This window comes from Sus scrofa, chromosome 3 (genome assembly GCF_054392235.1).
Source record: "Sus scrofa isolate SSC_HxYL_T2T_F1_AM1 chromosome 3, Sscrofa_HxYL_maternal_Yorkshire_Landrace_v2.0, whole genome shotgun sequence".
NCBI lineage: Eukaryota > Metazoa > Chordata > Mammalia > Artiodactyla > Suidae > Sus > Sus scrofa.
In genome coordinates, this window is record NC_139385.1 from 89,319,315 (window position 1) to 89,607,672 (window position 288,358).

Below are 288,358 nucleotides of genomic sequence, written 5' to 3' on the forward strand. Positions count from 1 at the left end.
ATGCCGCGGGAGCGGCCCAAGAAATAGCAACAACAACAACAACAAAAAGACAAAAGACAAAAAAAAAAAAAAAAGAACAAAAACCATGAATAAAACCAACTTGATTGTAAACTAAACTTAGCGAGAGCAGTGCCCTCACTCAGTGCGTCTTTCTTACGCATTGCACAGCAAATACTCAATTAATATGTTTTTATTAATTTTAATAAGAAGGCATATCTGAAATGATAAGGGGAAGAGGGACAAAGGGAAAATAGACACGTAATCATTTATACTTGTTTGCCAACTGAGTGAAATTTCATCAAAGGAGAAAGTGAAGTCTGACAGTGAATATGATGGTTTTAGATCACCTGTGGATTTTTTGTTATTCTCCATGAATTAGTTAGCTACTCCCATGGGAATCAAAGAGCTGTGCTCTTGATTGTATTAGCTCATTTCTATCACAACTAGAAAAGATACTCAATTAAGCCCTGTTTGCCCAAAACTTATTCTGATCAGGTCTCTGCTATTTACATGTCCTTATTACTGGATTAACCTGATTTCTCACTTGCATGCCACATCAGGAAGATCAAATGTAAAGATGCTTATGAATTGGCAGAGAGCTTGCTCGTACTAAAGAAACAGGTATAATTTGATTAAATCCTGGGTTTCACATTGCTGCCTGCATGTTCTTTTGGAAGAGGTATGACTATACAGCTTAGACCTGGGAAGTAATAACTGTGAAATCTGGCTGTCGCCAAAATAAATACCTGCGTGTTTTCCTGTCAAAATGCTCAGTGTGTGTGCTCGCTGTGCCTCAGTGGGAACATTACTGCTACAGAGGCACTTGTGTTATTTTTTCCTTGATTCGAAGGCTTTTTTTCCAAATAGTATTCAAGTGTGTCAGTGCAGAAGATGTCTTCTAGTGTGACAAAGGCCCAATGATATTTATAACATCAGGAAGTTGGTGTTTTCTTATCCTGAAACCACTATATTAAAGGCAATGAGAGTCTTTTCTCTGGTGGATACCAGAGAGCCAGCAACGGGCTCTTTGTGGGACTAGCCTTGATTCTTTGGCTTCATCTCAGGTATGTAGATAGATAGATAGGTAGATAGATAGATAGATAGACAGACAGACAGATAGATAGATAGAGACAGACATACACACACAGATGATTGATACAGAGGTGGATACACAGAGCACTGACTTGACAAACAGAGGTATAGAATAAAGGCTATATTTCCCAGCCCATCTTGCAGGTAGATGTGGCTGAGCCATAATATGTAAATGATGTCATGAGTATCTTTCAAGGATTTAAAGGAAAATAGATCAGCTGGGATGAGCCCCTTCCTCATCCTTTTGGGTTTGGTGGCCTGTGTTGGGATGCTGGTATAATACAGAGATGAATAAGGCATGGTCCCTATCTTCTGAGCCATTTACAATTAATCACACATTAAAGGTATAAAACTACCAGAAAGCAGAAGGAATTCATCCTGAGTGAAGGAAACCCAGAGGGCTTCAAAGAGAGGATACAACCTAAGCTGACCTTTAAAGAATGAATTACAACAGGAGTTCCCATTGTGGCTCAGAGGGTTAAGGACCTGACATTGTCTCCGTGAGAATTGGAGTTCAATCCCATGCCTGGCTCAGTGGGTTAAGGATCTGGCATTGCCATAAGCTTCGGCAGAAGTCTCAGATTTAGCTGGGATCTGGTGTCGCCATGGCTGTGGCAAAGGCTGCTGCTACAGCTCCAATTCAACCCCTGGCCTGGGAAATTCCATATGCTGCAGGTACAGCCATAAAAAGAAAAAAAAAAAAAAAGAATGAATTATAACAATAATAACTCGGATTTATTGAGGACTTACCCTGTTCTGGACAGGGCATGAAATGCTTTACAGGCATTATCTAATTTATTCCATAGCAGTTCTATAAGATAGGTATTATGATTATCCCCATTCCCCATTTTTCAGATAAAGAAACTGAGGGCCAAAGAGGTTAAACGACGTGGCTTAAATTAGAGAGCCACTAAGTGGCTGAGCCAAGGTCTAAACCTCACCCCCATCTACCGTTCCTAAAACTCCACCCCAGCAATCAGCTGCCTAGGGCAGAATGATCAAAGTCTAAAGGTGGTCAGTGCAGGCAAATCAATCCAAGCTGGTGGTTATGTAGAATTTAGGCCAGTCTTTCTCGCCTTCCTTCCTTTTTCCTTCCTTCCCTCCTCTCTCCCTCCTTCATTTCTTTTCTTTCTTCCTTCCTCCCTTCCTTCCTCTCTTTCTTTCTTTTTTGGCTGCACCCGAGACATGCAGAAGTTCCCAGGTGAGGCATCAAACTCATGCCACAGCAGTGACCTAAACAACATCATTGACAACACCAGATCCTTAACACACTAGGCCACCAGGGAACTCCTAGGCCAATACTTCTTCTTCTTTTATCTTTTTTGGGGCACCCACAGCATATGGCAGTTCCCAGCGAGGGGTCCAATAGGAGTCTGTAGTTGCCAGCCTATGCCACAGCCACAGCAAAAGCGGATCTGAGCTTCATCTGTGACGTATACCATAGCTCACGGCAACGTCAGATCCTTAACCCACTGAGGGAGGCCAGGGATTGAACCCGTATCCTCAGGGATCCTAGTCAGGCTCGTTACTGCTGAGACATGAAGGGAACTCCCTAGGCCAATATTTCTTAAAGTATGCTAGTATACTTGGCTGAACATCAATCTTTGAGATGTTTGGCAAAGAAAAACAAAAGATTTACATACACACTAATGTGTAAAGTTCTTAAGAGAAAGTTGCTTAATTTAATCCTATTAAAACTAGAATTCTCAAACTTATTTGACCACAGAACCTTTTTAAAACATTACATTATAAAAAATTATTGAAAGTAAATAAAAGTAGGGACTATAAAAACATTTACCTACTCATCACCCAGCTTCAATAAACTATCAGTATTTCTCCTATCTGTTTCATCTTTGCTCATTCCTCCTCTCCCCTGCCCTTTTTTTTTTTTTTTTTTTTGCCTGCCCTGCATCATATGGAGTTCCCAGGCCAGGGGTCAGATCTGAGCTAAAGTTGCAGCCTAAGCCACAACTTTGGCAATGCCGGATCCTTAACCCACTGTGCCAGGCTGGGGATCGAACCAGCATCCCAGCACTCCCCAGATGCTGCCAATCCTGTTGCGCCACAATGGGAACTCCCCCCCCTTTTTTTTCTGAAGTATTTTACTTTATTTCCATTTTTAAAAATTTTATAGAAATAGAGTTGGTTTACAATGTTGTGATTTTGCTGTGGTTATTTTTTGTTTGTTTGTTTTTTGTTTTTGTTTTTGTTTTTGCTGTGGTATTCTAAAGGAAATTCCAGATGCCATGCTATTCTATCCTTAAGTTCTACTAAAGTGTGCATCTCCAAAAAAGGGGGGAGATTTTCTTACATAAAGTGTCATTATCACGCCTAACAAATTTAAAATATTTTCCTTTTTTTTTTTTTTTTTTTTTTTGTCGTTTTTTTGCCATTTCTTGGGCCGCTCCCATGGCATATGGAGGTTCCCAGGCTAGGGGTCTAACTGGAGCTGGAGCTGCTGGCCTACACCAGAGCCACAGCAACTCCTAAAATATTTTCTTAATATAACTTAATACCCAGTTCATATTCATTGGCCCTGATGATCTAAAAAAAAACAAAAACAAAAACAAATCCCTTTTAAAAAAGTAAAGACCATTGAAACTTTCTGCTTGTCATATTGATTGTTTTACAAATGCCAGAACCAAGCAATCACACATTAGAAAAACGTATGTGGGTTTTTCTTTTTTTAAAGTTAGCACATTCTGGAGTTCCCGTCATGGTGCAGTGGTTGACAAACGAATCCAACTAGGAACCATGAGGTTTCGGGTTCGATCCCTGGCCTGGCTCAGTGGGTTGGGGATCCGGCGTTGCTGTGAGCTGTGGTGTAGATCGCAGACATGGCTTGGATCTGGCGTTGCTGTGGCTCTGGCGTAGGCGGGTGGCTATAGCTCCGATTAGACCCCTAGCCTGGGAACCTCCACATGCTGCAGGGGCAGCCCTAAAAAAGCAATAATAATAAAAATTTAAAAAATAAAGTTATCACATTCTAAAAGGAAGGGCTTAGTAATCAGTCCTGGTTGTGACTCCTACTATATCTGTGATATTAACAAACATACACATACACACCACACACACATAAAATATTACAAATCTTAAGATGGTCAGAGCTGCCTGGCTGTAAAGTTTAAATCAGGTCAAAATAGTTTGAAGCAAGTGACTAGGCTGTTCAAGATCTATTTGAAGGAGATGCATCTAAAAGAAATATTTGCAGTGTGGATATGCAAATGGACAAAATAATAAATCACACCACACAGCAGCAATTTAGTTTCCCAATTTATAATAGCTAACCTAAACACCTCTTACTAGTACACTGCTAACACAGTACCTTACATGAAAGAACAGAGGAAATGATTTCATTAACTGATGCTTCAATGGCTAGCTAAGTATTTGTATACCCCACAAGCATGTATCCAAAATTTACAGAAACAAAGCAGCCGTAGCAACCAAAATATTGATTAGATCATAAAACTCAACATTATTAACTCAAATATCTTCATGCTTTGTATAAAACTAATTGCTAGGCCAGGGAATGCAATTTCTGACACAATTACTGGGAATGGGGCTTTAATGACTTTATCTTAATATTCTGCATAAGTAAATAGTAGCTCCCTGATTCACAGCACAGAGGAAATCAAATATATTTCTCACCAGGAGCCCAGGTGATTCTTTACCTGAAGTCAGACCCATGAACATTCCAAATTTGAAATTTGTGTTCCTGAAGCAGTACACATTCTCAGGCCAACCTCGGTATCTGATGGGACATTATCCACCGGAAAGTCGTGTAAAGGAAAACAAACATAAGTGTAAGTCATCAACAGTGAACTATATCTCTATTACCAGATGCCCCATGTAGTCATCGCTGTTTTGTTTTGTTTTGTGTTTTGTTTTGATGGCATCGTGCAGCAGCTTGATGTGGAATCACAGTTTTCAGGTCAGAGATTGAACCCCAGGATATAGCACTGGCAGTGCCAAATCCTAACCACAAAACCATCAGGGAACTCGTGTCATTTGCTGCTTTGACACTGCAAACACTCCAGTCAGCTTCAGGGCTATTTAGGGAAGTGTCACTTAAGGGACACTTAGTGCTCATATTGTGTGTTTCCTGTCAGGAGCCTGGCAACCCTTTCCCCACATATCTTAGGACATAGCCAGGCGTGGCTTTGTTCATTGCTATAGGACAGGAAAGACAAGAGGAGTCAAGACTTAGAAGCAAATTTTCCTCCTGCAGTGGAGAGAAGCCAGGGAGACACAGCCAGCCAAAGGATCAGTGAGGGAGAACTTAGCACCTGGAGGGTATAGTGCCAGCAAGATGTTTGAAAGGGGCAGCTCCATGCACAACAGTGGAGGTGTCACAACAGACAGGCAAAGTATGACAATTGATAATCCCGGAGATGATGATATTCAGAAATCTAGGGAAGTAGGTCAGCAGGGGCCAGCACCTGGGCATAGGCTTTAGGGAGGATTTATGGGTGGATAGAGGCTGAGGTTATCAGAACAAGACAGAAGCCCAGGGTTTTATTCAGGGTATAGTTGGGTATAGCTGCTGTGACAAAGAGCTCTAACATAACATGGCTTCCATGATACAGAATTTTATTCCCCTCTCATGCAACACTGCAAAACAGGAAGGGCCCCACAGTTCCATGAGGTGGTCTAGGAACCCAGGAATGCATCCTCTACTCACAGCTCCCTTTGCTGTGTCTGAGGTTGTTGCTGCAGCTGTTCTCTCCTCTTGCTGCAGCTGGCTGACCAGCACCATGTTGGAGTCTGGCCTGCAGGAGGGATGAAAGAGAACAGGGAGGGCTTGAAATGCAAGAGGCAGAAGTTGCACGCATCACTTCTACCCATTAGGTCAACCTCATCATATGGCTATCAGTCCCAGTTGTCAGAGAAACTGGGAAATGTAGCCTCCATCTAATACGAATGTGTGTCCAGCTAGAAGTTAGGTGGGAGGGTTAGTTTCCTACAGCTATGTAACAAATGTGTCGACTTCAAACAAGAGAAATTTATCCTCTTGCTGTTCTGGGGGCCAGAAGTCTGAAATCAGAATCACTGGCCAAAATCAAGGTGTTGTTGAGACTGCACTCCCTGCAGAAGCTTTAGAGGAGAATCCCTTCACTGCCTCTTTCAGTTCCTGATGGCTGCCGGCATTCCATGGTTTGTGGCCGTGTCAGTCCATCCTTGCCTCCATGGTCACAGCCCCTTCTCTTCTGCCTGGGTGAAACCATTCCCTATCTCAGAAACATATGCATGATTGCATTTTTAGGGCCCATCCAGGTAATCAAGATCCTTAATTACATCTGCGAGATCGTTTTTTCAAATAAGATAACATTTAGAGGTTCCAGGGATGAGGACCTGGTATACGGAGGTGGGCAGATTACTTAGCCTACTACAGGGGTACTCAGTTACCCAGAGGAAGAAGGAGAAAATGGGCTCTGTAACACCCAGCAGTCTGAATCAGGAAATTCTGCTCCATGCAGCAATGGTGCATTGGTACCAATGCTAAGTACCAAAGAGTTTGTCCCCAGTTCTTCACATTTTCCCAGGTGCGTTCTAGATTGGTGCAGGGCCTGAACCATGCTAGGCCCTGGCTGGGGCCAGTTCAGGAAGGTGGCCTTGGATATGGGGAATGGAGGGCCACTGAACAAAGGAAGCTGGCAGGCAAGCAGCGTGTGCCTTGAAAACAGTATCATGCACAGTGAGAAGCTTCCGTGTTACCCAAGGACACACAGGAGGTTCTTGGGCAAGTAAATAAGTACTGAGACCTTGGCAAAGCAGATCATAGCCCTTTAAGACAGAAGGGTGCCTTTCACCTCCACCTTCCTTACCTTCCTCACACGCAGCCCCCCTGCCCCATAAAATATCCACATGGTTCAGATGCTTGAATGAAATGGCAAAGTCCCCTTTTACCCACTTACCCATTCGACTCCCCAGAATTAACCACTGTTAACAGTTTGATCCTTCCTGGAGTTCCCGTCGTGGCGCAGTGGTTAATGAATCCGACTAGGAACAATGAGGTTGCGGGTTCCATCCCTGGCCTCGCTCAGTGGGTTAATGATCCCACGTTGCCGTGAGATGTGGTGTAGGTCACAGATGTGGCTCGGATCCCACATTGCTTTTGCTCTGGCATAGGCTGGCAGCTACAGCTCTGATTAGACCCCTAGCCTTGGAACTTCTATGTGCCACGGGCGCAGCCCAAGAAATGGCAAAAAGACAAAAACAAAACAAAACAAAACAACAAAAAAAAACCCAAAAAACAGTTTGATCCTTGACTGGCATCATATGTTTATAAACACACCCAGAGGGAAATATAGCTGTTCTTTTTACATAGATGGGATTGTGCCTTACATGTGTTTTATTTATTCACTTAATAATCTATCATAGACATCATTGCTTGGCAATAACAACAATAAATTTAGTGCTCATGATATGCCAGGCAAGATGCTGAGCACTTCACATTTTTTTTTCTTTCTTTAAGACTGCACCTGCAGTATATGGAAGTTCATGGCTGAGGGGTCATATCAGAGTTGCAGCTGCCTGTCTATGCCACAGCCAAAACAGAACCGGATCCGAGCTGCATCTGTGACCTATGCCAGAGCTTGCCAGGGATTGAACCCACATCCTCACAGACTCTATGTCAGGTTCTTCAGCTGCTGAGCCACAATGCGAACTCACTTTATATGTTCTTTATTTCACATCATGCTCACAGCTACCTCCTTGGCTAAATACTATTATTTTCCCCTCTTAAAGATGATAGTAACAGGGAGCTCAAGTGTCTTGGCCAAGGTCACATACTCAGTGAGAGGCCAAGCCAGTATTTGAACCCAGATCTCAATCTTTGCTAGCATCCTTTGCTATCATGCTTCTGTGTTGGACGTGCTTGTAAGTCTTGCTTTTCCATCAGGAGGCTCATCAGCTGTTATACAAAATAAGCTTAACTTTTGCATCACCGCCTCTTAGACTTCCTTGGAAACTGAAGTGGTCTCCCTGGTTACTGGCTGTCCCATAGGGCATGTGTCTTCAGCTGCTCCAGTTGACTTGTGCTGGGAAGGAGCCCTCAATTCCATTCTAGTGGTTGCCCCTGCCCTCGTCCTCCTCCGCTAACCTTCTCTCTGGCTCCAAATTTGTACTCTTAAGCCCTAGTGGATCTGCTCCAGTGTCTGTCACCCCTGCTCAGATAAGCTGGCCCTGCTTGGAATCTTCTGCTTAAAAATCTACAGTCATAAATGATTTTTGTTTTTGTCTTTTGTCTTTTTAGGGCTGCACCTGGGGCATATGGAGGTTCCCGGGCTAGGGGTCGAATCAGAGCTGTAGCCGCTGGCCTACACCACAGCCACAGCAATGCAGGATCCGAGCTGCATCTGCAACCTACACCACAGCTCATGGTAATTCCGGATCCTTAACCAACTGAGTAAGGCCAGGGATTGAAACCAAGTCCTCATGGGTATTAGTCAGGTTTGTTAACCACTGAGCCACGATGGGAACTCCATGAATGATGTTTTCTTGACTCCTCTATTTTTTGCTATAGCAAATAGAAAGTCTTGGTAATCGTCAGCAGCCAACATCAACCTTTCCTCCTTGGTCTCCCAGTTAACCTGGAGCAGGCAGCAAGGGCCTAGTGCCAGCAAGACCTCTGCTTGCCTCCTGGGGCATCACCATGGAAACAGATGCCATAGAAGGGCTACATCCCCCTGCCTGTCCCCAATCACCTTCTGGGGGCTCTGTACCTCTCCTTTCCCCCTTGCCTACCTTCCTACCATCACAATCTTCTCTTTTGCATGTGCAGGTGAACACGGCTGATAGCGTGAGGCCGGAGTCCACGACCTTAGTCTTCTTCATGGAGAACAGGACTGTCGTGAAGGTGAGCGCCCCCGCTGACCAACACAGACACAGGTGCTGGTGGTTGCTAAAGGGGTGGGGGGACCTTCCCTTCACAGAATTCAAAGCTGGCGGGTCTGATCCTGGACCTTTGGAAGCTAAAGGTTCTGCCTGGCACAGAGTGAGTCGCTCTGAGGTGCCAGGACGAAAGGCCATCCCCCCATCCCCCTCACCCTGCCAGCTCTCCCTGGTGCAGCTGCTTCCGTGAGCCCCGCTTGCCGTCACACCCTTGCTGAAGCTGGCCCTCATCTCTCAGGCTACAGGCTTCCTTCCTTGACCTAGCTTGCCTTGCTTACTTACAAAGAAGGAAAGCACAGGGGTTGCCTTGACTCTGGCCACAGAGATGCCATGGTCTCAGGGTGAAGCCCAGGCCAGGTTCCAGGTGGTTCCTCACAGGCCTGTTGACACCACCATCTGCTCCAGCCCAGACCCTCTGAGTCCGAATCTCTGGGGTGAGACCCAAAAGGTGCTTTAAAAAGCCCCCTAGGGAAGTGTGATGCAGGTTCGAGTTTGAGAAGTATTCCCCTGCAGCTCCTTCTCATCCTCTCTCTTGGGAGGAAACAAGTCCACTTCCTTCACGAGACTAAGGGTTTTTCCTAGGTGGCTGTGGGTTATCACTTTAAACAAAGCATTCAGCCCTTGCCAGCCTATGCCTAGTTCTGTCTTGGCCATGTTATGAGAAGCCAGGTCTCCACCAAAGAGGGAAGTGTTGTCCTCTCAGGGCTACTGTTGTTTCATGAGGCCAAGAAAACAGTGGAGTTTCAGGCTTTTGTGAGGGGAAGGATTTGGGAGAGGCAGCACAGTTTTCTGGGCTCTCTGGAAGCTGCCACGTTGAAAGGGTCCCCTTGTTGCAGGAAGAGGGACCAGACTTCATAATCTTCATGTGTAAGTTTTGTGCCAGTCAAGCTGAAGTCAGACTCCAAGTAACCATGACCTGACCGTCTAGATTTCAGACAGGGCTGGAGAGCCAGGCGCCGGATTATGAAGGTGATTTCATTGTCTTTCTCTTTTTTATTTGGCTGTGCCTGTGGCACACAGAAGTTCCTGGGCCAGAGATAGAAGCCATGCCACGGCAGCAACCTGAGTCATAGCAGTGACAATGCCAGATCCTTAACCCACTGATCTACCAGGGAACTCCATGAAGGCCATTTCTAAAAGTTGGTCTTTATCCTCCGAATGATGGAGGAGCTTTCAGGCATGGGAGTGACATGCTCAGACTGTGGGGGGACAGCTCTGGCTTCCTTGTAAAAGGATCGCTTGAGGTGGGGTCAAAAAGAGAGAATGCTCAGAAACCAGTTAGTGACACAGGTGAGGAAAAATGGCAGCTTGAATCTGGCTTTTTCTTTCTTTCTTTTTGTGTCTTGTCTTTTTAGGGCCGCACCCCCAGCATATGGAGGTTCCCAGGCTAGGGGTCTAATAAGAGCTGTAGCTGCTGGCCTATACCACAGCTCACGGCAATGCCGGATCCTTAACCCATGAGCAAGGCCAGGGATCGAACCTGAAACCTCATGGTTCCTAGTTGGATTCATTTCCACTGTGCCACGATGGGAACTCTGAATCTGTCTATTGATTGTACAGATAATGTGTTCGGAGGAGAGGAGGAAAAAGAACAGGCTTACACACATATCACTTACTCAGTGGGAGGAAATGCTCTTGGCACTTGAGGTTTAGAGCTTATGAGGTCTGTAACATTATAATCTTCATCTTATAGATACAGAAACTGAGGCACAGAGAAGCTAAATAAAACACCCAAATAGTCTGATTGGATGAAGGTACTTGGGGGAGGAAGGAGAGGAAAGGGTAAAAGATGGCACTTTGGTTTCTGACCTGAGTGCTGGTAGCTGTTGGTGCCATTTCTTGAATGTGGGAGGAAAAATAAGTTTTTTTGGGGGGATCATAACCTCTCCCTTGGACTTGGGTTGGAGAGAGCTTTCCAGCCATATCTCCTTTTTTTTTTCTTTTCTTTTTACACCCCTGCCTGCTGCGTATGGATGTTCCCAGGTTAGGGGTCAAATCAGAGCTACAGCTGCCGTCCTACACCACAGCCACAGCAACACCGGATCCAAGCTGCATCTATGATCGACACCACAGCTTTCAGCAATGCTGGATCCTGAACCCGTTGAGCAAGGTCAGGGATCGAACCCACATTCTCACAGATACTGTGCTGGGTTCTTAACCCACTGAGCCACAACAGAAACTCCTTCCTTTTTCTTTTTTTGGCCCCACTTGCAGCATAGGAAAATTCCCAGGCCAGGGACCAAATCAAAGCCACAGCTGCAACCTACATCACAGCTGCAGCAATGCTAGATCCTTAACCCACTATGGTGGGAATTGAACCTGAGCTGCTTCAGAGACAATGCCAGATCCTTAACTGGCTGCGCCACAGCGGGAACTCCAGACAATATCTCCTTAATGTTCTCCTTTAAAGAGACTGCTATGATGAAACTTAAACATTTTTATCACAAAGGGCTACAATAAAAAAAATGTCTGGTGTTGGGGGGGTTGAATTTCAGTGATGTGGATTATTTTCAGGGCTCTGGGTTTCAGCCTACTTTGGGATTGTGATCCCTGAGTCATCAAAGGCAAAACTTTTATCTTTTCATTAGTAGCCTCCACCTCAGAGCATTTAATTCTCTTGTTTTTCATGTAAAGCCACTTCTTTGGAAAAGCATTTTTCACCCAAGAGACCAGAATGAATCAAGTAAATATATGTTTAGACAGTTTCTAAAAATCTGTAGTTTAACCCAAGAGACCAGAAAGAAAGATTTCTGTCTCCTCGGTAAACTGAAATTAAATGGTATATTAAAATGTATATTATGTACCAAATTGGTCCATGGAGTAATTATGTATTTCAGGAATATTTTAAAACATGTGTTCTGCCTCGCTCAGCACTGTTTCAATCCATCAAGTAACTGTATACTTGGAACATGTGTTCTACATAGTAAGAGTCGTTTTATAAACCTCTCGTTAAAGGGAACTAAAAGAAAAGGCATCAGCTGCAGCCCATTTTGCAGAAGTGTTTATGCCAACCAAATGTAGACAAAGCAAAACAAAACCATAGAGACAAGAAGTTGTGCACTCTGGACCCTCCCTCACTGACTACAGAAACTCCAGGGTGATCCTGGGCCATGAAAAGCAGAGGTTGGGGCTCTATGGGACAACTTCCAGAGTAAGGCTAGAAGATGCTGATAAAGAAAACTGGGGGGGGGGGGTTATAGCCCAAGCACAGGTTTTTTTCCCAAGGGGAAAATTCACACTTCCCTGAAGAGAATGAAAAGCAGGTGTTCTCTTGGCTGGTTGGCAACTGAGAAGCGGTGGGCCGAAGTCCAGCTCTGTCAGGCGTGCTGTGTTTGCCAAGGGGCTAGAGCAGAGGCCAGGGGAGCTGTGCACCCGGGCTTGGTGGAGGCCGGGGTCACAACGGGAGAAGGAGTGGCAGGATCCCCCTCTGAAACCTGGGGCTTGGGGCCAGAGGGTTACTCACACCAGTGTGTGCTCTTGGCCTCACCACTGCCCTTAAGGACACAGCAACACGCAGAGTACTTTCTCTTCCTGGTATTTCAGTCCCTCAGTATTTTAAAGATACTGTTTGGATGTTAACTCTTTTCAGCTGTAAAGGAACAAAGATGCATTTAACATGCGTTTTTCCTAGTCAGAGTCTCTCTAAGACTTTAGCCATTAAATAAAAGGAACCGGGGCTGCTTCTAAATTCAACGGACTTGGTGGAAAAGGGAAGTTGGGAACTTTCTGAGCCAAGGTGGCATCGACTTTATCTTGAAGGCCAAAAGAGCTATTACACAGTAGAGGAAAGGAGCTTAGGAACTTGGGATCCCACTCGGACGGACTGGGAGATGGAAATAAAACAACTCATGGAAGACCAAGTACAGCAGGCAGAGAAGAGAGAGATGCAAAGGAAGGAGCCAAGCAGAAGTCATAACTGGAGGGGAGAATTTGAAATGCAAAAGGGAGGAAAGGAAAAGTAAAACGTCAGAGGAAAAGGCAGTGTCAAAACATGGGCTTTCATCGGATTGATCAATGATTTGTTCACTGAGTGTGTGTATGTGTGCCTATTTTTTTTTTTCTTTTTTTTTAGGGCCGTACCCAGCAGCACATGGAAGTTCCCAGATAAGGGTCGAATTGGAGCTATAGCTGCTGGCCTACACCACAGCCGCAGCAATGCCAGATATGAGCCACATCTGAGACCTACACCACAGCTTATGGCAACACCAGATCCCTAATCCACCGAGCAAGGCCAGAGGTTGAACCCACATCCTCATGAATACTAGTGGGGTTCATTACCACTGAGCCACAATGGGAAATTCTTGCTCGCTTTTTAAGTTCAGTTGTAGAGGCAACATTTTTTTCCTCCATATGTAGAGAGGGGAGTTCACTCTTCCAGAGACGATGGCAGCGCCCCTCTTGTTTTAACTGTGATATCATAACAGCTCATAGCAGTGGCTGTTCTCTGGGAACTGGGGGATTCTTTTGACGTTATTTTTGGACTCAGTTCTAATCAGTTTAAAGTATGACACAGATGCATTCTTCTAATATTTAATGTCTAAAGTCATTGACGCTGCTGGATGAGGAAGGAAATGAGCTGCGTGAAATGCCTGAGTGGGTCTTGGCAAGGTCTTGCTGGAAGGCTTAAGAAATAACTGTCCTCAGAACCTGCAGCAGGTGAGGCTGCCAAGTGGCCTTGGGTTTTGAAATGAGCCACATATTCATTACTGTCAGCATTGTTGCTGCACTGGACAGGGGGGAGTACTGACCCCACTTCATCATCTAATAGACCTCATCTATTGGGCGCAAGCTATGGATAAGCATCGTCACGGATGTGTTGCGTTCATCGTGCCCAATCCTCATAGCAACTCAGCAAGATAGATTTTATCTGCTTCACTTCACGAAGTGGGAAATCTAGTGTAGTGTGGCCCCCTAAGCGACTTTACTCTTCAATGCTGCCTGTGCAGCTACCCAGGGGTGGTGTCCTTGCTGAACAGTGCTTCGTGTGCTCGTTCTTTCCAGGACCCCAGCTTGTCATCCATCCAGACTGTGTTCCTGGCAGGGTGTAAGCAGGTCAGCAAGTTGTGTGCCACAGGAGAACTCCTTTTGTCACTTTTCTTGATAGCTTTAATGTGCCAGATGCTAGGGAGATTGACAGAGAGATGACCTGTGCCATTGAGGAACTCACAGTCCAGTGAGAGACACACAGGAGTGATGACCTGGAGCACCAGGTGATGGGTGCCACCCCAGAGTGGGGCACCAACCTCTGCTGATCTCAGAGAAGGAGCCCTTCAGCAATGCCAAGCAAGGATACAAAAGGACATGTCATCACACCTGGACCTTAACAGATGAGGAATGTTTCTCCTGTGGAAAAGAAAAGAGGAGCATCTGAGGCTACGAGAACTACCTAGGTCCATTCCTTTTGGTCCGGAAATATGGGCTGACCCTCCTGGAACCCTGGAGGGGACTCCATCTCTCAGCAGCCCAACTCACAATGACGGATATAAACATTTCGATTTGAATTTAAAAAAATAGATTATGTTTAAGAGCAGTTTTAGATTCACTCAAAATTGAGTAGAAGGTACAGAGAGTTCCTATATATCCTCTGTGTCCACATACATGCTGCCTCCCCTACATCAAAATCCTGCACTAGGAGTTCATGCTGTGCCTCAGTGGTTAATGAACCTGACTAGCATCCATGAGGACACAGGTTTGATCCCTGGCCTCACTCAGTGGGTTAAGGATCTGGTGATGCTCTGGCTGTAGCATAGGCCGGCAGCTATAGCTCCGATTCGACTCCTAGCCTGGGAATCTCCATACGTGGCAGGTAGCAGGTGTGGCCCTAAAAAGACAAAAGCAAAAAAAAAAAAAAATCCTGCACCAGAGCGATACAATTTAGATTCGCAATCTATGAACCTATATTGACACATCATAATCATCCAAAGTAGTCCATAGTTTACCTTAGAGTTCACTCTTTGGTGCTGTACATTCTATAGGTTTTGACAAATTTGTAAGGATAAGTGTTGTACAAAGTATCTTATTGTACAGTATGATACAGTGTGGTTTCACTGCCCTAAAAATCCTCTGTGTTATACCTATTCATCCCTCCCTGTCCCAGTTCCTGGCAACCACTCATCTTTTTACTGTCTCCATAGTTTTGCTTTTCCTAGTTTGTGATAGAGTTGAAATCACACTGTACCTAGATTTTTCAGGTGGTGTCTTTCACTTAGTAATATGCATGTAAGTTTTCTCTCTGTCTTTCCGTGGCTTGATAGCTCATTTATTTTGAGCACCAGATATTATTCCTTGCCTGGGTGTACCACAGTTTTTGTTTGTTTGTTTGTTTTATCCATTCACCTACTAAGGATATCTTGGTTGCTTCCAAGTTTGGGCAATTATGAATAAAGCTGCTATAAACATTCCTGTGTAAGTTTTTGTGTGGACATAAGTTTTGGGCTCATTTCGGTAAATACCAAGATTGTTGGATCATATGGTAAGAGTATTCTTAGCTTCATAAGAAACTGCCAAATTGTCTTCCAAAGCAGCCGTACTATTTTGCACTCCCGCCAGAAATGAACAAGAGTTCCTGTTGCTCCACACTAGCACCAGCATTTGGTGTTGTTCAACTTGAATTTGAAATAAGAACTCTGAATCCTTCACAAGCTGACCATTGCCTCACATTTGCTGAATGGATTTCTTTCCCTGCATGCAAACCTGCTTAGAAAGCCCATGTGAAAAACAGAAGGTTGCTTGGCCACAAGGAAGGCTGAACTAGAGCAATTACCTTGATACTCTTTTTTTGTTGGTTTTTTGTTTGTTTGTTTGTTTGTTTTTGGTCCTTTTTTTGCCTTTTCTAGGGCCACTCCTGCAGCACACGGAGGTTCCCGGGCTAGGGGTCCAATCAGAGCTGTAGCCACAGGCCTACACCACAGCCACACCAACTCAGGATCCGAGCCGCATCTGCAACCCACACCACAGCTCACGGCAACGCTGGATCCTTAACCCACTGAGCAAGGCCAGGGATCGAACCCGAAACCTCATGGTTCCTAGTTGGATTCGTTAACCACTGTGCCACAATGGGAACTCCTACACTTCTTTATTAAAATATTAATTAATATGATCTAATGGTAAGTTTAAAAGCTACTGTAATTTTGAAAAGATGAGTGTTAGAGGTATGCCAAGACATATGCAACAACGATTATTAGATTTGAAAATACCTGGAATTTCTACTGCTGACAAAGTCAAAGATACAACTGATATTACTGTATTTGTTGTTTATATTCAGAATGGAATGGAATGGAATGCTAAATTTCAACTATACATTATGGAAAAAAATCCATAACTTTTTCCCATTCATGTTCATTGAGTCCCTGACTTTTACCCTCGGGCCTCCAGACTGAGAACCCCTGCTTTAAGCATCTCTTTCCCTGCATCTATTGTTTACAGTTTTATCATTTAATTTCCTCCTGTTTCCAAGTTCCTGTTCACACAGGAGCTTCTCCTCCAGGAAGTCTTCTCAGACACATCTGAACAGATCCTTTCCCTGTGATTCCTTCCCAAGCACCACAAACTTCTTTTTTCTGATTCTCTCCACAGTTATAATACAGCATTTATTTGTGTGTTTTCCCTTTTAAAAAATACTAAATGTAACTTTTTCCCCCTGTAATACTAGTAATATGTATATATTGCAACAATTTTTGAACATGACATAAAAAGACCAGACAGACAATAAAAAGTATCCAAGCCCTACTGCCTAAATTGGCCACTGTTCAGATGGGGTCAGAATAAATTTGCCTTTCTCTCTCTGTGTGATTTCTTGGGACATGCTGGTCTCCCCTATTAGAACTGTAAGCCCCATGGGGGCAAGAAACTTGCTGGTGTTAAAGGGAAAATAAAATCTAAGGGCTCAGAGGTTGAGCATGGAATGGAATTTTTTCTCTGCCAAGAGATCCTAACCCATTACAATATCAGGGCAATGGCAGATGAAGTTGGGAGAGGAAAAATGAAGCACGGTTTGTTTTTTTTTTTAATGGCTGCACCTGGGACATAATAAGACTAAAAAAGTGATTAGTGATTACAAACAGTATCTCACAGTAATTATAAAATTATCTATGGTTCTCGTGGTGACATCATCATTTTACTTTCCTGACCATACATCTACATGCATCTATCTATATTCTAGCATTAGATGTAACTTCTTTAGTATTTAACATATTTCCAGCAAATTGTGCAGATACAAGTTGCAATACTCCTTGACTCCTTGACAGTGTTGTGATTGTGACAAAAGTGCATTTTATACATGATTCTGAACTTACCCACCTGTGCAGGGTTTGCAGCCTACAGCTTGGCATGCAAGTGCCAGGCTATTGACTATCAGTCTTCTGATGCTTGGCTTGATCAAAATACAAGAAAGCCACTATTAACACATAGGGGTTCTTCTATTAAGTACATATCTATAAAGTGAGGGTGGGTAGCTCTCTGTACATGTGCGCAGTGGTTATACATCTTCTAGTAAGTATATTTTTGTCAAGTAGAGGTGGGTATTCCTGTCCAACTGTGTAAGTAGCAAAGGGGAACTAAATGTAAGTCAAATTAGCCTGGCCAAAGCAAGGACTGTCTGAAGAAAAGGCACAATGGATTGGTGCCTGTGGCCACACACAATGATCAGGGTGAAAGAAAATTAAAAGCCAAGATCAGCCAACTGTCCAGGAGAGCTCCTTGCAGACTCCACCCACCTGCTATCTTCTAGGAAATCAACACTCTATGGCCCACTAATCATAATGAGGTGGTACCAAGATAGAAGGAAAGAAATAGTCGATCAAAGCAGGATATCCTGTGGTCAAGACATGGTGGACACGAGAGCAAAGTGAAGAGGTGCCTGAACAGGTGTTTAACACTGGAGAGCGCTAAGGACATAAAAGGATGGCAGGGTTATATGCATATGGGTTAGACTGCACACCACAGCGCTGAGGTCAGTTGGCTCTGGTTAGGAGTGTCCTGAGAGGTGGGATCACACAGGGTTATCAAGTGGGAATAAAGCGAAAGTATTTCCAGATACATGGCTCTGACCTTTCACCTGGGGTGACCTTGATAGCTGGGCTCCAGATGATGATCTTGGGAGTCAGAGCCAGTTATTAGGTACCACTGATATTCCAGGTCTATTCCACATCACCAGTGTTTTATTACCCAAGTGTATTACTATCTCAGTAGTGGTTTGTATAAGCTCCAGCCTTTCCACCTCTTCTCACTTACCTATGATTTTACATCTTATAAATAGGTCTTTTATAAGAGAGTGGGCTAAGAGAGTCTGTAAAACTCAAAATAGTTTTACTATTTTACATGTTAAGCACTGGTTTGAGATTCCCCCCCCCCCCACCCAAGGAGGAGATTAAAATGACAGTAATAGCAAAAAAAAAAAAAATGATATCTTGTAATTTTCTGAGGATTTCAATTACCACTACCTATGAAAGCATCATTCCTCATACCATTAATTATCAAGAATTAGCTCGGAGTTCCCACTATGGTGCACTGGGCTAAGAATCTGACTGCAGCAGCTCAGGTTCCGGTCCGACCCAATGGGTTAAGGATCTGGTGTCGCTGTAGCTGTGGTGTAGGTCATGGCTGTGGCTCGGATTCAGTCCTTGGCCCATAACTCCCATATGCCAAGCGTGGAGCCAAAAAAAAAAAACAAAAAAAAAAAGAAATGAGAAGAATAAAACACTGCTACAGATATAAATATAAACACATGCGCATGTATTTCAAATTTAAGATGAAGAGAGGTCATTAAAAATAAATAGGAAAATGTACCACATACTCTTGAGTTATTTCACCATGGTAAAAATTGCAAAATTTTACATATTAAAATCCATAACTGCTTAAAAAACAGAATTAAAAAATGTTTGTTGAAAGCTAAATGTATGTTATTTTATTCTTTTATTATTATTATTTTTTGGTCTTTTTTTCTTTTTAGGGCTGCACTGAAGGCATATGGAGGTTCCCAGGCTAGGGGTCAAACAGAGCTGCAGCTGCCGGCCTACACCACAGCCACAGCAACTCAGTATCCAAGCCACATCTGCAACCCACACCACAGCTCATGGCAACACTGGATCCTTAACCCACTGAGCAAGGCCAGGGATCGAACCCCATCCTCATGGATGCTAGTCAAGTTCTTTACCACTGAGTCACAACGGGACCTCCTATAGGTTATTTTTAATAATACACAGGCAAGTGGATGGAATAGAGTAAAAATCAAAAGTGGAGGACTAGGTAGTTATTTACATTATCTGTTTAAACCAAAAGACGGAAAAGATTTCACTCATTCATTACTAACTAGGTAATGTAGGGAAACTAGACAATTCAGAGTAGTGATACTGTGACCAAATCTTTCTAAATTCTTGGTCTTTGTTAAGCCAAAGTTACTAATCTCCCTCTTGTGTTATACTGTGGCATAGGCAAGCAATACATTCACTTTAAAAACCAGGTCACCACATCAACAGTTTTGAAATCAACTTTATATTTTAATGGCTGATTGCCTCACAGTTCACCAAAACACTAGTTCTTGACCTATTTATTTCTTTCATTTATTTATTTTTTTAATCTTTTGTCTTTTGAGGGCTGCACCCATGGCATATGGAGGTTCCCAGGCTATGGGTCTAATCGGAGCTACAGCTGCTGAACTACACCAACAGTTCACAGCAACACCTGATCCTTAACCCACTGAGTGAGGTCAAGGATCGAACCTGCAACCTCATGGTTCCTAGTCAGATTTGTTTCCGCCGAGCCAAGATAGGAACTCCTATTTCTTTCATTTAGATATGATAAAAGGCTATAAGGAGTCTTGAGCCTATTCTATACTTGCGAGTTAGATAAGGGTTCTTTTTCAATCTATTGATTATTCCACACAGCTATCCAAAGTTATGAGACATAGCTTTTTCGTTTTTCATTCTTTTTGTCTTTTCTAGGGCTGCACCGGCGGCATATGGAGATTCCCAGGCTAGGGAGTCTAATCGGAGCTGTAGCTGCTGGCCTACACCACAGCCACAGCAACGCCAGAGCCGAGCCACGTCCACAAACTACACCACAGCTCACGGCCATGCCAGATCCTTAACCCACTGAGCGAGGCCAGAGATTGAACCTGCAACCTCATGGTTCCTAGCCGGATTCATTAACCACTGAGCCATGATGGGAACTCTGAGACATAGCTTTATTTGAACACCATTCATTTATTTTTTGTATAAAAGCATAGACACATTGAGAGCTAAAGGGATTTTAGAAATAAACTAGACTGTATCAGTCAGTGATTTGGGGTTTGTAATTGACAGAAAACAAACTCCAACCAGCTTAGGCAAAAAGGAGATCCATCTGGAATCAATCTGAGAGTCTCATTTAACTGTAGGCCAGGCACAGGTACAAGTTGGTCTCAGAGACATCTGATCCACATGCCACCAGAATAATCTGTCTCTTCCCTCTGCTTTTCACTGCATGTTAGCTCTTTTAGACTTCACACGATGGAACAAGGACTGTCAAGCAGTCCTAAGCCCCATTCTACAAACCTTTCCCAATTCCATTACAACACCAAAAAGGAAATCTCAAACAAGCTCTCTGATTGGTCCATTTCTGAACCAATCAACTATGGCGGGGAGGGTGGGTGTCATATAAAAAAAAATGGAGGTTCCAATATTTGGGGTGTGGGAGAGAAACTGCTCCTAGAAGAAGGGAGGGAGATAATGGGCAGACCTCCACCACCCCTTCCCCTCCCCCCAAAATCCACTCTGACTCATTTTACAGATCTGGAAATTTAGGCTCAGAGAAATTAAGTGACTTGCTCAAGGTTACAACTTGTACTTAAACTCATCTGGCACCAAGTTAGCTGGTTGTCTCACTCCCGGACACTGCTGCTCATTCTATGGAAGCTTCATTTCAAGCTCTTTGGACAGTAAAACCAGGGGGTTGGGGTGGAGTGGGGTGAAATTAAGGATCTTATGTTATGCTTAAACATCTTTCCAGTCTTTTGCTAAAGTTCTAACTCCACCAATCTTTTTGTTTTCTGGTTTTGCTTTATTTTCTTTCTGGGGGGGCCATATACCTGAACTAGGAATCCCTCTATTGCCTTTGGCCCCTGTCAGCCGCAGGGAGCTCATCCTATGCCAAGCTGAAATCAAACAATTCTTAGAATGGCTTACACCAGAGGGAGGACTCACCAAGAGCCAGGGGCTGTGCTTTGGATACATTCTTTGTTTAAACCTTGTAACAGCCCCAGGAAAGAAGCGTTAGTACCATCATCATCCCCATTTTGTAGATAAGTAAACGGAGGCAGACAGAGGTTAAATAACTTGTCTAAAGTCATAGAGCTGGGAAAGGATGTAGGTAGGCTTTGAGCACAGGCAGTCTGACTCCAGAGCCATTACTAGATAAACATGAGCAGGGGCTCCTCATACAAAGCCCCAGTAAGTGTCTAGGACTTCCCAGATGCTGGCTGACCTAGAGCTGGCCCATATCTGGAGCTGTCACCAACCTGTTTAGGCTTCGGAGCTAGACTAGGGTTTGAGTCCTGGTCTACTGCTCACTAGCCTTGTGACTTTGGGCAAATAAGCTCTTACCCACTACTCTGTGCCTTGGTTTTCTTATGTGTAAAATGAGGGTAGTAATATCTCCTTCAAAGTCTTGTGAAGATTAGATGAGATACAGTGTTAAAGCAGATAGCAGAGTGCCCAGCCTAAAATAAATTTCAACAAGTTCATTATTAGTTTCAAGTCTTAATCCTGGTGGCTGGGCCTGACCTTTGGGCCCCCAAATCCTTCCAGTTTTTTTTGAAGAGTGTGAGGGTGCTTATACAAATAGGAATGTTCATGACCTGCAGCTTCCCTTGATTTACCTTTAACCTGGGCCCTGGCTGGAGAAATGTGGGTATGACAACTCAGAAAGGCAGGCAGAAGTGGTGGCAGGAGGGAAGAGGACCCCCTCCACCCCACCCTCCACAGCTGGTTCTGAAAAGGACAAAGCTGCCAGTTACCCTCACCTCCTTTCTTTCTTTTTTTTTTTTTTTTTTTGTCTTTTTGCCTTTTCTAGGGCCGCTTCCGCGGCATATGGAGATTCCCAGGCTAGGGGTTTAATCGGAGCCGTAGCCACCGGCCTACACCAGAGCCACAGCAACGCAGGATCCGAGCCGCGTCTGAGACCTACACCACAGCTCACGGCAACGCCGGATCGTCAACCCACTGAGCGAGGCCAGGGAGCAAACCTGCAACCTCATGGTTCCTAGTCCGATTCGTTAACCACTGCACCACGACAGGAACTCCTCACCTCCTTTCTTAATCAGAGGGCCCGTCCTCTCCTTTGGATGTTGTTAGGTTCCCCCACTGGGGGTCCCCGGGGTTACCTACCCCCCCATCATTTCTGATGTCATCTAATTAGTGCTATGCTCAGGCCCCTCCCAACCTGAGGGTCAGCCCTAGCAGAGCAAAATGCCTCCTGGACCTGTGTAATGATTGCCTAACTCCTACCTCACCTCCAACAACTCACATCCATTCTCACCTCCAAATATTTTAGCTGCAAAAATTTTTTGTTAAAATTTTAACTGGTCTTTTGCCTGGCTTTTTTTCAGGTCTCAAGTCTAGGAGCTGTTTCTAGTTTGCATAGTTGATAAAGGACTGTACTTTGTACCCCAGACTAGACTCAGAAGAGGCAAGTGCTCAGCCATTTCACAGATGGAAACAAATGCAAAAAGATAACCAAGCAGATGGTGCTTAATAGGTAAATTAAAGATGCCAGTATCCTGACTTTCAAATATTGTATCATCAAATTTAGCTTAAAAATAAGTGTTTTCAGAGTTTCTGTTGTGGCTCAGTGGTTAATGAATTTGACTATCATCCATCAGGATGCAGGTTCAATCTCTGGACTTGCTCAGTGGGTTAAGGGGTTGCTGTGAGCTGTGGTGTAGGCAGGCAGCTACAGCTCCAATTCCACCCCTAGCCTAGGAACCTCCATGTGCCTTGAGTGTGGCCCTAAAAAGAAAAAAAAAAAAAAGTGTTTTATGTGCCTGTGTTAAATCCATATTCAGAGATCTAATTTGAAATCATTTTTTTCCCTGCATACCTTTTTTTTTTTTTTTTTTTTTTGTCTTTCTGCCTTTTCTAGGGTTGCTCCCACAGCATATGGAGGTTCCCAGGCTAGGGGTCCAATCGGAGCTGTAGCTGCTGGCCTACACAGCAACGAGGGATCCGAGCCACATCTGCAACCTACACCACAGCTCATGGTAACACAGGATCCTTAACCCACTGAGCGATGCCAGGGATCAAACGCGCAACCTCATGGTTTCTGAGCCACGACGGGAACTCCCCTGCATACCTTTTTATTGTAAGCAAGCCCAGCACCCAAGACGTTACAGAGGTATGTGACTTTTTTTCAGCTAAGATGGCTTGACCTATATATAAGTATAAAAATCCCGGTTAGCCCAGACTCTCTTAAAGTGGAACTATAACACATTTCCCTGAGATAAAATGCCATGAAATCCTCTTGGTTTTTCTTTTTCCAGGAACCCTTTAGTCCAAAGGGGACAGGACTTAAGGAAACGGAAAGAAAAAAATCGTGCAAATGTGAAAAAAAAAACCAAAACAAAACCGTGAAAGAAAAACAAAGGAAGAAAGACTCATAATTGAAATAAAACCAACACAGAAGAAAAGGCAGGGGAAGCCAATGGAGTCGCCAATCAGAATCAAGGAACTGCAAGATCTGCGCGCGCACGTGTACACACACACACACACACACACACACACACTCTCTCTCTCTCTCTCTCTCTCTCTCTCTCTCTCTCTAAGAAAAGGTGCAAAGGGAACGAAACTGTATGTGTGTGGAAGAGAGAGGGAGGGAGAAAAGAAAAGAAAAGAAAAGAAAAGAAAAAAGAGAAAGGTAGGCAAGAGGGAGATTGAAATCTAGACCGGGTCAGGCTGGAAGAACAGGCAGGGTAAGACCAGAGACTGGGTGGGGAATCCCAGAACGATCTGTTTACGAAAAGATAGGCCTATGGAAATTCCACAAGTGACTTTTGAGATTCAGATCCGAAATAGAAAAGGCTCCAAATCACACACAGTCCCTGTGTATTTCAACCGCCTGCTGAGGTTCCATCTAGATTAGAGGAAATTCTCCCTGGCCTTGAACAGACACTTTTTGAGATTTTTAGATTTCAACAGATCTAAATATCCTCCACGTGGCCTCCGACTGTGCCTGGGGGGCCGGGCAACCGCCGCGGTCCCGCCCAGCCCGGGGACCCGCGGGAGCGCGCGGCGCGCGGAGGCCGCCCCCTCGGAACTCCCCTCGCATTGTCTGTGCGCCGGGGAGTCTCCGCTTCCCGGGCGCGCTTGGGGTTATTGTTCTTCTTTCGCCCAAGGGGAGGCGGGTGGGATGGGGTGGAGGAATCACCAGGCTGGAGGGCGGTGGCGGGGCCCGGCTGCCAATAGTGCAGGGGCGCCTCGGTCCTGGGACCCTGTGCCTCGGGGTCGGCCTGAGGCCCCCTGAGGTTGGGGAGGCGGGGGCGGGGGAAGGCGAGTGCCGCTGGGCGCCTCCCTGGGCTCCTTCCCGCAGGTCCCCAGCTTCTGCCCGGGAGCAGGAAGCCGGGCGAGTGTCCCGGTGCAGTGGTGTGGCTCCCGCGGCCGCCTAGGCGCTTGCAGCTCGGGGGAGGGACGCTATGACGCACCCTCCCGGTATTGGAACACTTCACCTTCTATTTATAGACACTCCTCCGACCGCAGACCTAGCTAGCCCTAGCTCTCCTTTCCTCCGTGGTAAAGGAAGGAACGAAAAACCCTACCTAGAATGGAATAGCTCCTAATACGCAATGACAAGAATTCTACTTTGCTCATTCCTGCATAATTCCAACTATTACTTGCAGGTCTAGGGAGCTCTCTCAGTACAGGGAATCTCCCAATTTTCTGAAACTTTAAAACCTACACGACTTTATTTTACATGTCTCTTAAACATGTCAAATTCTTCTCTTGTGAGTTCATGAAATATTCGCCAAGAATTTGCTCAAACTGGTTAGGAGGAAAACCCAATGAATTAACGGAAAAGATGTTTCTAGCTGGCTTTCTACATTTGCTAAAAAACAGCAATTCTAACCATAAAATTTATTCAGAGAGGAAGCATGTAGAGGGAAAATATTGCACATTTCAAACAAAAGCCAAGTTTGTCTTAGGTTTTTGTTTTTGTTTTTTTTTTTAAATTGGGGCTTTTAGATACACACTTTACGCTTTTAGATGTACACCATCCATGTAATTATAGGTGATTAAAAATAATTCTTACCTAGTCATAGTAACATTTGCAGTAATTAAAACAGGGGATTTTTTAAAACTGTAATTTATTTCTCATAATTTGGTTGTTTGTGCTGCAGTCAACACTAAAGAGGAAGCATGATCATTATCTTTCATCTTGGTTTCTATTCAGTTTCACTTTCCAAACTCCGGAGTCGACCAAAGAAATACTGTCCTTTACATTTAAGAAAAAAGACATATGTGAATATAAGCATTTTTATATGCCTTTTTAAAAGACTTTAGAGCAACAAAATTGAGAGTGCGGAGATTTTCTGTTAGCCCGCAGGAGAGAAGAAAAGATGGTCAATTGGAACAGTGAAGTCTCAAGCAGGTTTTGTTGACCAGAGGAGTGGCCAGGAGCCCTGAGAATGGAGAACTCAGGCTCCCCGCTGATCAGGGAGAGCTAGGTTTTATAGGGCAGGGGTTGAGTACTGAGTCACGTAGTTATGGGATGGTGGTGGGGATCTGGTCAAGGTGATACGTTTAATTTGGGGGGGGGGGGGCTCACCATCCGAAAATGGAAGTTCCCAGCCTAGGGGTCGAATCAGAGCACAGCAATGCCAGATCCAAGCCACGTCTGCCACCTACACCATAGCTCATGGCAATGCCAGATCCTTAACCCACTGAGTGAGGCCAGGGATGGAAATGGCATCCACACGGCTACTAGTCAATTCATTTCCACTGTACCACAACGGGAACTCCCAACAGTTTTAATCTTTAGCTGGCCGGAAGGCTATCTTTGTTTTAGGGAACTCAACCGTCCAGATGGATCTGTCCGACAGTGTTCTGAGGTGGCGACAAGTCCGGGCTGGAGCGGATCTATAACTCATGATGACACTTTTATGGCTGCTTTGTTGCTCAGAGTTTCCACCTAAGATTCTTCCCTGTTTTTAATAGGAAAAGGGGTGAAGGTCTCTTCTTCTGCAGCTTCTTCCTGCTGATCAGAGGCATCAGTTGGGGGGTAAGGGAATCTGGTGGTATCCGTAGTTCTGTAAAGCCAGGATCAAGTTGACTCGCTTGTCTGTGACTGATTCAGTGGTTCTCCGAAAAAAAGAAGAAAACATACGAAACGGGCAGCCCAGCCATTAGGAGAAGGAAGAGAAAGATGAGAGGTGTGTGAATGGGGGCAGAAGGCCAGAAGCCCTGGGCCCCCTGTTGTTGGAACCAGGTTGCTTGTTCTCTTAGGCGTTTTATGCCTTCTCTGACCAGTCCTGATTCGTTTTTGTTTTTTGCTTTTTTGGGGCCACATCTGAGGCATATGGAAGTTCCCAGGCTAGGGGTCCAATCGGAGCTATAGTTGCAGGCCACAGCAACAACAACAGCAACTCAGGTTCTGAGCCGCATCTCCGACCTATCCACAGTTCACAGCGATGCCAGATCCCCAACCCACTGAGCGAGGCCAGGGATTGAACCTGCATCCTCATGGATACGAGTTGGATTCATTTCCCCTGTGCCACAGCAGGAACTCCCTGATTTGTTTTTATAAAAGCAACAACTCTCCTGCAGGGCGACACAAACTCCCCCTTTTCCTGCTGTGAGAAGGTCTAATCCTTGTCTATTTTGTAGTACTACTGTGGCCAGGGAGTCAATTTGATCTTGTAAATAGGCCAATCATCAGTTATTTCCTTGAGGGCCTTAGATATTTGTTGTGATAACAGTGAGTAGCGGTGAGTGGCTACTCCCAGACCCGCTGTACCTGTTCAACTGCAGTTGTGATTCCTATCCTGGCCAATAGGGGTAGTAAATGTATTGCTCTTTTTGGCCTTAATAAAAATTGAGATGGGAATTGGGATGGCATCTGCTTCTAGAGAATATTGGATGGCTGGGGCAAGAAAGGCTAAATTACAAGATTCAGTCCAGTTAGTTGGTAGACGTGCATATGTACTGTTAGCGCAGAGAAACTAGGAATGAATGGCAAAAAGTGGTGTCAAAGAGTATGCAGATGACAAGTGCAGTCTGTTGACGTGCAGTGGGTAATCCATCTACCCCCCTATAGAGGTGGGGGAGGTGTAGGTAATACCCTGAAAACTAGGTAGTACCGAGTATGATGCCCCCATGTCTAGTAAGAATGAAATAGTCTTACCTGCTACTGCCACAGAGACCTGAGGAACAGAGTGGTGGTAAGAGGGTGGGGGCCCGGTGGCCTCAGGCCCCATCAGTCTTCTGTGGCCAGGGCCAATAAGTTGTGCATGTTGATCGTCTCCGTGGCTGGGGGTTTCGTGGGGGAGACAATGGGCTGCCCAGGCTTCCCACAGTCCACCTTCTAGTGTCTGGTTTGGCCGCATTTAGGGCAAGAGCCTTGTGGAGGCCTCGGATTGGGTCATTCCTGTGCCCAATGTCCCTCAAAACCACATTTGAAACAGGCCCCTGGTGGAGAGATTATTTTACTCTTTGTGTTTAATAAGCCTCGTGAGGGTCCTCAGTTTATTTTTTGAGGATTTCCTTGAAGGGCAGCAGCAAGAAGCTGGTATTTTGTCATCGATCGTTTTAGTTTGGGGGGCTTTTCTTCTTCCTCTCTAGTATTAAAGACCTTGAAGACAGCTTTAATAAGGTCCCTTTGTGGAGTCAGAAGGCCATCTTCTAGCTTTTGTAGTTTCATTTTATATCTGGTATTGAGTGAAAGATAAAGTGTAAGTGAAGATAGTCTGACCTTCCTCACTTTATAGGCTTACGGTGGTGTATTTGAGAATTGCCTCTGTAAGTCGGGACATAAAAAGAGCTGGATTGGGAGTTCCCATCATGACACAGTGGTTAACGAATCCAACTAGGAACCATGAGGTTTCGGGTTTGATCCTGGCCTCGCTCAGTGGGTTAAGGATCCGGCATTGCCGTGAGCTGTGGTGTAGGTCGCAGACGCGGCTCAGATCCTGCGTTGCTGTGGCTCTGGTGTAGGCCAGTGGCTGGCTACAGCTCTGATTAGACCCCTAGCCTGGGAACCTCCACATGCCGAGGGAGCGGCCCAAGAAATGGCAAAAAGGCAAAACAAAAAACAAAAAACAAACAAAAACAAAAACTGAATTTTCTTGGGGCTCTTGTGTTATTTTTCTAATTTTATCATAATCAACTATTTTTAGTGAGTTTTTTTTTTTTTTTTTTTTTTTTTTGGTCTTTTTGTCCTTTTAGGGCCATACCTGTGGCATATGGAGGTTCCCAGGTTCGGGGGCTGATCGGAGCTGTAGCCACCGGCATACACCACAGCTACAGCAACGCCGGATCCAAGCCGCGTCTGTGACCTACACCACAGCTCACGTCAATGCTGGATCTTTAATGCACTGATTGAGGCCAGGGATTGGATTTGTTTCCACTGTGCCATGACAGGAACTCCCCTAGTGAAGATTTTTTTCATTCCCTCTATTAGGCAGGAGATAAAGTGGCCTCTCTTTTGCCTGCCTGGGGAGTCTGTTTGATAATTCCAATTAAGGTCCACACAAGGGATGGCCAGCGTTCTAATGGGATTGTTAGCAGAGTCTTGAGTATGTAAGGTGTCTGCATGAGCTTGAGCTGCCAGCCAAATTCGTTCCTTCTTCTGGGAGGAGAGAGTAGAGCTAAGGATAACATAAACATCTTGCCAGGTCAGGTCGTAGGTGTGGGTGAAATATTGGAATTCTTTTGTGTAAATAGTGGGGTCTCAGGTAAAGAAGCTGAGGCATTTTGCTATTTGAGGCAAGTCTCCCAGAGAGAAAGGAACATGAACTCTGACAATGCCTTTGGCTCCTGTGACTTCTCTTAAAGGAAGGAGAGGTGCCTCTGAAGATTGTGTTGTGTGGGATCTGGTCGCTGGAGTTAGGGGAGAAAGAAGGATTATGGCTGGGAGGAGGGGGTATATTCTGGCACAGGGGTCCAGGGTCATGAGGAATCAAAGGGGGAGCTGCAGCATCTACGGGGTCACAGTCAGAAATGGAAGAAGCGTAGGGAGGAGGAGTTTTGGGTTCGGCTTGTTGGGAGGGTGGGGAGAGACCACGAGGAGGATGTTCATTTAGTAGGAGAACTGGTGAGAGTTACAGTCAGAGCAAAGAGGGCTGGGACCTTGCGTAGACAAAAGCCTGGATATTGTGAACTGCTGACCATTTCCCATTGCTTTGAAGAAAATTTTCTAGATCACATCAAAGTTGATAATCAAATGTGCTATTCTCAGGCCATTATCTAATTTGGCTTCCATTATCTAATTTATATAGGGGCCAGGCCACATTGCAGAAGAAAATGAGCCACTTGGGCTTAATACCTAGGTGGAGTCCCAGAGTTGAAAGATTATGAAGAAGACACTCGAGAGGTGTATCCAGTGGAGGGAAAGAAGAGGAGGCACCCATAGTGTTAATTTGGGAGTGGAAGGCCGGTACATGGAACCTGTTAGCCCACCTAGGTGCTCTGAGACGCGTCCCCCGAGAAGGCCTAGGATCTGAAGTATCGAGTCCACCCAGACAATCAGAGGGGTGTCCCCTAGGAAAACCTGGGATCTGAGACAGAGGCTCTCCCTGATCGGAAACATCTTTCCAGAGGAGAGGGAGCAACTGGCCCCTGGGACCAGTCGGGCCCCAGCTGACTGGATGTCCAGATTTTAGGAGAGTAGTATCAGTCTGGGTTGGAGATGAAAAAAATAGGACAGCTCCCTATTCACTCACCTTCCACTTGTCCTGAAACAAAGGTCGGTGTGGCGTTCATCATGGCCTGTATTCATCGGAAGTCACTTGAGACCTCAGAGCTCTACAGTCACAAAGAAGAGAGAGAGACTTTCACTCATCAGAGTGGTAGTTACTGGGAGAAAGAGCTAAAGAAAACTTCCGAGCTCACCAGGGAGTAGCCCTGGCCTGAGTCTTTAATTGTTCCCATAGCCTCACTCTTTACTCAAAGTCTCTTCGGTTTAGGAGATAGAAAGCAGGAAAAGAGTTTAAGAACAGAGGAGGTTTCCCCCCTTTTGGGTTAAGACTACTTGCCCTAGGACCTAGAAGGACCTTCAGAAGACCCCAGCGAGTGGCCCTGGCTGGTGTCTTCGTTGTCCATCCCAGCCTTAGAGCATTTGTGGAAACCTGGAAATGAGACAGGGAGGGCCGAGTACCCCTCCCAGGTTTCGACACCAAAATGTTAGTGCCCAGGAGAGAAGACAAGATGGTCAGCTGGAGCAGTGAGGTCTCAAGCAAGTTTAATTAACCAGAGAAGTAGCCAGGAGCCCTGAGAATGGAGAACTCAGGCTCCCCACTGATCAGGGAGAGCTAGGTTTTATAGGGCAGGGGTCGCGTACTGAGTCACATAGTCGTGGGATGGCAGTGGGGATCTGGTCAGGGTGATAGGTTTAATCTTTCGCTGGCTGGAAGGCTATCTTTGTTTTAGGAAACGCAACCGTCCAGATGGAAATGTCGACAATGTTTTGAGGTGGTGACAAGTCCGGGCTGGAGCGGATCTATAACTCATGATGACACCTTTATGGCTGCTTTGTTGCTAAGACCCTCTCCCCCCTACACAAGCATAGCCTCCTCCATTATCAACATCACTCACCAGAACGGTACATTTTTTACCAAGGACGAGCCGACACTGACATTATGGTCACCCAAAGTCCATAGTTTATCTTAAGGTTCATTCTTGGCATCGTACATTCTATGGGTTTGGACAACTGTATAACAACATGTATTCATCTTTATAATGTCACACAAAGTATTTTCAGTGCTCTAAAAATCCTCTCAGTTCTGTATAGGCCTCTTATTAAAAGCCTAGCTAAACCACAGATTTGTTACCATGCAGGCAATTCCAAGACCACAAAATGCAAGCAGAATATCCAATGTGCCATTTTTGCTAATACCTTGTGTATAAAGTGAGGGATGTCTATAAAAACAATATAGTTGACCCTTGAACAAAGTGAGGGTGTTGGAACACTGACCCTCCCACCCTCTGTGCAGTCAAAAAGTATAATTTAAGTGGGACCTTCGTCTTTCCATGGGGTTCCTCTGTATCCAAGTTTTCGCATCCTGTAGTACTGTAGTATTTACTATTGAAAGAAATTCTCCTATAAGTGCACCCACACAGTTCAAACCTGTGTTATTCAAAGGTCAACTGTATTATAACATGATTTTGCTGTGGAGAATACTGGGCCCTGTTACTATAGAAGGCTTTAATAAAGATAAGAATGACCACAATAGCAATTGTTTTTTGTTTGTTTGTTTTATTCTTTTTAGGGCTGCACCTGCAGCACATGGAGGGTCCCAGGCTAGGGGTCAAACTGAAGCTGCAGCTACTGACCTACACCACAGTCATAGCAACACTGGATCTGAGCCGCGTCTGGGACCTACACATCAGCTCATGGCAACACCAGATTCCTAACCCACTGAGGGAGGTCAGGGATCAAACCCGCTTCCTCACGGATACTAGTCGGGTTTGTTGCCACTGGGCCACATTGGGAACTCCCAAAACAATCTCTTTTTGTACCGTTAGTGAGGTATCTTCTAAACACTGTTAAGTGAAAAAAAAAGAAAGATGCAGAAAGAGTATAAAATACACTACAAAAATCAATATAAATGCATATATTAACTTATATATATAAATGTATATTTTTATGGGAATATTTATGAAACTGGTAGCAATGTTTGACTCCTGGGAGGTGACCAGGAGGCTAGGAGGGGAGAGAAACTTATCTATCATTCTATTATCTGTCCTTTTATATCTTTGAATTTTGTTACATGAGCATGTACCATCTATTAAAAATTTTTTAGCCTAAAAATACATTTAAAGGCCTTTCTAAATTTACCCACATATGGTAGATCTCAGTTTAATTTGTAGAAGTTCAATATTTTGCATTATTATAAATATTTTAAAGAAGTTTACTGTGATGAAATAGAACAAAACTAAACTAAATTAGCATTTATCCTCAGCCCTTTTAACCTAGCTCTACCTGATCTGTGAATCATTATAGAAATGCTCTGCCCAGAGGTTGCTAGAACTCTATTATCAGCATTTTAAAAAAAGATGCTCAGTTATTGATTTTTTTTTTTTATCTATTCTTGTGGCATCTTACCAAGGAAAGAAATGGCAATGTTAAAGTTCATTGAGTATCTATTATAAAATAATTAGAGAGATTTATAACTCATCCATTTTGTTGCACCAGACTATCAGTTAAAACAAAGGCATGTTTGGAGTTCCCGTCATGGCTCAGTGGTCGATGAATCCGACTAGGAACCATGAGGTTGCGGGTTCGATCCCTGGCCTTGCTCAGTGGGTTAATGATCTGGCATTGCTGTGAGCTGTGGTATAGGTTGCAGATGTAGCTCGGATTCCATGTTGCTGTGGCTCTGGTGTAGGTCATCGGCTGCAGCTCCGATTAGACCCCTAGCCTGGGAACCTCCATATGCCGCCGGAGCGGCCCAAGAAATGGCAAAAAGACGAAACAAACAAACAAACAAAAACAAAGGCATGTTTATCAGAATCCATATTTCCTACAATGACTTTCTATACTGGAGATCACATGGTTATACTTCAAACTATTCCAGTGGGGTTATGTACAGAGTGCTTCTGCCTTTTTAAAAAAGTGATAGAAAAAAAAAAAAAAAAGAAGGCATTGCGGTAGACGAGGGGCATGCACTATAGGGTAATATCAGAAATAAGCCAAATTATTTATGTTTTCAATTCCATTGTAGATATTCTTCCCCTCCCCTTTCTGGCTTTATTGAGATATAATTGACATATAGTATTGTATAAGTTTAAGGTGTAGGAAGTGTTGACTTGATACAGTTACATATTGCAAAATAACTTCGTAGGTATTTTTTACTCATGTAATTTTGTGCTGTAACTCTTTAGTATGACCACAGGGATGGGTACAGGATTGACTTTGCCAGGGTGGTTTCCTTCAGAGGACTCAGCACCAATGCCTTGTGATGAAGATGATGTTGAAGACAAGGAGGAGGTGGAGGAGGAGTATCTTTGAACAGACAGAAATATTGCTGTTCACGAGTATATAAGCTATGTAGAGTACTTTACCAGTCTGGCAGATAAAAAGAGCTCAAACTAGAATTATTATTGGAATGAGGAGAGGTTTACAATAGTTTCCGGAGTCACAAGTGGTGTTTGGAGTCATAGGAGAGGGCTCCCACATTCCACTTTCTTAAGAACTGCCAAGTCCTTGTGCAAGTTTCCCCCCTTCATGACCGCCAAAGTGAACCCCTTTCATGATTCACACTATCTTGAGGTGTCAGCTAGAGAAAGCTTGAATTAATGTTCAAGTTAGCTTGAATTAATATTTTTAAACTCTCTATACATTATATTGTATATTATAATACATAATATGTATTACTATATTACATATGACACATTATAGTAATATGTACAGTTTTTAAAACATTAATTCAAGCTAACTTTGCTTTCTCCTTTAGCTTATCTTTGCCCTAGCAATAATCATGGCTTTTAGGTGTCAGTGACATATATAACATGAATATAATATTAGAATAAAATATACTATGTATATAATATTAGAATTAAAAGACTATTTATCTGTGAACTTTCTGAAAGTATCTCTTGTAGCATGTTGACCCAATCACCATGTAACTGATTGTCTGGCCATAACTGGAAGAGGACCTTATAAGACACCTGGCAGCTACTACTGCCCTATAGCATCCTAGATTTGGTTTGGGGTGGCTGCCCCCAAAGCTGTAAGAAAATGATAATCACCTGTGACTCATGCTGCGAGGCAGACACTTTCAGAGCAAAAAGCTTTCCCAGCTCCTGGCCATGCATGATTAGACCTGCATATATTCATGTGTCTGTGTATCCATATTCTGGTGGATGCTTGCATTGCTGCTGGTCTCAGCTTAGAAATGACACTGTCCAATACATATACTCCAGTTAACTATTTAAGAACACGATTACATTAGTCAAAGGGGTGGGAGTGTTTGGTGGAAAGGGCCCCAGTTTGAATAATTTGTCCGGCAAAGCCTCAGGATACAGAAGAGTGAGGCTGTAGAAAACCTTATCTTTTGGAACTGGCCTAAGATATACGGACCTATATTATATCATGCATACAAAAGGATATAAGGTATACCTCATTTTTACTGGGCTTCAATTTATTGAACTTTGTAGATATGGTGTGGGGTTTTTTGTTTTGTTTTTTGTTTTTGTTCATTTGTTTGTTTTACAAATTGAAGGTTTGTGGCAACCCTGCATAAAACAAGTCTATTGGTGCCATTTTTCCAATAGCACACAATAGCATTTGTTCACTTTGTGCCCCTCTCTGTGCAAATTTTGGTAATTCTTGAAATAATTCAGGCCTTTCCTTGTTACTACATTCGTTATGGAGATCTGTGATCAATGATCTTTGATGTTGCTATGGTTTGGGGGCACCACAAACCACGCCCCAAAAGACACAAACTTAATTGATGAATGTTGTGTGTATTCTGACTCCTCTAGCCAACCTCCTCGTCTCTCTCTCCTCCAGGACCTTCCTACTCCCTGAGGCACAACAATGTTGAAATTAGACCAGTTAATAACCCTACAATGGTCTCTAAATGTTCAAGTGAAAGGAAGAGTCACATGACTTTCACTTTAAATCAAAAGCTAGAGATGATTAAGCTTAGTGAGAAACGCATGTCAGAAGCCAAGATAGGCTGAAAGCTAAGCCAAGTTGTGAATGCAAAGGAAAAGTTCTTGAAGAATATTAAAAGTGCTATTCCAATGAATACACATGATAAGAAAACAAAAGAGACTTATTGCTGATACGGAGGAAGTTTAGTGGTCTGAATAGAAGATCAAATCAGCCACAACATTCCCTTAAGCCAAAACTTAATCCAGAGAAGGACCTAACTCTTCAATTCTGTGAAGGCTGAGAGAGAGGAGGAAGCTGAAGAAAAGTCTGAAGCTAGCAGAAGTTGGCTCTGAGGTCTAAGGAAAGAAGCTGTTTCTAGAACATAAATGTGCAGGGTGAAGCAGGAAGTGCTGACATAGAAGCAGCTGCAAGTTATCCAGAAGGTCTAGCTGAGATACTTAATGAAGATGGTTACACTAAACAACAACAGATTTTCAGTGTGGATGAAACAGCCTTCTATTGGAAGAAGACACCATCTAGGACTTTCATAGCTAGAGAGGAGAAGTCAGAGCCTCGTTTCAAAGCTTCAAAGGACATTATCAGAGGCTAACGTAGCTGGTGACTTGAAATTGAAGCCAATGCTAATTTACCATTCCAAAAATCCTAGAGCCCTTAAGAATTATGCTAAATTTACTCTGCCTGTGCCCTATAAATGGAACAACAAAGCCTGGATGACAGCACATCTGTTTACAATAAGATTTACTATTTTAAGACGTTGAGACTTAGTGCTCAGAAAGAAAGATTCCTTTCAAAACATTACTGCTCGTTGACAATGCGCCTGGTCACCCAAGAACTCTGATGGAGATGTACAATGAGATTAATACCGTTTCCATGCCTACTAACAGAACATCCATTCTGCAGCCCATGGATCAAAGAATAATTTCTACTTTCGAGTCTTACTGAAGAAATACATTTCATAAGGTTATCCCTGCCACAGATAGTGATGCCTTTGATGGATCTGAGCAAAGTCAATTGAAAACCTTATGGGGAGTTCCTGTAGTGGCACAGCAGACATGAATCCAACTGGGAACCATGAGGTTTCAGTTTCGGTCCCTGGCCTGGATCACTGGGTTAAGAATCTAGCATTGCTGTGAGCTGTGGTGTAGGCCTGCAGCTGTAGCTCTAATCGACCCCTAACCTGGGAACTTCCATGTGCCACGAGTGCAGCACTAAAAAGCCAAAAAAAGAAAAAAAAAAGAAAAAGAAAAAAGAAAACCTTCTGAAAAGGATTCATGATTCTAGATGCCATTAATAACATTTGTGATTCATGGGAAGAGGTCAAAATATCAGCAAGAATTTTGAAGAAGTTGATTTCAACTCTCATGGTTGACTTTGAGGAGTTCAAGACTTCAGTGGAAGAAGTGCAGTGAAAACAGCAGGAAAACTAGACTTAGACGTGAAGCCTGAAGATGTGACTGAATTGCTGTAATGTCATGAGGAAACTTTAACAGATGAGGAGTTGTTTTTTAGGGATGAGCAAAGAAACTGGTTGTTTTTTTTTGTTGTTGTTGTTGTTGTTTGTCTTTTCTAGGGCTGCTCCTGAAACATATGGAGGTTCCCAGGATAGGGGTCAAATCGGAGCTGTAGCCTCCGGCCTGCGCCAGAGCCACAGCAACATGGGATCCGAGCCGTGTCTGCAACCTACACCACAGCTCACGGCAATGCCGGGTCCTCAACCCACTGAGCAAGGGCAGGGATCGAACCCTCAACCTCATGGTTCCTAGTGGGATCCGTGAACCACTGTGCCACAATGGGAACTCCAGAAACTGGCTTCTTGAGATGGAATCTACTCCTGGTGAAGATGCTGTGAAGATTGGTGAAATGACAACAGAGGATTTAAAATATTACGTAAACCTAGTAGATAAAGGCAGCAGCAGGGTTTGAGAGGATTAAGTCCAATTTTGAAAGAAGTTCTACCATGGGTAAAACTCTACTAAACAGGCTGCAGAGAAATTGTGAAAGGTAGAATCAATTGATCTGGCAAACTTCATTGCCTTACTCTTTTTTTTTTTTTTTTTTTTTTTGGTTTTTGGTTTTTGTTGTTGTTGTTGTTTTTGCTTTTTAGGGCCCTATCCGGGGCATACAGAGGTTCCCAGGCTAGGGGTCCAATCGGAGCTGCCAGCCCACATCACAGCCAGAGCAATGCCAGATTCTTAACCCACGGAGTGAGGCCAGGGATTAAATCTGCAACCTCATGGTTCCTAGTCAGATTCGTTTCCGCTGCGCCACAATGGGAACTCTCATTGCCTTATTCTAAGAAATTGTCAGTCACCCCAGCCTTCAGCAGCCACCACCCATCAACATCAGGGCAAGATCCTACATTAGCAAAGAAATCACAACTTGCTCAAGGCTCAGGTGATGATTAGTGTTTTTTATTTTTTGTCTTTTTAGTGCTACACCCATGGGCATATGGAGGTTCCCAGGCTAGGGGTTGAATCGGAGCTGTAGCCACTGGCTGCGCCACAGCCATAGCAATGCCAGATCTGAGCCACGTCTATGACCTACACCAAAGGTCATGGCAATGCCAGATCCCTAATCCACTGAGTGAGACCAGGGACCGAACCCGAGTCCTCAGGGATACTAGTCAGGTGTGTTACCACTGCGCCACGACAGGAACTCCCTTGATTTTATTTTTGAACCTATGTTTTGCATGCGAAGTCCAGCGGGGCATGAGCGGAGGACATATGCATGTGGTGTATGGCTGCTGTTCTTGTTGCCCCATGAGCACAGAATTCTGGTTGTCCCACATGCTTGGGAGCTCAGCAAGATGGGAGCAGTGTTTCATCTTTGACTGAATAAGTGTGGGTGCTGACAGCCCTGAGAGTTCTTGCCTTCCATTCAAACCAGGACTTGTTTTGAAGACAGGAAAAGGGCAATGGTATTCTAAAGACAGGAACAGTTAAGGAAACTTATATCCTTTTTTACTTTTGATACTCCTTGTATTAGCCAATCACATATGCTGAACATGAAGATATAGAAGGGAAGGGAAATACAGGGCACCCTAAGAGTTCCAGTCATGGTGCAGCAGAAACAAATCCGACTAGGAACCATGAAGTTGTGGGTTTCATCCCTGGCCGTGTTCAGTGGGTTAAGGATCTAGTGTTGCTGTGGCTGCGGCGTAGGCTGGCAGCTATAGTTCCAGTTTGACCCCTAGCGTGGGAACCTCCATATGCCGGGGGTGCAGCCCTAAAAAGACAAAAACAAAAACAAAAACAAAAAAAAACAAAAAAAAACAGGCACCCCATAGTTCCTTTTCCATTCAGTGCTTAGACATCAGTAAGTTGAAGGCAGGGTTCGATCCCTGGCCTGGGAAATTCCACATCCTATGAGTGTAGCCAAAATAAATAAATAAATAATAGTGAGATTAAAAAAAAAAACAGCTGAATTAGTTTTGTGCAGCATTTCCACTGTTCTGGTAAGAAGGAAATATATAATCACCTACTAGTTACAAAATATGAATTAGATATTTTTAGTGATTCTGCTCATAAGTTAAATGCGCTGATATTTGCATTTAAAACTGCTATTTTGGGAGTTCCTGCTGTGGCACAGTGGGTTAAGGATCCGACTGTAACCACGGGGTTCATTGAAGAATCACGGGTTTGATCCCATGCCTGGCGCAGTGGGTTAAAAGATCCAGCATTGCCACAGCCTGAAGCAGGTCTCAGCTGCAGCTCAGATTCAATCCCTGGCCCAGGAATTTCCATATGCCATAGGTGTGGCAAAAACAAAACCAAAAAAACCCCTGATATTTCACAATAGAAAAATAATAAAATTCGGGCTAATAATTTTGATTTTTGCTTACTTAGAATAACATTAAATAACATTTTTTAAAAAACCTGGCAAGTTGAGAGAGAGAGACTGTGGAAGAAAGGGAAAACATTTAATAGCACTTTTTTCAGGCCCTAAACATTATAGTTTCATATCTATCATTTATGTTGTCTTGTAGCTCATGGAAACCCAAGCCTTTTTTTCTAAAACTTGTCTCTGCTGTGAGTTCGAAAGCCCATTTTGAAACCTGGAAGTTAAGAGATGACTCTACTCTCTAAATCTTTGCTGTGCAATTTCTATACCCTGAGGGAACAGGCTGGGGTAGAGGAAATGCAGAAAAACCACACTGAATACTGCCCCCTCATTAAAAACAAAAACAGAAGGACTATAAATTCCTTGAAGGCAAGGACTTTCTTCCCCTTGGGTTACCATAGTACTCTCCTATAGCAGGGCCTTGATAGCTGTCCTTTTCCTCAGTAAGTGTTTGCTCAGTTAAATTTAAAACACCCTTTTCGTCATGCTATTCCAGTTCTCAAACACCTTGAAAGGCTCCCTGTTGCCTTATCCTATGGATTGAAACACTAGGTCAGGCATTTAAGGTTCTATAATCTGGGGTCAATCTACTTTTCTGAATTCATCTCCCAAGACTCCCTAGACCCCGGCAAAGTAATGGTTGAACAAATATGGAATGATTGGATTACACAGCTCCTAGGAGGTACAGAAACTACAGATGGATAAATCATTAGCCTTTTTAGGGTTAGGTTTAGGTAATAGATGTGAGCTAACATTAATGTCCCAATACTGTGATGAGTGTTACAGACCGTAAATAGGAGTCCTGAGATATGCAATCCTGCAGACGATCATCTCTGCCAGATCACATTCTGCTTCTGCAGAAATCAGGGACCCAGAGCCAGTCAGAGAGAAGCCTGCAGCTGTTGCTCAGTCTGCTAGGAAGAAGTGTGGGCCGCTGGGCTTCCTGTACTCTCTGCCTGTGGAGCTTCCAACCTGGGCTCAGGGAAGCTCCCTGAAGGCCATGAAATCATAGCCATTACTAAGTGTTAGAACTTCATATGGTGGTAATGAGCCATTAAGGGAAGATTTAGGGAGTTCCCACTGTGAGAACTCCCACAGTGGGTTAAGAATCTGACTGCAGTGGTTCTAGTCACTGTGAAGGTGCGGGTTCAGTACCTCGCCTAGGAAGTTCCTAACTTCTGCAGCAGTGTGGCCATTAAAAAAAAAAAAAAGAAAAAGAAAAGGAAAGCTTTGGGCATAGATAGGCTTTTAGGCAGTATAACCCAAACAGGGGCTATTCTCAGTGTACTTTTGTGGTGATCAATTGCGTTTCCAAAATGCACACGTTGGGGGAGATTCATAACCTGAGAGGGCTGGGAGAAACTTCAAGAGTCATTGCATCCATTCCCGTCTTTAGGTTAGAAAACCCCTAAATATTTTTGGAAAATTACCTATCTATCCCCAAACCTTCTGGTAACTCCTTCACTTGTTTGTCAACCCTGATTTCAGGGAGCTATTACTGCTATCTAACCTAAATCTCTACAGCTCATTGTCTTTTTCCATCTCCTGTCTCTCCATCAACTTTAAAAGGCTTTTGTATCTACCGCTATTGACACAAAGCTAATACTACAGTTACTACTGTTGTTTCATCCTTATGTTTATTATTAGCAATGACAGCACACTAGGAGGTATATAAAAACATAAGCAAACACATTTTTAGGTCAGTGTTTTTATTTTTATTTCTTTTTTGGCTGCACTTGCGACATATGGAAGTACTCAGGCCGGGGACTGAATCTGAGCTGCAGCTGCAACCTATGCCACAGCTGTGGCAAGACCAGATCCTTAACCCACTGTGATGGGCCGGGATAGAAACAGCATCTCAGCAGAGACCTGAGCTGCTGCAAAGGCAAATCTGGATCCTTAGCCCCCTGCATCACAGCAGGAACTCCTCAAGCTTTTTATTTTTAACTTTTTTTCTGTTTTTTGTCTTTTTAGGGCAACATCTGCAGCATATGGAGGTTCCCCAGCTAGGGGTCCAAATAGAGCTGTAGCCGCCGGCCTACGCCACAGCCACAGCAACTTGGGATCTGAGCTGCTGTTTGGTGACCTACACCACAGCTCATGGCAATGCTGGATCCTTAACCCACTGAGCAAGGCCAGGGATCAAACCTGCATCCTCATGGATACTAGTCGGGTTCGTTAACCACTGAGCCACGACAGAAACTCCCTCCTCAAGCTTTTTAAAATCCAGTAATGTTTGGGTGTTCCTAACTTGGAAATGGGTAACACAGTGGCAAAGTTGTATTCTACAACTCTGACTGTGGCCCACTCCTCAAGGGCCATCACTCCTCTCCCACCCAGCCTGGGAAGGAAACTTAGAAGCAGATAAATGTATATTAAACATACGTGGGGGAGCAGAGAGGTGAAAGGAGACACCATGTGGGAGAAACTGTGGGGGGGCCTGCATGAAAACTGCCACAATTTCATGTGACAACTGGAAGGAAATAGTTGAGTCAGAAGTGAGTCGTGGTAGCACCTTTCTTATCCTTCCCTCAAAGTGCCCCAGCTAAGAGAAGAAATGAAAAACATTGATGCACCTTCTAATGAAAGACATACCAATGCCTGGAACTTAAGGCCATCCTGTTGTTTCTCACCCTTTTTCACTTATAAAATATTTAAAAGATTTATTTACCCATGTTGCAAGATGTACACTTAGTGCATTACTTCCAAAAGCTGCATGTTATTCCACAGCATCTGCTACACTTTATCTACCTTTTGTATTGTACAGGTAATACATACTAAGTTTACCTATAATACGCTGCTACTTCAAGAGCTGCTGTGATGATTATCCTCAGTTGTGCCCTCTCATGGACTTGTGCAGGAGTTTCTTAGAGGTGTGTATTCCTATGGGTGTAACTGCTGGGCTACCAGAAAAACATATGCTATATTTCATTACTTATTTCCAGGGTAACTCCAAAACGACTGTGCTGGGGAACTTAACTCCCAACAGCAATGCATGAGAGTTCATGCATGCTTCGTCCGCATCCTAGACAACACTTGGTATTTCCCGACTTTCACATTTTTGCCTATTTAAGGGATGTAGTGTCTTGTTTTAATATGCATTTATCTGATTACAAGGAGGGTTGTATATCTCTTCATCTTTTTTTTTTTAATTTAAGTATAGTTGATATACAATATTATGTAAATTGCAAGTGTACAATACAGTGATTTACAATTTTTAAAGGCTATGTTTCATTTATAGTTATTATAAAATATTTGCTATATCCCCCATGTTGTACAATATCTACTTGTTCTACTTCATCTGCTTATTAGTCTCTCAAGCTTCCCTTCTGTAAATTTGCCTGTCATATTTGGCTATTTTTCCCCTGGAAAATAAAAAGGAATTTTTTGTTTTGCAGGGATTCCTAGAGTATTCTAGATATTAATCCCCTATTAATTTGCATTTGGAAATGCCTCTCAATCTATTAACTTTCTCTTAATATGTCTATTACGTTCTTTGTTGAACAGAAGTTTTTTTTTTTTGTTGTTGTTGTTTTTTTTTTTGTCTTTTTAGGCTGCACCCCCAGCATATGGAGGTTTCCAGGCTAGGGATCAAATTGGAGCCATAGCTGCCAGCCTACATCACAGTCACAGCAATGCCAGATCCTTAACCCACTGAGCGAGGCCAGGGTTCAAACCTGCATCCTCATGGATACTAGTCAGGCTCATTTCCACTGAGCCATGATGGGAACTCCGAACAGAAGATTTTAATTTCATCATTCTTTTGGTTTTTAGTTTATGCTTTGAGAGTCTTATTTAAGAAATCCTTTCTTATCCTAAGATTCCAATGCTACCCTTCTGTTTTTACTTATTTTTCCCCTGTGTAGGTTTTTTTCTAAGTTTTATTGAAGTATAGTTGATTTACAATGTTGTGATAATTTCTGCTATACACCAAAGTGATTCAGTTATACATGTATACACATCCATCCTCTTTCAGATTATTTTCTCACATAGGTTATCACAGAATATTGGGTAGAGTTCTCTGGGCTATACAGCAGATTCCCCATTGGCCAATCATTCCATATACCACAGCGTGCATACGTCAATCCCAAACTGTTTTTAATTTTTATTAGTTTTATAGTTTTCTCTTTCACTTTTAGGTTTTCTTTTTTTAGGGCTGCACCTGTAGCATATGGAAGTTCCCTGGATAAGGGTTGAATCAGAGCTGCAGATGCTGGCCTACACCACAGCCACAGGAACATCAGATCTGAGCCACACCTGTGACCTATGCTGCAGCTTTAGGCAATGCCAGATCCTTAACCCACTGAACAAGGCCAGGGATTGAACCTGCATCCCCATGGAGGTTGGGTTCTTAATCCACTAAGCCACAACAGGAACTCCACTTTTAGGGGGTTTATATTCATTGAAATTTCACCTTTGTATATGGTATGAGATAGGTATGCAACTTTTTCTCCATGGTGAACCAATTTTCCCAATGTTATCTATGCTACAAAACCTCTGTGTTAGGTTGGATTATTATTCGAAATCCTTCACATCTTCTCTGCTATGGAATTATACCCTCGTGCCTTTTGCCATGTGGTTCTGTAGCACCTTCCACTAATATGTTGGACTTGGCTATGTGACTTATTTGGTCAATGGAATGTTAGGAGATGTGATGGGAGCAGAAGTGTTAAATGTGAGAGATCTGACTTCACCTCTTGAGCTCCTGTCATTGCCAGAATGAGACGTGATAAAGAGTTTAACTTAACCTGTGTCCTAGAGTGGAGCCCAGCTGAATTCAGCCAAGTTCAACCAAGTCTTGACTAGACCAGACGAGATCAGTAGTCTCAGTTCACACACAGACCTGTGAGAGAGGACAAACAATAGCTATTATAAACTAGTGATATTTTGTTTCATGGTATTATCATTGCAGCACTAGTTGGCTATTTTAACATTATTTCCTCATAGATTTATTTTTTGTTTTGTTTTATTTTTGGCCATGCCTGGCATATGGAAGTTCCCAGGGATGGTACCTGTGCAACAGCAGTGACCCAGGCTGATGCACTGAGAATACTGGATCTTTAACCCACTGTGCCACAAGAGAATTCCCTGATTGGTGATGTTACCATCACATACTAAGGTCTCATAGGAAAATGGGTTGTTTCTGAGTTATCTATTCTGTTCCACTGTTCTACATGTTTGCTACTATGAATTATACTGTCTTATTATCTGGAAGGCTAAATTCCCCTTTATGATTTTTTTTTTCAAAATGACCAGATTATAATGGAATTTAATCTTCCAAATATATTTAAGAATGTTTAATTTCCTCAAATCCTGTTACAAGTTTGAATGGTTTGCATTGTTTATGAACACATTTAGAGGTCATTGATACCTTAATAATGTTACTTGATCCTATCCACAAATATGATATGTATCCCTATTTAGGTCTTCCTTGAAGCCTTTTAATAACATTAACATTTTTTTCCATAAAAATTTTGTGCATTTTTTTCTTCGGTTAATTCCCTAAGACTTCAGCGTTTTGTTGCTATTGCAAATAGAATCTTATTTTCTAGTTTGTTAGTACTAGTGTGTAGGAATACTTTTGGTTTTCATGAATTGATTTTGAATTTGGCCACTTTGCTGTATAAGTTAGGATTAGGTTTGGCCATTTTTAACCACACACACAAACTTGAAATGTGACTCTCACCTATGAAGGAATTCTATCCTTCTCTACTTGGAAATCGTAAACTAGGAAGTTTCACACATATTGTAGATTTATACATAACATCAATGACAGTGATATTTTTAAGCTTATGAATTTACTGACTTCACCATACATTAAGTGTTGTAGTTACAAGGTATGCCTATAGTATTTATGAAAGACAATTTGCCAACTTTATCCCTTTTATTTATTTATTTATTTTTAGGGATTGCCCTGTCAGTGTATAACACAGTCTTGTGCACAAGAAATGTAGAAAGGGAAGTGATCATAAAAGTGAGTGACAGAAACTTTATAGAAGGGAATATATGTGGGAGAAAGGAAACGTGTGGGAAAGGAAAAGAAGGAGAAAGGAAGACACAAAGGTTCCTGAATTTTCAAATGGAAGAAATAAACAGGGGTTTTCAAATCTAATATGTGATATTTTAATATGTATTCAAGTTACCTGGAGTATTTGCTAAAAAAGCAGACATCTAGGACCAACCTACAGAGATGGTGATCTGAGAGAAACCTCAGGAATCTAGGTGGGCCTTAGACAAGAAACACTGGAATTTAAGAAATATTGGAATTTGGAGTTCCCACCTGACTAGTATCCATGAGGACCCAGGTTCAACCCCTGGCCTCTATCAGTGGGTTAAGGATCTGGTGTTGTCGTGAGATCTGGTGTAGGTTGCAGACGCGGCTCAGATCTTGCATTGCTGTGGCTGTGGTGTAGGCCAGTGGCTATAGTTCCGATTAGACCCCAGCCTGGGAACATCCATATGCCACTGCTGTGGCCCTAAAAAGACAAATCCATATGCCACTGCTGTGGCCCTAAAAAGACAAATCCATATGCCACTGCTGTGGCCCTAAAAAGCCAAAAAAAAAAAAAAAAAAAAAAAAAAAAAAGAGAGAGAGAGAGAGAGAGAAAAGAAATATTGGAATTTAAGAAATACCGAAATAGGGTGAGCACAGAATTAGAAAATGACACATGGTGGGGACTGGAGGCATGCCAATAACAACTGACAAGGGAGCAACTTCTGCCACAGGATGCTAACCCTAGCTATTTGGAGATCCTCTGAAAGATACAAGTATATGTCTAGACTCAAAATCTTCTGTGTTTTTAGTACCATCGGCAGTATGTAAGATAATACTGATCAATTATATTTACCTGAGCCTTAAAATGACCTCATGTGAAAGAAATTAGAAACGAACTTTCTAAAATGCACATTCTTTTTTTTTTTTTTTTGTCTTTTTGCCTTTTCCAGGGCTGCTCCCGTGGCATATGGAGGTTCCCAGGCTAGGGGTCAAATTGGAACTATAGCTGCCAGCCTACACCAGAGCCACAGCAAAGCAGGATCCGAGTTGCGTCTTTTTTTTTTTTTTTTTTTTTAATATAGGGAAATGTTTTCTTTCTTTTTTTTTTTTTTTAAGACATTGATTTATTTTATTTATTTATTTTTTTAATTTTTTGCTATTTCTTTGGGCCGCTCCTGCAGCATATGGAGGTTCCCAGGCTAGGGGTTGAATCGGAGCTGTAGCCACCAGCCTATGCCAGAGCCACAGCAACGCGGGATCCGAGCCGCGTCTGCAACCTACACTACAGCTCACGGCAACGCCGGATCGTTAACCCACTGAGCAAGGGCAGGGACCGAACCCGCAACCTCATGGTTCCTAGTCGGGTTCGTTAACCACTGCGCCACGACGGGAACTCCCCGAGTTGCGTCTTTGACCTACACCACAGCTCACGGCAATGCCGGGTCCTCAACCCACTGAGCAAGGGCCGGGATCGAACCCGAAACCTCATGGTTCCTAGTTGGATTCGTTAACCACTGAGCCACAATGGGAACTCCTTTTCTTTCTTTCTTTCTTTCTTTTTTTTTTTTTTTTTTCTGTCTTTCTAGTGCTGTACCTGAGGCATATGGAAGTTCTCAACCTAGGGTTTGAGTTGAAACTGTAGTTGCTGGCCTACATCACATCCATAGCAACGCCAGATACAAGCCACATCTGCAACCTACACAGCAGCTTGTGACAACACCAGATCCTTAACCCACTGTGAGGCCAGGCATCAAAACTGCATCCTAATGGATACTAGTTGGGTTCCTTACCACTAAGCCACAATGGGAACTCCCCATTAACACATTCTTAAATGCAGTATAATAACCCACATGAGAAATGGAGCTGATTTTCCCCACATAAGGGATCCGGTTTGTTCAGAGCATTGCAGGGTGACCTGGCTAAGGGAACATGGTCCACCTCCTGCATCACTATGTCCTGGGGTGAAGATGTTGGACTCCCACACTGCCAAACCCCAAAGAAGTTTCAACACACTGAAAAGCAATGCATACACAATCTGCAGACAAGAGAAGTCTGCATCACAGTCCATTTTCTTAGGTGGATTCAGGACTACAGGCTGAACTCCTGGAATAGGGTAAAATCATAAAGAGAAGAGGTAAGAGGTGTCAGGCTGAGTGTCACAATTAGGGCTTAGGGGAAGGATTCACACTCTAAAATGATAATAATCAAGGAAAGCCTCTACACGACTACAGTAAGCCTGCATGTTCACTTATTATCTCTCCTCTGAATTCCAGACCACTGTATGTTTTAATCTTATAATTATGGGAAAAAAAAAGATCTTCCTCATGTCAAGATCATAAATCAACCCTAGGTCTCTCTAGGTGACTTGGCTATGGAAAATGGATATGGAGTATTTGGATTTGAAAATCTTTTTTTTTCTAGGGATGTGATATGTGGTTTGCCTTTCCTTAGTTTCTTGATAGGAAGCTAATAAATTTCAAATAACCTGCAGAAATGCATCTTGTGGGAAAGAAGATGGATTTCTGCCAGTGTTTTTGCTACTGAGGGCATCTCTATTCAGGTTTATTAGTGATTGCAATTACTTGCAAGTACAAGTATGTGGAAAGCGTTAAGGTTTGTAGAATGGCTGCTAGACAGTAGGCAAGAAATTGAGAAAAAGCCATTGGGAATGGGCAGCCAGAAGATCTAGCAGTAAGCGCGCCTTAGTTTTTGTCAGGGTACCAGGCGAGGAGAGTGGGTAGGAAAGTGGAAGAGTGGTGGAAGAGGAAGGGCTGGAGGAAGCTAATATGTACTCGTACATGTATGAAGAAAACAAACGACAAAGCCCGTACAGCTTCGCTCGTGCCAGTTTAAGAAGTGCCTCTGCTAGAAACTCAATAAAGAAATGGTATGTATTTAGGAGCTGTTTCAACCTGTCCACACCCTTCCCTGACTTCCCCAGAAAACAGGCAAACAAGGAGGCAAATACCATTGCCAAGTCTCTGGCGTCCAGCTCCCTCAGCTCCCAGAACATCACACGGAGCTGTCTTCAAGAGTGGGCACTGCACAGACGTGGGGCAAAGTTTTGACCTGATTCACTCCAAATCTGTCTGCCTCTCAGGGGTGGGGTTTGGCGGTAGGGGCTCCCGGGCAGCTCGAGGCAGAGACTGAGCAGGAGGGGTACAGCAGAAGCAGCAGCGGCAGCCTGCACGCTCAGTAAGGAGCCAACCTCCGCCGTCACCTCCTCCTGCCGGCGCGGAGTCGGAAGCACAGCCAGTCGCTATTGCTGTCACGCCGCCAGCAGCGCGGCCCCTCCCCACCCCGGCACTGCCCCAGCCCTCACACTGTCATTTGCGTGACTGACCCGAACCAGGCGGGAGGGAGGACCCCGGCGCGGGAGGGAGAGGAGAGCAATGACCCGCCCACTCCTTCCCCTCTGGCTCGCGGCGGACACCTTCTCCTCCTCATTGGTCACACATTTGCGTCCATCACCCCCAGGCGGCCCTCGGATTGGTAGAAGGCTCACTTCGGGAGCGAGGAGAGCAGAGTGACTCCGCCGGTCTCCCGCGCCTCCTCTTTCCCTCCACCCCCCACTTCAACGTCCACCCACCTCTCCCCACCCCCAACTCCACTTCCCCCGCCCTGTTCGCGGCGGTGTCCTTAGAAGACTCATTGGGCCAGGGGCGAAGCCAGCCGCCTATCGAGCCGCGCCGTCATTGGCCGACGCCCACGCCCGTCGGCGCGGCGGACTCCCCTATTGGGTGACTTCACTCCGCTCCCCGCCTCCCTAACGCCTCGCCTTCTCAGTCGCCTCCTCCCCTCCCTGCTCTTCCACGGCCCCCTTTCCCCTCCCGTCCCCGCCGCATCTCCCCTGTCCAGCTGGGCGGGGATTGCTGTACGACTCTGTGAAGTCTGTGAGTCACTGCACAACCCATCAATCCAATTAAATGTCTTGAACGAGCCGAGCAGGCGGTGCTGCCACTGCCGCCGCTCGCCCCGCCGCGGCCGCCCCTGCTCGCAGCGCCCCTCTGATCCATGGCTGTCTGTACTTGTTACTGTGTAACCTCCTCCTCCGCCTCCTCCGCCTCCTCCTCAGGAGCCGCTGCAACTTCCCCTCAGCCAGCCTCCTCCTCTGCTTGGGGACTGCAAAGGCATGGGATAGACCTAGAGCCACTTCTGTCTCCCCTCCAGCCCTCGATCAATCTCCTCCCTTTAAATTAAAGTCTGTTCCTCGCTCCTCGTCGTTTTAGAGATTTGTCAGTCTTTTATTTCCTCTGATTTTATTTTCTCTCCCAGGGGCAAGGGGTCGCAGGGGCCGGTGGGTTTATTTTAGGGAAGGGGCTGTCCACCCTCTCCCCGGTTTCTTCTCCTCCCTTTTCGGCCGTGACTTGATTTCCCAGTTCCTCTCCGCTCCCACCCCTCGAACTCACCGTCCTGCACGTGAGTGACGCACCGACACCCCCCGCCCACAGTCCAGACGTCCCCTCCCTCGCAGCCACCCCGACCCGTCTCGGAGCTGGACCCGGTGCCGACTTCGCAGAAGGGTGAGTACCGTGTTGGGTTGGGGAGGGGGTAGGGTGGATCTGGAAAAATGTGGCGGGTCCACTTTGGGGAGGGCAGGGATCACACTGTGGGCTGGAGGTTCCTGGTCCGGCGTGGATTTGAGGTGGCGACTGCTTCCCTCCCTCGCTCCCTTTCCCCCCGCCCCTCGACTCCTTATTCACCAGCCTTGCTGTATTTCTAGGTATTGCCAGACTTCTACCATCGGGGTATTATAACGCTTATAAAATGAGCGGCAATGGTATGCTTTCTTAGTGAGCGGTCATAGCGATTTGATCTGATAGACCGTGACCTGCCAAAAAGTGTAAAACAGCTAATGAGTACGTTTTCCTCCAAATCAAAGTTAAAACTTTTAGTCAATAAAGGCAAAGCAAAAGGTATTTGTAATTTGAATGTGTGGACCAAGAGAAGATAGGTTGCCTAGTGGCATAGCTTTGTATTTTTAGACTAGTGTGGTAGGTCCCCTTTTGAAAAGAATATGGATTCAGTATTAACTGAAGTACAGGTTATGAAGTCTTTGAACCTGTTGGAGGAATGCAAGGTAAGATGGAAATCTAGCTTGACACTTCGTCTTTAGCTCACCTTTATTCCAGCAAGAAATTAAAACACAGAATTTTGTATTTCTTGGTCACCAGGCACAGTGGGGTGTGTTAAGGGCAAATAGGGATTTTTTTCCTTTTGATATCCCTCTTTTATATACTTGATTACTCTTGAACAAAATTTTAATTTGGTTTCTTGGTTGTTGGCTGTTCAAAGGTACGCATACTTGCCCATATATGCTTTATGAGAATTTCACCCTATGCATCTTTAATATTAATTTGAGGTAAAAGTCATGAGGAATAGTTAACTCTGATTCGCCTTCTGAGGTCACTTTTGAGAATTCAGCCTATTTAAATTATTACTCTTTTTGAATCATGTTCTGGTATAGTTGTCCACAAGATTCAAATTAAGCCAACCCAAACATGTTTTGAAATATTAAAGTACAGGAAAGGCCTCTTAGTAGTTCATTCTCTCCTTCTCTTTCAGACTAACCAGAATAAGTTGTTGCTAAATTTAATTGTAAAGAATAGACTGTTCCTATACTGAAATCTGCCAAGTTTCTACGGAAATTTCTTTTTAAAGAGGAGAGATGTGTTTATGATCAGCCCAAAGTGGTGAAGTTGACTCAAATGTAAATGCTATCATAAGGAGATTCTTGTCATAAGCCCCCAAACCTTGCAATGTTTTGGGAAGACTTATACAAAACCTTTTTAATTATCTAATACATTTAATCATGTGGCCTTTTTCATGAGTGTAAGACTGAATTATTGAGAGGCCTCATAGCACAGGGGAGCCATGCTGCCTGAGTTTGAATCTAACCACCCTCCCTGGATGGCTGACTGATCTTAGGCAAGTTTCACACACATAGCCTGTGCAAATTTTCTCCTGTAAATTGGAGGGATGACTTTTCTGGGAGCACAAGTCACAGAGTACTTCGTGTTAGCCACTCCCCCCCCATCATCCACTGAGAGGGTGGCTGCTGTAGTGGTTAAGAAGAGGCACAACTAGACTCCACAGGTTCAAGTTCAGGCATTTCTTCTTGCTGTCTTTGTGATCTGGGTCAAGTTAACACCAGATTCCTCATTTGTAAAATGGAGATAATAGAAAAATTTACTTCATAGGGTTACTGTGAGGTCTGAATGAGTTTGACTAGTATTTGGTACTTCTTTTCATGTGTAATACTCTGTTAGATTCCTGGTATGCCTTGAAACGTGGGTGAATATATTTTTTAGAAGTATGCTTTTTGTAAAGATAAAGAATTATTGCTGTCAACGAAATAAGCAGAATTCTTATGAAGAGATGCACGATGCTTTATGGAGTTTATACTTTTAAATAGAGCTTATATATACGAGTTCTTATGAAGTTTAGGTATTGGATGAATTCGACCATCCTTTCACTTAAACTTGCATAGTAGAATATATATACCTCTATTATAATGACACCTGTCACACATTTGCTGTTGTATGTGATTTTTCTCCTCTATGAAACAGAAAGCTCTTGGAGGGTAAAAATAGTGTTTCATTCATAATTTAGTCTCAGGTGCCAAGCACAGTGCCTGGTACATAAAGAAGCTTAATGAATGCTATGGAATGAATTACACAATGTTGTTCTCAATTTATTTATGAGAAGTTGAATGACATTGTAAATGATATTATGGTGAATACTATTATTTGTGTTGTTGAGTTGAATTTATGTTCTAATGACTTTTTGTAAATAGAAAAGGAATTATAATTTCTGTTTTGTTAGGAAAATATTTTTTTATTTTGAAAATTAAACTTAAAATAGTCTGAAAAATATGTATCAGATATCTTCTTTTAATCCCTGACATCGCCTTTTTTTTTTTATTGGAAGACTTTCCGACTCCTAAAATTCCTGTCACTAAGTTGGATGTTATTATAACTAATATGAATTATACAAATTAGATTTTGAATGTCCCAAATGATGACATGATGTTGTTATTGGCTTCAAAATTAATAATAATGGGGAGAATTTATGAAACCAACAATGTAGAAATAAAATAGCATCATTTCCTTAAGGACCAGTGCTTTATTTCTATTTCCATCTGGGAGTGAAATTCTTTCTCTTGAGTAGTTTTAATAAATAATTAGTTTTTCAAATAGCTGTAGTAAATAATGTAATAGGAATCATAAAGAAGGTATTGGAGTTCCTGTCGTGGCGCAGTGGTTAACGAATCTGATTAGGAACCATGAGGTGGCGGGTTCCATCCCTGGCCTTGCTCAGTGGGTTAAGGATCTGGTGTTGCCGTGAGCTGTGGTGTAGGTCGCAGACGCAGCCCTACAAAAGGCCAAAAAAAAAAAAAAAAAAAAAAGAATCATAAAGAAGGTATATGTATTTAGTAAGTAAAACACTTAAATTTTAAACTTTACCATACACTTAATAGGCATTACACAATTGGGGAATTTTATTTTGTTTTATTTTTTTGTCTTTTTAGGGCCGCACCCACAGCATATGGAGGTTCCCAGGCTACAGGTCCAATCGGAGCTGTAGCCTCGGCCTATGCCAGAGCCACAGCAACTCGGGATCCAAGCCTCCTCTGCCACCTACACCATAGCTCACAGCAACTCTGGATCCCCCACTGAGCGAGGCCAGGGATTAAACCCGCAACCTCATTATTCCTAGTTGGATTCGGTTCCGCTGTGCCACTATGGGAACTCCCAGGAATTTATTTTTAGTTTTTTTTTTTATCTTAAAAAAATTTTTTTTGTTTTGTTTGTTTTTTTGCCTTTTCTAGGGCTGCTCCCGCGGCATATGGAGGTTCCCAGGCTCGGGGTCTAATCGGAGCTGTAGCCACCGGCCTACACCACAGCTACAACAACGAGGGATCCCAGCTGCATCTGCAACCCACACCACAGCTCGCCGCAACACCAGATCCTCAACCCACTGAGCAAGGCCAGGGATTGAACCCGCAACCTCATGGTTCCTAGTTGGATTCGTTAACCACTGTGCCACAACGGGAACTCCAGGAATTTTTTTTTAAATAAGCAAAATTGTTGGGGCCTGTATCACCTGTTTCATTTTATAGGATCATTTTGTTTTACTTGTCAATAAAACCAGTTTAATTACTGTGTCCTCTGAAATTATAAAATGCAAGAAATATCTTTCATGAAAGAGATATCCTCAGTAGTGGAATCTGACTACTAACCTACTCAGAAGTGTTATAGTGTTCCATAACATTGTTAAAACTTTTCAGATATATGGACTATCTAGTGCAATGTGGGTAATTTTTCATACATGATCCTTTGTTTAACCAAATCATCTGTTACCCATTTTAGTTGTATATATTGCATTTTCACTGGCTAAAACAATTAAAAAAAAATTCGCCCTTTTTTATTCATGGACCTTTCTTTGGAGGTGTGGAGTCATGCCCAGAACTTTGGAAGTTCTTGGTCCAGGGATCCAACCCTCACCACAGCAACCTAAGCCACTGCAGTGACAACATGGGATCCTTAACCCTCTGCGCCATAAGAGAACTCCTATTCACACACTTTTAAAGCAGTGTATGGGAGTTCCCTTCGTGGCTTAGTGGTTAACGAACCCAACTAGGATCTATAAGGACATGGGTTCGATCCGTGACCTCGCTCAGTGGGTTAAGGATCCGGTGTTGCTGTGAGCTGTGGTATAGGTCGCAGACACGGCTTGGATCCTGCGTTGCTGTGGCTCTGGTGTATGCTGGCAGCTGCAGCTCCGATGATTCATCCCCGAGCCTGGGAACCTCCACATGCTGTGGGTGCAGCCCTAAAATAGCAGAAAAAAAAAAATCAATCAATCAATAAATAAAAGTAAAAATAAAGCAGTGTATGAATTTAAAGTGAAATTAAAAAAATTAATTATAGGCACTTAGAAACTACCCTTAAGTATCTGGTCTGCAAAATGGAAGATCTAATTTTTTGCTTGATGCATTTCAGCATGACATTATTTCTGTAGATCACATCTTTTTCTTTCATTTAATTTGTGTGTGTGTGTGTGTGTGTGAAGACATTTGAACATTTTTTAGTATTTTACAGATGTATATGATGTCTTCAACTTTAATAAAGCAAAGTTTCTAATGAAGCATTCATTGTCTGGAAGAAAGAGGAAGGAGGAATCGAAATAACTTTTGGGGCCTGTGACTTATATTCTTGTCTCTTAACATTAGGAAAATGGACAACAGTATACTCTGTCAGTGATCAAAAGGAGAGAAAAATGATACATGTGTTATCTATTGACATAAACTGAGAATTAAGGCCCGTGGAATTCTGGACTGAGCAGTGGTACTGATTGGCATGTGACCCTGAGCATTACGCTTAACCTCCACAGCTCTTCCTGTTCTTTTCCTTTCAGTGGAAAGAGAGAAGGCAGTTAGTTTCCCTACCCTCACTCACAGAGGACCTTGTAGGGGTAAGATGTAAATGCTTTTTTAAAAGCATTGGAGAAGGACAAAATGCAAGCAAATACAAAGTAAATGTTAGCATTTAGAAATGGATATTTATCATTATTAAAAAATTGTGACTTTTAGATCTTTTGCCTAAAGGACATTTTTCCTTTTAACTTTGTAGAGACTTCTTATTGATATGTTTACAAGAATGTATAAGGTATCTAAAGAGGCAAGGAACTTTGGTTTAATTTGAATGGTATTTTAAATGTTAACACTGCGTTTTGGTACATCCTGGGATATAGCAGATGTTAATATTATAAGAACAAACTTTATGTACCTAGGAGACAGTACATTTTATTAATTTAAAGCTTGTAAAACTTGCATGTGTGTTGCAGGAAAAAATGTTTGGATATGTCAGTTCCATTAGCAGTATATCAAAAGAGAAAAATTAGATTTCTTTTAAATTTCAAAAGGATTATTTGGCTATAGGACCCATCCTCCTAGTCAATTTTACTGTTGTTGTTGTTTGTTTTTTGCCATGCCCGAGGCCTGTGGAAGTTCCTGGGTCAGGGATCAAACCTGCTCCAAAGCTGTAACCTGAGTAACAGTAGTGACAGTGCCACATCCCCAACCTGCTGAGCCACCAGGGAACTCCCTGGTTATTTTGTACCTTGAGTGCAGTGAACTGTACACATTTCAGAATATAGTGGCTTGGAGGATTTCATTTATTCCAGCTAATCTTTTATTGAGGAAGGCAAGTGAAGACAGATATAGAAAGGCAGTATTTTAAGAAACTAGTTTTTTTTTTTTTTCCTCTTGTCCCTAAAAGTGAGTTCTGTAAAAGTCAAAAGCCCAGGAGTTCCCGTCATGGCTCAGTGACTAGTATCTATGAGGACATGGGTTCGATCCCTGGTCTCACTAAATGAGTTAAGGATTCAGCCTTGCTGTAAGCTTCAGTGTAGCTCGGATCCCATGTTGCTGTGGCTGTGGTGAAGGCCGGAGGCCGGCAGCTACAACTCCAATTCATTTGACATCCTAGCCTGATAAGCTGTGGGTGCGAGCCTAAAAGGAAAAAAAAAAAAAAAAAAAAAAAAAAGCCGAGAGCCCAGAGTTAGCACAGTATATAAGTCTCTGAATTCAGCTTTCTCTCTCTCGGGTTATTAGCAGAAGAGTTGCACAACCTAATGATGTTACTTACCTTTTTAAGTGGAAATGAAATTTTCCTGTACTCAGAGCAAGACTTTTTTATTTATTTATTTTTTAATTTTCCCACTGTACAGCAAGGGAATCAAGTTATCCTTACATGTATACATTACATTTTCCCCCCACCCTTTGTTCTGTTGCAACATGAGTATCTAGACATAGTTCTCAATGAGAGCAAGACTTATTAAAACAAGGGGAGTTCCCTTGTGGTACAGTGATTTAAGGATCTAGCATCATCATGGCTGCAGCTTGGGTCGTTGCTGTGGTGCAGGTTTGATCCCTTGCCCAGGAACTTCTGTATGCCACAGGCACATCCAAAACAGAAAAAGAAAAAAAAAAAAAAAAAAAAAAAGAAAGAAAGAAAGAAAAAAAAAAAACAAGTGGGACATACAAATAGATACTTTTTTCTTTCAACTAATGTTAAGTGTAGTGAACAGTGATCCTCAGATGCAGAGTTGCTGAACAGAAAGCAACTTTTAAAAACATATTGTTCCTTTGTCCTTATTGTTCAGTGTGCAACTGATGAAAACTCAGAATGATCAGATTTCTTTTCTATTTTTGAATGTGAAGGCCACACTGATGTTTATAAAGTTTTGTGTAATGTTACATACAACTCTTTAGTATTGAATGTTTACTTTTAACATATTAAATAAAATGACTGAAACAGTTCACCTTTTATTTACATTTTATCTGATTTTTGGAGTTCCCTAGTGGCTCAGCACATTAGGGTCCAGCACTGTCACTGCTGTGGCTCAGGTTTGATACCTGACCCCAGGATGTCCACATGCTGCGAGCACAGCCAGAAAAATTTTTTTTATGATTTTCACAACCTTCTTCCTTTTGTTTTATCATTATTTTTTTAGTTTTCTTAATAGTTCCACATGAGTTTGTCATTCTTTTTAATGCAGCATTTTCTCATATTGCTCTATCTTCTTTTCCATTGATCTTTTTCTTGATCATGGCAGGTTTTTTTCTTTGGCTCTCTTGTGCCTTTGCCTCTGTCTAAGGTATGGAAAAGGGGTTTTCATCTGTTTCAGTCTGCTTTTATGAGATTGATGCAGAGGGGGCCTTCTATGTAGAAATTTGCTTTGCTTTATCCCAGAAGATGAGCTCTCTGATCACCTAATCTGTGCAAAACTTAAGGGGCCATCTTGTGAACCTAAAACCAAGTTTTAATTTACATGGGGTGGTAAAAAGGGACAGTGGTAATGCGTTTATTATTTACTGCTTTTCTGTTAACCCCTTTTATTGGGTGGATACCCACAGAATTTTTTCTGTCCACATTACTTTGAAACATCTCAAACCATCTATGCTTTATTTTGCTCTACACCCATTGCTGGGTGAGTCCTGTTGGCTGTCTGAGCCATGACTGTGGCCACTTGACCACATGGGGGGTGAATGGGCCTGAGAATAGCACATTAGATGTGAAGAGTATGTCCTTTGTTTTGTTTCTAACTCCTTAAAACCAAACAGAGGAGCTCCTGTCATGGCGCAGCGGAAACGAATCTGGCTAGGAGCCATGAGGTTGCAGGTTCAATCCCTGGCCTTGCTCAGTAGATTGAGGATCCGGTGTTGCCATGAGCTGTGGTGTAGGTCGCAGACACAGCTCAGATCCTGAGTTGCTGTGGCTGTGGTGTAGGCCAGTAGCTGTAGCTCCAATTAGACCCCTAGCCTGGGAACCTCTATATGCCACGGGTGCAGCCCTAAAAAGACAGACCCCCCCCCAAAAAAAAATAGACAGAACCTCAAACTCTGTCCTCTGTGGGGTTTCCCAGGGTTTGCCATTGTTGAATGATTAATGGTTCCTGGGGAAGTGTTAACTGTCAGCTTTGTTGTCTTCCAATGGCCTCAGCTCAAATGAAATGTATCCCTTTGAGTTAACTTTTGTTTTGATATTTGTGTTCTTTTCACCAAGAAAATCAGAGTATGAAAATAAATATGTATCTTTTTTGGCCGTACCTGCAGCGTATGGAAGTTCCCAGGCCAGGGATCAAATTCAAGCCACACCTGCCACCTACACCACAGTTGCAGAGCAGCAATGCTGGGTTGGGGGTCACACCTGCGCCTTAGCAGTGACCCAAGCCACCACAGACATAATGCCAGATTGGGACCCTTAACCTACTTCCACACAGCAGGAGCTCCTGAATATGCTTTTTTTTTTTTTTTTTTTTTTTGGTCTTTTTTTTTGCCTTTTCTAGGGCCGCACTGGCGGCATGTGGAGGTTCCCAGGCTAAGGGTTGAATCGGAGCTGAAGCCGCCGGCCTACGCCAGAGCCATAGCAACGCCAAATCCGAGCCGAGTCTGCGAACTACACCAGAGCTCACAGCAACGCTGGATCCTTAACCCACTGAGCAAGGCCAGGAATTGAACCCGCAACCTTATGGTTCCTAGTTGGATTCATTAACCACTGCGCCACGACGGGAACTCCCTGAATATGTATTTTTAAACAAAATATTTACACAGAAATCCTTTGAGTAAAAAGATTTCCTAAGGACCCACATCCACTGATTTGGAAAGAATGTTTAATAGTTTATTAAAATACTTGTCATTTTTCAGATATTGGTAGTAGAAAACCTTTCAATTTGATTAAATGAATGAATCCTTTTGTTTACAAAATTAGCAGTCCATTGTTACTTTTTATTTAAATAATTCAAATATAAGATTAGATAAACTGTATTTTGTGGGGTTTTTTTGCTTTTTAGGGCCGCACCCATGGCATATGAAGGTTCCCAGGCTAGGGGTCTAATTGGAGCTACAGCTCCCAGCCTATACCACAGCCACAGCAACGCAGGATCTGAGCCACATCTGTGACCTACACCACAGCTCACAGCAACGCTGGATCCTTAACCAGCTGATCAAGGCAGGGGATCGAACCCGAAACCTCATGGTTCCTACTCAGATTCGTTTCTGCTGCTCCACAATGGAAACTCTGATAAACTGTATTTTGGAGATAATCAAATAAGAGATTTTTCAGAAATTGTACTTTGTAAAGTCTATGCCTCTTGAAAGAAGCTTGGTCTTTTTTTTTTTTTTTTTATTTTCCACACCTTTATCCCATTCCTGACTTCTATTCGTCCTTTTATTCACTTCATTCAACAGATTTATTGAGCACTTACCACGTGGTAGCTATACTTACAAGGCACTTATGTTACAGCAGTGAAGAAAAGAAACAAATATTATTGTCCTTGTAGAAATTACCTTCTAAACCATTTTGTTGTGTATAGAGCTTGTAATCTACTATTTGGAGTAGTCATAAGTAAACGTTGTGTAATAATGGTCTGAAAAAAAAGTTACGATTTCTTCATATAGATTTTATGCTCTTTAACTTGGTATAAAAGCTTCAATCTGAATCCTGAAACAAAACTGCATTTGAATAGACAACTTTTATTTGAATTTGAGTTGAAATATTAAAAACCTATATTGTTGCTGGATGTTTCCACCAGAAACCTTGAAAGCATCCTTGTTTATGAAACCTGGGAAACTTTGTGGACATGGTCTGAAATTTCTTCTAGCTTTTCTTTACGCTCTTGAAGTTCTTTTCTCCCTTTGCTTTGTTTTCTTTGTGACAGAGCCTGAAAATTAAGTGTATAACACTGAAAATTGCGCAATGGAAATGTAGTCATCTCAGCTATATTGCACAATTAACAAGAAAATCTTAAGTTTCCTTTGTCCATTGTACATAAAAAACTAACCTCTTGTTTCTATGATTGTAACAACTATGTAATTTCCTAAACAAATACAACCCTTAGTGTATGTTTCCATCTCAGATATTAAAGTGATGTATGTTTTTGTAGTATGCATAGCACGAGTATGATATGATATAATGACTTTTGTTAATTATTTTTGTTTATAAATATTTAACACATGTCCCAAGTGCTTGAGGGTATCAGAGACTAATAAGACACGGCACCTATCCATAATGGTGTTCACAGCCCAGTAGTCCAGTTGAAGAGACAAAAGATCCCCATGTGAAAATGAAGTCTCTTGTATTAGGCAGTATGAGATTTAACTTGACGAGAAGTCTGGTGTAGGCCACTGCAATAAGCTAGACCAAATGGACTTAACTTCTGGAGGTCCTGGATGGCCTTGGTGGGAATCGAACCTTCCCCTTAAGTTTGGCAAAGATGGCCTTCTTTGTGCATTAGTCTCAGAAGGGTAGAACAGCTCCCTTTCTAGCTACTGCAGCTGCAGATGGATGCGGTGAGGACGGAAAGGCTATGGAACACACATCCCAGCCATTTATTACATTCACCAGCCATCCCCGCAGGACCAGAAACTCTGCACCTGAAAATAGAATGCAGAATCCCAGACTTAATCATGGTTCAGTTTCTGATGGTTCAACTTTTTATGATGGTGTGAATGTTTCTGTGTATTCAGTAGAAACTGGACTTGGAATTTGGAGTTAGGATCTCTTCCAGGACTAACAGTATGCTGCACAGTCCTCTTGTGATGACAGTCACGAGGTAAATAGCCATTCTGGATTCACACATCTGTTCTGTTTTTCACTTCCAGTACAGTATTCAATAAATTCCCTGAGATATTCAATGTTTTATTATAAAATAGGCTGTGTGTTAGATGATTTTGCCTGGTCGTAGGCTATTAGAAGTATCCTGAGCATGTTAAGGTAGGCTAGGCTAAGCTTTGATGTTTGGTAGGTTAGGTGTATTACATGTTTTTTCGAACCAGCAAGTATTTTCAACTTAGACGGGTTTGTCAGGATGTAACCCTCTTGTAAGTTGAGGAAGATATGTATATGGACACACAATGGGATATAGTTTAAGTTCTTGAGGATAAAATTTTTGCCAGAGCTTTGGGAAGCCCAGTACATGAATGAGGGCCCTGTACACACAAGGAGTTCCCTGAAAAATGGAAGAAACACTGAAAGGGGAGGAAAGAAGTAGAGATAGAGGCTTTTTGATAGTTACTGAAGGCACACTTTTTTCCCCTCAGTTTTGCCTGGATCAGTCCTGCTGTGAGATGGGCATGCCCTGGGCCTAATATGCTGAATTTAGGAAGTTTATATATTGCTCTAATATGTAGGTATAATCTTTCTAAACTGGTTTACTTTGGAATTAGCTGAGATTCCTGGTATATGTGTGTGTGTTTAAATTTTCAAATATAATGCCGTGTGACTAAGGCTTTTGTTTTCATTTTTCTGCTTGTTTGAAAATATTAAGAATTTCTTTGTTCTTTGAGTATATTTGTTTGGATCTAAATCTAAGGTAGAATAACACAACATATGAGTGTCTCTTAGATTTAAATTAGGGGAAAAAAATCCAAAGCCGTAATACTTATTTTATCTGTTGATGAAAGTATTTGGACACTTGTGTGGGGAGACTTCTTTGTTTTTTTTTTTTTTTTAAACCATTCGTATCAAGAGTTTCTTTTCCTAAAAACTGGATCTGTGCTAGAACCATCACACATCTGTTTGATATAAAGGCTACCTGGGGTAATTATGATCATTATCTTGATTGCTGATGGTTTCAAGTGTGTATACATATGTCAAGGCTTATCAAATTATACATCCTAAATATATGTATTTATTGTATATCAATGAAACTTAAAAAAAAGAGCCATCTAGGTTGTAAGGTTTATTTTCAGGATAAAATCTCTATTGTAAGACTATATTTTAAAAGTTTGTCATTTCTTTTTAAATTTTATCTACTGTCTATTTACTTCTATCCCGTATCCTAGACACATTTTTTTTTTTTTTTTTTTTTTTTTAGTGCCGTACCTGCACATATGGAAGTTCCCAGGTTAGGGGTCAAATTGGAGCTGCAGGTGCCAGCCTACGCCACAGCCACAGCAACACCAGATCAGAGCCACATCTGTGATCTATACCACAGCTCATGGCAACACTGGATTCTTAATCCATTGAGCGAGGCCAGGGATTGAACCCACGTCCTCGTGGATACTAGTCTGGTTCATTACTGCTGAGCCATCACTGGAACTTGCAGACACGTGTATGTTAAGAAAGACACATGGAACCACGGAGACCAAGTTTCCAGCTGAAATTTAGATATAGGACCTTAGAGAGCTTTTTTCTGTATGTAATGTTCACTGGAGTATCTTTAAGTAATTTGCACAAATTTGAATTTGGAGAATTGAGTTGTGTATTTTTCAAGGAATCCTCCTTTCCTTATAGTTTCACAGATTATGACTCATCGTTGATGTGGAGTAAAGAGCATGATTTTAGTAAGACTTCTTTTTTCTGCTTTTTAGGGCCACACCCACTACACATGGAGGTTCCCAGGTTAGGGGTCGAATCGGAGCTACAGCTGCCGGCCTATGCCAGAGCCACAACAACATGGGACCCGAGCTGCGTCTGCAACCTACACCATAGCTCAGGGCATCACTGGATCCTTAACCCACTGATTGAGGCCAGGGATTGAACCCACATCCTCATGGATCCTAGTCGGGTTCGTTAACTGCTGAGCCATGAAAGGAACTCCCTTTTTTTGTCTTTTTAGGGCTGCACTGGAGGCATGTGGGGGTCAAATTGTAACTGTAGCCGCTGGCCTACACCACAGCCATAGCAACATGAGATCCAAGCCGTGTCTGCGACCTGCACCACAGCTCTGGGCAATGCTGAATGCTCAACCCACTTAGCAAGGCCAAGGATCGAACCTGTGTCCTCATGGATACTAGTCAGATTCATTTCCACTGAGCCATGATGGGAACTCCCGCAAGACTTTTTTTAAAAAACGGGGTTAAATGGCTTAATGCTTCTCCTTAAATATTGTTCCTTTTTTAACCCATGGCACCAGGGCAGGAGCTCATATTGTTCCTGTTTTAAAATTGCATTTTTATAAATTAAGTTTTGACATGTTGCACCATAGACTCTATGAATAGATTTGTTTAGGGAAGAACCAAGTCTGCTCCATTCTTTTTGCCCTTGGGGTCTTGAGCAAGCACAGAAGGCTTCACACATATATGTGTCTGGTAAAACCATGGTCTAGTTTTAATTGAGTATTCCTTATGTCACTCAATGTATGTTTCAGGGAAATTTCTTTATTGTTGGAAGTAATGCTTGTGTTAACTTTAAGATATGGGCAATTTTTTCATGAATAAAAAAGGTCTAGAAAAACTTTAAGAGTTGTCTTTCTAGAGTTGGGACTGTAAAGGCATTAATAGGTTGTGATTCTTGGACTTTCAAGGCCAAGCCCTTTCCAAGAGGGCCGCATTAGAATCACAATTACCTGTGCCCAGGTCACAATCAGGGGTGAGTTCCTGGCTTCCGAATTTTTGAAAGTCCCCAGCTTATTCCAGTCTATAGCCACACTGTACTGTGCAGTGCTATCTCCCACAGCATATCCTCTCACCCCCAGACTTTCTGTTGTAGAACTGTTCAAACATGTAGAAACCTTAAAAGAATAATTCAGTAAAGGCCCATATTTCCTCCCCCTAGATTCAGTAATTATTAACCTTTTGCTGTATTTACTTTATGAATTTCTGTCTCCTTTTCTTTCCCTAAGTCTTAGGCATCATGACTCTTTTACCATTAAATATTTCAATATGTATCTCCTAAGAATAAGGACATTTTCCTATATAATGACAGTACCATTACCACACCTAACAAAATTAATAATAATTTCAAGTGCTTTTCAAGAGCTCACCTCCATTTATTAAAGGTGTATGGATTCACATTCTACTAATGATTAAGTGCATATGAAGTGAGAAGTTCTGCAGAATATGAAATTCTGGGAAATTTTGCTAAGGATATGGTTCTTTTTTTTTTTTTTTATTTTCCCACTGTACAGCAAGGGGGTCAGGTTATCCTTACATGTATACATTGCAATTACAGTTTTTCCCCCACCCTTTCTTCTGTTGCAACATAACTATCTAGACATGGTTCTCAATGCTATTCAGCAGGATCTCCTTGTAAATCTATTCTAGGTTATGTCTGATAAGCCCAAGCTCCCGATCCCTCCCACTCCCTCCCCCTCCCATCAGGCAGCCACAAGTCTCTTCTCCAAGTCCATGATTTTCTTCTCTGAGGAGATGTTCATTTGTGCTGGATATTAGATTCCAGTTATAAGTGATATCATATGGTATTTGTCTTTGTCTTTCTGGCTCATTTCACTCAGTATGAGATTCTCTAGTTCCATCCATGTTGCTGCAAATGGCATTATGTCATCCTTTTTTATGGCTGAGTAGTATTCCATTGTGTATATATACCACCTCTTCCGAATCAAATCATCTGTCGATGGACATTTGGATTGTTTCCATGTCCTGGCTATTGTGAAGAGTGCTGCAATGAACATGCGGGTGCACGTGTCTCTTTTAAGTAGAGCTTTGTCCGGATAGATGCCCAAGAGTGGGATTGCAGGGTCATATGGAAGTTCTATGTATAAGGATATGGTTCTTATCTGTGTTGGCAAGTAAGGCCACTACTTCATTTTGATGAGGTAAATGGGTAAATGCCTTTTCTTATGTATGGTGAGGTAAGATACTTTCTAGGTCTAACATTGTGTGATCATGTCATAAGAAAAAAAGCATTTAGGAGTTCCCGTCGTGGCACAGTGGTTAACGAATCCAACTAGGAACCATGAGGTTGCGGGTTCCGTCCCTGCCCTTGCTCAGTGGGTTAACGATCCGACATTGCCGTGAGCTGTGGTGTAGGTTGCAGACGCGGCTCGGATTCCGCGTTGCTGTGGCTCTGGCGTAGGCCAGTGCTACAGCTCCGATTCGACCCCTAGCCTGGGAACCTCCATATGCTGCAGGAGCAGCCCAAGAAATAGCAAAAAGACCAAAAAAAAAAAAAAAAAAAAAAGAAAGAAAGCATTTATCAGAGTTCATGCCATAGTGTGGTTTAGTGGAAAGCCCCATTTTGAGCCAGAATGACACTGGTTCAAACTCTTGCCTTGCCATTTATTGCAGGTGACCTCAGAGAAATTAAATTGTATCAGTTAAGATGCTTTCAGAAACCACCCTCAAGCTGGCTGGAATCATTCGGAAATTTACCATTTTACAACGAATCCAGAGGTAGGGCAGGCTTTAGGATCGATCAGTTCTGTAGCTCAGGTTCTTAGCATCTTTCAGCTCCCAGATGGACTCCTTGCTGGCTCCCACTTCTGTATTGACTCCTTCCTCAAGCTGATTCACATCCATACATTATTGTGTTCAGAGAAGGCAGATGTGGACTGTCAATCTTCCTGTCTGCTTGGGCATCTCTGCCTGCATCTGAACCAGTAAGCGGGGATGGGGTTTTCTTAGGAGGAGGAAGGGAGGAACGGATGTTGGGGATGCCACTAACAGTGTTCATTACTCCTCTCTGAGTCTTCTATTCCCTTGCTATAAAATAGGAACAGTGAGGAGTTCCCATGTGGTTCAGTGGATTAAGGATCTGGCATTGCCAGTGCCGTGGCTCAGTCTCTGCTATGTTGTGGGTTCAATCCCTGTCCCAGGAACGTCCACATGCAGTGGGTGTGGCCACAAAAAAAAGGAACAGTGATATTTACCTCTATGATTATTAACTGACATACAGTAAGTAAGGCAACAAACACATAGCTGATTTTAATAAATGCTAATTTCTATTTTTTTCTTCTTTTCTTTCTATCCTATAGAAAATTCTGCCTTCCTTTCACACTGCCACATTCCCCACTAGTCAGCATATGTAAGTGAGTCTTAACTGGTCTCTTACCTGTCCTCTCACCTCAGCATCTAGGGCATAGCATTTTGTGTGAACTTTGCAAATTGGTCACAGACCTTTCATTAATCTAGCTTGACCCATCTTATTTTTTCTTATAAATTTCAGCTTTATGTTATTCCAAAGCCAAGGGAGGGAAATATTTAATAGTGTGTATATATTCATTAAGATACTGATCAAGTGGGGAAAAAAATCTCTTTAATTTCACTATTGGTAAAAACAACAGAATTGAAATAGATTTTTTTCCTTTTATTAAAAGAAATGCACATGTCCTGTGGAAAAGTCAGCAAAATATAGTGCTATATTTGAAATATAGTATCTTATTTATCCAGGATATACCAGGTCTTTGTTGCTTTGGGAATATCTAAGCTTATCATGGTTGTTTAGCTGCTCTCGTATCTCCAGAACTTACTCTCTAAATAGAATTGTGTCTGATTCACAAGCCAGTCTTTTTTGGATTGTTTGGTCTTGAACCCTCTTTCACCCACTGTGAGAAAGTCATCCTCTAAAGACGTGTTTTTGGAGTTACTGTTGGGGCTCAGTGGTTAACGAATCTGACTAGGAACCAGGAGGCTGTGGGTTCGATCCCTCACCTTGCTCAGTAGGTTAAGGATCTAGCGTTGTTGCCGTGAGCTGTGGTGTAGGTCACAGATGCAGCTCGGATCCCACATTGCTGTGGCTGTGGCGTAGGACAGCAGCCGTAGCTCTGATTTGACCCCTAGCCTGGGAACCTCCATATACAGTGGGTGTGGCCCTAAAAAGAAAAAAAAAAAAAAGACTGAAGATATGTTTTCCGCTATGTGTGCACACCGGAGGGTCTTTGTTCAGGCATGCCCTTCTCTAAATATGTAGAGAGGGATTGTCATATTTTTCCCCTGTGGAATTACTAAAGCATTCCTGAAACACCCGTGAAGCCTGCAAAATTGTCCTAAGCAATCACATGGGAAGATCTTCACCTTTGGGGGGAATTGTTTTCTGAAATGATGGCATCACTCACTCTGGAAGGAGAGCTACCATTTCTTCTTGACCTCTCAAGCAGAACGTTTAATCCCTGCCAGCCTCCATGGCAAGCATAGAAGAAGGGTGAAAGTCTGGTGTCTCTCTTGACTTGGAAGATGTTAAGTCTTGGCTTGTCCCTACATTTTCAGTTACAAATTTTTTTACTTTGTCTTTAATTTTTTGATTTAATGTTAATGAGATATCTGTTGCTCTGGTAAGCTCTGTGAATGTTGAGACTACTTAGGTTTTGAATGGTTCCATCCATAAGTCATAGCTTCTGCTGGCATGAATTGTTTCAGCCAGAGGGATCTTTTTTAAAAGGACTATTTAAGTGTGTCTTGATGTTTCTTGTATATCCCAAATGAAAGTTCTATAAATACTAAATTATGAAGCAGCACAAATGAAAGAAGAACTCTGAAATAAATTGTATTTTATGGAAGAAGCCAGAGAAGTGACATTGTGGCTATAATTTTAAAGTGCTGGAGTTTGGGGAGAAAAGAAATTTGTATTGCATTCCCTTGCAGTGCTGTTGGTTACTGTTTAAAAAGGTGACATGAGATTATAGCTTGTGAAGCTTTGGTTTTTTTTGGGCAAATTTTTAATTTTAGTACATTGCAGAAAAGTTTAGTGGGCAAGATTCCCTTTACTGTGTAGCAAATGTTTAGTTAAAGTTTCCTACCAATAGCTCAGAGGCTAAAAGGAAGAGTGAAATGGCTGTTGTTTCCCATCTAATACCAGATTTTATTTTTATTTCCACTACCCAGTGTTTAAAAAAGAAATGAAAAGAAAGCAATGATCAAGATCCAAAAGCTCAAAATTTAATTTCCTAACTAGAATAAGGCTGGTTTTGCCATGATGTGAAAAGTCATACGTAGGAAACATTTGTTAATGTCTGAACAGTTGGCCATTCTGATTGCTGGGATTAGTAGTTGGATTGGGAGGTATTCCTGTCTGCAGATAGTCAATCGGACAGATAAAAACCAGTCAAGGCTAACCAGTTGGGCCTGACTCAACTTCTTTTTTACCTCCCTATGGAGATATGTTTCAGCTGTGCTTCTTGCCCCTGCTTTTCAGTCTCTCAGAGAGAATGGAACAAAAGTCCAAGTGACAGTGGGTTGGAGAGCAGTGCATGATCTGCCTCTCATTACCCAGAACTTATTTACTCTAAGGATGGAGTCATTGCTAGAGCTTTGTCTCTGTTTCTTTCTTGATTCTCCTTTTTCTATGTTTCCTTGGAGCTTCTCATGGGTGGGGTCTAAAGTTGTGTGGAGTGGGTTTTGAGGGCAGATTGCTTTTGTCCCAGGTCATTTATTGTTTTCATTTTCCATAAGTAGTTCTTATTTTGGCTGCAAATGGCAGCGTGACCAACAAAAAATTGATGACCAGCTAAGAAAAGTATATTTATAGTGCCTTTTTAAAAATGATTTGGAAAAAAGATTATACTTAGAGAATTATTTTTACTATTATTTCTGAAAGACTCAAATACCATGGGGAAATTTTCCGGCTATGAGTCCATTTTGCTGTATTAATCATTGTGCCATTCAATTTGTACATCCTTAATGCTATGCTGTATATATCTGAGCATGAAGCATTTGGGGACACTTTATTGGTCAACATTGAGAAGTAATTTTTTTTTTTTATTTGCAGCTGGACAAAAACAAAGGCTAGTTTGAGGGTATTATGATTGAAAAATTTGGTTGTTGGAAAATTTGTCTGTAATTAGCCACAAATTGAGTTTTATTGCAGACCAAATCATGGACTCTGCTGGAGATACAGTCCGTCGTTCCTAACTTAGCACGAAGCCTGGTGGTACAGGGACACTCCTGTCTTCTTAGCACTGTTTTTTTGTTCCACTGCAACTCATTTCACATGTTGTGGGCTAACACAGTGACTGCCAAGTGGTAAGCACACCAGATTGACAGGGGTCATGAAATTTTTTTTTTTTTTTTAAGTACTTCATTATGAGAACAACATGATGAAAACTAAAGCATTTTCTATTGGGGCTGATGTAGGATCAGTAGTAGAGACATAAAGGAATTGGACCACTTTTTTTCCGCTATTTTGCTCTCACCTGACCACTAGACAAGGACCTGGGCAAAGAAACTGTGTTGCGGGAGTTCCCATTGTGGTGCAGTAGGTTAATGATCTGGCTTGTCTCTGGCATTGCTGGTTCAGTCCCCCACCCAGCATGGTGGGTTAAAGATCCAGCATTGCTGTGGCTGTGGTGTAGGGCACAGCTGGGGCTTAGATTCCATCCCTGGCCAGAGAGCTTCCGTATGCTGTGGGTACGACTGAGAAAGGAGGAAAAAAAATTTAAAAAGGGAGAAAAAAAAGAATCTATGTTGGGGAGGGTGTTGGAGGAAAGGTACCTGTCGCTACCACTTTTTGTTCATATGGTATCTGGCAACTGTTCTGGTGACAGTTCACTTCTTTTGGAGAAACTGTGACTTTTATTTTTGAACAAGTGTGTGAATAAGAAAATGGGTTTTTAAAAACAAATTTCCTATTTCCTAAAATAAAGTGGAAGCCTTTTCCTTTGTTCTTCTGCTTCATCTTATATTAGCCATTTGTCCACTTATAAACATTATTGGCATAAGAATTACTCTTTTTTATGATTTTTATTTTTTTCCATTGTGGAGAATTACTCTTTTGAAAGCTTTCAAGTAATTTTTTGGTTCAAATTGTTAGCATTCCGCCTGGCAGTATCCTTACTTCTTACCTTAGGAATACAAAATGAGATGCACTTTAGAATATTTATCCTTTAACATTTAAATACTGAATGCAGGTATTAGTGCAAACTTAGCATGCCATTATGTGATGGGAAAAAAAAGAGACATGTTTTTGACTAGGAAAAAATTCTTGGCAAAGAGCAGTTCTGTCCTATTCAATCAGTTACTGAAATGGAACTGAGTTTTCTTTTATTAGGTATGTCTTTGAAGTTGAAATGATTGGGTAGTCATCTCTGAGCATTAGTGTAGTGAGTTCTGGGGGCTCTTTGTACTCCCAAGGAGGCAGTTTGTGAAGCAGATGAATAGCAAGTAAGTATATTATGACTCGGTTTGGTTTTGGGTTTTTTTGTTTTTGTTTTTGTTTTTGGCTGCATCTGCAGCATGTGGAAGTTCCCAGGCCAGGGACTGAACCCAAGCCACAGCAGCAACCTGAGTCACAGCAGTGACAACACTGGATCCTTAACCCAGTGAGCCACCAGGAAACTCCCACCATGACTTTTCTAACTAGCGTACTATAGAGCAGATGATGTTTTGGTATACTGGGGCACAGCAGTTAAATGACGAGGCATCACATGGAAACTCAGGCACTTAGTCAATCCAGTTATCAGTTTCTACTTTTTATATGCCTTTCATTTTCTCAGGGTGCATTTGTAATTGCTTTAAAGTGATCGTGTCAATTTGACCTCCAGAAAGGGTAACCGAAATAAAGTCCAAAAATAGTTGATTTCAGGAGTTCCCATTGTGGCGCAGTGGAAATGAATCCGACTAGGAACCAGGAGGTTGTAGGTTTGATCCCTGGCCTCACTCAGTGGGTTAAGGATCCGGCGTTGCCGTGAGCTGTGGTGTAGGTTGCAGACGCGGCTCAGATCCCGTGTTGCTCTGACTGTGGCCTAGGCCAGCTGGCAGCTGTAGCTCCAACTGGACCCCTAACCTGGGAACCTCCATGTGCCAAGGGTGTGGCCCTAAAAGGACAAAAAAAAAAAAAAAAAAAAAGTTGATTTTAGTGTTTAAGTAAGTTGTCCAGGGGAACATATTAAGTATGGGGATAGCTATCAGTTTGATTTCTCTTATTGCTCCTCTTGCTTATTGCCTTGACTGACAAGTTGACTGCTTTATGCACAGTTTTACCTCTTTTAAACTAAAAATAAAGTTTATGAGTGTTGTTCTGGCTCAGGGTGTGTGATGCTCTGCTTTAATCACTGCTCCATTCAGGCAGCACAGTTCCTATACATTTAAAACATCCCTGACATCCAGACTATTCACATTACTGTGTGCCACCGTTTTGCTGTCATTGTTTTGTAGCATCACTGACCTGTGTGATCAGGTGTCCTTCAGCACATGAAGAAATGAAGCTGACAACAGCCAACGGTATATCCAAATGTGTAATATATAAACTAAAACTACTCCAAGTCTTTCTGCAAAGTAGAAAGGCATCCCTTTTTAAGCCTTCACATTAAAGAAGGTGCCCAGGATGGCCCGTCAAGTTTCTTTATGTGTTTAAGAATATGTGGCCAATGTTACTTGCTGGAACCAGCCCTGGAAAAATTGAACTGGTGCCATGTATTTCATGCTACTGTTATGTCTAACTATAAAATGAAGGAAGTGCTAATAACACTTCCTACTTGTTTAGCACACTTTCCTCCCCAGCTTTCCAAGGAGTTGGCCAATATCAGGCAGGATTCTCAGCCCATGTGGCTATTATTTTCTAATTCCTGTAACATAACGTTGTGTGAGACTTCCACTCATTATCTTTTTTCTTATGTTCTCCTAAATTTTGGAAAGTAATATTTGCCATCATCATCCCCATTTCTCAGATGCTAAGAATAAGGCACATCTTGGTTCAGTAGTTGACCGAGAATTATACTACAATCATCCACAAGGCCAAAAAATAGAACCCAGGATTGTACCTCAGTTTCATTTTATTCTTGAGCAGTACTTTTTCTCCTTTTCAGATATACACTCTTACAACAGGACCAAAGAAAACACACTTCCAGGTTCCAAAAATATTTCCCACATCTCTTCTTCAGTGTTCCAACCTTAACGATTTAGACTAGATTTATTGTCTGAAGTAAAGTTTCAGTGCCAGTTGTAAACATGATCTGCTTCCCATATTATTCCTGATTTGACTGCTGTCCCAGAAGGTGATGGATAATTGAAGAGAGAGTATAATGAATGCATCTCCTATTTTCTTTTGGCCCTTCTAAATTTGATTTAATGTTAGATTGCTTTCTGCCAGGAAATTTCATGAATGGGCATATGTTAATAAGCCAGATTTTTTTTTTCTTTTATAGTAATAAACTTAACAAAATATCTCCCCAAAGTGGATTCGGTTAGAGTGTGTTAATACTTGAGTCAGTACTTCCTGAACTTATAGGAGGAAGCAACTCCAACTCTGCTGAAAAGGAAGTTGTTCCTTTAAAACTCAGTTGCTGCCATCTGAATATATCCTTTGAAATATATCTTCCACAATTCTTTTTGTTACTGAATGTTTGTAGAATGTGAGGAGGAGTCTGTAAGAAGTAGAAGGATCAATCGTTCTGCTTTAAAAATGCTTTTTAAAAAAATCTCAAGGTGAAGTTTCTGAGAGTGGCAGTTTTTTTTCCTCCTTCAGAGTAACAAAAGTGAAAGTTGCATTTTGATCCACTTTGCTTCGCCTTCTCAGTGACAACTCCAGGCGAGAAGCGTGTGCTGGTGCGCACGCACAAAGCTGTCTTCTTGTTTTGGTGCCCCGCATGTGAACCACTGCATGTCCACACATGCCACACATAAAGAGTCCATTCTTGCTCACACACAGCCAAAGGAGGCTGGCTGCTGCGGTCTTCTGCTGGGTGGAAATTGGCAGCCTCTCTTCTCCTGTAAACAACAGCCTGACGTCACCCCAGCAGCCGTGATAGTGGACCCACTTTAGAGATTCTCAATTGACAGGTCTGCTGAAGGCCTGTCACTGGCTTTGATCATCTTCACTCACACTTGAATAAACGCAGGGCAGAGAAATTGGTTGACGTCAGGAATACTGGCATAGCCCTTTAAAATGGTTTGTGAAGGACCTGACCTTGAATTTTCACATATAATCCTAACAAGACACCCGTGTCATGAGCAGAATGGTAGTTATTCCTATTTTAGAAATGAGCTCATGCAAGTCTAGAGAATTAAAAAGTAGCCCGTGATACAGTGGCTGCAATTCAGGCCTTCTAAAGAATATTGTGTCTCTCTTTTTCCTATTTTAAATAACTTCTTCGGTAATTGTTAATTGTTCTATTCTGCCACTTCCTCTCCCATCTAAAATGTGTGGGATGATGATTTATGAGTTCTTTCCCAGTCAAGACATCTGTGCATTAAAATCAGATACAGTCTTGTTGCACTTGGGAACTCCCAGACAATACGTTAACCCACTCCCTCGCCTCAGAGAGATCCTTTTGAGAAATCTAGCATAACTCTGCACTCACCAGCCTAATTGGAAAGATTTATTAACAAGATGATCCTGTTCTTTATTTGGCCTCTGAAAGCTACATAAAATGAGAGGATGGATGATCCTAATTCTTTTGTGTCGTTAACAGGAAGAGACAAAACCAACATGAAGGGGTCGTTCAACTAGTTCGAAATTAGAATTTTATTGGGAAGGAGGGGAGGGTTGAGCTACTGGCTAAAATATAACTTATTTGTTGTATAAATAGTTGTCTTTCTCACGTGAAAAAGAACAATGACCTTTCATGATTTATAGTCGTTTGGGAATACTTCAGGTTGTAGATGATTCTGGGTTTTCTGTTTTTGCCTCTGAGTCGGTTTTTCAACGTGACATTGAAGAATAGGCAGGAAGAGGGTTTAGATGTGTGGGGACCATCCACGGTAAATTAGTCGGACGTTAACTTTTCTGCCGAATGCCACAACTTGAGCCAGCTCCCCTGATTGTGATGTGTATGTTTAGGGAATGCAAACTAATGTTGATTTTAGTTTACCCCTGACAGAAAATGTGATTAAATCCTATGTGTTAAGGCAAATATCATAAAAAAAAGGCCTTCTAAAATTGCACTTTGGTACATAGTAGGCCCTCAAAAAGGCCTTTTAAATGAAACTCTGATAATCAGAAAATAACTCTGTTCATCAACCTTAATAAGCTAGCATCTGTATAAGTGGTTGACTAAAGTATACCCGAGGAAACAAAGTACCTTGGCGGTGAAAGAAACATTTTATTCCATACCTTAAAATGAACCAGGAGAGTTGTTTATTTTACTTCTTATTTCACTCGATGGAAAAAAGTAGTTTTGCCTTTAAAAGACGGTACTGCTGGTTTTCAGAATTATAGCAGGTTGAAGGACTAGGGGGCAGTGCGTCAAATCTACTTTAACAAAGGAACAGGTCACTGCCTCACAACTCTCTAGCTTCTCTCTTGCTTCTTTCTGTCTGTGACAAAGAATAAGTAAGAGCTGCCAGTCAGAGCCCCTCATTTCTGTGGGAGCAGTGAAGTCTCAAGGTCTGGGTGTGCTGGGGTGGGGTGGGGTGGAGGGGCCCATGCAGCGTGCGCGGTCCGGGGCTTCCCCAGTGCAGCTCTTGGGGGAGGCCCGTGCCCACCACTTACAGGAATAGCTGCGGGGGATGTGCCCAGCCCGGCTGGAACTTCAAAAACTGGTGCCTAAAGTGTCCCAGTCTATCACTTAACAACATGGAGTTTCTCGTCGCTGCGAGAGGCTGTTTGTAATTGTAAACACATAGTAGTAAGGGCAGAGGACAGATGTTAGATAAGTGAAGTCAGTGGGAGAGCAGTGGGAGAGCCAAGCTGGCCTTAGATTTTTAACTCTTTAAGTAATTGCCTTGCAGTCTGTTCCACAGTGGATATAATAGGGGCAGAAAACAAGGTGGAATTTGAATTTTAACCCTTCTTAATAGCACTAGCTATTTATTTGAGCATTTCGGAGTGATACCACCTGGATTTGTATGGTGCGTTGCGGTTCTGAAGTGCTCTCAGCATTACTTTATTGAACACCCGCAGCTGTAACTGTCTTCTGAAGAACTGCTCTTCCCCTTTATAAATGAGAGAAACAGAATTCTGAGAGGTTCCGATTGGTTGAAGGGCATCCAGCCGAGTACACAGTGCTAGAGCTTCGACTGGAATCCATGTCTTTTGACTCCAGTATCACTGAGGTGGGAACAAGCTCCTTGATAACACCCAGCTTCACCGTCTTCCCACCTCTGGCTCTAGCATCTGCACAGAAAACCACAGTCAGCAAACTGAGCTTAAGTGACCAATTCCTGTGGTTCTCAGTAAGAACGTATATATCAACAAAGGGCGGCTTCTTGATTGACTTCCAAGTTAATGATCCAATAAAAAAAGGGAGAGCCTTGTTATTTCTTACTCAGAATCAGAATAGTAGTGCAGAATGAACCTTGGGGACCATTTGGTTTTAATACACATTGTTTTACCCAGAGTAAAGCCCTTCATAAGGAAAGTGAAACTCCAATTCATTGCAGAGGACTAGAGCCCATTTCCCCAGACTCAGATTAGTGTGTGCTTTCTTTTAAAAAGGACACCTCCAGGAATTCCTGCTGTGGCACAGCTGTTTAAGGATCCGGTGTTGTCTCCGCCATAGTACCCGTTCAGTCCCTGGCCTAGCACAGTGGGTTAAGGATCCAGCGTTGTTGCAGCCATAGCTTAGATTGCAGCTGTGACTCAGATTCGATCCCTGGCCTGGGAACTTCCATATGGCACGGGTATGGCCAAAAAATAAAAAATAAATAAAATACAAAGGACGCATTCATTTTTTTTTTTTTTCCCCAGCCGCACTCACAGAATGTGAAAGTTCCCAGGCCAGGGATCGAGCTTGCACCACAGCAGTGACCTGAGCCACAGCAGTGACAACACCAGATCCTTAAGTTGCTGAGCCACCAGGGAACTCCTAAAAAGGATGCCTTCTTAAACAGAGGCTACAGTTCTCATCCCAGAAGCTAATTTGACTTGAGCTTCCAGCAGACATTCCGGAGCATCTGTCCTAAGCTGGAACCAGTCTTATGGGAGTTTAGGATCTAGGCGGGGGAGACTTAACTCCAGGGTGAAATGCACCAGTGCTAAGTGTTAAGCCATTTAAGAGACTAAGAAGGTCACAGATTCATGGATAACTCAGATTTGGTCTCAATCTTCTGGAAAATTTATGAAGAAGCTCTTTCTTTCTTTTCTTTTCTTTTTCTTTTTTTTCCTTTTTACTGCAGCACCTGCAGCATATGGAGGTTTCCAGGCTAGGGGTTGAATTGGAGCTTGCAGCTGGGGCCTACACCACAGTCACAGCAATGCAGAATTCGAGCCTCATCTGCCACCTACACTGCAGCTTGCGGCAACGCCAAATCCTTAACCCACTGATCGAGGCCAGGGATTGAACCTGCATCCTCACAGAGACAACATTGGGTCCTTAACCCACTGAGCCACAATGGGAACTCCAAGAAGCCATTTCTTACATGACCTTCTCTTAGTGAGAAAAATAACTGTGGCCACTTTGGAGTGTTTCAGAAGAATGCTCCCTATCCCTGAGAAGCTGAAGTCTGAAGATTAAAAGCAAATTAAATTGTGATTGTTAGCACCTGATTTCTCTTAGGCTTTGTCCCTAGAAGTTTTGAACTGAGAAAAATCATGTTACTTGTGCCTTGTTATAAAAGCTCTGCTGATGACTTTTAACTCCTTGGCATATGTTTTCAAAGAACGGATGGTGAGCGTGTTCAGCTGAGAGCCTGGAGAGCCTTTTTGAACCCCCTGGTAATTTGGGCAGTCTCCAAGTCAAACTGCATTGATAGCGGATGCAGAACTGATCAGAATAATTACAAGTTCCATTATATAAAACTTTGCCAACGAAAACGTTCATGGAATGCCTTTATGGGACCTAACTTGCACCAGAATTAAACTCAGTAGTTACTCCCAAAGCTGAACAAACTACATGGTATAAATGCGTCAGTTTGTGCAATATTTTGCGTGAAATGTTCGGGTATATACAAAGGCAGTTGGATTGTAAATTTCAAGGTCAAACTAACCTCCAGAAAATCAGATATAGGAGGAAGCTCTATTATATTCGTAGAGGAGGAGAAAATTCTCTTTAATTTAAAAGCTGCATTCAATTTCCCAGTCTCTTGGCTTGGATCGTGCTCACCTCTGTCTGCTCCAGGTTTTGCTCTTCAGCCAGCCTTGCTTTATTCTCTTATGTTTCTGCCTCTAAGTCCTTGATCCCACTCAGCAGCCGTTGCTTATAATCAGGTGATCCTGCCCTCTGTTCTCCAGGGTCTGAGAACTGAATGGAATGGTTTAGGGTTAGCTTAAAAAAAGAATACCTTTCTTCTATAATGAGTCTCACGGCTTCAAGTCAGGCCAAAGGTAAGATATTACATAAATGGCATATCTGTGAGCTTGGCTGAAGAGGCTTTGAGGGTCCTACCTCCACTTACCATGTTTAGCCAAAAGTGTCCCTCCTTTCGTTTTGATAGTGAAGACCAAAGTTGAATTTCAGTAACAATCTTTTTTATTTGATTTGCGGCTATTTGTGGCTTTTTATGAGTTGTGCCAATTTTTCCTCTTAGATAATAAAAGGTGGTGAAGGGGAGTTCCAGAGATTTTTAGGGAAAGAACCTCACTCATTATTTATTCAATTCATTATTCATTGTTTAAATTTTCACTTCATCACTTCAGCCCCCAAGGCCTTAGGAGAAAAACAGGCATTGCCTGTCCCTGCGTTTGAAAGAAAGTGTCAGACACCTATCAAACTAACTTAGGAAGTGGAGACTTAGTGACTTAGTAGAGGATCTAAGAAAGGCCTGGGCCCCCAAACTGTGGGAGGAGCAGCATCACAGTCGTCTTTGAACGTGGCCAAGACTCTACATCTTTCATTCCTGCCTCTTTCTGCACGTTTATTTCACTCCTTCTCATGGCTGGAATCATGGCCGCCAACAGTTTCTCTTACAGCTTTGACTGAAAAGTTCTCTGGATGCCAAGTGGAAAAAAAAAAAAAAAAAAAAAAAATTCAGAGGCTAGGAACTCAGATCAATATGGGTCATGGTCCTTCCCTGGGTCACTCAGGGATTGGAGGTCAAGTAGAAACATGGCAGCAGGTGTGTTTATCTGTATGACTAAAAGTGGGTAGGTGGGTATTTCCCAGGATAAGAGGTGATTGCTGGGAAGAAAATTCCCCAGCGTGTGTGCTCACTGCAACATGTCAGACCAGTGCCTTTCAAATACTTTGACAGAAAACCATAGTAAAAAAGATGTTTTACATTGAAGTACACATGTATCCACACATTTAATTGAAAAAAAAATTGTGAAACAGTATTCACCCTCACTATGTACAAAGCATGCTGATATTTTCTTTTTTTTTTTTGTTTTTGTTTTTGTCTTGTCTAGGGCCACGCCCATGGCATATGGAGGATCCCAGGCTAGGGGTCGAATCAGAGCTACAGCTGCCGGCCTACACCACAGCCACAGCAACGCAGGATCCGAGCCGCCTCTATGACCTACACCACAGTTCATGGCAATGCCGGATCCTTAACCCACAGAGCGAGGCCAGGGATCAAACCCACAACCTCATGGTTCCTAGTCGGATTCGTTAACCACTGAGCCGTGATGGGAACTCCTGATTCTATTACAGTTTATCATAATTCAGTTTTCAGAAATATTGATTATAAGCTACCCAGTTGATTTCATGACTCATTTATGGTTAAGATCTGTAGTTTGAAAAAATACCATGTCAGATGTTAAAAGTAGTAGGTAGATGAGTTCAAGTGCAAACAGATACTTGGGCGTGGATATTTATTCAGTCTTGTTGAAGAAATAAGATTGTAGAAAGATGCTGGGGTCTCATAGGGTGACAGATACGTGACATGAATACCTTTTCCAGTTTCTGTGGTGGATGATGTGATGGTGCTTTTCCTACCAAGGAATACTCTAGAGCCACTCCCCAGCCCTTTGTAAAGGAAGCAAAACAAGTGCCACATGCAGTCAGCTGCACACCGCTCTGTTTTGGGGTTACCTTTGGCTGAGAAATACTGAAATCCTGTGGACCTAGAAAATTTCCCAAAGTGCTTTCACTTCTCTCTTAAAACATCAACACAGATTTCTTGAAAACTTTGTTGTGGCAGCATGAAGGGCAGCTTTCCTGATCCTTGTAATGCTGCAAAAGGATGAGTGAAATCTTTCCTTATTCAGGAGTCAGTTGAAAAACTAAAGCCTCTTCTTTTTTCATTTTCTATGGAAACATTTGAGTCCCCAGCCTTCTGTCTTTTGTGTGTGTGTGTGTGTTGTTTTTAGGGCTACCCTTGAGGCATATGGAGGTTCCCAGACTAGGGGTCAAATCGAAGCTGCCGCTGCCAGCCTGTGCCAGAGCCACAGCAATGTGGGATCTGAGCTGTGTCTGCGACCTACACCACAGCTCATGGCAATGCCGGATCCTTAACCCACTGAGCAAGGCCAGGGATCAAACCTGAGTCCTCATGGATGCTAGTCAGATTTGTTTCCTCTGAGCCAGGACGGGAATTCCAGCCTTCTGTCTTTTAAATCGAATTGAGAGATTCAGATGGAAAGGTAACAGCAGCAGAACAGAATGACTCCTGAATGAGACATATGAAAATGCAGAGAAGAGTGCTAGAGTTCCTCCCTGTAAAAGTCCAGGGAGACCCTAAATAACTCAGATTAGCATACAGTGCTGCGAATCTCACTGCGAAATAAAGCCATAAAACATTTAGAAGAATATATTGGAGAATATAGAATTAGGGATACGGAGAGATACAAAAAGTTCTGACCATAAAGGAAAAGACATAAAATTTGACCACTGTTAATGAACTTTTATTCACCAAAAAGACAAAAAAAAAAAAAAAAAATAGGTTGGGGGAAGTATTTAGAACACATATACCAGACAGAGGACTCGTGTTCAGAATATATAAAGAACTGTTGGTGGGAGTGTAAATTGGCATAACCATGTTAGGAAAAACTTTGTCAGTATCTAGTAAAGCTGCAGATAAGATACCCTGTGATCCAGCAGTTTCACTCCTACTACATTTATAACCTCGAGCAGTAGTTCCTCAAACCTTTTGATCTCACTGTACACTTTTGAAAATTATTGAGGACCTCCTTTTGTTTATGTGAATTAGATCTATTGATATCCACCATAGTAGAAAACAGAGAACATTTAAATATTTATTTATTAAAAACTCATTGTGTGTTAACATAACTTATTTTTTACAAAAAATTAACTGTAGCATTTTCCAAGACAAACAAAAAAATTAGTGGGAAGAGTGGCATTGTTTTACAGTTGTGCAGATCTATTTATTTTATTATTATTATTATTATTATTATTATTGTCTTTTTAGGGCCAGACTTGAGGCATATGGAGGTTCCCAGGCTAGGGGTCGAATCAGAGCTGCAGCTGCTGGCATATAGCACAGCCGTAGCAATGCCAGATCTGATCACATCTGCAACCTACACCACAGCTTGTGGCAACGCCGGATCCTTAACCCACTGAGTGAGGCCAGGGATTGAACCTGCATCCTCATAGATGCTAGTCAGATTCATTTCTGCTGACCCACAACAGGAACTCCTATTTAATGTCTAATTTAATATGAGCTGGCTTCTCACATTCGCTTTTGCATTCGTCTCTTGTGTACTGTGTGTTGTTTTAGTTGAAGTAGATGAGGAAAATGTAGCCTCACACCAATACATAGTTGGAAAAAGGAGTATTTTAATAACCTTTTCAAACAGTTGTAGATATTCTCCTTTGTGAAATGTGAAACCATATCAATAAACTTTCAATTATTTATTACATTGAAATCTTTTAGTTTCCCTTGCACATTGAGTAGATTTTCCACTCATGTCTGATTTTGTAACATCATACATGGATTATCTGGAAAATATTGTTTCACTGAGTTATGCAGATCTTTTCATAGTTGACACATTTCGTTATGTAATATTCTTTGACTTTACTTCTCATCTCATCAAAAGTGTTAAGTATCGGGAAAAACTATCAAGCACACAGTTACTTGTTTTCCAAAACCAAGTTTTCCAAAATTCTAATTTTCACTAATAATTCTGACTTTCAAGTCCGAATTTTATCACTGGCACCAAAACTCAGTTGTTTTTCTCAAAGCAGTAGGCACACTTGTCTGCAGTTCCTCAAGTCTGAATAACCACAGTTTGTCTGACTGTCCTTGCTTTAGTAAGAAGGGTGTTCCATGAAAAACAACACAGCTATAGTCAGCTCAAAGGCAAACAGTTGCCCAAGCTCTTTCTCCAGGCAACCTTCGTACCTTGGTATGCGGCAGAAGTGCTCTATGTGTACTCTCCCATTTCGTCACACAGAACGTTAGAAAGACATGTACTTGAGGGTTGAGATTTAATTAAATTAATATTTTTTTTCTGCTTTAGTGGGCGAAGGTTCAAGAAAACAGTGACTGCTGGTATAGTTTGGTGTTACTGCCTTTGTCAGTGTCACCCTGAATCTCTCCAAGCTTTGCACTGTTTTTCAACAGTGAAAAAGGCAAACAATATCTTAGAATTATTATGAAAATAGTTTTGGCTTTGAAGGGGCCTGGAGATCCCCAGGGGCCCTAGGACCCCTCCTCCTCCAGGAGTTAGACCGCACTTGAGAACTGGGCCCTAGAGAAAGCATGGCTCTTGTGCATCAGGATGCATCAGAGATATGTGAGAATGCGTGGGGGTGGGGCGGGGCATAGGCTTGAGGAGTGGTGTAGGGAGGGTGCTTCTGGGGTGCTGATGATTGACTTTCTATTTCTTGGGTGGGTGTGTTTGTTTTATGTTATGTAGATCTTTCCCTTTTTTTTTTTTCTTTTTTTTTGGGTCTTTTTGCCTTATGGAGGTTCCCAGGCCAGGGGTCTAATCAGAGCTGTAGCCGCCGGCCTACACCACAGCCACAGCAACGCCGGAACCGAGCCGTGTCTGCAGCCTACACCACAGCTCACGGCAAAGCCAGATACTTAACCCATTGAGCGAGGCCAGGGATCGAACCCGCAACCTCATGGTTCCTAGTTGGATTCGATAACCACTGAGCCATGACAGGAACTCCTTTTTTTGGGTCCATTTTTATTCATATAATTTTCTACACATCTTTTACTTACAAGTCTGATTCTCTGACTTTTATTAGCCTTGTTAGTCTCTGGTTGAGTGAGATATAAAGAGTGTTGAGAAGGGGAGAACTGCCCTCCTGTGCTCCCCTCTTTGTATTGTGTGTGGATGTATTTGTCCAGCCTTTTCTGCATTTGGGGCTGTGGTTCCTTTAGTTCTGTTACAGATGAGGTAGGAATTCAAGTACTTCTAGTGTGTTTTGCCCCTCATAGTTTCTGCCATGGGTAAGGCAGTAATAATTATGAAGAGGTAGCTTTTTTTTTTTTTTTTTTTCCAATTGAAAACTTAATATAGTGTTTACTTATTTGAGATTTAGGACCTTTACCATAGATGCTATTCCCATATCCTTATTTTCTGGAAGATGAACAAAATGAAAAGTAACTTGAGTAAGGACACAAGTGGAGAATAAAACCATTTCTTCTTTTACTGTTATTAAATCATAAAACTATGGTGACAACACACGAAACAAGAAGTAGTAGTAAGATTTTGGCTTTACTGGATTATCTTCTTTATAGTCATGCTTTTAGAACACTTTGGCTTTAGTTGTCTTATTTTACCTCCGTAACACTGAGTTAAGCATAACAGGAACTAAGACTTCCATTTCACAGATAAGAAAACTTGAGGTACAGAAAAAGATGAGTGAATTAATTCAGGAACAAAGCCAGGAATGGTCTAGATTTCATGACTCCTAAGGAATTCAAGATAGTCATTAAAACCTGGACGTTTTTGTCTTTGCCCTGTTGGTCCTCTTGCTGCAAGCCGAGCTCTCTCCCTCTTGGTCGGGAGTATCAGTGGGTGCTCTTTATGAATACCAGCCCCACCTACCATGCCTCCTTGTGCTCTGACACTGGAATGAGACCATTTGGAAAACCACAAAGACTGAATGAAATTTCAATTTAGTGTGTTAGAAACTGAGTCCACTGAGATGTGCATCAGTGCTGCTGCTAGTCACAGCCTTCAAGCTGGACCCATATGCTGTAAGTGAGAGGAGTATTTATGTTCCTTTTATTAGCTGTCAGGACGACTGGAAGTCTGGAGTTGGACTGCAGATAGAACTGATTAAATGTACCTGATCACCCAACAGGACTGCCTTCTTGTTCCTTGGCGGAGGTTCACACCGAATGTGTGTGTGCAAGAGCATATGCGCTGAGAGAAAACAATGATCCCAGCTTGGTTGCAACAGCTGCAACCATGGCAGATCTTTTAACCTTCACTGTGCTAGGCCGGGATCAAACCTGTGCCTCTGCAGCAAACCACTGAAGTTGAATTCTTAACCTACCACACCCCAGTGGGAACTCCATGGCTCTTTTTATAGTTTGTCCGGACTAACCTTCATTCTTTTTTTCTTTTTCCTTTCTTTTCTTTTCTTTTTTGGTCTTTTTGTCTTTTGGGGGTCTCATCCGCTGCATTTGGAGGTTCCCAGGCTAGGGGTCCAATCAGATCTGTAGCTGCCGGCCTACACCACAGCCGTAGCAACTTGGGATCCAAACCTAGTCTTCAATTTATACCTCAGCTCACGGCAACGCCGGAACCTTAACCCGCTGAGTGAGGCCAGGGATTGAACCTGCATCCTCATGGATGCTAGTTGGGTTGGCTAACTGCTGAGCCATGATGGGAACTTCATTCTTTTTTGAAAATAATTTTTATCTTTGTTTAATGTTCGAGTCCCAAGATAAATACTAACATTTTTGGATATTATAGGCTGTATTTCACAACCAGGATTCCCATTCAGTAAATACTTTTTTCATTAACACCTACCAGGATGTTATTTTTGAAATTTAGGTCTTAATCCAAATCTTTCACAAGTGAAATATAACAGCAGTCTTAGAAGTCAGTCTCCCATATTGCATTTTTCTTGATGCATTTCAAATGGAGCAGTCTAATTATAAGCAATCCCCACACACAAATGGCTGCCGCTCTTGCCCCAGTTTTCCCCTTCTAACCAGCCCCGGCTGCAGCTGTCATGGAAGGCATTGCCCATGCTCAGAGAATCAGGGTCGGAATGGAGGGAAAGTTAGGGAAACAGTGACTGGGGAGCAGACGCCAGGAACAGAGCCTGTGTGGTTGTACTGTGGCAGTTTCCTATCCTCTTGTCCATGACCAGCGTTCTTTTTCTTATTCATCCTCATAAATGCTATGGGACAGGATAACAATTGTGGGGTAGCAGGAGCCTTCTCTAACCTATAGCAAGGAGAATAAGAGGATGAATCTGGAGTCTGACACTTTAGACTTGAAACTGGGCATTACCGCCTTCCAGGTGAGCAGGTTGCTTTATCCCATCTAGCAAGTGTGTTTTGTCTTCTGTGAAGGGAGGTAACTGTACCCACCTCCCAGGGTTACTCTAGGATTATACGATGACCTGCTTGCATACGGTGTACATGACCCATGCCTAGGATGTGGTAAGCGTCCAGTAGACCGTAGCGCCCAGTAGACATTGTAAGATCCTGGGAAATGGGGAGACAAAAACTAAAAGGTGAGACTGGGTACATTCCTCCCTCAGAAGAGGGGTGAATTCTTCCTCTTCGTCTTCCCTTTTGAATCGCATGCACATTGTTGCCCGGACCCTAAACTCAGGCTGAGACGTAATACTCTATCAGCCCCCTGACTGCACATTCAATCACCTGCAGAGCTTATAAAAAAGGACCTATGCTTGGGCCCTGCCCCAGTCCCTCAAATCTGAATCTCTTAGAGGGTGAGATCTAGCAGCACCTCAGGTAACTGGTGTGCAGCCAGGGTGGGAAAGCACTTGAGCTACATATGGGTTAAGTATATTTGTGAAGGCCAGTCTGGAAACCTGCCCATTCCAAGTTTTAAATGAGAGAACTTTTCACATATAAACACACGCACAGGCACGTGCACGTGAATGTCCATATGCAACATTAACTTCAGCAAAACTTAGTCCTTTTTTGATTCAACAGTCATGAGGGGTGAAGAAGAGATGCTGTTGCTAGAGAAGCTGGGTTTTTGGGGGGTTTTTTAATGGCCACACCTGCAGCATATGGAAGTTACCAGGCTAAGGGTTGAATCAGAGCTGCAGCTGCCAACGTATGCCACAGGCACAGCAACAACAGATCTGAGCAACCTCTGTGACCTATGCCACAGCTTTCAGCAACACTGGATCCTTAACCTCTGAGCAAGGGCTAGGGATTGACTCCATATCTTCACAGAGACAATGTTGGGTCCTTAACCCACTGAGCAACAATAGGAATTCCTCAATCCCCCCACTTTTTTTTTTTTGGCCTTTTTAGGGCCGCACCCAAGGCATATGGAGGTTCCCAGGCTAGGGGTCCAAATGGAGCTGTAGCTGCCGCCCTATACCACAGCCACAGCAACGAGGGATCCAAGCCGTGCCTGCAACCTACACCACAACTTACGGCAATGCTGGATCCTTAACCCACTGAGCGAGGCCAGGGATCCAACCCACAACCTCATGGTTCCTAGTCGGATTCATTTCTGCTGCTCCATGTCGGGAACTCCTCCTCCTCAGTACTTTTAAGTGGAGAAAGAAGCCTTATTCATGGATAACTATAAAAATTCCAGGGTGAATGCCATCCTAGAGGGCTAGGTTAGGAGACAGTTCAGAGGAAGGATGAAGTTTCTCCTTAGTGTCAACAGGGACAATCTGGGGCTCTGAGGATGAAGAAGAGAAAGGCATTTCTGAGAGAGGGAATGTCGTGAGCAGTGACTTGGAGGTGGAAAAGCCCAATGCATTGAGAGGAAAAATACATAGAGCAGCTGGGGAGAGAGTTGAAGTTCATGCTAAGGAATTTGGCAGATTAATGCAGGTTTTGAAGAGGATGGTGATATGGATGGAGCTGTCTGTAGGAACTGGATCTGATGGTACCCTGAGGAGAGAGGACTGGAAGCGAATGTGTTTTCACAGAACTGAGAAGAATTGAACATAGTCATAGAGTTGAACAATGAGCAGTGGCAGAGGGGTGACACGGAGAGAATGGGAAAAGGATGGAGGCAGCTGAGTGGGACCAGAGGAAACTCATTCTTTCAGCTCCACTGTTGCCCAGCATCTATATATTATTCTGCAAGATCTATGCCTAGAGATGTAAAGGCACAGAAAAAAAGCTGGAAAAATTTTTTGAAAATTACCCTTTTTTTGCTGAGATTTTTTTCCCCCTGAAATTGAGTGTAGAATATTGGAGACATTGTTTAAAAATAAGGTGTTTCTGTTGCAACCTGCTCATAACTGCTGATTCCTCCCAAATTGTTTCTAAAAACCTGGCAGTAGAAAGACTTCTCTGAAAAACCATCTGCAGCTCTCACTTCCCTGAATCCCATTCTCCCTTTGTCAGGCATTCTTTATCTAATGGCCCAGATAAAATGAACTCTTTGGGAGAATCTGAGAGCATTTCCACTTATGAGCATAGAGAAATACTTTATTTAGAAATAGGAAGGCTTTTGTCGTAAGCCAGTCCATGTGGCTGCAGAGAGCTCCTCTCCAAAAATAAGGAAGAAGTGTGGGTGGGAGCACCTCTCCTGGATTTGCCTGGATCAGCCTTAGAATCTGGAGAAGAGACAATGATTTATGTTATTTCCAGTTAATATAAGTATTAAGAATGAGAAGAAAGACTGTTATTAGTTCTGCCTTAGAAATCAAACTAATTAGGCAAAACCGTACATGGCAGTTCTAATCAGTGAGACTAGGAGTGGGAGGTGGCTTTCTCTCAGGAAGTTTCCTCCACTATAAAGAAACCAAAAAATCGATACAACTAGAAAGACAATAGAATAATATGAGAAGTTTTTATTTTAAGAGACATCTGATCACAATCAACCTGTTTTTACTTTTGACATTTGCCTTATTCCATGTATGTATGCTTTTAATATCGGTGTAAATAATATTCATACAATGATGTGGTCCGGAATATGTACTTAAAATATAACAATCATTTTCTTGTATTTCTGCAGATTTTTATAATTGAAATTTATTTAGCATTATAAATATTCTGTTGTGATTATAAATTGTGATTTATTGAGCAGTTCTCTAATGCTGGATTTATTAGATGGCTTCTTGTTTTTAGGTACCAGAGAAAAACTGTTATCTATCTTTTATTTGTGCTTTTTTGCTCTTATTCAGTTGTTTCCCTAGAATAAATTCCTAGGAGTAGATTTATTTAGTCAAAGAGTGTAAAATCTTTATGGTGCTTGTTTCAGTTCCTCCTTTATGAAAAGGAGTACTTTCTATACCTGCTTAACACTAATGATAATAAACCTAGCAACTATGAAACTTTCTTTATTACCACAGTTTTGATTTTAATTTTTTAATCTCAAATTAACAAGAAATTAATTCTCTTAAATTTAATGTCTCATAAGTACATTTACATCTGGAATAGAAATTAAAAATAAATTCTGTTCATGAATTTATAATTATGTAAATAAGCTATATCCTTTATTATGTAAAGTAAGTCCCATGCATCTTCTCCTTTCTTCAGTATTTCCAGAAAGTTTACAGTTCTAGTTTTGTTTTTAATTTTTTTTTTTTTTTGTCTTTTTAGGGCCACAACCATAGTTCCCAGGTTAGGGGGTTGAATCAGAGCTATAGCAGCCAGCCTACACCACAGCCACAGCCACGCAAGATCTGAGCTGCGTCTGCAACCTACACCACAGCTCACAGCAACACTGGATCCTTATCCCACTGATCGAGGCCAGGGATCGAACCTGCGTCCTCATTGGATACTAGTCAGATTCGTTTCTGCTGAGCCATGATGGGAACTCCTATAGTTCTAGTTTTTTAGAACTATAAATTCTCTTTTTTTTTTTTTTTTTTTTGCCTTTTCTAGCGGCATATGAAGGTTCCCAGGCTTGGGGTCTAATCAGAGCTGTAGCTGCTGGCCTACGCCATAGCCACAGCAACCTGGGATCCGAGCCAAGTCTGCGACCTACACCACAGCTCATGGCAACGCCGGATCCTTAACCCACTGAGCAAGGCCAGGGATCGAACCCGCAACCTCATGGTTCCTAGTCAGATTCGTTAACCACTGAGCCACAACAGGAACTCCTAGAACTATAAATTCCTATAAAATCCTAATTTTTTTCATAATATGCTAGGTCAGTTCAATCATATTTATATGCATAGTATGTTTCAGAGTTTAAAAAAATAATGTTTGTGCATATACACATATGTTTCTTTTGTTAATTTATAAAAGGAAAACTCCAACTTGTATTTGAGCTTTTATATATCAGTGTGGAATATTAAAATATATTTTTCTGCAAGCTGCAAGTCATCTCGTGTTCAGGTGGGTCTTTTTCCAAGGACTTGTTTTCTGTGTGTCTGATGTATAGCTGTGTTAAGACTAAAATAAGCTCTGTGGCTTAGAATAGTCTCCTTGCCAGTCGGCCCCTGCCACACTTTTCTTTCCCCGCCAGTCCATCCTATTCATTACTCCCAGATTAATTTTCCTAAAACACTGCTTACTGAAAAACCTCACTAGAGGAGGAAAACCTGAATTGACTCCCCGTTTCTAGAAGAATTGAGTATAAACTTTTCACCTTGGCATTTGAGACCTATGACAAAACATGCCATTGCAGGCTCATGAGAACCACCAGCCAACAGAGGAGCACACTGCTGTGGGGTCCCCCACCCCAGATTTGCCTAGTCAGAAACTTCTAGGGGTGGGACCCTCTGAAATCTCTGTCCAAAGCACCCCCGCCCAGTGGTCAGGGGAGATGGGCTCTGGCACTGGCGAAGGGCAGACACACGGTGACAGCCTGGCTTTGCCACTTAGCTGCCCAGGGCTTTCCAGCCCTGGTGCAGTCCTCTACACTCAGGCTTTCTTCTTTTTCTATAAAATGGAGTCAAATGGTATTTCATGTGAATCACCACAGAGATGCGTACCACGATCCGTACAGGGTAAGTCCTGAAAAAGCACTGGCTGCTACTGTTTTATAGTGACAGTAGTAGTGTTAAAAAGTCATGAGCTTTGTGTTATCTCCCAACTCTGGTCCTCCTCTCTCTAGACTTATTCAAATTACCTAATTCTCTGACTGTCAGTTTCCTCATCTACAATCAGGACTAATAATGCCTCCTTTATTTCATATGACATATAAAATGTTAAAACATTGCTACATGGTAGGCACATGATGATAGTAAAAGTTTTATTATCTGCTGGATACTATTCTAAGCTCTTTATGTTTTAACTACTCTTCCCATGAATCTTATGAGGTGATACCTCTATTATCATTACTTTACAGATAACAAAGTAACACACAGAGAAGTTAAGTGACTTGCTCAAGATCACACAGCTAGGACACTACGGATTTGGACTCAGTTCTCTGACTCCATAGTCCACTCTCACCCGCCATGCAGTATCTTCTCATTATTGTATTGTGTTGTTACCGACTTTATTTCTCTCCCCAGCCCTTCTATCAACACTAGCTCCCTCAGGAAGGTGACTGATTTTTCTTTATATCCCCTACAGCACCTGGCAAGTACCTCATCTGTAGAAGACACTTAACAGACATGTGTTCAACTGAGCATAAACAACATACCCATTTCTCACATCTGGTTCCAAGTAGACTGCTCTTGGTTTTAGGCAGACTGCCTTCCAGCCGCAAATCAGAGGACTCCAGTTTGCCCACTTACCTGCTTTCCCAGCCTCTTCCCTCTGAGCTTTAAAAGTCTATGTTTATAGGCAGGGAGGATGGTCATGGGATTAGGTGGGGACTCTCTGGAAGGCAGGCAGGCAGCCTGACGGGGTGCTGGGAGGTGAGCGGTCAGGTTTAGAAACCGCTGTCCCAGGGGAAGGCAGGTTCAGCTACCACCCATGTCGCCCCTCCCCCATGACTGTGCCAGGAAGAAACTCCCTCCTGTAGTTAACCCTACACCTCATTTCTGAGAGATGTTGTGTTCATTTCCCCAAAGTATGATCCTGACTTGCTGTTTCAAAGGGGTCATTTCTGAGGTGATTGTCTTCTCTGAGAGTAACAACTATGCTCTCTTTAATGACACTACACTAACTTCTGTGGATATCACAGTTATTCCTTGAAAGACCTTTTTATTTTAGCTTTCTCCAGAGGATAAATTTAGGTATACATCTTTCCTTGTTTTATTATTTTTATTCTGAAAGTTTGGAGATTTAATCAATACTGCTCTCTTCCTGAGTAATCTGAAATTCCATATTACATTTGTAATTATTTTTCTTTGCTATTAATTTTTTTCATTTTTTAAAGTTTTATTGAAGTATAGTTGATTTGCAAGGTTGTGATAATTTCTGCTGTACGATATTAAAATTTAATCAGGATTTTTGATTTCTGTTTTTCATAACACCTACTGTTGTATTTTTTCTTATTACAAAATCAATAAATATTCATTGATACATACTTTTAACAATTTGACACATGTTGGAGTTTGCGTCATGGCTCAGCGGTGACAAACCAGACTAGTATCCATAAGGATGCGGGTTTGATCTCCAGACTCGCTCAGTGGGTGAGGGATCCTGTGTTGCTGTGAGCTGTGGTATAGGTCACAGTCACGGCTTGAATCTGGCATGGTTGTGGCTATGGTGTAGGCTGGTGGCTATATCTCTGATTGGACCCCTAGCCTGAGAACCTCCATTTGCTGTGAGTGCGGCCTTAAAAAAAAAAAAAAAAAGCACACATGTTTTTCCACTGTTTTTTTTCAGCGACTACACACATACACAATATGAACATACGTAAATAATACATATACACTGAAATAGATCTCTTTCGTAAAATTAGCATTTGTCTACACATACTGTATCTTAATTTTATTGTATGATTTCCAGGTATTGTGCTTTTGACTTGTTTAGGAAGATAATGGAAATCAGTGAAAGAGACTTTGTGTACGCTGCTGACAATCCACATTAGGCATTTTTTACTGATGAATTTCTTGGGACGTAGGCTGCCTTTTGTCCTAGCTCCATTCGGAAGTCTGTCTCCATAGTAAAAGTAACGAACAGAAAACGAGCTTCACTGGGAATTTTGAGGTGGTTCCCTCTGTGGATTGCAGGCCCCACCTTCACCCTGCTGGTTGAGTCCCTTGCTGAAAACAAAGTTGGCTTTGGACTGTGCCCTGCTGTATGTGGTACTTGATTCTATATGCCTTGGTTTTCCACATGCCTTGCTAAATTGGTTTCCTGACCATGACCTTGTAGTTCAGCATTTCCCTTCCCCTCCACCCGTTTCCTGCCTTTACTTTTGATCATCAGGATTCTTTTTCACAGGAATCCCTCGGTAGTAATGTAGCCATCAGGCCCAGTGTCAGGAGACCCCACCCCTCGTCTCCTGACATTCTTTTTGGAAAGGTACATTTTTCAGGTCTACACTCAGTAATTGTAATATCAAACTACCGCACATTTTTTAAAATGTCTTTTTCATTCTATTCTTAGGAGAAAATTTTGGAATATACAAACATCTTTTTCGTCATTAATCCTGGCATTGACATTGCTCTTAAGGAGCATTTTCAGCTCTTCCCTGCGTGCACGTGGTGACTGCTCCATCTTGTTCACTCCTCACATCTTCCCTGTGTTCCAGTTCTGTACTTCTGTATAATTTTATTTGGACGTTTCTGCTTTAAGCTCAACCTGTCTTATATGGACCTCATTATGGTATCTAATATGGACCTCATTATAGTACATGCAAACCTGCTTCAACCACTTTCTTCTTTCCTGTGGAACCTAATACTCTTTTACTTTTCCAGAGTACTAGCTATTAGAACTAGTAAGCGAGAAGGAATTCCTGTAGGGTGCAGTGGTTAAGGAACCTGACTAGGAACCATGAGGTTGCGGGTTCAATCCCTGGCCTCGCTTGGTGGGTTAAGGACCTGGCATTGCCATGAGTTGTGGTGTAGGTCGCAGACACGGCTCGGATCTGGCATAGGCCAGTGGCTACAGCTCCCATTCAACCCCTAGCCTGGGAACCTCCATATGCCACGGATGCGGCCCTAGAAAAGACAAAAAACAAACAAACTATAAAATAGGGAGTTCCTGTTGTGGCTCAGTGGGTTAAGAACCCGACATAGTGTCCATGAGGATGCGGGTTTGACCCCTGGCCCTGCTCAATGGGTTAAGAATCTGACGTTGCCCTAAGCTTATGGCCTTGGTAGAAGGTATGGCTCAGATCCTGGCTGTGGTGTAGGCCTCAGCTGCAGCTCCGATTCAGCCACTAGCCTGGGAACATCCATGTGTTGTGAATGTAGCTGTAAAAAGAAAAAAAAAACAAAAAACAAAAAACAAAAACTATGAAATATCAGGACTTATTTTCTTTTCTTCTTTTTTTGTCTTTTTTGCCTTTTCTAGGGCCGCACCCACAGCATGTGGAGGTTCCCAGGTTAGGGGTCTAATCGGAGCTGTAGGCGCCGGCCTACGCCAGAGCCACAGCAATGTGGGACCCGAGCCGCGTCTGCAACCTATACCACAGCTCACGGCAATGCCGGATCCTTAACCCAATGAGCCAGGCCAGGGATCGAACCCGAAATCTCAGATTCATTAACCACTGAGCCACGACGGGAACTTATTTTCAATAATAATTCTGTAAGACTTGAAAAGATTTTTTGCTTAATGATTAAATATGTAGAGAAACATATTCCTAGGTGAGAAGATGCCAGTTCTCCCGTAAGTGATCTATAGATTCAGTACAGTTACAACCAAAGTCCTAATGGAATTTTTAATAGAATTTGATAAGCTATATCCAGTGTTTCTCAAAATTTGAATAAAGAAGAATAAAAGGCATAATCCTATGAGGTACAAACATCTAGCTTAAATCTAGAATATTTAAAACATTGTGGTTGTGGCACAGGAGGAGACCAATAGATCAATAGAATAGGATACAACCCCAAAAAAATATAGAATCAAATTTAATATATGATAAATACAGCATTTATAATCAAAGGGAAGAGGCTAGACTATTCAGTACATTAAAAAGAGAGGAGTTCCCGTTGTGGAGCAGCAGAAACAAATCCGACTAGGAACCATGAGGTTGTGGGTTTGATCCCTGGCCTTGCTCAGTGGGTTAAGGATTTGGCTTTGCCATGAACTGTGGTGTAGGTTGCAGATGTGGCTCGGACCTAAAAAGCCAAAAAAAAAAAAAAAAAAAAAAAAAAAGAGAGAGAGAGAGAAGAAAGAATGTGACAGAGGCCCTTGGGTGAGAGAGAGGTACAGTGCTTCTGAAGCAAGAGATTCCCTTTATTGGAAAGGAGGAGTGGGGGGGCAGTAGAGAGAAATGAAGTTAAAGAGGTAAGCAAGGGGCCTCTCATGTCCTTCTAAAGCATTTAGTCCTTTTATTCAAGTACCTTATTTGTCCCCAATTAGTAAAAATTTTCTCATATATTTTCTTCTATGGCTTATTTTATTACATTTAGGTCTTTATGTAGAATTTATACCCATTCATTATATGAGGTAAGGATACAACTTTCATTTGGCCTAACTAAATAGCCAATTATCCCAATTCCATTAATTGAATCTTCTCCCCCTGGTTTTTAAGTGCTGCTTGAAATGTCATCACATATAAAATTATCTTTCTGAGCTCTGTTTCATTCTGTAAATCTGTCTATTCCCATGCCTATATAAAACTCACCACCTTGACTAGTCTTAAGCAACAGAATGGCATGATCAGATCTGTAGAGGTGCCACTGGCTGCTTAGGATTCTGTTAAAATCAACAGAACTTAGTAAAATTCTAGCAAGAGATAGCCTCAGCCTGAACCGAACTGGAACAATTGGAGTGGAATGGGCAGAACTTGGTACTTGCTGGAATATGGTGGGTTTACCAAGAGGAGGAGGCGAGGAAGAGGCCCAGGTGTCTGGCTTGGGAACTAGATGGATAATGATGCTTTTCACTGAAAAAGTGGGAGAGCAGCAGGTTTGAGGAGAGGTGTGAGAAGAGGATGAGTCCAGTTTTGAACATGTTGTATTTAAAAAACCTGTAAGACTTCTGGGGGCGAGGTGGAGTTAGGCATTTGAATTTGTAAATCTGAGTCACATTAAAGATCTGGGGTGACTTAGGAGGCATCAGTAGATAGCCCACAATTGATGTTTGGGGGTACAGGAGAGTGTACAGGGAGAGGATTTAAGTGAGCAGGTAAGGACAGCATCCTCAGGAATACCTAGAGGGAGAAGAGCCTTCAAAGAGACTGAGATTGAGTGGCCAGAGAGAAATGGACAGTGCAGTGTTTTTGGAAGCCTGGGGGAGAAAGCATTTACAAAGGAGGGAGTAGTAAGTAGTGTTCGATACTGCAGAGAGATCCGGAAAGCAAAGTTCTGAAAGGTTTCCATGGACTTAGTGACAAGGAGGCTGTGTTGCTGGCTGTGCCAAGTACCAATTGGATGGAGGGGTAGCTTGGAAATTTGTAGTGAATTGAGCAACAAATAGGAAGGAGAAGGTAAATGTAGACAACTGGTTAAGAATTTTGACTGCACAGAGGAGAGAAATGGTGGTACCTAAGAGACTACGGAGCCAAACAGTTTTCTGATTTCCTTTTTTGAAAATGGGATAGGCTTCAGTATCCTAAGATGTTGATGGGAAGGATCCAGAAAAGGGAAAGGAAGTAATTGATAGGTCCTGGTCTCCAGGGTGGCTGCGAACAAGAGCCCCAGAGGAGTTGGGATACAGAGAAAGTGCATGTGTAGGTGTTTGTCACATTGGGGTCCAATTAAGAGACTGTGAAGGCTTCTATTTCCTCTGTGAAGTAGAAGCAAGGTTTTCTGCTCTAAGGAGAGCTGTGGTGGAATGAGGGGTTTGAGAAAAAGTGCATAGCATTTGAAATAGCTACTGTGTGGAAAGAAGAGAGGCATCTGGCACAGTATGATGGTTTTGGACATGTGGAGTCTGAATTCAGAGGGACAGCCTGTGTGAGGTGAGGATCTGGAGCTGAGGTTTGAGTTCAAGATTAGACATGGAGATTGGGGATCAGTAGAAACCTTAAATGAAGGGTTGAGAGGAAAAAGAACCATTGGCAGAGCAAATGAAATCAGAGAAACAGACTCCAGACAAGGATTTTGAAGAATAACCATGGGAGAAATAGAAATACCCAGCAAGTATGATATCTTGGCGACTAAGGGTTTCAAGTAGAAAGCGTGACTTAATGAATAGAGTTAAGGTTGTAGACTCTAGTTCTTGACCCTGTAGAATCACCTGAGGAGCAAGTACCCAGCCCTCTGCCAACCCAGGACCAGTTAATTTGGAATCTGTGGGTGGGGCTTGGCATCAGCATCAGTATTTTCTTTGTACTTTTAATCTGTAGCCAGGGTTGAGAATCACTGCTAGAGAGAGTATGAAGACTGAGACGTGATTGGACTTGGCAACCAAGTCATCAGTGGCTGTTGAGAGAGCAGTTTCAGTAAAATGGCAAGACTAGATTCCAATCGGTAGCAGGAGGGGCTGCCTGAGGATACAGAGTTTTGTGATAAAAGTAAATGGAGGGAATTGCTGCCGCACAGCCCCCATCTTCTTATAAAATAAGTGTCGTTGTCAGCTACTAACTATGAAGGGGGTGTGGATCTATTTGGGGTTTTGTGCAGAGTGGGGAAAAAACTGAACAGATGCTCTGGGGAATATAAAAGACTGCATAGCCCCTGTAATGGCCTAGATGAGCATGAGTTGCATTCTGTAATTATCTGGCCTCTGTTACGGTTCTTGAAGTAACACATGCAGCACTGATAGATATCTGTGGAGTTGCGTCTAAGGTGGAAGATGTGTTTTGAAGTTAGCATGCAAGGCAAGAATTGCATTTGGTCAAAACTCCTCTCATAACCCCCTTTGCAAGGTACACAGTGGGGACTGACATTCTGTTTCCCCAGAGAGCTAGTTTTCCCTAGAAGCAGTGGAATAATCACTGTTTTTTTCTGCTGAACACCAGATGAAATAGTTGACTTGTATATAACTAGTGCCATATAAAAAAATGTCTCTTTACACTAAAACCACACTCAGCTTAATTAAATACTCTCATTAAGGAGAAGTACTTGGGTCATTAAGGAGGAGTACTTAAGTACTAAAATGGACTAAGGGCACAAAAGAATTAGTTGCCCATCTCTGTCCCTGGCATACAGTGAGTAAGTTGGGGACTTGCCTGTGCTACCTAAATTGTTATTTTTCAGTTTTCTTTTTTTAATTGAGCCCCTATAGTTGAATTTGCATAAAATAAATATGATGATGCAACTCACACCACTCTATTTTTATTTCTTGCTTGCCCAAAATTATCTTGAGTGAGTATAATACAGTGGTTAAGAGCATGGGCCCTGGCTCAGACCTGGGTTCACATCATGTCCCTGTCACTCACAGTATGTGCAACTTGGCCCTGTGGCTTAATCTCGCTTCTCCTCAGATTTCTCATCTATAAAGTCAGCATGAAAGTATTATCTGCCTCAAAGGTTTATTGTGAGAATAAGTCGATCCATGGAAATCAGTCAATACTCTTTGAAATTATTGTTGCTAGTTTTAGTAACAATGGCAGGGGCCGATTCATAAGTGTGATATGATATTAGACTACAACCTACCTCACAAGGTAAGATTTTTACTAGACCTTATTAGACGGTGACCCAGGAGATGATCTTCGCCTTTCAGGTTGAGGACCAGGTGAAACAGCTGCTGTCAAAGTTCAGACGTCCATGACTGAAAAGGGAAGCTGTCTTTATGACTTTCAGATAATCAAACCTGTCTCAAAAGGGTCTCTCTCAAATCTCAGAATTAAACAAATACAGATCTTCCTCAACTGATAATTCCTGATAAACCCACTGTAAGTTGAAAACATTGTTAAGTTTAATATGCATGTAATTCGTCTAACCTACTGAACATCGTAGCTTAGTCCAGCCTTCCTTCAGTGTGCTCATGGCACTTCCATCAGCCTACAGTTGGACAAAATCATCTAACACAAAGCTTCTTTTGTAGTACAGTGTTGAATATCTCCTGTAATTTATTGAATACTGTGCTGAAAGTGAAACAACAATGGTTGTGTGGGTCCAGGCTGGTTGTAATTGTAGTGGTTGTTTCCCCTTGATCACGTGGCTGATTGGGAGCTGTGACTCCCCTGCCCCAGCATCACCAGAGAGCATCATGCAACATGCATTGTTAGCCTAGGGAAAGGTCCAGATTCAACACTCGAAGTCCAATTTCTACTGAATGTATATTGCTTTCCTACCATCATAAAAATCGAAAAATCATTAAGTTGAACCATTGGAAGTCAGAGATTGTCTGTACACTGATCAACACACAAAATCATGGTCTTTGCACTAAGATAAATGGCCAATATATTGGGATGTAGCAGATTTCTAGAAATGTAAATTTTGTACAGTATCTCTACCAAAACCAACAATGCTATGTGTTAAACGTAGACTCTTTTACATGCAGTGATATGACGAGTTATCCGGATTTGGGGCCTTATGATTTTTTTTTTTTACAAAATTGGAGAGACATTTAGTTTCAAGGAGCATCCCTATTGAAAAGGAACAGTGAAGCTAAGTCTAATGTTGTGTTAATGAAATTAAAGAATGGCTAAAGGTGGAATGATAGAGAAATAAAAGAAGCTTCATTTTGATAAAATGGAGGGGAAAAATATACATCTAAGATTAGAGCATTTTTTGGTACTAGCTTGTTCATATAGTTAGATTTTGCAATGGTCCTTTCAAATTTGTAGTAATTATTGGCATAAATTCTTCATTACCACTTCTTTGAAGTGTATGTATCCTGTTTGCAGAAATTTTTTTTCAGAATAAAACCTGTAACTGATAAACATACCCACTTTTAGAGACTGTCTATTTGAAAAAAATAATACCAGATATTATTTGGCTCAGAATATAAATAACTAGGTTAAGCCTCTGAGCTCTTTGAAAAAATCTTACTGTACAATCTTATGAATTATATTTAGTTAAACACAGAGCTTTAAAGCACCTCAAAGAATTAAAAGTAGGAGTTCCCATTGTGGCTTAGGTTAAGAACCTGACACTGTCTCTCTGAGGCTTTGGGTTCAATCCATGGTCTAGCTCATTGGGTTTCGGATCTGGTGTTACCACAAGCTGCAGCGTAGGTCCTAGATGTGGCTTGGATGTGTTGTTGCTGTTGCTGTGGTTGTAGGGTAGGCCTTAGCTGCAGCTCCAATTCAACCCCTAGCCCAGGAACTTCCATGTACCACAAGTGCGGCTGTAAAAAGAAAAAAAAAATTTTAATAAGTTGAATAATATATGCCTTAGAACTTAAATTTAGCTTCGTTAGTTCCATGGCTCATAATATTAGAGTACTAGAATCATTTATGTCTTAGTCATATATAGCTAATACTTGCTGAGCTTTCTCTGTGTCAGGAACTGCTCTAAGTGCTTTTTTTAATTAATTCAAGTTAATTCAGTTAATCCTTACAGCACTAAAACAGGTCTTATTTTGCCCAAGATTTCACAGCTAATATGTGGCAGAGCTGAGACCTGTACTCATATTATCCACCTCCAAGGCCTTAATCACTATGCTAGACTGCCTGTATTTGAATAGGCAAATTCTGAGATGGAGTTTAACATGTTTGAATTCCCCATATGTCTTAATTGTAAAAGAAGTGGCAAGAGTTCATAATACTAACTTGGATTTATCGTACAAGTTATGATCCTCTATAGAGAGCTTTTTGTTTCAAGGGGGAATTCTTGAGAATTTAAGTACTTCAGAATATCACACAGGAATATTATTGAAACAAGACTTTCAGATGCACTGGTTGACCTACTGTTGACTATACTAGACTGACAGCCTGTGTTCCATCACTACTTCCTGCTATCAGTCTTGCCTTCCATGTTCTATGCTAAGCATTTGACCCACTACTTTTAAAATTGATCATGTGTCTGAGGATTTGGGGGTAAGTAGTGGGCGAATACATTTGAGTTTGCGGCAAAGTAAGAGACATTCTGGTGGTGTTGGACAAAGGAATTCCATTGCATTCTGCTTTTGTTCTCAAGTATAGGTTTTCTGACTGGTCAGAGTTGATGCTGTGACCATCTGGACAACTAATGGCCTTGGTTCATCCCCTTTGAGTACCTCAGTTTCCTTGCTTTTTGTGTTAATTCGAAAGAAGATCATTTACAAGATAAAATAAGTTCTTTTGCTTTACCTGGATAACTGCTTTTTCCCTTGAGTTTTATACCGCTGAATGGAAGGGGGGATTTTATTTCCTATGAGGCCAATTTGGTAAATTGTTAGGTTTACACTGCCATAATGAAAAGATTAAGCTCCTCTCATGTCTTATCTAACAATATACTAAATTTAATTCCTTTGGAAGTTGCACTAATTCTGTATATATGCACACGTTATGTTGTTTTTATTGTTTTCAATATTTATAAAGATAATATATGTTTGTTCAAGAGATCCAAACCATAAAAGTATAGCCCACTCCCACCCCGAACCCTCCACACAGAATCTACTGGCATAATTTTATTTATTTTATTTTTATTTTTACTTTTTATGGTCACACTCATGGCATGTGGAACTTCCTAGGCCAGGGATTGATTCCCAGTAGCAGCTGTAGCAACACTGGATCCTTTTAGCCTGCTACTTTGGGCCAGAGATGGAACTTGTACCTCTGCAGTGACCCAAGCAGCTGCAGTTGGATTCTTTTTTGTTGTTGTTGTCTTTTTTGCCTTTTCTATGGCCACACCCGAGGCATATGGAAGTTCCCAGGCTAGGGGCTGAATCAGAGCTACAGCTGCTAGCCTATACCACAGCCACAGTGCGAGATCCGAGCTGCATCTGTGACCTACACCCCAGCTCATGGCAATGCCGGATCCCTAACCCACTGGGTGAGGTCAGGGATGGAATCTGCATCCTCATGGATACTAATCAGATTCGTTTCCGCTGTGCTACAATGGGATTCTTAACCCACTGTGCCAGGGTAGGCATCATTTTAATGAAGAAGCTTCTAATCCTTCCCCTAGGGGAAATACAGAGATAAAAAACTTCATTAAATAAAATCATACTATAGATGTTGTTTTGCTTTTTTGTTATTTGCAGTTATGGAACTCATTCTATGTCAATCTGGATTATATTTTTAACTAGCAGCGTAGTGTTCCAGTGTGAATGGGTATGTACTAATTTATTCAGTGAACTTTCATTGCCAGACATTTGTATTTTCTTTTATCCTCTTGGAAGCAATGTACTGCTGGAACATCACTCATACTTACATCTTTGCACGCTTTCCCATTTTTCTTAGTAAGATAAATTCATAGGTGTGGGCTTGCTGAATCTAGCAGAATGTACGTTAAAACATTTTATCTTAATTCCAATTTGCTCTCCAACATTTGTACCAGTGTGTGCTCCTATTATCAATGTGTGAGAAGGTCTGTTTTATTGTACCCATTTGCTTCTTTCCTAACTGATTCATTTATTTATTTAATAAAATCTGAGTGCTTACTATGTGCCAAGGTATACTAGGGTTATAGTTGTTTTTGTTTCTGTTTTTGTTTTTAGGGCTACACCCGCAGCATATGGAAGTTCCCAGGCTCGGGATCCAATCAGAGCTACAGTTTCTGGCCTACAGCTGGTTCACAGCCACAGCAACAGCCGGATCCGAGCTGAGTCTGCGACCTATACCACAGCTTATGGCAACACTGGATCCCTGACCCACTGAGAGAGTCTAGGGATCAAACCCACATCCTCATGGATTCTAGTCGGATTTGTTTCCGCTGCTACATGAAGGGAACTCCCTAGGGTTATAGCAGTACCAGTACAGAAATGGTACAGTATTTATTTTGGGAGACTAGTATCTGTTTTGGGGGGGGTTTTAATCTTCATTTCTTTTCTTCTTAATTTGAATATTTTAAAATAAATATTGACTACTAGTATTCTTTTTTGTGAATTGTTTGCTCATTGGACTAGCTAGGGCTCTTGGATTTAAAAACAGAAACTGACTTTGTTCTCCTTAAGCCAGAAATGGTATCAGGTGCTCACAGAATTGCTAGGAAAGCTGGAAACGAGGCTATCCTGGAGGTGGGTGGCCTGCCCCAGAGAAAGACCACATGATAAGGAGAGACTGGTAAGACCAACCTTCTCATCCTGAAACTGCTACCACTAAAATGATAGCATCAGGAATATGTAATCTTCTTTTCTTCATTCCTTACTCCTCACCTCCTCGCCATGGTGTCTTCATTCTTACATATATATTTGTCCCCATGTGGTAGTAAAGATAGCCAGAAGTGACAGTCTTACCTTTTTAGCATCTTTAGCATAAAAAGGGCACTTCTTTACTAGTAGTTTGTGCAGAAGTCTTGGTGTTGAATCTCACTGGCCTGTCTCGGGAGAACCAGTCACCATGGCAAGGGCGTGGAATGCTTTGATTGGCCAGGCGCAGGTCATGTGCCCATCCCTGGTACTGATAGTAGAATCAGCTAGACTGAGAAAAAATGAAGGGGTAAGTGGGGGTGCTGTAACGGAGGAAGAGGAGTAGATGCAAAAGAGCAACACATGTTCTATGTAATCATGGTGTTTGACATTTTCAATGATACTGGATTCTGCATTCTTTCAGTAGAGCAAAATTCCACTTCGCAATTTATTGTTTCAGAAAATTAAAATGTCCTTTTATTAAATTAGTTACTTCTCATTATACACTGGTCATTAGGAAGAAGAAATATTAAAATCCTTACAAGGCAAGTAAGTAAGTTACATCCTTCATTTTTGAGTCAATTATATTGAATAAAAGACAGCTGTATAGAGGAGTAAAGAACTGCTTCTTTTTTTTAATTGTGTACATAGAACGTGGGTTCTTTTTTTTTTTTTTTTTTTGTCTTTTTGCCTTTTCTAGGGCCGCTCCTGTGGCATATGGAGGTTCCCAGGCTAGGGTCTAATCAGAGCTGTAGCCGCTGGCCTACGCCAGAGCCACAGCAATGCAGGACCCGAGCCGCATCTGCGACCTACACCACAGCTCACGGCAATGCCAGATCCTTAACCCAATGAACGAGGCCAGGGATCGAACCCTCAACCTCATGGTTCCTAGTCGGATTTGGTAACCACTGCGCCATGTCGGGAACTCCAGAAAGTGGGTTCTTAATGCAAGAGTCATAAAGGGTGGAGATGTACATTTTACCAAAAATCTATATGTTACTGAAATCTGATATGGTGTTTTAAATATGTTTAGAGGCACAGAAAGTAGCATCTACAAGGAAAGCCAAAATATAAAACTGAAAAGAAAAATACATGTACCCTCAATCACATGGCATGAAAAGTCACTGCTGTGTGTTATAAGACATTCCTGCAAGCATTCAAAACTGTTTCCTCATTTGAGTCAGTACTTGCTCAATGTATTTTCTCCCGCAAGTGCCGGTAACAAACTGAAAAATATCAAGAAACAAGGAAGGGTAGTAAAGCAAAGAAAGGTTGCACAGTCAGCCAAACTTGAGCTTCAATCCAATCTTAAATGATGCAACTTTAAGCTGCATCCCCATCTGAAAAATGAATTAGAACTTAAATAACACAGTTTACATAACAACAGTAAGTAGCATTATTATCATTGCAATTCAGAATTAGTATTTGGGGAAAAAGTTAGTCTTTTGGAAAATCCATTACATTAGTTAGCGTATTCATAGGCAAGTTGCCTATATGAAAGAAATAGGCTGCATTTCCACATGTGTGCTGGGATTTCTTTTGATACCTGAAATTTAGGTAAAGCTGTGATAAACCTTTGGGGTAAAAAGATTGATTTGCCAAAGATAAGCTGTGATGTGCTAACTTGGAGTCTAGTGTTCAAGGATCTGTGAGAAACGTTCTGTACATTTTCAGGTCTAGGACAGAACAGCACTGGCTCAAAGTTACTGCCCTTGTGGTCTTGTGCCCTAGGAATTGAATGAATTATCGGTGGGGTTAACCCAGTCTGGCCCAGCAGCATTGGAACTCCAGGGCCCTACCTTAGTTTGATGAACACTTTCACTTTTTGATGGTTTTGTTTTGGCACTTTACAATTGAATGACTTGTACAAAGGCTTTATCCTTTATTTGTTGTCTTAACTACAGAGTTTAGCATCGAATAATTTTATGACAGACCACATTTGGCATGCCTAGTTATTCAGGGAATTTTCAAAGAACTGTAGTGGGACTTTTTAGTCACACATCCTCTCTGTTCTTAGTCATCCATTCCTTTTATGGTCGTCATTAGCAAATATCTCCCAACCACTTCTATAATGGTTAACAGTCAGTGTAAGCTCTCTGTAGTGTTGGCTGTTTTGAGCTCTGTGTACTTAATTATGAGACAGTCAGCATATAGTTGTGAAAACATAAACTAAATGTGGGTATATTTTCCACATGGTTTCTTTTTACAGAGCTACAGTTAATACACACATTAAATTATTTCAAAATCATTAATTAAAATTCTGTTCTCATATATGCTTTCTTGGATATTATCTTTTCTGTCCTTCAGTTGTACTGTTTATCTGATATGATGAATTACTTTTAGAATTAAGGAAGAAGAGAACTGAAAGTCAGGGTGATTGAAAGTGTGTTTTAAATAAATAGGAAAACAGACAATTTTGACGTTCCTGGCCATCAGAAGCACTTTTTACATGTAACTACTTGACCCTAATGGCCTCGTCAAATTCCAGTGTTGCACAATTGCACTCTACCTTCCCTAATACCTAGTAAATCCAGTTGTTTGGCTGCTACCTATTTCCGTAAATTTAAAGTTACGGAAATAGGTAGCAGCTGGGCCCTTATTGTAAGAGTACACCAGAAGCTGTACTTGGCACCTTTTCTAAAAATCTTGTAAGTTTTACTCCAACTCCTCCTTTAATCCTTCTACTTTCTCCTCAAACTCAGAGACGCATTCCTCCAAACATACTCAACAGGGTGCTTTTTGCTATACCCAGAAGGCATTAGACATGTGTTCTGAAAACAGCACTGAGGATAATGATTAATTAAGGTGAGAAAAGGAGATAATGGGGAGGACCTTGCTTCTGATCTCCGTAAGGAATTACAAAGGGCTCTTCCAGATGTCTTGCAGGCCCCTGACTCAGCATATCCTGAGTTAAACTTGTTATCTCTCCCCAGCCTCTAGTTTACTCTCTTAAATTCTCTGTCTCTCATCCTGGCGTCTCTCTCCATCCTTTTATCGTCTCAGCTGCACCCCAGCTCTCCCTCACATTCCATGCCCAGTCCCCTCAGCCATGGGCCATGTGGGGGTGACCAAGGGAAGCCCCAGTCCCCAGGGAACCCATCCAGCAACCATTAGGGGCATCTATTTGCATTTGCTATACAAATAGCGTTTTCTTTGTGTGCATGATTTGGAAAAGTTTGGAAAGTATTGCTCTGCAGGATGAAAGATGCACTCCCATAAAGACTGTGCCAGAGGTGACACAATTTACTTCAGGGGTCAGCTCCTCTGACCGCCCACAAGTGAATTTTATGTTATAATCTCATCAAGCAAGTCTCAGTAGCCTACACTCACTCTGCCGTTTCATTCCCCTGTCAAAATTGGCTCATTTTGTGGTTGCTTTTCCTTGTTTCTGCCAGCTCAAGTTTGGTTCATCCTTTAAGCACAACCCAAAGGTTTTTTTCTTCCTTGACTCCAGTAGGCAAAATTAATAGTGTTTCTTTCTGCGACTCCAGAACCTATGTTTTTAACCACTCTGCTGAGGTGAGGCAATAAAAACTCTGCTGCTTTGGAGACTACCTGAGTTCAGATCCCAGCTGTATAGCAGCTGAATGACCTTGGGTGATTACGTTCACCTTCAAGTACTTAGTTTCCGTCTTTGAAGGTTACGTAATACCTGTCTGTAACTCATGGAGTTGCTATGAGGATTAAGTGACAGATAAAGCTATTTAGTGCTCAGAGTTGTTTTCTTACAATGATTATTTGAACCCCTGACATATTATTACACTGCTTCCTGTTGTCTACCCCTTGCTGGGTTGTAAACTCCTTGGAGGAAATAGGCTATGTCTTACAAACTCTTGTCCAACATCTAAGATGATGTTTGAACTATTTATTACAAGTGGCAGTGGTGGTGGTGGTAGTCAGTGCTCTAGAGATCTTCCTTTGTGCCAGGCACTATTCTAAGAACGTTTAATGATATCCCCTTCTTAGGGTTTTGAGAGGGTCAGATACCCTCATAACAACCCTAGGAAGGAGATACTATTGAGTTTGTTTAACTGAGGAGGAAACTGAGGCACTGAGAATTTAAGTACCTTGTCCAAGGCCACAAAGTGCCTAAGGAGCAACCAGAACTTGGACTTGGGCAACCTGGTTACAGATTCTGTGCTCTTAACTATTACACTGGGCTCACTCAGTAGGTGCTTAATGTGGGAACAAATAAACAAATGAGATTCAGATACACAGGGATGTGGGATAGAGTGCTAGGAGATGGTCTTATTCAATAAGATGTGGGTTAAAAGCCAAAAAATTATCAGAAGATAGACTAAGTGAATAAAATAAAGCATTGATAAATAAATGATAACACAGGGGGATAATCAGTATTAGTGACCATGGGTGGGTGGTCCTTTGCAGGTACATAACTATTCAACAGGCAATTCAGTACTATGATCTCTGAGAGAGGAAAGTGGGCCAAGCTTTGGGATCATGATAGGCTTCTGCCTGGAGGTGCTGCAAACTGCAGAAACAAAGGTCAGTGAACTGGAAGATATAGTAATAGAAACTATCTGATATGAAGAACGGAGAAAAATGACTATAGAAAAAAATGACAGAGCCCCAGTGATCCATGGGACAGTATGAGTGATCTAATATTCATGCAATTGAACTTCTAAGGGTGAGGGAGAAAAAGAATTAAACAAAATAAAGGACAAATACCCAAATTTGATGAAAATGCAACCTACAAACTCATGAAATTAAATGAACCTGTAGTGAAAGAAACACAGAGAAAGCCACACCAAGGTACATCATAACTGAATTGCTGAAAACCTATGAAAATAATAAAAATCTTAAAAGAAGCCAGAAAAAAAGAGACATACTTAAAGAGACATATACGCTTAGGGAGGTTTTTTTTTTTTCTTAAAGTATTGCAAACTCCTCATTAGTAGCTATTCAAGCAGAAGGCAGTGTAGTAACATCTTTAAGATCCTGAAGCAAAAAGCAGCCAATATAAAATTATATACCAGGTGAAAATATCCTTCAGAAATGAAGACCTTTTAAATCAATAAAAGGTGATTGAATTCCTGGCCAGTAGATCTACAAGATAAGAAATGTAGTAGGAAAAATTTTAAGCTGAAGGAAAAAGATCCCAGATGGAAACTTCAATGTGCCTAAAAGAATAAAGAGCACTGGAAGTGCTAAATGCATGGGTGAATAAGAAAGACTCTTTTCTATTTAACATTTTTTCAAAAAGCCAACTCCTGGCTTTGCTCACTAGGTTAAGGATCTGACATTGCTGTGAGCTGTGGTGTAGGTTGCAGACGCGGTTTGGATCTGGCATTGCTGTGGCTCTGGCATAGACCGGCAGCTGTAACTCTGATTAGACCCCTAGCCTGGGAACCTCCATATGCTGTGGGTGCCGTCCTAAAAAAAAGACAAAAGACAAAAAAAAAAGTGATGTGGAGCCTGATTCTTCTCCTTCTGAACAGGAGTTGGCCATTGTGACTCATGAATAGCACATGGTGAAGAGGTAAAAGATAGTATGGTTTTCAACTTGGTTGCTCTCCATTTGCTCATTTGCTGTGGGAGAAGTCAGCTGCCACACCATGAAAAGAGGCCCACGTGGTTGATTGGCCTTGACAAAGAGCTATGGGAGGAACCATCTTGAAAGCAGATACTACAGTCCCAGTCAAGCCTTCAGATGACTGCAGCCCCAGCTGCTATCTTACTTGCCACTTCATAAGAAACTCTGAGCCTGAACCACCCAGCTGAGCTGCCTCTGGGACCTTTAGAACCTATATGAGAAAGAAAATAAATGTTTGTTTTAATTTCTGCTTTAAAGGTGTTTGTTACATGGTAATAGAACTAATAGAGTGATTAAAAGGGTTGATTTATCAAGGAGGTATTCAAATATTAAGTCTGTATGCACCTAATAACAGAACTTCAAAAAAATAATGTAAAACCTGGAGTTTCCATTGTAGCTCAGCAGGTTAAGAACCAAAGTAGCATCCATGAGGATGTGGGTTCAGACCCTGGCCTCGTCCAGTGGGTTAAGGATCTGGCATTGTCACAAACTGTGGCATAGGTTGTAGATACTCTGTAGGCCTGCAACTGCAGCTCCGATTTGACCCCTAGCCCAGGAACTTTCATTTCTGCAGATGTGGCCATAATAAAATAATAATAATGTAAAACCTGAAAAAACTGAAATAAATAGGTAAATGCATAATAATTTCCTTCAGTTGGAGATTTCAGCACTCCACACTCATTAATTGATAGAATAAATACACACACACACACGCACAATTAGAAAGGAATTGGAAAACTTGAAAAACACCATCAACAAACCTAATTGATTTTTATAGAATACCTAGGAGTAGCAGAATGCACATTCTTTTCAAGTGCACGTAGAACATTTACTAAGACTATATTCATTTCTATAGAAAAAGTCTCAGTAAGTTTTAAAGGATTGAAATCATGAGAATATGTTCTATGACTACAGTAGAATCAAACTAGAAATCAATAACAAATATATCTGGGAAATTTCTCAAAAATTTGGAAATTAAACTTTACACTTTAAAAATAACACATGGGAGATTTCCCGTCGTGGCGCAGTAGTTAACGAATCCACTTAGGAACCATGAGGTTGTGAGTTCGCTCCCTGGCCTCGCTCAGTGGGTTAAGGATCCATCGTGAGCTGTGATGTGGGCTGCAGACGGGGCTCTGATCCCGTGTTGCTATGGCTGTGGCCTAGGCCAGCAGCTGTGACTCCGATTAGACCCTTAGCCTGGGAACCTCTATATGCTGCGGTTGCGGCCCTAGAAGAGACAAAAAGACAAAATAAATAAATAAATAAATAAATAAAAATAAAAAATAGAAAAATAAAAACACATGGCTTAAAGGAGAAATCACAAAGGAAAATAGAAAATGTTTTGAACCGAATGAAAATAAAATCAGAACATATCAAAATTTGTGAGATGTAGTTAAAGCAGTGCTTGAGAGAAATTTATCGTCTTAAAGGCTGGTGCTAGAAAAGAAAAAAAGTCCAGAATCAATGAGTTAAGTTTTTACCTGGTTCAGTGAGAAAAAGAAGAGCAAATTAAACCCAAAGTAGATAAAAGGAAAGTAATAACAAAAAGGAATTAACAAAATATAAAAAGGGCAAAGAATATTAAAAATCTATGCAACAAAAATTGATTCTTTGCAGAGAACAATTAAATTGACTAATGAGTGATTCCTTTTGCATCCTTAAAACAATATAACACACAGTTGTTTAGGAGTTCCCTGGTGGCCTAGTGGGTTAAGGATCTGGAGTTGTCACTGTTGTGACTCCAATTCAGTCCACGGCCCCAGAATTTCCCCATACCATGGGTGCAACCAAAATTCTAAAAAACGACTTATTTAAACAAGTGTCATTTGCAAGTTTAGTTATGATCGATTGAATTTATTTCAGAAAGATTTATTTGAAAGATAATTAGTTATGAAGAAACAGAATTGGAGATGCAGGGGACATCCACAATTTCTATGTTCTATTATTTTGTCTTAAGTTTTGAACAAAAAAGTATGTAACATAGGTGATGGAAATTTGGAGCAATAATATAGGTTCCAGAAAAATTCAGTTAAAGATGTTAAAAACACACATTGGATGTAGATTTCATTTCCAAGATGTAGACTTTCATAGTACCTACTTACTGTGAGGTGTTTTTCAGTACTATAGGTTATAAACAAATACCTGCCAAAAAAAAGAAAATTGTACTAAGCCACCTGTGTACCAAATGATGACGTGCAATTTTTAATAGTTGATCTTTTCAATTATCAAACCCATTGATAATCAGTGACAGAATTTTTTTTTTATCACTCAAATGAATTTATCACAAGTGACTGAATTTTGATGAAACATTAGATGAAACAAGGTTAAAATGTATAAGGTCTCATTTTGTTCTTAACGAAAGTGATCTTAAATATTCAGTTTTATCCAAATTGGAAGATAATAAACTACTTGACTGTATTGTTCAGCCCATACTAAATACAAGCTCAAGGAAAAAATAAAATCAAGTAAAATTCTCTTAATCACTAGGCTATTTGGTGAATTTATATTCTTTCTTGATTATTCAGTATCTGATTATTTTATCACTATGCAGTTTTTCTCTTTGCTTATAAAATCATAGAGTCGAATGACATAATCCAGTCCCCTCCTTCAGTTTCCTTTGGTTCTTTGTATTGTGGAACACCTCATTGATTATGGGCCTCCTAGATGCAGGAAGAAATACTTAAAACCAAACCAGTCAGTTCTGCTACATTTTAATAGTGTTTCTTAAAAGTTTCTTCATGTAAGGGGTTGGGGTGATAAAACAACCAAGATTAGGATTTCAGGATCATAGGTGGAATTTGATTTCAAATTCTGATTTTTAGCTTCATTTAGACATCTCAGTTTATAATATGCTTTTTCTCCTGTTTCTCAAAAATGGTTTCTTTCTGCTTTTGATAATCTTCCTTCTGAAGTATGACTTTTCACCCCAGGCAAAAGATTTGTAGTTATCAGACTGATAGGGCAGACTCAAGGAAAACTTTATAAGGATTCCTTTTCTGAGGGAATTTTGATGGTTTGATTAGATAGGGTATAGTACTCAGAATTAGAAGGAGACTTTTGACTGGCCCAGAGAAGAGCTACTTTTAAGGACAGGAGTATCATTCTTCCTGCTTGTTGTACAGTTTCAGCTACCAGGAATTCTTTAAGTGCTGTGAATCCCAGGGATTAAGTGTGACAAAGTAATAGTTACACCCATCATTGTTGAGAATTGTTGGCACTCTTTTTTCCTATATACCTGTCCTCCTGCATTTTTTTTGAGTTTGCTGTATTTGACAGTTGTGCATCAGCGGTGTTTTTATATTTCAAAATAAATAGAATGTACTATAGCTGCAACTTTGTATGTTCTATAATTTTCTCTTTTATTTTCTAGTAAGAGGGTTTGTTTTTGTTTGTTTGGTGTTGTATTTATTTTTAAAAGTGGGAATTAAACACCAAGCAAACTCTTGAGTTTTATTGTCACAGAGGATGAAGTCGAAATCCATCATAAATTACCAAAAAGAGATAAAATGAATGCAAGCATCCTCAGTCAGTTTTCATTTCTTCTTGATACATTATGCTGAGTGTTTCCTTGTTCTGAGTTCAAGTTCTCTATTTATGCTTTCCCTCTTTCTTATTATTATTCCTCGGTGTCTCCTCTTGGGTGAGGCAGTTTTTGGTTGTTCCTTCTTAGAACTTCTTCTGTACACTTAAAAAAAAAAAAAAAAAAAAGCCCTTTCCAAAACCTAGCTTTTCTTACCAAGGTTTATTTGGCAGATAGTGTTTTTTACAAATGAGTGTTATGAAATCTGGAGGTTTTCCAGCAAGATGGCTTACTATCATAATAGGCACTCATTTGCTAAATTAAATGAAATATTATGCTTATATTTAGTGCAGAATTGAGAAATACCAGATCATAGGAGTCCCCAGAAAGGGATCAATTAATCCCAGGAGACTAAAGACAAAGATTGCATGTTACAATGGTTTTGTAATTTTGCAGAGTCCGACAAAAGCGAACCCTTCGTTATTGGGTCACGTTGCATAAGAAGATGAGTGTGCGCTTTAGTCATTCAGCCAAGTTGTTTACTACCTGGAATGAGCCCAGCCTGGTACTGGCCTTGGTCTTGGGGTATGGTGACAAACAAGGTAAAGAAGGTGGCACTTACCTTCCAGGTTCCCTGAGCAGAGGGAACACTGAAAGGAATCTAGAATTTTATTCAGTTGTCTGAAGGAGAATAAGCTTGGAAGAAAAATGCCTGCAGGTTATAGCCTTGGAAGATGGGACTTTAGCCTTTGAAAATGGTGGTGGTTTCAATAAAAAGTCCTTTTTTTTTTTTTTTTGTCTTTTTGCCATTTCTTGGGCCGCTCCTGCGGCATATGGAGGTTCCCAGGCTAGGGGTCGAAGGGGAGCTGTAGCCACCAGCCTACGCCAGAGCCACAGAAACGTGGGACTGAGCTGAGTCTGCAACCTACACCACAGCTCACGGCAATGCTGGATCCTTAACCCACTGAGTGAGGCCAGGGATCGAACCCACAACCTCATGGTTCCTAGTCGGATTCGTTAACCACTGAGCAACGACGGGAACTCCTTTTTTTCCATCCTGGTCTCTTAAAACACCAAGTGCAAAAAGCAGTTGGTTGTACATCTCTATAAATATACTAAAAGCCCTTGAATTAAACATGTTGTATGGAGGAATTGTATATGTGAATTCTGTCTCAATAAAGCTCTTTTAAAAAAATAGTCTCTACTGTGTTTGAGGTTTTCTTTTTTTTCCTTTTTTTTTTTTTTTTTTTTTTTTTTTGTCTTTTTGTCTTTTTGCCATTTCTTGTGCTGCTCCTGCGGCATATGGAGGTTCCCAGGCTAGGGGTCAAAGGGGAGCTGTAGCCGCCAGCCTACGCCAGAGCCACAGCAACGCAGGATCCGAGCCGCGTCTTCACCTACACCACAGCTCACAGCATCGCCGGGTCCTTAACCCACTGAGCAAGGCCAGGGATGGAACCCGCAACCTCATGGTTCCTAGTCGGATTCGTTAACCACTGAGCCACGATGGGAACTCCAAGTTTTTTTTTTTTTTAAATGAATCTGGAGGGGAAAAAAAAAAAAAGTTGGTTGCTTTCTGTACAAGAGAGAGTCTACTTAGGGGCCTGGAATCACCAAGATACAAGTGTTTAAATTACCAATACTTGAAACATTTCCAAATCTGAACATTCCGAAATTTGCTTGTTATTATTGTTATTATCTCATGAATTTTATAATATTTAATAAGTGTCACAGTGAGAATTTAATCCTCGATTATGTTATAATCAAGATTCTATTTTATTTTGGTAGGAAAAAGAAATCTTTGTGGCTGTATAATATAAACATTGCTTTGATATTAAATCAGTCATAAAAGATTTAATAAAATTAATTATTTGGGAGTTCCCTGGTGGCTCAGTGGATAAAGGATCTGGCATCGTCATTGCGGTGGCTTGGGTTTGCTCCTGGCTCAGGAACTTTTTGCATGCTGTGGGCACAGCCCCCCCCAAAAAAAGGAGTTTTTAAAAAATTAATGATTTAGTCACTTTCAAAGACTGATTTCCTAGTGTCCAAATTGTTTAGCTATAAACAAATTTATTTTTGTACTCTGCGTATGTATTTCTTTCATTTTCACATAAACACTACGTACAAATTTCTAGTATGTATAAAAGCAGCAAAACCATGAAATGAAATTTATGTGACTTTTTGAAATTATGATCTCTTACTGTTGACATTTCTATTTCAGAACAGCTATATTAATTATCTATTGCTGAAGAGTAAATCATCTCAAAACTTAACACACATTTACCATCTTATTTCTTTGAGTAAAGAATCTGGGTGCAACCTGGTTGAGTGCCTCTGTCCCAAGGGTCTCTCAGCGTCTAGAGGGGCCGCACAAGGGAGGATCTATCTCTGAGCTCCCGTGAATGGTTGTGGGCAGGATTCAGCTCCACGTAGGCTATGATCCAGGCCTCTGCCCCTCATGGGGTGTTGTGGGCCTCCACGTAGGCTGTTGGATCCAGGCCTCTGCCCCTTGATGTGTGGGCCTCCATCTAGCATACCTCACAACATAGCATCTGGCTTCTATCAAAACAATCGAGCAAGAGACGGTGAGCAAGGTGGAAGCCACAGTCCATTTGTAAACCTAATCCCCAAAACGACATCCCACTACGTTTGCTGTGTCTGTTTCTGAGCAGTGAGTCACTAGCTTGGCGTATACTTGGGGGAAGGGAATTTCACAAGGACATGAATACCCGGAGACAGGAATCAGTGGGAGCCAGGCTAGAGGCTGCCTACATATAATAGATAAAAGCCTGGGGAACAGTACGCCAGAACTGTTATCATATCACCTTGTATCTTATTGCTCCATGAAGCCTGGAGCATTACCTTTGTCCAGAAAGGCTCAGCAACTAAAACAGCCTTTGGGAAGGGAACATAGAGTGAGGGGAGGGGGACCTTGAGCATGACCCATAAGTTGCAGTTCTCATTTCAGCTCATGTCCCATTTGCCAGAACATAGTCACATGGCCACACCCAGCTACAAAAGATACTAGAAAATTTAGTCTTTGGTTGGGCCCTCACAGGCTCAAGTAGAAATTATGTTATTATAATTATTATAAGAATAAAAATTCTGAGGAGTAAACATCCCTGAAGAAAGGGAGAATATTTGGGGGAAGCCTCTGCCCAAAGCTTTCAACAACATTAAAGTGGATGTCACATGGCCACACACGAATGCACTGTACTCTAAGGTGAGCAGATGTCCTCTTTCAGAGCCTGTTCCTCTTAATTTACACAGAATTCTTATCAGTGTATTTATAGAGCTTCCCAAACCACTGCAGGTTAGGAGGAAATATAGTGAGAAGTAGGCATCTTGACAGCTGCGACCATTGAGAGCAGAATGTCCAGTAGCAAGTATGGATATACAAAAGGCCAAGGCAATGACAAAGCTGGCCATTCATTGAAATTTGATAAAGGGGCAACCAGTCCTGTGAACTTCAGTAGCCTGGAGGCATTGCTCATGCAATGGCACCACAGAGTAAAATGCTTAGATTTAGTTATGATGATCCAGCGTCTTCCACTGTTGTTCAGAGAAGAAAAAAATAAAATAAAATAAAACATTTTGGTACTCCAAAAGAAGTAAGCTTCATCAATTATCTGGAAATTCGCTTATGTAGAACATTCTATAAAAATGATCCTGGCAAATATAAGAGAGGCCCATCCACTTATAATATTCCTCACTTTTATCTAATCACCACCACATTATTTGTATAGCAAAATTCTGAGCTCCATTTCTGGTGTTTTGAATTGTATATTATCTCACAATGGTTAGCATTAGTAATTTCTTTGTTTTTAAAGAAAGTGTCTGTGTTAGCCAACCCCATATATTTCGAATTGTAAACATAAAGCAATTACTCCCCATACCCACCATCCTGTAAAGAGTGCAGAACTTTCAGGTTACACATGGAGTATTATTGTACCATCAAAGAGTCCTCCAGTTCTCATATTTTTGAAGCCAACTGGCATCATAGCTAGTATTGCCAGTCTGATACATTAACCTCAAATATTCTTTTCCCATTTCTCAATCTGGCAAACTCTTACTCATTTACCCAGATCCATTACAAAATAAAGTATATTACACATGAAAAGTGTGATCCATAAAAGGAATAATTGACAAATTAGACCATCAAAATTTAAAGTTTGCTGTATAAAACACTATGTTAAAAGGATGCAAAGACAAGCCACAGACTTGGAGAAAATATTTGCAAACCGCATATCTGCCAAAGGACTAGTTTCTAGACTATATAAAGAGCTGCCAAAACTCAACAGTAAAAATAACAATACAACTTAAAATAGGCCAAAGACATGAAGAGATATCTTTTTCAGATGGCAAAAAAGATGTTCAACATCATTAGATTAGGTATGTAACACCTATCAGAATAGCTAAAATAAAAAATATTGACAATACCAAAGGCTGGTAAGGATGCCAAGAAACTGGATCACAAATACATTGCTTGTAGGAATGTAAATGTTGCAGGCACTTTGGAAAACAGCTGGGCAGATTCTTTTAAAAATAAACACTCCACTATGGAACCACAAAAGACCCAGAATTGCCAAAGCAATCCTGAGAAACAAAAACCAAGCAGGAGGCATAACTCTCCCAGACTTCAGGCAATATTACAAAGCTACAGTCATCAAGACAGTGTGCCAAAGACCAGACCAGTGCCAAGACCAGTACAGTCATCAAGTACTGGTACCAAAACAGACATATAGACCAATGGAACAGAATAGAGAAACCAGAAATAAACCCAGACACCTATGGTCAATTAATCTTTGACAAAGGAGGCAAGAACATAAAATGGGAAAAAGACAGTCTTTTCATCAAGTATTGCTGGGAAACCTGGACAGCTGCATGCAAATCAATGAAACTGGAACACACCCTCACACCATGCACAAAAATAAACTTAAAATGGCTTAAAGACTTAAATGTAAGACAAGACACCATCAAACTCCTGGAAGAGAACATAGGCAAAACATTCGCTGACATCAACCTTATAAATGTTTTCTCTGGTCAATCTCCCAAAGCAATAGAAATAAAAGCAAAAATAAACCAATGGGACCTAATCAAACTGACAAGCTTTTGCACAGCAAAGGAAACCGAAAAGAAACCAAAAAGACAACTTACAGAATGGGAGAAAATAATTTCAAATGATATAACTGACAAGGGCTTAATCTCTAAAATATACAAACAACTTATACAACTCAACAGAAAAAAAGTCAACAACCCAAGTGAAAAATGGGCAAAAGACCTGAATAGACATTCCTCTGAAGAAGATAAACAGATGGCCGACAAGCATATGAAAAAATGCTCAATATCCCTGATTATTAGAGAAATGCAAATCAAAACTACCATGAGATACCACCTCACACCAGTCAGAATGGCCATCATTAATAAGTCCACAAATAACAAATGCTGGAGGGGGTGTGGAAAAAAGGGAACTCTCCTGCACTGTTGGTGGGAATGTAAGCTGGTACAACCCCTATGGAGAACAGTATGGCAGTACCTTAGAAAACTATTCATAGAACTACCGTATGACTCAGCAATCCCACTTTTGGGCATATATCCAGATAAAACTTTCCTAGAAAAAGACACATGCATCTGCATGTTCATTGTGGCACTATTCACAATAGTCAAGACATGAAAACAACCTAAACATACATCGATAGATGATTGGATTAGGAAGATGTGGTATATACACAATGGAATACTACTCAGCCATAAAAAAGAACAAAAATAATGCCATTTGCAGCAACATGGGTGGAACTAGAGACTCTTATACCGGGTGAAGTAAGTCAAAGAGACAGACAAATACCATATAATATCACTTATATCTGGAATCTAATATACGGCACAAATGAACTTTTCCACAGGAAAAGAAATCGTGGACTTGGAGAATAGACTTATTGCCAAGGGGGAGGGGGAGGGCGCGGGATGGAGTGGGAGTTTGGGGTTAATAGGTGCAGACTATTGCCTTTGGAGTGGATAAGCAATGAGATCCTGCTGCGAAGCTCTGGGAACTATATGTAGTCACTTATGATGGAGCATGATAATGTGAGAAAAAAGAATCTATACATGTATGTGTAATTGGGTCACTATGCTGTACAGTAGAAAATTGAAAGAACACCGTAATGATAAAAATAAAAATCATTATGTATAAAAAAACATGCCCCTCTCACACGACCCAGCAATTACACACCTGAGTATTTATCCCAGAAAAATGAAAACTTACGTTTATACAAAAATCTGTACCCAAATGTTGGTAGCAGTTTTATTCATAATAGCACCAAAGTGGAAGCAATTCAGATCCATTGATAAGTAAATGGCTAAACTAACTATGATATGTTCATCCCTACTCAGCAACAAGAAGGAATCAAGTAATGATAAATGCCACAACCTGGATGGATTATGCTGAGTGAAAAAAGCGAGTCCCAAAAGATTGCATACCATATGATTCCCTGCATATCGAAAAGGAGAACAGATTAGCAATTTCCAGGGGCTAAGGAAGGTGGAGAGGAAGGTGAGGGAAATGGATCTGGCTGCACAAAGCATCTGTGTGGTGATGGAAAAGTTCTTTACCTTGACTGTATCAATGTCAATACTCTGTGCTATAGTTTTGTAAGATGTTACTCTTGGGGGAAACTGAGTCAAGGGCACACAGTCTCTCTCTATATTGTTTTTTACAACTACAAGTGAAAATACAATCACCTCAAAATTAAAAGTTTAACTAAAAAATCATGACCTCCTTAGAACTCTATTGGACTTTGAGCTCCATGAGGGAAGGGAAATCTGTATTTCCCCAGCAGCTAGTACAGTGCCGGCCTTATGGGAAATGCTTTTAAAATGTTTTATGGTTTGCCTTGAAGGAGAAGAACTGAGCACTTGAATGCAATCATATTAAGCAACAGCACATTCTCAAAGGAAGGGTATCTCTGTGGACCCATTCTTCTAGGTGCTGGAGATACAAGGAACAAAATTGGAGGTGGAGGGTCAGGTATGGGGAATCCCTGCTTCCATGGAACTTACAGTTTAACTGGGGCAGAAGACAATAAACTGAATACAGAAAATACATAATGTGTTAGGAAGTGGTAAGGCTAAGCAAAATATAGTCTTAAGTAGTGTTTGTGGGTTGAGGATATGCGAAAGACTGCTGAAGTGAGTGGGTTGCAATTTGTAATTTTAACCAGGGTTTAAAGACCAAAAGACAGTGTCATATGAGCAGTCTTTTCTTTCTTTTTTCCTTTTAGGGCTGCACCCTCAGCTTATGGTGTTTCCCAGGCTAGGGGTCAAATTGGAGCTGCAGCCACTGGCCTACGTCACAGCAATGCCAGATCCAAGCCACGTCTGCCAACTATACCATAGCTCACGCCAGATCCTTAACCCACGGAGCGAGGCCAGGGATCAAACCTGCATCTTCATGCTAGTCAGATTTGTTTCCACTGGGCCACAACAGGAACTCCTTTTGTTTGTTTGTTTGTTTGTTTTCATTTGAGCAAAATCTTGGAAGAAGTAAGTGGAAAACCATGCCAATATATGGAAGAGTGTTCCAGGCAGAAGGAACAGCCAGTGTAAAGGTTGTTTAGAACAGTGTCTAGCATGTTCAGGACTAGCAAGGAAGTGAAGCCAGTGTTGAAGGAACAAGGATGAGTGAGGGCAAGTAGTTTGGGATGAACTTAGCCAACAAGAGCACAGAATTTGTAGAGCCTTGTGGGGTGTTGCAATGTCTTTGGGTCCTAGTTTGAAAGAAGTGGGAAAGCACTGGAGGAGGTGGAGTGAAGAGTCACATGGCCTGATAGAACAGTTTAAAAAGGGGCACTGTGTTGAGAATGAATGTTAGAGGAACAGAGTAAAAGCAAGGAAGAAAAGCTTCAGAAGCTACTTTACTCCAGGCAGGAAGTAGTGGTGATTTGGCTGGGGTGGAAGCAGTTGAGTCCTGAGACATGATCCATATGTGTTTAGATCTTGGAGGCAGAGCCAACAGCATTTGTTGCCAGGTTCGACGTCGGGTATGAAGGAAAGAGGATCCTGTCAATCATGACTACAAGACTTTGGAGGACTTGGGCAGATGGTGTTGTCATTAACTGAAATGGAAAAATGGACAAGGGGCGGGTGCAGCTTTGGGGGGAAGTTGAGGACTGCATGTTGAACTTGAGACATCTAAGTGGAGATGTTGGATAGGCAGTTGGATACTCCAGTCTGGCGATCAGAGGAGAGGTAAACAGACTAGGGATAGAAACTTACAGTTGTCAGCATTTGTATGATTTTTTTTTTCTTTTTTTGACCACACCAGTAGCATGCAGAAGTTTCCAATCCAGGGGTTGAACCCTAGCCACATCAGTAACCAGAGACAGCGGTGACAATGTCGAGTCCTTAACCAATAGGCCACCAAGGAACTCTGCTATGATATTTAAAGCCATGAAACAAACTGAGATTTCCAAGAGAGGAGTATGATGATGTCCAAATACTGAGGCTTTAGAGGGCTTGATCCTAAAAGCCTAAAGGGGCCCTTTAGAAGTCTGGGAGAGAGAGAGAGGAAGCAGCTGAGAGAGGATGAGAAGGTGTGGCCAGGGAGACAGGAAGAAAACCACCGGCTGCTGGATCCTGGAGGAGGAGGGAGTGATCAGCTGATCAACTCTGTAGGTCAAGTACCATAAGGACTGATAATTCACTGTTGATTTTAGCAAATGTGGAGGAAACTGATGACCTCCAGACATCAGAGAAGAATTTTAGTCATTGTAACTAATCTATGGCTCTTTTCAAGGACAAAGTTAAGTTTTAGAAGATTTGTTTTTAAAAGCTACTTTCAGTTCCTCAAAAAGTTCCAGAATTACCACATGATCCAGCCATTCCATTTCTAGGTATATACCCCAAAGAATTGAAAGCAGGAACTCAAACAGATAACTGTATGCTAGTATTCATTAATAGTATTATGCAGAGTAACCTAAAGGTAGAAGCAACCCAAATGTGAATGAACAGATGAATGTGGTGTACACATACCATAAGATGCTATTCATCCTTAGAGAGAAATGAAATTCGAATACATGCTAAAACATAGGTGAACCTCAAAAACGTACTAAGTGAAATAAGCCAGACATAAAAGAACAAGTATTGTGTGACTCAACTTATATAAGATATCTAAAATAGTCAAAGTCGTATATAGATGGAATTTAGAATAGAGGTTATCAGATACTGGGGGCAGGAAGGAAAGGAGAGTTACTGTTTAATGGATACCAAGTTTTTGTTTGGAATGATGGAAAAATTCTGTAAATAGATAGGGATGGTTGTACAACAATATGAATACACTTAATGCCACTGAATTGGTACACTTTAAAAAGGTTGAGATGTAAATGTAAATACCACAGTAAAAAGTAAGTATAGGGTTCAGATAAAACACTGTAAAGGGAAACAGATTTTAAAATGTGTGTGTGTGTGGGTGTGGGTGTGGGTGTGAGAGAGAGGAAAAAAATCAATGAATAAGCAAGAAAGAGTATTTTTTGACTTATTTCTGATCTAAGAACTAAGTTTGCTTTGTGTCATCTGTGTATGACTTGCGTTTCCTTGGAGATCCTTTAATACGTTTTTGTTACACTCCTTTCTTAAGGGCTCAAGGCTTAGCCATTAAAGGAAATTGTGTCCCTGGCAGTTCCCGTTGTGGCTCAGTGGGTTAAGAACCCAGCCAGTATCCATGAGGATACGGGTTCACTCCCTGGCCTCGCTCAGTGGGTTAAGGATCCAGCATTGTGGAAAGCTGTGGTGTAGGTCCTAGATGCGGCTTAGATCTGGTGTTGCTGTGGCTGTGGTGTAGGCTGGCAGCTGCAGCTCCTATTTGACCCCTAGCCTGGGAACTTCCATATCTGCAGGTGGGACTCTAAAAAGAAAAAAAAATTTTTTTAATTATTAAAAGAAAATAGTGTCCCCTTATAAAGGTCATTATCATCAGAAGGACAGGGGAAGAGTCAGTTGCTTCAGGGTGATCCAACTAATTACAATTTTTGAAGAAAGAGTTCATCTTGAGGGAAACATGTATATTTCTCTCATCCAGTAAAACCTTTTTCTCTCATATAATGGTCCTTGAAAATAATGTTTCTTGAATGCACATGTAAATAAATTTCCTGCTAAAATCAGCATTTTTGATAATTTAGCTGAGCTGATACAGTGAAAACCTTGAGTACTGGAAGGTTTTGTGGCACCGCATATTTAATAACCGTGACAACTCAAGAATTTTAAGCAGACTCGCCTCCTTGTCTGGGATCTGTCGGCACCAGTGTGTCTCTACTGGCAAGCCCTTAAATGTACTATTTCAGCCAAAACTGTGCTAATGATGGTCTACCAAATTTTAACAGGATATTTTTAATACTTGATATTCTCATGATTAAAAAGAAAAAAGAAAAAAAAAAACTTTCCCTCATTCCTTTCAAAAGCTGCCCCTCTAAAATATGTGACAAATTAAAAAAAAAAAAAAAAGTCTGAAATTGCTTTACAGCCTTGATGAAACAAAGACTGGTGTGTTGGTGTGGCTGCAGGGAGCTCTGCGCTGCTTTTGTATGATTTCAGAGGTGAATTTAGATGGCTGGAAGATAGATGGGTGCCAGATGCAGTTTGACATAGATTCAGGCAGCTGCTCCTGGGCTAGGTTTCATTAGCTGGTAAGTGCGCCAGCAGAAGCAGCAGAGCGAGGCCCCAAATGCCAAAATGACAGTGAGAACGGTGGAACAATACAATATTCACTAAGTGATTTTAATCTCGGAGATTAAATGTCACCCAATCAGTTTCCAGGTTTTAAAAACCAACTCGTATAAAGCCATTAGGGGACCCAAGTCTTTGTCTGCTGGGGTAAAAGTTTTACTTAAAAAAAAATTTTTTTTATTAGTTTTAAAACAAAATGTTTGTAAACCTGTTTGGGTGCTAAACAATTAAAAATCATGTCAGCCTCCTCAACACGCACACTACAGTAAAAGAAATGTATTCATTATTGCAAATATTCCTCAATAAATGGGCCCAATGTTGGTTTGTTTATCTATCTTTCTTAAAATGAAAATCTTGGAAGAGCTTCCCAGGCCTGTTCCAGGTTTAATCCCCCCTCCCCCACTGCTACACACCCATTCTTCAAAGAAAGACCAAGGTCTCAAAACTGAGAGCTTATATTTATTTGCTTTTGAGACCTTATGATCTGCATAGCTAGTGGTGAATATGTACCCAACCACATATTAATTGTGGATTAAAACCATTTTTTTCCTATAAAGATTTTTTGTTCTAACTTCTTGTGGGGTATAAGTAATTATGAAACTGACTCCAGAACTCCCCATGCTTGATTTCAACTCACATGTTTTCTCGGCTGAGAAAAGGAACCTTTATTTAGTATATTAAACTTACTAAACTTATCTTTGCTTTCCTGTAAAGAGTGTTATGATCTAATACATCAGTGATGCAACATTTTATGTGGGGTAGTTTTTTTTTTAATTAAAATTAACACAAAATAAATAATTGATTGGACATGGACATATTTGAAAATTGTAAACCTAGCCAGTCTCTGCTTTTCTTATTTAGTCTTAGGAAGCTAATGCATCACTTATAATAGCTCTGAGGCATTACAGTATGTTTCTGTCTTTCTTTTTTTTTCCTTCAAATGAGTGTGTGCTCAGCTCTCTTAATAACAATGGGAGTTGTATATGTGCTCAGGGGAGAATAGCTTCCATTATGTTTCAGTATTTTTAGTATTTTGCTTAGTAATAATGTTATAATTCAACTCTTTCTTAGCCTACAGCATGGTTAAAATTTTAGAAATATTCCCTGATGGAGTCAGAAACTCTGTATAATCAGGAGCAATTTTAATGTTAATTAATGGCCGTATGGTAACCTACCAAGTTATAGTATCGTCTGAAGTTGAATATGTTACATACATGTTCTCTGCAAGTGTAATTTCCCTGGGCAAGTGCTACCCATCTGTGAACGCATATCCGAATTAAAGGGAATAATAGGTGACAAGTTTTAGTTCATCTAAATCCCTGGGAGCTGTTTCATAGTAACTGAAGCTCCACCTTTCACCCCTTCCCTTTTTCCCCTCCCTTCCTCTTTTGGTCCAGCACTGACAACTTGACTCCATTGACCTAAATATTGAGACCTTTTTTAGTTTCACTGTAGACACTCACGAGGGCTGTGCTTGCAAACCTCTGGTAGAAGGGGTGAAAGTATTGGGTTAATAAAGAGTCTGTTTGGTTCAGCATATTCAATTTTGGTGAACCTCCCTAGACTCAGATTGCATCTCTCATCAATAGTCCTTAAAAAGCCTACCTCACCTTTCTGAATCTCCTCTGGGAGGAGAAAATGAAGCAGCGTGTGTAACATTCATCTTGGTATTTGGCACAAGGACTTGTTCTATACTTCTACATTCTGTTGCTTTCCTTTACCTTATGCAGATATTCTCTGGAAATGTTCTCATTTAACCTTATGAGAAAAGTTAATATGTGTAGAAAACATATGGAGATCCTCAGAGAAAAGTGCTACGTAAATAAGTCCAAGATGTTACTGTGGTTATTACTACCTATCACCAACCAGGACAAAGCCATTTTAATTGTTAATAATTATTTGACATTTTAATTTATTTTCCCCTCAATGAAGTCATGAATTTGAGCCACGGTCTCTTACCACTATATAGCAAATGCTACTGAGTATCTATGCTATATCCATTCCCCCTGTTCGCACATTTTGGTTTTGTTTGTTTGTTTTGGTGGTAAAATATACATAACTTAGCATTTAACATTGCAGCCATTTTAAGTGTACAGTTCACTGGTATTAAATACATTCGTATTACTGTGCAGTCATCACAACCATCCATCCCCATAATTCTTTTCACCTTGTAAAACTGACACTCTATCTCATTAAACAATAACTTTCAATTCTTTCCTACCTCCAGCTGATGGCAGCCACCATTATAATTTGTCTCAATGATTTTGACTACTCTCAGTACTTCATATAAGTGAAATCATATAGTATTTGTCTTCTTGTGATTGGTTTATTTTATTAAGCATAATGTCCTCATCTGTGGGTGAGGTTCATCCATGTTGTGGAATACTGCAGAATTTCCTTCCATTTTAAAGTTGAATAATATTCCACTTTCCGTATATACCATAGTTTGCTTATCCATTCATCTGCCAATGGACACTTGGTTGTTTCTACATTTTAGCTATTGTGAAAAATGCTACTATGAACACTGGTGTACAGATATCTCTTTGAGACCTTGACTTCTTTGGGGTATGTATCCAGAAGCGAAATTGTTGGATCATAAAGTAATTCTATTTACAATTTTTTGATGCATCACCACCAGACCGTTTTCCACAGTGGCTATACCATTTTATGTTCCTACCAATGGGGCACAAGTGTTGCAACTTCACATCCTTTCCAGCTCTTGTTTTCTGACTTTTTTGTTTGTTTATTTTATGATGGTAGTCATCCTAATGAGTATAAAATGGTCTCTTGTAGTTCTGATTTGGATTGCCCTAGCGATTAGTGAAGTTGAGCATTTTTTCATGTGCTTCTTGGCTATTCATATATCTTCTTTGGAGTAATATCTATTCAAGTCCTTTATCCATTTTTGATTTGGGTTGTTTGTTTTTGCTTTTGAGTTTTTTTTTTAATGATTTTAATTTTTTTCATCTTAGCTGGTTTACACTGTTCTGTCAATTTTCTACTGTACAGCAAAGTGACCTAGTCACACATACATATATACATTCTATTTTCTCACATTATCATGTGCCATCATAAGTGATTAGATATAGTTCCCAGTGCTATATAGCAGGATTAGTTTCGAATTTTAGTCATTCTCTATATGTTCTGGATATTAATCCCTCGTTAGATATATGATTTACAGACTTTTTTTCTCATTCTGTGAGTTGCCTTTTTGCTCTGTTGATAACGTCTTTTTTTTTTTTTTTTTTTTTTTGCCATGCTCATGGCATGCCAAAGTTCCTAGGCCAGGGATGGAACATGCATCACAGCAGTGACAACACTGGATCCTTAACCTGTTGAGCCACAAGGGAACCTGGTAGTGTCTTTTGATGCACAGAATTTTAAAATTTTCATAAAGTCCAATTTGTCTGTTCTTTTGCTACCCTGAGCCATGAGTGTTTTATCTAATAAATCAATGCCAAATTCAATGTTGTTAAGTTTTTGTTCTATGTTTTCATCTAAGGTTTTTATTGTTTTAGTTCTTACATTTAGGTTTTTTATTCATCTTGAGTTAATTTTTGTACATAGTGATAGATAAGGGTTCAACTTCATTCTTTTGCATGTGGGTATCCAGTTTTCCCAGCACCATTTTTGTTGAAAGATTGAGTGGTTTTGGCACCCTTGTCAAAGATCATTTGACCATATATATATATATATGTGAGAGTTTATTTCTGAGCTCTGTATTCTATTCCATGGATCTATATGTCTGTCTATATGTCTGTCTTTATGCCAATACCACACTGTTTTGATTATTGTAGCTTTGTAGTAAAATTTGAAATTAGGAGGTGTGAGTCTTCTAGTTTTGTTCTTTTTTGTGGTTGCCTTGGCTGTTCAGCATCCTTTGAGATTCCATATGAATTTTAGGATGATTTTTCTATTTCTGCAAAAAACATTGGGATTTTGTTAGGGATTGCACTGAATCTATAAATTACTTTGGGTGATACTGACATTTTAACAATATTAAGTCTTCTAATCCATGAACATGGACTGTATTTCCATTTATTCTTGCCTTCTTTAATTTCTTTCAGCAATATTTTATAGTTTCCATTGTACAAGTCTTTTTCACCTCCTTAAGTTAATTCCTAATTATTTTATTCTTTTTAATACTGTTATAAATGGAATTGTTTTTGTAACTTCTTTTTCAGATTGTTCATTGCAACTGACTAAAATAATTATTGTGTGGAGTTCCCGTAGTGGCACAGTGGTTAATGAATCTGACTAGGAACCATGAGGCTGCAGGTTTGATCCCTGGCCTTGCTCAGTGGGTTAAGGATCCAGTGTTGCCATGAGCTGTGGTGTAGGTTGCAGACACAGCTTGGATCCTGTGTTGCCGTGGCTCTAGTGTAGGCCGTCGGCTACAGCTCCGATTGGACCCCTAGCCTGGGAACCTCCATATGCCGCAGGAATGGCCCTAGAAAAGGCAAAAAGACAAAAAATAAAATAAAATAAAATAATTATTGTGATAAAAGAGGCACTTCTGTCTTTGTGATATTTGTTTTCTATATGACTACAGCTCTCGTCTCTCATGTCCTGTATTACTGTCTTTGTGGGGGTTTTTTTGTTTTTGTTTTTGTTTTGCAGTGAAATGTTTAAATTCTCCTCTTTTTGTGTGTGTGTATATATATTCTATAGCTATTTTCTTTGTGGTTACCATGGGGAATTATATTTAATATCCTAAAGTTAATAACATTCTAATTTGAATTTTTTTTTTTCTTTTTAGGGCCACACCTGTGGCATATGAATGTTCCCAGGCGAGGGGTAAAATTGGAGCTACAGCTGCTGGCCTGTGCCACGGCCACAGCAGTGAAGGATCCGAGCCACGTCACGGCATCACCGGATCCTTAACCCACTGAGCAAGGCCAGGGATCAGACTTGCAACATCACAGTTCCTCGTCAGATTTGTTTCCACTGTGCCACAATGGGAACTCCCTAATTTGAATTTATAGCAGCCTAGTTTTAATAACATACAAAAACTCTGCTCCTTTATAGTTTCTTCCCAACTCCTTTCAGTTATCGATGTCACAAAATTATACCTTTATACATTGTGTGCACCAAAACATAAACTCTAGTAAGTCTTTTGAATGTACTAATGTCCTAAGCTATAGAATAAACAAGATTTGGAGTTACAAACCAAAGTTAGAGTAATACTAGCTTTTACACTAATAATTTTTTTCTTTAAATCTATTAGTCTCTTAAATCATGTAGAAAACCAAAACTGCAGTTAAAAACCAGTTTTTACAATAATACTAGCTTTTATATTTGCCCATGTGTTTACCTGTATTGAGATCTTTATTTCTACACATGACTTTGAGTTACTGTCTAGTGTCCTTCCATTTCACCTTGCAGGACTCCTTTCAACATTTCTTGCTGGACAGTTCTAGTCATCATGAATTTTCTCAGCTTTTGCTTATCTGGGAATGTCTTAGTTTCTCCTCACTTTTGCAGGACAGTTTTGCCAGATGTAGGATTCCTGGTTGACAGTTTTTTTCTTTTAGCGCTTTGAATATATCTGCCCACTATCTTCTAGCCTCCAAAGTTTCTGATGAGAAATTATTGAGGAGCCCTTGCATGTAATTAGCTTGTCTCTTGCTGTCTTTAAGCTTTCTCTGTTTTTGTCTTTTGAAAGCTTTATTATAATATGTCTTGTTATAGTCTCTTTGAGTTTATCTTACTTGGAGTTTCCTAAGCTTCTTGGATGTTTCTATCCATGACTTTCATCAAATTGGGAAGTTTTTAGCCATTATTTCATCAAATATTCTCCCTGCCCTTTTCTCTCTCTCTTCTGGGACTGCTGTGATGGACATGTTGGTCCACTTGACAGTGTTCCTTAGGTCCTTTAGGTTCTGTTCATTTTTCTTTGGCCTTTTTTTTTTTTTTCTTTCTCTTCTCAGATTTGATAATTTCCATTGTCTTATCTTCAATTTGCTGATTCTTTCTTCCATGCAAAGGTTTATTTGAACCTTTCTAGTGAACTTTTCATTTAAGTTATAGTACATTCAACTCTAGAACTTCTTTTTATTTTCCTTTTTAGGTTTTATTTCTCTTTATTGAAATTTCCATTTTGTTCACACATCATTTTCTTGACTTTCTCTACACCTTCCTTTAGTGCGGAACCCACAACCTCATGGTTCCTAGTTGGATTTGTTTCTGCTGTGCCATGATGGGAACTCCTACACCTTCCTTTAGTTCTTAAAGCATTTTTAAAATAGTTGTTTTTTAAGTCTTTGTCTAGTATGTCTCCATTAGGTCTTTTTCGAGGATGGTTTCTGTTGATTTCTTTTATTATCCTTGGAATGGGTCATATTTTCCTGTTTCTTTGTATGCCTTGTGATTTTTTTGTTTCTGTTGTTGAACACTGAACATTTGAATCTAATAATGCGGTGACTCTGGAAATCAGAATCTCTCTCCCTTCCTCAAGGTTTGCTTGTTTCTGCATTGTTTTTTTTTTTTTTTTTTTTTTTTTTTTTGTCTTTTTGCCTTTCCTAGGGTTGCTCACACCACAGCATATGGAGGTTCCCAGGCTAGGGGTCTAATCGGAGCTGTAACTGCTGGCCTACACCACAGCCACAGCAACATGGGCTCTGAGCTGCGTCTGCAACCTACACCACAGCTCACGGCAACGCTGGATCCTTAACCCACTGAGCAAGGCCAGGGATTGAACCCGCAACCTCGTGGTTCCTAGTCAGATTCGTTAACCACTGAGCCACAACAGGACCTCCTGTTTGTTTTGTTTTGTTTTTTGAATGTGAGAGGCTGAATGTGATAGGTCATAGATCAGCCTGAGGTATAAATTTAAGGTCTTCTCAGATCTTTTCTGAGCCTTTTTATGGGCATACATGGTTCTGTTCTTATTTTCCCTATTATTGAAGTTGTTTTTTTAATGTCCAAGTCTTTAACAACAAGAGTAAAATGTGAAAAATGAAAATGGTTGGGGGGTAGGTGCTGGTCTTTTAAATCCCCAGGAAGTCACTTAAGGGGAAGGGAGAGGGGCTTATAATAATTAGGGGCAGTCACAGTAACAATTGCTATGACCTTTTTGTTTTCACTTCCATCATTAGAAGCAACAGTCAAAACAGACCCCTAATATTTAGAGGACAGTGTCCTTTTTGCTCCCTCGGCACTTATAAGCTACTAGAGGAACCTGTGTACAGCTGGGGTAGGAGAGTGGCTAGCTGTTACTGCACTAAGAGCTGTAATTGATTGAAATTAACTAAAATTTACTGCAGTTTACCATATAAGTCTTGCCCTAAAAGTTGTAAGCCTTCCACAGACTCCAGAGTTCCAAAATAGTTACATCATTCAGATTCTGCCAGCGAGATTATTGTGTAGGTGAAGAGACTGATTGGTGGTGCTTCCTGCTCTGCCATCTTCCCAGAATCCTCTCCCCCTCATTCTGTTTTAAGAGAATTCTGGTTCTATTTGGGGTAGCTCTGTGCTAAGCTACCTTCTAGATGAGCTGGCTATGTTTTGGCTCTGTTCTTTTCTGTAAGATGTGGGTAGAGGTCCCTAGGGGAGAATATCCCTTCTTGAATAAAAAGACAAAGCCTCACAAAGCAAAGACTTCTGACTTTATTCTTACATAGAATGTAGATGAAATAGCTGGTGGATAGCAGCCTTCTTATGACCCTGAGTACCATGAGGATGTTTTTGAACCATCTTTGAAGTCCTGAGCTGCTAACCCCATACTTCAGATATTGTGAGAAAAAAATATATAAACTCTTAGTCATTTCAACCACTGTTAGTATTTCTTTTTCTTTTCTTTTCTTTTCTTTCTTTTTTTTTTTTTTTTTTTTTTTTTTGCCTCTTCTAGGGCCGTTCTCTGTGGTATATGGAGATTCTCAGGCTAGGGGTCTAATCAGAGCTGTGGCCACTGGCCACAGCCACAGCCACAGCAACTCAGGATCCGAGCTGCGTCTACAACCTACACCACAGCTCATGGCAATGCCGGATCCTTAACCCACAGAAGCAAGGCCCGGGATTGAACCCGCCACCATCATGGTTCCTAGTCTGATTCGTTAACCTCTGCGCCACGATGGGAACTCCAGTTAGTATTTCTTTAGTCATTGTCAAATGTAAATCCTAATGTACCATTCAAGCTTATAATCCATCAAACAGGATAAAAGCATGGACCAGAGGAGATATTTGTATCTATGATGGGCACCAGTATTTTTCAGTTGGAGATCTGAGGCTCAGTTGCATAGAGGTATAATGGGTATTAAAGAAAGTGCGTACATCTACTCCTGATGATACTTAAAGCTTTCTACATTTTTTTGTGTATGTTTTTCATTTCTTTACATTGGCTTGCCAAACATTACTGGCATTTTTTTTTTTTTAAGGTGGAAAAAAAATGTATTGTAGGCCATTTACAGCAATGAAAGTAGGAAGAGATGTGCTGGCTGCTCCTGTTACTTATATTTTAAAGCCACTGAAGAAAGTAGCTCATTTTTCCTACTCTTTATTGTGCTTTGTTATGTACATATTTTCCCATCAGAATATAATTAAAGCAGAGGGATGAGGAGGAAGAAATTACAAATAATAATCCAGAGATCTTAACATCCTCTCAGTTCCTTTTTCCTTTTTTCTTTCTTTCTTTCTTTTTTCTTTTTTTCCTTTTTATGGCACATGGAAGTTCCCAGGCTAGCCTAGGGCCTGACACAGTGGATAGCCAGTAAACGTTTGTTAGACAAAGGGAAAAAAAGCTGGAGTTGGTTTTATATTGAATTGCAGAGACAGAGTTACATTTTGAATGCTAGTCATACAATGAGATTTATTCAAGAAAAATGCCTTTTTCTTGTACTCTGGTCTGACCTAATGCCTTAAATGAGTGGAGCACCATCTCATCTCCAGTGTATATCCCAGACCGGCACCTAAGATTCATCACAGTTGGCAGCCATGACCAGGCCTGCTGGGGAGGAGCAAGGGAGCTCTTCTTAGGCCAGTGGCCACTGGCACAGCATTGAATTTAATGTGCGTTATGTACTTCAGTAATCATTATAACAAAAATAACTACCTTTGTTTACTATTTTCAGGGGCTGTGCTAACATCTTTGCATACATAATCTCACTTAACCCACGTGATAACACCATGCCTCAGGTCCCAATTCTGTCTCCTTTTCACAGTTGAGAAAATTGAAGCTTAAGCAAGTTGCCTAAGGTCAGATCGCCAGCACATGGTCAAGCTGGAACTTGAAACCCTGTCTGTCTCAGGACTACTTGACTCCAGAGTTTGTGTTGTTAGGCATGTCGGAAAATCCTGACTATAGTTTGCTTAATTACATGTTCAATAATCTCAAAAAACTCTGTATTTTGTACTTTGGTTTCTCTGCAGAGAAGCAAAAGGTAATGGTATGAAAGTGGCCCCACTCAAAAGGAATACTTTTTTGAATTGTTAACATGGAAAAGATGGTTTCTGATGAAGGGTGCTTTATATAATCTTTTTTTGTTTACTTCAGTCATGGCAGGAGCTCTCCTCCAAGTGGGAGGGTGGGTCGGAGGTGGATGAGTATGCTTTGCGGGAGTTATAGCAACGCACAGTGGGAGCAGAAGAGCGTGAATGTACATTACGCAGAGTGCAGCTTCATGTCCAATGGGTATATCACTGAGCTGCGTGACTGTGGTAGCCAGATGAATCATGGCATTTTAAGCTCTGTGTGTGTCATCAATGTATGTGGGTTGAAATTACATGGAAGCATAGTAGTCCATAAGAAATATAAATAAAATACACCCTTGGGATAACTGCAGCATTTCATATAGCACCCAAATATTTATAAAAGCTATACATGTTGAGCTTTTTGTTTTTAGAGCTGATGCTTTTGTTTATTAGCTTAGACCATCTCAGCATTTTCTATTTATTTAAGTGTTTAAGATTCAGTCATAAAATCCCACTCCGAACTAAAGCCGTTTATGGAAACTCAGCCGGTGTGTGGGCATATTAAAAAGAAAAAGATAAGATATATTTTTAAAGGAGATGTTAAAATTTTGCTGCTTTATAAATAGGTAGATACACAGATAAATGGATCGATAGATCACCAGGATTAAAGTTCCCATCTGAATTGCTTTGGCAAAGACTCTTCATTAGATGGTTAAGTAAAGTGAATTTGAAGATTAAAAACTACATTGAGACTCTAGGCTTTGTGCTTGGTCATTGTGGCATCTTGAGAAAGTTTTCTTGGAACCTCAATTCCTCAAGTGTAAAGCTGAATAGTAGTAGCTGGCTCTTGGGGCTTTAGGGTGTGAGGAGCGAATAAGATGATGTCAATATGCTTTATAAAGTGTATAAATAAGTAATTATACAGATTTTTTTTTATTTTTTATTTTTATTTTTTTTTGTCTTTTTGTTGTTGTTATTGTTGTTGTTGCTATTTCTTGGGCCGCTTCCGCGGCATATGAAGGTTCCCAGGCTAGGGGTTGAATCGGAGCTGTAGCCACCGGCCTACGCCAGAGCCACAGCAACGCGGGATCCGAGCCGCGTCTGCAACCTACACCACAGCTCACGGCAACGCCGGATCGTTAACCCACTGAGCAAGGGCAGGGAGCAAACCCGCAACCTCATGGTTCCTAGTCGGATTCGTTAACCACTGCGCCACGACGGGAACTCCCCAGTTATACAGATTTAAAGGTGTGGTATTTTTATCGGGTGCTCCATAGCCAGCAGATGGACCCATCCAACACCATCCTTCATCCATGAAGATGACAATGTCAATTTCAGCCTCTCAGATGACAGAGATTTATTGAGCTCTTACATTGTGTGAGAACTTCCTTCACATCAGCAGAACTCAGGTTAGATTTACAACAGCTCTGGTTTATACAGTGACATTATTTATATAGCATACAAGCATTCCGTGCATATGCACTTTATAGACATTTGAAGTTTCTCTTTAAGGACCCAAATTTGTTTAGTGTAAGCCTGTTCAATAAAAATCTTTCCCTGGGAGTTCCCATCGTGGCTCAGTGGTTAGTGGTTAATGAACCCGACTAGGAACCATGAGGATGTGGGTTCGATTCCTAGCCTTGTTCAGTGGGTTAAGGATCTGGTGTTGCCGTGAGCTGTGGTGTGGGTCACATACTCAACTTGGATCCCATGTTGCTGTGGTGTAGGCTGACAGCTACAGCTCTAATTGGACCCCTAGCCTAGGAACCTCCATCTGCTTCGGGTGTGGCCCTAAAAAGACAAAAAAAAAAAAAAAAAAAAAACCCAAATTCACTGTATCATTGTTGTTGCTGTTGTTATTACATTTTTCTCACAGAGAGCATTGAGCATAATACTACCTTTTCTTCATGATTCAGGTTGTTGAGGTATTCTATTGGCATACCTCAGGCATACCGCCCTTTAGGGAGGGGCATGGTGCCCTTTGCCTCTGTTATAAATGATTCCACATCACTAAATTTTTTTAATTCTTGTATCAACATTTTTTGATCCCCCTAACCTTGAATTCTAGTTGTTAGCTACCTTTTCCTTTCCTTTTTTTTTTTTTTTTTTTTTTTTTATTGGCTAGTATCAATCTGCTTCTTTTTCAATCCATTCTCCCCTCCAGTGTCCACTGACAATCTATGGTTTGGGGGAAAAACAAATAAAATCATCTTTTTTTTTTTTTTTGGTCTTTTCTAAGGTCACACCCATGGCATATGGAGGTTCCCAGGCTAGGGGTCAAATCGAAGCTACAGCCGCTGGCCTACCCCACAGCCACAGCAACGCCAGATCCGAGCCGCATCTGCGACCTGCACCACAGCTCATGGCTGTGCCGGATCCTTAACCCACTGAGCAACGCCAGGGATCGAACCCGCAACCGCATTGTTCCTAGTCAGATTCATTAACCACTGAGCCACGATGGGAACTCCAAATAAAATCATCTTTAAGATTAAATGGATGGAGTTCCCTGGTGGCATAGTGGGTGAAGGATCTGGCATTGTCACTGCTGTGGCTCAAGTCACTGCCATGACTCAAGTCACTGCCAGGGTTCGAGTTCAGTCCCTGGCCTGTGAACTTCCCATGCTGCAGGTGTGGCTAGAAAATAAAAAATAAAAAAAGATGAAGTGGCCTTTTCACGGAGTACCTCATGATGCATGAAGTTGGTGCATGGGCTTTGTGATTTCTTCTTTTTTCTCAAGGATTTATTTTTGCTTGCTTTGTTGGTTCTGAGTAACTGGAGTCTCTGAATAAATTGTTTTGCCCAATACCACCATTTACAGCATCAGTTTCCTCTAATAATCACCAGTGATACTTATCCAACCTGTTACCAATTATTATCAAATTATCTTACCAAATTCATCAACATTCCTTGATCCTCACATGATCATGAGGGATAGGCAAGATGTATATTTTTTAAATATTTTATAGATGAGAGAGCTAAGGTATAGTTGGAGCTTATTCAGTGTATTTTAGCCAAGAGTTGTAGCTAAATGTCCCAGCAGGTTTGTCCAGCCAGTCATGCCTGGTGCCTTTACCTGGACATTCCATTTCCATAGGTCTGGGGAAGGACCCAGGTTATATTTTGGGAAAAGATCCCAAATAGTTCTAATGTGCACAGTGTTCCCCAACTTTCTCCCCCATCTTCCACATCCCTCCACCACCTCTGCTCCCCTTCCGAACCACTAGGTCAGGTGTTTGTGACTAGTAAGTGATTTATTAAGATGCTTTCACATGCAGGTCAATAAACAGTGGCTTAAATTTATGATTTTTAATGGTTCTGTAGTCAGCTGATCTGGTGGTAAGAATAGTGCTCTCTCCTTCCCCACCCATGTTACTTTACGTGAGTAAAGTAGACTTTGAAAATGTTTATTAATTAAGGATCTTGAGATCCATATTATTCAGGTTATCCTGGATTATTTGGCTGTGTGCCGTGTAATCATAAGGGTCCCTATAAGTGGGAGGCAAGAAAGTCAAAGGCAGAAGAAGGAGATGGGATGACAGAAGCAGAGGTTGGAAAGGTGTGTGTTTTGAAGATGGAAGGTGGGGCCGCAAACCAAGGGGTGCGGGTGGCCTCTAGAAGCTGGAAGAGACAAGGTAACAGATTCTCCCTTGAAGCCTCCAACGCTGCAGTTTTAGACTTTTGACCTCCAGAACTGTAAGAGAATAAATTTGAGTCATTTTAAGCCACTACATTTATCATAATTTGTTAAAGCAGCAATAGGAAAACAATACAACTGGGAGGTATGGAATGCAGATTCTTAAGCCCTCCCCCAAAAATACTGTTTTAGCAGACTTGAGTGGGTCTAGAGATGTGGGTTTAAATAGTCCCTTGGTAATTCAGTGGCCTGTGGTCCTTGGACCTCACCTATGGTTAGGAACATACGAGACCACCTGTCATTTCCCTCAAGAAAGTCTGGAGGTGGGCGGTCCTAGCATCAGTTGTTCAGTGTCAGTTGTTCTCATCGGCTCATCGTTTCGGGACCCAGGCTCCACCTCAACCCCTACCCCAACCCCCTCAGTCCTCAGCCTTCTAAGGTCATGTACGAAGGATGGCTACCATAGCTCCGGGGACCATATCCTCACACAGCCAGGAAGGAGAGACAGAGCTCTTCCTGCATGCCCTTGTCCCTCATTTTCTAATCAGAGGAAGAATTCTTTCCCAGGGCTCCCAGCAGATGTTCCCCTTCCACCCCATTAGCCAGAATTGCATGGCTGGACATCACTACCTTCAGCAGCCAGAGCCCTGTCTCCAGACACTCTCCTGTTCTCCTCTGCCTGGGAAACCTTAGCATCCCTCAGACAACTTGAACCTCCCCTCTAGTGGGTGCCTTCCTCCTCCAAAGATGATCCTTTAGTGCCAGGTCTTTGTACCTTTTAAAATCCCCTCATGTGCCAGCAGTAGCACCCTTCACTTTCAAAAAAAGCACGGGGCGGGGGGGGCATTTTCTCATTTAATCTTTATAACATTGTGAAGTGGGTAATATTTCCCCTTTTTTACAGTTAAGAATCAGAGATTGGGAAACATGCCCAAGGGTCATAAGTGGAAAGCTCGTCAGTGGATCAGGCTTGACTGTAAAGCTCAGGCCCTTAACCATTACAGCGACCCAGACAAGAGTTCTCTGTCATTTTGTCATTTCATGTTAGTAACACATTTCAAATATTAGCATTTGGGGCACACTTGAAGAGATTAAAAACTCAAAACCATGGCAATTGAATTAATCATTACAACCCAGTCACCATCATTGAGGGTTTTAAGAGGGGAGTGATACGACCTGACTCTTGTTTTAAAGGGATCACTGGCCACAGTCTTGAGAACACCCTGTTAGGGGCCTAGAGTATTGCAGTAATTGCTTCCTATCTGACTCAAGGTCAAGGCCAAAGTCATTGCATTGGCGTGTAAGGCCTTCTGCACCCCGCCACCTCCTTCCTGTACCTCCTCTCCTCCCACTCACCCCTTCCCCAACCCTTCCCCTGACCTCCTCGAGCCTTTAGACACACACCCCACACCAGCCCTGCTTGCATTTTCTGTTCCCTCTGCCAGGAAAACTCCTGTGCTTGGCTTGAGTCCTCACCTCCTTCAGGTTTTTGCTCATATGTCATCTTCTTCATAACCACTTCTTTAAAATTGCCCCCCACCCCCACCCCACACATACACACTCAAGCTCTGTTTCATTTTTCCCTACAGTACCTAATTTCTAATACACCATATAATTTACTAATTTATTCGGTCTTCTCTCACTCTTCTCACTAGAACATAAGAGCCACAAGAACAGGGATTTTGGCATGTTTTGTTTGCTGCCACATTCCCAACTCCTAGACCCTAAGACACAGTGGGCACTCAATAGGTATTTGTTGAATGAATATATTCTTTAAGCACAGCTCTGATTAGTTCTATGGGGTTAAGTTCCTAGAAATGAAATGACCACAGTATAGGATATGGACTTTTTTTTTTTTTTTTTTTGGTCTTTTTTGCCATTTCTTGGGCCCCTCGCGTGGCATATGGAGGTTCCCAGGCTAGGGGTCGAATCGGAGCTGTAGCCACCAACCCACGCCAGAGCCACAGCAACTCGGGATCAAGCTGCGTCTGCAATCTACACCACAGCTCATGGCAACGCCAGATCCTTAACCCACTGAGCAAGGCCAGGGATGGAACCCGCAACCTCATGGTTCCAAGTCGGATTCGTTAACCACTGAGCCACGATGGGAACTCCTAGAATATGGGCATCTTAAAAGGTTCTTGATACACATGTTCAAACCCTACCTTCCCATCCATTGACATTCCCATCAGTGGCTATGACACAGCTTGCCCACTGTGCACTCCCATTTTCGTCAGTTTCAACACACCTGTAGCCAGCTTGGTGTGTGGCAGTTATATTTCTAATTTGTATTGCTTTGATTAGGTGCATTTATATTTGTTTGTGCTTTCTTTCTTCTGGTGATCATTAGCTTGTGTTCTTTGCCTATTTTTCTAATTTAGTTACAATGGTTTTTTTTTTTTTAATGTACTATTAGTTTTTTTCTAATTGATTCATAAAATCTCTTTAGGTTCTAGGGTTACTAAGTCTTTGTTATCTGGTTTGCAAATATTTTTCCAAGTTTGTCATTTTTCTTTTAATTTTGCTTATAGTATTTCTTGACGTATAGTTTTTTAGTGTAATCCATTTTAATTTTATAGTTCTTTTGCTTTGTGTTTGGAAAGGTCTTGTCTATTTCTAAGATTAAGTATTCATCTGTAGTTTTGTGGGTTTTTGTTATTGTTGTTGTTGTTGTTATTGTTTTAGTTCTCTTACATTTAAAAAATGCTTTTAGGAGTTCCTGCTATGGTGCAATGAGATCGGCAGCATCTTGGAGCACTGGGATGTGCGGGTTCAATCCCCAGCCTGGCATGGTGGGTTAAGGATCTAGTGTTACTGCAGCTGCGGCTGCCGCTTGGGTCATAAATGTGACTCAGATTTGATCCCTAGCCCAGGAACTCCATGTGCCACAGAGCGGGCAAAGAAGAAAAAAACAAAAAACAAACAAAAAAAACCTTTATTATTTAATTAATTTCTAGTGTTTTATAATATTGTTTGAGGTAAGAATCTACTATCCATTTTTACACTTAAATAGTATACTATCACACTAACCGTGCCATCTTTAGAATATACTAAACCTTGGAGTTCCTGCCATGGCTCAGCAGGTTACAAATGAACCTAACTAGTATCCATGAGGATGTGCGTTCCATCCCTGGCCTCATCCAGTGGGTTAAGGATCCGTCATTGCCGTGAACTGTGGGATAGATCACAGAGGTGGCTCGGTTCTGGTGTTGCTGTGGCTGTGGTGTAGGCCAGCAGCTGTAGCTCCAATTTGACCCCTAGCCTAGAAACTTCTATATGCTGCAGGTGTGGACCTATAAAAACAAAAAACAACAACAAAAAAGAATATACTAAATCTTTATACTGAGGTCTATTTCAAGTTTTTCAGTGCATATTCATTTATATTTTTCTTTGTTAGAACTGAGCTCTATTAATTATTACAGCTTTTTTTTTTTTTTTTTTTTTAAACAGCTGCACCTGCAGCATGTGGAAGTTCCTGGGCTAAGGGTTGAATCGGACCTGCAGCTGTGGCCCATACCACAACCACAGCAATGCTGGATCCAAGCCACATCTGCAAACTGTGTTGCAGCTTGTGGCAATGCCGGATCCTTAACCCACTGAGCAAGGCCAGGGATGGAACCCACATCCTCATGGACACTATGTCAGGTTCTTAACCCTCTGAGCCACAATGGGAACTCCTATGACAGCTTTTTTATATCTTCTTTAAAATTTATTTTATTTTTTCATTTGTTGGTTATTCTAAAGTAATTTTAGGATCATTCTGTCAAGTTCAGAAATAGATGTGGAATCAACTTCCTAAAATAAAAGTCAGATGGTGCCTTTTCCCCATGGAAAACCCTTTCATGACTCCTCACCATCTTCAGAATATAGAATATAAAGGCCAGACCCTTCAGTGTGGCATGCAAGGCCTTCCTAGATTTGCCCAGCCAAGCTCTCTAGTCTTGCTTATTGCTGCTCCCTGCTTGCAATTTATACTTTAGATCTGCACCCATATCCTCTGCCGTTTCTCACTTCCCTCTCTCTGCTGCTTCACCTACCTTGGATGACCTTGGCTAACCCCTATTTACTCTAGAATCCATCCCTACCTCCCCGACTGTTTTCACCCTGGCCAGGCTCTGTGGCCACTTGTGTGTGCCCATCGTCACCCTGCACACGTCTCTGTCACCACGTAACTCATTTCATCAGTGATGAATGCTCAGTGGGAGCATTCGTTTTTTCTCGTACCTGGCCTGCTACCTGTCGTCACACCGTAAGTGGTGTAGATGGATTAGAGGGGAATGTCCAAGACTGGAAGTCAGGAGTGTGGGGTGGATTGTTGTAATTATCAAAGTGACAGATATTAGGGCCTCGACTAGGGTAGGGCAGTGGTGGGAAAAATGGAGAGGAGGGGACATACTTGAAAAATATTTAAGAGAAAAAATTGATAGGACTCTGTGTCTGGTTAAATGTGAGAGAAAGGGAGAGAGAAGATTCTTTGAGTCTTAGGTTGCCAGCTTAGATACCAGGGTACCTTGTTGGTACTGCAGCCATATTTAGGCATTCAGGAGGAGGAGCAGATTTCAGGGGGATGAGATTAGGACAATTTTAGATGTTCTCTGAGTTGGAGATGCCTTTATGATACCCAGTGGAGATGTCTAACAGGCAGTGGGATAGAAATAGGCTAATTATATGCTTTTGTTGTTCAAACCAGGACCCTTTTGAGGTTGAAACCGGGTGCTGTTACTAAATATGCCGGGACAAGCATAAACTAGGAATGACCCCAACAAACTGAGATATATGAATTGTCCTTCTGTATATAAAGGTCAGATATGAACCTCAAAGGGAAAGGTCTGGAATGCAATTAATGGTTTGTGAATCATTAGCATATAGACGCCCTGAGAGTGGGTGAGTGTCTAGGGAGAATTTATAGGATGAGAAGAAGGGAAGAGGGAGCAAAACCAAAACCACAGTGGATGCAAACATGTAGGTGGTTATTATCAGCTGGTAAGATTTTTTTCAAAACACGATGTCTCCAAATTTTCCTGAAAAGTCTGATATCCCAAGCAACCATCCCCATCCTTCACTCACCTTTGTAATCTTCTCTGGCTCCAAATTGCAGTAGAGAAGGGTGAGGTGGAGGATGGAGGGGAGGTTGTGATTTTTCCTTTTCTTTTTCGGCCACACCTGCAGCATATGGAAGTTTCCAGGCCAGGCATTGAATCCGAGCCACAACTGCGACCTATGCCACATCTGTGGCGACATCAGATCCTTAACCCACTGCACCACAGCGGAACCTCCAATTTTCTTTTTTTTTTTGGTAGCAGAGAACTATAGGTTTATAGGATGGTCAGAGGAAGAGGAGCCAGCAAAAGAAACTACAAGTGGCCATAGAGATAAGAACGAGGAGACCGACAATAGTTCAGCCAGAGTTGCTGAAAAAAGTGGTTGGAGGTAGTCATTAATGTCAAATGCTGTGGAGAAGCTCCGCCACAGGAGGGAACTGAGAAGGGTCCATTGGCTTGGCATTCAGCGGACACTGGTGCTCTTTTCTGGGAGTGGTCAATCCAGTTTTTTTTGCAGCAGCCAGAGGAAATAGGAAGGACTAAAGCGGTGAAGGGTGAAGACAGGAGCAGCCACCAGCATTCCTGCAGCATTGAAGCGGGGGAGGGGCAGAATTGTTTCTTGTTTTAAAAGTGAAGATGGAGAGCACTGAGTCTGTCATTTATTGACCGCAGGAAGGAGCCAGCGGAGGGGGCGAGGCCAAGTATATAGGAGGGAAAGAAATACCAGTCTGCAGTCACATTTAAGCTGTTTTACTCAGCCCCATTTCCTTGTCCAGGTCCCCATGCTTACCATAGTTGAATGCCACCAATCCATTCCAGTAGAGTCCCTGAGGTTTTGAAAACGGTCCTTCTTTCAGATGTCTTTCTATTTGGCTAACTCAGGATCTAGATTTTTCTCCCTCTTTTTCAGTGAAGACTCAAGATGGGAGCTTTTGAATAGAATGTAAATGTAGCTTCTTAGCTGCGTTGATTTGCTGAAATGTCACGGGTAAAGTGTTGCTAACCCATCAATCTAGGTTTATGGGTTGATATGATAATGTCCTTGGTGGATTTAGAAACATGCACTGCAGGTAAACACATTCCTTTGGGGTGTATATATGTATGTGTACATGGAATTGTGTGTATTAGGAGGAAAAGGGAGTTTTAACCAAGAATTGATTGTTTCCTTGAGACGCTCCTTGGAGAAAAAAAAATACTCGGTTTTGGAATAGAAACTGTTCTGTTTTCTGATCTGCCACCTCATAGTAAGAAGTTAGTTGTAAGGTTAACTTCCTCAGAGAGAAGAAGGCGAAAGACACCAGCGAAAGGAAAAGGAAGGTTTAACTGCTCTGCAAAGGCCCAAACATGCTCTGAAAAGTAAAGATTTCAGGCTTAATGTGCCTGGAACAAAAGGCCGTTGTGAACTGTGTACAAGAGTTGGTGAGAGTTTGTATTCTGCCCCTTTTTGCTGTGGGAGTTATTTCCTGTTGTTGACTAGAGTTCTTTATTTAGAACCACCTAGCTTCAGAATGCCTGCTAGCAGGCAGAAGAGTGTGTATTTAAAACATAGGCTTATTTCAAGACAATCTCTGAAAGACAGTCACACTGCCCATGCCCTGGGACAGCATCACGTTCCCAAAGGTCAAGGGAGTGTGTGGGCTTTAGTCCTATGACCCCGTGTCAAGGGTCACAAATAAGAGAGAAGCAGAATGCATTGGGAACGGCAGTAAGTGGTCACCCGAACACCAAGTGAAACACGGGTCATGGGGAAAGTGCGTTTCCGTTGTTTTTTTGTTTTTTTAAACAAAAACAAGATTTCGCTTTTAGTGCTAGATGCGTTATTTCGTATATTAAAGTAATAGGAAACCTCACATATTTCGTGAGAAAGCTCTTAGCCTTTTCAGCATGATAGAAGTTAGCCTGGCAGGTGAGAAATATACCCCAAACACCGGCTTTAAACCATTTATTCTCGTATACTTGCCTTGTCAGCTGGGCTTCCTATTAAAAACCTTAGGCTATGCTAGCATCACGGTTGAATTTTACCGTCTTTATTGAGAAAGAGAAGAAGGACAATATAGCAAAATGAGTGAAAGGAATAAGTTATTATTGAAACAATGAGGGGTCAATAAATGCATGAAATATAAATATTCTTCAGTGCTTTATTAAGAGATACTAGAAATCATTGAGAAAAAAACTTACGAAGTTCTACTTCATAAGAAGCATAAGGAAAAAAGGGGAAGAAATGTATTTTTTTAAAGTGATGAAATCTAAAACAATAAATTTCAATTATTTATTGCAACGCATTTGCTCGTCATGTTTTTAAAAAAGAAATTTATCTTTACAGATAAAATAGAAGCCACCCGTGTGTCTCTCCCTGGTTCCATTACCATCCTCCATTTTCCAAAGATAACCACTTCCTGAGTGTTTTTTGCCTCTAATGTTTTCATTCTGTAATTGCATAGTCTGTATTGGTAAACAAGATATAGCAATTGTTTCGCATGTTTTAAAATATTTTATATAAATGGCATTATACTTGTGTGTATTTTACAGTCTATATAATGCTTTTATTCAACATTATGTTTGCGAGATGTAACCATGTTGATATATGGTACCTTTGGTACTTCTCGAGCTTGGTAGTTATCAACGTATTCTCGTCTTACTGAGCATTAAGGTTGTTTCTGATTTTCAGCTATTACAAGCAAAGCTGCCACAAACATTCTCCCGTGTCTCCATGGGGGATAAAAGTGAAAGTTTCTCAAGTTCCCTGGTGGCACAGCAGGTGAAGGATCCAGCATTGTCACTGCCGAGGCTCTTTGTCGCTGCTGTTGCAAGGGTTCTATCCCTGGCCCAGGAACTTCCACATCCCTCGGGTACAACCAAAACAAAAAAGCAGGCGTTTTTCTGGATTCTAGATTTAGCCCTTCTCATACAGCATTCTTCCAGAGAATTAAGCCCTGGTACCCTTAGGTATCCCTTGTATGTATTGAAGTATCTTCAGTGTTCTAAGTCTAGAATGGTTCAAGTGTTGGGCTAGAGCTGGAGAGTGATACTTGCTCCTTAAAGTGATTGGGCGAGTCTCTTTCTAATTCTTAAGTTCTGCTGGGAGGATCGGAGTCAACCATGGTGAGGGTATTTATAGCAAATGCTTACAAATAAGGGTTTCTTTCCTCACCCAACCCCCACCCCACCCCAGCCAATTGTTAAGCATTGACCAGCACACGGCTAGTTTTTACCTTCATACCAACCTTGGGAGAATTGAGGAAATAGTCACTTGAATTCTTTTCTTTAGGGCTTATTTTCTCATGGAACCCTAGCTGAGAAAGACTGCGTGTATATGGGCAGGGTGTGTGCATCTTCAGCTCTGCTAGATAATGCCAGATTGTCTCCAGGGTGGTCAGTCTGATAGCTATGAATTAACCTTTTATAATTTGCATTTTCTTATTACTGATGAGATTGAGTATCTTTTCACAAGTTTGTTGGACGTTTGAGTTTCCTCTTTTCCCATTTTTTTTCTATTGGGTTTATATGGCATTTTAAAAATTGATTCAGGAGTTCCCATCATGGCTTAGTGGTAATGAACCTGACCAGTATCCATAAGGATGCAGGTTCGATCCCTGGCCTCACTCAGTGGGTGTTGCTGTGAGCTATAGTGTAGGTCACAGATGCAGCTCACATCTGATGTTGCTGTGGCTGTGGTGTAGGCCTGCAGGTGTAGCTCCGATTTGGCTCCTAGCCTAGGAACTTCCATGTGCTGAGGGGGCAGGCCTAAAAAGACAAAAAATTAAAAAAATTTTTTTAAATTAAAAAAACTGATTCAGAGGAGTTCTTAATTAATTCTGAATACTGATCTTTTGTTGATTATATGAATCACATAAATCACTCAACAGTCTTTGGCTTGCCTTTATCTTGTTTATAGTATATTTTTAATAGATGTTTAATTTTAATGTAATCAGAGTTACTTGTCTTTTTCTTTATGGTTTGTGCAATGGCCGTCTTGTTTCTTAATGGTCAAAGTCTCAGCAGGAAACAGAATTCCACTCAAATGATTCAACTAAAGAGACTTTAATGAAGGAACTTTTGACAGAGGTGTGCCCAGAGTTGAAGGCCAAGAACAGTAGGAAGCTGTTAGTGTCAGGCCTAAAGGGGAAAGGGAAGGAAATGGTGTTGGTAGAATCTGAGAGCTGGCATCCTGGAGAAGGACCACCTGCAGAAGCCGTCGTTGTGGTGGGACGGGTGCTACTCTAACAGGGGCCCAAAGTGGGAAGAAGCCAGGGAGAAATACACCAGCCTCTCTCCCCTCCTACCCGCTGCTCTCTTTCTAGTGCCTTCTTTTTGAGGAATTCAGCTGGAGGCTAGTTGGCAAAGGATCTTAGTCTCTAGGGGGTCAACATTTCAAGGTTCAGAATAAAGGAGAGGCAGCTAGAGTATGAACTTGGGAGACAAACAATAATCACACATTTCTTTGTTTTTCTTTTCTTTTCTGGCTGTGCTGTGGCATATGGAAGTTCCTGGGCCTGGGATTGAATCTGAGCTGCAGCTGCAACCTATGCCACAGCTGCAGCAACACTGGATCCTTAATCCAATGCACCAGGCCAGGGATTGAACCTGCACCATCACAGAAACACCAGATCTTAACCTGCTGCGCCACAGCAGGTACTCCAATAATCACACATTTCTTTTTTTTTTTTTTTTTTAGGACCACACTGAGCGCCATATGGAGGTTCCCAGGCTAGGGGTCTAATCAGAGCTACAGCTGCCGGCCTACTCCAGTCGTAGCAACATCAGATCTGAGCCGCATCTGCGACCTACACCACAGCTCACAGCAATGCCGGATCCTTAACCCACTGAGTGAGGCCAGGGATAGAACCCGCAACGTCATGATTCCTAGTCTGATTCGTTTTTACTTCGCCATGATGGGGAACTTCAATCACACATTTCTTATCGTGAGCCCATAAGCACATGTTCCTATGTTCTTTCCTAAAAATTTCAAAGTTGTGTTTCACATATTTAGATGTTTGTTTGTTTTACATTACACCTGAAAGTATTTTTTCAAAAAATGTCAGGTACCCAATTTACTTTATTTTTCATGCATGTAACCAGGTGGCACTGAGTCATTTATTGAATAGCCTGTTCTTTCCCATTGATCTGTAACTTCACCTCTGTCATATTTGATGCTTCCATGTATTTGTGGCTCTATTTCTGCACTTGTAGTTCTGTCCTATTGATCTATTTATTACTAGAGCTTTATAAAAAGCCTTGATATCTTTTTTGTTTTTGTTGTCTTTTGTCTGTTTAGGGCTGCACCCGAGGCATATGGAGGTTCCCAGGCTAGGGGTCCAGTTGGAGCTATAGCCACTGGCTTGTACTACAGCCACAGCAACACCAGATCTGAGCCACATCTGCGACTTACACCACAGCTTATGGCAACACCAGATCCTTAACCCACTGAGCGAGGCTAGGGATCGAACCCTCAGCCTCATGGATACTAATCAGGTTCGTTAACCACTGAGCCACAACGGGAACTCCTAAGCCTTGATATCTGATAGGACACATCCCCTTTCTTGCTCTTTAAACTTATTACAGCTTTCTTTTGCCCTTTGCTATTCCAGATGATTTCCAGATTTGCTTATAAAGTTGGGCTGGGGGAGGGGTTGTTGGGATTTAAGTTGGAATTCAGTTTATTGATGAGTTTGGGGAAGAAGTGATATTTATATAGAATTAAGTATTCTTGTCCATAAATGGGATGTCTCCCCATTAATTCTGTTCTTTCCATCTGATGAACTTTTGGAAAAGTTTCTATTTTCTCACTGTTGACTTTTGGCTACAATGTGAAAATATTCTAGAGTCTTTTATAGCCTTTTTTTTTTTTTTTTGATCACTAAAACTAAAAGCATGATGTCTAAAGTGGTAACCAATCAGAAAATGATTGAAAATGAATGATTCATTAAAATTCTTTTCAACCTTTTTGTAATTGGGGCTTTAATTTCATAAAGGAAAGTAAAAGGAAATATAAATGGTGTTGAAATTACCATATGATCGCACAAAAGCTATTTACCAGCCGCCCCAGTATGGACTGTGCTGCCCTCTGTAATGAGGCCAAATGATTCACTGTAGTCAAAGTCCAGGGAATCTGGCCCTTTTTAAATGAGTTTTTTGACATTTGATGTGACTTTTGCACGTGTATGTTTTCTTTTAAAAGAATCCTCTTCAGGGATGATTAAATACATGCACTGTTTGAGCAAACTCGGGTTTGTAGAGTGTACATTTATTTGTAACAGAACAGAATGGCAGTGGGTGTCTATGCTATAGATGATATTCTCGTGGTATTTGCTGCCATCCCCTCTCCTTTCTAAATTTGGTGTTACAGATTCAACTTCTGTTTTTGAAAAGGGAAGTTACATATAGCTCATTCACACTATTATTTTCTCCTTAAAGGCCAGTTTTTCTGATAATTGCCCATTTAAGGAGTTTCATATACCTCAAACAGAAATTCTCTAAGAAAATAGTTTTGAAACAAATATTACTTAGCAAAATAAAAGCTTTTGTTCAATGTTTAAGCCATGTTTAGGAAAACAATCGACTAGTAAAAGTGTATCTAACATGGCATTGCTGTTTATCTGAGACGCTGGATGTAGTTTCTTTCTACCTGACTTTCACCCTGTGCATTTCTGAAATTTTAAATATAAAAATGTTTAATTTAAAAATATAACTTTTGTCAGTTTAAAGCAAGTATTATTGGACAGTTAGATAATTTTGAAACAGTCTTGTTTATTCTGGCAACAGGTCTTTAAAAAACAATCCTGCCTTGGTGACTGAGAGAAAAGATAAAGTCTTACCTAAGTGTTACTTCTCCTATAGAAAACCAATAAAAACTCACAGTGGCAAAGAGCTAATTTGGTTTTTGTTTTATGTGCTGTTTCCATTTAAACTGTGTTCTCTGTCCTCATATTTATTTTCTAATGCTATTTCATGGCCTAAATTTAGAGACGTTTTCTGGTCATCTATACACATTAAAGGCTTTTCTTTTTTTTTTTTTTTAACTTCTCAAAGTAAAATTTCATAACTGGGCCTTCAAAAAATGGTTTAAATACATTATTTGCATTCCCAAATCACCAAACTTCTCTTACATGACCTTTTTACTCATCGGTGATTTAAAGGTACATAATCCTAGATCATTTCTATAGTAGGTATGGTAGAAAACAGAATGTGAAATTGGTTTTATTTTCTTCCAAACTCCTCTATGAAGCTAGTCTCCTTCTCATAGACTCTTAGCTCTGGGAAGGGGCTCCAGAAACGCTTGAGCCCCAGTGCCTCATTTTGTGGGGTGTGGACACAGGCCCCGTGATTGTCAAGGGCCTGGTTCAGCTTCACTGCTGACTGTGGCTGAGGAACTAGACCCGAGATCTCCTGACCCCCCACCTGTGCCCTTTTCACCGGAACCGGTGCTGATCCTAAATCTGTGACATAGCAGATTAAGAAACTAAAAAGTCAATGATTAATCACAGTTAAGTGATTTATTTGTACAAGAGCCTCAAACTCCTACTCCAGGACCCTTCCTCTCACCATGCTGGTTCCCAGGGACCAGGACGGTCTGGAGGCGGCATGGAAGTTTTCTAGGGAAGCCAAGAGCGCTGAGTATCTTGAGAAGGGTATGAACTCCTTAAGAAGGGTGGATGGTGTATAGACAGGAAGTACAGAATCAACATGCAGAGGCCACCAGGAGGGTAGCGCCTGGTGGGGAGCTGGGGACAAGGAGAGATGTTTCTGAGAAGCACCCACCAGTCTTAGGGGAATGGCATCTGGCAGAAAGAGGCCACTGGAATTGTCACCAGAGAAGACCTTCACTTTCTAGCTGAGAGACAGTGAAAGTAAAAGCTGGAGTCTCTAAGGAGGGCTGCTCCAAAGGGGACCTCACAATCTATCTGAGGATTTTAATGGGCAATAGCGGCAAGTGAAGTAGGAAGGAAGTTCGTGCTCAGCTGAAGCCATATCCTCTAGAAATGGTTAGAAGGGACTAATCAAAAATAGTAGAAAAAGGAGAATGGTTTTTAAAAGCATTCTCTTTCAATATTAAGATTTTCTTCCCAACTAGGATTTAAAGATTGTCAGATTTTTAAAAGAGAAAAAGACAGGTATCAATGACCCTCTCTCAGGACATAAGGGGCAGCCATTGCAAAGCAGTCTAGTATCAATAAGGGAAGCTTTGCAAGGGCAGCCCTCGACTGGAATAGAAGCTCCCCTCGTGTGCAGCATGACTTCAGGGAGAGGCAGGAAAAAACCTGAGCAAGTGGGTGAGCAATGGAGAAGAGCTTGCAAAGGTAGATGAGTTAACTGACTCCTTTGGTACCGTGAAGTTTTAACTTGCTAGTGGCTGAAAAGTACTGAACCTGTCTGTGCTGTCTTGTGAGATTGTTTAGGTTTCCAAATCATTGTACTCATTCTTTTTTCTTTTTGGCTGTGTCCACAGCATGCGAAAGTTCCCAGGCCTGGGATCAAACCTGTGTTAACAGCAGTGACCCAAGCTGCAGTAGTGACAGTGCCAGATCCTCAACCTTTTGAGCCACCAGGGAACTTCCTTGTGTCACCTTCAAGACTTCCACAGATTATTTGAATATTTATTAATAGATTTCATTTATCACTGAATGGGAAGTCCACATTCAGTTATGAACTCTATTTTCATGAAAAAATTCTTTAGTCCAGCAGGCTGAATATAATGTGTTTAATAACTGAAATGTTTATTGGGGTGGGAGGAATATAAGACCAATATTTCCAGGGTTTATAGATGGATGATTATTACTATTATTTCATGTGAACCTGAAGGATAAAATATAATAAAGGAGAAAGAATAAGCTTGAAAACCATCTTAAAGTCCTTCTCAGTTTATATAGCCAGCTTGTCTTTGTGTCAATTCTTTGGTGCATGCTAATTAAATGCTAAAAGTGGCCTTCAGTTAGTGCAGTAGTCTGGTCATTTGCAAAATGTGAGGGCACTGAAACTTTCAAGAGAAGCAGTGAAGTGCAAACTGTACTCAGAACAACAAAGCAATGTGGAGAAGTACCCCTCGGAAGTTAAACTCATATGAGTATTTTTAAAAATTACCATCCCAGTTCTATACTTACAAAAGCAATATTTTTCTCCTTAAACAGATACGTTCCTGATAGTTAAATGTGGATGACTGGCCTAATTTCTTGTATGTGCGAGAAGGAGAAACTCTAAATTCTGAGGGTAGGCTTATTTTAAATGGGCTTTTAAATGTCCCAGAGAGTGAAAGTGTGAAAACCACAGTTAGGTGTTTACTCAACATTTCTTGTTCATTTGTTAGGAATAAACAGTATTTTTTAAAAAAAATCATGCATACTGTTTATTTGTAACTCAAGTCTTGAAATGTTCTGTAGAGTTAAGCACAGTCTCCTCTTGCTTGATACAAAATAAACTTTTGAAAGAAAAAAAAAATCATGCATGCTGAAGGGGAATTGACCTTAGAAGCTCAGTGAGGGCCTTTTAGCATTATGGAGTTGGATTCCCAGGGCCAGGCAGGAATTGCTGTGCTGGAAATCAGGCTATGGACCACCTGGTGTGGGGACCACATCAGCAGCTGTTGAAGCCACCACGTCATCCTTTGACTTCTTGGTGAAAGATGCCATATTTGTAAGTCAGGGAAGTGGAACTCATATATAACATGTGCACTGATAATACATTTTGACCTTCAAAAGTGTGGAAAAGTACAAAACATTTTACCCCAGAACTCAGATTGCTTTCCTAAGAACTCAAACCTTTACTCAGCACACACAGAATAGGTACTTGAGACCACTGTGGGGATGCAAAAATTGTCACTTCGATCTTAGTTCTTTCATACAGGACGATTGCATTTGGTCATCCATTTGTTAGAAAATATCCAAGTGTCACAAAAATTCTGCAAGTCTAACTTGCTGTTATCTTCAATTCATGATAAATTTAAATTCAACAGAGCCTCTGACCTCCGCTACAAAGATATGGGAAGAGATTATTGCAGCTTTAATTTCAATGGCTTTTCCTCACAGTGAGCGCTGAAAGTATAAGTGAGTGGGTTGTGAGGAAACCGTTAGTAGTTAGTGTCCTCTCTGAAAGGCAGAACTCTGGAAATGAAAAATATCTTGACTTCATGACAAAATGTTTGAATATTATGCCACCCAGGCACAAACTGAGCAGGACTTGCTGAGGGCCCTGAGCACTACTTCCATGATGTGTAAATGTAATTTGAAATGCCACTGTAATGAAACTTTCCAAAGATGTCCACAAATAATGGCATTGGTTATCCTTAAAAATCTGTGTAAGATTTTAATTATACCGAGGTTCGGTAAAAACCTTTTCCATTCCCTTTTAAGATAAAACAAGAAACATTGTTTTTTCTACCAACACTTTAGCCCAGGTTTAATTTCAATAAGATCATCAATTTGATTGATACCAAATCACTGCATTTCCAATAGGTCTAAACTTGTCGTGATGTTAACGGTTTATAATCACCTTTATGTTAGGTCTTAAAGCTTTATTATCCTTAAATATAAGTAGTATAGTGGAGCATTAAACTCCAAAGAGATCTCAGATTATACTAATTGGGGTGGCAGCCAAAATTTTAAGGTACCTGAATTACTTTCTGTAACATCTTTACACTGAACGCTCATGTGTTTTTTAAAATAATCATTAATTTTCCACGGGAGCTCTTTTCCTAGGGCTTTTAAATTCGCACCATACACACAACCTCTCCCAACTAGTGTGAATTCTCTGGGAAGTGTTCAAATAGTTCAAAGCAGACGCTTTCTTAAGAAGAGGGGAAAGACTTATCAATGTGAAAACGCGCCTCTGTGCCCACTGCGTCTCCAAGTCTGCCTTCCCTACCTGCGTGGGCTCTACCAGCATAGGCAGCCCGCTGCCGGGCTCTGCACCGCGGCCATAGCCTGCCACGAAGAATGCAACTTGGTTCCGTGCTGTTCCGAAAGTACTCTTGACTTGATGACCCATTTCAAGTGTTGGACTGAGGCCGCGGGATATTTTCTGTCCCCCGCTCCAGATGGAAACCCCATCCTACTATTTGGACCTCTCTGCGAGCCACTCGTGCGTCTTGAGACATCCGAAAATGTCTCAGCGGCGGACGCGCCGCCCCCGCCCTCCCGGGACGCGGGTCTCCAAGGCCCCTCGGGCAGCGTGGACAGCGCGCCTCGGGGTAGGATTTTCGTTCACCCCACCCCCCACCCCGGGACCCTGTCGGCCCGGCTAACCGGCCCCAAGTTGCAGAATAGCTCAGATGCTTGTCATATTTGCGGTCGCGCGACTCAGCAGGCTGTGCGCGCGCGGCACTCGCCGCCGCCTTTGTCACTAGCGGCTCCATCATTTGCATGAGTGGTGTGAGGGGATTATTGGTGGTTAGTTGTGGTCCCCTGGCCAGAGTGTCTCTTTTCCTCTCCTCTTCTTCTTAAGCTTTTCCTTAAGAGAAAATCAAGGGCGCGCCGGCTGGGAAGGGAGCCGTAGGCGGCTCTGCCACCCGGCGTCTCGCGTGCTCAGCCTGCCCCTTCCTGCTCCCGGGGCGGCCGGGGCCCCGGCTCGGCATTTATCGCGCCTCCTGGGACCGCCGGGGCCGGGGGCGGGGCCGGGGGCGGGGCGGGGCCAGGCGGCGGATGGGCGGGGAGGGGCGAGGGCGGGGCCTGCTGAGCCCGGGGCCCGGAGCTCGCGGGAGGCTCGCTGGCCGCACGTCACTCCTGCACGGCGAGTGCTGGAGCACAAGCTGCCGCTCGCTCGGTCAGGGCGCCCCCTCCGCCCGCCTCCAGCTTCCTCCTCCGCTGCCTGCCGCCGCCGCCTCCTCCTCCTCCTCCTCCTCCACCATTGTATAATGCTCCGAGCGCGCAGACAGAGGACGGCGGAGTCTTAGCTTCGGTCTCGCCTCCTGCCCGCTCCCCGGCGCCACCCTCGGGCCCCCGGAGCGGGGGACTCCGCATGGAGCGCGAGTAGCTTGAGGAGTGGGCAGAAACCCCTCCTGATGTATTAGTTCCCAGGTGGAGCTGCATGTGGTAAGTTCTCCCGGCGCCGGGTTGGAGGAGATCCTCGGATGCGCGGGGTTCGGTGTAGGTAGGGGGCGGCGTTGGGACCGGCCAGGGCCGGGAGAGCCAGGAGGGCGGAGGAGGGGCCCGGGCGGCCGCGAGGGTCGCGGGCGCCTCGGCGAGAGGGACCTGGGCTGCGGCAGGTACCGGGAGGAGCGCTCTCTCCCGCTGCTTCCCGGCCCCGCGCCCTTGGACCCCCGGGGTCAACGCTGGGGACCCCCAGCGTTCGCGGGCAGATCTGCTGGGGGAAGGGCAGGGGACGGGCAGTCCTGGACCGGGGTCAGGAGGGGGTCGGGAACTAACGAGAGCCCAGCGGTGGGGCGGAGGGAGCTTGGTGCTGTCGCTTTTACAGCTGGGATATATGTGCGTGTTGTGGCGGTTGTGTTGTTGTGAACGTGCGAGACTTTTTATTTTTTTAAAGGCTCGGATTGCTGGCGCGAAGGCTGCTTCACTTTTGAGTTCTGTGGCCGGCCGGGTTTGCATCCAACTTGCTTTAGTGTGTTTCTTTGAGTTTCTTTGTATTTTTAGCTTAAAAACTTCCCTCTCCATCCTCTTTTCGCCGGTGCCCAAGTGAATTGACTTTGAATATATATGTATATTAAACTTGATGTCTCATTGGTTTTTAAGTTAGAAATCTACAAGTCATCTTGGTGGTGACCGCCTATGACTGAAAGGGAGGGGGGCTGAGGGGAGCCAGCTGTCCCAAGCCCTGGACTTTGTACCATTAAGACAGGGTGCTGTCAGAGGGCCCTTGCATCGACAAATAATCATAAATTGTTCTTCCCCCCACTTTGGCCATGAGTTTTCTTACTTTTATCACAAGTAATAGTAATAGATTGGGATGCGAGTTCTGTGTTTAGCCTTAAGTGTCACACAAAGAGTAGATATAATTTGTCTTAGAATGACTTAGCTTTCAAGCTGGGTAGTTTCAGGGTGTTTCAGGACGTGGAAAGTCAGTTTTTATGGGCACTGAATGGGGAAGGGCAATCTGCAGGGTGAGACATCGTTTCAGAGATACTAGTTTTAATTTGAATCAAGTTGGGTAGCCTCATTCGGTCTTAAGGAAGAGAGTAAATGTTTTCAAGCTTTGTTCATGAAATACGCTTTTTGATTTCCCAATATATGTTAAGAAATGTCCATAATGTGTGTAAAGAGCCTAGAGGTTGTGGTAGCCAATAGGATCCCTGAGGCCTTAAGTGTTCAAAGTAGCCTTTTATAATTAGGGACTAGTCTCTGACAAGAGTGAAGTGGGCTCTTGGCTCCACTCAACCCCTGGAGGACAGTCCACACCTGAGAGCCTCTGGGTTGTTTTGCTGATGGGGGATAGTTGTTCAGCTACCCAGAAGGCATATCTCATCCCAGGAGCCCCTCCCCCTCCTCCCCCTTTTTATAGCAGTCTATTCTGATTTGAGTGTGGTAGGGTGTGCTCTGAGGATGAAAATACCCACCCTAATATCCCAGCTTCTGGCACCAGCAAGAAGAACTTGTTCATGGATCTCGCTTTCCTGTTCATTTTATCAATTTCTTCATGGGGTGGGGGTTGAATGTTAGAAAGTTTTCCTTTAGCTTGATGGATTTACTTAGAGGTATTATGTGTTCATGTAAAGTTGTTTATGTTGTTCATCAAGTTTGGAACCTTTAAAATAATTTTTATTTTTTTCTCTTCCTCCTAATTAAAATGTTGCTCTCAGGTGAGAAATCTTATGAAATGGATTTGATGGCCTTTTCAGCTCTGTTCTTTGAGTGATTACAACAGGTAGAAGACTCACATTTTATAATACCAGCCAAGTATACGAGAAGAGTGTCCTAGGGAACTGTTTAATTGTCGGGCGAGCATCACAGCTTCTTAGGTAACAGCTACTTGGGCCTATTTCCCTTAAAAAACAGAGAGGGATATTCAGATTTAGGAAACCTTTAGACTCTGTTTGCTGAATTGTCCCCTTGAAAACTTTTTTATTTAATTGAGAAGCCAAAATATAAATTTTACCCAGTCTCCATGCACTGAATTATAATGAGCATAGTTAAATAATATATATTTTGATTTTTAAAATTATTTATTTATTATTATTATTATCATTTTGGCTGTGCCCACAACATGCAGAAGTTCCCAGACCAGGGATCCAACCTGAGCCACAGCAGTGACAGTGCTGAGTTCTTAATCACTAGGCCACCAGGGAACTCCCAAGCGTGACTTTTTTTTTTGGCTGTGCCCTCAGCATGTAAAGTTTTCAAGCCAGGGATTGAACCCATGCCACTGCAGGAACCCAAGCCCCTGCAGTGACAATGCTGGATCCTTAACCCCTGCTGCACCACAAGAGAACTCCCTATTTTGATATTTAAAAATCCTCAAATTTGTGTAGCAGCTGATAAGTTTTGGCATATGCTATTTTAAACAGTGCTCCAATGGCAGAAAAAAAGTCACAACGCTACTTAGAAAGGTGCACACACACAATACAGATTTTAAAAGTATAAGGGGAGGTTGAGGATAGATACATATATACCTACATACAAATACTTAAAGATTGTTTTTTCTGTCAAAAATTAAATTGACAGAAAAAAGTAAAAAATCAAAAGCATACTACCTTTACATAGCAGTAGTAAATTATACTCAAGAGTTTGCCCTTGATCAAAATATTTTACACTTTAGCTATTAAGAAAGACAAAAGCTATAGCAGAAACTGTTAGAGGCCTCTTTTGCTATGGATTCTTGTTAAAGAACACCAGTATAAAACCATGAAGCTTTAATTTTTATTTTGTTTATATATAAAAAAACATTGTCAGTGTTAACAACATAAGTAAAAATATGTATGGGTAGATACGGTACTTAGAAGTATGAACTTCAGTTCACTTGTAGAATTTTTTTTTTTCACTTGTAGAATTTTTTAAAACTTTCATATTTACTGTAACAGCATATCTTATAGAAGATAGCTGTAGTTGCTGTAGTTTCTTGACAAAGGAGGGGGTGGAGGAAAGAGGGAGATCTCTGATTACTGAGTGCAGAGATCAGGTGTATGCTCCAGGCACCAGAGGGCAAGCTCCAGTTTTAAGTAAAAATGGCCTCAAAACAAGGGTAACACCCACCTTCGTGGGTCTTTGCATAAATCAATGCTGGTCAGCATAACATGAACATCTGAAAATGCCGTGGCCACGGCATATGCACAGATCATATATTTCCTACCGACTGTTATTAATGATTCCTTAAACAATTGACAGAAATCCACAAGCGAGGACTCCTGCTTAAGAAGTGTGTGGATATTTCCTTTAGTTTTAATGTTCTTGAGGGAACCAGCAACCAGCCAAAGTTGGCATGTCTTTTAAAAAAAATTATTGTCTCCCAGTGGCCAGTGCAGTTGGTATTAAAGGCAAACTTCTGCCCTCTGTGCAGATGCTGGGCAACCCTGTGAACAGTGCTGTCCCCCGGAGCGCCCATCACTCATTGTGTGGAGCAGTGTCTTTTTCCATGAGCACTTTGTGGCAGTTCATTCTTTGTATGAATCTGTGAATGGCATATGTCAGGCCAATAAGACGACAGTCCTATTCTGGGTAATAAATAGATGCCTTGTTTTTTTGTTTTGTTTTGTTTTTTTCCTTAAAGATCATGAGACAGACATGCTTGACTGTCTAAAAATTTTCTTTGAAATACAGGTAAAATTTTCAAAAGCAAAACATGGCAATATCTTTGCTCACAGATGATTCCTCTTGGGACAAAACAGATACTTATCATTTAAACAAGCCCCACCTTCAGTGAAAACTCCCTTGTGGAAATTCTGCTCTCTTTGTGGTCCGAGGACTCCTAAAGCTGGAAAGCCTCGTTCGTCTCCTCTCAAGCTCTCCCGTCCCTTCTCTGAACTTAATTGGGAATCCCTGCCAGGATGCACTGAAGCAAACCCCACAATTTGATGTATCTATCTTAGCAAGCCGGGAGCACAGAAGCTGTATTCTGCACCCGCTGCAGCTTTCAGTTCAGAATGGAGTCGGCATCTGCTCTCTCGTCTGGCCTCCTCCTCACACTTGCATGCCGCGTGTCCGGAGCTGGCCTGGCCCCTGGACAGGGGACGTCAGGGCAGAGCCGGGGCTGAGTGGAGTGAGCAATGCGGATGCGTGGGGTGGGGGCCGGGGTAGGGGGGAGGAGAGTGGAGGGCAGATCTGGAGCTGACTGTGCAACTGCTATAGCAGGTCTGACTAGTTTTAGGTGCCCAAAGGCAGCTTTGTTTCTCTAGTAACTCCAGGGAGCAGCAAACCTCAGTTCTTAGAACTAATTCACGTCTGCACTACTATCTTTTTGTCCCTTTGCAGAAACCTGTAGCTTTGCAGAGTTGTTACCTCATTCTAAGCTTTTTTCCCTCTAAAAACCTTCACAGGCAGTTAACCAAAAAGAAGATGCTAGTAAACCAGGCGTTTTTGTGCTTCTAAGGAGTTTCATGTAGAATAGTGAAGGGATAGGGATTCTGGCTCTTCAGCACACACACACTCACACTCACTCTCTCATGTTTATAGTGGTCTGTGTGAACCTGTTGAACCAAAGTAAAAAGTTTTCCTTGATCAGGCCATGGTCAGAAAATTAAATAACAAAGCGTTACTTGCTGCAGATCAACCTTTAGCCCCTTGCTCTGCTCTCCTGGCCGACTGCTTATCATTCCACGCCAGCCTCGGCTTCTGGGCTTCAAGCAGGCCTGCTGGAGTACCCCACCCTGGGGATTAGAAGTGTTGAGTTAAACTCAGAGAATCTGAAAGTCCCAAGGTCATCTCTACACCAGAACAGGTTTGCATAAAATTCTAGCCACACCAATGAGATAACGAGTTGGCAACTGTTTTAATCTGATCCTCCCTTGGTGGTTTATCCCATTTTACAATAATACATGATACAGATTTGCTTTTCAGATTTCTTTCCTTTTTAAAGGAGGGAACTTCCATGTACATGTATACGTCTGTGTTTTCCCTGCTGTCATAGCAAACTGATCTGGCAGAGGAATTTGAGCACCTTAGTCTGTAGCTGATGAAGAAATTTTTGCCACCGCCTCTCTGCGTGTCACCACCATTGCAATCAATAGTCTTTCCTGAACAGTTTTTTAAACAGACTGCTTTTAAAAATATTTGTATAATGTCCAGAAATACAAAATAAAAGAGATTTTACCTGATGATGGTTGTTAGCGATCTAACGGTAGTTGGTGAAAAAAGTCAAAATGTGGATTCTTCTAGTGGCACCTGCTGTCTTGCTTCTGAAGCCCCTAAAGATAGGATGAATGGAATGTTCCAGGGTGGCAGCGGGGTAGAGGAGATGCAGGGTTTCCTTAAAGGTCCCTGAAGATCACTGAAATACGGAAAGGTAGTTTCCTTAAAAAAATAAATATTTATTACAGTCAGTGTGGTACTCTGATTACTTTTTTTAATTTTTTTTTATTTATTCATTTATTTATTTGTTGTTGTTGTTGTTGTTGTTGTTGTTGCTATTTCTTGGGCCGCTCCCGCAGCATATGGAGGTTCCCAGGCTAGGGGTCCAATCGGAGCTGTAGCCACCGGCCTACGCCAGAGCCACAGCAACGCAGGATCCGAGCCGCGTCTGCAACCTACACCACAGCTCACGGCAACGCCGGATCCTTAACCCACTGAGCAAGGGCAGGGACCGAACCCGCAACCTCATGGTTCCTAGTCGGATTCGTTAACCACTGCGCCACGACGGGAACTCCTGATTACTTTTATTGTTTTTGACTAAATGGGTAAAGTTCTGTTGACTCATTAATTATCAATACCCAGAGGTCCTTGTGAAGACATACATTTTATCTCAAAATAGCCCCAAAGTAGTTATTTTTTAAAATGAATGGCCACTGAGCTCCTGCCATATAGCACAGGGAACTATATATCTAGTCACTTGTGTTGGAACATGATGGAGGATAATGGGAGAAAAAGAATGAATATATATATTCATTAAAAGTATATATAAAGTCTGTATATAAGGTTTTATATATATGTAAAACTGGGTCACTTTGCCGTATAGCAGAAAGCGACAGAACACATTGTAAATCAACTATAATAGAAAAAATAAAGATCTTTTTAAAAAATGGCTGCCATATTTACAAAGTATCATTCACTGCCCTCAAGTTTAATTTGTATCCTCATCTCTTTTTTCTACTTCGTGAATTGTTCAAGTATATGATATAAAGCTTAAATTATCTTTGTAAAACCTTATCAGGATCCTGCCTAATTCTTAGAATTAACTCAAGTAAACATTCTGAATATGTATGTTGCTTACATGGGACATGCATTTACATAGTAGAATAGTTATTGCCTCCCTTTTACATGACTCAAGTATATTTCTTTTATCTTATAACAAATGTTTATACTCATGTGTCATATTTAGAAATGTGATAATTTTCTTTTAAAGAATCTATTTAGACCATACAGTCTGTTTTGTTTTATTCAGTGAGTATATAAGTAAATAACGTTTCTCTGGTTTTCCTCTTTAGATTGTATATGGAAGATGAAAAGTGAAATATACCCTGTATTTTTGAGGAATATAAAGCATGTCTTTTAAATGATGTTTCCCAGTAATAAAGCATTCCCAATTTGAAAGCAAAGAAGATTAAAAACTAATAATAACCTAAGAAACACTTCCATAAAAACACTTCCTGATGTGGCATACTTAGCTTTTGTTAGTTTTACTCAGAGGCAAAAGCAGGCTAACAAAACCTAGAAGGTAATCTTTTAACTAAGATGCAATTTTATTTTTCCAAGTTTGTCCTAACAAATTATGTTTACCTGTTTTAGTATGTTTTATCTATCTGAGGGCCCTCTTTTAAAAGAATTTTTTTTTAACTGTCACATGCTTTTTTGGCAAAGCATTTGGTTTCTGCCCTAAGCCCCCCCCCCCCATGTTGTTTATTAAGGGTCTCTAGTGTGAGGGGAAAAACAAGATATCTTTGGGGAAAAGATGGTACAAGAGGGTTGAAACCAGAATCCCATCCAAGCAATTACAAGTACATAAGAAAAAAATATTTTCATTATGCACGGGAATGGGGGTGGGGTGAGGCTGGCTGGCCTTTATGGGCATATAACCTTAAGGGAAAGCAATTCAAATCTAAGAATTCCGTCCCTTAATGATTTGAGGCTTTCAATTCAGCATGCTAAAGATGTGTTCCTGACACCAAATTAGTATGGAGTAGCATCATAGTTTTAATGACTACAGTCGTATGTTACTTATAAAAATAACATAATAGTTCATGTTTACCAAGTTTCATATGGAAAGATTGATGGTAATAGTTCATCTCTTACAGCCATTATTATCGAACATACAGTATCATAGAACAGCAACTTGTGATTTGAATAGAAAGGATTCCAGCAAGTTACGCAGTCAGCTTGCTTCATTATCTGTCTGGGTTACATTTTACGATTAAATGGCTCCTCCCCAATATCCTTTATGAAGTTTTCCCATATAACTGCCTGAAAGCATTTCTGCTCGTGTGGAGGTAATTTCCTGTTATTAAAAAGCAATAGGATTATTGAAGGCTTTTCTATCCTAGTAAAATTTCTACTGCTAACCTTCAAACTCAATGTGTGGTTGGAAGGTCCCTATAGGACCCTCACTGCAAATTCTGAACTGCTGGATTCTCCCAGTCCACGTTTGATGAATCGGGTTGTATGTTTGTTGTTGTGTGTCCTCACTTCAGGAATCCTCCAGGGATTTTAATCGTGGCTTTTGAAACATCAGTGTTACTTTTGTGCAGAAAACCTTTTCTACATACAGTATTTCCAGATTTTGAACCATAATATAATTCAGTTTTATCAGGGCAGGGCTCTTGACCTGCTTCACAGTGTCCTACGGAGACCTGAGTTTGGGAACAATCTTGGAAATGTGCATACTTTGAGTGATCTGTGGGGAGAAATTGCAGTGAATAATCAGACTTCAGGGGTGCCTGTTGCTCTGCTGCGCCCCCTCGTGGTTAGATGTGATATGCTCATTCAAAGCTTAAGAGGAGTTCCCACTTGTACTGGGCATGCTTGTTTACATAGAGGATTTACAGCAGTCTTCTGTGTAAAATAACCTATCAAGTTAATATGATAGTTCTCACTGAGGATATAAATAGTTTATTGTGCTTATTAGATTTTTTTTTTTAGTTTGTAGAATTTAAATGCTATGTATTGGTGTATTGTTGTTGTTTTAACCTTTTTCTTATGGAAAATTCCAAACTCTCTAAAGAGTACAATGCACCCCCTTGTACTTGTCACCCAGGTTCAAACACTTAAAACATTTTGTCAGTCTTGTTTCATCTTTATGGCCATTATTTTTTCCAGAGTATTTTAAAGCATATCCCAGGCCTCCTATCATACCATGTTTCTGTTAAATTTGACTTTAGAAACTGTAATTCTGCTCAGTCTTCTACTTTAGGTGTGCCGTGCTTTTAGCCAGAGTTGTTAGGTAAAATAAAAGAATCGTTAGCATTTTCACTGTCTTTGGCAGAAGGTGACTGGTGTCCCTAGCTTCCTAAGAGTTAGGTTTAAAACCCTAAAATCTCCAGCTGGCCGAGAAACCAATAAGACAGGATATTAGAAACATTTTCTACTGCTTAACAGTTACATTCTAAAAAGCGTCTTTTTCTTTCCAGATGTTTATTAACAAGGCCATAATTTATTCCAAAGAAATATTTACTTGAAAGAAACGTTCTCTCCCAGAATTTGACTATTTTGCCTACTAAATGCAGTTAGTTGTCAACATTTTACAATGTCCTTTTCTTTTTGCAAGAGAAAAGACGTTTGACAAGCCAGCAGTGTCAGAAACTGTCTTCAGTTTTAATTGAAGTGTGTAAAAATCCTGAGAGGGAAAGCTAGAGTTTCTTAAAATGTAGACTTGAGGAAGACCTCCCCAAACAGTAAAAGTTGTCTTAATTGACTTCGAGGTTGATTCCTGGCCGAATTTCGGTTTGTGTCCAGGCGTTAAGACGCTGTCAGGAAAGTAAGGAGCATTGCTGCCGGCGGTGCGGTCTGAGTGGAGACCCAGCCCTAGGGTGCCCGCGGCGGAGCCCGGCGCCCTCGCGCCCCCGCGCCCCTGGCAGCCGGGAGAGCCGGGGGAGGCGCCGCCGCAAACAGTGGTGTCGGGTTACAGCCCCCCTCTCCCCGCAGCCGAGCCGAGCGCGCTTAACTGGCTTGATCGAGCGACTGGCTTCATAATTACATTGCTGATTTGTTAGGGAAGGCTTTGTCTTACTTACCAATTAGCATGGATGTTACTGCAGGGACCTCATCCTGGATGAGCTTGGGTTTAAAAAAAAAAAAAAAAAAAAAAGACTTCCCCGATCCAGGCAGCTTTAGGGGTCCAGTTGCCAGCACCCCTTTGTCTTCTGGGAGTCCTCACTGTAAACACTCAGAGGCTTTTTCCCCATTGGAATGTTGCCCCTGTTTCTGCCATTCCTCTAGGCCAGGGGCAGTCACTTTGGGGTCTGCAGGCAGCTTTTGGGAGGGCTGACCCCCCCCGGGGGGGCTTGCCACCCTGGTTTGGGGGGGCACTGCCACTACTCCTGCAACAGCCACTGCACATGGCACACCACTGCTGGCAGAGGCTGGCAGGTACCCCCCCTTTCTGTCTGCACCCCCAGATCCACCAGCACCACCCCCTTCAGTGTCCCTTCAGGGCAGCCTTTTTCTTCCCGTGGTGGATTTTATATTTACTCGGGGGAGAAAGGGTGTTATTTAAAAGTGTTTGGCATTATCAGATTTCTGAGTCCTGGGTGTTTTTCAAGGTGTGATACTGTATGTGTGGAACGTTGTCTAAGCGAACCTGGCTTCCCCTCATTGAAGGAGGTCGGGGCCTTTCCGTCCTGCCCGGGAACAGCTGTGTGGCCGGCTGGCAGGAGAGCTGTCCCCTCTGAGTTGGCCCAGGGCTGAGAGTTGGGAAGGGACTCTGTTGGGAACAGAGGCTCTTGGTGTGGACCACCTCCGAGGCAGGATCCCAGGATCCCGAGCGCAGGGCCGGGCAAGTGTTTGGGGTGAGAGGAGGAGAGAGGAGAGCGATCTGTGCTTCAGAAGTTGTCTCACCCGCGTTCCCGGCCGGCCTCTCCTTTGCTCTTGGAAGCCTGTCACCCACTCAGCAGTTTTGCCAGGGGCGCTCCTTTCTTCTTCCGCAGCCCCGAGAAAAAACTGAAAGAATGTGTGTGTTTCCACTTACAGGACCTCGGGTTTGGTGGCCGCAGGATGTCAGAGTGAGGAAATAGCCTTGCTAGCTTGTGTGAAGACACTCGCCACAGGTCTGGTCTGAGCTGCTTCTTTTTGTCAAACTGGGAAACCCGTGAGGGGAAAAAAATAAAATAAAATAATTGTTCTGAATTGTTAGCATTACCATAAATGCCTCGTTTTTATGATTTTTAGCGTTAGCATGAGCGCATTTGGACTCGTCAGCCACCCGTGATCATAGCACTGGTCACGCAGGACAGAGCAGTTGAGGAGGCTGGGGACATGGCTTCTTAGGACTCCCCTGGGTTAGGAGCCTTTTACTTGAGAGCTGTTAACCAGTGAAGATCCTAAGCGTACAGGCCAGGGACTCATCCCAGAGCAGGCACCAAGGTCTTGGCCACCGATGAGAGGAAGTAGACCAGGACCCCGCACCCCAGTCCCCGGGAGCCCAAGGCTCCACCAGTAACTACCATCCGCAGCAATGACAGCAGACACCCCGGGCTCAATTCTGCCTTGTCAACTGACTGTTGAGACAACATGTCACTTCATCGTGAAGCCTGCTAGATTCTTGAGAGGGGAAAACCCTGGATCTCTAGATGTTACTTATTAGTCCAAAAGGAAATTGCAAGAAGCCCTTGAAAGTGTACACAAGGCACGAGCCATTGGGCCTTGAGGTGTTTTGGAGTAATGACTTCCGGGATCCCCTGGCCGCCTGGGTGGTGCTGAGCTGTGTGCAGACCAGTGGCCTCCTCTTGGCCGTCTTTTTGATCAAGTGGTCAGTCACACCTTCCCCAGTCATTTCCTCTCTTCAGAGATTGGGACTAAGCTATTTATTTTGACCTTTCGTGGCATTAATTCCCTGGGATACTGAGAAGGATGAGATGGAGGGTTTTCCTTCTGTCTGGGGTAGTGACTATTGTCTGGGATGAATTGAGTTAAAGCATAATGCAATTTTTTGCATCTTTTTTTGACTTGCACCAAGTCAGAAAGCCAGCCCTCGACCAGCCCTCGTGGTTTGGGCTTCTCACAAGCCCCAGGAGTGATGCTGCCCACAGGGGCCCCACACAGCCCCTCCGAATGCCTGTCAATCAGCGGCCACCAGGCTCAGGGCCTTTAGGAAGCGCTAGAAGCCACAGAGAGCTGCAGGTTAAAGCCGTGGGTTTTCTTGTTGTTAGTGGGAAAGACAGAAGTGGTGGTTTGCAAAAGTAGATTTAATACTCTTAATTTAGAAATCATGACATTTATTTTGACAGTTCAGATAACATTGAGGGACAGTGATTTTAAAATTTTATCTAGAGTTCCCGTCGTGGCTCAGCATCCATGAGGACGCAGGTTTGATCCCTGGCCTTGCTCAGTGGGTCAGAGATCCAGTGTTGCCATGAGCAGTGGTGTAGGTCACAGACCCCGAGTTGCTGTGGCTGTGGTGTAGGCCGGTGGCCACAGCTCCGATTCAGCCCCTAGCCTGGGAATGTCCATATGCCTCGGGTACAGCCATGAAAAACAAACAAAAAAAATTTTTTTTCTAAGGCATAACTTCTGAATAATTGAAAAACGAGTTTAAGATAGTTTTTTTGATTTCTTAAAGTTTGTGTTTGCTTTTTTTCTTAATTCCTTAAAAATACAAAAGCTATGAAATGTTCCCTTTTAGCACATAGGTACTATTTCACTTTCTCTTTGGACGTTGGGCATAAGGCCTCACTGCCATTCACTCTGTGATCACAGAATCTGGACCCCCAGTGAGCCCGTGGGATCTGATGTATCAGCCTGAGAAGCTGAGCTTTATCATTAAAATTGAGCTGAAGATACCTTGATTCTTTCTTTTTTAATGTCAGTTGCCATCACAAAAACACTGCTCATTCTTTTTTTTTTTCCTTCTTCCTTACCACTTAGGCCCAAATAGGGAAGCTCTTCAGACTCAAGTTTGAGTAAAGATATTCTCAGGCTTAAACATGAAATAGCTGGGTGGGGAAGAAAGGAAGTCATGGGTCTCAAAGTGAGGTTCCCAGACCAGCATCACCTGGAAACCCATTAGAAATGCAGATTCTCGGGCCCTGCATCAGACCGACTGAATGAGAATCTAGGACAGTGGCGGCCAGCATTCTATGTTAACCCACCCAAGTTTGAGAAGTAAAGCTTGAGAGAGGCATTCACAGAGCTTTCTGACTGTCCTCTCTAGTTGTCCCCTCTGAGGTCTCCTCAACCCTCTGCTTTGTCATACCCTCCTTCCAGTGCAAAGTGAAAATTTGGCACGAAATGAGAACCAACGCCCCCCCCCCCCACCAAAAGGAGGTGGCTCTTAGTACTTGTTGGTCTGGTCGATGCTGCCTAAAGCGCCAGGAACACATTGGCCCTGGAGTGACCACATCTTTGCTCCTGCCTGGAAGACATTCTGCATCTAGCTTTCCCAGTATTTTAAACTATGTCCCCAGTACATGTCTCATTAGAAAGAGAATTATGACAACGTTGTGAAATAAAGATTTATATCTCTAGGGGTGTTTTGTTTTAAAGAAAAGACACATCTGTATTTTATGGTCCTTCTCTGGCTGTCCCTTAGTGTCTTTTCTCATTCTTTGCCTTTACTATTTATTCATGAGTATTTCTGGAGCATCTTCTGTGCGTCAGGGATGGCCTTATCCCGAGGATAATACAGCGGTGAACAAGTAGTCTGAAACCCTTGTAGGGCTTACTGTCTCTGGTGGGAAATACATTGAGAGACAAGCCTGTCTTCAATATAAATCTCAAATTCTGGGAGTTCCTGTCGTGGCGCAGTGGAAACGAATCCGACTAGGAACCATGAGGTTGCAGGTTCTATCCCTGGCCTTGCTCAGTGGGTTAAGGATCTGGCGTTGCCGTGAGCTGTGGTGTAGGTCGCAGACTCGGCTCGGATCTGGCGTTGCTGTGGCGGTGGTGTAGGCCGGCAGCTGGCAGCTGTAGCTCCGATTAGACCCCTAGCCTGGGAACCTCCATATGCCGCAGGTGAGGCTCTAAAAAGACTAATAAATAAATAAACCTCAAATTCTGTCTCTAGAAGCCTCCCCTGATCACCCCAGTCCATATTCTTCAACCAGACTCCTCACTGTGGGAGTCATTCAGAATCTGGAATTGCAACCCCCCCCCCCATGATCAAGGTAATTAATACCTTCTCCCGTTTCTCTGGTTCTTTCTTTTCTGAGGAATCTCCAAGTGACTTTTGTAATTTTTGATCTTCTGCCCAAGCAGATTGTGGCTTTTGAGGGCAGGGTCCTTCGTAATGAGAGTGGCTTAAGAACCAATGAAAAGTCAATAGAAGAGTGGCTGTGGTCAGTTTTAGGCCCCTTTGAGTGGGCAGGAAAGGGAGGGAACACAGACCTCACTCTGTGTGGGAGTCTCTAACCAGTCCTGAAGCTCAGGGTCCCTTTTTGGGTCTTTGAAAAGTTGAGTAGAAGCCATGGGCCTTGGGCCTGGGTCTTCACAAGCTGAGGGCGGAGGCAAACTGGGGTGCTGACTTCGGGCAATGAGACTTGCCACAAGCCCCTCCTCTGGTGAACTCCAGGCTGCCATCCTGGTGTCCATTTCCACAGCCACGGGGCCTCTCTGGCAGGAGCAACAGACACCCCCTTCCCTCCTGTTACCTCGAAGTCCTTAATGAACTCCAACTACTGCTCCATCTTCAGGCGCCAAGTGAGGCCTTTTAAAAGGTCACGTGCCTCTCCAGTGGCTTGAAGAGCTGTTGCTGTTTTCTAAAAGAGCCTGAGGGGAAGGCTCTGGGCAGCCTGGCCCCTGGGTTCTTGAGAGGCTTGTCTTGGTCCTGTGCCTGCTCCCATTCACACAGGCAAAGTCCTTCTCACTTCCCTCCCACTCTCAGGAGCCAAGCCCTCTCCCAAAGGTAATCAGCTGGAAGACGGGACTCTTAACAGCGCATAAGGCAAACTTTGGGGAAACTTTAGCTCTATACAAATTTAAAACAAAACACACACACACATACACGGAAAACTTCTTAGGCGTTCCCATTGTGGCTCAGTGGGATAAGAACCTGACATAGTGTCCATAAGGATGTGGGTTCAATCCCTGGCCTAGCTCAGCAGGTTAAGGATCCTGCCTTGCTGTGGCTGTGGTGTAGGCAGGCAGCAGTAGCTCCAATTCAACACCTAGCCTGGGAAGCTCCATATGGCACAGGTGTGGCTGTAAAAAGAAAGGAAAAAATAAACTTTTTAAATGTTAAAGTGCTAAGTGGGAATGTGGATTAGATTTTGCTCTGTTGTATTTCACTCCTTTCTGTACCAGTGTAGGTAGAATTCTACATTCTGGATTACAAATCGGGATTGTGTGCATTTTGCAATCTTACTGGGTGTGTAGAGCCGGTCTTGCCTCATAAAATGAAACAGAAAAATGAAGGCAAACCTGCTTCGAGACATACTCTATCATGAGTCCTTATTTACACATTTGAGAAGCATCCAAGATTCAATTCATCTGCCTGTTTCTGCTCACAGATTTTGCTTACATGGGGCCCCCTCCTTCCCCTTCTAGACAGCATTACAAATGTCTTATCAGGCTTTCTCTAAGTCATTAGGATTATCACACAGCTGTGACCAGCTCAATCATTCTAATTGGAAATTAGGTGCTTCTCGCAGTGCAGTCTCTGAAAACTATCCACAGATCTCCCTCAGCTATGGGAATTCTGCTAAGTGCCTCTAGTAGCGTGTGCTTTTTAAATATTTGAGTTCTGTGGGCTTGGGGGTTATTTCTAGAGAAATGTGAGTTATTGAGAAAGTCCTGTTGTTTTTCCTGGCCTCAAGTCTTTAAAAGACAGCTCTCTGTGGATGACTAAAAGAAAGGAAAAGTCTACGTCGTCTTTCCTAAGTGTTACTTCTCCAGAAAACCCAGTACATGTTCAGAGTGGTAACGAGCTTACTAAATTGTTTTGAGGTGTGTATTTAGGTTACATTTTGGGACAGTGCTTCTCAAACTTTCTGTGATGAAGTACCGTCTTGGTTGTGTTTTCCTTCTTTAGAGACTGATACTTCAGTAAAACACGAGACTAGAAAAATGAAATCAGTACAAAGTAGGAGCCTCATTTTTAAAAGTCAGATTTGCAGAGATACAATTACTCTGTAAATCTGTTATAAAAAGCTTCTAAACAGTACAGTGTCTCTATTTACCTCATCATGAACTGGTAACAGTTTTTTGTTTGCTTGGTTTTTTTGTTTGTTTGTTTGTTTCTTTCTTTCTTTCTTTCTTTTTTGGCCCCCTTGTGGCACATGGAGTTCCCAGGCCAGAGACAAGTCAAAATTGTGACCTGCCTGGGATCCTTCATCCCACTGTGCCTGGCCAAGGTGCAAACCTGTATCCTGGTGCTGCAGAGACACCACCAATCAGGTTTTGCCAGAGCAGGGACTCCAGAACTAGTAACCGTTTACAGATTGGCTCCATCTATGGACTACACTTTGAGAAACACTATTTTGGGGGGGGGGGGCACATGTACTCTCACACATGTTTGGATGTATGGATACATTCATATTATAGCATAAACATTATATAGATTATATTGAAGCTTTAAATGATGATTAAATGCATTTGATGAGCTCTTTGGTAAAAATGGAGTATTTCTTGAAGTGACATTTAAATGCTTAAATTGTAAGCAAATGCACATTGTATAATTGTGAATACAGTTATCTGTTTCAAAACACAGTTGTCTGGTAAGACTTCTGATGCATAAAGTAGAAAGTGTTTTGTAACGTGAAATGAAATCGCCTCCTCTGATTCACACTCAGTTTTAAACGCAGGCAGATACTTTCGATAGGAAGTGTCGTATGCAAAGTGTATATACAAATGAGACTTTTAGCACTGAACAATAGGAAATGTTTCTGTCATGTGAAGCGTTAGATAAGCGAGTTGTTACTATCATACCTTCCTTGCCTCAGAGAACAGTTAATTATGGGATTGGTCTTTGGTCCTGGTGACTGACAGCCATTTTCTTAATGTTTACAAAATGAGGGGAAGTGTTTCCTACAAGTAACGCCACATTCTTTCTGAGTGTTAACAGAAGTCTCAAGCTGATTCTCACCTTGGTGGGCTGCAGCTGTCTTCTATCTTCTCTCCTGGAGACTGAGGCACAAAGGCAGTCACCCCAAGTCGGACTTGTGTGCCAGGCTCCGTGTCCACTGTCTGTCTGTCTGCCTGGAGGGACAGTATGGCCTTTCACAAAGCCTTGGAAGGAGGTTCTATGTTTTATTATGGTCGGCCTTATTCCTTTAGGATGAGACTCATAATTCTGAATGATAATGAGGCATAGGAGATGTTGAGCCCCTCGAAGACCAGGTTTTATTTCCCTGCAGGACTACCCACTTTGTGGCAGAGTGTCCAAGACAGCATGGATGCGGTATGAGTTAAAGGATCGAATGAGGCAATTCAGAAAAAGGCGGATCGCCTTTACAAGGAAACTAGATAACTACAAAGCGCTTTCTCTCTCTCTCTCTCTTTTTTTTTGCTTTCTAGGGCCACATCCTCGGCATATGGTAGTTCCCAGGCTAGGAGTCGAATCAGAGTTACAGCCGACAGCTTACGCCACAGCCACAACAACTCGGGATCCGTGCCTCATCTGCGACCTACACCACAGCTCACAGCAACACCGGATCCTTAACCCACTGAGCGAGGCCAGGGATCGAACCCGCAACCTCATGGATCCTAGTTGGATTTGTTAACCGCTGAGCCCCAAAGGGAACTCCCACAAATCACTTTCTTGTGTGTGACAATATCACAAGGAGTGAGTGTCCTTGAGGAGAGTGTTAACACGCGCGCCTGTGGGTAAGGGTTGTAGAGGAGCTGAGGGAGCAAGCACAGGCCTGGCCTAATTAGAACTGTCTCCCAGTCTGAATGACATACAGATCGCTTTGTTGACTAAATGGTTAGAAAGTGAGGTCTCTGAGGCAAAAGCCAGTGGACTTGTGATTGCTCTGTTTAGATAATAGAAGTTCAGAGAGGAACAGCCACTCTCCAGAAGGTACAGGCAGCTAGGGGTGTCCTCACTCAGGCCAGAGGACCCCAGGAGGCCACCAAGGCTGTGAGTGTCAGGTGAGGTGGGCAGGAGTTAAAATCCAGCCCATCCCTGAATTCTCAAAGTTGAGAAAAGAAAGTCGTTGGAGTTCCTGCTGTGGTGCCGTGGGATCAGCAGGGTCTCTTGCAGCATCAGGACACAGGTTCGATTCCCAGCCTGGCACATTGGGTTAAAGGATCCCCCCGCCCCTTGCCACAGCTGCAGTATTGGTCACAACTGCGGCTCAGATCTGATCTGTGGCCTGGGAACTCCATGTGCTGCTGGGTGTTCAAAAAGGTTTAAAGAAAAAAAAAAAAAAGAGGTCTTTGTTTCTTTGAAATCCGTATGTATCTCTGGAATCACTGTAGGTATTTTGTTAGGAACTGTCTCGAGTACCCAAACAGCAATGCTTATAATCAGAGCAAATTTCTTTTAAATTAGTCCAGCTGCACTCAGACATGACTGTATGTAATGACATTGAGCCACAGGAAAACTTGGGCTGGAAATACACATTTCTCTCCTGGATTCTAGACTGAAAAGCAGTGGCAGCCCAATCACTGTGGCCATTTAACACAGCCCAAGTGCTTTGCCATGTCACCAAACAGCCAAAAGGCTCTATGCATTACAAGGAAGGAAAAGGCGTTTTGAAAGTACAGGCAGTTCTACCAAAATTGTACATGTTCCCCTTTCTCCAACTGGGTTCTTTTTATCATGCCGGGTGTGTTAAAGCTGTAGTCCATGATGCCTTTATGTGTATAGGTCATGGCATTGTAAGTATTTTCTTGGTCTTTAAAAATAAACCTGGGGTGGGAAGTTGAACCTGCATGGTAACCACAGGCAAGCAAATGCAAGCGCAGCAGCGGAGAAAGTCAAAATCACGGTTTCCATGGTAACGAGTAACTTGGCTGTGCAGTACACATTTCTCAAGAAATAACATTCAACAGACTACCGAGTGATAAAAATTGCTCCACCGGCACACAAAGGTAGATTTCCCAATGAATTCGTCTGTTGTAACCAGCCCTGGGCAGGGAACCCGAGTCCAAGTCCCGACCTCTGAATCAGCGTCTTGTTGATGGTGAAAATGAGTTTTTGTGGGATTGATTCCATCTCTTTCTTCTCTCCTTGGCAGATATATGTTGGGGAAAGGAGGAAAACGGAAGTTTGATGAGCATGAAGATGGGCTGGAAGGCAAAATCGTGTCCCCCTCCGACGGTCCGTCCAAGGTGTCTTACACCTTACAGCGCCAGACTATCTTCAACATTTCCCTTATGAAACTCTACAACCACAGGCCCCTCACAGAGCCCAGCTTGCAAAAGACTGTGCTCATCAACAACATGCTGCGGCGGATCCAGGAGGAGCTGAAGCAGGAAGGCAGCCTGAGGCCCGCGTTCCCCGCCTCCTCACCGCCTGACCCGAGGGGCGCCGGCTTGGGCGCTGGCTCCCGGGAGGCACCGCCTGCCTTCAGCGCCCCCGCGGCCCCGCCCGCGCCCCCCTGCGAGCTGGGCGGCCCCGCGCCCCTAGAGGCCTGCCTCACCCCTGCCTCGCTGCTTGAGGACGACGATGACACTTTTTGCACTTCCCCCGCCGCGCCGCCCGTGGCCCCCGCCCGACTCGCGCCTCCTGCCCTCCCGCCGGAAAAGGACAGCTTCTCCTCCGCCCTGGACGAGATCGAGGAGCTCTGTCCCACACCTACCTCCGCGGAGGCCGCGACGGACGGCTCGAAAGGGGGCTCCGGTGGGGCCGGCGCTCAGAGACCCGAGGGGGACTCCCGGCCCGACGACCCCAAACTGATGGACTCCCTGCCCGGCAACTTCGAGATCACCACGTCCACGGGGTTCCTGACGGACTTGACCCTGGACGACATCCTGTTTGCCGACATCGACACATCCATGTACGACTTTGACCCCTGCACGTCCGCATCGGGGACATCCTCGAAAATGGCCCCGGTGTCGGCGGACGACCTCCTCAAGACGCTGGCACCCTACAGCAGCCAGCCAGTCACCCCGAGCCAGCCTTTCAAGATGGACCTCACAGAGCTGGACCATATCATGGAGGTGCTGGTCGGGTCCTGAGCCCCGCGGCCGCGCCCCTGCACCCCGACAGCTCTCCGCACTGTGCATGCACCCTTGCTTGCCTTTTTCCAAGAAAAGAAACATTCTACAAAAGGATCACACTAGTTTTTGCTTTGAGCAGAGTTGGAGTGCCTTCATCCACGTATGACCACTTTTTAATATGCTCTTTTGAGTGGTTCCTCGGAGACCTACTACCCGGGAATAGGAAAGAATACATTTGAAGACAATGTCGCTATATTGAATGACAAAAATAAACAGTTCAAGTGAAGCACAAGGAATAAGTTGGAAAAGTTGTAAATTGCATGTGCATATTTGTCTATTTTTTCTATAAGTTTTATTGCAAGAGGTAAAAAAAGAAAATATATATATATTATTTAGATAATCTCAGTACCTTTTCTGGCATTTTCGCCCTGTATAGGTTGACTTGGCAATTCAGCCTTTTTAGAGGCATTAACTACTCCTCGTAAGTGTTGCATTTACATGGCTGTTTAGAAACTGCTGCCCAAATTTATTTTATATTTTTGTACAGATTCCGCAGTTTATGATATTGTTTTTCTAAAAACAAATGCTGTTTATACATATGAGATAGCTATTTTGATAGGATTTGCTCACATAGTTCCTGCAAACTTCAGATGTACAAGTTGCACTTGTACTTTTATAGAGTTGTAATGTTTTATATGTGTTTGGTGCAAAGAGAAAATTGGATCAAATCAATCCGCAGTTGATGTCCCCAAATGCAAACACCCCCCCACACACACGCCCCCACACACACCGCTTTAAGAAGGGCCAGGCGATATCACACCCAGATTTCACAAGCACCGACCCCCTGGCATGAACACCCGCCAGCACTGTGACTTCCAAAGCCAGAGCCACTCTCATCAAACTTGCATTAAGCAGTTGGCGGGAGGTGGCCATGGAGCTCGGGGTTTAAGTGATGGTTCTCTTTAGCCCTCTCTCCGGAGGGGACGGCTACCACGTACTCACTGTATTTATGCCAAGTCTGTGCTTTTACTTGTTTTTATTTTTTTAAACAAACAAAACCCCAGCTCTTTCCTTTTGGGCATAATTTTTGTGATGACCTGAAATTTACACATGAATTTGCAAAAAGCAACCGACCTCTTCATGGAACTAACACCCGGTTGCAAAGCTTAGGACTCGTCAGGAGGAAACCCTTCCCCGCCCCCACGCCCAGGAAGGCATCCATCATGTTGCTCGTCGTCTTCTCCAGCTTGCCTTCCCTGGAGCTTTCCTTCCCTCTGTTGCTAAGTGCTGAAAATGGCATCCTCATGATCCCCAGTGAGCCCGGCTCTCCTTGGCCCAGCCTAGGATGCACTCTGTCCACACCCATGGCTCTTGAACCTGGAGTTAGTCCCATTCCATCACAGCTTCCAATCCAGTTGCTTTCTTGAATCAACTGCTTTAACTACACTTTACATGGCTGTTTTACCCAAATACAGAGACAGGACTTTCTATGCATGTTCCACCCCTTCCCCTCGCCATCCTCTCCCTGCCAGGACACTTGAGAACTAGCTTTTTAATCCTAGCGGTGTACATTTAATTTTAAAACGTTTGCAATGTATCATGCTTGTTGCCGAAATGGCTTATGGCCTTTCCGTTGCAGTTTTTTCTTTCTTCCAATGGTACTTTAGCTGGTTACAACCTATATTGTTGAAATGCAGATGGCTTCTTTAGGGATAACTTTTATATTTATTTAAGAATTTTTAAATTATGGGATTTGTGTTGTTTTGTTGTTGTCTTTGTTGTTGGTCATTTGTCAATATTCAGTCACCAGTTCTGCTCACTTCTTGCCATGGATAAAATTGAGTCTCTCTGGCCAATTAAAAAAGACAGCTTTATAAAATGGCACTTTAAACAAGCCATAGATAGTTTATTTTTATAATGCACATGGCAAAGCAAATACATTTGTGATGAAGGAACTGCTCATCTAAGCAAAAGATTTGTGTATGATATGATTAAATCTTTCTACATTCTGATATACTCCCCCCCACACACACACTTGAGTGTGTGTGTGTGTGTGTGTGTGTGTGTGTGTGTGCGCGTGTGTGTTTAAGGCTAATTATCAACTCAGTAGAGCAGTGAGAAGCTGATCAAATTGCACTTGTCTCCTGCAGGCACCCTCCTCCAGACACCTCTCACTACTGCAGACATGTCATTCCCTTCAGCAGGATCGGGGACCATGTAGTTAAGGTGAGGGCTGTTGTCGCTGTGCCTTTCTGTATGAAGGGCTTCCTTTTTCCGAAGAGAACAAGGCTGCCCAGACACCATGCTTTTGCTAACCCGAGGACCCGAAAACTCTCCACAGGCCGCACACATACGTGTACGTGCACAATAGTGTTGATGATTCCCGACAATAACAGGGCAAGGCGGCCAATGTGCCATTGTTAAAAACTGATTGATAGTAACTTAGAACAACTGTCCTTTCGCGGGGTTAGCAAATCGTGTGTTTAAACAAATCCCATGTGTTGGGCAGCAGTTCAAATAAGCACAGCGAAGTGCTGCCCACACGCGGTTCTCTGACTCTGTCGCATTTGTAAGGCTGGGCTTCAGGATCAAAACAAAAAACCCCCAATGGCAGCCCGCAAATGCTTTTTAACTCGACACCCGACACCCTTCTTGATATTCAAGGTGTAATGAGGAAGACAAGGGAAATCAGTGGCCCATTTTCAAAAGAACAAAACCACCAAGTGTTCCAGTTATCTTTGTGTCTTATTTTTCCAAAGCGATGTCCCAACAGGGAAGAACGTGAGCCTGTGTGTGATGTCCGAGTCCCACTTTGAGTGCGGGACGGGACGCTGCTTCCAGATGCCACCTGGCAGCAATGCCTTCCCCTTTCTACAGGACATTGTGTGGCATTCAGGGTCAGGCAGGCAGTGGGAGGTGCCTTGATGAGAAAGACATGCTGGGTGGGGCTGGGAGAGGACAATTATTGACAGTGATGTGCAATGAAGTGACAAGATGAGAGCAGAATAATAAGAGCTTTGAATTTGAAGTGATTTTTTTTCATAAGTTATTTATTCCTTTTTTCTGTGTAAATATATTTATTTTACTGGGGAGTTCTAACAACATCTGGATCGTAACCTGAGCGGAATGTATGGTAGGAATGTACTCTCTTGGAGGAATGTCAATCTGTATTAAAAAGGGGTCCGAGCCAGACCCCGGGGTCTTCTCATCGTGTGCACAGTCCGTGTTCATTTTCACTCTCGCCTCTAATATGGGTCTATTTGAAATATGCAAAAGGGATGGATGAGGAATGTTTTAATACCTCCAAATTTTTAAGAAAATCAAGCATCAAAGGGTTGATATTTTTAAACTTGTTTTTAGTCGCACTTTCTCTTTATGACAGAAGGGGCAACCACACCTGACACCCTCGTTCACACCAAAGGGTCTTTCTCAATTGTGCTGTTTATTGCCATAACCCTTGGAGTGTCCCAACTGCCCTGAGGTCAGTCAAGGAAAATTTCTTAAATACGCTCCCAAGAGCCAAAGTGTCAACTTTACAGATCATTTTTAAAGCTTAAATGTATTAAACACCTTTGTGGTAAACAGTGAACTATGAATCCACAGGGCAGCATTCTCAAATGACAGAGGTTTTAAAAAAGAGAGAGAGAGAGAGACTCTACTTTGTGCAGCGATTGTAATTCTCTATATGAATTGTCTTAATTTCAAAATCTTGCTGTTACAAATTGGACCTTTACACGCTTTATGAAAATATTTGCAAAGAGCCTATTTAACCTGTTCTGGCTGTAAATGGTTAACTTCCTGTAACTGCCAGCGGCAGTGAGGTGTGCGCGTCCTGCTAATGTACAGTTGTTTTCAGGGCTCCTAAGAATGAGTCTGAATGGTTCTTGAAAATTAGCCAGGATCAAATGCTGTCACAAACAAAGCCAATAAAAATTGTGGACGTCTTTTTGGGCATAACAAGTTTGGAAGAGAAGTGCAGTCCAGACAAGCAAACCACCAAGATTTGGAAAAGATGTACATAGTGACATGTTTGGTGCATGGTTTTTGAGGAGGGCTTTTGTCAGAAAGGAGGTGTAACCTTTCCCCCACAGACCTGAGAGCTGTGCCTTTTCTATGCAATATTACAGACCTTACATCGGAACCCAGATGGCTGTATTCACATGTAAGTTCGGGCTGTAATCTAAACAATTGGACAGATTAAATGTACATGGAAATGAGCAGTCTTACTTTTGTAGTTTTATATTATACAATAAACAGTTAAAAGATGAGACAGGCGTGTTTGCAGTTTCCTTCTGCCCGGAGCACAACCAGCTCATACGTCACTGTCTGCTGGTGTCAAGGACAGTCATCACCCCGCCGCTTAGAGTTGGTGTTTTTACACACACACACACACACACACACACACGCACGCACGCACGCACGCACAGCTGAGCTTTCACTCCTGCTTGCTTGTTTTCCTGAGGCATCCTAATCTCCAGACTGAAAACTTGTTTCCAGCCCCGCCTCTCTCCCAAGCTCTGGACTTAAGTATCTGCTCACACTCAGCGGGCTCCTCGGGAACAGCCCTGTGTCCCCCACGGGCTGGTTCGCCCCGCCTTGGGCCTCTCTTTGGTCCCATCGCCCTTCTCCTATCTGACCCACCACAGCTTTCCCAACCCAGGCCCTCTTCCCTGCTCCCCAGTTACTGCACCTGCTTTCTACTCTTAACTGCCATCTGGTTGTTCCTCCAACGTCCTTGATGCCAGCGCTGGCATTCCCAAGCACCAGGGGTTCATGAATTTGTTGCACATCCTCTGGCAGCTCCCGCCATCGCGCAATTTATATCAGCTGGCCAACCCTCACCCTCTTCCACGAGGCAGTGAGGAGCCCTGTGCCATCCCCTTGGCAGCTGGGCCGCCTTTGAGGGAGGCAGATTCAGTGTCACCTGCTGCCGGCAGTTCTGGGCCACTGTACCAGCTGGTGAGGGAATAGGGCTGGACATGGGGGTCCTGGAAAACGAGGATTCCATTCAATCAGCAATGGACTGGCGAGGGCAGGGGGAGCTGTTATGAGTTGTTGCGTCCTGCGAAAAACACGTTGAAGTCCTAACACCTAGGGCCTCAGAATGTGACCTTAACTTGGAAATAGGATGTTTACAGAAATAATCAAATTAAAATGAGGTTATTAGGGTGGGACCCAATCCAATTATGACCAGTGTCCTTATAAAAAGGGGCAGATTTCAACACAAACAATCACGGAGAACACCGTGTGAAGATGAAGGCAGAGATCAGTCTATTACGGCTACATGCCAAGGAACACCAAAGACTGCCAGCCAACCTCCAGAAGCTGGGGGAGAGGCATGAATGGATTTCTTCCTCACGGCTCAGAAGGCACTAACCCTGCTGACACCTCGGTCTCTGACGTCTAGCCTCCAGAACAATAAATTTCTGTTGTTTAAGCCACTCTGTGGTACTTTGTTATGGGAGCCCCAGCAGACGAACCCTGGGTGGGGAGTGGAGAGCGGGGAGAGCAGGCTGAGTTCTATCCAGACATCCCAGTGGAGGGACTCATTAGGCCCCTAGAAATAAGAGGCTGTTGCTCAGTAGAGAGGTTTGTCTCTGGAATATGAGCATCTGCTATTAATTTGAGATAGAACCTTGGCAACTCGTTCAGTCTCTCTGTGCTTGAGAGGACAAGATAAAGTCACGGCTCCTAAATCTTTTTGAAAATGTTGACAATGCAATAAAAATTCAAGCTATGGGAATTCTCTTGTGGCACAGTGGTAACGTTAGAAGCCTGGCTTTGTCACTGCAGCCGTCTGGGTGACTGCTGTGGCATGGGTTCGATCCCTGGCCCAGGAACAACTTCCACATGCCATGGGTATGGCCAAAAAAAAAAAAAAAGGAAATTGAAAATAATGCAAGCTGTGGATGAGTCTGTCCTCTCACGCCCACACCACAACCACAGCAACGCCAGATCCGAACTGTGTCTGCAACCTACACCACAGCTTACAGCAACACCAGATCCTTAACCCACTGAGGGAGGCCAGGATCAAACCTACAATCTCGTGGTTCCTAGTCGGATCCGTTTCCACTGCTCCACAATGGGAACTCCAGCATTTGTTGAATTAAAAAAAACAACCCTGTAGTTCATCTCTCTCTCTCTTTAGTTCATCTTTCTCTCTCTTTAGTTCATCTTTCTCTACAGCAGGAAAGAAGCACAGAGCATGGTCTTGCTTATCTGGACCTCAGCTCCACTCCCAGCCAGCCCCCTAGACACCCCCATTGCCAGCACACTGCATGCCCTGGCTGGTGTCTCCAGTTCTGCTGGTAGAAATTCTCCCCATCACTCCCAGGCCAAGCTCAAATGCCCATCCATGAAGTCTTCTCCTCTGGGGCTCTGCCCCTGCAAAGGCTCTCTGCAAGGCCCCCCCGGTGTCTCCAGCTGGCTGTGCAACTTTGTTTCCCGTGCTACCCTCTGCGGTTCTGCAGAGCAGCCAGACCGTGAAGTTCATCTTTGCCAGAGGTCAGCAAATTACAGCCCTGGAGCCAGATCTTGCCCACTGCTTGTTGGTGTGAGTTTCATTGGAGCATGGCCAATACTTTATTTTGTGTTGTCTATGGCTGCTGTCTGTCCTACTACAATGGCACAGAGACCATATGGCCCTCAAAATTTTAAATATTTGCTCTTTGGCCTTAACAGAAAAAGTTACCAAACCTTTATCTTTGCCAATCGCACAACGCTTAGAATAGTGTCTGACCGTAGTTGAGGCCAGGCCGTAGTTGCTGTGCTCGGGGGCTCACACAGACTGGAATGTACACCCCTGGACAGGGAGTATGGTACAGGGGTGAAGGCGGGGGCCACAAGGACACAGAGTGCTGGAGGTGGAAGTTCGAGGGCCAGAGAGGGCAGAGGAGTCAGAAAAGAACATTTAACACCTGGGAGGAGGCATAGGTTGCGGTCCTTCTGGCCAGTGGGCCCCATTTTACAAATGTGAAAGCTGAAACAGGGGGGCAGTGATTTTTGTGGAAGGCAAGAGGGCATGCATGGGGGCTCAAACTTTGGCTCTGCAACCAGACCCAATTTGAATCCTGGTTCCATCACTGATAGCCTGTAACCCAGGGCAAGTTCCTGAGCTTCTCTATGCCTCAGCTCTCTCACCTATGAGATGAGGGTGATTGAGTTTGTCTCATGCAATGATGGTGATTAAAGGAGTTCATACTTTAAAAGTACTTACAACAATTAATTCTAGGGCATTAAAAAAAGAAGTCCACATGTGTTAGCTAACATGACAGTGGCAAGGTAAAAATCTAGGCCTCCACTTGATTTGGGTTTTGGGTTGGGTCATTCACCAATGCTGAGGCATCTTAATGCTGCAGGCACGTTTTGTGTGGGCACCACTATTTCCTAACTAACATCGTGCTTGTCGTCACAATGCTCGGCTGTATATTTACTGGGGACAGTGTGCTTCGAGCTTGTGTGGCAATCTGGGATCCCAGAGTCCCTATTGTCTCTTCCATCTTTGCTTTTAACGTCCGTTTGTTCCTCTTGGAATGGGATCTTGACTGAATCAGGAGTAATGGTCCCCAGGGTTTCCACTTCCTGAGCACTCACATGAGCCAGACACCGCTAAGTGCTGTGCCCTTGACCTCGTGGACTAGGCCGTGGCTCTTTAAGGTTTATCTTACCACCTCCACTTTACAGAGGAGGGAGTCCAGGCTCAGAGAGGCTAAGTAACCTCTCAAAGGTCACACAGCTGACAAGTGGCCAAGTTGGGATGGCTGGTGGGTCCTGACTCTTATAACCCCTTCGGCCCACTCTCCTGTCACCCACAATTGCTCCTGGCGTCATCCACCTCAGGCTGCCACCAGGAGGCTGAGCAGGTCCCGATCCAAGCTTCAGCTCTTGCCTGACCTTGGACAAGTCACTTCACCCCTCCTCTTCTCCACAGGGTGTGGCTCCCTCTGGGCACACTGAGGCATTACCCTGAGGGACAGGAGAAGAAGATGTCACAGTGGAGCCAGCAGTGAGCCAGCAGTGGGGACTGCTCTTACAGGGCTGAAGGTGCTGTGTGACCTTGGGTCAGCCACTTCCCTCTCAGGGAACTCAGTTGGCTCGGTGGCAAAGGAAGGAGGCAGGACTACGTTCATGCCACATGCTTTGGGCCATGGTTCTTCTTGGCTCCAAGTTGGAATGGCGGGGGGGAGCTCCACTGGCATCTCTGGGCACAGAGCCCCAGGCCTTGGGGGTTTTAGAAAAGCTCTCAGGTGGGAGGAGAGTTGCTGCTCTAAGTTCTCCAGCGCCAGCCTTCCACTGCTGGGTGTGCAAGACCTGGGAGGTGCACATGCTGGCATTGTCCCTGGAGCTGGGAACCCCCTTGCTGCCGGCTGGCTGCCCCGGCCCCATTTCCCGCCCGCAGCCTCCTCCCCTCCCTCCCTCCCTCCCTGGGCAGGGAAGCCAAGCTGCCAGCTGCTAGCAAGGCCTATTGTTCCACCGTGACAAGAAATGGCTGCAGGAGCCCAGGCCCAGGAGAGGCCGGAGACAGAGAGGGGGAGGGGCGGGCGGAGCGGGGGCCCGTGCTTGGGGGGACAGGCGGTGTGTGGAGGGGGTGCCTGGCCTGGCTGCCAGGAGACACTGGAGCACAAACACACCCAACAGACTTTTTCACACTTCTCTTCTTGGGATGTCATCGGTGGAAGTGCGGGTCACTGTTGCTGCGTGTTAGTGTTACTGAGTCAGGCCGCCTCTAGAAAAGGATTTATGGTACTTCTCTTCCAGCTGAGCGCTGACAACAGTGCCAGGTGGCCGAGTGCTTTTGAAATGGTGTTGTTCGAAGTCAATCCAATCCACGCGCTCATGGAGAGTGCCGCCTCCTTGGGCCTGGAGCGGTTCCAGGGCTGGTGAAAATCATTCTGGACATTTGTGTATAGCTCGGTGGTGTGGGAAGTGGTTCACATACACTTAGGCTGCTTGGTTCTCGGGACGACCCTGGAGGGGCTGGTGAGGGAGGGAGGCTAAGCTCCCTTGGGGAAACTGAGGTACACAGAGGGGCCGAGGCTGAGAGAAGGAGCTGGGGTGGGAGGCAGGCCTGGGCTCAGGACCTTTATTTCCTTCTGATGCTTCAGAGCTTCAAGAACCTGGCCAGAAACTTCGCTATGAAAAACAAGGGTCAACAGCCAGCCATGGAGCCAGAAGTCACACATATTTCCCTTGGAGCTTTGTGACAGAGGAAACTGAAGCCATTCGGAGCTTCCATTCTGTCCCTTCTGTCCCCAACCACCACCCTCCCCCTCCCCTGACCCGGCACACCCTCCCAGGGTTGAGGGGAGCAGAAGGGGCTTGGTTGAGGGGGTGTGGGGGCAGCCAATTGCCCTTCCCCAGGTCTAGGCTGTTAGGCCCGGCCTGATGTTGACCCATGGGGCTGTCTCAGATCCTCAACCAAAAAGAAAGTCAGGCACTTGGGAGGTCAACCAGCTTTGAGACAAATTCTATCTTCCTACCCCCTCAAGCCACATTGCTGCTCCTCAACCCTGCCCCTGCAGACCTCCTGCAGCCGCCCTATCCCTGTGTGGGCCACTCTCTCCCCGCTCCCTCTCTGCTCCCACCCACTCCTCTCCCTCCCTTCCCTCTCTCTGCCTCCCTTCTCTTTTCCAGGCCTCCATCTCTCTCCCACTTTACTGCTTGAAAGCCAGAGTGGCTGCCACAGAGTCTGCTGATGACACTGGCCTCTCTGCCCTGGGGTCTTGCCCCTCTTCCAAGGTCCAGGGAGCTGGGCTCCAGCTCCTGAGTTTTGAGGCAAGCCTGGTGGGACGAGAAGCCTCCAGAGCTTGGGTTCATCGAGGTCCAGGACCTCTGAGTCTCCAGACAAGGCCCCCCAGATCCCCCTGAGGGGGGCTCACCTTCTGGTCCAGGGCCCTGAGTACCTAACTTCCCCATCTGGGGCCATCCAACCTCCCACCTATGGGTCAGTGGCGATAAGAGGTTTTCCAGCTGTTTTCCAGGTTGGCCTGAGCAGCGCTGACTGCACTGAGTACAGCTGGGCTGCAGGCATGGAGGGGGATTCTAGGCAGAGGGGAGGGGCTCCCCAGGCTGGTTGAGCCGAGGGGGCTGCCGGGAGCTGGGGGAGGTGGGGAGAGGCGTTCTCCTGGGAGGGGGACAGGAGCTGTGGCGCTGGCAAGAAGTAGGCCGTGGAAGAGTTCTAAACGGTCTGCAAACAGACTGTGCAGTGTGGGCGGGGGCTGCTTGGGGCTGAGTGAGGGTTGACAGGCTGCAGCTGAGATCCTGCGCCCTCACGGAGATGGAGGAAGGGGCCCCTACCTTCTGTAAAGCACCTTCTCTGCTGAACCTTCTCTAGCCACCTACTTGCTGATCCAGGAAGGGAAACCAAGGCCCAGAAAAGGTAGGCAAGTTGCCCAAGGTAGCACAGCTGGTAATTGGGTGTTTACGTGTGCCTATAAGCCTTGGTTCCCCAAGACGCGGACATATCACGCTGCTGTCAAGGGGGCCAGGCCACACTGTGGGCCATTGTAGAGACACTGCCATGCAGAAAGCTTGGACGTGATCTCTAACTGTCTCGAGGCTGGTTCAGAGGGAGCGATCTGGTCCCCAAATCCTAGCAGTCTGCATCTCTGGCCTGCCAGACCCCTCAGCTTGACTTCCAGGAGATGCTGGTGCATGGAGACCACTTTAGTTTTGTTGCTGTTGTTGTTGCTTTTTAGGGCCGCAGCCACAGCATATGGAAGTTCCCAGGCTGGAGGTCTAATTGGAGCTGCAACTGTCGGCCTACACCACAGCCACAGAAATGCAGGATCCGAGCCTCGTCTTCGACTTACACTACATCTCAACAAAGGATCCTTAACCCACTGGGTGAGGCTAGGAATCAAACCTGCATCCTCATGGATATTCGTCGGGTTCATAGCCCGCTGGGCCAAAGCAGTTCCTCCCATGGACCCCACTTTGAATAGCCAAGAGTTAAATGATGCTACTCTTGTGCTCCAAGCTCTCCACTGGCTTTCTTATAATAAACTCCAAAGCTTTGGGGGCCCCTGCTACTTTCCCAACCCTACATCTTTCCCTCCCCATTCACTTTGCTCCAGCCCCACTGGCCTTCTGTTGGTCCTGCAGGCATTGCTGCCTCATAATCACCTCCCTGTTTTCATTTGATGCTAGCACCACCCTTGCTGAGCTGTAAAGCTGGAATTCGTGAGAGGTTTTTTTGTTTCTTTGTTTGTTTTTTAGGGCCACACCCACAGCATATGGAGATTCCCAGGCTAGGGGTCTAATTGGAGCTACAGCTGCCAGCCTACACCAGAGCCGCAGCAACGACGGATCCGAGCCGCGTCTGCGACCTACACCACAGCTCACGGCAATGCCAGATCCCTAACCCACTGAGCAAGTCCAGGGATCGAACCCTCATGGTTCCTAGTCGGATTTGTTTCCGCTGAGCCACGACAGGAACTCCTGGAATTTGTGTTGTTTGAGTCTGTGTCCCCGTTGCCTGGCATAGGGGCCAACCCTCAGTAACTACCTGCTGAATGGACAGACTAGATGCTGCTGGGCGCTGGGCTCCAGGACTGGACCAAGCAGACTGGCACCTGCTCTCCTGTGTTGCATGGCCTTGTTCCCCACAAGCGGACGAGATGGGCCCAGAAACCAAACAGGCATGGTCAGTATTTCCTGACCTTTCCCTGAGTCTGTCCTGAGCCAAGTGTTTTCCATGAATTATCTCATTTAAGCCCCACTACAGCTCAGCAAGGGAGGCACGGCTATAACCACCTGCTTCCCCTTAGCGTGGCCTTCTGCTCACTGCCCTTTAGGGCTCCTACTTGCTCTCCCCTGAGTCAGTGACCTGAGTGCCTTACCCAATCCTCCCCCAAGGCTAAAAGTGGGGTGACTGAAGGGGCTGGAGAAGAGAGAGCTCCTTTGGAAGGCCACACCCTGGTCCTAGGCATTTGAACCATCCACCCCACCTCCCCACCCTTACCTGGGAAGGGGTGAGAAGAGGGAGGGCGGGGTCCGGCTGGCTCCAACCTGGAGGGAGCAAGCCTTCTTCCAAGGCTAGATAATTGACTGAGATAGTGAGGGGTGCGCTGCTCTTGCTGCCAGGTGAGAGTTATTTGCCATTCTCAATTGAGGGAGTTTTGTGCTCCTGGTCTGCCCCCATTCCCATCACCTGAAGGGCTTTGGCTGGGGAGGGGAGAACATCCTTTAATATTGTGTTGGCACATCTGGGCCTTTGGCCTGTCTACTCTAGAATCAGTTTGTTAATGGCCACAAACTAGCTTGCTGGGATTTTGGTGGGAACCATGTTGAATCTATAGGTCGAGTTGGGAAGAGCTGACCTCTGAACAATGTTGACGCTTCCTTTCCATGAACATGGACTATCTCTCCATTTATTTAGATCTTCTGTGATTTTTTTCATTGGTGCTTTGTAGTTTTCCCTCAAATCAATTTGGTACATATTTTGTTAGAGTTATTCCTAAGTATAAATTATTAATGTGAATGGTGTTCCGTTTTTAATTTCAGATTTTGAAACATTCAGTACTTCAATATCCTAAACATGAATCAGACCACATCCTGGCCCTCTAGCAACTTCCTATTGAACTTAAACTCCCACCTCCTTCCCCAACCAGTCCCCTCCAACCTCATTTTCCCTAAGCCCTCCCCAGCTCAGTGCCCTGCCACTGCACTAGCCTTTTTGACCTCAGACCATCACGCCAAGCTCTGTTCTGCCTCAGGACCCTTGCATTTACTGGTCCTTTCCCCTTTATCTTTGTATTTCATTGACCTCTATGAAATGATTATTTTTGTAGACCAAAAGGAAAAAAAAAGTTTACATATCAGTAATTACATAGGATTCTACATAATATGTCCTGTTCCTTTTCATCCTCTCTGTCTCAGCTTGAATGCCACCCCCTCAGAGTGGCCGTCCCTGACCAGCCCACTCCCAGGCAAACATATTACTCTGTGTTCTATTCTCCAATGCATTTATCACCATGTGAAGTTAGCGCATTTATTTGTTGGCTTCCTTCTCTCTCTCTTTTTAAAGCTGTTTTCTCTTCTGTAGCATATAAACCTAACAGTAGGGACTTTGTCTTGGTCAATAATCTCCTCAGAGACCAGATGGTCTGGGGACTCCAGGTACCTGTACCACCCTAGGGAGGGGGGTGCTACCCAACAGCCCCTGAAATTTGATGCATATTTCCAACTAGCTCTCTGGTTGGGAACAGAGCCTGACCGAACAGAACATGCTTCCCTAGGGAAACCTGACCTGTTTCCCCTGTGTACTTAGGACCACATTGAAAGCCTTCCGACGGTACAGTGGAGAACAGCAAAAGGAAGGACGGAAGCAGAGAGGATGGGGCTTTGCCCGGCTGCTGTTCCCCCTCAATAACAGGATAACTTTCCTTACACCCTCCGTATTCTCTCAGCTCCTGCTCTGATCCACAACCTTTTGTGGCTCCCTATGGCCACAAATCAAGGAAATATGCAAATACTCTTTTAGGTTTTCAAAGCCCTGCTTCCTCCTGTCCCACTGACATTTCCAGAAGTCCCCTGCCTAGGAAGTCCTCTTCCCCTCCCTCCCAGGCCCTGCCCATTCTCTGGAGCTCAGCCACACCTCCTCTGTGAAACTTCCCCAACTGCCTGCACACACAGGCTCCTGTGGGCCTCCTGTCAGCGGCCCCCTTTCCCCCTCCCCTGTTAGTCTGCTCAGCTCAGGGGGTTTTGAGGATTGCTGGGGCCTGTTGCAGAGCTCAGACTCCAGAAGAACAGGGACTGAGTCCAGGGACTGTGAACGCCAGCTGGCTGCTGAGTGTGACTTGTTGGAAGTGAAGGAGGGAAGGCTAAGGGGCCTCCCAGTGGGAAAGGACATTTGTCTCCTTGGTGGGGCCAGACCCCTAAGAGCACACCAGCTCAGAGAGATGGGGGCCAGTGCCCTGGAGTAGGGGTCCATGCAGCCACTGCCCCACCTCCACTCAGTGTGGAGACAGCCCACTGGACTCAAGTGGCAGGAAAATTGCCCCCCCTTCCAAGCTGCTGCACATCTGTGCCCAGACAAAGCCAGCTATTAATCCTAGCTTTTGTGTGAGTGTTTGGGTGTTGAATTCCACTTGGATCTGCCGGCTTTTGGAAGGGAAGATTGGAGGGGATTTAGTGACAACAAAAGGAACCCACTGAGGGAAATGGGAGGGGGCCAGGGGAGCTAAGAAACCCAAGTGCATTCACTCTGAGCCTGGTGAGGGCTCCTGGGAGCCCAACTTCAGCCAGAGCCTAGCAGGGTTCCCAAATTCCCAGGGTCTGAGTCACAAAAAGAGGCCGCTCCCCAGGAGAAAAACACCAGCTTCACGAGCCTGCCATCCACTCCAACTGCTTGCTGGGCCTCGGCCCTAGCCTGACGGGGCCTGGGCACTGCCCTGGCATTGGCTGTTTCGGACTGGGGCAGCCCATTGCTCTGGGAAGTTCAGGATGCAGGGAGATAGGACATAGGGAGCAGGCAGAAGGCTGGAGCTCCGGGGACTGAGTCCAGATCAGGGAGAGCCTCAGAGTCCCTAGGAGTCCCCAGCTGAGTCAAGAGCACAGCAATAAGGGCAGAGAGCCTGAGGCAACGAGTTGCCTAGTGGCCTGGGTCCGGCTGTGCCGAGGAGTCTTTGGGCATCAGGTCCCAGCCAGAAGCTCACTCTCCAGGGAATCCAGTCCCCACAAATTTGAATTCTGGCTGAATCATCCAACACTCAAAATAGCCTAGGACAGAGCCATGGTGTGCATGTGCATGTGTGTGTGTGTGCGTGTGTGTGCACACATAAGTTAGAATATCAGGTACTTCTGAAGGGGGGAGATTTGCAGCCCCAAGCAGGTGTTCTTTGACTAGTTTATGTAGCAGAAGTTCTGCTCTCATTACTGGATTAATAGGAGAGTGGCTTGGGGTGTGATCTGAAACCCCCTGATCTGCCCCTGCCCCTCCTGCTTTGTTAATTTCACTTTTTAAATGAGCTTCCCATCTGTGACTGTTTGACTCCAAAGCCTCACGGAGCCGTCAGGTCACACAGTGAAGTACAAGTGGTTTTAACTCTCTGTGGTGCAGAGACATCCCCAGAGCTTCCTCCCCATTTCTCTGCCTTATCTGAGATGTTTGGTAATATTCATTCACTTATTCAGGAATGGACTGAAGCATTGCTCTGCAGACCCAATTCTGCTTTAGCTGCTGGGCAGCAAATGCAAAATGTGGGTGCCTGCTACAACTCAGCTTCCAGGCTTAATGAACAGTTTTCTAATGGCTGTTAGCCCATCCACAGATGTTTTAGTCTACCTTAATTAACTCCAGAAATAAAAGTGTAAACTCAAATCATTCATTCATTCATTCAATCTCTCACTCATACAGGAAAGGTGAGGTCAGGCTGGCCCACCAGGTCTTCTGCACCAAAACCCCCAAATGTTGAGTTCCGTCATGGCTCAGTGGTAGCGAACCTGGCTAGCATCCATGAGGGCAGGGGTCTGATCCCTGGCCTTGCTTAGTGGGTTGAGGATCTGGTATTGCCCTGCATTGCGGTGTAGGTCCAAGATGTGGCTTGGATCCTGCGATGCTGTGGCTGTGATGAAGGCCAGCCACTGCAGCTCCGATTCAACCCCTCGTCTGGGAACTTCCATATGCTGCAGGTGCAGCCTTAAAAAGAGAAGAAAAAAATAATTTTTAAAGAGCAGAATCAGAAGTGCCATATACTGGGGGCCATGTGCCAGGTGATGTGAGAGGGCTTTTACACTGCATTAGCTCAGCAAAGCCGTATAACCACCCATGAGGTCAGCACTGTTATTATTACCATTTTATAGATGTGCACACTGAGGCCGCGAGAGGCTAAGGGCCTGACCCAAGATCACATAGCCAGACAGAGCTGGAGCCAGGACTTCCAAGCCTGGGCTCTTCTCTGCTCTGATGGGGAGCCCTCAGACCCCTGGATCGTCCTCTTCCCCAGCACCTCTTCCCTCAGCCTTTTCACAGCACAACCATGTGGAAAAGGCCTGGAAGAGGAGGAAAAATCCAGCTTGAGCCTCTTGTGTGGTTTCTTGGTCAAAGGTGAGATACAATGAAGAGGAGGAATGATCAGGAGATTATCTGGAAAGTTCATTGCTCCAAGATTTTTACCCCACCCCCACCCCACAGAAGAAAACGGATGAGCAAATTTTGCTCTGGAAAGGAAAATTTAGAAGAAACATAAGGTTTTTTCTCCTGACAAAAACAAGTATGTCTTTTCTAGGGTAAAGCTAGAAAATATAGAGACACAAAAATAAAAATGTAAAATACTCACCTTTGAATTACTCAAAGGTGATGACTGTTAAAACCTAGCATATATTTTTGCCACTTCTTTTTTAAGTGCAGACACACTTGCACATATAAGCTTTTTCGAACTCTTTTTCTTTTTTTGGCCACCCCCACAGTCTGTGGAAGTTCCCAGGCCAGGGATCAAATCTGACACAATTGTGACCTATGCCACAGCTACAGCAATGCCGAATCCTTAACCCACTGCACCACAGTGGGAACTCCTCAAACTACTTTTCTAACAGAGCAAAAATATTATTATTTGGAAACTGCTTTTTTTTTATTCAATAATTTATCTGAACATCTTCCCAAGAAGGATCATATTTATTCATTCACTATAATCGTATTTAATGGCTGTGTGGCGTTCTTTTCTATGGCTGTACCATAATCCGTTGAACTAATCTCCTAGTATTAAATATTTAGGAATTTCTAATTTTTGTTCCTGCTATGATCAGCAACTCTAGTTAAAATCTCAGCACATCCTTATCTGGAATCTTTTGTTTGTTTTTGTCTTTTTAGGGCTGCACCCATGGCATATGGAGGTTCCCAGGCTAGGGGTCAGATTGGAGCTGTGGCTGCTGGCCTACACCACAGCTCACAGCAACGCTGGATCCTTAACCCACTGAGCAAGGCCAGGGATCGAACCTGCATCCTCATGGATACTAGTCAGGTTCATTAACCACTGAGCCATGAAGGGAACTCCCTTATCTAGAATGGTGAAGTGAAATTGATGAGTCAAAAGGTGTGCGTGCGTTGCCCAAGAGCCCTCAGGAAAAGCTGCAGCCATTTATTCTCATAAACAGAGACACCTGTCCCCAACCCACCACAACACGTACACACAGATGCACAGACACACACACAGACACAAGCATACACACACAAATACACACGGAGTTGCTATTCATGGAATATTCTTTCATTTAAAAAAAAAGTTGACAATTTGATACATGAAATACTATCTCAGTATTGTTTTATTTAGCATTTCTTTAATTATTAATCAGGGTCAACAGTTTTTCATGTGCCTATTAGCCACTTTTAATTCTTCTCTCAATTGCCCCTTCATATCCTTTGTCTGTTTTTCTACTGGAGAGTCTTCTTTTTAACACAGTCGTCGTCTTTAGGTGAGCAGTTCTCTACCCTGGCATGTTAGAACAACGCGGAAGACTCTTTAAACAAAGAAGGGGGGAAGGAGAAAGGATGATGAAGGAGGAAGGAAGGGAAAAGGCCCCAACCCAGAGTCAATATTTGGTGGAGCCTGGGTATCAATATTTTGTAAAGTGTCCTCGTGCTTCTAATTAGCATCCATGACTGAGGACACTTGTTATAAATTAGATTTCTCCCGCTGTCTGGCTCCAAATGCTTTCCTCGCAGAACCTATTCTCATTTCTTTGACACCCAGATTTCTCTTGTGAAAAAAATGGGCAGCAGAAGAAGGAAACAACACAGCACCCCCCCTCCCAAATTCTACAAATCCCATCGAGGAGGCTGGAGTTTCAGGGAAGAGGGTGAGGCAGATGCTGTGGTCAGGCTCTCTGCCAGGTGGATTGGAAAAAATTAAAAATCCTCACTCAGGCAATTAGACTTTCCTGAAGACAGCCTGAGCCCTAAGGGGAGGGGATCGAAGCCGGGGTTCTTTCATACATGTCCGCTTCTCTATTCTCGTGTCAGATTCACAGCCACCTTGCCCTCTCTGGGGCTTTGAGGGGTCGAGTTAAAGTCTCATCTGAGACAGTTCAACTCCTTTCAGATAGCAGCATGAGACAGGAGGAGTGTGGCCCAGGAACCGGGTCCTTTCGGAGGGCAACCTCCCCCAGCTGCCCTGGGGACCGACAGGAGGGATCCCTGGCCGGTGCGGGCTGCCTCCACCGCTTCTGGTCCTCTCAAGGGACTTATGACAGTTTCAAAACAAGCTTGAGTACTGTTAAAACTCAAAGAGTCTATTCCCTTCCCCCCAGCCTAGTGCAGGCCACGTGGGTCCCACCTGGAGACAGGATGGGATGAAAGGGTCTTTCTGGTAATTCAGTCAGGAAGGTCCCTGGAATTCCCAGGCTGGCTTAGGGCCACTCCAGGTGGTAGAACATGTTTATCAGCTTGAACCCCGGCCCACTTGGTGCTGGTACGTGAATCTGAGCCTTAGTTTCATCGTCTGTAAAATGCAGATAGTGTCTGATGTTCAGGGTTGCCGAGAAGACTAAAACAGTGGGATATGGGAGTTTCCACTGTGGCTCAGCAGGTTAAGTGCCTGACATAGTGTCGTGAGGATGAGGATTCTATCACTGGGCCCACTCAGTGGGTCAAGGACCTTGCATCGCCACAAGCTGTGGCGTAGGTTGCAGACAGTGCTTGGATCCCCCATAGCTGTGGCTCTGGTGTAAGCTGGCAGCGACAGCTTCAATTTGACCCCTAGCCTGGGAACCTCCATATGCCTCGGGTGCAGCCATTAAAGAGAAAAAACAAAACAAAACAAAACAAAAACCAGGGACATGGCCCACTGTAGATCCTTGGTAAATGCTGGGACTGTTCTGTGTCTGCCCCTCCATGCCCTTCCTTCCCCTCCCCTCCCCTGTCAGAGCTGAGGGTTCCAGTCCTTCTCTGGAATCTCCACACCCTTTTTCATCCCCACAGTCCCCACTTATTCCATGTCTCTGGGACAGAGAAGGCAGCCCCCGCCTGCACGGTCTCTAGGCCTCTAGTGGTGAGCAGAGGTTGCCCTAGGAACTCACACCTCTGCCCGTGCCCAGGTCGCACCCACTCTCCCTGCCTTTCCCTTCCCTCTCCTGTGAACCCCATGCTCCCCTCCACCATTCCCCACAGCCTTCGTGCTTTCCTGCCCACCCTTGACTAAACCTAATTTTTATTGAGACTTTGTGCCAGGGACCATGCTTCATTTGCATTTTCTCCTGCCACACCTGAAGTGTGCAGAAGTTTCCAAGCCATGGATTAAACCTGCACCACAGCAGCAACCTGAGCAACAGCCGTGACAGTGCTGAATCCTTAACTCCCAGAACCACCAGGGAACTCCTCCATTACTTCATTGTTCACAGGAGGCTTTTTGTTATCCCATTTTATGAGGGAGGAAAGTCAGACTATTTCTGCATAACTTGCCTAAAATTACAGGGCACTACAGAACAGAACTGGATTCTCATGCCATCACGCGCTATGTTTGGTATCATATATCCGACTGTCCATATGCCTGCCCCAAGGAGCTTAAATTCCAGTTGATGTCATTCCTCACAAATGGCATTTTTTATGGCAGAGATTGTTCTCTCAGGGATGGTGCCCCTCCTGTTTAAACCACTCCCATATTGTTGTGGTTCATTTACAGCCTGATTATTCCCATAGGAGAAATACCTGACATGGAATTGCTGGGACAAAGAGAAAGGATATTTCCAAGGCTCCAGACACATCCGGGTTGGCTCTGAACAAACCTCTGCTCCCTCAAACCCTCTCCCAGCCCCAGCCACTCAGGGTACTCACCAACCAGCAGGAAGTCCCCATCCCCTAAGTCCTCCTCTCTCATCCCAACACCCCCTGCCTTTTCAAATGTCAGAAACAGGTAACGGGGTCCTGGGAGATGGGACTTGAGAGACCTGGCCACCAAATCTCCCCATCTCTGATCTGGACTCCAGATTCAGAACTCCAATTTAGAACATCAGAATTACTCCTTTGAGTTAAGGGCGGTGTGGCTCAAAAGTTGCTGGTTGTAAAATGGACACCAGATCTGAGCCTTGTCTGTGACTTACACCACAGCTCATGGCAACGCCGGATCCTTAACCCACTGAACAAGGCCAGGGATCGAACTCACATCCTCATGAATACTAGCGGGGATCATTACCACTGAGCCACAATGGGAACTCCAAGTTATGCATGTTTTTAATTTTACTGAGGACATTATGTAAAAATATTACAGAATATTCTGGGGAAAAAAGACAAAATATCATGGCTACATCTTTTCCCACATTTTTAGGTCAGGGAAATTGTCTCTTTCTATGAAATGGGAACAACCTTTCGTGAACCTTTCGATCAGCATCTTCAAAAGTATCCAACATTTTCTTGGACAGATTTTCAAATCAGCCTATAAATGACATCCATAGCGCAATGGCCTGCGGTTCTCTATGAGAGGACTGGATATATGAGCCCCACCAGGTGCTGGAAACCCCTCAGAGGCCATTGACAATGCGGCCAGAGTGCTTTTCCAGCTCCGTTGTAAACAATTTGGGATTTAATCTAAAGAGATGCTAAGTGGATCAAGTCTTTGAGGTAATTTGTGTCAATTTCCAAGTCACTCCTGGTCATCATTGAAGAAAGCTACTTTTTATTAAAGAATCCCAGGGCTGACTGTAGGAAAGAGCCTCCCGCCAGCCCCCCTCACCAGGCCAATACTCAGCAGAGGCCAAGGACTGCCCAGAACAGCCCGCTAATTGAGGGAACCGAGGCAGGATCGGCGTCCTCAGGGAGCTCAGTCTGGCCTCCTGCCGAGCTGGACGGGGGTGTCGGTGCTCCAGAGCCGCGGTTCTCAAACTTCGCGAACCCCGGGGAGGGCCTGTGAACCTAGCTTGCTGGGTCCGGAGATCCACCGCTGGCCCGAGAGCCTGCACTTCTAAGTTCAAGTGCGGGGGCTGCTGCTGCTGCTGCTGGTCCCAGGGCCGCTTTTAGAGGACACTCGGCCGGGGAGCTCCGAGGGAGGACCCAGGGGCGCGCCCCAGGGAGGAGGGCCGGGGTCAGACCTCGGGGCGGAGGGCGCGGACGCCAGGCCCTACCCGAGAAGGAAGCGGCGGAGGCCGGAACCGCGGGCGGCGGCGCGACGACTGGGGCCGGGTGACACGGGGGCGGCGGGCGCCTCGGCGGCGGCGGCGGGCAGAAGGCCCCACGGGCCACCCAGGGCGCGGGCGGCCCGGCACGGCTTCCCCAGCCTCTGTGCCCACTGCCCGGAAGGGAGACAAAGGCGCCACGGGGGATGGACTGGAGCGTCCCTTCTGAATGTCCAGACTGGCTGGGTCCCTGGCTCTCAAACACTTCCTTCTCTACGGCTGCCTGTCGCTAGCGCTGGGCTCTCCTCCCAGCCCAAGGGGGAGGGGAGGGAAGCGAGAGAGAGACAGAGAGAGACCCACAGGCACCCCACCCCACCCCCGCAAGACCGTGGGCCTCTGTCAAGAGCCTTAGATTCTATGCCCAGGGCAGCTCCTCACAGCCACGTGGCCTTTAACAGCTCACCTCGCCTCACTGGCCTCAGTTTCTCCTTCTGTAAAGCAACTGCATTGGAGATGGTTGCTGAGCTTCCTTCCAGCTCTAGAGAGCTAGGATTGCCCACACTGACCGGTGAGAGACAGATAGTGGAATGGGGTCCGGGTGCGAGGGGTAACAGGGGTGTGGGCAGGCAGGGGCTGCGAGGTGCTGGAGGGAAGGAAGAGAGAAGGTGGAGGGGGCCTCTCAGGCACCTTTGCCAGCTCCACTCCCTCATCCTGGCCTCCAAGAGTGGGGCTGGCAGAGTCCCTACATCAGGAAAGGCCCCCACGGGAATCCCCTCACTATCTTGCCTAGTTTGCAGCCTGGTTTGCTGGGGGATGAGAGAAGGAACAGGAAGGAACACGCAGGTTGGACTGGAAAATCCAGCTGGGCAGGCGACAGCTGTGACTGTACCTTACACTGGAGGTTCAAGCCTTGCTTGGCCCCGTCCCTGCAGCACAGGCCCTGCTGGACCTTGGGCAGCCGGGTCCAGGGGCGCGGCTGCCACTGAGCTGAGAGCTCATGAGCAGAAAGTCAAATAGCGTTTAGATTTGAGACTGCACACATGTGCTTCCAAGACTGTGTGGAAATGACTTTATTTTCAACTTAACTCCATCTTCCTATAGATTTACTCAGTGAGTTCAAAGATGCTAGTTCTTAATTTATAAGCTCAGTGGCAGCTTCCAACACATTAACCCAAAGGCCACCCCTGCCCCCCTCTGCAGGAAGCAAAGCTCCCACAAAATGTCCAGATGGTTCGGAGAAGTGTGTAAGACAGTCTGGTTGCAAGTGGCAGAAACGCCTCTCCCAGTAGCTTAAAGATACATATACCTATATGATATATAGATATAGATAGTATTTTATATGCATGTTTGGCTCACAGAGTCTAAATAAAAGTTAAAAAGTAGTAGGAAAGACAGGGATGCTGTTACATTCTGAATGTGATAAGACTCTTTGGTGCCAGCTCCCAAGCTTAACAACTTAAAAGTCTGCCTGCAACTTTTCTTCAAAAATTTAAAGCAGGGGAATCCTCAGCAAACCACACAGAACATTTAAGAAAGGTCTGCCAGAGGCCCAAGGCTTCACCAGGCTCAGGGCTGTGGAGAGGCTCTTCTGGACCTGAGCCTGTGCAGGGCGTGGGGAGCCCACTTATTGGTAATGGTTCCAAAATACAAACACCTCCACTGCCTTGGACTGATGAAGCCCACATAATTCTCAGGCTGGGACCCACCAGCCAGTTCTGCCAGAGAGCTGGGACCAGCCAACTGGGACAGCCTCCAGGAAGGGCTGGCCATGTGAGCATTTGACCTCTTCAGCAGAAGTGGTCAAAGCCACTGTGTGTGGTGGCAAGGGTTGTGCACTGCAGCTCCAGAGGTGCCATTTTGCTGTTGATTCTGTGAAGGCGCCCCCTGGAGTTCTGCAGTGCACAGTGCAAGCCAGAGGCCTTCCTGTTATTCAGGACAACCACGCAGTCTGGTGATTGTAGAAACAGATTAGAAATTATAGCATTTGGGAGTTCCTGTTGTGGTACAGAGGAAATGAATCTGACTAGGAACCATGAGATTGTGGGTTCGATCCCTGGCCTCGCTCAGCGGGTTAAGGATCTGGTGTTGCTGTGAGTTGTGCTGTAGGTTGCAGACACAGCTCAGATCCCTTGTGGCTGTGGCTGTGGCTGTGGCCAGCAGCTACAGCTCTGATTTGACCCCTAGCCTGGGAATCTCCATATGCTGAGAGTGTGGCCCTAAAAGGCAAAAAAAAAAAAAAAAAAAAAAAAAAAAAGACATAATGGCATTTGCAGCAACATGGAATGACCTAGAAATTATCATGCTAAGTGAAGACAGACAGTGAGACACCAATGTCATATGCTATCATTTATATGTAGAATCTAAAAAAAGGGTACAATGAACTTTGCAGAACAGATACTGACTCACAGACTTGGAAAAATTTATGGTTACCAAAGGAGACAGGTTGTGGGGGGAGGGATGGGCTGGGGGTTTGGGATGGAAATGCTGTAAAATTAGGTTATGATGATTATTGTACAACTATAAATATAATAACATTTATTGATTTAAAAAAAGAGCAAGAAACAGAGTTTGCTGAGGTACCTGCACACACATGGCCCCGTCAAAAAGATGCCAGGCGATAGTATGGTGATTTGATTTCTCTGGGGTCACACTGCATTCTCAAAGTGGGGTGCCCTGGCTATTGTGGTAGATGCAGATGGAAGCCTGGCTTGGAGCCCCACCTGCCCTGTGAACCACTGGGGCCCGTCTGGCAGCAGCAGGGAACATCCCAATAGTGGACCAAATCCTGAATTTGTAGTTGGAAACCCCAGGCTTCAGTGACAACTGAGCCACATGGCCTTGGTCAAGCATCATTCTATGTAGTAGTTTCCAGGGACTGAGTAATAAATTACCACAAACTGGGGGGCTTAAAACAACAGAAATTTATTCTCTCACAATTCTGGAGGCCAGAAGTCCAAGTCAGGGAGTCGGCAGGGTTGGTTCCTGCTAGAGACTCTGAGGGAGAAACTGTGGCTTTCTCCTGGCTTCTGCTGCCTGCTGGTGATCCCCCTCTCCCTGAGGATGCGTCACTCTGAGCTCTCTCTGTCCTCACATCGATGTCTCCTCAGTGTGTCTCTTCTCCCTTCTTCTTCTCCCTCTTTTTAAAAAATTTAATTTAATTTTTGGCTGTGGTTAAACATGAATAGCATAGGTTACCGTTTTAACCATTTTAAAGTGTACAGTTCCATGGCCTTAAGTAGGTTCCCATCCCTTCCTCTTCTTTTTTTTTTTTTTTTGTCTTTTTTAGGGCCACACCAGCAGCATATGGAGGTTCCCAGGATAGGGGTCTAATGGGAGCTGTAGCCACAGGCCTACGCCACAGCCACAGCAACATGGGATCTGAGCTGCCTCTGCGACCTACACCACAGCTCACTGCAATGCTAGATCCTTAACCCACTGAGCGAGGCCAGGGATCAAACCCGTGTCCTCATGGATGTTAGTCGGGTTTGCTAACCACTGAGCCATGGCGGGAACCCCCACACATTCCCTTCCTCTTTTACAAAGACACCTGTCATTGGGTTCAGAGCTCACCCTAATCCGATCCAGGATGTCTCATTTTGAGGTCCTTATGTGATTACATCTGTGAAGACCTCCCCACCCCACCCCCAAATAAAGTCATAGTCACAGGTTTGGGGAAGCCATCTCTTTTGAGAGGCTGTCCGTCAACCTAGTATAGCCTCTAAGCCTCACGTTTCTCGTCTGTGAGGTGGGACTCATCATATTTCTGCCTCTACCTCCTTTGTAGGACAGCTGTGGGCACATAGGTGTCATCCGTGGGGAGAGATGAGTGTCGTGGGCCTGGCCTGTCTTGCAGTGGGCAGATGTGTGACCCTAATTAGCCCAGTTTCCACCCGGCCTGGGTTCTGGCACCGCGGGGACTTCCCACAAGGGTGAGGACTCGCCTGCAGAACTGCATGTGGGCACCTGGCCCAGGCCCAAGGAGACAGTGGGGTGGGAACGGGCTGACCAGGCTGCCTTGTGAACCTTCCCATAGCAGGAAGTCCTCAGAGGACCCCTACACCTGTGATGCAGAGCAGGGAATGAGAGTACTAACTCTGAGCCTGTCCCCACCTCCACCAGCTGCCTGTCCTGGCCGGGGTCTCTGGAGGGAGGCAGCACAATGGGAACTGCCTGGCAATGCAGGGCGGACGGGAACCCGCTGGTTGGCCCGCAGGAGCTGTTCCTCAGGCACACGCCTCTCAGCTGAGCGATCTTCTGGATTCACGCTGCCCCTGCCTGGGGTGACCTCTCACAACCCCCTCCCCGAATGTCTCTGACTCTTCCTTGGCTCTCAGTCTTCACAGCAGGAGGTGTAACACCCAGGGTGACCTTGGGCCACTTGCCCAACTTGAGTGTCATCAACTGCAGAAGGAGGACAATCAGAGGTGAGCCTTCAGGGGGTCGTTGTGAGGTTCAAGTGCTATAGTAGAGCTTGGGGGCTCGCATGGACTCATGGACATGCAGTCAGATCCTCTGGGTTTAAATCCTGTCTGCTGTGGGCTTTGGGGCAACTTATTTAACCTCTCTGGGCCTTGGTTTTAGCATCTGTACGATGAGATGAAAATAATAGTGCCTGTTCCATAGGATTTGTGGGGAGATTAAACAAACTCATGCATGGAAAGCATATTGAATAGTGCCTTTTATTAAGTGCTAGGTAAGAGTCAGCTATTATTATTATTATTGTTGTTGTTATAGAACTTAATACTGTGCTATTTATATATGAATCTCTCAAGAAGTAACTTTAAAAATAGCAAACCCGGGAGTTCCCACTGTGGCGCAGCGGAAACAAATCCGACTAGAAACTATGAGGTTGCAGGTTCGATCCCTGGCCTCGCTCAGTGGGTTAAGCTTCTGGCATTGCTGTGAGCTGTGGTGTAGGTCGCAGACACAGCTTGGATCCTGTGTTGCTGTGGCTGAGGGGTAGGCTGGCAGCTGTAGCAAAGATTTGATCTCTAACCTGGGAACTTCCATTTGCCTCGGATGTGGCCCTAAAAGCAACCCAGAGTTCCTACTCTGGTGCAGTGGGTTAATGATCTGGCTTGTCTCTGTGGCAGCACTGGTTCAATCCCCAGCCCTGACACAGGTCATAGCTCTGATTCGATTCCTGGCCTGGGGACTTCCGTATGCCTCCAATGCATACGGAAAAGAGAAAATACTAAAACAAAAAACTCCCAAACCTAAACCAAAACACTCCAACCTGCCTTCTCCCCTTAGGCTTTATCTCCCCAGTTGGCCTGAGCTCCTGAGTGGGATGAGGGTGCAGCGGGTTTTGACACAACTTTGTCCATTTATGTATCCATAAAACTGGCAGGTGCTGCTACTGTGGTTTTCTTACCTTTTTTTTTTGTGGTGGGGGGGTGGTGGCATCACAAATGTTACAACTCATTGGGAAACTTATGAAAGCTACAAGCCCTCTCCCAACAGAGGTGCTCAGGAGCAACCATTCACAATTTGTTGCACAGACTTTCAAAGGATCCCTGACTCCACTGGGGGTAAGAAGCCCTCTTTAGATGACACCCTTTCCCATGTCTCATTTGTTGGTTTTACTCCAACAAATCAAAAGTTTTCCTTCCCCCTCCAGTGGGCGGAACCCTGGCTCCCACCCCCGGCTTCCAGGGCCCCCACCTCCTCTCCCCAGGCCTCCTGGCTCAGCGCCCACTCCAAGCCACAAACCTTGGCGAGGAGTTGAATACAGCACCTGTTCAGCATTTGTAGGGCTAAAAAAGAAAAAAAAAAAAAGCAGACTCAAAAAAAAGAAAAAGAATCAGACAGAAGGAGTCATCCCCTAAACCAAACACCCTCAGTCACAGGCTCTTATTCACTGAGTGGGACTAAATGGTATTTATGGCCAAGAGGCCCTGGACTCACCCGAGTCGAGCCATCAGGGAGTCGCCCAAACTCTGGGGCAGGGAGAAGGGGGCAGGGAGAAGAGGGCAGGGCGAGCCCGGCCTGGAGGTCAGATTTTGTTGTCACTGTTCAGGGATGATGTGACTCCCCTCCCTCCACTGAATGTTAAATGTCATTTCAGAATTTTAGCACGTGTTTCTGGGAAGATGATAACCTCAGACAAAATCTGTTTTTGAAGTCAATTATGTGCTTGGAATTGCGCTCCTTGCCGTGGGGCCTGCCCCTTCATCGTTCGTTCGTTTATTGATTCAAGGTTCATTAGGTGACTTCTTCATGCGAGAAGCTGTTCTAGGCACTGAGGATACAGCCATGACCAAGGCGACCAAGGGTCCCGTCTTAATGAAGTGTATGGTCTTGGCAGGAGAGACAGACAGATATACATGAAATAGATGCTGGGAGGTGATGTGTGCTGAGGAGCAAGTCAGCAGGTGAGGGTGAGAAAGGGCTGGGGCCCTGTTTCAGGGAGTCGTCAGAGCAGAGGCCTGAAGGCATGAGGGACGGAGCAGAAGTTTGAGAAAGTCCTCAGGGAGAAAGGAAGGCCAGCCACCCGGTGGCCAGTTCTGCTTGGGTTTGGGTGGCCTAGCAGGACCCGTGACTCACACACAGGGTTGGTTCCCACAGTGGGGGGTTTCTGGATGACAAAGTTGCTGCACCCCCCAGCCCTCTGCCAGAACCTTCCCTGGGGTACATTGGTGCTTCCTGGTTTGTGGCCTTGGGCCTCCCTGCCAAGCCCAAACACCCCCAGGGCTGTTTCTTCCTCATCCTTACCTCATCCTATGTTTGCAGGGCCCTCAAACTGCTGAAAGTTGGATGAAGTTGGTAGTATTTTAAGACATTGACCTTTAGGAAGATACTAATTGGGTAGACCGAATTTTGCATCCCCCCCTCCCCCACCAAATGCATATGTTGAAATCTTAACACCCAGCGTGAAGGTATTAGGAGGCGGGGCCTTTGGGAAATAATTAGGTCATGAGGGTGGAGCCCACATGAATGGGATTAGTGCCTTCATAAGAGGCCCTAGAGAGCTCCCTCACTCCTTCTGCCAGTGAGGACACGGCAAGATGACAGGAACCAGAACCCAGCCAAGCTGGAGATTTGATCTTTTACTCTCCAGCCTCCAGAACTGTAAGAAATTAATTTCTGTTGTTTGTAAGCACCCAATCTACAGTGTTTTTGTTAATGCAACCTGAAGGGACCAGGACACTATTAGGGGAAAGGTACGGGATAGAGGGACAAAGCTAAATGACACCAGGAGCAAACAATCTGATGGTTAAATCCAGTATGTGGGACATTCTGTGAGATAACTGGCCTGTTCTCTTAAAAAAAAAAAAAGAAAGAAAGAAAGAAAGAAAAAATCAGTGCAATGAAAAAATAAAAAGATAGAAGGACTGTTCTAGATTAAAAGGAGCATAAACCAAATGGATGCGCAGACCCTACTTTGAATAGATGAGCTGTAAAAGACACTTCAGGGACCCTGGGGGAAGTTTGAGTAGACTGGGTCTCAAATGGTATTCATAACTTATTGTGGGAGTTCCCTGGTGGCTTAAGGATTTGGTGTTGTCACTGCTGTGGTACAGGTTCAATTCCTGCCCTTGAAACGTATGCGTGCCACCAATGAGGCCAAAAAAAAAAAAAAAACACCTTATTGATAATTTTCTTTTTCTTTTTTTCTTTTTTTCTTTTTAAGGTTGCACCTGTGGCACATGGAATTTCCCAGGTTTGGTGTCACATTGGAGCTGCAGCTGCCAGCCTATGCCACAGCCACAGCCATGTGGGGTCCGAGCTGCCTCTGTGACCTACACTGCAGCTTGTGGCAACACTGGATCCTTAACCTACTGAGCAAGGCCAGGAATTGAACCCATATCATCATGGAGACAACATTGGGTCCTTAACCTACTGAGCCACAGCGGGAACTCCCTGTTAATTTTCTTAGGTATGATAACGGTATTTGCTGTGAGGAGACTATGCCTTCATTTTAGACATGATGTTGGTGTGTGTGGGGGGGACAGGTGATGATGTCTGTAATTTATTCTGAAATTCTTTGCAAAGTAAGTATATAAGTAAATAAAATCTAAGCTTTCTAAAGTTCAGGATGGCTCAAGGCCGGAGAATGAGATGCCCCCGGAGACACTGTCCTGGGCTTGGCTGGGTCCCAAATGCTTGACAAAACCCAGGTGTGAACTTCCTGTGCGTTTCAGAAGGAAACGTACACCAGTGCCTGGCATATAGTAGGGGCTTAACCAAAGTGGAGTGAATGAATGGGTTAGTCTTTGTGGAATTTACCTCCTAGGATGGGTTCTGGCTGAACACCGCCCCTTTCCCCACCCCCTCACTTACATCCTCCCTGTCCTTTGAGCCCATCACAAGACAGTTAAAAAGGGGCAGTCTTTCAGGTGTCGCCTTTTAGAGAAGTGCCTTGGGAGGGCACGCTGAGGTCTCCCTGGGTGATTCCATCGCCTCTCCCCAAAGCCCTTCAGCAGCTCCTGGAGGTCCCCTCGTGGAGCCCAGATACTTCTGTAGCTCACCATTCAGGTTAAGAGTCAGTCGTTCATAATCATTCCATCATGAACAGCTGGCCTGCTGGTCCCTAATTATTTCATCAGCTCAGGTGCTGCGCCATAAACAGCTTTGGACCCCCCCCACCCCCGGCCGCCCCGCTCCCCACCCCGTAAGGCTCTCGATCAGGTGAGATGCATTGCATGTCTCCAATAAAAACGTGGTGTCCTAAATAATAATAACAACACAAATAATAATATGTAACATTTATTTCCAAGTGTCATGCTAAGTGTTTAAAAAGAGCTCTCTCGGAGTTCCCATTGTGGCACAGTGGTTAATGAGTCCAACTAGGAACCATGAGGTTGTGGGTTCAGTCCCTGTCCTTGCTCAGCGGGTTAAGGATCTGGCGTTGCCCTGAGTGTGGTGTAGGTGGCAGACGCGGCTCGGATCCCGAGTTGCTGTGGCTCTGGTATAGGCCAGTGGCTACAGCTCCGATTAGACGCCTAGCCTGGGAACCTCCATATGCCATGGGAAGTGGCCCTAGCAAAGGAAAAAAAAAGACAATAAATTAAAAAGAGCTCTCTTTTTAATTCTCCTAAGAGGGCTGTTTGGTATTTTTTAATGCCGATCCCCAATTTACAGACTGGTTCCCAGTCTCAGAATTAGAAATGGTGTTGTCAGGATTCAGACTCCAGTTGCCTCATTCCTGCTTCACTCTCAGGAGCAATGTTAAGGCCCTATCTTCTGTGGTCTTCGTAGGCTCAGGATTCCTTGGTCGTGGGGCTGGTGAATGCTTGAGGACAGCTGGGAACGCCGGGAGCCCCCAGGGCCCAAGAGTTGCAACTCCGGTTATGTTCTTTGTTTCCTACCAAGCTCCATGTTGAAATGATTATCCAAAATAATAGCTCAGGCCCCTTCTTTCACAATCCTCAGAAGCACACCACAGGCTGCTTAAAGTGGGGCAGGTTAATGCGTCCCGGGAAGGACCCTTTCTCAGATGTCAGTCTGAGGCAGAAAGTACCCCCTGGGGCAGACACTACCCTTCAGCCAGGAAAATGTTCAGGAATTCAAACTCCTCTGGCTTTCTTGCCAGTCATTAGGGAAAGGGGTTTCTGGCGGGTCCCCACTAGCATCTGAGCTGGGATGGATCATTTCTCATCTTTGCTCATCTCTTGGGGCGATTGCCCATCCACCTCCTGGTCAGTGGAGGCCGATAGATAATGACCACTTGTCACTGGTGGACTCTGCCCAGATCTTCTGCCCCCGAATGCATCCTTTCAACAGGTGTCTGGTGACACAAAGCCCATGAGGTCCTGCCTGCTTCACACATGTTAGGTTCCAGCCACAACACCAGAAAAGCCTGGGGTGGGGAATAAGAATCCAGATTTCACTGATTTCAGCTTTCCAGAGCTGCTGAATAAGGCGTTTTCTTTCCAAACATCTGAAACAGCAAACAGACTGTAAATTAAGAGGGAGTTACAAGATAGTAGCCGAAGGGAAACACCGCCTCCCCGCTCTCTGGTTGTGGCTGGTGCTGCTCTGACGAGACCCAGGCAGCAGAGAAAGGGGATTAACCAGGCGGTGGTGGGGGTGGGGGTGGGGGATGGGTGCCAGGGACGACGTTTAAACCTCTTCCTTGAGCCAAGGGGGACCAGTTTATTCTAACAGGAGGCGAAACCTGGTCTGTGTCTTCGCTTGAGCCAGTGAGTTAGTGATTCCCACCCAGATCAAAGTTCGGGCTCCCAAAGCAACTCAGTGAAAATAAAGTGAAACAAATTAGAAGCCACTCAAACCGGGCTTCCTGTGACCGAAGCATGAAGCCAGGAGTTAGCTGGACGGTCCTCGAGTCACACTTCTCTGCTCCTGCTGAGCAAAAATACTGCTTTCGGTCGGATGTCTCCATTCAGCTGAGGCTTGAATTCATAGTGGGAGGAGAGCTGTCTCTGGCAGTAATCCTGCTGGATTTGGGGTGCTGGGGTCCTGATGGGGGGCTCGGGCCCAGAGCTGAAAAGTCAAGAGCAGTCCTCCTACCATGACCACACCACCTCCTGCCCCAACTCAGAAGTCCTCCCTTGGGAACAGAACAGAAAAACAGGGGTGGAGTAGGGACACTGAAGGCCAATGGCTGGCTGGGCAGGCTTGGACATGGAGTCTGCTTCAGGCCCCCTGGTGTCACTGGAGTTCACTATCAGTATGATACCCCATTTCAGGGATATCAAGGTTTGTCTGAGGACCCCTGAGCGTGGTCCTCTGAGACCTTTTGAGCACCCGCAGGCCTTGCTCGGACTTCCCATCACCATCCGCTCAGGGCCCCTGCTGGGGAGAGATCAGGATTCTGGGTTTGGGAATCTCCTCACAGACTCCTGTGCTTCTCAACACTCAGGGCCACCTGGCTGTGTGGGGCTGTGCGGGGCTGTGCCCCAGGATCGGTCGAGACCCCCCCACAGGCAGCCCCTACTTGCTGCTGGCACAAAGCAGGAATTGAGGCCAAACCAAACCAAAGCAGCTTTTGGCAAAATGGAAACCCCCATGGGGTTGGCACTGGTTGCTAAGAACTCGGAGAACTGAGTCAGTGATCAACAGCATAAGGTATTTGGGACTTGAGGCGGGGCTCATAATATTTGCAGGCAAAGCCACAGCACAGATTCTGAAAGGACCCTCCGTGTCCCCGAGGACTCAGCATTAGCTGGTTTAGGAAGCAAACAAAATGAATGTCTGTGCACATGGCGGCCTGGTGCCAGGGACCATGGGCCCAGCCAGAGCCAGACTTGGTCCCTGCTCCCTAGGAGCCATGGCCTGTGAGGGAGAAATGAGCAAACCGGTCCTAGAAAGCAGGGCCACGGGTGTCTTGACCCAGTCATTGTGCTGAGAGACTGATGTGTTGCTGAGAAACATTCTGGTGTTAGACAGATCTGCTTCTAGGTGCTTCTGCTTCCTGGCTGAGTGACTTTGGAGAAGTTACATAACACTCCAAGTCTTGGTTTCCTCCCCAGTACATTGGGGGTAACTACAGTTCTGGTACCTTCTAGGGTTTCCAGGAGGACTCAGATTGAGAGCATGCAAAGCGTGTGCCTGGTACCCGGTGGTGTTCCTACTACCGGGTAGTAGGAAGCTTGTTTGATGACAGTGATGTAAACCTCATATTATCAGAGAAGTTTGCCAACACCCAGGGAGGCTGGAGACCAGCTGTCTGGTGTTGAGGGGAGGGGGGTCCGGAAAGGCTCCCAGAGGGTGATGCTGGCTTTGTGGTGAGGACGAGCATCCCTGGGGGTGGAGGGGCACTTGGGTCCTGACAAGCAGCTGGATGACCCAGCAGAGCCCACCGCCCAGAGGACACAGCCCCCAAGTGCTTTGCGACATGCCAAGGAGTTAAGATTTTGTTGGGAGGGTGACAGGGTACCGGGAGTTTCCAACAGGAGAAGAGCACGCTGCCGTCAGTGGAAGCTTAGATGGGAAGGGAGGCGAGGCGGGCAAGGTCAATGTCACAAAAGAGACTCTGGGGGCCTAAAGACAGAGGAAGTGGGGATTTAGGAGGCCTAATTAGGACCAGCAGGATTAGGGATGAGGAAGGGGAGCAGGCCAAGAGCGAGCATGGAGTTTGAGTTTGGGTGGTTAATGGAGACAGGCCACCAAGACCGGGGTTGGGGCAGGAGGCAGGTGAGAAACCGGCTTTGTGGCGTGTGGGTTTCGGTGTGGCGTCGATGGGGTGTTTGGGTGGGGTTGGTGGGATCAGCACCGTGGTGCAGAGCTTGGAGGAGGGGCAAGGGTGAGGGTGTCAATGAAGAACGTTTGTCACCAGTTTGGACTGAGGAGCCACATGCGACACACTGTGGAGGAGACTGGAGAGGCCCCTTCCTGAGGCAGACTCAGCACTGGTGACATTCTCGCCCCTTGGCCCTTGTGATTTTCGTGACCTTAGTTACTGACCCCCCGGGAGAGAGAGGACAACACAGGAGAGGAGGGTGAGAGTGGTCAAGAGTGAGTCCAGAGATGAAAGCCGAAGGAGCCAATGTCACCGTTTGTTCACAATCTTTTTTTTTTTTTTTTTTTTTTTTTGTCTTTTTGCTATTTCTTGGGCCGATCCCGTGGCATATGGAGGTTCCCAGGCTAGGGGTTGAATCGAAGCTGTAGCCACCGGCCTACGCCAGAGCCACAGCAACGCTGGATCCGAGCCGCGTCTTCAACCTACACCACAGCTCACGGCAACGCCGGATCCTTAAACCACTGAGCAAGGGCAGGGACCGAACCCACAACCTCATGGTTCCTAGTCGGATTTGTTAACCACTGCGCCATGACGGGAACTCCCATTCACAATCTTATTCAGGGTATAGATAAAGGGACAGTCATCTGGTCTGTAAATCCTGGTTTTGGAAAACTGAAGGGAATTCTTGGAAGAGGTAACTTTAAAATGAAATAAGATATTATTATGTGAAGTGATATGAAAGCTCTCCTCAGAGACAGTCCAGTGAAAAGATAAGGTGACGGGCAAGTGAGGCATGAGATGCACATGGGCAACCCCAGCGTTGTGGGCGAAGGTGGACTTTTGACTCACTGTCAGGAAGACAACTTTTGTGCTTACCAGGAGCCTTTTTAGCTGCATCTCCAGTGATGGAATACTGACCTGGACGAGTGATGAGAGTGCAGCCTTATTTACTGAGCGCTTACTCTGTGCCAGTGACTCTATGGCTCATCCCCATGTAATCTTCCATCCTGAGTAGAAGTCATTTTATTTCCTACTAGTTTTGTCACCCTTGAGCTTCTTGCAGAAATTTCCTGTAGGAGTTTTCAAGCTGGACAAGAGGTTGGAGATCATCTGTCAAAATGCTCAGGATGCCTGTGAATTGTCACAGGCAGGACGTGACAGATTCGGCAAGGCTTTGAGTGTCCTTAGGCTTCATGGGTGGGATGGGGAAATCTGGGTGTTGCTGTCCTGGGAAGACATCACCGAGTCTTCCTGGAGCTCTGCCAGTGGCAGGGATTTGTACTGGTCAACATCTGTGTCGGTGATTCGGTGATTCGGTGATTCGTGTCACAAAGGTTATTTATTAATCTGTGGATGACGAAGTGGAGGAGGGAGAGATTACCTGCTAGTAGGTATGATTAAGATTTGGTGATGGAGGTCCCCTGTGGCCCAGTGGGTTAAAGATTTGGCATTGTCCCTGCAGTGGTTTGGTTTCAATCCCTGGCCTGGGAACTTCCACATGCCACGGGTGCAGCCAAAAAAAAACCCAAAGAAACAAAAAAACAAAAAAACCCAAAAAGCAAAACAAAAACTCCCCAAGATGAAAACCAAACCAAACCAAACATAAAGAAGATTTGATGATCTGGACAGGCTGACATGATTATCCCAAGCTAACAAGATAAAGCTGTAAAAGGACTAATGTAGAACTCTTGTTTTCAGACCTAAAAACTCAAGGACACAATAGATAGAGAAAATCTGGTTTGGCGGCAGTAATGGGGAAAAGGCTGTTTACATTATATAAAGAGCCAATGTTGGTCCCATACACAGTAATGCCATCACTGGCTACATTTAAAAGAAGTGTCTGAAATAAAATAAATGAGCCCCACCCTAACGACGAAGCAACCTCTAGTCTAGTCTGGGGAGCACGTTTTAAGAGGAACTTTGGTCACCTGGACCAATGTCCAGGGAAGGATGACCTATGTGGGAAAAGCCTGGAAACCATGTCATCATGGGAGACCTGGTAGAAGGAGGGGATAGGCACATGGTCGTGGTCTTCAGGTATTTATGGGAAAGGGCTTGCTTGGGTTTATTCCATGAAGCTTGAGAGGGGAGGACTTGAACCACTAGGAGGTTATAGGGAACCAGGTTTCCACTCAATAGACGTCCTAACCATCTGTTTGGGCCAACAGAGCATATGCAGTAGCGGGAGAGTCTGAGCCCATGTGAGGTCCCTGAAAATGTTCAGGCAAAGGCTGGCCTGGCTGCCCATTCAGAGGAGAGAGGCAGGTGGGTATAAATGAAAAGATCAAGAATCAGGAAGCTGGCTTCAGACCCTGCCTCTGGTTATAGATGGGTAATGTTGCAAAAGCCAATTTCCTTTTCCAGGCTTCAGTGTCTTCAGCTCTGGGAATTTGTCATTGTCTTTCAGCTTTGTGTTAACAAAGGCCACTTTAATCCAATGAAGTCATCTGTAACCTCCCTTCTCCATAGAGGCCAGTGTGTCACTCCTGGACACCGCACCGCTGAAAGACTGAGCTTCCCTGCAACACTGCTCCTGCAAGGAGTTTGCAAAGCTCTGGACCAGATGAACTTCCAGCTCTAAAATTCGGATTCTCTAAGGTTTCTTCCTACTAGCTTTAAATTCTATAGACTCCAATTCCTCATTTTATGCATGAAGTACCTATGGCTTAAGAAAAGAGATTTATCCAAAATCTTACATCTCATTGGTGGCTATATTTAGAACACGAAAATCCCATGTCCCTTCTACCTCACCAGGCTGCTCCCTACTTCTACCCATTTCTCCCAATGGTCCCAGTAAACCTGAGCTGCCCTCTATCAACTCTTTTCCCACTTGGAAAATCACCAGGAAGGCAACAGATTACATCTGAGGCACTTCTGCAGCCAGAGACAATGAAGCTGGAATTTTCTACATGTATTACATTTTAGCTCCATGAACACTGTATGGCTGAGAAGTGAAAAACTGGTGTGACTCAGGCTTCTGATTATCTTACATTATCTGTTCTCTCCTTCCTGACTACTAGAGTCCCTTTTGGGATTTTTAAAATAAAGATATTTTTCCCAGTCTCTCTTACGGCTGGATATGGTAGTGCAACTAAGTTCTGGCCAATATGTTGGAATTAAATACTGTGTAAAGGGAGTTCCCATTGTGGCTCAGTGGTTAACGCATCTGACTAGGAACCATGAGGTTGCAGGTTCCATCCCTGGCCTTGCTCAATGGGTTAAGGACCCGGCGATGCTGTGAGCTGTGGTGTAGGTTGCAGATGCGGCTCGAATCCCGCGTTGCTGTGGCTCTGGCGTAGGCCGGCGGCTACAGCTCCAATTCGGCCCCTAGCCTGGGAACCGCCATATGCCGCAGGAGCGGCCCAGGAAATAGCAGAAAGACTGAAAAAAAAAAAAAAAAAAAGGAAATACCGTGTATACCTTATGGAAAGTGTCCTTAGTGGGAAGGAGAATGCCTTTTTATGTACCTCCAACACAGAAACGATGTGTTGAGGATGGTGGAACAGGGTGGTAAGAGCTTCCATCTCTGATGAGCTTATGAAGCCTCCTGACCAGCCCCAGACTGTTTCCTCATATTTTATAGGCAAGAAAAACAAACTCCTGATGTTGAAGACACCATTACCATTTTCCATCAACTCTGTCACTGAATGAAGAGAGTATTATTTCATACATCACTAAAAACCACTGCCAACTAAACAACTACCCCATCCAACTGTATGACACATTGCGATTTCAGAGACGTTCAAATGTGACGAAAGTGTAAGTCTTATCACATGAAATACAGTATTTGGTGGTTTTGTTGCAGCCAAACCTAATTAATCCTGATTCGAGAAGCACGAGGAGCAAAAAGATGACAAGTTCTACATAAAGAGCATGGCAATCATGTAGAGGCAAGAATACGTTTCTCTATAAAAGAACGACTCACAGAGAGTAGCGACACATGACTCAATTTGGGCAAGTTTCTCCTGGGCTGGCATGAATTAACCTTGGAATTAGGTATGGCTTTTGGATATGGCCATTAAGAGAGATGAGATTCTAGCAGATGAGTGAGCTGGTTTTAGGATGTCAGACACAAAGCTGATTGCTAAACCAGTCTCTATTGTATGTGATTTAGCTTTTAGTGCCTCAGACTCCTTAGTTTCTTCTCTCCCATTCTGCAGGGTCCTCCTGGTTGACTTTGAGAAAGACAAAGTTTTGGGGAGATGATGCTGAAAAACAAGACAAGCTTGCAGCCAACAAGCTTTCCTGCAGCTGACATTCGCAGGAAGGGACTCGTGGTACTTCCTGCACCAGCCCGGCTATTGCTTTCTAGTACAATTCGAGTTCTGATCTGGTGCAAAGCACTTTTGGTTCTCAGGACTAGAGCCTTAGCCTATGACAATCTATTATTAATGTATCTGTGGTGATTAAAACATCAAAGACCAATACTACACATGAAAGGGAAATCTGGCTTATTGAAAAGTGATTGTAAGATGGACTATTCACTCCGTGTGTCATTAAAGCAGGGTCACTTTCAGGAGAAAGATCTACATGATTACTTTTAAATTACAATGCAATAACTTATTCTAAGTTGTGCTTTCTCCTGTGACTGCTTCTTGAATCTACCAGGACCTCAGAGTCTTTATAGATTTTGCCAACTCTCTGGCTATCATTTATTGATGGTTTCCTCATGTGATAAATGTTTTACATTTATTACTTAACACATCAAGCCCACAGGTAGGTAGTATCGTTCCCACTTTAACAGATAATATAACTAATGCTCAGAAAAGTTAACTTTTTCACAGTGTCACAGGTAATGAATGGGTTCTGAACTTAGATTGACGAAAGCTACCATTACAATTTAGTTGTCATGTGCTATGGAAGAAGCTCTTTAAGTTTCAATTGCTGAAATGTATAAAGGTCTGCTGAGGAATATTTTTATCTTTCCATTCTGAAAGTTCACTGGGCACTGAAGACTTGTGACTATTCTGAAGGAAAGCTTCCCTGAAGAAGAAAAAAAAAAAAGTTGGGGAAATGGTGGGAGATGGACTGGATAAGCATCGTTGGTCTAGGCCTTACTTCAATTATACTCAGCAACTGTTCCAATGGCCCGTGTAATAATCTGGCAACAGAGGACTCACTGCCAATGACAGAAGTGCAAAAGAGTTCCAATGGATCATTCCCATGGCTGATGAGGGAGACTGCTGTGGGCTGACTGCCTCATCTAATGAAATATATATATCATGTGACTTTTTGCTGAAGCAGTATCTAACCTAATATTTAAAAATTACTTTTAAGAAATTTTCTGCTCACTTTAATTTCATGCATATATTTTTTGGGAAGAAAAAAAAAATCCCTACAAATCTCTTAACCAACTTGGCCAATTCTGATGAAGATACATTATAATGAGTCATGGGAATTTCTTGTATGATCTCATGTTCTACATAAAAAATAGTTCAGCTACTAAAAGGATTGATTCCAATTCTTATGGGTGAGATTCTAATTCTTCTTAGTTTTAATACAGTGGAATGGAAGCCCTACCAAATCATTTTCTCTGGATTGAAACTCATTAGGAGGAAATAAAACTTAATGTCCAAATTCGTTACCTTTTCCCTCAGATACCAAAGTACAGACGCCAGGCTAAATTTCTTTTAAAGTATTTTATTTTTGTGTAAGCTAAAAGGAAATTTACACACTGAAATCTCAAAAGACCTTGGGCATGCACATTAACCTTGTTAGAGGTTCTTCTACATGTCTCTCTCTTTTTTCCATAGGAATTTCCCCAAACATTTAAAACCCATAGTTTTTACTGTATATACAGCCTAAACCATAGCAATCTATGATTATGTCATTTTACACTGTGCAAAATCCTCAAAAAATAGTGGTATGGTAGAACAAAAAAAAATCAGTAACAAGTAAATTTCATTGTAAGACATTCATATAATTTGGTCCTTCTCAAAACCAAACTGATTTAAAACAGACACAATCTCGTTAAACCCCTCCAATCAAATTCTGACAATGATCCATAACCTATAACAAGAGAGCAGTCGATGAAGTACCTTGCAAAAGGTCAAAGAGCAGAAGGCCAGATTGAAAAGATTAAAAAAGAGCACAAAAAATGGTAACAAAAGCCAGATCTGAAACAAACCCACCACACATAAATTTAAAAAAAAAAATGAAATGGGGACATAGAGCTTATTTATGATAGCAAAAGTAATTCAACATAGGATATGAAAAATTAATAGGACAGTCAATGCAATCTGAAAAAACTGAAGGGGATTTCAGACAGTGGAGATTTGAGTTTTTAATTTTCTTTTTTTTATTTCAAAAGTTTTGTAAGAAGGACACCACCAGTGTATTTCACAAAGACATAAATGTATACACCCCAGCAACACAAAAAGAATAAATCTTCAAAAATGTTCACCCCCGATTATTTACATTTGTTTCTAATATAAATTTACGACTTCAGTATGTAAATAAATATACATTACTATGTATACCTTTCTAGTGCGGCTTACCAACAAATCAGCTGAACTTGAGTTTCTTTTTTTTTTTTAATTAGAGCAGGTATGCTTTTGATGGTAGGGAAGGGTGGAGAGAAGGGAAAGCAACTGATAGTGTCCACTTCACACCAGTTATCCGTCTGCCTTCTCTTGGGAGCCTGTGGAAGGTGTCAAGGTGGCGGGGAACATCAACACCTTGGCATGCATGAACGTCAGGTCGGGAAGGCTGGCGATCACCTTGATGGCTTCCTCACTCAGGTGCTCTTCTCTTTTCGGTTTCCTGTTGACAAATGAAAAAAAAAGGAAGGGTGTTCACGTGACTTTGCTGTAAGCCAAATGGGATAAAAATCTACTCCCAGGGTAGGGAGCCATGGTGGGGACCTGACTACCTTTTCCTCCGCCAGTTCCTGACCTCGAGTGCTTCCTGTGCTAGAGGCCAAATTTCTTACGAAGATTCACACCAAATTTAATTCATTTAATTTAGTTGGGCTTGTATATAGAGACATTCGCATACAGCTGTGTACAGCTCACAGCTGCTTAAGGTTAGAAGCATCTACCCAGGTGCACTTTTAAAATGGTACTAAGCAGAGACATAACGCGAAGACTTAGGAACACTCCGCCCAACTGGATTTCCCCCTGCTCTACCCCAAGAAACTACCAAAGTTACCTCAACATGCGTCTAGCACAAGATCTTGTAAGTCATTTTAACCTCAGGCTTTCTTCATCCCTAAAGGGGAATTCCAGGACAGAAAGCCCTCAGCTCAAAAATACTCAGCCTCTGCCCCACCGGGGTGCAGCTGGCAGGTTCCGAGGGGCCAACACGAGGGCCAGCTGCTGATGCAGAGAATGTACACAGGCAGGAAGGACTCAGGAAGAGGAGACATCTCAAAATCCAATGGGTCCTGTAGATGAAGTGCCCCTAAGGTAACAAGTGGGCAGTGTGGGGCTGAGCACGGCAGGTGAGCCACAGAAAATGCCAACTGAGCCTCAAATGTGGCTCAAATTGGGTACCTAACTGTAATCCAATCTTTATTTTTTCCAGGTGTTAAGTACACTGAAAGAATAGCTGCAGTCATAGGTATTAATTTTAGACCAAAGTTCATTTAAAATCGTTGACTCTAAAAGGCTCAATTTCCCTTTCATGGTAAAGGATAGCTGGTAATCTGTTAGGTGTGACCCAAGTTATTTCTTCCACCTAAATATTCTTTGTCCTTTAGGATGAGCAGCAGGAACTCAGGAGATGAAACAAGAGAGGAAACATAGATGCAGGCTTTTATTTTTATTTTTAAAAAAAGTTTTATTGAAATATAGTTGATTTGCAATGTCACGATAATTTCTGCTGTACATCAAAGTGATTCAGTTATACGTAAGAACACATCCATTCTTTTCTTTACCCCTCCTTTTCAAGGGCACACCTGCAGCGCATGGAAGTTCCTGGGCCAGGGGTTGAATTGGAGCTGCAGCTGCCGGCCTACGCCACAGCCACAGGAACACCAGATCCAAGCTGCACCTGCAACCTACGCCACAGCTTGAGGCAACACTGGATCCTGAACCCACTGAGCCAGGCCAGGGATTGAACCTGAATTCTCATGGACACTATGTCAGGTTCTTAACCCGCTAAGCCACAGCAGGAGTTCCCACACATCCACTCATTTTCTGATTCTTTTCCCATCTAGATTATCACAGAATATTGGGTGGAGTTCCCTGTGCTATAAAAATAGCAGGTCCCTGTTAGGCCTTTATTTTATACTTGGACTTTTCTGTTGTTACCACTTGAGTTCAGGTTGAAATAAAGAGTTTATAGAACAAATGAAAACTCAAACTTCAGACTTTTAGGGCACAAGTCCATCAATGTGGGGGGATATCAGCTTCAGGCACACTGAACCCATCGGCAGATCAACCGATACTGAACTCAGTTTCAGGGTTTCTCAGAAGAGTAGAATAGCACTCTAACATTTTCCCGATTGAAATCTGCAATTTTAATTGTACTTAAATGGTAGCAAAACTATTTAGGCAGATGTTTGATGGGAAATTGACTATATACATCATTCCGAAGTAAAACCATATGGTTCACTTTTTTTAGGCTCAAAGTGAAAGACTGGAAGAGTACATGGCAAAGGGCAGCCTCTCACCAGTGGTCAATCTTAGCATCACTCATGTTGTCAACCAGATGTAGTGTGTCTTTTGATGCAACGCAACACCTATGATGTAGTTTAGCCAAAATGTTTTGCTTGAATCCATCAAACTCTTAGATGTAATGTCCAGTTTACAGGAAATAAGGGGAATAGAGAAACATTTAAAAACTACTTGAAGGAAGCAAATGGGCAAATCCAGGATGTTCTACGGACAACTGGACCAATCTTTCAATAACTAGTGTTATTAAACTGAACAGGAAACAAAAGGGATAGGGGTAGATATGTTAGGTTGAAAGTAATGTAGCCGTATCAGCCAGGAACAGTAGCCCTAGAATGGATATTGGCTTGGAGAAAGCAGAGAGAAAAGACATTGTCAGGGAATTTGAATACATATAGCTTGGGTGTTAGATGAAATGAAAATTTACTGAAATCGACAGATGGAGATCACTGACTGCAAGAGTAGGCTCAGTTCCGTATGGACTATAAAATCTCATTTTTGGTTAAAAAAACCACCCATATGTGTATATCTGCAAAGATAAAAGATGTGAAAGAATATGCACTAAGGAGTTACAGAATGATCTGATTGGTAAGAATGTGATACTTGAATTAAAAATTTTTTTATCTAGAGTTCCCGTTGTGGTGCAGCAGAAACAAATCTGACTAGGAACCATGAGGTTTCGGGTTCAATCCCTGGCCTCATTCAGTGGGTTAAGGACGTGGCATTGCCGTGAGCTGTGGTATAGGTCGCAAACACAGCTCAGGCTTGGATCCAGCGTTGCTGTGCCTGTGGGGTAGGCTGGCAGCTGCAACTCCGATTTGACCCCTAGCCTGGGAATCTCCATATGCTGTGAGTGTGGCCCTAAAAAGAGAAAAAAAAAAAAAAAATTTGTATTTTTCTATCTTTACACTCTTACTGCCGCTGTAAAAATAAAAAGCTATTAAAGGAGTTCCTCCATGAGGTTGCGGGTTCGGTCCCTGCCCTTGCTCAGTGGGTTAAGGATTCGGCGTTGCCGTGAGCTGTGGTGTAGGTTGCAGACGCGGCTCGGATCCTGCGTTGCTGTGGCTGTGGCGTAGGCCGGTGGCTACAGCTCCGATTGGACCCCTAGCCTGGGAACCTCCATATGCTGCAGGAGCGGCCCAAGAAATAGCAACAACAACAACAACAACAACAACAACAACAACAACAACAACAAAAAGGAGTTCCTGCTGTGGTATAGTGGGTTAAGAGTCTGACTGCAGCGGCTTGGGTTGCTGCAGAAGTGCAGATTTGATCCCCACGACGGTGCAGTGGGTTAAAGGATCCATTGTTGATGGAGCTGTGGCACAGGTCGCAACTGTGGCTCAGATTCAGTCCCTGATTTGGGAACCTCCATATGCCACAGGTGCAGCCATTAAAAAAAAAAAAAAAAAAAAAAAAAAAAGGTATGAAAAATAGTAACAAATAGGGAGTTCCTGTCGTGGCACAGTGGTTAACGAATCCGACTAGGAACCATGAGGTTGTGGGTTCAATCCCTGGCCTCACTCAGTGGGTTGAGGATCCAGCATTGCTGTGAGCTGTGGTGTAGGTCTTGGATCTGGTGTTGCTGTGGCTGTGGCATAGGCCAATGGCAACAGCTCCGATTCGACTCCTCCCTGGGAACCTCCATATGCTGTGGGTGCAGCCCTAAAAAGACAAAAGACAAAAAAAAAAAAAAGTTTACATAGTTCATAGTTCTGTAGACACTGCATTGGTGTGACTAGCTTTTTTTTTTTTTTTTTTTTTTAAGAACATAAGAAAGAATAAAACACTTGAGAATTTGAAAACAAAAAGTTGCATCACGACCTTTCCTCAAAGCCAAAGGCAGTGACCTAATTTTGATTTACTTTACTTTCTCTCTAGTTAAGACTTACCCTTTTGGCCAATGCAATACAATTAAGAGTCCAGAAATAAACCCATACATTTATGGTTAAACCGATTTTCAACAAGAAGGAAATGGGAAAGAACAGTTTTTTCAACAACTAGTGCTGGTAACAACTGCATATTCACATGCAAAAGAATGAAGTTGGACCCCTATCTTATACCATATTCAACAATTAATTCACAGTGGATCAAAGGCCTAAATGTAAGAGTTGAAACTACAAAACTCTTAGAAGAAAACTTAGGTATAAATCTTCCTGACCTTGTAGGCAAGAGTTTCTTAGATATGACACCCAAGGCACAAGCAATTAAAGAAATATATATATATATTTAAATTGGATTTCATTAAAATTAAGAAACTTTTGTGTTTCAAAGGACACAAATCAAGGAAGTGAAAAAACAACCTGCAGAATGAGGTAAAATAATTGCAAATCATATATTTGATAAAGGTCTAGTACATAGAATATATAAAGAATAGGGAGTGACTGCTAATGGGTATGGGGTTTCTTTTCAAGGTGATATAAATTTTCTGGAATTAGAGTGGTGATGGTTGCACAATCTTGTGAATATACTAAATGCCAGTGAACTGTGCACTCGAAAAGGGTGAATTTGTATATTTTTAATCAAAAAAAATTTTTTTTGCCATGCCCATGGCATGCAGAAGTTCCCAGACCAGGGATTACACCTATGCCACAGCAGTGACCCAAGCCACAGCAGTGACAATGCCAGATCCTTAACCACTAGGCAGGCCATCAGGGAATTCCAAGAAGGGTGAATTTCATGGTGTGTAAATTATATCTCAGTTAAAAGGGCCCCCCCCCCCAAAAAAAAAGAAAGAAAAAGAAAAAAGATTGTATCCTTTTTGGCACTAGCCCACTGACTTGTATAAGCTTCAGTTAGAGGTCTCTGGCTACTAACTAGCTGGCCACTCACTGATTTAAGATTAGGAAGTAATTTTTCTCTGTATTAGAAAAGCTAAGCAAGAAGGTGAACCTATTTTAAAACTAAGAACTTGCTTTTCTTTAAAAATAAGAAGTCACTTTCACAACCTATGTTTAGAGAGAGTACTTTCTTCTACATATGCAAAGATATTTGGAAAAGAGTGTGGGATATATTGTTTGCTATATGTTGATTTTCTTCTACCCAGAGCACTGTTTCTTAACCTACATGCATTTGCACTCAATCTTCTGCGTATGCGTTGTCAAGAGCCAAGATTTCGCTGAGGTTTACACTCCGTATTTTAATTTTATTCAAAAACACAAAGAAAAATGAAACAAAACCTAAAACGACAAAGATACTTAAAATTCTTTCTCAAACTATGCTCCCCTTTCTCTTCCCCCAACAAGTGAGACTCATTCATGGGGACCCTTTACAGTATTACCTTCTAATTGTAAGACTTGTGGATATTTGCACTTTTTTTTTTTTTTTTTTTTTTAGGGCTGCACCAGTGGCACATGGAGGTTCCCAGGCTAGGGGTCTAATTGGAGCTACAGCTGTTGGCCTACACTACAGCGAGATCCGAGCTGCATCTGCTACCTATGCCACAGCTCACAGCAATGCTGGATCCTTAACCCGCTGAGTGAGGCCAGGGATCGAACCTGCAACATCATGGTTCCTAGTCAGATTCGTTTCCTCTGTACCATGACGGGAACTCCAGCACTTCTATATTTTAAACAGTTAATTCCTCAAACAGCAAAGTTGGCAACTTGTTTTCTTTCCAATTTATGGTGTGTTTTACTACGAAGCTGGATGGGTACTAGAGACCAATTCAATGCAGTTACAACACTGACCCTAGGACACACACTACAGTTTTAGTTCATTTCATAATAGTACAAAATAAGAAAAAAAAATGAAAATAACTATCAAAGTGACAGGAATTGGAAAAGTGCCCCAGTGTAGAGAATATTTCAAAGTTAGTTGAAAAGTTAGAACAAGCAAGTTATCAATGTGGCTTAGAGCTCCTCCTAATGGCACAAAGAATGAATTCTCATCTCAGGGACTTTCAACATTACTGTAGTTCATTCAGTGATACTGCAGAGGCGAAAGAGGGCTGTCCTTAGAAAAGGCTGTCCTGAAAAGAGCATGGGAAAAAGCCCAAACAATAAAAGCATCAGGGTTTTTTCTGGTTAGTTTTTTTCTAAGGTTATTAGCTTTTGGTTAACATAGGTAGGAAAAAATACATGAGAAATTTGTATGAGAAAAACTTTAATTTGAAAATATGATTTATTTGGAAAGACAAAAACTAGAAAACAAGCAAAAAAAATATACACTAGTTTCATTTACAAGCAGGTTCACCTAACAGGGGCCTTTAAGACTGCCAAGTAGTGTTACTACAAAGGAACAGAGGTGATGAGAACAAGGGAGAGAATCTGTGGATAAATAAGGACATGCAGACTACAAACCTACTTCTGGGAAAGGTTAGGGGTAGCCTTAGTTGTAAAAAAATAATGATGGCTTTTAATAATTATAAATATCAATGGTATTAATAATACATATCTGTTGAATGGATACTTACACACACAATACATTGTAAAAGGCAATGTGAGAGTCAAGCAAAAGTTTTGAGACAGGTTAAGTATATTTACTGGGTAAAGAAAAAAAAGCAGTCTTTAACGGATAATTTTCTGCAGAAGAATTGATTTAAAAGATAAATCTGAATTTGACAAGTGAGTAGAATGTATTTATTCAGGAGAAATAAGTGTAATATCTCTGCCAAAGGGCAAATAGCAGGTAAATACTTTCATTTTAAAATGCTGATGAGTCATGGATTTGGGACAGCAGAGTTGGAATGTCAGTCAACCAGTATTTGCTCCTGCAGTAGTGACCTCCTAATTTGTAATGATTACTTCTTATTAAGAACTGTCTTATACTTATGGCTAACATGTCAAAGCAATGGATTATCCCAGCGCTTAATGATATAAAACTCAAGGCTTCCTGTACCACGAAGCCCAAATGACATACCTTTTATCTGAGAAAACTGTTTTTCTAAAGGCCGTAACCCTGAAGGGTCTCCCAGAAAGCTTGCTAAAGCAAGCCTTGTCAACCCAAATCAGAGGTGCTGCATATTAGCAAAAATATAGGAAATCAAACAGTGGCCACCCCTTACTCTATCTTAGCCCAGAAGTGAGAGGATTAGCCCAGGTGACTCTGGGAGTATGAAACCAGGTTCCCAAAGATGATCATCTCAGCAGTTATGAAAGAAAAGGAAGAATGTTTCTGCAGTAGCTTTTGATCTCAATTCTTCTTCTTCTTTTTTTTTTTTTTTTTTGCTTTTCAGGGCGGCACTTGAGGCATAATGGAGTTCCTGGGCTAGGAGTTGAATCACAGCTGTAGCTGCCGGCCTATGCCACAGCCACAGCAATGCAGGATCCAAGTCTCGTCTGTGACCTACACCACAGTTCACGGCAACACTGGATTCTTAACCCACTGAGCAAGGCCAGGGATCGAACCTGAGCCCTCATGGATGCTAGTCAGATTTGTTAACTGCTGAGCCATGACGGGAACTCCCAATCTCAATTCTTTAATCAGAGTCTTCTCTCCAAAGTTGGGTATAGGAGTAGGGAAAGAGAGAAAACCATGTCAACCCTTTCTGGTCTCTCATGAAATAGCTCTGCTCTCATAAAATTCATAATTAAATATAATTTGTTACTATTTCCTGGAATTGAGTATCTACTGGTTTTTATAAAGTGAATTTTAATACAATTTACTGAAATACTGCCAACTTAGGTGCTTTCCCATGTGGACTGTTTTCTTTAAGACAGAATTCAAAATGAGGGTGTAATGAACACTAGCTTTTACCTGGTAGATGTGCTTGTCTTCTCTACTGTAGACATGAGTCTTGCAAATGCATCAGTCACTTTGAGGCTTGAGGTGGAGATTTCCAGCTTAGAAGTTGTTAACTCATACAACTCTGGATCCACACCTTATAGTATAAAATGATAGTCAGTGATGGCAAGCTGCAATGGGTACTCAATTAGCCAAAACCCAAGATGCAAAAGGCAATTATTCTGTAAACATCTGAGTTTCTTATAAGCACAATACCTCTTTAGAACACTGTCATACTGCATTTATTTTTTAAATTATAAATTCTACTTTTCAGGGTTTTTATAAAGCAGGAAAATACTTTTAAAATTCCACTTTGGTATAAATATAGCATTAATTAATCTAACAATTATGTAGCAGATACCATCCAAATACTTCTAAAAATTCTATCTGCTGTAGAGAACTCCATATTTTGGATTAGTTTGTCATAGGAAAATTATCAATGTTTTACGAATATAATGTACACGATTTGTTATGCAATATGACACTTCAATTTTTAGACTGACTAAGCTCATTTTTTGAAACTTCCTTTCCCCTCACCAACCTGACCATTTTTCTTCCATTATTTTGTCCCTATATCAAAATCTGGAAGTTATTATAGTATAATAACTCAGATAGGTAAATGATTTAGTTTAAATGTACTCTGAGGACATGAAATAGTACTCAAAGCACAAATTATTACTAAAGAAAAATTTATATACCACATTGTTCTTTCTTCAGGTAAGGAGTGAGAAGGGTAAACTATTCTCAGAAAAAGTGAATAAAAGCACTATTTTTAGACAAAATGAAAATTGTCTCAAGGGGTAATTATATTTCTATAGTCTCACAGCTGAATCTAGTGGCTAACAGTTCAAATATCTTGTTAAAGAAATTAAAAATGAAACTGAATTAGATTTGTTGTAAAAGTCTATTAAATCCTTCCCCTTTTACTTCATTAAAATACACACATACTGCAAAATTTCCCTTGAAGACTGATTTACATCAAATATCATGACCACAAAAAATAAGGAACATTTTCAACTCAAGCTAAGCTCTGGAAAATAGAGATAATCAGATAAAAATAAATTCTTAATCCTATACTCTCTTTATTCTTTGCAAATTCAGTAGTTTATAGGTATAGTAGAAAACCAGACTGTATGGAAAAATATCCTGTAGCTTTATTCATTTCTACTTATTATTTCTAAAAAGCCCTTATATACAAATGTACATGTTGATATTGGCAAGTTTCCTTCTTTTAGGATATTTCAAGGTTAAGAAAAAAATCAGGAACTGCCTTCTATTAACCAACTTTGTAGATGACTAGCAGATGCAAACACAGATCTCAGATGTTTACAGAAATCAAACAAGCAAAAGCGGCTTCCACAGTAACCATGTCCAACAAGGGAGGAAGGCTATAGAAAATGTTTGTTGACTCTCCTAAGTTCTTAATATTTCATTAAGGTATAGGTTCAAAATACAATTTAAAAGGCCCTTTCTTTGTATTTCTATAATAAGTATAATGGTTGCAATTAAAATGTGAAACATTATAGATGCCTGTAAAGGGACCAAATGAACCCAAAGCACTTCGCTTCTCCACTGTGAAAGGTTAGCTTCCAAGTAACCACAAAAATGTAAGTAGATGTCTAATGCATAATGCAAAATAAACAACCACATTCTGACTGGCAACAGGAAAATGCTGGTAAAAATTTAGTTTGGTTTGTAAAATACTGGCCACTTGGCTGTCAAACAGTAAAGTGGGAGATTATAAAAAAAACAACAACCCAAATCAACCTCCCCACAACCCCCTCCAAATCATTATCACCAAAAAAAGTACTACGGCTATATTTTATCTTTTTCAAAAACAAGATAACTACTTACTCTACACTAGTAACTGGAAAGTGATTTTTGTTGATGGAAGAGTTTTTTTTTTTTTTTTTTTAAACAGAACCTTAATGAGGCATAGTTTAGTTACATAACTAAAGCTAGCCAACCAAGTTCTATGCCAACCTCTTAAGTCTCTAACACAAAATAATTAAGTAACTGCAAGCTAAGACAAAATGACTTTCCCAGAAACAAGTCAGAAAAAGTGCAAGTAAGTGATAAAATGGAATACTTAGGGAAGTGTTGGTACCTGTAGCTTGATGCTAAGTTTTATTTAACAAAACCCAATAGCAATAAAACAAGCCAAAGCGAATTTGTAGTACTTGGGTTTACAGAGCAGCTAGAGCTCTATATGAAAATATGGAATGAAAATATTTAAAATGTTCCAAAGTAATGAGGACCGCATTCAACCATGCTAATTTCCCTTCTATTACAGCTCTATGTTTCTGAAACCACTTGCTCTTCTCGAAGCTGTGTATGTACACTGAGCCTGGTTGTCAGGTCATTTCTGTACTTCTTTATATGGTCAGATTATTTGTGCTCTTATGTATGTTTTTAAACTGAGCTTGAAATGTAACCAAAAATTAAATTTAAACCAGGTTTTTAGGCATCCAAAAATAGCGACCTCATTTAAATTATAATACAGTTCATGACAAAACAAAGTTGAAAGCAAATTAAAAATAGGAGCTTGGTAATTCTTTCTCGGGAAACACAGTAATAAAGAAACTGATAGGCAAGTTTTTAAGTTTTTTTTCCTCCCATTAAGTATTAAAAACTAATTAGCTCACCCAGGTCATTACATAGCTCACATGTATTAAGATGTAATTTAAATAGCGAAATATCACTTTCAAGTCAAAACCAAAGACTGGTTTTTCACATACTTGCAAAATTTTGGAAACAATGAAAATGATAACCAGGAACTTAGATTTGAGGGGTCCAGTCATTCTACCAAACAGCCTTAGAACTTCCTTTTACCACAATCAGATTTCCATAACCAGACCTTGGAGAAGGGCTGACTCTCTTAGTCTCCCCCATTTCCCATCATGGCTTCTGAACTGCTGGAAGTGGGTGGCAGGGTTCTCTAGCTGAATAGAACAAAACCAGCAGATTTTCAGGAACCAGGATGGCTGTGTAACTGGTCCTATTGGGGAAGAGAGGGAGGGATCCTTGCTCTGCACCCTGGGCATCAGCATCTATATAGCACCCCAACAGTCGTCTGGTGATCAATGGGCATGCTTACCAGATCACAAGTTTGGGATGACAGGGACTCATTAAATCATATTAAATAAAATGTAAACATAAAAATGCCATTATATTTTAATCTTTTATTCAGTTAGAAAATGACAAAGTACATTAGTCCTTTGGTCAATGAACTGAACTTTTGCAGGGTTGAACATTAATTTAACAGGCACTCCAGTAAGTTTTAATTTCTAGCTTTTAGTATCTTATAGCAATTATTTTCTACTATCACCTTTAACATTGTTTTCCCCCATGGAAAACTAACAGTAAGCTTTCAATTTAAGAGCTATATAAAAACAGTAATAATTCTATGTGGGACTACATAACTATGTGCTGGACTCCAACATCTTGGAACCTAATTATACATTTAGCAGCACTAATAAACAACTAACTGTATGCTAGAATTTGTAAATTTTCTATTACTACAGAACTATAAAGTCATCTTTGTGTACTAAAATATTCTTATATTTCTAAATTTGTATATTTTCAAACAGCTTTGTAGAATATGCTTTAAAAAATAAGCATATAAAATATCACATTTTCCATTTACAGGGGAAGAAAACCCCCTGCCTTTAACTGTATAAGGGCATTAGGGCTGTTTTATATCTAGAAACTACTTTTGACTCTGAATATTACACTCTGACAAAGCTTTCCTTAAAATACATTTCACATAAGTCAGTTGTCATAGATATTAGAAAATAACAATAGATAAATAAAAGTATTAGACAGACATTATAGAGAATACAATCTACTTGTTTCCTTGTTTATAGGAAAGTCAAGTGATGTGGTCATGCTTTTAGTAAATAAACTAGAATTGTGGTTTTAACACTCTGCTGACCTGGGATTGTGGTGTTGCTGCTAGAGCTACTGTCATCCACGGGCCCAAAGAAATCAAGGTTCAGAAGAGTGGAACCTCCACTAGCTTGAAATTCAGTGACCGTGTTGGTAGGCAGCCACACAGAAGGTAAGCCAAGGGAGGAGGGGTTATGTGTAAAAAGGGGTAAGACACACACTTGAACATGCAGGTTATAATTAGTAGTCATTACACATTTTAAAATCAACATTAAAACAATGTGTACAGTATTAATTTTTCATTGCTAAGGACATTTCTAAAATAACAATTTAATTCAATGTACCTTTTCTCATGTACAATGTAAATAATTTAACACTTAGTAAGGTTTTAGTTAGGAGTTCAGTTCTTTCAATTAAAACTCAAAGCCATACCAGAAAGACCAAGGGGAAAGTGTACCCGTTAAAGGGAAACAATACTTTAATCTCAACCCAACATTAAATCACTGTACATGCCCAAATCAATCTTTTATGTTAGCAGTACTGGTTTCTAATTAATAATTGCCAAAGGTGACAAAGTTGTCAGTTTCAGGACAGGCACCAATACATTAACTTTGTTTAAAATAACATAACATAATAAGGAATGTCGTAACTGCTCTACCCTGATGTGCAACCTCAAGCTGTACTGTTCCCCTTTAACTCTGAAACAGTAATCAGAAATAGTATACATTTTTGAAGAAGTTGTTAATAAAAAGCACGATGATTTGACTGAATAAGACACCAGACAACAGCAAAAGGTGCATCCAGGCTTTCCTTCAGCATTGTTATTCAATTGGATGCTTTCCAATATCCTAGGATCCCCCACTCTAAAGTGAAGCTGATAAAATAACAGGTGTTTTAGACCACGGCTCAACAACTTATGAAGTATAAGGAGTAAGAGTAACTGCACCTTAGAGTCCAATTACAGCTTGTGATGACAACACAACGGAAAACTAACATTTTGTGTTATTTATTTTAAAGACCCCCCCGCCCTTACCGGAATAAGTTATTCCTTTAAAAGGATTTTCTTTTAAAGTCATAAGTGAAACCAATTATTTCTGGAACTACCTACTAGTATTTTGAAATAAGTTTTAGAAAAGGATCATGAAAATCATTCATTTTTCATTTGCATATAAGTGCTCTACAAAATATTATTAAATCTGAAAACTACTTTGAGTTAATAAACACTGATCTATTTGCACATTGTTTTTGGTTAAATAACTGTGCTTTGTGCTTTAAAGCAGTCTCTAGACACAAGAAAAATCTATAAACTAAAACTACAGAAAGTAATTGAAGGAAACTGGTCCTACCTAAAATATCATTTAAACTACCTAGATATTTGTGAAAAATAAAGAAGCTTGTTTTTGACCTAAGATAAAGAAACTAAAATTTTACCTGGCTACTATTACCTATATATGGACATTAATACTGTTAATAATAGTAACTGCTGATTTCTTGAGCAATTACTATTCAGAAAGAAAGCCTGAATTTCCAAAGATAAGAATAAGAAGTTATGTTCAAACAAAAAAGGAAATCAGCAGAGAGAAGTCTGTCTGAATTTTGTAGCTTTCTTAACTCTAGCTCTGGTGCTAGAGGCTCTACGGAGAGACGTACCATCTAAAGGGTTAGTAAGGCCACTGCTACTCCAGTCAAACTGGACGGGTGGTAGAGACTCCTAGAGTTGAAAACCAAAAAATCAAAATTAATCAGTATAGGTTGTAGCAATATAAAGAATCCCTTAAAAAAAAACAAAAACAAAAACCAAAAACCCCACTATTATAGCAAGATCATTAGGCAATAAAAAAACCTAAAGACAAAATTGGGATAATTTACAATTTCAGAACATTATCTACAAATATTAACACAAACTGAAATTGCAAAATTTATAAAAAGTACAGTTTGCTGATATTAAAAAAGTTGTATCTGAGAAATGGAATTATCTTTACATTTTCTTTTCTTTCGTCTTTTTAGGGCCATACCAGCGGCATATGGAGGTTCCCAGGCTAGGAGTTGAATCAGAGCTGCAGTTGCCGGCCTACATACACCACAGCCATAGCAATGTGGGATCTGAACCGCATCTGTGACCTACACCACAGCTCACGACAACACTGGATCCTTAAGCGAGGGACTGAACCCACATCCTCATGGATACTAGTGGTTCGTAACCCGCTGAGCCACAAGAGGAACTCTCTAGAATTTAATTTTTAGAAAGTACTGGAAAGTATACTTAGAACTCATCTGAATACTCTAGGTTTTAAAATTCTGTTAACAGCTAAACACATAAAGATAAAATGAATGAATGGTACATATAAGACAGAAGGTAGTACAAAACATTTCAAAAATGATCATTGCTTTATTTTAAGAATATTCTTGACAAGAAAAAAATTGTCTTTTTTATTTTTTCTTTTATTTTTGGAGTGGTTTTGGCAACACTTATTGAAATAATTTATTAGACAAATAAGCTCAATAGCAACATATTGTCATATTTTTTCCCCTGTATTTCTCATCACCATGCTTTACTGAAAAGCAGTCACTTATTAGAACTTTATAATCATTTTTTTTCTGTGTAGAAAAAGACCCTTTTCCCTGTAGGAAAGGAACATGAATCAGCTATTTTTGATAGTCTAATTCTATGACATTATAATACAATTGTCTTGATAACCAATGACACACATGTTACTAGAAGCTTTTAGTTTCTCCTGTATCAAGTTAGATCTAAAGGTTGAGGGAGGAGGTATAAACAAAATAAAATGCTGGCATTAGTGGTCACCAGGGGTTAGAGAGAGCTGGGGGAGGTGAAGTGAGGTGAGGGTGATGGTGGGGGTTGGACTATAAGGGACTTCTCTGTGGCGATGAAAAATTCTGCATGTGTTTTTTGTTTGTTTCTTTTTTCTTTGGCTGCTCCTGTGGCATGTGGAAGTTCCTGGGGCCAGTGACTGAACCCACACCCTAGCAGCAACCTGGGCCGCTCCAGTGACAACATTGGATCCTTAACCTGCTGCGCCACAAGGGAACTTCAAATTCTGTGTCTTGATTGTAGTGGTGGTCACCTGACTCTATCTATATGATTAAGTGACATAGAACTAAACACACATATTGCACAAATGTCCTATTCCTGGTTTTGATACTGTACTACAATTATGTAAGATGTAATCGTGGGGGAAACTGATGATATAAGGAACTTTGTCTATACTCTCTTTGCAACTTCCCACAAGTCTATAATTATTTCTAATAAAATTTTTTAAAATGCTGGTGAAAATCTAGTTTATAAACTATTTGCAAGACTGATAAATAACATTTAGGAAAGATCCTCTTTAGCTGATCTCAAAAACAAAAAGCTCTAGGCATTTCAACAGATTCGACTTCTATTATTCTGCTTCTAGATCAGGGACGCCTTCAGAACTATTCAACACAGACTGGATAGACAAAACCTAAATTTATGCAATAACAAAATTTCTGGGTAAATGGAGCAAAGCTCTGTCATTAAAAGTTTTTGTCTAAATTATATCAAATAGCTGGACATTCTGAAATAGTTCAGTAATTTTCGCTTGTCATCGAGGTGTATGGTATTTTGAAGATAGCTAATTTTATAAAAATGTAGTGCTAAATCACGACTCAAAATTTAATGGCAATGAAATGGATGAAAAACAGATACCTAAGTAATTCAAGGCTAATTAACAGCATTGACAAGTAGGTAACTCAAAGAGAAAGCACTGGAATGAAACATTTTAAAACAACTTGAAGTAATGTGGTAAGAAGGATTATTGCAGAGACAAAATAAAGGAGACAGGGTCAAAATAAAAAAGAGGGGAAAAGAAAAGACTAGAGACAGGAGACTCTGGTTCTAGTCCTAGTTGTAGCACTGATGTGTAATTTTGGGTAAATCACTTAGTCTTTCCAAATACGTTTTCTAACTGTAAAAAGAATCATTTTTTTTTCTTTCTTCTAACTCTAAAACTCTGATTCACAATTGAAATAGCAACATAAAGTAGCCTAAGAGAGGAAGTCTGCTAGCAGTGACTAGATGGAATAACTGATAGCTAGAAAGTTGACTCTACTCAGCAGTGAATAAAGTATGGTTAAAAGACTGATCTCACTAGGAGAAGAACTGGTAATGGCATCATGAATGGTGTGTGACCTTAAAATTCAGTGGATAAAGATTTAAAAAAGTATCATTACTGCTTTTTATCTGTAGGCTTTTTTTTTTAGGTAAAAGTATCTTTAAAAAAAATTAACAGTTGTTAGTCAAATATTAAATTCCTAAACAAGAGATGCAATGGCTACAAGACTAGTGAGTACGAACTGATTTGGAAGAAAAGATAAAAATTCAATGGGTACCAAATTGAAATGCAAAAGACAGATGAGAAAGCATGCAGTCATGATGAGAATTATACAACTATGCTAAGTTTGAAAGTCACTGTTCAATGATGACAAAACATAAAAGGAAGATTGTTAAATTTTTGGGGGGATGGGGAAATCAGGTGTTGAACTGGTCTTTTCTGACACATTTTTCTAAGCTTCCAGCACTAATGGTGATGGCTATCTCATCCGAAAATTATTACTAGCTTCAAGATGTAAGAGTATCACTACATGGCCAAAATATTAAGTAAAAAATAATACATGCATTGTATGCCAAAGAACAGTGATAATAAATATCACTCTTTATAGAGTATACTTATAAAGTATTTCAGATATTTGTTGAATATTTTAACCTAAATCAGAAGTATGGAGCCAAAACAAAGATCATGCAATTTAGTGAAGGAGGTCAGGCATCTCAGCACAAAATTCTGATAAGCATGCTTAAATTTTCAGTTTGAGTGTGTGTATATGTTAGACCTATACAGGCTGAAGTCATTTCGGAAATAAGTTTAAATAACTTCCACTGGGAAATGTAGTTTTTATTGGTTCCCCCAAAGCCTGAAAACTAAAGCCAATGATGACCACAACCTACCATTAAAAAGTACAGAATAAACTTGTTAATTCAATATTTATATGTGCATTCACATGTACCCGCAGCATGTGGAAGTTCTCAGGCCAGGGATCGAACCCAGGCCACAGCAGTGAAAATGCTGAACCCTTAACTACTAGGCTATCAGGGAACTCCTATGTGTATTTTTAAAAAAAGAGAAATGTGTACATAAAACAGAATAAAAGGAAGTATTTAATTTAAAAGGGCTTTTAAAAAATATACATAGCAAGAGATCAAGTGCCATCTTACAGCAAAAATTTAGGCATGCTTAAATGTTGCGGAAAATTCTTAAACTTGTCTATAAATAAGGAGACAGTCCTCTGATTAAAAGTACATTGGGGTATATGCATTATGTACACACATGGCAGTAGCTAAGTACATTTGGAGCTGCAACTAACCTCCATTAAATTAATACACATTAATTTCTATTAAAAGTATTCCATTAAATTAACACATATGCTTTTTATTAGGTTATCTAGACTTCTTTTAATCAAGTCTGTAATTAAATTATATAAGAAAAATAAGTATGAGGTATGACTAGAATGAAATACTTAGGACAGATCAAACTAGCTAGGGATAAAAATGACAGGTGACAGCTAACTGATAAAATAAGCAACAGCTTATGGGCTGTAACACATGGGAGTGGTTGGATGGAAGAGAAGAGGAGAAGGAGGCAAGTAAAAGTAGCAACAAGCGGCCTTAAATAAGAACAGCTCCATTTCCAGAAAATGTACTAGGCAGTTACTCAAATTGCTTTTCTAATACCTAGCACTGTAGGAATGAGAACACTGACTGAGGCACAAGTGAGAATGTGCTGTGGGTGGGAGAAATAATTGTGGAACCTGCATAGACATGGCAGGCCTGGGAGAGCAGTTGATAGCCTTAGGGCAATATGAGACTGATGAAAGGAAGAGAGCTAAGGGCAGATTTGACCTAAGAAACATTTTGCCCTAGGCACCTTACCTGTTGTCCAACCATCAATACAGTTTATACATTAGGTCCCCTTGCCCACTAATTAGGTGTCAGTAATAAACTCACTTCAGAGGGATGTTTAAGCTATGCCCAAGTATAAACCACAGTTGTACACAGCAGTAATATCAGCATTTCCTGAAACACACTTGGAAAAAAACTGGACCTTGCTTTACATAATTATTTTCCAAAGTACGTTCTTCAAAGTACTAGTTCTATAGATGTTATGACTCTCTCTCCCTAGTCCCTGTAGAAAATGGTCCTATGGCCAAATAAATTTGAGAAATGAATTAAATTTAAATAGGGTTATTTACCCTAAGATTCTTCAGAGTCTTTAAGGTGTGTGTTGTGAATCTCAAAGGGTGGTTATAGGGTATGGTATGAAATATTTCCCAAACTTACTTCACTATGGAACCCTTCTTTAGTGGAGCATTTCTGGGGATTAGTGTTCAATGGAACACACATTTTGGGAACAGCTGTGCAAACATACATTTTTGTTAGATGTAACTGAAGATGATATTTAAGGTTAAGAAATGACAAACACAGCAAGAATATGTTTTAGAAATGATAACGTTCATTAAGAATATTAATCTTTCAAAAAACAACATTTAACCAGCATTGAGTCAGTTTCTAATCTGATGTTAAAAAAAAAAAATAAGCAAACCAAAATGGTTATGTTCTTCCAGATAAAAAGAGAAGGCTTTGCTATTAAAAATATTAGACTGAAACATGACTCGTGCTTAAATGTGCCAAGGAGGCAAAGAATAAGAAAGGTAAGAGAGCTTTCTTTTTTCTCTAATCCATAGAATGTTCTGTTAAAGGCTACATCATTTTCAACTTAAATAACGGTTTTATTCAAACTTTCAAAACAAGAGTTTCTGATACATAAACACATCCAAATTTTATTACTTTATAAAATTTTTGCAGGCCTCAGGAAAAACACACAGGAGAAGTCCTGAGAGCTGGTTTAAATGCAGTGTTTTCTATTTTATTTGAAAATCCAACACTTACCAGATTTGTGTGTCAGTAATAATGATCATACAATGTTCAAGCTGTAAGGAATTTTTGGAGTTGCTTGCTTCAAAGTCTTCATTTTTAGGTAAAAAGACTAAGGCCTGGATAGGTTTAAAGGATTTACCCATAACCAGCCAGTTCTCAAATTATATTTTCTATTCTTTTAAATTAAAGATAACTTGGTCATCGTATTTCAAGGGATGTTAATAAGTAACTGAAATCACATCTGTCATGAAATAAATTTTAAAATATTAAAAAAACTGAAAGTTATACAGTAAGGGAAAACGGCAATATGGGTGGACATATGTGTATATACATGCATAAACATATCTACACAATCCAGATATTTTTACCTGGAATTGGTCAGATGTACATGTATTCATATCTGGTGACATGGTGGTTGTCTGACCGATGGAAGCAATTTTTTCTGCAGCAGATAGTGGTTTCAACGGTTCCTTGGTGGGTTCTAGCATACCCTGAAAAAGGTGCATTAGCCATTAATGGGGAGGAAGGATCAGTTTATAAACTTTAAAAGAAAGTTAATCTAGGAGAAAACAGAAAGAGCACAGGCCATTTGGAAAGTACTGAAGAAAAAAGGAACTAGTCTAAAATTTTGTTTAGTGGAAAATCTTACAGCGCTATAATGGAAAATGTTTCATAATAATACCTTTGGAATTCAAACTTTTTGAAGCAAGACTTTATAATTTGAATAATTTGAAGACTTTATAATTTGAATCTGATTTGTTTTATTTTATTTTTTGTCTTTTTAGGGTGGCACCTGATGGGATCTAATTGGAGCTACAGCTACCGGCCTACGCCACAGTCACAACAATGCCAGATCCGAGCTGAGTTTGCGACTACACCACAGCTCACGGCAACGCCAGATCCTCAACCCATTGAGTGAGGCCAGGGATCGAACGCGCAACCTCATGGTTCCTAGTTGGATTTGTTTCTGCTGCACCACGACGGGAACTCCTGAATCTGATTTGTTTTAAGGTGCCAGGTTATCACTGCCACACAAAAGCATAAGCACATGGGATATCAGGAATGGTGGGTGGGGTGGGGAAGAGGTGAGTACAACAGAGTATTATACCCATGCCCTAAGAATCCAATACTATTCTGATGTTTCAGACCTTAAACTGCAGGAAAGGGCACCCTTCATACATATTATACCATGGTGGTGCCTGGAGAAGTGAGGGCTGATTTTAAAATACACCATATAATGTGATGATACCCACATGCTTCAATGTGAATTTAGTGTTTGATCCTTGCTCCACTATAGGATGGGAGCCTTAATTCCTGGTTTTTGGACTGGCAAGCAGAGACACAGTCATTTCAGAGGGGAAAACATTTACATGTTCCACTAGGTATGCTACAAATCTAACACTTTCTGAGTAAGAGAGGAAGACATTCAAGATGGGTAGAGAAGCAAAGAAGAAGAAAAAAAAAACAACAGCATTTTGCATCAAAGTTCTATCACATACTAACAATAATGGGTAATAATCCACGTTTACTGGCCTGAAAGAAGGCCCACGCTTTTACATATTTTAAAATAACATTTGATAAACTCTTGAATATTCACGAACCAAATAAAAGTCTCCCTTTACTAGGGGAAAAAATCAAAGTTGCTTATTAGTCAGGAATGTTAGAATCTATACATTTCTTTTTCTTTTTTTGCTTTTTAGGGCCACACCTATGGCATATGAAAGTTCCCAGGCTAGGAGTCAAATCAGAGCTTCAGCTTTTGGCCTATACCACAGCCACAGCAACTTGGGATCCAAGCCGAATCTCTGACCAACGCCACAGCTCACAGCAAATGCTAGATTCTTAACCCACTGAGGGATGCCAGGGATTGAACCTACATTCTCATGGATATTAGACGGGTTTGTTACTGCTGAGCCATAATGGGAACTCCAGAATCTATATATTTCTAAAAACAGGTTTTCAGGACACCCTCTACTCTCATAAAATCAAGCAATAAGCTAAACAAGCAATTTATAGGCTTAGTTCTTAACAACAGTACCTCTGAAAGACTTTAATCTAGCAGCTTGAAAAATGAAAATAAATTCATGGTTTAATTCAATGCCACATACATTATACAGGCTTTCTAGTGTGCCTTTCTACAAGGACTCCATGCAGTTGGCAAACAATTACTAGTTTTAGCCAACTTTTTTTGTCTCTTACAGGGCCACACTCTCGGCATATGGAGGTTCCCAGGCCAGTGGTCCAATCGGAGCTGTTGCTGCCGGCCTATGCCAGAGCCACAGCAACGCCAGATCTGAGCTGCATCTGTGACCTACGCCACAGCTCATGGCAACGCCAGATCCTTAACCCACTGAGCGAGGCCAGGGATCGAACCCGAAACCCCATGGTTCCTAGTCGGATGCGTTTCCCCTGCACCATGACGGCAACTCCAGTTTTAGCCGACTTTTCTAATGTGAACTCTACCTTAAGTGGTTCTCAAAGCGGTCCCCAATCAGTAGCTTCTCTATCCCCTGGAAACTTCAAATGTTCAAATTCTTGAGCCCCACCCTAGACCTACTGAATAAGAAACTATGGGGGTGGTATCCAGCATTCTGTGTTTTAACAAGTCTTCCAAGCAATTCTAACGCACAGTAAAGTCTGAGAACCAGTGACTTAAAGGATCATTTCAGGTACCAGGCCTCCAGATGAGATCAAAACATACTGAATATCTCATGCTCCATGGGAAAAATTCAGGTTTAATTAAAATTTGAAACCAGAAAAGAAAAAGCCTGAGTTTCTAAATGTAAGGCTTCGCAAAGGTGGAGGAGGAGATGAAACATTCACTAAATCAACTGTGGTACAAAAACTTACAAAAATGGTGAAAGTATTACTAATAAAAGGTTGTAATTAAGATAGGAAAACAAAGCATAGATATTAGTCTCTAACTCCTCACACGACTTAAAGAACTGGCTAGCGTGCTAAGCCTAACACAGAAGCAATAAGTAGATTACTGTTCCTAATGTGCTGAATGAAAGTGCCCACAAATTAAATCCCTACTTCCTACTCAGAATGTGACAATAACATCACCAACAATCTCCAGAATGCTATTCCTTGAAAAAAGAGATCCAAACAACCAGAAAGTTAAAGAAATGTTCTGGATTATATTTAAGAACAACATAAAAAACTATAGAAATGACCAAAGCGTTTTGAAAATACAAGATAACCATTCACAAAGGAGCACAAACTGATTAAAAAAAAAAAGCTCAAGCACAGAAATTTTTGTCCAATTCCACACACACACAAAACTACAAAAACAAAAAGCTAACATTTCAATTCAATACCAATAATTAGAGCTTATTCATGGAAAGGTTTGCAGATTAAAAAAAAAGGTCAAGTACACAGCAAATTCATTTTCACATGCACATAAAGGGTTTTTTAACTTAAATTCCAAGCCAATGGTTCCTTTCCTTAGTTATTTTTTTCTTTTTCCTTCTTTCTTTTTCTTTTTAGGGCCAAACCCTATCTATGGAAGTTCCCGGGCTAGGGGTCAAATTGGAGCTGTAGCTGCCAGCCTAGACCACAACCATAGCAACACTAGATTCGAGCTGCATCTTCGACGTACACCACAGCTCATGGCTGATGTCGGATCTTTAACCCACTGAGTAAGGCCAGGGATCGAACTGGCATCCTCATAGATACTAGTCAGATTCATTACCACTGAGTCACAATGGGAACTCCCTTTTTTCTCTTTCTTGAACAGAGTATTTTTTTCCTTATTTTCAGGTTATTGGTGGAAGAATTTTAAAATGTTTTTAGTTTAATAGATAGGACATTTTTATTCACCAGTAACTCAAAGACACACCAAAACCACAAACACATCAAACTTTAAAATGTGACTGAGTCTTGATAGAGTACAGAACGAAAATTCCTCAGTTATCCTGGACTACCTGGCATATCTGAAAAAACAAAATTCAATACATTTAAAACATTAATGGAAAAACTAAAGACCAATTATGGGTCCTGGCTCATTTTCATTTATTATAATTTGGTGTTTCCAAGCTTTTACATACATCCATGGCCTCAATATTGTATTATTAAAAAATGGTCACAAATGCATTAAAACACATGATATCTAAGGCTTCAGATACTTCAGCTTCTTCTTCTTAAAAGCAAATTTAAAAGAGACAGAGACTTCCAAAGGTACATTTTATAAGAAGTTATGAGCACCAGTGTTACTAAGATAAAAATAATTTTCAATTCAAAACAAGAGTGTCTGTAATTAACAGAATACAGAAAAATGTCCTCAGATCAAAACTTGAAGGGATTTATGAAGTGTAAAAGGATATTAAAGTATTTATTCTCTTAATGTTCTCACACTAAATACCTCCTCAAAATACACTTTCCATGTCATGCTATGTGAGATGATTTTATAGAATAAATGCAGCAATGATAAATACATGCAGTCATCTTTGTACTTACCAATCCTGCTGCATACATGGGCACTATGACAGGCTGCTTCTTATTGCCCGTGAAGAGCTATATACATACATCAGAGAGAAAGAACATATATTTAGAGAATGATCTGTCATACCATGAAACAGTTTCAAAAATACACGTATGATGCTTTATTACATACATTGTGAATGGCAAATTGAAGAAATGTCAAACTGCCCATATGAGGGTTATATTTCTGGCCTTCTAGTTCAATTCTTTAATTTTATAGTTAAGGAAAAACAATGAAATGACTTCTGATAAAAGTAAGAAATATTGGAGAAAAATCTAGATAGATTTATGCTTTAAAATTGGCATATTCAAAATATATGAACATCTGAACCAATTAATGTTTTTTTCTGAGGAACTAGTTTCTTACAATTTGAACAGAAGTGTGACAGAATTTTAAAAAACACATAGGTTGATTAAAGGATTTTCCAAGGCACTAATAAACTCACAATGTTTCGAGTGTCTATTCCCAAGGAGCACAAAAGCTTCTTGTTGCTATGGGAGCCGCCCCACTGATATCTCAAGCCATGTGCATCATGGATATCCTGCAGCTCGGTCCATACATCCAGCAGTTCTCTGCAAAGGGCATGATGAAGCCACCAACAATGGGTTACCAATAGCTTTCACCATGAATTCTACTTTTAATGTGACTCTGAAATTTTATACATTCCAATTACTCTTGTGCCTAACCTAAATATACAACTACTATCTGAATGAAATCAAGAGCAAATATTTCTAGTCATTAGCAAAGAAACTAAGTTAAAGTCATTTGAAACAATGAAGCAAAAATTTAGCCTGTATGCTATTCATCCTCTTCTTTTTTTTTAGCTATGCCCTGCAGCATATAGAATTTCCTGGGCCAGGGATCAAACATGTGCCATAGCATTGATCGAAGTGGGACAACTTGAGATCCTTAACCTGCTGCACCAAGAGGGAACTTCAGTACGTTATTCTTTTTTAATTGTAAAACAAAAATATTTAAAAGAAGGAAAGAAATCACCCAGCATTCCATCATCTTACTAGGGCTATTTAATATTTGCTTTCTCCTTGAGTCCTAATCCACAAACACACAATTGCAATTATAGCATATGTATAATTTTGTATTCTTTTTTCAGATTTTAAGTATTTCCTCATCCACATATATATCTTTTTCAATGGCTATATAATGTTCTATTGGATGAACGCATCATCCTTTATTTAGCAATAATCCTACAGTTGCTGCTTTTTTGGCCATGCCCACAGCACGGAGGTTCCCAGGCCAGGACTCCTGGTAAAAAATGGAATGGCCATTTTGATAGGTTTTATCACAAGTAAAACTACATTCACAGTTTGCTGGAGGGTAGGGGAAAGACTTATAGATGAAACAGAGGCAATTCTTCTTCTTTTTTTTTTTTTTGCTTTCTAGGGCCATATCTGTGGCACATGGCGGTTCCCAGGCTAGGGGTTGAATTGGAGCTACAGCTGCCGGCCTACGCCACAGCCACAGCAACTCAGGATCCAAGCCGCATCTGTAACCTACACCACAGCTCATGGTAACACCAGATCCTTAACCACTGAATGAGACCAGGGATTGAACCCACAACCTCATGGTTCCTAGTTGGTTTCGTTTCCGCTGCACCACAACGGCAACTCCAAAACAGATACAATTTTTAAGTCCAGGAAAAAGGTGTACTATAAAGAAAATAGTGGCTTAGCTATGAACATTATTTACATGATTATACTAATGAAAATGACAAATAACAAAAACCATAGCCAAAAACTATGATATACTGGAAAGACAAAGGGAGGAGAAAAGCAGATGTAAGACCCAGATTCTCATCTATCATGCTAGGAAATCAAAAAATAATATGTAAAACTGACTGATTAGAATACTGACTTAGAATTTTTTTTTCTTTTTAGAGCCACACCTGTGGCATATGTAAATTCTCAGGCTAGAGGTTGAATCAGAGCTGCACCTGCTGACCAACACCACAGCTATAGCAGTGCAGGATCCGAGCCTCATCTTCGACCTACACCAAGGCTCGCGGCAGTGCTGGATCCTTAACCCACTGAGAGGCCAGCGACTAAACCCATATCCTCATGGTTATTAGTCGGGTTTGTAACCCACTGAGCCACAAGGAGAACTCCTTAGAATTTTTTCAAAAAGGTCAAAAATAGAAAAGTAGAGAGTTTTTTTTAACTTTTTTTTTTTTTTTTAGCACTATGATTTTTAACACAATAATGTTTTAGAACCTTACTGGTTTAAGATAACCTTAGATAACCTTATAAATTAGAACAGCTGAAACCAACAAATATACATGCTATCTAAAAAGTGCCTACTACTTACCCACTTTCAGCTAAGGCCTCTCTTGTTTTTATTGGCAAGGTGCTTGTTTCTAGCAAGTGCTTCAGGGAAGTAACTTCTTCTTCAGTATCAGGGACAAATATGGAAGGAAAACATGCTTCAAAAATTCGCTCCAGGCGGTTTAGTAAAGCTGTCTGCATCAAAACACAAAGTTTATTTTCACTTTTGTAATTTAAATAATGTCATAACTTTGTCATTAACACATACACACACACAAACCCCCAGATACCCACTCCTTGTCCACTACTATGGGGCAGAGGAGCTACCAGTCAGATATAAAAAACACTAAGTGAAAGAAGCATAACCACTCATAGAACAGCTTTAAGTAATTGTGGTAATACAGTGGTGACAAATAAATGCCAAACAGAGTTCCTGTTGTGGAACGAATCCAACTAGTAACCATGAGGTTGCAGCTTTGACCCCTAGCCTCCCTCAGCGGGTTGGGGATCTGGAGCTGTCGTGAGCTGTGATGTAGGTTGCAGATGTGGCAACCTAGTAACCATGAGGTTGCAGCTTTGACCCCTAGCCTCCCTCAGCGGGTTGGGGATCTGGAGCTGTAGTGAGCTGTGATGTAGGTTGCAGATGTGGCTCATCCTGCGTTGCTGTGGTTGTGGTGGAGGGCTGGCAGCTATAGTTCCAATTCAACCCCCAGCCTAGGAACCTCCATATGCCACGGGTGTGGCCCTAAAAAGCCAAAAAAAAAAAAAAAGAAAAAAAAAAGTCAAGCACTATGCTTGGCACTTTATAAACATTATCTTACTTAATCCACCAAAAATTCTACAAAGAAGAAATTACTATCCCATTGTACAATCTCAAAGTTTAAATAATCTGCCCAAATAATCTGTTTTGCCCAAAGCAAAAAAAAAAAAACAAAACAAAACAAAACAAAAAAACAAACCAAAAACCAAAAACCAAAAAAAGAAAAAAGCAAAATAAACTAGACAGTATTCATATTCTTTTTGCCACACTGGGATGTTTCTTACTACCACTCACATACTATATATTTAGAACAATAAGACTGGATGCTTACAAAATGTATTATGCTATTATAGTTGAACAGAATCTGGACAAAAACATTTGAATTTTGAAAGACTTTTAGAAATATCTCTGCTGGAGTTCCCGTCGTGGTGCAGTGGTTAACAAATCCGACTAGGAACCATGAGGTTGCGGGTTCGGTCCCTGCCCTTGCTCAGTGGGTTAAGGATCCAGTATTGCCTGTGAGCTGTGGTGTAGGTTGCAGATGCGGCTCGGATCCCGCGTTGCTGTGGCTCTGGCGTAGGCTGGCGGCTACAGCTCCGATTAGACCCCTAGCCTGGAAACCTCCATATGCCACAGAAGCAGCCCAAAGAAATAGCAAAAAGACAAAAAAAAAAAAAAAATCTCTGCTGCTAACAGAACAACTAAAGTAGGAAAGAATGCCTCAGTTTTTACTACGAAATTCAATACCTCATTTATCATTTTGATGATCTGCTATCTTTTAGAAATATCATTTTTATACTGTTCTATGGCATGTATATATGTACTTCTGAATAGCACACTGCTGTACCTTCAAGCAAAGTCTGCATATTCCCTAGAATATTTTCATTGAGAACACTGGCATTTTGGAGTATTCTTATTAATTAAAACTTGATGGATTTAGATTAACTTACATTTTCAGGGTATCACTAGATTTAGTCTACAAGTGCAACCTACAATAGCATTTATTCCCACTTTTCTAACTTTATTTCAGATACATGTAAAATATTTTCAATTTACTACTTTAAATATCAATTAGGAATACAAACTATGAAGTTAAAGCTTGTGGAAGGATTAAGTATACTACAGAAGTGACACCTAGTGTAAAAGAAAATGCCAAATCATGATGGTACTTTCTGCCAAGTGACAAAAAAAGTTAATGCTTGATTTGTTGTTTAGTATTGTCAGCAAAAAGAACAATGGAAAACAAAAGGAAACATTTCCACATACATATTTTCCCAAACAAAATCTCTTTTGGAAGCAGTATCAGCAAAAAACTTAACACTCCGTAATTAGTCTCAGGGTACTCTTCTGCTATCGCTACAAAAGTTACTCTAACACCTTCATTATATTCACATGTGCGATATGGGAAAAGGTTCTCAGTATCAATTATGAAACCTACAGTAAAGAGTAGACTCAAGATCCCAAGGCTTGTGAAACTTGAGTGCATCAAGGGGACCCAGTGTTACTTGTTTCAACAGAGGGAATGGACAGACATTACTTTTAAAGGGATCAGATAACCATCTAATTGGAAACATGATAAGCACTGGCTCCTCCTGGGCAGGGAAGGTAAACAAAACTCACATATGATCACACTGTATTTCTCTGTAAATTAAAACAGAATTTTTCTTGTATCCTCTTTGTTATATTTTTAATGAACCAGAAAAACATTTATCAAAGGAAGAAAGAAAGGACCTCAAAACATACTCAATCATTTGGATCAATCATTACATATAACTACTAGGTTTTAAGTATACCAGTGAGCAAATTCTCAAGTTAGTGGAATGCACTTGAAGAAACAGAACATTAACATTAATTTAAGAACATTATTTTAATCACTTGTAAACTTTGTTTGAAACTTATTCCTCAACCTTTCCTTATAAAGAATACAAATTACATGGATTTTAAAAGAAAGTTCCATATGTCTTTATAATTTGATAATCACAGTCGGTTGCTTCAAATCTTTTGTTGAATGAGGTAGAGTAGGGGTTGGCAGTTTTCTCTCCATAGGGCCAGATGGTGAATATTTTTGGCGCTGCAGGCCATCCATAAACAAGGGTGCATGTGTTCCAATGAAATTTACTAAAATAGGTGGCAGGGCAGATTTGTCTCCTAGGCCAAAGTTTGCCAATCCCTGAGGCGGAGCCATAAATAAATAATAAGGACTCAGATAACCAGAATCCATTAACTGAATGGCACCACTCATCACAAGAAGGAACTTCTCAACAATTCAACAAGAAAGCAGCTACTAACAGAATTAACAAAGATTTTGACTAAAATTAAACTTCCTAATATTTTACTTTTAAAATTACATTAGTTTCCAACTATCCACTAGGCCAGTTTGAGACTAAAAGGGCTACTGTCTTGTCCCTGAATAAATAATGCCAAATTTCATTTACTACTAGTTAATTCCAGTAAGTAAATGGCTGATGCAATTATAACACTTCAATAGAGGATTTTGGACCCAAGAGGCTGGGACTGAGTTTTGGGATTTAGAAACTGGAGCTATCAGGGTTCACCTCACAGGTTGAATAATAAATCAGAATAGTGAAAGCTTGACACCCAGTGTATGCTAAAAAAGTAGTAGCTTATATCATTACTACTATTATATAGATGACAGATAAAGACATAACGACCTGCCAAGGAATAAATGTCAAAACTAGGTTCAAATCTCACTAATGCTGTTTCTCTATCACTACTCAGCATTCTGAATCATTATGAAAACATTTGTCTCAATTTATATCAATTATTACCATATTATAACATGAAATTAAATAATTCAAAATATTTTGCATCCTTCCCAAGATCTTCCTATCAAGTTGGGAAAAAAAAAAACCAAGTTAAAAAATACCTTTCATTAAGAGCTGCTTATATAAGTAGAATCTGTTACGGTTACTCCTAGGGGATTTTAAATTTTGAAAATTGGTGAACATTTTGTTTGATTGCTGGCATGTGACTTAAGTCTTAATTATGTTATGAAATATAAAGTATGTAAACAACATATTAGGTCTACTAAGAGTGCTTTACTTCCCAAGAAGAACAATAAAGTTCAAAGTTCAAAAATGTGACTGAACACAGTTTAAGTGTAAAAAGAAGAGGTACAAGAATATAACTAACATAATGCTTAGAAATTAACCTACCACAAGAATAGTTACTCTTGTGACCAAGCAGATAGATTTCTTTCAAAAAGCAGATTTTTCAAAACAGACTGTAATCAGACACTAAACTGAAAAAAACTGTTATTTTGAGCATAAAATTTGAGCATGAGAGAAAGGTTAAAGGCTGATGCTGGTAAAGAGTTTGGCGTAGTTTTCTTTCTTAAAAATTATTAAATAATTTTAACAGTTTTTGGAGTTCCCATCATGGTGCAATGGAAACGAATCTGACTAGGAACCATGAGGCTGTGGGTTTGATCCCTGGCTTCCCTCAGCGGGTTAAGGATCCAGCACTGCCATGAGCTGTGGTGTAAGCCGGCAGCTGTAGCTCTGATTAGACCCCTAGCCTGGGAACCTCCATGTGTGATGTTTCTTTTTAGTAGAATCTGTTAGGGTGCGGCCCTAAAAAAAAAGACACACAAAAAATTTTTTTAACTGTTTTAAAATATATTCAACTTTTTCCCTCAACACTATCAGCCAAAGTAGTTTTATATGCAATAGCCTTAAGCCAAATCAGTAATAAAATTAATATATCATATCAATAAAGTAAAATATTATTTAAACATTGATTTATTCTACTGTGCAGGAGCAAATTATTCATCTAACACTACTACCCATAGTTTCCAACAAGGCAAATTATAAATTTTTACTGAAGAGTCAGTGTGGCTCTCTAAATCAATGTGAGGGTAACAAAAGTACACACACACCTAGCATACAAATTACATAACTGAGGTTACAATAGTAACTAAATAGCAAAGTAAATAAAATAATAATAATTCACACCAATTACTGGAATTTCCCAAATGCCTTCAATGTCAAAGTCAGAGAGGAAATACAGTCATCAGTTCTCTCTGGAATCTGGAATTAGGAAACTGGTGACTGAGCCATGTCTGTCAATTCATATGCGTATCAAATTCTAAAGCTTGCAAACAGCAGCACATCTGGCCATTAAACATTTTTAGAACAGAGGGCTCTGATAAATGCAGGGTTGAAAGTGAAATGTTCTTCCAGTCAGGTACCAGGCTCCCTTTTCCCCCTATCCTTTCCAGTGCTAGGAAGCCAATGGAGATATGGCTACTTGCAGAGAAGCACACTTGTGCTCAGAAGAGTTTCTACCTATCAAAACTATTTTGAGAATGGAAACTAGACAGAAGTACCAGTTTTGCTCTCAAAATGATCTGACAGGTGAGTATATATAGCTGAACTAGGGGTATTGCCACACAAATTTTCATTTGCCTCCCTATTACTTCTCACAATTCACCAAAAAAATCCACTTGGCAACACTATTTCTTGCACCTTTGAAGACCATTTTCTAAGTGCATGTTTGAGATTACTGAGTAACAGCTAACACTTGCTGAGCACTTGCTATGTGCAAGACACTAAGCTAAGCTCCTTTACATGCACAATTTCATTTTTCTTTCATAATAAGAGTTTTGAGGTAAGTATTATTATTATTTTCTAATCAGGTTCAGGGAAGTGGCTAATGCAAGTTAGTGCTCAAAACCTGGATCTGAATCTAGCAGTATAACTCCAGAGCCTTGCTTTTTAGGCGCTATTCTATAACCCGGGCCAACTTATGCAGCAGGCACAGGGCCTAAGGTCCACAATAATTTTAGGGGTTCATTAAAATGTTTTAATAGTTCACATTAACATACTCATCTTTATACCAAGTTATGAAATAGATTTTAAGTATCTTTTATGGGGAAGGGGCTCACAAGTCACATGTGGTCTTGGCTATACTACTCTCCAAAGGTATGCTGGTTTTACAGGATTTCTCTATTTTTCCCAATTTTCTCACCTCATCAGGGTCATTTATACCTTGAATGTCTCTGTATTTTACTTTTTTTTGAACCAGGACAGAATTTCTGGGAAAGCAAAAATGATTACCCAATGTTTTAATTCATCAATGGGGGCAAAGCATTATGCTTGAATTCACTTATACTCATTCCCAGTTCTGTCATATCTCCATGTCCAGGTTTGGAGGAAGAAGGTCCTGGGTTATACAAGCAGCCATTTCATTTTATCCACTGGTATAAATAGGTCATATTGTCTAACTGATATAACTCAGTTACAAAGAGATTACAGGTCTTCTGAAAATCCTGAAAGCTATATATGGACATTTGGTATCCTCTCCTGTGATGGTTAATTTTATGCATCAACTTGACTGGGCCATAAGGTACTCAGACACTTGGTCAAACATTATTCCAGATATGCCTGTGAGGGTGTTGCTGGATGAGGTGAATATCTGAATTGTTAGATTAAGTAAAGCAGATTGTTTTCCTTAATATGAATGGCCCTCTTTCAATCAACTGAAGACAGTTTGCAGACTGTAGATCTTAGGACCTCCGAGACCATCTCCATAATCACATGAGCCAATTCCTTATAATAAATTAGTCTCTGTCCGTTTCTTCATGCATCCGTCCATCCTCCTGGTTCTATTTCTCTGGAGAACTTTGATTAATACAACTCTACTTTGTAAATTACTACACTGGAGTATAAAAAAGACTCAATGTATTGAAATTCACATTCAATTTTCCAAAGGAATGTATAAGACCAGCATCAAGGATCCTAGATCTGGTTCTTACGCCACTCAAAGGCATATCTCCTTTAATGTATCTTGTATTGAAGGTATTTTCTAAAATTCCTTCAACATATTTCTAATTAGTTTTCTTCTCTTCCTTACAAACAATAGTTGATTAATGTCAACTATTAATGTTTTAATATTGATAGCATTAGGTCTTGTTCTTAAGTGGAAGTTTAGAAGAAACACAAAATCCATCGAGCAATTTAATCTTCCATTTAAGAGGATACCTTATGCCTTAACACCATTAAATATTAAGTAAGATATCAAGTACAACCTACAATTGTGTATTTATCAATCTCCAACATCAAGCTACATAAGAAGAGTAATAACCAAGTTTTCCTATTCACTATGCTCTCAAAAAATGGTTTGCCTCTTCTGTACAGTTTCTGGATAAACTTGATAAAGTATTTCTATCTATTTTGGAACTAAAGACCAGAATTTCAAGTTTTCTGAGCGAAAGGTAACAAAAGGAATTGCTGTCCAATACTTTAAGCAAGCAAAGAGCTATAAGGCCAAAAGCTCAATTTCTTTCTTTTTTTAAAAACTGAGATATAACTGACATGTAACATTATATTAGTTTTAGGTGTACAACATAATGGTTCAATAGCAAAATGACCACCATAGTTACAAATTTTTCTCTTCTGATGAGAACTTAAGAACTACTCTCACAATTTTCAAATATACAACACAATATTATTAATTGTAGTTGCCATGCTGCGCATTTTAGCTCCAGGACTCATCTATAACTGTAAGTTTGTACCTTTTGACCACTTAATTTTTTAATTTTGTTGCTTACTTATGTTTTCAGTCATTCAAGTGTTCACCCACGGAAAGGAAAACTTGCATAAACCTTAACCAGGTGATTAAACAAATGAGGGTGAAAATGTAGTTACAGTCAGTTTGAGAATGCTAACTTTCTGGTGAGCAAACCAATAACTTAATCTCAAAATAACAAAAGCCAAAGTATTAGTGATTCTCCTCTTTTTCCTTTTCGTGATAGTCAAATTTTTAAAGTTCTCAAGATAAATCCTCTTCTAATAACATTTTCCCAGTAGCATTATCAATTAGATGGCTAATAAAAAAAAATAACTCAGAGCTTCCTTTTCTATAGCCAATTAACATAACGAGATTATTTACCAATTACTTAAATTCTCAAATAACGCCCAGAGCAGCATTTAAAAAATTTTACAAAAGTTCCAAGTTTAATGCAGTGCTTATATCTCCTTTGTCTAAGAAAAAGCATTTTGGCCATTTCAACCAGGTTCCTTTCTGGACCATTACAGGTTTTATTTAAAAAAAAAATTAAAACAATATACATAATGGTCTTTTGGAAAAATAACTGCTTTCAAATTAAGGAGATTTTGGGTTTTTGTTATTGTCATTTTTTTTGTTTTAAATCCTAACCCCAAAGGTGAAGAAGTTTTGACCTTTTTCCAATTTGTATAACAGAACTACCACTAACTTGCTTTTCTCTATAATTTGTACTAATATTTACAAGAGAATGGAATAAACTGAACTCTAGGTTCTCAGAAAATAATAATTCACTCAAGGGGAAGAATATTTCTCAATAAATGGTTATTATGGCTTTTACAACAAGGCCTGAACCCTCTGAGGCTTGTTGGACTCACATCTGATAATCAGCTTGTCTGAGAACATTTTCTAAGTTTGAAACATTTCTTTTTTGGTTGACTTTTCCCTAAGTAGCAAATTATTGCAATAAAGCTGCAATAACTGATTGTCTCTTGACCCAGGGAAGATATATTTTATTAAAATGTTAAGATATCTTCTTGGTAGGCTAAAAAAAAAAAAAAAAAAAAAGGAAAGTACTAAAAAAAATAGGGACCTGGACAATGTCACATACATAATAAAAAGTCAAAGAAATTTATAATGACAACTATACCATTTGACTTCACAAAACAAATAGTTGTTCCCCATGTCTATTTAACAGAATTAACTGAGCTCTGACTTCTAAAAAGATTCTCAAAACATTTTGTCAAAGCAGAACTTGATGGCACTCTGTTCAGGTCAGAATTATTCAAGAGGGATAAATCACTTTATGTTATACTATTAAAAACCCTAACATTTATTGTCATTAATATGTGAGGATTTCTGTATGTCTCCAACATGGTAGCAACTAGGATAAACATTTTAAGCAAAATACTAATAAATCTAATCCTCTCCTGGAGAACTAGGTTAATGTGCATTTCCAGCAGATTCTGGAAAAGGAAGAAACTGCTCATCACAAACCTTCCTCACAATAGCAGGATAAGAATCAAAGTCACTTTCTAACTCGGTCACTTATTCAGCAGGGCTTACCCATTTCCCCATCTCAAGTTCCTTCCAAACTTCTCTTCCAGTCCCACTTCCAGCAGTTTCTCCTTTCTCACATCCATCTCCAAGTTCCACTCGTTTTGCATAACCCATTCAGCAAAAAGAAAAGCTTGAGGGCCGAGCCAAACAAATCTCAGCAAGTCTTAATGCATCTCGACATATCTCTACAGTTTTTGTTTTATTTGTATAAAACAAAACCAAATCACAAGATTCTTGTTTTTCAGTAGATCTTTTCACTCATTTAAAAATTTACTGTCATTTTACCTTCACAAAAGTCCTTTGCACTAGATCTCACCTCCTTCTTAGAGTTCAGAAGTAACTTATCCAAAATTATAACTTATGTGACTGAATCAAGATTCAAACACAGATCTGTAAGGTTCCATAAAACCCATGTATTTTATTATCTCTTATATCCCATTACCAAATCACACATAAATAACTCCAATCAGCTTGCACGATGCAAAAAATTCCTTTTTGAAGTGATCATACTTAAAAAAATTCATCATCTGATGATGTTAAAAGTTCTGGGGCTCTAAATTAAAGATCATCCCATAGCAGTGCTACTCTATCCTCTAGCAAGATGAAACTAAATGGGAAAGGTTTGCTCAAAACCAACAGTTTTTGCCTTGCATTACATAATTAATTCACTCCTTGTTTAAAACTATAAGCTTCTGCCTCAATAATGAATTACTCCACAGAAATAATACACATTTAGCCAAATCATGTAATAAATAAGCAAATTAAGCTATTCAGACACTCAACATCAAACAAAAAGTGATTAGCTGTGCACACCCACTGGTGGTTCCGTAATTCCTACAATATTTTAACTATCAAAAATATCAAAGCAACGAAGCTTAACTATTTTAATTAATAACCAGACATAAGAAGTATTTCCAACTAAAAATGGTTTGCTTATTAAGAGATAAGTGGAGAGGTAGAGTTTGTAGGTTGATTTTATTTTCAGTATATTTAAGACAGGCCTGTGGACCAAGTGTTACATATATTATCACTGTCAGTAAAAAGCAGTGACTTTCAAGGGTGTGCTCTCTTCCGCACCTGTGGGCTTGACAAAAGGTTAAATTTAGCACAGCGTACAACTCGGGACTGGGGAACAATCTGGATATCAAACTGCATCTCTAAGGTCTACTTTAGGTTAAAATAAATCTTAGAAAATCTTCTCTGAAAAAGTCTTGACCAGAAAAGGATAACGTTTAGGAGCTAAGGGGTAAAAATATTCTCCCTGACAAAACTACTCCCTAAGAAGAGTAAACTTATACATTTGCAAGAAATTATAAGCAAATGAATACAGTCACAATAAGTCAAGTTATGGCTGCTTTTTGTTCTAGTCTAACCCCTAATGCATCTCACACCCTCACCCCTGGCCTTTTATTAGCTGTTAAATTAAGAGGTCTAAATCTGTTTTGTTTTGTTTTGTTTTCCCCAAATTCTTTTTTCTATCCTCCAGTTCCCTATAGGCTACAGCAAGGACTGTGGTTTCAGATTCTGCTTACTCTCTTCTGAAATCAAAACTAGGTCTTTGATAAACAAAATTAAAAGCCATTACTTTCTAAAACTCAAAAAGTCTCCTAAATCTCAGTTTAACCTCCTTTTAAAATCACTATAAAGGCAAAAATTGAAAGATTTGCTGGGATAGCTAATTAGCTACTTAATGAGTTTTTGCGTAAGTGGTATTTATATTTACCAAAAAATCAAGTTGATGAATTTCTGTATATATTTAAGAAACTCATTGAGATAAACAAAAATTTTACCAAGCATTATTATAGGAATGTCTATTTAAAGTTAACCAAAGGGTTGTAAAACATGTAACTCATCTACAAATCAGCCAAGCATCATGTATCAGAAGAGAATCCTTTAACAGGTATCCAATTAAATATTTTTAAAAAGCTGAATTAGAAGCCTCCACAACAATTAATATATGATACAAAATAGAGAAAATTAGTAAGTACCTGAACTGAAGTGGCTGTTTCCTGTAAATGACCACCAGCAACTGCTCCTCTGGAAGCTGCTAAGGGGACACTGTGCATTTTGGGAGTTCCTGGGGTATCAATCTTTTCATCTGTCCTATGTGACTGCCAGGCTTCCTTTCGATGATGAGATTCAGTAGCTTGCTGATCTCCAAAAGCAGCCCAAGAGCAGCTATCTTTCTGTCCATCCTCAAAAGCATTCCAATCTACAGCTTGGCTAGGACCAGCTGAACTGAAGTCTGCAAAATCATCAGAGTCTTGAAAAGCACTGCAGTCATCTTGACTATTTGGCACAGAATCAAAATCTCCAAACTCACCTTCTTGCCCAATTTTCAGTTTTGAAACAGGTTCAGTGCCTGTCCCAGGAGACTTTCTTGCCAAACTGCATCCCTCTGATAAACTATCAGATGTCTGTTTTAGGTCTGACTCGGTAAATATAATTTCCTCTTGGCAAGAAACAGCATTTGATTCCCCAAATTCTCCAAAGTCATCACCTGGTTCACTAAAATGTGGAAAGTGCTCTGAAGACTCTTCAAAAGTGACATCACTCATTGAATCTTGGGTACCAGTAACAAAAGGTGGGGTTGTGCCACTGGCTGTGCCAAAGTCACCAAAATCATCCTCATTGGTATCGTTGCAAGTCACAAAGTCATTACTACTATCACCATTTTTTACACTTATAGAATCATCCAAAACATTTTCTTCTACAGGAGCAATGCTGGCGCTTTGGGAATCAGTAAACTTTCTGCTTTCTTCTTTAAAAGACCCAACATCATCGGCATCAGAAGTTTTAGTAATAGAATCCATGCATAGGTCAGGACATTTAGAAGTAAATATATCAAGTTCTTCCTCAGCTTTACATTGGTCTCTCCTACTGGTTTCTGAACTTTCAGCTGAGTCTACCAAACTCCAAGCCTTTGATTGAACACTTGAATTTAAAAATTTATCCTGTTGCAATGTTGGAAGGCCTTGTTTTCCATTGCTGAAACCTCTGTTACTCACTATGCTTATTTCTGAAACACAAACCTCATCCTCTCTAGCAGTATCTCCTTCATTGCCAAAGCTTCCATCCAAACACACTTCTTTTACAGAATTCGGTTCACTGACTCTATTAATTTCATGGTTTTCCTGAATGGTTAGTGCTTCTCTATCATTTAAAACTGCATGTCCTATTTCTTCTAGTTGTATCCTTTCTTTTTTGGAAAATGTGGCAAAATCTGCAAATTCCTCAGCAGGACTAGGTGCAGAGTCTAAATTAAACTCAGTACTATGAGTGCTAAGAGGCTTTCGTCCTTTTGAATCAGCTACATTGTCCAGATCATCTGTTCCCTGAGGATTTACAGTTTCCAATACTGCAAACCCATTTGTTAGAATCTCCAAACAAGGAGGCTTTTCACCATTGCAGCTCTCTAACTGCTCGTTTTGATGAACAACATTCATATCAGTTCTAAAATCTCCTGGGGAGAAACTTTCAGGTGTTCCAACATTCTGTCTCTGTTCCACCACTTTATTTAAATCTCTTGGATTTTCTATGCCATCAATGGAAGTGTCTAAAGTTTTAGATGAAATTATTTCTTTGCTGGTGGTAGAAAGTAAAACATCAGACTGTCCTTTCACAGGAGAAGATAGTTCAGCAGTGATGTCCTTATCATTACCATTTTTCATGGACTTAAAGCTTGTAAGGCTATCTACATTTTCTGAGAAATCATGAATTGGCATAAAATGGTTTGAAGGTACAAATTCTTCCTTAGGACGACTGTAATCTGGGGTATCAAAATCAACAAACCCTACACCAGAAGGGCTAACTTCAGAAAACCCACCAAATTCCCCAAATTCATCGTCATCATCGTCTTCAGCTCCATTGTCTAATGGTGGTGGAGATGAAGAGTACATTCGAATGATGTCTGGCTCCATTGTTCAACTGCTTTCAAATAATTAATTTACACCTAAAAAAAAAAAAAAGATTCTTTTTTGAGGGAACAGATTACATAAAACAAGATCTTTGAAAATTCTCTCAAAGAAACTTCAAAACAGTGCAAATTTACAGTGCTCTATTTTTTATCTTTAAGCTATCTTTATCTTAGGTGAAATTATTTTACACAGCTATAATACAATGGCAAAAAAACAAAAAACAAAACAAAAAACTTCTCTTCTAGTGTATGTTTCCAAGGCACTGGTAGTACATTACTGAATTTGGAGATTCCAGAAATTTTCTTTTCTTTTCTTTTTTTTTTTTTTTGCTTTTTAGGGCCACACCTGCAGCATATGGAAGTTCCCAGGCTAGGGATGGAATTGGAGCTGCAGCTGCCAGCCTATACCACTACCACAGCAATGTAGGATACAACCTGAGTCTGTGACCTAAACCCAGCTCATGGCAACCCTGGATCTCTGATCCACTGAGAGAGGCCAGGGATTGAACCCGCACCTTTATGGATACTAGCTGGGTTCATTTCCACTGTGCCACAACAGGAATTCCCCAGAAATTTTCAAATAAACACCTACAAAAACTACATCTACAAAAATCTCTCTTTAGGGCATTTGCCTGTTCTCTTAAGCTCTCTTTTCCTTCACTGGGTACTCAGGACTTGCCTTATGGATTTGTGTAAGTTCTTTATAAATAAAAGTCATGAAAATTTTATCTCTAATAATGGCTACAAAAATTTTCCTCATTTTGTTTTTCAATGTTTATTTCTGGCCCAAGTTAATTTTTTTTGTTTGTTTTTAAGACTTTAGTTTTTACATAAGTTTTAGGTTCATAACAAAATTGAACAGAAGGTACAGAGGTTTCCTATATACTTCCTACTCCCATGCATGCAATAACTTCCTCTATTATGAATATCCTCCACCGGAATGATATATGTTACGACTGATGAACCTACACTAAAACATCATTATTACCCAAAGTTCATAGTTAACGGTTCATTCTTGATGTTGTACATTCTATGAGTTTGGACAAATGCATAAAGACATGTATCCACCATAACAGTATCTCACAGAATAATTTCACTGCCCTAAAAATCCTGCGTTCCACCGATTCTATTCAACCCTCCTTCTCTCCTACCCTGGCAACTACTGATCTTCTTACTATCTCCATAGTTTTGCTTTCTCCAAAATGTCGTATAGTTGGAATCACACTATGTAGCCTATATGTACTGTGTGATTGGCGTCTTTCACTTAGTAAGACATATTTAGGGTTCTTCCTCCATGTCTTTTCATGACAATAGTTTTTTGGTGTTGTTGTTTTAGTACTGAATAATGTTCTACCATTGAGATGTATCGCAGTTTATCTTTTTTTTTTTTAAATAATTTTCAATTCCGAAATTGCTTAGGACTCACAAGAAGTTGCAAAAACAGCAGAGAGTTCTCATGTATACTCCATCCAGTTGCCCTTAATAAGAATAGAGTAAGTGGGAGTTCCCTGGTGGCACAGCGGGTTAATGATCCAATGTCACTGCTGTGGCTCAGGTCATTGCTGTACCACAGGTTCATTTCCTGGCCTGGGAATTTCCACATGCCATGGGTGCGGTCAAAAAAGAAAAATGTGTTTGGAGTTCCCACTGTGGGTACAGTGGCTTAAGAATCCAAATGAAGTAGCTCAGGTTGCTGCAGGGGTGCAGGTTCAATCCCTGGCCTGGCGCGGTGAGTTAAAGCATCTGGCATTGCCGCAGCTGCAGCATAGTTTGCAGCTGTGGCTCAGACTCAGTCCCTGGCCCCGGAAATTCAATATGCCATGGGTGCAGCCTTAAAAAAAATGAGAGAATATGGTAAATAACAAGAGCATATGCTCACACCATGAAGAAACTGACATCAAAACAGTCAAAACTGTCACAAGACAGACTTAACATTAAAAGCAAAGGGAAGAGTAACAACCAAAGTCCTAGGATAAAAACAGCCCATAACAATGAACTGATACTTCCTGTAATTCAGTTGTCAAGTTAAACACAGGAGGAAAATGTTTACTACAAAATTCAACCAAGTTTTGCAAGCTAACCAAAAAAAGTTACTTTCTTCCACCTCTCAGGATATAATTTTTTAAGATCTTCCAGTTTTAGTGAGAAGGTACCTTAGAAGCCATATAGTTTAATTTAGAGATGAGAGTTGAGGCCTACTGGTGAGCAACTTTATCGACAGACATAGATCTAGTTAGTAGAAAATGGCCTCAGAATTTCAAAATATCTTTGAGGTCCATGCCTGTTTAGTTGCTGAGAGAAATAAGTCATGAGGAAAAAAAATTCCATTGCAATATATCTACTTTAAATTGTTTGCCTTACAAAATCAGCATTGTAAAGAAGGAAAAAATTCCTTTAGTTCTAAGATAACCTTCTTTTCTGCTGATTTAAAGGGGAAAAAAAAAACCAAACAGTAAAAGATACATATAAACTATTTTCTTACCCTGTCTAGAGTCCTGATAACACTTTCTAATGCCAGGTGTACAGGGTCACTTAATCTCATAACAGTTTCCCTGTAATTATGAAGCTCCTAGTATTTAAGAGTGCTTTCCAATTATTAATAAGATTGTGGAGAAAAGGACACTTGTACACACATACTACTGGTAGGTGTGTAAACTGTTACAAGGCTTCCAGAGGCCAATTTGGCTACAAATATACAAACTCTTTTTTCTTTCCCTTAAAGGAAAAGGAAATGCTCCAAAGGGATTATTTAAGCAAATTATGCTATATCATCACAATAGCATACTATGTGGTCATTAAAACCATAATTTCTTTTTAAAAAAAGTTAAAAGCATTCATAATGATGGGAACACGTGAAAGGACACAAAAAACCACTTTGAAGGGGCTACTGCTGTTTAAATCAGGGACAACCTGAGCATAAAATAAAGATAATGACGGATTATAATTCACTGAATAAAATAAACTATCAGTCCTCAAGGATGTAAACATGTCAGGGAATAAATTAAAAGTTGGGTAAGGAACAAGACACTGCGTGGTTTCAAAACACCTCCCTGCAGCACAATTACAAAGGGAACAGATGTAACTTTACAGTGGTGAAGCCTGACACTTAATCAAGGGATCAAAGTGAAATCACTAGTAATGGGAATATTGAAATCACACATCACCTGACAAGATGCAATGAGGACACACTCACTTCTGGAATATTTCTGCCCAAAATAGATAACCTGAATCGATTCACAAAGAAGAAACTTCAGACGAATTCACATTGAGAGACAGTCTACAAAACAACTGGTCTGTAATCTTCAAAAGTATCAATGTCATGAATTTTATGAAAACATAAGAAAACTGTTCCAGACTTGAAGATGACTACAAAGATGTGACAAGTAAATACAACACTTGATTCTTTATAGAAATGTTCCCCTTTCTATAAAGGTCACAATTAGGACAACTGTGAAACTTGAATAGAATCCATGGATTAGAGAGTAGTATTGTGGTTATTTAAGAGAATATCCTTGGTATACACACGAAAATATTTGGAAACTATGGGGCATCAGGTTGGCAAGAGTCTCAAATTGCTCCAGAAAAAAAAAAATCTTATTTATACTAAAACTACAACGTTTTATAAATTTGTGATTGTTGCCAAAAAAAAAAGAAAAAATTAAAACATTCCAGGAGATTTATGTTTGCACTTAAATAAGCCTATTTTATAACATTACTTATATAATAACAATACTTTATTAAAAATTGTGGCAAAATACACATAATATAAAATTTATCATTTTAACCATTTTTTAAGCATATGGTTCAGTGGCATTAAGTACAGTGACATCGCTGTGCAACATCAACACCATCAATTTCTAGAAAATTTTTTATCCTCTAAAATATCTAAGTATCTTCGTACCCCCCCAAAATAACTTCCCATCACCACCCCGAGCACCTGAAACCACCATTCTACTTTCCATCTCTATGAATCTGACCACTATAGGTGCCTCGTATACGTGGAATCACACAGTATTTGTCCTTTGTGACTGGCTTATTTCACTGAACATAATGTCCTCAAGGTTCAGACTGTAGCATGTGTCAGAATTTCATCCTTTTTAAGGCTGAATATTATTCCACTGTAGGTGTATGTATTATCTGTCAAATGGACAGCTGGGTTGCTTCCACCTTTTGGCTATTGTGAATAACACTGCCAGGAACATGAGTGTACAACACAACCTTATTTTTTAAACTTTTAATTTTGAAATAATAATAGATGAACAAAGTTGGAAAAATGCAAAAGTCCTGTGCACCCTTCAACCCAGTTCCTCCTAATGGTGACACCTCTTACAGCTCTAGCAAACAGCAAAACTGGAAACGTTGATACTACTGTTAACAGGACTAAGACCTTATTCAGACTTCACCATTAAAAAAAATCAACTTGCATTTGTTGTGTAGTTCAATTTTATCTCACGTACAGATCTATGTAACTACCACTACCAAGATACAGAACTGCCCCGACTCCCTAACCCATTCCTGTCCCTGGGCAACCACTGATCTGTTCTCTATCTCCAAGGGTTTATCATTTCCAGAGAGTTATGTAAATAAATTCATACAGTATGTAATCTTTTGAAGTTGACTTTTTTCACTGAGTATAATGTCCTTAAGGGCCAATGTATGGTTATTACAAGCTTCAATAGGTCAATATTTTTACTGTTGAATAGTATTCCGCCATACAAATACACCAGTTTGTTCAGCCATTTACCAAGAGAAGGACATATGGGTTATTTCCTGTATTTTTATAAATAGTATACATGCGACATTCATAATATATATACTAACAGTATATTTAAATAGTGTGTATAATAAAGATGATAAGAACATTTATGTATAGGTTTTTGTGTGAACATAAGTTCTTATTTCTCTGGGATAAATGCCCAAGAGTATAATCACTGTGTCCTATGTTAGTGCATGTTTAGTTGTGTAAAAAACTGCCAAACTATTTTCTAGAGCGCTATATCACTTTACATTCTCATAATACTTTATTTTTAAAGAACCATCTGTGATGGTTCTTTTTAGTAGAATCTGTTCATGGTTAATCTACAGCTTTTTCTAAAACTTTTCATTGTTTAAAAAATGAAATACTTGGAGTTCCCATTGTGGCTCAGCAGGTTAAGAACCTGACTAGTATCCATGAGTATGTGGGTTTGATCCCTGGCCTCGCTCAGTGGGTTAAGGATCCAGCATTGCTGTAAGCTGCAATGAAGGTGTAGGCTGAAGATATGGCTTGGATCTGGCAGTGCTGTGGCTCTGGCTGTGGCCAGGAGCTGCAGATCCAATTTGATCCCTAGCCTGGGAACTTCCATATGCTGTAGATACAGCCCTAAAAAATAAAACATAAAAATAAAAAAAATTTTAAAAAAGGAGTATTTTATTGTTTCAAGGCTTATTTTAAACTCAGGTGTTAAGGCAAATACAAAGATCTGGATCAGGAACAAGTAGTTTTTCTTTCTCTCACACCTGAGTAAAGTGCTCTCTTTCTCTTTCTAGGTGCATCAGGTTCTACCAGCCCCCTGAGGCCACAAACATTTCCATATTCCTCAAGACTGTGTCACACATGATGGGAAAAATGTGGGCTGCACTTTCCCTTTCAGTAGGTCTTGGCTCTGGTCCAACATATGCTTCAGCAACCTAAGAGGGTGCCACTGCTCCCAAGTTTCAGCCAAGAATGCCAACCAGCCAGTGTGGAGGAGGCCTCAAATTTTCCAGACAATTCTTCTGCAGTTAGGCGAATTCAGTAAAATTTGTTAACTGAAATGTATTTTTTTCATTGTTAACTAAAGTATTATTTGTATAATGAATTTTCATATTAGGTCTGGTTTAGACAAATTCATTTTTTTCACACAGGAAAATATGGATTTTAAGCAGCCCTTTCTACTTTAACGGAAAAATAAAAAAAGGTAGATGAGCTACTTTAACACTGTGCCTGGCACCCAACTACTTCAATAAGTGTTTTCTTCATCCTTCTTAATGGACTACTTATTCCACACACAAGGAGTCCTATCAGTCATCCAATTTCTTTACAACCTTAACAAGCACATATGTGTATGTGTGTGTGTCTGCAGGGAAAGGGGTGTCCTCAACTTGCCATTTTTGGTCTGCTTACTCTAAGACCTATTAGAGAAGAGTAAATAATGGGGGTATCCAGGAAAGATTCAAGCCACAGTATAGACAAGGCTCTCATGACTGAGTAGTAAATGGGGTGTCCTAAAGGTAATCAGAGCAGCCCTGTACCACAGCAGCAGCCAGGGTAACAAGTGATACAATGAATGAGGGTGATTCAGTATTAATCTCTCATAAGAAGAAGAGCTGCATTTGCTTATGGAATTCTAGCCTCAAATCTGAAATGGTCTTGGAAAAAAAGATGGTTAGTCTCTAGGCTGTAAGCACTGGGGCTAAGTGGCAGGGTGGTCTTGAGAAGGTGGAGAAGTGAAAAGAGGGATGGGCCTGACTATCATCTAAGACAATATGGCCATTTAAAAATAGTTTCTCAAGAAGAACAAAGTTGGAGGACTTCACCTACCAGATACTAAGTCTTGGTTTAAAACCTATGCAGCCATGTGATAACAAAGATGCCAGTGGGGTATGGTGGGGAAAGAAAAGTCTTTTCAACAAATAGTCCTAGATCAATTGGGAGAAAAGTCTTCGATTCTACCTAATACCTTAATCAAAAGTCAGCTTCATACAGATGGTAGTTGTGAAAGAAAACAATCAACCTTCTAGAAGATAACTTAGATTATTTTCATGACTTTAGTGAAGGCAAGATGTTTTAAACAAGAAACAAAGCAGTAATCACAAAAGAAAAACTGATAAATTGGACTTAAGATTTAAAAAATTTCTGTTCATCAAAAGAACAACATTAAAAGAGTGAAAAGGCAAGCCACTGCCTGGGAGAAGATACTTACAATACAAGTAACTATTGGAGATCTCACATTCAGAACATGCAAAAAATTCCCACAAATCAATGTGAGACAACAACTTAAAAGAAAAATGGCCAAAATATTTAAATAAAAGAGTTATTTCACAAAGAAGGATATACGATATTTCACAAAGAAGGATATGCCAATACGCATATGAAAAGTCATCAGGGAAATGCACATTAAAATCGTAACAAGACACGACTATACATCTACCAGAATGGCTAAAATCAGAACAATTTAAACCATAGCCACTGATGGTATAGACGTGGATCAACTGAGATGATCACACGTTGATGATGCGAATGTAAACTACTATACTTACCTAGAGATCTGTTTGGTAGTTATCCACTAAAACTATACCAGATTTCTACTACGCAAAAGTGAGTATACATATGCACTAAAAGACATGTACATGACTGTTCATGACAATTTTATTCTTAACTGAAAATAACGCAAAAGTCCATCAACAGGAGAATGGTTAAAAGAAACCATGATATAAACATACATAGCACTGAAATGAATTACTACATGCAACAACATGGATGACTATCACAAACATAACATGTAAAAGAAAGAAGATAAATACACACAAAATACACACTGTATGATTCCATTTCTATGAAGTTCAAAACAGGCAAAACTAGGTGGTAATTCAGAATAGTAATTATTTACAGGGGGTAAAGTATTGACTGGAAGGGGGCATAAAAGAGCCTGCTGGATGCTAATTGAGACAAGATTATCTCTTGATTTGGGTAACAGTTACATGGGTACATACTTCTGTAAAAATTCGTCTTGTATACTTAAGATTTACATGCTTTGCTCTGTGCATGCTATACATCAAAATGTGTTTCTCAGAAAATCAACATACTTAACAGGAGCTATGTTACAAGTGAATGAATATATGACCATACTTATAACTATACCATCCTATTAAAAATTTTTTGCTTATTTATACCTTACCTTATTCTTGAATCTTTTTTTTTTTTTGTCTTTTTAGGCCCGCATCTGTGGAATATGCTAGTTCCCAGGCCAGGGGTCAGATCGGAGCTGTAGCTGCTGGCCTATGCCACAGCCACAGCAAAGCATGACCTGAGCTACGTCTGTGACCTACACCACAGCTCATGGCAAAGCTGGATCCTTAACCCACTGAGCAAGGCTAGGGGTCAAATTCGTGTCTTCATTGATACTAATTGGATTCGTTACCACTGAGCCACGATGGGAACTCCCTATTCTGGGACTTAAGGCTATATACGTATGTCTCAAGAGGTAGTATGATATGGGAAAAAGATCTTGGATCTGGAGTCAGATCCTAGGTTCAGACAAGATCAGGTGCTTTCAGGGTGGTACGGCCATAGACAGAGCCTAGGTTCAGATTCCAGTTTCCCCGTTTACTATGTGAGTGAGTTTGCCTCCTTCAGTTTCCTATCTATAAAAAGGGTCTAGCAGTCCCTACCTTTCAGTGCTGTTGTAAGGATTATAGGTAACAGACCTTCAGTATCTAGCACATTCTGTGCACTCAGTAAGTTATTAACTATCATTGCATTTGAACTTTCACCAAGTCTGTGGCTCAAATCATAACCTACCTTTAACTAAATCTAAGCCAACGTTTGCTTAGTTGGCACAAACATTTATATGACTCTGCATATACTTTTAAAAGGTCACTGAAAGAATAAAAGTCATTTAAGAAAACTATTACCGGGAGTTCCTGTCATGGCTCAGCAGCTTAAGAACCTGACTAGTATCCATGAGGATGCAAGTTCAATCCCTGGCCTTGCTCAGTGGGTTAAGGATCCAGTGCTGCTGTGGGGTGTGGTGTAGGTCACAGACATGGCTTGGACCCCGTGTTGCTGTGGCTGTGGCACAGGCCAGCAGCTGCAGCTCTGATTCGATTCAACCCCTAGCCTGGGGACTTCCATCCATATGCTGCAGGTGCAGCCCTAAAAAGCAAAAAAAGAAAACTATTACTAACCACATTAAAGATACATGAAGTTGACTTTATTTCTAATTTCTATAACTAATCCCTAGGGAATATGAAACAATGCCCAAGGTTGAAGCACTGAGACCATAGGAGACCAGTACTGGGAGTTCCTGTTGTGGTGCAGCAGAAACGAATCCAACTAGGAACCATGAGGTTGCAGATTTGATCCCTGGCCTTGCTTAGTGGGTTAAGGATCCAGTGCTGCCGTGAGATGTGGTGTAGGTCGCAGATGAGGCTTGGATCCCATGCTGCCTATGCCACAGCCACAGCATAGGCCAGCAGCTACAGCTCTAATTCGACCCCTAGCCTGGGAACCTCCATATGCTGCAGGTGCAGTCCTAAAAAGACAAAAAAAAAAAAAAAAAAAAAAGACATAGACCAGTGCCAGTCCACTAAAAGATGGAGGTTTTGAAGCAGAATAGGAGAATGCAACCTAGAAGTTCTTAGCAGCACTGTGAAGTATACGGGCTGTAGATACTTTCAAGTTGGAGGAAAGACTACAAGAAGAAAAGCTAAGAAGATGCCTGGTTGGGACAGAAAGGATTCTACACATTCCTCTAAGAGAGAGTTATTAATCCTTGACCAACCCTCTCACTCCATCACACATACAAAGTGTTAACTACTCCAGGGATCCTTGGGCTCACATTTAATGGTAGTGGTGGGGTCTCTAAGAGGCCCTCTAGGGATCTCCCAGAATCAAACATTGAGAGTTCCTTCCAGACAAGCTAAAAACTCACCAGAGAGAAATTCCCATATTTTACAGGACACCAGCCCAGCTGCATCAATGTGTATATCAACTTTCAAGTCCAGATAGTACTTCTAAATGACAAAATTCAGTTATACCAAGGACCCTTCACTTCAAACTTATTTTTATAAGGACTGGGATGGAGGTGGAGAGTGGTGGTAAAGGATAAAAGCAGGAACATGAGTGGTAAGAAAAGGAAAAAGACAAAAAACTGTATCTGAAGTTATGCTACTGACTTAAACAGTACAAACCACACTAGAAAGGTTTATTTAATGGATCTCTCTCTCTCTCTCTCTCACACACACACACACACACACACACACACACACACACACACTCATTACCTTTTTACCACAATATGTTTGAGGTTTATACTCTATCATTTGTTAAATCATTTGGGTGGGTAAAAAAATTTTTTTTTAACTTGTGTTTTCTTTACAAAAATGAATGAAAATATTCTATAAGCAATTAACAACATCAATTTGCATCACAAATCCTGCCTGCTATTGTAGTTCAAATTATTGCAGTAACATCCTCATGGGAGCTTTAAGATACTATCAAAATGTACTGTCAATGAATCTGCCCAGCCTACCTTTCTGCTAAAGAATCACCTTGTCATAAAGAAACAAAAGGAAAAGCCCTTCTGAGCCATATGAAGATTTAAATTTTAGTTAACTTTTTGTTTTCAAAAAGAGATGATGACTAGAGATGACTAGATCATGATGTCACAAAATTTTTCATGCCTCTAAAATTTAGAATCTACAAAAATGGTAATTTTATTTTCTCTTTTTGAGTGGTTTGTCCTTGGCATATTAACTCAATGGCGGCTAACACAACAAAGAGAGGCCCTACAAACAGAAGTTTAGTAAAGAATTGAGAAAGGTGGTGGTGGTTATTTTTAGAACTATCATCATCCTTTCAACACAGGCTGCAAACTTTAAGTCTACTTAATCAAACTTCCACAATCCCAAAGCTGACTATTTTTCAGAGATCTCATAATTCCTTAGAACCTGCCAATTTAAAAACCCAAGACATCATTAGTATCAATAATATCAACAGTATGCAGTATTATTTAAAATATCTGTTAAATAGCATAATCTATGTACTTTCATTATCTGCTTCCTTCAATAACAATATGAATATTCATCCAGTGCTTACTATATGTCAATACTATGTGAAAAGCACTCATAAACTGTTTCATTTAGTCCTCACACTATGGTATGAGATAGGAATTATCTTCATTTTACAGATGAAGAAATAAAGTCTTAAAGAGGTTGAATAACCACATGGTAGTGTAACTAGTAAGTGGTGAGTGAGTCACAAGCTAATAAAATATTTTAAAAATGTCTTATGGCAGAAATAATTGACAGCAAATATTAGAATTACAAGAATCTTCCTTCAAAGGTTTCTGGATTGTTCAGGAAAAGGTTTCTGAAACTTCCACAATAATTTAGAAGGAGAAAAAGATGCTTACAAGCTAAGATGAAGAAAGTAAAACCAACAAAAATGCCAAGAAGTGACTCTCGTTTCAATATTAATGTACACAGTGGTAAAAATGTGGTAAACAATTAAAATAAGCAGGAAAATATCTGTATGCCTAAGTTGATCACCCTCAAAAAGCCAGACTGCCCAAGTGACAACCCAATTATCTGTCTTCCCTGGTTTCAATGTAAAGATGAATCACAAAATTAGAAATGTCCTATACATAAGGTAAATGACAATGTAAGCAGCAACACACACTCACTGTTCATCGAATGTTACTAATCAGCAATAAGAATTATCATTTTATAGAAGCTGGTTTTCAAAAATTCCTAAGCGCTTTTCTTTCACTGTATATTTTAAGCTTCTACACAAATTCATACCGTATTTTACCTGTATTTGTATGGTTTCACCGCAAAAACTAAATACGATAAATAAAAACATTAGAAACTGTTTTAGCTTTAACTTGCCATATCAACTGACTATATGTGAGTTTCCCAGCTATTTTTCCCCAAAAGTACTTCAACTTGAAATTGAATAAATGACACTAGATAATTGCTGATAACAAAGGCAGCAAAACAGAAGCAGCAATGAGGGCATATGCATTAGCCTTCAGAAAACCATTTTTACTCCTTAGTACCCTCTGCTCTTACACAGCTGCAGAATAAATTAGCCACTCTAAATTTTCCACTCTAATATCCCTGAAACTCTACATTGAAAATAGAATCTAAAAGCAGAAACTACTTCAATTTCATGCTCCTTCACTGAAATCTTGCTTACATCCACAAGTACTGTCTACAGATAACCCCTGGACTTTCTGTTTTCTTTCTCAACTGCTTGCTCAGGGGGGCTCTTGTGAATTTCTCCATTACTCCACCGATGCTGTCTCATCAGCCTGTAAACGTTCAAGAATCTTCCATCCTCAAACAAATCAGAGCAAAACAAAACAAAACCCTCCCTTCTGTGCCCTTTTAGCTTTCCTCCTCCTCACCAGCAAGCTTCTCGAAAGGGCCCTGTCTATGCACTATCTCTTCTTCCTAACCTCCCACTCACTCCTCAGCCCAGCACAATCTGGCTTCCACCCTACCATCTACTGAAACTGCTCTTGCTAGAGTTACTCTCCTTGAACTCAAAAGACTAGAAAGGTTGTGCAGGCACAGGCCTCTGTTGTTGACCACTGTATCCTCAGCAGCTGGCTCACAGTAAGAACTGAATAAACTACCTTTGTTCCTGTTGGGGCATTTGGTCCACTGACCCCTCTTGAGCTGCTTCCTCCTCCATGCCCCTGCTGGATTTCTTACAACCCTAGCTCTGGTCTCCTCGTGTTTCCCCAAATAAGTTAGGAAATATCTAAGTTCAATCAAGGCAAGGAAGTGTGATCTGAGAGAGGCTGACCTGAAATATGACACAGGTGAAAGAAAATAAATCCAATCACCTGTGCTGCAACCTGTCTGAGGAAGGAGCATGTGGAGAGGGGCAGTACTTACATGCAGCTGGGGGAAAAAAGCCAAAGGACATTTGTTCATGTATTTTTAACAGACCGGCTAACATAAATATCTGCCTCAATTTGAGGCAGTTTCTCAGCATATGTGGAGGTGTCAGCTGGTGTCACCAGAGTGTGACACTACTCTGGACAGCTAACTCATTTCCCTTTCTCTTGGTTCTCTGTTCCCAGAAACTTTCTTTACTACTTCAAGTAAATTTTCCCACAGATTTTGTAATCAGCTGTAAAGTTTTAAATTAGCATTCTGGTCAAGACTGCTGAGTTAAACCTCAAAAGCCCAAGGTATTCTGGGAAAAACAAACCAAAAAAACCCCCAAACCCTACTTTGTGGGCTTTCAAAACTACAGATACCATTTTAGTCTGTAACTAAAATATGTATACACCTTGTCAAACTCTTGGTAGTTGCCCTTTTCCTGACAGTGTTGCTCTCTCATAAATGCCTACCATGAGAACAATCCACTTTTTAGAGAAAAAAGCATCTAGCAAAAGTTATAAACCAAATGCAGTTAGAATTCAATTATTATCTGAGCTAATGAGAAAGAAAGCAAAAGTTATAAACCAAATGCAGTTAGAATTCAATTATTATCTGAACTAATGAGAAAGAAAGCAATGTCCTAGATAATCTGAAACCCACAAATTTGGCCTTAAAATATGACCTATGTAACAGCAGATTTACCTCGCAAATTTTATCTTTCCCATGTACTATTAGTTTTACTTTAATTTGTTCCCTGACCACCCATCAATTGAGAAGATGACCTAGAGACATGTGAAGAAACAGAAGGAAACCAGACAATGAATCAGTTTTAAAAAGTCATAAACTATCCACAGACAATAGCATATAATGGCATTCTTGGGGTAAATTATCTTAAAACAAAAGGTCTGTATATCAGAAATCAAATGTAGACACATTCCAAAATAGTGCTCATGAGAGTTTGTGTGTGTGTTACATAAAAGTAATATCAGGAGTTCCCGTCGTGGCGCAGTGGTTAACGAATCTGACTAGGAACCGTGAGGTTGCGGGGCCTTGCTCAGTGGGTTAAGGATCCGGCGTCGCCATGAGCTGTGGTGTAGGTTGCAGACTCGGCTCGGATCCCGAGTTGCTGTGGCTCTGGCGTAGGCTGGTGGCTACGGCTCCAATTAGACCCCTAGCCTGGAAACCTCCATATGCCTCGGGAGTGGCCCAAGAAATGGCTTTAAAAAGATCAAAAAAAAAAAAAGAAAAAAAAAAAAAGTAATACCACAGGTGGATCTATCTCTACTGATAACTTCATGAAAACTATGGAAGGAATTCTCATGACAAACAGATTTCTAGCTGGTTGACCTTTCAATGGTGTTGTTGCTTGGTTTAAAGTTTTACCTTCTCCTGAGAGGTAGAAAGGCTAAGGGATAAAAAAGAAAAAAAAAAAAAAAGTTAACATTTACTATTTGCAATGTAGTATCACACCTTTGGTTAGAAATGATTTGAGTTGTAGCCTATCATATAAAGCACAATTTTTCAAAAATTTCCCCTCTGTAACTCACATAAAAAATATACATTAAAAAAACTTACCAAACAATATTTACCCTTATTCTCTGTATACTCTTGATATTTTGAGTTCTATTTCATTTTTTTCTTAGAAGTTGGTGATGACCCCCAAATTAATTTTACAAACCAGAAATAAGTCATAACCCAAAGTTAAAAAACCCCCAAACCAACAAAAAAAAAAAAAGTCTGACAAAAAGAATACTAAAGAGTTAGAGGAAATGACCAAAATTAACATCTATTTCCTAACATTATGATAAGAGTATCATAATGTTAGAAAAAAAGCAGTGGGTCCTTCCATATAGATATTGTGAACAATGTCAGGAAATTAAACAAAATAAAAACAGCTGTGGAATTTGTCCATAGTTTTTAACCTTTAAATTATGTAAACAGAACAATTTAGGGCAATTTAAAACTTCTACAGTATTTCTACTCTGGATATTTTTTCAGACAGTGACCCTTTTATGATCAGCTTTTCAAGAATAACTCATTTTAAAGTCTTGGAGCCAATGCTTAAAGTTTATATAAGAAAAAAGAGTCAATCAAAATATTTCTGTGAACAATCTTAGCATAGAATTTTTGCTGGTAATGTCATGTCTGCAACAACAAAAACTGTTTACATGCATCAATTTTGTTCAACTTTAATTCACTCACAATAATACTATCATTCTCTTTCCTTCTGGATCCACTTCCTCTAAATCCAATTATTCCAGCATATAAGAAAAGGAAACAGAGTTTCTTTTAAAACAAAGAACTCTTCCTTGATCTGGTGCTTATAAGGACAAAATGCATTCTTAAATTATTATTACTATTCTTTTTAGGGCAGCACCCACAGCATATGGAAGTTCCCAGGCTAGGGGTTGAATGGGAGCAGCAGCCACCGGCCTACATCACAGCCACAGCAATAGCAACACCAGATCCGAGCTGCATCTGTGACCTACACCGAAGCTCACAGCAGCACCAGATCCTTAACCCACTGAGCAAGGCCAGGGATCAAACCCTGCATCCTCATGGATACTTGCGGGGTTCATTACTGCTGAGCCACAACGGTAACTCCTTAAATTATACTATTTGAATGAACTAAGTAATTTGCTAAAATGAAAGGATTCCCTTACTTTTTATACAATTTTGCATAAAAGTAATAAGTAATAAATATTATTCAGTTTTCAAATTCATACAACTCTCAATCTAGGAAGCAAGCCACTTTAAAAATAAAAATAAAGACACTATTGTTGGGAGTATATATTGGTTCACATGTTCCAGGCAATTTAGTAATATACCAAAATTTTTAATTCATATTCTTTTGACTAAGCAATTTCATTTGCGAGAATTTATCCTACAGATACATTAAGTATGTAAATATATTTCCACAAAATCTTATTTACTGCATTGTTTGTTTTTAAAGAAGCAACTGGAAACAAATATCTATCAATAAAGAATTAGGTAAATAGAAAGTACAGCTATTAAAAAACATAAAGCTGTATTATTAACAGAGAAAGGTGTCTAAAGCATATTTTTAAGTGAAAAAGCTTTTCTAAATAGGCATTCTCTCCTGATTCTCCTCCTGTCTATCATATACTTTCTTTCTCTTCAACAGAGCTGCTGCTTCTGCTTGCCTCATAAAAGTCCATGTTCCCCAAGACTTGGCTTCTTTATATATATCCTTAGCCCTGAGAGATCTCTTCTCCCTTGTGTTTAATATTATCTGATCATAATGCCCGAACCTCCATCTATCTGTGGCTGTCTAACCTCTGCCTACCCAAATGCCTTTCTGAATATCTCTACCTGGATGTCCCAATTACATCTCCTATTCTCCAATTCCAAAAGTGAAGTCAACCTCCACTTAAAGAACAAACAGAAACCACTTGTTCCTACACAATATTCTGAATTCTGAGTCCAGAAATCCAATTACCTCTGGCTGCTCCTTCTTTGCCATCTCCCCTCTTCAAGTTAAATCAACCACAAATTAAGTCCTTAACATCTCTTACTGCATTTAACATCCCTCGACTAATACCTTATTTCAGGGCCTCCCTATTTTTGGCCAGGATTCCTGCAGTCCACTTGAAACCCTTTATCTTAATCAGCATGGCTAAGGTAGCTCCTCTTGCCTCCAGCCAGACAAAACTACCTCCTGGTTCCTCCACTAGCACCATGTTACCTCTAGGTTGTCACATATGCCATTTCTTCTAATTTACTATTCTTACTGTCTAGAGAATTCATTTGCTAAGCTTTCAAAACCCTATTTAGGTAGAGAGTTTTCAGTGAAGTGATATCGCCAATATTTATTAAGCTATTATGTGATAGGAACTGGGCAAGATGCTTATTCATACACTATCTAATTAATCTCAACCATCCATTTTTAGATGAAGTAACTGGCTCAGAAAGGTCAACACCCGCTCAAGGCCCCACAAAGAGTAAGTACAGAAAGTAGGGCTCTAAAATTTAAAAAATCAGTATTCTTTTCATTATGTCAGGTTGCTTGACTGAACTGATTCTTCTTTACATCTATCTCTTTTATTACATTTAACAAATGAATCAAATTTATTTCTATGTTTCTCTCTCCTAGTAAGCTATAAACCAAAGAGTCTCAATCTTAGCTTTGTGGTGTTTTTTTGTTTGTTGGTTTGTTACAGACTAGGTGAACCTGAATATCTGCATCTAAAAAAAAATTTCAAGAATGATTCTGATGATTAGTGAAGGTTAAGAACCACTGTGTTAAATTTCTAGAGGATATAAATATTACTGAACTCTGTAACTCTGGGGATAACATAAATGTCTCTATACTTCACTGCTGAACTCATTAATATAGGTAAATCAATGAAATAACTTTTTTTTTTTATAAAAAGTCTTCCTTTACTTGCAGTGTTTTATTGTACAAACAGTTCTTAAAGTTCTGTTAGCACACTTACCTGAGACTATCACTACAAAATTTAACTCCTTTTAAGATTTCAAAAACAAGACGTTCACATTAAATCTGCAATACTTTTCTTAAAAACGAAACTTGGAAATTTCCTTAAAGGATCCAATTTAAATTACTGCAATAATCCTTGAAACATTTATAATTGAGTATATAATTTAAAGGTTAATAGAATTCCTGGAAAAAAAACACATCTAAAAAATTAATCACAGTTTCATTTGCAGTTGAACACCAGGAAATGAATATGTGAATAGTAGCAGCAATAACAGAAACTTTTCTCTATTGAGAAACCAAGATCACTGGTAATCTTGATTAAAATCTGCATTTTTTTTTTTTTTACATCTAGGTGTAACACTTGCACTGTGCTTCAAACTTCAGAAACCCAATGAAACAGAAACCTATCATCTGCTGGCTCATTATGATACATAAGAATAGGTCTGAAATATAGAAAGGAGTAAGAAGAAATGGTGACTTAACTACAAGTAAAAAATAATGAATAGTCAAATACTATGTTTGGGCTTCAGCTAAGAGAAAATTTGGGTTTGATACCTGAATCTCTTGTGTGTGTGTATATTTTTTAAGGAACAAATATGCTATTAAAAATATTTAGTGAAAAAACAGTTAAATTATTTCTTAATGATAGGTCTATCACTTTTTATAAATAGCTATTAAAAACAAAACCTTGGAGTTCCCAACATGGCGCAGTGGAAGCAAATCCAACCAGGAATCATGAGGTTGTGGGTTCGATCCCTGGCCTCAGTGGGTTAAGGATCCGGTGTTGCCATGAGCTGTGGTGTAGGTTGCAGATGCAGCTCGGATCCTGTGCTGCTGTGGCTGTGGTGCAGGTCAGCAGCTGTAGCTCCAATTCGACCCCTAGCCTGGGAATCTCCATATGCTGTGAGTTCGGCCCTAAAAAACAAAAAACAAAAACAAAAACAAAACACCCTAAACCTTAAGAAAAGTAATCAATGTTTCAGATTTTGAGTGAGGCTGTAGCAGAATTTTTTTTTTTTTTTTGGTCTTTTTGCCTTTTCTAGGGCCGCTCCTGTGGCATATGGAGGTTCCCAGGCTAGGGGTCTAATCAGAGCTGTAGCTGCTGGCCTAACCCACAGCCACAGCAACTCAGGATCTGAGCCTCGTCTGCGACCTATACCACAGCTCACGGCAATGCCGGATCCTTAACCCACTGAGCAAGGCCAGGGATTGAACCCGCAACCTCATGGTTCCTAGTTGGATTCGTTAACCACTGTGCCACGATGGGAACTCCCAGAAATGTTTTATATGTAAATACTCTAGGTCAGAATTTTTGCATTCACATGATAAACAGTTACGATGTAAGACGATAAACCACAGCAAAGAAGAAAATAATACTGCAAAACATAGGCAACGACTAAGAAGTGGAAAAAAATGCCCACTTGGGAGAGTGGATGAGGCAGAAACATTATTCACTTCATCCATTTAAAAAACTATGGTCTCATTAAGATGTATGCAAATATTAAAGATCCTACTCCCAGAAGTCTTGCTTTGAAAAACTTAGCATTTAAAGACGTTAAAATTATCCAGTAGGTTGAAGAAGGAACACTCCCAAAGACATTCTATGAAGCCACCATGACCCTAATACCAAAACCAGACAAAGATACTATCAAAAAAGAAAATTATAGGCCAATATCTTTGATGAATACAGAAGCAAAAATTCTTGACAAAATTTTAACCAATCAAATCCAACAACATATAAAAAAGACCATACACCATGATCAAGTGGGATTCATCCCAGATTCACAAGGATGGTTCAATATACACCAATCAATCAACACCATACACCACATTAACAAAAGAAAAGTTAAAAACCACATGATCATCTCAACAAATGCAGAAAAAGCATTTGACAAAGTCCTACATCCATTCATGATTAAAAACTCTTACCAAAGCGGGGATAGAGGGAACATACCTTAACATATAAAAGCCATTTATGACAAACCCACAGCAAATATAACACTCAATGGAGAAATGCTGAAAGCTTTCCCACTAAAATCTGGAACAAGACAAGGTTGCCCACTCTCACTACTTTTATTCAACATAGTATTGGAAGTCCTAGTCACAGCGATCAGACAAACAAAAGAAATAAAAGGTATCCCAAGTGAAAGAGATGAGGTAAAATTGTCACTCTATGCAGATGTCATATTATATGTAGAAAACCCTACGGACTCCACACAAAAACTATGTGAACTGATCAAATTTAGCAAAGTAGCAGGACACAAGACTAACGTTCAGAAATCGGTTGCATTTCTGCATACTAACAACGAAATATTAGAAAAGGAATACAAAAATACAACATACCTTTTGAAATCACACCCCCCAAAATTAAAAACCCAGGAATAAACCTGACCAAAGAGGTGAAAGATATAAAACATTAATCAAGGAAATTAAAGAGGATTCAAAGAAATGAAAAGATATTCCATGCTCCTGGGCTGGAAGAATTAATATCATAAAAATGGACATACCACCCAAAGCAATCTACAGATTCAATGCAATCCCCATCAAATTACCCAGGACATTTTTCAAAGAACTAAAATAAAGAATCCAAAAATTTATACAGACCCATAAAAGACTGAAAATTGCCAAAGCAATCCTGAGGAACAAAAATCAAGCAGGAGGCCTAACTCTCCCAGACCTCAGGCAATATTACAAAGCCACAGTAATCAAGACAGTATGGTACTGGTACCAAAACAGACAGACAGACCAATGGAACAGAATAGAGAAACCAGAAATAAACCCAGACACCTATGTTCAATTAATCTTTGACAAAGGAGTAAGAATATAAAATGGAAAAAAGACAGTCTTTCCAGCAAGTGGTGCTGGGAAAACTGGACAGCTGCATGCAAATTAATGAAACTGGAACACACCCTCACACCATGCATAAAAAATAAACTCAAAATGGCTTAAAGATTTAAATGTAAGACAAGACACCATCAAACTCCTACAAGAGAACAAAAGCAAAACATTTTCTGACATCAATCATACAAATGTTTTCTTAGGTCAGACTTCTGAGACAACAGAAATAAAAGCAAAAATAAACCAATGGGACCTAATCAAACTGACAAACTTTTGCATAGTAAAGAAAACTATTAAAGAAAAAACAAAAAGACAACCTACGGAATGGGAGAAAATAGTTTCAAACGATGCAACTGACAAGAGCTCAATCTCTAAAATATGCAAACAACTTATACAACTCAACAGCAAAAAAACCAACAACCCAACTGAAAAATGGGCAAAAGACCTAAAGAGACATTTCTCCAAAGAGGATATACAGATGGCCAACAGACATATGAAAAAATGCTCAACATCACTAATTATTAGAGAAACACAAATCAAAACCACTATGAAGTACCATCTCACACCTGTCAGAATGGCCATCATTAATAAGGCCACAAATAACAAATGCTGGAGAGGGTGGGAAGAAAAGGATACCCTCTTACACTGTTGGTGGAAATGTAAATTGGTACAACTATAGAAAACAGTACAGCAGTACCTCAGAAAACTAAATATATAGAACTACCACATGATCCCACAATCCTACTCTTGGGCAAAACTTTCCTCTTGAAAAAGATACATGCACTAGTATGTTCATTGCAGCACTATTCACAAGAGCCAAGTCATGGAAACAATCTAAATGTCCACTGACAGATGAATGGATTAAGAAGATGTGGTGTATATACACAATGGAGTACTACTCAGCCATAAAAAGAACAAAATAATGACATTTGCAGCAACATTGATGGAACTAGAAACTCATACTAAATGAAGTGAGTATGAAAGAGAAAGACAAATACCATATGATATCACTTATGTCTGGAATCTAATGCTCGGCACAAATGAATCTTTCCACAGAAAAGAAACTCATGGACCTGGAGAACAGACTTGTGGCTGCTGAGGGGGAGGGAGTGGGATGGACTGGGAGTTTGGGGTTGGTGGATGCAAACTATTGCATTTGGAGTGGATAAGCAATGAGATCCTGCTGTATAGCACAGGGAACTACATCTAGTCACTTATAATGCAACATGATGGAGGACAACATGAGAAAAAGAATGTATATGTGTGACTTGTCATTTTGCTGTACAGTAGAAATTGATAGAACACTGTAAACCAACTATAATGGAAAAAATAAAAATCTTTAAAAAATCAAGAAGAAGAAGATGCGACTTATGAATGATTTCTATTACCTAAACATAGGATTGTTAATTTTATTTAACATAAAATCTACATTGCAACACAACAATGGGAAGAAAAAGTATGTACACATGTATGTGTAACTTGGTCCCCATGCTGTACAATGGAAAAAAAAATTATTTGGGGGCAAAAACAGAAAAAAAAAACCCATAAAATCTAAACTTGGTAATGTAGGGTTTTTACATTTATTTTTAGGTTTACTGTTAAGTATTTTAGCTTTTTTTCCCCCTGCTCATTTTATTTTCTAACTGCTGAGTAATGCTTATAAAATTTGAAAGCTCTTAGTCCTTGTATAATATGCAATCATATTATATATAAGTACATTGGGGTAGTCTGACCTTTTCCTTTCCAATTCTTATGCCTCTGTGTTTCCTTATTGATTATCCTGGCTAATGCCTCTAATACCAGAACTAGTAGTAGTGGTGATAGTAGGCATCTAATGTTCCCCCTTAATTAAGATACTGATTTTTGGTTTGAGGTATATATGTTTTATCATATTATAGACTTATCCAATAATCCTCATTTTAAGTTGTTTTGTTAAAAAAAATTAGAAACAGGTTTTAAAAATGTCTCTTCAGTATATATGGAGATAATTACATAATTTTTCCTTAGATCTATCCAAAGATACCAATACTTATTCATAATTATTCTCAGCCTGTTTGATGTTAGGGAATCCTGGTTTGTTTTCTATTGCAGGAAAAAGGTATGTTTCCAAATAATCAGAAATTATGCTAGATTATCTACTTGAATACATATAAGTCAAACAGAATATTTAACTTATTTGATCCCACTTACTCCTTACTTTCATTTTTATGAGTAGGCTTCAAAACAAAATGAAATTTTATTGAAAGTATTAAACATATTCAAATTAACAGCAAAAAATTTTCCAGATTTTATCGAGGCTCTGATCTTACTCAACTCTAGCCCCTAAACAATCTCATTCACCTAAGGCTTTAATTAGCACATCCTAGGATTCCTAAATTTTTCCTTGCAGTCCAGCTCTCAAACCTAAACTCCAGTCCAAACAAGTCAATTGTCTATAGACTGCCCCACTTGAATTCCTCAGACCTGAAACTGGGCTTAACAAGAACAGAACTCAAGCTTTTCTTCCCAAGCCTCACTCAGGGCTAATAGGGGAGATGGCCCCTCCACCTACACAGTCACTAGGCCAGAAACTTCAGAGCCATCTTTGACAAAGCTCCCCACCCACCACTATCTGTAAAGAATGATTTTTATCTCATAAATCCCTCAACTGTGGAATACCTGTACCTTTTTCCAACTCCCCTGACTCCATTCTGGTCTGCCATTATCTGAAGTGGCCCGTCTCCCTGATTAGTATTCAATCATGCCCAACCCAAGTAATCTTTTTAAAAAAATCTATCTCATCACATCAATTCCTTTCTTGTGATAAAGATTTTTTTAAATCTTTTTTTTTTCTTTCTTTTTTTGGCCATACCCACGGCAGGCAGAAGTTCCTGGGTCAGGGATCAAATCTGTGCCACAGTAGTGACCTGAGCCATTGCAGTGACAAACACCAGATACTTAATCTGCTGAGCCACACAAGAACGCCTAAAAAAATTTTTGATAAAGTCTAAGTCATTCCCATCTCTCCAATCACAGACTCCTCCTCCCTTCCCTCATTGTTTTCTTTTCTTTTTCTTTTTTTGTCTTTTTGCCTTTTGTAGGGCCTCTCGTGCGGCATATGGAGGTTCCCAGGCTAGGGGTCTAATCAGAGCTATAGCCGCCGGCCTACCCCACAGCCACAGCAATGCAGGACCCGAGCCTCGTCTGCAACCTACACCACAGCTCACAGGCAATACTGGATCCTTAACCCACTGAGCAAGGCCAGGGATTGAACCCAAAACCTCGTGGTTCCTAGTCAGATTCATTAACCACTGTCCCTCATTGTTTTCAATACTCTAAACTAGACCATCTTTCAGTTTCTGAAAGCCAGACAACATTCTTTTGCGCCACGGGGCCTTTGCACCTGCAGTCATACTGTATAAAACATGCCCACACATGCTTTGATTCTTAGAAGAAGAATCAATTAATTAGAATAGGAATCAAGTAAGTGTCCTGACACCCTCCTCTAACTCCTACTACACATATTTCAGAACATTAAGAACTGCAGTAAGTTATAGTCTGTAATAAAAAACTCAATTTGAAAATGACTGTGCAAACTACATATACTATGAAAAACACACCGACAGGCTTAAATGTAGGAAGTAATTTTAAGAAACCTATTAACTGCTTTCCAGAACAATGAAGTCATTTCGTATTTCTTTTCCATAGGTAAAAACAAGTCACTGTCATGCTCTAGTGCAGCACTGTCCAATCAAAATACAATAAAGCTACATACACAATTTAAAATTTCCTCTAGTCAATTAAAAATGAGGTGAAATTGATTTAAAATATTTTACTTAACCCAAAGTATCCAAAATATTATTAACACATAATCAATGTAAAATCTATTATTTTACATCAGTTTTTGAAATCTGGTGTGTATTTTACACTTAATACACATCTTACTTTGACCTAGCTTTATTTCATGGGGTTAATGGCTTCTGTATTATACAATATAGTTCTAGATAATAGTATTCTATTTCTTGTACTTAAATAGCTTGCTAACATTATCAGAGTTATCTTAAAAAGAACATGGCATTAAGCAATTTTAACCTCTATCAACAAGTATATGTCTCACATTTAAACTCTTCAACATTTTTAAATTATGCAAACATTTCATGCTGCTGAAAAGACTAAAGTCAAAATAAAAATACAGGTGAACAATTTTAAAACTGCATATTAACTGACCATCTGAAGAGATTATAGGAAGATGGGTGCTCTCAACCATTGCTGGTAAGAATGATTTTATTGGAGTTCCCGTCGTGGCGCAGTGGTTAACGAATCCGACTAGGAACCATGAGGTTGCGGGTTCGGTCCCTGCCCTTGCTCAGTGGGTTAAGGATCCGGCGTTGCCGTGAGCTGTGGTGTAGGTTGCAGACGCGGCTCGGATCCCGCGTTGCTGTGGCTCTGGCGTAGGCTGGTGGCTACAGCTCCGATTAGACCCCTAGCCTGGGAACCTCCATATGCCGCGGGAGCGGCCCAAAGAAATAGCAAAAAGGCAAAAAGGCAAAAAAAAAAAAAAAAAAAAAAAATAATAAAGTCTTAAAAAAAAATTAAAAAAAAAAAGAATGATTTTATTACAACTATTTGGAAAGCAATTGACTTTCCCTTTCATTTATTAATTTCACTTCTAAGACTCAGTCCTACAGAAATAACCAAAGACAAAATCAAAGATTTACCTATAAACTTGTTCACCAAGATACAGTATGATTCATTCATATGTATATTGTGTATGACACTCATATAGCCACAGTGAAAAAACCAAAAGTAAATGTAAACTAAAATGTTTACAGTTCTCTCTTTGTAGTGTGATTACCAGTGACACATTTCTTCCATTATTCCTTTAAATTCCTTTAAATATATATTTATTGGCTGTTACTCTGTCCCAGGCTTTAAAACAGAGGGATTTTGCCATCAAGGGGCATACCAGTTTTCATTACACTTCCCACATTGTCCAAATTTTCTATAGTAAAAGTATATCATACATTCATAATTTTAAAAACCAGAAAAATATGAAGTGGATGTCACTTTGAGCAAGTCAGCTGTAAAGGGTCATTCGGGGGTCAACTGGGAAAAAAATTTGAATATGGCCTTGAATATTAGTTCAGGTGAAAATTTCCTGAAATGGGAAGGGGAGTCTAATTGACTAAAACCAAACAACTTACAGAATAGTCTGTATGATAAGATTTCATACCAGTAAAAAGTGCATATATATATATATATACACTAAAAGTGTGTGGAGGGGTTCCTGTCGTGGCTCAGTGGTTAATGAACCTGAGTAGCATTCGTGAGGACACGGGTTTGATCCCTGGCCTTGCTCAGTGGGTTACGAGTCCGGTGTTGCCATGAGCTGTGGTGCAGGTCACAGACGTGGCTCTGATCCTGTGTTGCTGTAGCTGTGGTGTAGGCCGGTGGCTATAGCTCCAATTGGACCCCTAGCCTGGGAACCTCCATATGCCTCGGGTGTGGCCCTAAAAAGACAAAAAAAAAAAAAAAAAGAGTGGAAAGATGTGCATTAAATTGTTAACAGTGGACTTTCTGGGTAATGGAATTTTTTTTTTTTTCTTGCCTGTTTTCTATGATGCTTCTGTATGCTTCTATAATAAAAGATTTCTTTTTTCTTTTCTTTTCTTTTTTTTTTTTGAGGCTGTACCTGAGGCATATGGAAGTTCCCGGGTTAGGGGTCCAAGTCAGAGCCGCAACTGCTGGCTTATGCCACAGCCACAGCAACTCAGGATCTGAGCTGCAACTGCAACCTATGCTGCAGCTTGTGATGCTGGATCCTTAACCCACTGTGGGAGGTCTGGTATCAAACTCGAATCCTCATGGACACTATGTTAGGTTCTTAAGCTGCTGAGCCACAACAGGAACTCCAAAAAAGATTATTTTTTAAAATTATATATACACTGTACTGAGCATCTACTACATACAATAATACTACTAGATTCTATAAGGGGTAGAACTGAGTAAATGGAGTCACAACCTTAAAGAAACATAATTAATTAGGAGGAACAATATAAGAAAACAGTAAAAGCAATTAATGCAAGGCAGAATATAAACATCAAATGAAGTAAAATGTGGTTACAAGGATTCTAAGAAAAAGACCTCATTTGATTGGAAAGAGCAGTGAAAATGAGAAAAAAACCTCATGAAAGAGAATGTGAAATGGGAAGGACTTTTAACTGACAGAGGAAATGGCAGGCACTAAAGATAAAGCAAGCTGCAACTGTCAAAGAGCAGGAAGTCACATTATGGAGTTAGGCTAGAATGTAGGATACATGAAGGGAGTAGGTAGTATGCTGGGAAAGTAGGCTGTGAGGGCCTGGACTTTTCAGAAGAGAGTATGTACCTCTAAGTTTTCTGAGTTCAGCAATGCAGAAATTATCAGAGAGAGGTTCCAATTCAAGGAAGTGTTCTACCACTTCTCGACACCACTAGTCAAGCCACTACTATCATGTTTATTTTCAATTTTTGCAGTATTATGAAATAAAGTTGACATACGATATTATGTTAGTTTCAGGTACACTACCTACAGACTTGACATTTGTGTCCATCACAAGATGATCATTTGGCTGTATCACTGTCACCGACTCCTAATAAAGTCTTCCTGCTTCCACTTTTGTACTCTTATAGTCTATTATTTGTACAGCAGCCAGAGAGATCCTTTTAAAAGATAGATCAAGTCAAATCTCTACTCAAAAACCCTACAATAGTTTCCCATCTCACACAGTAAAAAGCCAAATCATCAGAATTGCTATGATGCCTTATAACAGTGCCCTCTCCGTCTCTAACCCTCTGATTCCCAAACACAAACATGCATGTACACACACAATAAACAAATGCCAAAAAACTCAAGCTTTATGAGCGCTATATTTTTTAAAAATTTGTTCATTTCAGAGTTCCCGTCGTGGCGCAGTGGTTAACAAACCTAACTAGGAACCATGAGGTTGCGGGTTCGGTCCCTGCCCTTGCTCAGTGGGTTAAGGATCTGGTGTTGCTGTGAGCTGTGGTGTAGGTTGCAGACACGGCTCGGACACCGCGTTGCTGTGGCTCTGGTGTAGGCCAGTGGCTACAGCTCCGATTCGACCCCTAGTCTGGGAACCTCCATACGCTGAGGGAGCCGCCCAAAGAAATAGCAAAAAGACAAAAAAAAAAAAAAAAAAAAAAAAAAAAATTTGTTCATTTCAGTGTCCCCAGCAACTAGAACAGGGCCTGACATATAGTGAGCACTCAATAGGTACTTGCTATATGAATGAAAAGCATACCATGATGTTATATTTAGTTGAAATGGCTCATGGCATATTGCAAATATTTACATAAATAGAACATGTAGTGAATTTATTCTAATTAACTACTTAATTTTCCTCTGGGAATTACTCACCAAAATAGTGCTTGTACATTAAGCTTTGAGATACAGCTAACTTTTTAATTTATTAGCAATTTATCTCTGCAAGGTTTACTAAGTTATCTGGAACTGGGGTGATGGTAACCGAAGAATGATAGGATGGAGCCTTAAATCTCCTATTTTTCCTCTTTTTTTCACTTTTCCCAACTCCTTACTTACCTGTTTTCTCCCCACAGATAGTTTCTGATCTTTTCCCTTTCTCAGGGAATAGGTCTAATCCAGACTTAGAGCCCTACCCTAGGCTAAAGCCAGAAATAGAAACTAGGAGTGGGATACCCGGCTACTGAGATGGTTGGCAGCAATCAGAGGAGAACCCAAGCAAGGGAAGTTACTGCAGAGGAACCCTGGGAGGGCAGCAGTTCTTCATTCAAGTATTTTCAAATCAGAAGCTCTTTGTATTTTTAAAGGAAATCAACACAAAATAACAATAACTCCTTCCTGCCCTCTTTTAAAATACACACTGTTGAAGGACAGAGTGATACTTTGTTCTTAGAGGAAAAACCTGAATTTTTTATTGTGATTTCAAGCATACAGCAAAAGTTTAGAAAAAATATACATAATGAGTGATCAAGTACACACCACCTGACTGTATTAAATCTTAACCTTTTACCAAATCTGCTTAAGATTTATTTTAAGGACAGTAAAGTTGCAGGTGAAAAACTATGGGCTCTTCCTAGATCCCTTATCCCTCTCCAATTCTCCAGAGGTAATTTTTACTCTTATTTGGAGTTTATCATTCCAATGCATGTTTTCATACTTTTGATACATATTACATGAGTCCCACAAAATATACTGTACAGTCTAGCATGTTTTAAAAACTACATAAAAAGTATATAAATATGATAAAAAAAAAAACCCTATTAATCCTGACTCTGTCACCAGCAGTTTGATCTCAGGCAAACATCTCTGTGCCTCAGTTTCCTTTTTCAAAAATGGGGACAATACCACCTCCTTACAGGGTTGATATAAAGATTAAATGAGTTAATATATTGCATATAAATTACTTAGAAAAGAATCTTGCTCACAGGAAGTAGTGTATATATCAATGTTAGTAATTACCATACAAAGTTGCAAAGGAATCTGTAATTCTGTATATGCATATGTAAGTATATATATATTAAGATTAATTACCAAAATGATTTGCATATATAATTCATATAACACCAGATCTTTTCAAAGTTGTGTAAAAACTAGAAATATTTATGAATTTCAGACTGGAAAGGTCCACAAGCCTACTTAAAGAGGAACTGAAAGTGTTAAGCATAGAGAGAAAAAGATACTTTTCGATTAACAAATTGTAGGTTACGTTAAATTAAAATATAAACATTTGATTTAAATAATGTATGAGTGTTTAAAAATACCTGAATAATGTCCTCCTTTTATGAGTTTTTGAGTATAGGCTTGGGAAAGAAGGGATAATCTCTCAATGTGATGCTATTCAAAGACTTCTTAGACTGTTAAAGGAGGCACGTTAGATTTCACACAAAATCAAACATTATTTGAAGAATTTCACTATTTTTCTGAACCAGTTTTTAATTGTAAGTAGAAAAAAATTAAAATTTAAAATGATGCCATAAGATAGGATTCACCTAGATTATAAGATTTTCATAGACAACTGATTTCTGCAAAATTCATCAATGCAATTGTGGACAGATTTTCTTTGTTTTGATTATAGGGTTATTTTTATAACAGTCTCTAGGTCAAAGATCAGAAAACATCAAAACTTAAAAGTTCTACATATAAAGTGAATTTTAATGAATTTCTTTCAAGAGCTTTTTAAAGATTTATCTTTGCATTTTATAGATAGCTATAAAAAGCATCTACGCTTTGAAGATCAATTAATATAGCTAATGATACATAAAGAGGAATTCGACCCAATGACCATTTAAAAGGTGCTATTTACTGGGTTAAATTTTTACACAGGGTCTATTTTTTAATCCATGTCAAATACCTTCATGAACAAAATTTAGAAGATATTTTGTTTAAACACATGTTCTTCTGCAAAGACTTAAAAATGACTACTACAAAAGCCAACATTTAAATTGACAAAGCATATAAAATATAAACTATAGATCATACCAACACGATAGCGTTGAAACAGTTGTTTCCCTTAGAATTCACCATATATCTATGCCTAAAAGGTTAACCAGCTAAATGTAAGCTTAAGCAGCAATTAAATGTAACATCAAGGATGAAACTGTCTCCTTTTCCTATTCTACCAAAAAACGAAAAATGTAGCTGGTGAAAAGGAAGATTAAGTTCAAAAGTAAAGTTTTACTTTTCTTCTCCTAAAGTGAGAACTCCGAGACAGAACCGCTGCTTTTGTTTCATCTGCCCCCCCAACCCGCCCGCCCCCAGTAAAACGTTTCCACGTATGGGTTAGTCCTTCCTTCGGCCCCAATAGAAGTATTCAGTAGGAAACCAAGCTGTAACTCGCATTAACCAACAAGAGAAAAACCTAGTCATTCTCAGTACTTTCCTAATGATGAAAGGATCCCACCACTCTTCACCCTATACTCTGTTCCCTGTCCAAACAAGACGTAGCACCTGCCTAACTAGGCACTTAAAAAAAAAATGGTCCAACTTTTCCAACGCAGTCTGGGGAGGGGACGCAGACGATTTCTTGAAGAGTGCAAGAAAGGAACAGAAAAGGTCCTCTCAGGATGGGATGCATGAGTTTGGGTGCCGTCTCCTCTGCCTGTTGGAGGATTCGAAAGCCGCTTGCTTTAGAGACCCTGCGAAGCAGCAGACTCTGATCGCGGCCGGCCTCAGGCCTGGGCGAAGCAGGCAGTGTTTACACCTGTCACGAGGGAGGGGGAGGGAGAAGGAGGAAGCCGGAGCAAAGCCCCAAACTTCTCCACAAGCTCCCGGGAGGGAGCGGCCGGCGCAGAGCTCAGGGCAGGTGGAAGTGGAGGGGCAGGGCGAGCCGCCGGCAGCCGGGGACGTGGGAAGGGCTCTCACTTTCCTGGCCGATGCCCGGGATGGCGAGAAGGGGGCCGTGCGCTTCCGCGCCGCCGCCGGCGTCCCCGCACCCGCCGCGGAAAAGGACAGAGCCCGAGCCCGGAGCCCGCAGGCCCGCAGAGCCGGCACCGTCCCCGCAGCCCCCGGCTCCGCGACAGGCAGGTGCCCCCGGGCCGGGCGAGGGTCCAGCCGGCGGGCTGGGCCGGCTTCCCCATCCTCTTTCCCCCGCGCGATGGGGGAGCGGAGCGGTGGCGCTTACCTGGCTCGTCCGGGGCGGCTGCGATGGGCATGGCTCAGGGGCCCGGGGAGGAACTAGCTCCCCGGGGAAGGACCGGCTATTCCGACGCGGAGCTGGTGAAAGCGGAAGGCAGGCTGCTCACAGCCCTGTCATCGAAGCAGCGCCATGGACGCCCACCCGGAGTTTCAGCGCTGCCGCGAGACCCCCATCCCATTACCCTCCGCCCTCTTCCGCCGCCGCCGCCGCCTCCACCTCCTCCTCCGCGGAGACCCCCCGCCCACTCCACACACTCTCCCATCATGCAGCGGGGGAACCGCTGCCGCCGACACGTCACTTCCGGGCGCAGGTGGCTAGGTCGGGGCCGGGCGCTGGTGGGTACTGGGGGGTTGGGGGGAGAACACTTGGGGGGAATCAGTGTCACAGAACGCTTACCCCTGCGCAGGCGCCGTCGAGCAGAGCGCCGGCCGCCATTTTGGGTGCGGGCAAGCTGCCCTTTTCCTTGACTTCCTTGTGAGTCATCGAGGTGGGTGGGGGGAAAGACGCCCTCCTGCACTCCGCCGCTCCTAAGGCTGCGCTCCCGGCGAGGGACAGGTGCTCCTTAGCCGGCTAAAAGTCAACGTTCAGCTCAGGACCGAGTTAAGTCTCTTGCTCTGCAAGGAAAATTGCGAGGGTTTTAAAATACGGAACTTTATTTTCTTCACCAAAATCTGCTGGAGAGCACTTATCAGCTTGCCCTTTTCGCCCCGAAAAACGACTTTTTCGTTCAGAGTTCCTTCCTCTTTTTAATTTAAGCTGACAGAAAAGGAAGCTGATGTATAACAAAGAAGAGGTAAATCAAAATGAGAAGCAAGAGGAAAAGCAGCCGCCGAACTGACAAATCGTCTTTGAGACCAACAAAAACAAATAAAATTGGAGGATTTTGCTAACGGATAGAGACGGTGGTCGTTTTTCATAGATGCTGCGAGAGACTATTCGATGAAACTATAAAGAAATCAATCAACTCCCGCATTTCTTTAACAGAGGTCGTAACATTTTTCCATCATCAGTCTTGATCATTTGCATTTTTTATAACCTTTCCCTTTCATCTATAACGAATTTCTGTTAGAATTCCGGCCACTGTAAAAACAAGACTGCAAGGCTGCACAGATTATTGTTACCATCGGGAATGATGAGGCCGAGGTCCTATCCCGCAATCATGAGCCCTTCCGAAGTGCTTATTCTGCTCACTTTTGCCAAACCTACACCAGCAATTTGAATAATTTAAAACAATTCCAATACAGCAAAGCTCAGCAGTTACGCAAAGAAAACAAGGATAGAAAACACCCTCTCAGCCACAGAGAAGCGTCCACCTTCTTTGAGTGGAGGAATTATACAAATCAGGGGAAGATAGGGACAAAAGCAGTTCATCACAGTTTATCCCGCCTCTGCAATGTTCTAGACAAATTAACTTGGAGCACTGAAATAGACCTGCTTTTGTCTCTATACAACTCAATCGCTGTAAGATATACGCAGACTGCAGCACTTAAAATTAGAATACCAATTGCTTTGTGGCGGTGCTGGATTTTTTGTTATTGCTCAGTCACTAAAGCAAGAAAAATATCTATATGGCTTGTCAAATTTATTCTTATTGTATTTCGCCCCCTGCTGGCTTGGCTCATTGCAAGCTTAAAAATATAAACCTTAAATATTGTATTTATAAATATAAGCTTATAAATATATCGCTATAAATGTTTATTTTGACCAGGAAGGAAAGAAACAAAAGTGTGTGTGTGTGTGTGTGTGTGTGTGTGTACACTGGAAGTAAATTGATTTTAGAGGAACACATGCTTGTCCTAATTTGATAGCTCTACTAAACAGACATATCAGAATAAGAACATATGACAAAATCCTAAGGCAGACCCTACATCGAGAATATGTTAAAACTGAAATAATAAATTTAAACATAAAAACATTAAAAAAAACTGTGCTTTCAGAATAATATTCCCCTAATTTTATGCATAACATGATTAAAAAGTGTTTTTTTTTTTTCAGGTAACTGCAGAAGCCTATTTTATTCACTTAAGGACAACAATTCAGAAATTTATGAAGTTGAGTCATTAAGTCACTCTTTGGTCAGCAACCACCCAACTTGTAATTTGTAATCTTACACATAATTCTGAAGACAGCATTCCAATGCTTATGAAATGGTACTACAAAAAGAAAGCATCTCTGGGAGTTCCCGTCGTGGCGCAGTGGTTAACGAATCCGACTAGGAACCATGAGGTTGCGGGTTCGGTCCCTGCCCTTGCTCAGTGGGTTAACGATCCGGCGTTGCCGTGAGCTGTGGTGTAGGTTGCAGACGCGGCTCGGATCCTGCGTTGCTGTGGCTCTGGCGTAGGCCGGTGGCTACAGCTCCGATTCGACCCCTAGCCTGGGAACCTCCATATGCCGCAGGAGCGGCCCAAAAAAGACAAAAAGACAAAAAAAAAAAAAAAAAAAAAAAAAAAAAAAAAAAAAAAAAAAAAAAAAAAAAAGAAAGCATCTCTGAAAGTTTTTAAGATGATGAATCTGGGGGAAAATACTTATTAAAATTCATTGCATTTGGATCCAGTGGTAGTATTGTTTTTCTTTACTTTTAAAAAATACGACCTTAACTACATTACTTAAGATTTTGTATCAAGAAAAGAAAAATTAAATCTTAGTTTTTTCTCCTGTGCAGACTTTTTACAAAGTTGTAATCATAATGTAAGCCAATTTTGTATCCTTTTTTCACTTAATATTATGTTGTAAGCATTTCATCCTGATTACTTAACATTTCATAAAACTTTGATTTTCATTGCATACATAATATTCAATGGAGCAGACATACTGTGATTTATCCATTATCCTATATGTGGGTATTTTCCACAATTACAAATAATACTGTGCTGATGTACATTTTGTGTTGTGGCTTTGTCTAATTTTATGAGTTTTTTCTGTATATAAAAATGATTTTTTTTGGTTGTGCCCATGGCAGGCGAAGTTCCTGACCCAGGGATCGAATCCACACTACAGCAGTGATCAGAGCCACAGCAGTTACAGCCTTAGCCTGCTTAACCCGCTGAGCCACCAGGGAACTCTCAGTCAATATAAAAATGATTGAGCCAAAAGGCTGTAAATGTTTTATTGGCACTTTATCTCATTTTCCAAAATCTTATACCAATTTATACCACCACCAGAAATACAGAATATCCCAATTTAACTGCCTTCTCACCAGCAGTGGATAATAATTAAAAGAAAAAAGATTGAGTTATACCTTGTGGACTAAAAGTTGAAAGAAACTTACCTCACACTGTATAAGAAATCAACAAAAAAAAGCACAAAACTCCACCTATGTGATGTTCTGGAAAAGCAATACATAGACCTGGGTCGGCTAACAAGCTCTGTTATCACTATGATTTTGTGTAAATTACTTAACCTCTCTGGAGCTCAGTCTTCTTTTTTTTTTTTTTTTGCCTTTTCTTGAGCCACTCCTGTGGCATATGGAGATTCCCAGGCTAGGGGTCTAATTGGAGCTGTAGACACTGGCCCACGCCAGAGTCACAGCAACGCCAGATTCAAGCCGCGTCTGTGACTCACACCACAGCTCACAGCAATGCCAGATCCCCAACCCACTGGGCAAGGCCGGGGATGGAACCTGCAACCTCATGGTTCCTAGTCGGATTCGTTAACCACTGCGCCACGATGGGAACTCCCCAGAGCTCAGTCTTCTTATATGTCAAATGAGAGACTAAAACTAGACCACAGGTTCTCCACTCTCTTAGGACATAGTTATTTATCATATTTAAATACTTGAGACTATGATCAAAGCTTTGGCTCTTTCTGCAGGAAATGCTCATCCCAGGGATGCTCAAAATTTCTTAGGCTTCCTAAATCTCATTTATGGAAGAGGTCCTATGAGCTGCAGCTTAAGAAACCCTGTATCAGATGATCCCCAAGGTCTTTTCCACATCTAAACATTTCCTATGATTTTATTTTATAACCCAGCAAACACTTTCTGTCTAAATAATACTTTTTAGTGGATAAACAAATTGTGATATATTCATAGATGGATTAATATTCAGCACTCAAACTAGAAGTATCAATATTGTTAGATTATAAATACAAAAGTAAAGTTCAAAATGAGTATACTATGAAATGAATTTTATAATGTATGTGACTTTTAAAAATAAACTAATATTATATTGTTTAATGGATGTACCTTTTTATAATAAAGTATAAAAATATGGACTGGAATGATAAACACAGCACTCTTTAGGGGCTAGTGTGGAATGGATCCGAAAGCACTAAAGAGGATTCTGTACGTAACTGTCATGCTTTATATCTTTTAGACAATCTGAAGCAAGTGTGATAAATCATTTATATTTTTTGTTTCCAGTTTTAGTGAGATGTAACTAGCAAAATTTGTATATATTTAAGGTATGCAACCTGATATTTTGACCAATCCATTTGCATTGAATTCCAGGTAAAAGGTACATCAGAGTTTGTTATATAATTCTCTGATATATTCTGCATTCATTTTTTTCATGGTTAAAAAATAACTTTTCCAGGGCGTTCCCATCTTGGCTCAGCGGTAACAAACCAGATTAGTATCTGTTAGGATGCAGATTCGATCCCTGGCCTAGCTCAGTGGGTTAAGGATCCAGTGTTGCTGTGAGCTATGGTCTAGGTTGCAGACACAGCTTGGATCCCAAGTTGCTGTGGCTGTGGTGTTGGCTGGCAGCTACAGCTCCAATTAGCCCCCTAGCCTGGGAACTTCCATATCCCCCAGGTATGGCCTAAAAAAAAATAATAATAATAATAATTAATTAATTAATAAAAAAAACCCTTTTCCAGAACCAGTTGGTTTAAAACCATGAATTGTGAATAGCATCCTAGAGATAGTTCCTGATATGTTATGCTAATGCTAGTAGTTTGTACAGCTTTTCAAAGCACTTTTAAGTACACTATCTCTTCTGACTCTTACATAAGCAATCTTAGAGCCAATTAATGTCATTTTACAGAAGATGAGATCACAGATTTGGAGATTTGTAAAATACTAAAAAGTTAGAGATGGATTTAGGACTAGAATTGTAATTTCCTGATTCACAGTTCTTTTCCCCATACCATTTGTCCTTCTCACTTTATGAGATATTATAATCCCTCAGTTCCTCATAGTTAGGACAATTTGCCTCATTTCATCATTTAATACACTGTCCCCATATTCTTCATGTTTGAATTATTTTCAAATGGAGTTTTTTTTTCTTTTTCTTTTTTTTCCTTTCTTTTTTTTTGGGGGGCTGCACCCCTGGCATATGGAGGTTCCCACACTAGGGGTCAAATTGGAGCTACAGCTGCCAGCCCACACCACAGCTCACAGCAACGTGGGATCTGAGCAGCGTCTGTGACCTACACCACAGCTCACGGCAACACCAGATCCTTAACCCACTGAGCAAGGCCAGGGATCAAACCCACAACCTCATGGTTCCCAGTCTGATTTATTTCCATTGCACCGCGACAGGAACTCCCCTCAGATGGAATTTTTTCCTTCTCAGTGTGGTTAATAAATGGAACATGCCTTCACTATAATCTAGAATATTATGTATATAGAATTTGAGCAATTGAAAACTTTGCTGAAAAAGTTTCAGCAACTTGAGAAATCATTTAGTCCAAAAGCAGTCTTATCTCTACCCTCCCCTCCAATTTTCCAGGTAAAGCTAATAACGTTCTAAGAAGTTAAATGACAGTGATGCCCTCAGTCATCCCATTGGTTTATAGGGAACTAGGTATTAGAAACCAGGTTTCATGTTCCTAATCCAGAGTAACTCCTATTTTCACTCTATGTTATTTCTTGTTTGTTATAATGTTTTGGTTTTTTTGTTTGTCAGTTTGTTTACCAAAGCACATAAGAAACCAAAACTATTTGGGACCCAAATGAACTTGTTTTCTATAGGCTCAGCTGACTGTGGCCGTAGTATAAGATGTGCTGAAGATAAATACCCATATGTATAAAAAATATGTTTTATAATGGGAACGCAAACTTTTCTTATTGCTAATGTTTCTTGTTTCAGAATTTTTTTTTTTTTTGGCCCCGCCCATGGCATGCAGAAGTTACCGTGTCAGTGAGAGTGCAGAATCCTTAACTACTAGGCCACCAGAGAACTCCATGTTTTTTGTTGCTGGTTTGATGGGGACTTCACCACTTTGTATTGGTAAAAGTGTGATGAACGACAGAGATTTTGTTTCTTTCTTATTCATTCCCACTGGTCCTTCTTAAACATGCTTGTCAAGTTTATTGCATAAATAATGAAAATTAAATTTTAATATTGTGGTACTCTCTGGATAGCTAGAACATTCTGGGAAAAACATTCACTATGTCAGGGCAATACAGACCTTTCCAAAGATGAAGTTTTGAAGGATAGGCTCCTGGGGGTTGGGGATTCACATAATATATAACATTTAAATTAAGAACCCCAAAGACATTTCCCAGGTGTAAGGGAAGAGGAGTTAATGCCTAAACTCCTCTTTAATTGGCTTTATTAATATATTGGAAATAACCAATACAGACGTGATTGGCTAATCAAATGAGCTACTAAAAAATATCTAGATCTAGGAGTTCCATTATGGCTCAGCAGTAATGAACCTGACTAGGATCCATGAAGATGCAGGTTCAATTCCTGGCCTTGCTCCAAGGGTTAAGGATCTGGTGTTGCCATGAGCTGTGGTGTAGGTCACAGATGCAGCTTGAATTTGGCATTGCTGTGGCTGCAGCATAACCCAGCAGCTGCAGCTCCAGTTTAACCCTACTCTGGGAACTTCCATATGCTGCAGGTATGCCCTTAAAAAGCAAAAATAAAAACAAAAAACAGAAAAAACAAAAACCAAACTAGATCTACATTATTCAATGTGGTACCACTAGCCACATTGGTACCACTAGCCACGTGGTTGATGAGCACTCAGAATGTGTATAGTCTGTATTACTATGTGCCATAGAATGAAATACAGGTTTTGAATACTAGCTATAAAAAATGATGTAAATCATCTCATTAATAATTTAAAGACAATGATTATATGTTGAAATAATATGTTAGATATATTTGGTTAAATCAAATCTTTTGAATTAATTTCACCCGCTTTTTTTACTTTAAAAAAAATGAGGTACCAGAATATTTTATATCACATATGTAGTTCAATGTATCTTTCTATTAGACAATGCTGAACTAGAGTATTACTTTTGTGAAAAACTTCTGTCTTTAACTTTGTGTGGTAGTAGGATCCAGGGAAATACGACAGAGATCATTTCATGCAACTTACACTTAAACGAAGGCAGAGATTTCTGTCGTATTTACTTCTCTATTTCCAACTTCAAGACCATTGCCTGGCACGTGGTTGATGACAATACACGTTTTGTTTCTTTGTTTGTTTGCTTTTTAGGGCTGCCCGCACAGTATATGGAGGTTCCCAGGCGAGGGGTCAAATTGGAGTTGTAGCCACTGGCCTACACCACAGGCACAGCAATGTAAGATCCGAGCCACTCCTTCGATCTACACTACAGCTCACAGCAACGCTGGATCCTTAACCCACTGAGTGAGGCCTAGGATCGAACCTGCATTCTCATAGACACTAGTCAGATACATTTCCACTGAGCCATGACAGGAACTCCACACATCTGTTGAACAAATTACATTCTCTTGAATCAGTGGAATGAATGTTTCCAGGGAAAATTTTGGCAAATATTTGTTAACCGGTTTTCTTGAGGCTTAGCTTACTGTGTTCTTCAATGGGTTTATGTTTATCTCATCCTTGATTATTTTTGTAATTTATCTTTTAAAATTAGTTAACAATTTCCCAAACACCTTGCTGCACTCAGCATTGTGTTGAGGGACTATAAAGAAACAGGTCTTGGATCCTGTCTATAAACAAAAGAGTTTATAGTCTAATTAGGGAGACAAGACCAGTATACTTGAAACAAGTACCACCTTAAAACTTCTGATTCTGGAAAATGGGGAACAGTTAAACTCTGAGCTGTATGGGACTGACGGACACAACGAGAGTTCAGGGAAGATGAGAGTCTGCTGGAATAGTTGGAAAATGCTTCACTTCTGATAGGCGTTTGCCCCAGCATATCTGATTGGTTCTACAGGGAGCAGGGGAGGGGTCCTTCTCCAGACTCTTCCAAGCTCAGGGTCAGGTCCTGCCCCTCCTTCCTTACTAGGGTGTCCAGCGAACTTCTCTCAACTCTGTGCTGTTTCAGTGGAAGTGCAGTCTGACCAGGTACGTTTCTCTGTTGCAACTCCTGAATTATCTCAGGCTTCTTTAGAGCCAGGGTCTCATACATTAGTAAAAGAACCTAAGGATAATCCTCTCATTGTTATTTCTCAGGGACCCACCCCATTTCCCCTCCATGTTTTTAACATGTTCTCCCAGCTTTTAAGCCAGGTCTCTGAGATCCTCATAACTATCCCTTCCTCACGTCTTTGGTCAGGTCAAGTAGCAGAAACCCCATGAAGAACAGCACTTCCCTGTGCCCCTGACTGGCCAGATTAATGATGCTGAGCAGAAGCTGTTCCTGGCCTGGAGCTTGTGCTCCTTCAATTCTGCCCCTCACACTCCCTCAGCTGCTTAAAGCTCAGGGCCTGCAACCAGGCCTGGGATGCAGGCATTCTGGCAGCTGTGCCCTGCTGTCAGAAAGAGAGGCAGCTGGGTATGCGGACAGAGAATTTGATTTAAAGTGGGAAAAACTCTGGTCAGACCTTAGCAACATTACAGAACCTGGCTGAGAACTTTCCTCAGCTGTAAAACTCAAAACAGTACCTCTGCCTCACAGAGTTGCTGTCTAGATGAGCCAGGGGAGACGCACTAATATATGTAGGAGATTTCAACACAGAGTCTGGTGTTAGTCCTTCGAAGGGAAAATCTACCACCACCCAAATGACTCTTCCTTCAGACTAGTGATTCAAAACTGGGGCGATTTTTTTTTTTTTCTTTTTAGGGCTGTACCTGTGGCATATGGAGGTTTCCAAGCTAGGGGGTGAATCAGAGCTGCAGCTGCCGGCCTATGCCACAGCCAAAGGAATGCCAGATCTGAGCCACATCTGCGACCTACACCACAGCTCATGGCAACGCCAGATTTTTAACCCATTGGGCGAGGCCAGGGATTGAACCTGTGTCCTCATGTTGGGTTTGTTACTGCTAAGCCACAATGGGAACTCCAACCAGGGAAGATTTGACCCCTCTGCCGCTGCTCAGGCTATTTAGCAATGTCTGAAGAAAATTTTGGTTGTCACAACTGGAGTGGGGTGTGCAACTGGCTACTCTAGTGGGTAGAGGCCAGGGATGCCATTAAACATCCTACAAAACAACACAACAAAGAATTATTCAGCCCAAAATGTCTGGAGTGGCAAGGTTGAGAAATCCTGCTCCAGAACCCCCTGAAGCTGCCAGTTGCTACTGTACTTCTTTGGTTAATTCTATCCACTGGGGCTGCTAATCCTGGGACTCTCAAGGGTCTGCTACTGCATGTGAAGCCTTGAAAACACTCCAGGAGCCAAATTTTATTTTACCAGCTTTACAGAAGATTCCTTACTGACATTTTGGGCTCTACTAGTGTGTTAGAGCCGACAGAGGCAATATTTCTGGTGTTCTGGGCCCTGGGCCCACTTGAGTACACCAGACCCTAAATTCTTACAACTCTGTAGATCCCATGAAGTAATGTTGCTGTATCCCATGAAGTAATGTTGCTGTACTACTTTCCTTGTTATAAAATCAGGCCAGACTTGTCCCAGGACAGGGCCAGAAAGACTTGTTCAAGGACTATGCTGTGATTTCTTCTCTGAGCTGAAGGGGAGCACCTGCCTTCAGACCCCAGCCAGGATCTTAGTCTGCCTTTATTAATACCATCAAGGTGAATGTCTCTCCTCTCAGATGAGCACATCAGCCTGAAGCTTAGGGCTCAGAAGCCAGACAGCATCCCTGTGGGCGGGTTATCACTTCTCTCCACACCTTTAGTCCTGCTGTGACCCTGTCGTAGACTATTTTGCCTCATCCAATACGATGTATATAATTTTTTCGCTCTCCTCCCCGAACTAAAAGACAAAGACATTTGGCCACAATGAGCCTCCTGTTGTGATGCAATGTGAAGTACACGGATCATAGATGAAACATACAGATCACAGAAGTACACACTATTCTTGCCAAATACACTTACCCTGAATATAAATAAGCCTTTAAATCTACCTTCCAATGTACAGGAAATACTGGAGGAACCAGTTGAACAGGACCACAAAGAAACAGTCATACCGATACAGTACCCAGATTATTTTGCAAAACAAATAGCTTGGTCTCTTCAAAAGAGATGTTCTAGATTGAAAGAGATTTAAGAATAACTACAGGTAGCGTGTGGTTCTTGATAGGATCCTTAATTGATCAAACCAGTTATAAAAGACATTTTGGAGATAATTAAGGAAATCTGAATATGAATTGGCATTAAATCTCCTTGAGGAATTATTATTAACTTTTTAGATATAATAATGAAAGTATGGATATGCAGGAGAATGTCCTTACTTTTTGGAGGTGCCTAAAATATCATGATATGTGTAATTTATTTTTATTTTACTTTGTTTTGTCCTTTTTTTAGGGCTGCACCCGCAGCATATGGAAGTTCCCAGGCTAGGGGTCGAATAGGAGTTGTAGCCACTGGCCAGCACCACAGCCACAGCCATGCCAAATCCAAGCCACGTCTGAGATCTACACTGTAGCTCATGGCAACACCGGATCCTTAACCCACTGAATGAGGCCAGGGATTGAACCTGTGTCCTCATGGATACTAGTCAGATTCGTTTCTGCTGAGCCATGATGGGAACTCCTAATTTATTTTTAAATGTTTCAAAAAACCCCCATATACATAGAAATTAAGAAAACAGGGCAAAATGCTAACAATTGTTGAACTGAATCAAGATGGTGCACATC

General features: G+C 41.7%; 3 protein-coding genes and 1 long non-coding RNA gene across 8 annotated transcripts; 2 read left to right on the forward strand and 2 right to left on the reverse strand.

Moving 5' to 3' along the window:
* Positions 1-25,470: 25,470 nt before the first annotated feature.
* LOC102160963 (uncharacterized) lies at positions 25,471-47,989 on the reverse strand. The gene is made up of 5 exons (XR_014841810.1): positions 47,589-47,989; positions 43,374-43,468; positions 29,888-29,969; positions 27,352-27,874; positions 25,471-26,309 (listed from the first exon to the last, which is right to left on the reverse strand). It is a non-coding gene; the product is annotated as an uncharacterized LOC102160963 (long non-coding RNA).
* A 551-nt stretch (positions 47,990-48,540) lies between these two features.
* SERTAD2 (SERTA domain containing 2) lies at positions 48,541-173,193 on the forward strand. Of its 3 annotated transcripts, XM_013996103.3 has the most exons (3): positions 149,480-149,668; positions 159,857-159,933; positions 168,001-173,193. In XM_013996103.3, exon 3 carries the CDS (start codon positions 168,005-168,007, stop codon positions 168,941-168,943), a length of 939 nt encoding a protein of 312 aa, XP_013851557.3. In that variant the 5' UTR covers positions 149,480-149,668; positions 159,857-159,933; positions 168,001-168,004; the 3' UTR covers positions 168,944-173,193. The 3 variants fall into 3 exon arrangements, with proteins under 3 accessions (XP_005662571.3, XP_013851557.3, XP_003125137.3); XM_005662514.4 differs by lacking the exons at positions 149,480-149,668; positions 159,857-159,933 and adding an exon at positions 48,541-49,143; XM_003125089.4 differs by lacking the exon at positions 159,857-159,933.
* A 34,543-nt stretch (positions 173,194-207,736) lies between these two features.
* AFTPH (aftiphilin) lies at positions 207,737-277,679 on the reverse strand. 3 transcript variants are annotated; one of them, XM_003481201.5, is made up of 10 exons: positions 277,415-277,679; positions 244,908-246,871; positions 234,118-234,269; positions 232,241-232,367; positions 231,771-231,827; positions 227,681-227,803; positions 221,990-222,050; positions 220,386-220,469; positions 216,425-216,548; positions 207,737-208,874 (listed from the first exon to the last, which is right to left on the reverse strand). In XM_003481201.5, the coding sequence occupies exons 2-10, from the start codon at positions 246,837-246,839 to the stop codon at positions 208,727-208,729; spliced, it is 2,808 nt and encodes a 935-aa protein (XP_003481249.1). In that variant the 5' UTR covers positions 246,840-246,871; positions 277,415-277,679; the 3' UTR covers positions 207,737-208,726. The 3 variants fall into 3 exon arrangements, 2 of the variants coding, with proteins under 2 accessions (XP_003481249.1, XP_003481248.1); XM_003481200.5 differs by lacking the exon at positions 220,386-220,469; XR_302431.4 differs by lacking the exons at positions 220,386-220,469; positions 221,990-222,050.
* Positions 274,754-279,978, forward strand: LOC146404766 (uncharacterized). Its single transcript, XM_085020121.1, has 5 exons — positions 274,754-274,765; positions 276,925-277,764; positions 278,186-278,415; positions 279,425-279,595; positions 279,908-279,978. Exons 1-3 carry the CDS (start codon positions 274,754-274,756, stop codon positions 278,210-278,212), a joined length of 879 nt encoding a protein of 292 aa, XP_084876247.1. The 3' UTR covers positions 278,213-278,415; positions 279,425-279,595; positions 279,908-279,978.
* The last annotated feature ends 8,380 nt before the right edge of the window (positions 279,979-288,358 follow it).

What these genes read in the sequence shown, in the direction of transcription:
- LOC146404766 (XM_085020121.1), top strand. An exon ending in TAGGTCGGGGCCGGGCGCTG is followed by an intron (nt 277,765 to 278,185) that starts GTGGGTACTGGG and finishes TTTTAATTTAAG; the next exon opens with CTGACAGAAAAGGAAGCTGA.
- AFTPH (XM_003481201.5), bottom strand. Translation starts at nt 246,839, where the DNA reads ATGGAGCCAGACATCATTCGAATGTACTCTTCATCTCCACCACCATTA. An exon ending in GAATAGACACTCGAAACATT is followed by an intron (nt 231,828 to 232,240) that starts GTGAGTTTATTA and finishes GTATGTATATAG; the next exon opens with CTCTTCACGGGCAATAAGAA. An exon ending in AAGACAAGCACATCTACCAG is followed by an intron (nt 208,875 to 216,424) that starts GTAAAAGCTAGT and finishes ATTTGTCAACAG; the next exon opens with GAAACCGAAAAGAGAAGAGC.
- SERTAD2 (XM_005662514.4), top strand. Translation starts at nt 168,005, where the DNA reads ATGTTGGGGAAAGGAGGAAAACGGAAGTTTGATGAGCATGAAGATGGG.